This window comes from Platichthys flesus, chromosome 16, assembly GCF_949316205.1.
Source record: "Platichthys flesus chromosome 16, fPlaFle2.1, whole genome shotgun sequence".
In the NCBI taxonomy this organism is placed as follows: Eukaryota; Metazoa; Chordata; class Actinopteri; order Pleuronectiformes; family Pleuronectidae; genus Platichthys; species Platichthys flesus.
In genome coordinates, this window is record NC_084960.1 from 6,415,167 (window position 1) to 6,696,730 (window position 281,564).

General features: G+C 42.8%; 21 protein-coding genes and 1 non-coding gene across 48 annotated transcripts in view; 10 read left to right on the forward strand and 12 right to left on the reverse strand.

Moving 5' to 3' along the window:
- The first annotated feature begins 576 nt into the window (after nt 1-576).
- On the forward strand, nt 577-28,945 carry LOC133971390 (Na(+)/H(+) exchange regulatory cofactor NHE-RF2). Its single transcript, XM_062408715.1, has 6 exons — nt 577-1,226; nt 2,439-2,726; nt 19,564-19,791; nt 24,511-24,664; nt 25,243-25,361; nt 25,477-28,945. The coding sequence occupies exons 1-6, from the start codon at nt 1,020-1,022 to the stop codon at nt 25,639-25,641; spliced, it is 1,161 nt and encodes a 386-aa protein (XP_062264699.1). The 5' UTR covers nt 577-1,019; the 3' UTR covers nt 25,642-28,945.
- A 23,198-nt stretch (nt 28,946-52,143) lies between these two features.
- dhps (deoxyhypusine synthase) lies at nt 52,144-57,861 on the reverse strand. Of its 3 annotated transcripts, none has more exons than XM_062408729.1 (10): nt 57,664-57,861; nt 55,983-56,179; nt 55,471-55,626; nt 55,261-55,382; nt 54,603-54,699; nt 54,400-54,486; nt 54,094-54,199; nt 53,892-53,995; nt 53,575-53,700; nt 52,144-53,229 (listed from the first exon to the last, which is right to left on the reverse strand). In XM_062408729.1, the coding sequence occupies exons 2-10, from the start codon at nt 56,175-56,177 to the stop codon at nt 53,134-53,136; spliced, it is 1,089 nt and encodes a 362-aa protein (XP_062264713.1). In that variant the 5' UTR covers nt 56,178-56,179; nt 57,664-57,861; the 3' UTR covers nt 52,144-53,133. The 3 variants fall into 3 exon arrangements, with proteins under 3 accessions (XP_062264713.1, XP_062264714.1, XP_062264715.1); XM_062408730.1 differs by lacking the exon at nt 57,664-57,861 and adding an exon at nt 57,452-57,591; XM_062408731.1 differs by lacking the exon at nt 57,664-57,861 and having other exon boundaries at nt 55,969-56,104.
- Nucleotides 57,862-58,459: 598 nt separating this feature from the next.
- On the reverse strand, nt 58,460-61,044 carry LOC133970960 (F-box/WD repeat-containing protein 9-like). Its single transcript, XM_062408125.1, has 7 exons — nt 60,956-61,044; nt 60,725-60,872; nt 59,393-60,410; nt 59,101-59,249; nt 58,799-59,005; nt 58,649-58,714; nt 58,460-58,534 (listed from the first exon to the last, which is right to left on the reverse strand). Exons 1-7 carry the CDS (start codon nt 61,042-61,044, stop codon nt 58,460-58,462), a joined length of 1,752 nt encoding a protein of 583 aa, XP_062264109.1.
- Nucleotides 61,045-62,287: 1,243 nt separating this feature from the next.
- On the forward strand, nt 62,288-64,659 carry LOC133971236 (guanine nucleotide-binding protein G(I)/G(S)/G(O) subunit gamma-7-like). The gene is made up of 2 exons (XM_062408514.1): nt 62,288-62,487; nt 63,070-64,659. Exons 1-2 carry the CDS (start codon nt 62,395-62,397, stop codon nt 63,193-63,195), a joined length of 219 nt encoding a protein of 72 aa, XP_062264498.1. The 5' UTR covers nt 62,288-62,394; the 3' UTR covers nt 63,196-64,659.
- Nucleotides 64,660-65,572: 913 nt separating this feature from the next.
- Nucleotides 65,573-70,511, reverse strand: LOC133971217 (deoxyhypusine synthase-like). Its single transcript, XM_062408486.1, has 10 exons — nt 70,364-70,511; nt 69,388-69,578; nt 69,106-69,270; nt 67,708-67,829; nt 67,149-67,245; nt 66,969-67,055; nt 66,779-66,884; nt 66,593-66,696; nt 66,324-66,449; nt 65,573-66,209 (listed from the first exon to the last, which is right to left on the reverse strand). Exons 2-10 carry the CDS (start codon nt 69,571-69,573, stop codon nt 66,114-66,116), a joined length of 1,089 nt encoding a protein of 362 aa, XP_062264470.1. The 5' UTR covers nt 69,574-69,578; nt 70,364-70,511; the 3' UTR covers nt 65,573-66,113.
- A 3,719-nt stretch (nt 70,512-74,230) lies between these two features.
- Nucleotides 74,231-79,347, forward strand: gtf2f1 (general transcription factor IIF, polypeptide 1). 2 transcript variants are annotated; one of them, XM_062408881.1, is made up of 14 exons: nt 74,231-74,305; nt 74,692-74,771; nt 75,542-75,588; nt 75,754-75,826; nt 76,004-76,197; nt 76,407-76,577; nt 76,683-76,894; nt 77,006-77,156; nt 77,287-77,342; nt 77,478-77,609; nt 77,713-77,783; nt 78,082-78,223; nt 78,667-78,805; nt 78,958-79,347. In XM_062408881.1, exons 2-14 carry the CDS (start codon nt 74,760-74,762, stop codon nt 79,160-79,162), a joined length of 1,605 nt encoding a protein of 534 aa, XP_062264865.1. In that variant the 5' UTR covers nt 74,231-74,305; nt 74,692-74,759; the 3' UTR covers nt 79,163-79,347. The 2 variants fall into 2 exon arrangements, with proteins under 2 accessions (XP_062264865.1, XP_062264866.1); XM_062408882.1 differs by having other exon boundaries at nt 74,275-74,293.
- Nucleotides 79,348-80,812: 1,465 nt separating this feature from the next.
- LOC133970590 (transportin-2-like) lies at nt 80,813-100,551 on the reverse strand. 7 transcript variants are annotated; one of them, XR_009924325.1, is made up of 31 exons: nt 100,433-100,540; nt 98,806-98,905; nt 98,182-98,257; nt 97,538-97,687; nt 97,161-97,267; nt 96,466-96,599; nt 95,876-95,957; nt 95,632-95,754; nt 95,294-95,412; nt 95,121-95,181; nt 94,708-94,882; nt 94,348-94,500; nt 93,933-94,158; nt 93,575-93,746; nt 92,864-92,950; nt 92,576-92,683; nt 92,323-92,481; nt 91,642-91,729; nt 91,330-91,428; nt 90,787-90,822; nt 90,519-90,614; nt 90,143-90,218; nt 89,666-89,765; nt 89,495-89,569; nt 83,252-83,397; nt 82,962-83,035; nt 82,442-82,517; nt 81,917-82,062; nt 81,628-81,701; nt 81,339-81,412; nt 80,813-81,123 (listed from the first exon to the last, which is right to left on the reverse strand). XR_009924325.1 is itself a non-coding variant. In XM_062407502.1 (26 exons), exons 2-25 carry the CDS (start codon nt 98,902-98,904, stop codon nt 88,924-88,926), a joined length of 2,709 nt encoding a protein of 902 aa, XP_062263486.1. In that variant the 5' UTR covers nt 98,905; nt 100,429-100,551; the 3' UTR covers nt 85,758-88,667; nt 88,883-88,923. The 7 variants fall into 7 exon arrangements, 4 of the variants coding, with proteins under 4 accessions (XP_062263486.1, XP_062263485.1, XP_062263488.1 ...); XR_009924326.1 differs by lacking the exon at nt 81,628-81,701; XR_009924327.1 differs by lacking the exons at nt 81,628-81,701; nt 81,917-82,062; nt 82,442-82,517; nt 82,962-83,035.
- Nucleotides 96,350-96,416, reverse strand: LOC133971655 (small nucleolar RNA SNORD41). The gene has a single exon (XR_009924405.1). It is a non-coding gene; the product is annotated as a small nucleolar RNA SNORD41 (small nucleolar RNA).
- Nucleotides 100,552-101,423: 872 nt separating the features above from the next.
- il12rb2l (interleukin 12 receptor, beta 2a, like) lies at nt 101,424-111,497 on the reverse strand. Its single transcript, XM_062408736.1, has 15 exons — nt 111,348-111,497; nt 110,959-111,057; nt 108,976-109,123; nt 108,730-108,881; nt 108,400-108,542; nt 108,154-108,295; nt 107,498-107,574; nt 107,147-107,384; nt 105,552-105,746; nt 105,285-105,389; nt 105,028-105,162; nt 103,484-103,645; nt 103,349-103,403; nt 103,027-103,135; nt 101,424-102,270 (listed from the first exon to the last, which is right to left on the reverse strand). Exons 2-15 carry the CDS (start codon nt 111,029-111,031, stop codon nt 101,932-101,934), a joined length of 2,073 nt encoding a protein of 690 aa, XP_062264720.1. The 5' UTR covers nt 111,032-111,057; nt 111,348-111,497; the 3' UTR covers nt 101,424-101,931.
- A 1,464-nt stretch (nt 111,498-112,961) lies between these two features.
- rln3a (relaxin 3a) lies at nt 112,962-114,578 on the reverse strand. The gene is made up of 2 exons (XM_062408576.1): nt 114,242-114,578; nt 112,962-113,638 (listed from the first exon to the last, which is right to left on the reverse strand). Exons 1-2 carry the CDS (start codon nt 114,399-114,401, stop codon nt 113,358-113,360), a joined length of 441 nt encoding a protein of 146 aa, XP_062264560.1. The 5' UTR covers nt 114,402-114,578; the 3' UTR covers nt 112,962-113,357.
- Nucleotides 114,579-116,566: 1,988 nt separating this feature from the next.
- Nucleotides 116,567-128,246, forward strand: rfx1a (regulatory factor X, 1a (influences HLA class II expression)). Of its 3 annotated transcripts, none has more exons than XM_062408718.1 (18): nt 116,567-116,702; nt 118,324-118,704; nt 118,829-118,938; nt 119,026-119,121; nt 119,714-119,808; nt 119,901-120,324; nt 121,051-121,232; nt 121,930-122,049; nt 122,328-122,464; nt 122,592-122,710; nt 122,913-123,019; nt 123,127-123,278; nt 123,993-124,090; nt 124,468-124,617; nt 125,027-125,235; nt 125,609-125,762; nt 125,855-125,900; nt 125,987-128,246. In XM_062408718.1, the coding sequence occupies exons 2-18, from the start codon at nt 118,344-118,346 to the stop codon at nt 126,145-126,147; spliced, it is 2,721 nt and encodes a 906-aa protein (XP_062264702.1). In that variant the 5' UTR covers nt 116,567-116,702; nt 118,324-118,343; the 3' UTR covers nt 126,148-128,246. The 3 variants fall into 3 exon arrangements, with proteins under 3 accessions (XP_062264702.1, XP_062264704.1, XP_062264705.1); XM_062408720.1 differs by having other exon boundaries at nt 121,057-121,232; XM_062408721.1 differs by having other exon boundaries at nt 119,901-120,273.
- A 503-nt stretch (nt 128,247-128,749) lies between these two features.
- On the reverse strand, nt 128,750-135,987 carry LOC133971074 (far upstream element-binding protein 2-like). Of its 3 annotated transcripts, none has more exons than XM_062408272.1 (18): nt 135,706-135,987; nt 134,567-134,669; nt 134,397-134,456; nt 134,228-134,264; nt 134,019-134,071; nt 133,827-133,898; nt 133,662-133,719; nt 133,200-133,371; nt 132,971-133,069; nt 132,789-132,887; nt 132,581-132,683; nt 132,343-132,464; nt 131,974-132,258; nt 131,772-131,887; nt 131,583-131,671; nt 131,039-131,245; nt 130,439-130,626; nt 128,750-130,304 (listed from the first exon to the last, which is right to left on the reverse strand). In XM_062408272.1, exons 1-18 carry the CDS (start codon nt 135,832-135,834, stop codon nt 130,296-130,298), a joined length of 2,001 nt encoding a protein of 666 aa, XP_062264256.1. In that variant the 5' UTR covers nt 135,835-135,987; the 3' UTR covers nt 128,750-130,295. The 3 variants fall into 3 exon arrangements, with proteins under 3 accessions (XP_062264256.1, XP_062264255.1, XP_062264257.1); XM_062408271.1 differs by having other exon boundaries at nt 132,783-132,887; XM_062408273.1 differs by lacking the exons at nt 128,750-130,304; nt 130,439-130,626 and having other exon boundaries at nt 131,106-131,323; nt 132,783-132,887.
- Nucleotides 135,988-136,094: 107 nt separating this feature from the next.
- On the forward strand, nt 136,095-147,636 carry atad5a (ATPase family AAA domain containing 5a). Its single transcript, XM_062408846.1, has 22 exons — nt 136,095-136,371; nt 137,398-137,461; nt 137,564-139,323; nt 139,916-140,000; nt 140,105-140,236; nt 140,503-140,644; nt 140,732-140,992; nt 141,154-141,299; nt 141,622-141,772; nt 141,958-142,230; nt 142,677-142,773; nt 143,042-143,124; nt 143,220-143,353; nt 143,438-143,609; nt 143,733-143,900; nt 144,021-144,263; nt 144,351-144,415; nt 144,523-144,712; nt 145,042-145,184; nt 145,310-146,196; nt 146,337-146,495; nt 146,835-147,636. The coding sequence occupies exons 2-22, from the start codon at nt 137,411-137,413 to the stop codon at nt 146,911-146,913; spliced, it is 5,421 nt and encodes a 1,806-aa protein (XP_062264830.1). The 5' UTR covers nt 136,095-136,371; nt 137,398-137,410; the 3' UTR covers nt 146,914-147,636.
- A 186-nt stretch (nt 147,637-147,822) lies between these two features.
- On the forward strand, nt 147,823-152,811 carry adap2 (ArfGAP with dual PH domains 2). The gene is made up of 11 exons (XM_062408979.1): nt 147,823-148,197; nt 149,079-149,203; nt 149,328-149,419; nt 149,657-149,745; nt 149,999-150,111; nt 150,909-151,058; nt 151,158-151,241; nt 151,431-151,493; nt 151,790-151,867; nt 151,970-152,198; nt 152,328-152,811. The coding sequence occupies exons 1-11, from the start codon at nt 148,110-148,112 to the stop codon at nt 152,354-152,356; spliced, it is 1,140 nt and encodes a 379-aa protein (XP_062264963.1). The 5' UTR covers nt 147,823-148,109; the 3' UTR covers nt 152,357-152,811.
- A 643-nt stretch (nt 152,812-153,454) lies between these two features.
- Nucleotides 153,455-167,381, forward strand: rhot1a (ras homolog family member T1a). Of its 3 annotated transcripts, XM_062408371.1 has the most exons (21): nt 153,455-153,817; nt 155,457-155,515; nt 155,644-155,725; nt 155,950-155,993; nt 156,094-156,147; nt 156,321-156,373; nt 156,708-156,816; nt 157,462-157,563; nt 158,083-158,181; nt 158,360-158,468; nt 158,641-158,761; nt 159,131-159,215; nt 159,464-159,609; nt 159,758-159,858; nt 160,056-160,186; nt 160,376-160,459; nt 160,634-160,756; nt 160,844-161,046; nt 161,776-161,934; nt 164,839-164,952; nt 166,222-167,381. In XM_062408371.1, the coding sequence occupies exons 1-21, from the start codon at nt 153,781-153,783 to the stop codon at nt 166,337-166,339; spliced, it is 2,133 nt and encodes a 710-aa protein (XP_062264355.1). In that variant the 5' UTR covers nt 153,455-153,780; the 3' UTR covers nt 166,340-167,381. The 3 variants fall into 3 exon arrangements, with proteins under 3 accessions (XP_062264355.1, XP_062264353.1, XP_062264354.1); XM_062408369.1 differs by lacking the exon at nt 164,839-164,952 and having other exon boundaries at nt 161,776-161,898; XM_062408370.1 differs by lacking the exons at nt 161,776-161,934; nt 164,839-164,952.
- Nucleotides 167,382-167,527: 146 nt separating this feature from the next.
- Nucleotides 167,528-171,040, forward strand: LOC133971152 (uncharacterized). Its single transcript, XM_062408397.1, has 9 exons — nt 167,528-167,844; nt 167,997-168,029; nt 168,514-168,600; nt 168,979-169,076; nt 169,223-169,428; nt 169,505-169,597; nt 169,693-169,776; nt 169,859-169,924; nt 170,817-171,040. Exons 1-9 carry the CDS (start codon nt 167,770-167,772, stop codon nt 170,852-170,854), a joined length of 780 nt encoding a protein of 259 aa, XP_062264381.1. The 5' UTR covers nt 167,528-167,769; the 3' UTR covers nt 170,855-171,040.
- c16h17orf75 (chromosome 16 C17orf75 homolog) lies at nt 171,025-176,014 on the reverse strand. 3 transcript variants are annotated; one of them, XM_062408395.1, is made up of 11 exons: nt 175,936-176,014; nt 175,659-175,832; nt 175,211-175,285; nt 174,683-174,808; nt 174,440-174,570; nt 174,197-174,255; nt 173,986-174,105; nt 173,788-173,852; nt 173,527-173,666; nt 173,005-173,108; nt 171,025-172,774 (listed from the first exon to the last, which is right to left on the reverse strand). In XM_062408395.1, exons 2-11 carry the CDS (start codon nt 175,799-175,801, stop codon nt 172,559-172,561), a joined length of 1,179 nt encoding a protein of 392 aa, XP_062264379.1. In that variant the 5' UTR covers nt 175,802-175,832; nt 175,936-176,014; the 3' UTR covers nt 171,025-172,558. The 3 variants fall into 3 exon arrangements, with proteins under 3 accessions (XP_062264379.1, XP_062264378.1, XP_062264380.1); XM_062408394.1 differs by having other exon boundaries at nt 175,940-176,005; XM_062408396.1 differs by lacking the exon at nt 175,211-175,285 and having other exon boundaries at nt 175,940-176,005.
- Nucleotides 176,015-183,696: 7,682 nt separating this feature from the next.
- LOC133970428 (BUB3-interacting and GLEBS motif-containing protein ZNF207-like) lies at nt 183,697-189,996 on the forward strand. 4 transcript variants are annotated; one of them, XR_009924301.1, is made up of 12 exons: nt 183,697-183,837; nt 184,134-184,260; nt 184,333-184,471; nt 184,926-185,108; nt 185,373-185,448; nt 185,550-185,620; nt 185,736-185,890; nt 186,987-187,214; nt 187,440-187,578; nt 187,843-188,030; nt 188,284-188,364; nt 188,870-189,996. XR_009924301.1 is itself a non-coding variant. In XM_062407240.1 (11 exons), exons 1-11 carry the CDS (start codon nt 183,797-183,799, stop codon nt 188,004-188,006), a joined length of 1,416 nt encoding a protein of 471 aa, XP_062263224.1. In that variant the 5' UTR covers nt 183,697-183,796; the 3' UTR covers nt 188,007-189,996. The 4 variants fall into 4 exon arrangements, 3 of the variants coding, with proteins under 3 accessions (XP_062263224.1, XP_062263223.1, XP_062263222.1); XM_062407240.1 differs by adding an exon at nt 186,072-186,164 and having other exon boundaries at nt 187,843-189,996; XM_062407239.1 differs by having other exon boundaries at nt 188,284-189,996.
- A 2,375-nt stretch (nt 189,997-192,371) lies between these two features.
- On the reverse strand, nt 192,372-195,323 carry LOC133971116 (zona pellucida sperm-binding protein 3-like). Its single transcript, XM_062408344.1, has 10 exons — nt 194,869-195,323; nt 194,676-194,791; nt 194,501-194,604; nt 194,256-194,430; nt 193,588-193,705; nt 193,416-193,498; nt 193,154-193,323; nt 192,836-192,997; nt 192,671-192,739; nt 192,372-192,587 (listed from the first exon to the last, which is right to left on the reverse strand). The coding sequence occupies exons 1-10, from the start codon at nt 195,250-195,252 to the stop codon at nt 192,388-192,390; spliced, it is 1,581 nt and encodes a 526-aa protein (XP_062264328.1). The 5' UTR covers nt 195,253-195,323; the 3' UTR covers nt 192,372-192,387.
- Nucleotides 195,324-195,897: 574 nt separating this feature from the next.
- Nucleotides 195,898-199,620, forward strand: LOC133970430 (uncharacterized). The gene is made up of 4 exons (XM_062407245.1): nt 195,898-196,101; nt 196,977-197,321; nt 197,405-197,511; nt 198,453-199,620. Exons 1-4 carry the CDS (start codon nt 196,059-196,061, stop codon nt 198,663-198,665), a joined length of 708 nt encoding a protein of 235 aa, XP_062263229.1. The 5' UTR covers nt 195,898-196,058; the 3' UTR covers nt 198,666-199,620.
- A 6,088-nt stretch (nt 199,621-205,708) lies between these two features.
- On the reverse strand, nt 205,709-239,410 carry LOC133970429 (trinucleotide repeat-containing gene 6C protein-like). 3 transcript variants are annotated; one of them, XM_062407241.1, is made up of 21 exons: nt 239,305-239,410; nt 233,730-233,832; nt 232,956-232,977; nt 224,093-224,449; nt 215,147-217,669; nt 212,881-213,075; nt 212,179-212,351; nt 211,994-212,071; nt 211,629-211,847; nt 211,109-211,249; nt 210,678-210,797; nt 210,350-210,433; nt 209,965-210,205; nt 209,698-209,862; nt 209,160-209,336; nt 208,816-208,965; nt 208,317-208,427; nt 207,455-207,673; nt 206,688-206,761; nt 206,191-206,330; nt 205,709-206,100 (listed from the first exon to the last, which is right to left on the reverse strand). In XM_062407241.1, exons 2-21 carry the CDS (start codon nt 233,790-233,792, stop codon nt 205,722-205,724), a joined length of 5,631 nt encoding a protein of 1,876 aa, XP_062263225.1. In that variant the 5' UTR covers nt 233,793-233,832; nt 239,305-239,410; the 3' UTR covers nt 205,709-205,721. The 3 variants fall into 3 exon arrangements, with proteins under 3 accessions (XP_062263225.1, XP_062263227.1, XP_062263226.1); XM_062407243.1 differs by lacking the exon at nt 208,317-208,427 and having other exon boundaries at nt 211,109-211,246; nt 239,305-239,404; XM_062407242.1 differs by lacking the exon at nt 208,317-208,427 and having other exon boundaries at nt 239,305-239,404.
- A 21,783-nt stretch (nt 239,411-261,193) lies between these two features.
- The window catches only part of LOC133971534 (septin-9-like), a 74,818-nt gene continuing 54,447 nt past the window's right edge, over nt 261,194-281,564 (reverse strand). For 4 of the 5 annotated variants that reach the window (XM_062408935.1, XM_062408939.1, XM_062408936.1 and 1 more), the window contains 9 exons: nt 269,868-270,077; nt 267,639-267,767; nt 267,123-267,204; nt 266,697-266,834; nt 264,951-265,068; nt 264,356-264,451; nt 264,118-264,214; nt 262,740-262,791; nt 261,194-262,618 (listed from right to left, as the gene is read on the reverse strand). In XM_062408935.1, coding sequence (XP_062264919.1) covers nt 262,477-262,618; nt 262,740-262,791; nt 264,118-264,214; nt 264,356-264,451; nt 264,951-265,068; nt 266,697-266,834; nt 267,123-267,204; nt 267,639-267,767; nt 269,868-270,077 — 1,064 coding nt within the window. In that variant the 3' untranslated portion in view covers nt 261,194-262,476. Of the gene's footprint in view, nt 262,619-262,739; nt 262,792-264,117; nt 264,215-264,355; nt 264,452-264,950; nt 265,069-266,696; nt 266,835-267,122; nt 267,205-267,638; nt 267,768-269,867; nt 270,078-278,035; nt 278,129-281,564 lie in introns of those variants that run through there. The other variant, XM_062408940.1, reaches the window with a different exon arrangement.

Genomic DNA, 281,564 nt, shown 5'->3' on the forward strand with positions numbered 1-281,564 from the left:
GTACTTTCCATTTAATGTAAGGTGATAAAAATATATCTGACGTAACTAATTCATATAGTTCTACTCCCTGGGAAAGTCAAAATTACTTTTTTTATTTACTATTATATATATTAAACTTTACTCTTAAATATTCATATTCATTTTTGGACATATGAATCTCTCTTGTTTTGAAAATATATGCACACATTCAGCCCACAGTTCTACTGTATACAAAATGGACACTTATTATTGTTATTATTATTATTTTGGATGCACTCTTCTGACATTCATTTATCAGACTTAAAATTTCATAATTGCTTTATACTCACAGTTGGAAGATACGGTTTGGTCCTTTTCTTATACATTTAGCAAGGTTCATGGCAACTGTGGTGCCATCATCTTTTTACAAGGACTTTCTTCTCTTACTGGTCCCCCACCACCCGGGGACACTGTTGCATCATTCAGAATCTTCTGTCTCTGCACTCCCCACTGCAGCTCCCCCTGAGAAACCAACAGGTAGCCTGGCTGCAGGTAGATGGTGCTATTGGTGCACAGGGGCGCGAACTCCAGTAGGCTCTGAGTCAATGCTTGTTTCCCCCGATCAGTTGTTATGATAAACGTCGAGGGAGAGGTCATCTCCTCGACTGGAACACGTCTGCGGTAACACTGATGCTGAGGATCCCCTGCAGGCTGAGTGCGCGCTGCCACAGGATCAGTTTTTAGTCGCCAGCGGTGCGCGTCAGTTCTGATCCAACACACACGAGCTGGATGGGGACCGGTTGCATCGTTTTTAAAGTTTCACCCCTGCTGCCTCTTTCAGCGCAGTGGGATTTATACCTCTGGAGGAAAATTTGAGAATTGATGACTTTGTGTTTTTGCGTGTGCTGCTCTACTATGGTGGAGAGCGTGCGTGCGTAATGGGCAGATATGTTTTCGCTCTGTGGAAGTTCAGCCGTGCGCCCGCTCCCCTAACTCAAACTATCATCTTTGCGTTCTGATCATCATCCTCTGACTGAACTCTGCAGAAGGTTTAAAACGACATGGCCAGCGAGCGGAGACCGCGGCTTTGTGTCATGGCTAAAGGGGACAACGGGTATGGATTTCACTTGCATGGCGAGAAAGGGAAAAGCGGACAGTTCATCCGCAAAGTGGAGGCTGGCTCCCCCGCTGAAGCGGCGGGGATGCGCGCAGGAGACCGAGTGGTGGCAGTGAATGGAGTGAACGTGGAGAAAGAGACGCATCATCAGGTGAGTCGGTGGTTTTTGTGCCACAGGACGCATTTGCAAGCTGGGGGGAGGGGGCATCAACAGGTCACACGGGGCAGGAGGGTGCATCTATGGGACGACCACCCTCCTCCAGCTCTGAGGAGCCACTAGTCAAATTATCAACTGTTATGAAACTCTTAACACAGACACACACATAAACACACACACACACACACACACACACACACACACACAAACACACGCACACACACACACAAAGAGAGAGCTACGTGTTGCTATGATTGAGCAGGTATGTACTGAATCTGATAAAGAGCTTCAGGTAGACTGACAGCACTGTCTGCTTTTGGATGATATCAGTGTCATAGTGTGTTGCTCCACATATTCACTCCTCTAATCTGGTGAAAATCAGCAGGCCACACACTTGTTTGTTTACATATTCTATCCTGAAAATGTCTTGAAATATGTATAAAAATAAGACACAGAAAGTCTCCCTGAGAATTATATGATGGTCATATCCTGTTTCACTGGGGTCTGGTCTGCAGGTTCAGATAATCATTTCACATGCAGAGGCACCAACATGTCCTTTCCAGGTTTCTCTGTTACTTTTATGTCTGATGCTCTCACAACAGTTTATATTTACAACACGTTTATAATCAGTATTCTGTGGAGATGTTCCGAAACAATTATTCCCTTCCCGATACGGATTCCGATAACCGGGCTTTGCATATTGGCCGAAACTGAGTAACAATCTGATATTTGAAAAACTAAAAAGAACCCAAATGAGTAAACCTGCAGGAACACACAGCAATTACTTCCTTTGTATAGCCTGAAACTGAAGTTTTACATTCATGTCAACGTTTACTGAAATATTGTCAAATTGCTGACATTTAACTTAGCTCTGGCTAATGCTACACAGAAAGAAATCGGAATCCGTATCAGGAGTGGAATAATTCGTCTTTGCTGCTCTCTAAACAGCACTCGCCAGTCGTAGTACAGCAACTGGAGAGAGCAAAGAGGAACTGACTGTAACATGATACAGAATATGACGCAAAGAAAGTTGCAATTTATCCTGGTAAAACACAAAATACTTCAGAGATGTGGCATCTGATCGTCACATTTATGTACCTGCTGATGAAACAGCATTTTTGTCAGTATCTGAGGCATTTTCGATGTTGGTATTGGAATTGGTATTTACCATACAATCAGTAAATTACAAAAACAACTATTTCTCAGGTGGTACAGTGGATCAAAGCCATAGCCAACGAGACCAGGTTACTCGTGGTGGACAATGAGACACACGAAAGTCTGCGGAGCCTGCGCCTCACGGCTACAGAGGAGATGGCTGTTGTCAGGAGGGGCCCTTCTTCCTCTCCCCCGGCGTCCCCGTCCCCATCCCCGTCCTCAGTCCCGTCCACCCCGGGAAAGAAGCGGGAGAACGGCTCTGTGTCCAAGCAGCCGCTCATGCTGAGTGGCCAGGTGCAGAAGCCCACCAGGAGGTCGCCATCGAAGGCAGCGAAGAAGGTAAGCTGTCCCTTCTCACTGAGGCAGGACATGTGGGATTAAGATTAATACGGGTAATCATGTTGTTGAACTTTTATGTAATTATTCTCTTAACTGGGAATAGCGAACAGACTGCGAGTTGAAACTGAGGTGAGGTGCAGGTTATTCATGACGCCTCACTCTTTATACTACTCAACAAATAAGTAGCTTAGACCTGATGATAGAAGGTTTCTCAGACAATCAGAGCATTCTTACATATTTGTCTACCCCCAGACACAAGAGTTAAAAATACAAAACACGTTGAACAGTGAACAGATTGCTGATAGTGAGTCACCTATTTGAAAGGATTCTCCTCAGCTCACACCGGCTTTCACCACAGACTTGTTTAACTTGCTGCTTTGCCAGTTTGAGATTAGATTAGGCAGATGTCATGTGAGTTTCCGTTCTGTAGCCTTACGTGCACATGTGGTGTGTGTCTGTTTACGAATGTGTGTGTGTATGTGTATGTGTGTCCTGAGGGAAGAACATGGCTGGCTGAAAGCGCTCCAGATGTTGTGTGTGGGGGTCAAAGAGGGCAACAAAGGTCAGAGGTCAGGAAGCTGGACCAACGCTGTGACTCTGCAGGACAGGAAATCCACAGAAATCTTAAAAAGAAATAATAAATGGATAAAAACTTTTTTCTGAAAGCTTTTGTTTTATCAGTATTGCATATATTGTGAAAGGGTTCTCAAGAGGGGATTTTTTTTTCACATCTACCTGTGTTTATTCCTCTTATTGACACTGTTGGCTGCATAATGCTCAGTGGGCATTTGACACACTTTTGTTTTCATTCTCCTTTAAATTCCCAGTTTGGTTTTTCCTCCTCGATGTGTTTACGTCCACCGCGTCTCTCCTGGAACACAAAGATCCGATCGTCTTCAGTTTCACATGCGCAGTATCAGCGAGAGGCGGCCGCTCCATCTCTGCTTTCTGCATTTCACACAAACATGTGTTTTCACTTAGGTTTGTCCTGCCAAATACTAGAGCGCCACTGTTGCTACAAGAGCAGCGACAGTTCCGACTGAAATGTGTGTGGATTTGTCTCGTTGACCCGTGGGGAAGAGGAGTCCCGGTTGTAGCTGAGGTCAGGCTGGCCCAGCTGAAGCTCAGGAAATGCTTTGAGGTCTCTTGTTTCTCTCTCAGACTTTAATGACTCTAATGAAAGAAAGGAAAGAAGGTTTAGCAGGATGAGCCAAACGTCATTAGCATTGCAAAATGAAAAAAAGGAGAGGGGAAAATAACGCAAATTGCCTTTTGTTTGAAGCATTGAAACCTTCCTCTGTTACCTTCTGAGTCTGTAGAGGTTTGAATGTCTCTGCGTCCCCTCCCTCTGCGTCCTGTGTGCAGGAGGGAGGACATGACGTATATAAACACTGGGGTCGATCCCTCATCACCAAAACTCCCAAATCTCGTCTTTCCAAATTGACATCTTCATGGGCTCCTTCTACTTGTGTGGCTCCTCTTTATCATCCGGAGTTTTTTGTTGATTGTTATTAAACACGCAACTTGCTCGTGGTGAAATCTCTCAAGATCCGGCTGTACTCTCACATGGGCTCACCGGGACACAATCCAGAGTTTTTACGAGGCGAGCTGGCAGGAAAAACTCTCCTTGTCCGGGGCCTCTGACTCTGTGATTGGTGTTCTCACATACAGCCCCTGTGGATCATTTCAGGAGATTATCTGGGGTTCAGTGCTCTTCTGAAATCAGCTCCTGGGACTGTAACATGATACAGTATATGATGCCTGAGTAATTACTACAACATAAGCAGAGGGGAAAACAGACCGATCAGAGATTTAAGTATGAATCACCAAGTGAAGACTCCAAGCTGAAAAGAACAATACAACCTTTCACTGCTCTAAAATGTGCACAGTTTGCAGGGAGATGTTTCATTTTTCCTTTTCTGATCTTTAGGAAAGTGCTGAGAGCTGCACATTTCTTCTCGTGATTTATTTTTGAAGGGAGGGATAGGAGAAAAGGACTAAAGGAAAGAGAGACAGAGCACAGACTACTTGGACAGAAAGAACCCAGGACTTGTGCAGCCAATAGCAACCTTGAAGGTTCTTTGGAAGGTTTGATGATGGATGCTTGGCATTGCCTGTGCAACTGGGTTCATACTCTTTTACTTTGTCCTGCTTGCTTGCCATTTTGTTTCCCCTTTGAGGAGATTGTATCTGAATATTGAACGTTGCTATGCAAGGGGAGTGGCGAGTCAGAGATGTGAGACAAAGATATCGACGGTAAGAGGCACAGGTGCATGTGGGTGTTCTGACACAGAGGGGGGTTAGATGTATGCTATTTCACCACTCATGGAGGCAGTTAAAGTACCTTTTAAAACTCTTAGCAGCCGGTCTCATTCTGCATTCTGCAGACGTGACACATATTTTTACGTTCAGAGGGACTTGCAATTTATAGAGGTGCAATTTACTGTGATGTCCATCATTAGTGAACGTTCATAAATCCAAATAGAGGTCACTGATTGAAAAGACACCAGAGCTTGCCTGAGTTTTATCACATTTTTAAGATTTCTTTAGTCTCAAAGTGGTTCAAAAAGGTATCTGACTGTACACCCATGAGTACATAGCAAACAGGAATTAGCAATGGCTAATGTTGCATACTGTACATGTAGTAGTGCCGATTACCAAACTGTCCACAACTGTAGCCAAAGCTAACAACCATATAGACTGTCTGAGGAGAATAAGTGACGCCAAACCACCTTGATTTCCCCCTGGTGGCTGGCTTTAGTGTCGATCACAAACCCCATCTCCTGCATGTTAGTGGACAAGACGTGGACAACCCTAAAAAGTCAGGTTTTTAATTGGTTATTTAATGCTTTAAAAACAAAAACATCATGATTGACATCTGAGACTGACTTTCGATTGGTGGAGCATGTGTCTCGGCGGGACAGCAGCTCCACAGAACAAACTCAAATGACGTCAATAGTACAACATGGCGGCACCTGTATCCAGGATATTTTAGTTTCATTTTTGCAAGGAGAGGAGGTTGAGATGGGTTTTCCGTCTTTATGTAGAGTTTGTGGTAACAACAACCGAACTCCACAGCTAACCCACTCTTTGGCAACACTATACTTCCTGTTTACGTCTCTCGAAACCACAAAATGATGGGAGCTGTAGTTCCAAAACTTGAGAACTACCCAAATTGAAGTAGTAGCCAGGGGGCCTTTGTTTTCTCAGTTTTGTTAAAAGAGGGGGAGCACAGTGTGTGACTGTGAAAATCCCTGCTTTAACATTAAAATGTCTTTTGTGGTTTAATATTCTAAATATAGCGATGAAAACCAGATGTCAAATTTGATGTTGTGTATTTCCTCTCCTCTGCTCTCTGTGAAAGCAAAATGAATCGTCTGCAGCTACAGTCTAAGGCCCCAGAGGAGACACAACACAGACTCTGCACGCACACATATACAGGCATGTACATCGACATGGTGGAAATCATTTTTCCATCTATAATCACGTTCACATTCGCTCAATAAATATCCCCACTAGAGGTTTTCTGTGTGTTTGTGTGCGTGTTCCCCAGGTTGCTTGACTCTGACTGTATTTCCCTTGGTTTTATGACCACTCTTCCACCAGGTCTCACAGCAGAAAGAGTTGAGGGGTGACCGATGACCCACAGAGTCTGTGCTTCTGTATCTGTTTGCGTACTACTCCTGTCTTCACACAGTTTACATACTGTAGGTTGTGTTTTGTCCCCTTCGTTCTCTGTTCTCTTGCTGCATCTCTGCAGGGCTTTTTTTCTTGTGTCTTCACCAAATCTTTGCAGCACAACAGGATTTCATTTGAATCATTAGAAATCCATATTCAGCCCCTAAGAGGCCGTTGCTGACCAGCCGTGAATAACCTTGTTTAAGCCTGGTAGGCACAGGTTCCTGTGTTTAGCAGATACCTGCTGTGCAGTAAGCTGAGATTATCAGTTTTTCTTATCCTAATTAATGCTGCCTTTACTTACAAAAAAAGATCCGTCCAATTTTCCATGCATCTTTTACGTTTCCATGGTTGTTAAGCTACTTGAGGGCAGGGTAAGGGCGAGAGTTCCTGATAACACTCCCATTAAGGAAAGAGGAAAAAGTCCAACTTACCAGCTTGCTGAAATGTCTTCCTCGTGTCCTATGGTCGTCTCGCTTGAACTATTGGCTACAACGAGTCAGGGAAATTGAAGTGGAATCTATAAAACAAACCTGAACTAAACCCCATATTGTCTCTGTCCCACAAGAACAGAGGAAATTGCATCAAATTGAGGCACAAGCTCAGTTCGTCTAGACAATCTCTGTCTCTCAGACTATTTTCTGTTCTCTTTCTTGTTCAGTCACTTTGGTGACGGCACGATGGAAGCCTGCAGCGAGGTTTGATACTCAGGTGTTTCAGTGAGACAGGAAGAGACGTTTCAAGGACAGGAACATTATGAATGGGGTATGAGATGTATCATCTTACCTTAACACACTGTCTTGACCACACAAGCGCACACACACACACAAACACACACACACACACACACACACACACACACACACACACATGCATCAGGATGTGTTACGTGGGTGTGCCATTAAGACTTAACTTCAAGATAAAGTGTCAGGTGTCACTTTCTTACAATATCCTTTTTTTATCTTGCAAACACAAACACACACACACACACATACATCAACCTATAGTTACAGTCACAATAACAACAGAGGCTCTAAGACTCCATCAGAGGCTAAATAAGCAGATTCACAAATAATAAAAAGGGTGGCATGCATATATAGCAAATAAAAAATGAGAGACATACAGAGAAGGAGACATATGAGGGTTCGTTATTATTCCACAGCCACGGAGAGTTGTTCCTGGCTTGTTTATGGAAGTTCTGGGGGCGATATAGTTTCTGGTATTCTCCCCGGTCTGAAGTTTCCCTCTCGGTTGGTGGCGAGGCCTCCACCACATGCACAAACACACAGTATTGTGGTCTTTTTGTCATTGTTCTTTCCAGTCCTGTTGCGCTCCTGGTTTGTCACGTCAGGCTTGTTAGAAGGTACACCAGAAATGGTTTTTATGAAAACGGCTTGCAGGCAGATTTAGTAATGGTCAATATAGACAAAGAGAAAAGGGAGGAGATGTGGAACCTTGCTTATATATCTTAGGCAACAAGATGCATATTTAAATGGGTATAGAATGTTTTTCCTTCAGCCAAGTTGAGATTGACTCTTCATAAAGTTATTTTCTGTTGGGTAACTAAGGGTTGTATAAAAACACTTTCCCTGGATAAGAATGTCCTGTCAATAGAATTGAGACGATGAAGGGACACAGGGTAAAGGTGAAGATGTGTGAGGGTAGGGTTGGTTGTAGAGTCGTGTGTTTGTGTTTGGATAAACACACACTCACACATCTGTTAAAACAATTTTAGAGAGAGGGGGATTGTGGATCTGTGTGTTTGCCAAGAATGTAGTGCAGCTTTGTGTGACATTTGATGGTCCTTATATCCAACATTTAGTTTTCATCTGTGTCTTTTTCTTTGTTTGTCAGCTGGATTACGCAAAAACTACTGGATGAATTACCATTAGATCTGCTGGAAGGAACCAGAATTGTGGTGCGGATCTAGATCTTGTGGTATTGGTGGCTCCCAAAAAACAGATATGCATTACATAGGAATAGAAGGGAGGATTTTGTTCACGTTTCACTTTTGGTCAGAAACTGAAACAATAAAACTAATCTCGGGCGCCGGCATTGAAATTGTTGTGGTCTCATGGATCTACTGTCCTGCTGGGTCAATACTTGAAGTATCTTCAAGTATCACATTGCTGCAACTTTGTTTTCTACTTGAATCGGTTTTCTTGATCAAGCACGGACCACCTACAAGAAATTGATCTCTGTCACATTCAACAAGAGACCAAAAAATATTAACTCTGGTCAGACGTGGATGTAGACTGGACCTGACTGGCCGGCGGAGGCAAACAGCCGTAAGGCCGTAATTCCTACTCACAAAAATGTAATTCTTCCAAACAAATATCTATTATTTCCGATTTATTTTTGCAGATTTGCAAAGGTTGATTCACAACAACAAACGTTAGCGTTATTTGTGAACATCACCGTACAAGCTCAGAGTCCTGTTGACACTCATTCACATGTGTGCTGCAGGTGGTGAAACCTTAACAAACTCTGATTTCCATCTAAACACCAGCCGAGACTAAACAACATGGAGTAAAACAAGAATCCTGAGACGATCCTCTGATCTGTAAATACTTTGAAATAGTAGCAGTAGTATTTAGTAAATACATCTTGAGGCTTGGTTCATTTTAAAGTCTGTGGTATTTGGGTGGAAGTGATCTGCGTGAGAAGACCCTGGACAGAGAGGACGCCGTTTTAAGGGTCAGGGCTTGAGGTCATGAGGTCAGGATTGAATAAACACAAATAGACAGAGCAACAGATGAGAGATGTTTGGACGTGATCAACAGAAGTAAAATGAGAGGTGCTGTTGCAGGTGTGAGCATGTGGCATTGAACATTGATTTATTCTTTGCTGCTTCATGGGCTTTTAATCATAAATAGACTCACAACTGAACCAAACAATGTTTTTCTTCTGACGTGTGTCCCAGTTTTCCCCTGGGGCGTGTTATCAGAAAAATTGCTCTTGTTACTCGTTTATCAAATTGTCCTTTAGATTTTCTCAGGGTCCTTTCTTTGTGTCACTGCAGCCAAATCATGATCATCCTCTTTCGACCATTAGATTTAACCCCACAAAATGAGATGATGGCTCAAGCAGCTCCCCGACTCTGGGAGAGTCACAGCCACCCTCTGTGCCCTGCTCCGTGGCTCCGTTTTCTCATTTGCCCCAGATAATAGGAAAAAGATGTTGCCTGTCAGCTCAAATGAGACAGAGCATTACACAGGAGTTGTCTGGAGGTAAAGTCAGTGCTTGAGCCATGTGTGATCTCTACGTGCATGTTTTCTGCCTGCAACCCGGGGAAATGTGAGCTTGTTTCTTGCAGCCTTTTTTACAAAATGAGGCATTTGATGTTATGCACGATGCAGTTCAGTAGCAGTGCAGTTAGACTGAGTGGAAGCATTGTCTCTTTGTGGTAAAAAACCTTGATTTAACCTGGCATGCAAACTATTCAAACTTCTCCTCTTTACCTAAAGGCAATATATATACATTTATTTATTTTTTACAATTAAACTAGTCAGTGTTAGAGCTCAGATGAAATATAACTTTAAATCAAAGAGACCTTACATTGGCAAGAGCAAGCGGTTCAGATTCTTTTCACTAACATCTGGAGATGGTGTTCAAGAACCCCCTCCCCCCTCCGTGGAATACCAACTGCGTTACATCAGGTTGTAGGGGTCCAGATTCAGTGTGTGTGTGTGTGTGTGTGTGTGTGTGTGTGTGTGTGCTTGTATGGAGGGGGGGGGGGGGGGTGAGGGGGGGACCATTAACTGAATTCCTGAAGTAAAAACATGGCCTATAGGGATTGGACAAGTCATGAGTGGGGAAAAGAGGGTGTGTGTGTGTGTGTGGTGGGTGTTAAGAAAAGGAAGAATTTGGTGATTTAGTTAGTAATATGAGAGGAATAAGCACAATCGAGTGTGTTGTGTCAAATGCGTGTGGGTGTGAGAGTGAGCACAGCTGTGTGTCTGCATCTGTTATCTCCCCACGCAGGGCTGATAATATATTCAAAAGCTTGCCTCGTTAATCCAGGAGACGCTGACCCTGCTGTCGGTCTTCAGATGCAGTTTGAATCAGTTTACCAACTAAAATGGTTCTTTGACCGCAGCAGGAAATGTCTTTGTCACTGTGTCATGGATTAAGTCTCAGTGTTTACATCATCTGATATGATATAATAAAGAACCTCCCTTTTCCATCTCAAGTTTCAATCTGGTTTTCAAGCTAAGAACATTTAATGAGACTGTTCTTAGAGGCCAAACATCTGCCCCGAGCTGGTGGTTTTGTTGTTTGCATTCAAAATAATTTGTTGATGGACAAATATTATTACCTACCTCTTTGGTTTACTCTCCTTCTGAACTCTGGAGTACCTCAAGGCTCCATCCTAGGTCCTGCTGTAGTTTATATCAATGAATTCTGTAAAACATTTCAATGCCTCCAAGGTCAAAGGTCAAGGTCCCAGTGACCTCATGTTCTTGGGAATGTGACACTGTATATCAGAAGCACCCTTAGGGAAATTCTGTTGATCAGGGCAGTGATACTAGCTTTTAACTATTGTTTTTATTATCATCAAACCATAACTATACAGAGTATGAAGCTGCAACATTCCTTAACTGAACCACAAATTGAGTCGGGAGCAATTAAAACACATATTGAAAATGGTTTTGATGAGTTTCCAGCACTTTTAGAGTCTGGGTCCATCCCATTGAATGATGTCTGTTTAGGAAATATTTACTCGCCCTGCTTCTTCTGCTCCTTTTTTCAATCTAATCTTTTAAATATGACTTGTTGTGGGAATATCAGTGGAGCGCAGGTCAGCTGTAGCCAGGCTGAGGATCGATCAATGTGCCGCCCACACAACAGCTCCGGCAGCAAATATAAGAGAGAGAGAGAGAGAGAAAGCAAAACTACCTCAAGTAATTCTTCATTACTTCACCTCATCGTTGCTGATCATGAGGTCCTTGACTGCACTGAAGACAGTGTTGTCCCTCCTGTGTTTCTACAGTGGGACAGTGTCTGTTTAGCGAGCACAAGCAAATATCAGCCTTGCAGTCACAACTGTGCAGCTTCACAGGTTGACTGTATTTCTAATCCTGGCCACTCATCATGTTCTGTTCCTTCACATATTAATTTATATCTGCTCCCTGCTGCACCCACAGCTGTGAGCCAGCACACATTCCCACACACCGCTCACACACACACTTTAAAAAGCACACACAGCCGATTGTTTCTGATGTCCCACTGGCCCTGCTCTGTTTCACTCAGCTCGCACGTCGGCATCTTGGATCAGTTTAATTGAGGGCCTCCTTCTCTCTCTGTGTGGGAGTGGAGTGGATTTAATGGGAGAGAGGCTTTGTATCCTTATGGTTCGACTGGGAATTCTATGGATGCTTGAGTAGCACGAATGAGAGGAGAAGGTTTGGTTTATGTGTGTGAGGTGAGCGTAGTGTAGCAGGCAGGAATCCCCTCTGATTGACTCATTATAGGCCTGGGTGATTTGACTTCAAATTAATATCACGATTATGTCAAACTTTTACCTCAATTAGGATTAATGAATGATTATTTTATGCCACCAGCCAGCCACCTCCATGTGAAGATATCTATCACATGCTTAAATAAGATCTTTTTAATCCATTATCGGCCACTGTTTGAGGTTCAGTCACATCTTACACACTCATATGTTTGAATACTCTAACACCCAGAGAAAAAACACACGCAAATCAATAAGCACCAGGGACGAGACATATCTGCAACACACTGATAACAAGGGTGTGGACCAACCCTCACACACACACACACACACACACACACACACACACACACACACACACACACATGTTAAATCCCCAGCATCAACTGCTGTCTCATCACACACATGAAAAACAGAGAATAGCCCAATAAGACAAACACACACACGTATAGCAACACATCACTACTGACTTTAGCACCATGGCCAACCGCCCACACAGTTTCATTTGGCATTTAAATGCAAACAAGAAGAAATGCTGCACTCTCTTCACTCCTCCGTCTGAAAACTACACGTGAACATGTTGTGAGGTTGTAACAAGAGGCGCTCAAAGATAAGGGTGAAAAAGACATGAAACAGCATGACGTGGCCGGTGGATGTGTGAAACCCTTTCTCCGTGCCTTTGACTCTTTTTTCCTTCTGCAGTGTCCACAAGATACTGAAGCATGAAAATGGTCCATGGAAATGACATCAGGAATCACTACCCCAGTACCGTCGCTCCATCCCCTGATCACTACTGCGCTGACTGTGGCTCAGAATGCCCAGGATTGCAGCGTGCATGCGTATCTGCAATATTTTGGCTTAATTTGTGGGCAGTGATAGGACGTGGAGACGTGTTGTCCGTCTTTATATATAGTCCATAGTGAAAACTAGCTCATTTAAATATCAGCTCTCAGCTCTGTATGATTCTTTATGTTTTTTAGCCCATTTGGAAATAGCACTTTACAGTTGCTTGAGCTGCTCCCCCCGCGACCCGACCCCGGATAAGCGGATGAAAATGAGATGAGACTTTACAGTTATTTTGACTTATTTTGATGTACCATGCTGAAGTACTTCTTTGTCTGCTCAGAAACAGCCTGAGCCACATCTGACCCGACATCAGCCACAGCCAAGAAATGGCATCAACATGGGGACATATTTGCTGCAGTTTGATGAGATCAGCAGCTGAACCATCAGAGAACCACACTATAGGACTTTTGCACATCTTCTTCCCATTAGAGTTTTGCAAAGCAGAGCATTCAATTCATGTGGACTGTTCTCCAGAGGGTATAGGGTAACATCTCAGGTCACTGAGCAGGGATGTTGAACTCCTTGAGGGAGTTTAACTTCCAAACCCTCAAGAGATCCTCTCGACATTTGGATGTGTGGTTAATAGGTTGTGCAATGTCCGTTGTAACAAAGGATGGAAACATTTTAAGCAAAATTTCAGTCTGGCCTCTCTTAGGCTCATTGTTTTAAATCAGAAATATCAAATGATTGGAAAAAACGTAGTTGTTTCCCTTCACATATAGACTCGTCTACTACATGGGTCTCATCTTGCTCTGTGCCTTTTATTCATGCAATAAGTCAAGATGAGAGCCATGATCTCATCTGTGCTCGGTGACAGTTCAGCCTGGAGCTATGACACCCTGAACAATATGTTTCCTCTCATTGGAGATCTGCAGATAATTGCAGCGTCAGCCCTGCAGCTTCCCAGGCAGCCGGTTACAGTGCACATGAAGCTGTGGGCATCTTCAGCAGGTGTTAAATGACAACAAATATCAGCATCCATGTACGCCTCATCATATATTTAGGACAGTCTGACAAAAGGATGAAACATGAACGAGCAGCTCATCAGTGAGTTAAACTTTATACCAGGGTGATAAATGGCTTTTCCTGCTCACGTCTTAACTGTTGGCATTGGGAATGTAAGGGCAGCTGTAAAAATGATCTATCCATTTAAACACCTGCCAAAGAACTACAGGTACCAGGACCACATTTTCCCACAGCTGGTTAATATCCCTGCAGCACATTCTAGAAAGCTGCACCTGTAATGATATCGATAAACATCATGATACAGTCAGTTATCATGTGCAAACATAGACTGTTTATAAAGATGACGACTCTCCAAAAGTGAAACCAAAGTGTCTCGATCACCACCTGGGAGCTGGCTGCAGTAAAGGTCACACATTCTTCCTCCTCCATGTTACTGGATTGGACATCAACCAAACTAAAAAGTCAAAAAAAATGGCAAATAGATGGTTTCTTGCATTTTTGATATTTCTAATCACACTGATGTTTGTCCAAGCCATCCCTGATCGCATCTATGTAGTCCATCTTTATTATCAAGCCTGCCTCTTTCCAGAGGCAACTACATCCATTACCCAGCACCTCCACCAAAACAATCAGTAAATTCCATATAACCGCAAATTGTATATTTACACTTCAGTTATTTTATTAATCAAAGAAGCAAAAACAAGATATCGTATGTTAACAGATGAGTTTTCTCTCCTGGATTTGATCACCTTCACAGGGAGCCAGGATAGTTATTCCCCATCTTTAAGATAACTTGAGCTTACAGCTGCTGGGTCCAGCTATATATTTATCACAGGCATGTGAATACGTTTTAATTAGAATAGGACTAGTTCCCCAGATGTCAAACTATTCTTTAATCAACTAAATTTGTGGATTAAATAACAAGGATTGAACTTTGACCTGAGGTGTCCATGGACCCAGAATCCTGTCGTATAGAGTCAAACTAGTTGTAAGATTGATCTGATTACTGTCAACAGCACATTACAGCTCAGTATGACAACTTGATCCACGACTGATGCTTTGGTTTTGTAATCTGATCTGATGTTGCTCTTTTGCTTTCGAATTTTTTTCCTCCAGTGTGTATATTTCCTGTATATTCTTCTTTGTACTACTTTCTACCTTCCTCGTTCACTGTCTCCTGAAGTATGATCTCAGTAAACACAGCCCGTAATACTAAGGTTATATGTAAAACACACAAAAACACACACACACCACAGTAGAGTAGGAGACTTTGTAAACAGATATCAGCAGCTCTGTCCTGGCAGAGCAGCACTGGACCCACAAACACACACACACACACCCCCACACACACACACACACACACACACACACACTGTCACACTCACTTTCATGTCACAGAGCAGTTATGCAACACACCACAACAACAGTGGGAAAAACTGTTATCAAGATCTCTGGCCAGTTCTCGTGTTGTCATGTTCTCTCGACCTCTCTTCCTGTCCTCCACATGCTGTGCATCATCTCCTCCTCCTTCTCTCTGTCCATCCCCCTTTCCTTCATTTTCATTTTTACAAATCCCTCTCTGCTTCTCTCCAGCTGCCGGTCATTTCCTTTCTCTCTTATTCCCTCCTCGCTCCTCTCTCGCCCACTGTGCACTTTATGGCCAGGTCAGATATTTTCCTCTCTGGACCGAGCAACATTTAAAGCAGCTGCATGTGGGGACACATGGACACATACACACACATGATTGTCTTAGACATTTTGCATGTTTGATTTGTTAAAGCACACATATACACACACACACACACACACACACACACACACACATACACACACACATACACACACAGACACATACACAGGACAATATGTCAATGAAAGGACATGACATCTACAAATAATATATGTGTGTATGGTTCCCTCCTCGTGCTAAAGCTTCACTTCTTCTCTCTGTCGGATAGAAGTGGTTCTACTGGTTCCACCGCTGTCTCCATTGCAACTGTTGTCAAAGATGACATCAGCAAACGTCCCATGTGCTATTGTTGGCAGTGCATCATGCAGCGTCAGCAGTGCTTCCATTGAGTGCTCTGTCTTTAGGCTTCAGGCTGACACTCTCAAGGCGTCAGTGCTGCTTCCAGGAAATGTTCACGTGTGCTCATTTCAATCAGGTTGATAATATAGATATACATATGTTGTGATAATATGTCATTAGTTTCAAGTTTTCTCCAATACAGCATGGAGTTAATTTGCTGTTTTATTGGTAATTTTAATCATGGTCCCATTAAGAGTGAAAGAGACTAAAGCGTTGAGGCGCTGGACAGAATCCTGTCCTGGCGGCTTCAAAACGACAGCTCACAAACCAGTGGGTGATGTAGGTGGAGCTTATTTCGTATTTCAGTGCACTTTAATTTATACATGTGTAACTAAAAGACTGTTTGGATGCAAACTACAGAAACATACAAGTCAGTTGTGGAAAGTGACTTAATCTCATTTAGTGCATTTAAAATTTTCTGAACAGGAAACTTGTGAGATTTTTCTTCATAGCTGGAAAACTGAAAATCATCTACTGTCGATTTTTTTTTCCCGAGCAGGAAAATAACATTAATGAACTGGCACTCAGGTTTTTATGTCGTGGAACAAGGAGCCATGGAACAAAAACTGATGAATGAATGTTTGTTTTAACTAAAGGCAGAGTGTGTTAAACTGTAGAATGATCACAAAATATTTTTTACTGACCAACACACTCAAATGAAACTTGACTTAATCGACTTTATGACAACTGCCAGTAGGAAGCATAAAAGTGAGAGCGACACAGACACACACACACACAGACACTCGTTGTTGTACAACGGCACACACTGTCAGATGCACGCACATCCCTAACCAAACCAGTGGGCCGGTGATCCTTGGCTGTGAAAGGGTTAATGGTGGTCATGATCCGTCCATCGCAGTAGGTTACCTCTCAATTATTCAGCAAGCCGAGATCGAGTTTCATCAACTGGGACAGCTTCTGACAGCGGTCGCATGCAGAAGGAAATATGTGTGCGTGTGTGTTTGTGTGTGTGTGTGTGTGCAAATCCAAACACAAATTAAACACGTTAACTATTGGGTCTTCATTTTTAGTCACAGACCTTATAAAACTCTGACTTACTCCCAAGACGCACAGTCACAAACACATGCATACACACTGTTACCACTTCATTTACAATTAAATAATCCTATTTAAATGCAACATTACAAAAATAATGTGACAACCACAGATTTTTCCTTGGTAAACAACTCTTTTCTTAAACTCCTCCATTGGACAGTGATTGTTGAATTAAAGTTGCAGCAACCAACGTGACACCAAAACCAAACACACAGGAGCAAAAAGGCAATGCATGGATTAACCCATGTGTTTGTGTGCTTTAACATGAACAACTAATGTAATCGACAATTGTGCAATCCTTCCACAGAGGCTTGTGTGAACACTGTACTCTCCCCCACATTTTCTCACTCATTGACTTAAACAAAGGCTTATTATAGCAGGAACCTAAAGGAATTCATGGGATGGCACTGTGACTGCACATCCTCTCAGTGTGCCACAGTCAGGACACCGAGGTCAGTGTGTGTATGTGTGTGTTTGTGTGTGTGTGTCCATAATGTTCTGCAGGAGGCGTGAAATATTCCATATTATTGTCATTATAGCCTGATTTAGTGCCTAACTTTCCACGTGAACTTGTTTTCAGCGGCTCTGCAGATATTCACATGAGCCCGAAACAAAACATGGATGTTTTTTTACTGCTGCTCCTCCTCCCATGTGTTTTGAAAAATCAAAACAAGTGTCTGACGCAGTTAACCGGCTGATGACAGGCTGGATGCTGATAGAGGGGGAAAACGTTACAGCTCTTTTCCTGTCCCATCAAATCAAAACCCAACCAGGTTTTTCAACACCCACATTTCAAACAAACACAGATGATCGTGTTTTCCTTTGATGGCCTCCTGGTCAGGAGACGTCATGTGGTCACTTCAGGCCTCGTAGGCTGACACAGGAAGAAACCAGCAGTTTAACATGCCTCGACACACGCAGAGTCATGTTGTCACCCTTCCCTTGCGGACAAACCAGACTTTCACCATCAAATTCGTACGGATCAAACCCACGGGACATCGAGACGGAATCAGAATGTGTCCTAAATGGACGCTGATGTCGAAGGCGCAGGGTATAAGGGATGGCGCGATCCCCGGGGGATGATTAGTGGGGTGCAGAGAGGCAGTGAGAGGCAGTCGGAGGTTAGATTGGCAGACACGTCTCCCCCACATAATGACTCCCAGCTGTGCTACTCTCACTGTTTATGTTCGAGTTCCACAGCAAACTATTTTCCTCTCCCGTCGTCTCTGACTGGAAACTCACTGTCGTCTTGATTTACCCGCACCACTCTGTCTCTCTATCTGTCCGTTTATCTCTCTGCTCTGTTTCTCAGCTTACTTCGCTCCGTCTTTTCTCGAACTCTCTCTCTCAGCCCTTTGAGCTGCATCTAATTTTCGATCCCTCCCACGCACCCTCTCCCTCCTATTCCCTTCCTCCTCTCCTTCTCTCATGACATTTTGTTTTCCCTTCTGTTGCCCAGATCCCTGAATGCTGATAGGTTTTGATTTTATATTAATACATTTTCTCTCCTTCGGAAGATCCAGCTGCCTCACCAAACCAGGGACTTCCTCTCCAGTCAGGAAAAGGAGGGTCTGGGGGGATTCATGAATTATTCTGTTGTTACTCCCGCTCCCTCTTTTTTTCTCTCAATCCCTCTTTCTCAGGGCAAGCTGCCCAGATCACTGGCCAGGAATTTGGTGCCTCAAATGAAATTATATGTTGCCGTCTGTGTTAGTTTTTTACGGTTGAGGGCTAAAGTTGGAGGCAGCATTGTGGTGATTGAGGCACGCTCATGGTAAATTTGTAATAATAAATTAGTGCAGTACGTTGCTGGTGAAATGAATAAAGGACAGTACTCACTTTTTCTCTTAGAACACTACAGTACCTTCATATCTCTCTCACCCTGCCCACATACTCTATATGTATTTTTAGCACGTGCATGGTGGACTCATGCAGTGAAAACAATAGACCTTTCAAGTTGCGTAACATGATTGCAGGTCTGTTGTATGTACACGACATGTGTGTCAACCAGAGCTTCACCTTTCAGCAAATATCAGCTGAGGGTGCAGAGCTGCATCATCTATTCTTCCTCTCACGGCATGTTCTTTTTAATGTAGGTGGTAAATCAGCGTGATCACACTGGAGAGCTCAGGGAACCATTAAAGCTTCTATGAGCATCTTCTCCGAGGCTCATTTATTTGCCAATAGTGGAGAGTTTCACTCCAGATGGAAACTCGCTCTTTTTAAAATAAATTGTGACACCTCTAAGCTTGAATGGCAGCACAAAGTGAAAACATGAGGGAAGAATCAATTTGCAACCAACAAAGAACGCTTTGGGTATTTTTATTCAAAACTATTAGATCACATTCCGTCTGATATGTTTTTCTTTTGACTATTCGACTGGTGAAGCTGCGTTACTTTACAATAGTCTATTCATTTGTACCTTCAAGCGATACTCCACCCACTTTTTTGTGCATGAAACACTCACCCTGCAGGCTGGTTATAAAGGACCAGTGACTCAACCACGTGTTTGAGTCCCACGTCATTGGAAATCATCACATGCTCTGCACTTTTAAGTATCTTGAAATAACCAGGTGACCCACTGAAATATTTATTTAGCTCCGCCAAGGAGATTATGTTTTCACCCCCTTCCTTTTGTTTGCTGGTTGGATGCAAAAACTTAATGAGAGGGAAACGAAAAGGTACGAGGATTTTCTGCATGGAGCTTATTAAATGACAATATACTTCTGTTTCATTTCATCCAGGAGGCTCTTGCTCAGGCTGACGCTCACATCCACGCGCAATCCCAGCCACGGCTCCAGGTCAGCCCGTCTGAGCTTGTGCCACGTCTGTGCCACCTGGTGCGGACAGAGACGGGCTACGGCTTCAACCTGCACAGTGAACGCTCACGACCCGGACAGTACATCCGCTCCCTGGACCCAGGATCACCTGCAGACGGCGCCGGGCTCCGGCCACAAGACCGACTCATCGAGGTAAGAAAAAAGGGTGTGGATGAAGGGTCTGTAGGTGCTGAGGAGCCTGCTGTTTTCTACACTCCTCTGTAAATGTTTTCCATAGTGATGGAAACAAACACGAAAAAGCCATTCAGATATGAGATGCATCGGAATGTTCAGTCGATCCCTCAATTTAGGAACCAGAGTGCATCAGCGGGACCTCGCTTCCATCCTCCATCCCCCGATCTCTACTGCACAGACTCTGGCTCCAAATTTACAAGATGGCCGCGTATCCGGGTTATCTTGGCTTCTTTTTTGGATAGTGGGAGGAAGTGAAGACTTGTTGTCCGTCTTTATTTATAGTCTAAAATACACATGTTAGCTTTCAAGTCAGTGAGTGAGTTTAATGTGTGTTTCGTGCATGTGTGTGCACTTGACTGGCTTGAGTAGAAAGAGGAGAGAGGGGATCAGAAAAACATGCATACTTACGAGGAGATAATTCATAAATGATTTCAGGTTAGTCTGGTATATTTATCATGCTGATGACTGGGTGTGAGAAAATAAACCGAGAGGCTTTCTGTAACCCTTCATCATGCCACTTTAGAAAAGAGTGGATTTTCACTATCTTTGTCATCACCAGATGCTTTTGCATAGTGTTTGCATAGGAACTAATTTGGTTGTGTGTAGTTAAAGAGAAAAGCTGTGTGAGAACACCTGAACGCACCAGGTCCTGGTAGAAAAGCCACCAACAGCACAAATGAAGATGGATCATTTGCGTTCATGTTCTAAAAAATAACAAGTAATAGCTTTTATCTAAATGACGTCACAAGTTACAGAAAAGTTAAGTTTGCTGATCGAATCCAGATGTGACCCCTCAACTTCTTGTACTGTTACAGCCGCAATTAAAAAGGTAAGGAATCACATTTGCCGTCGGGCCCCTGATTCAAAGGAGAACAGACCTGGAATCTGGACTCAATCTTGACTGCATATCAGAGTAGAGAGCTCACAGGGGACAGTCGGCTATAAATCAGTGTAATTACTGATGGCAGGGGCTTGGGGGGGGGGGGGGTATGTGTGGGTCTCCTCTTGTAAAACCTTGTGATAAATGGAGACTGATACCGTGTTACGTACGAGACAGAAACATGTGTGTCGGAGAGCATGGATGTTAAATCATCTTTTCCCCTGGTTTAAAAAATCATCATCATAAGCATTTTCTCATCTGAGTGTACACACACAACATTCACCCTTCATTCCCATGACCTTTGCCCTCAGTCGTTGTACATCAGGGTCCAGATCAGGCTGCAGAGCTGGACACAGAGGTCAGGCACAGTTCATGTAGGAATTCACTGGAGCTTTATATGTTTTCACATGAGTTTGTAATGTATTTCACATCAGAATTTTTTTGTAATTTTTTTTAAATTTGAGTTGGATGAAATTCTCCATTCTTCCAGTCCAGTAAATATATGGTCTACTGTCGACCAGCTCTTCCCAAATTAACAAAATAAATAAGACGATTTTTTCCGTCAGTCTCCAATGCTGATATGGATATAAGAGGGTAAAACATTTCTGATATTTAACCATAGACCATAGAAACGCAATTAGGATTATTATATACCTTATGCATAAATGCCCATATTTTCTGGAATGTTATTAAGTTCTCATATTGGCAAACACAGATACCAGAAGAATCATAAAGGACGATGTTTATCAGCCATCCCATAAATCAGTTGCGCTCTGGTTATATCTCCTTTTTGTCATATCCACAATAATATATTCACTGTAATAGATTATCTGTGGCTTCACCAAATATTTTAAATAATAAATATTAAGTAATAATTGAGTGGGAAACAATGAGCCTGCTTTATACTATGACTGAGCTGAATGTTATGAATCTGACTTCAGCAGTGAGAGTCGGAGCTTTAGAGGATGCTGATGAGGCGACGCTCTGCTGGGACATTAGTTGGCTGGTGATAGGGTGTGGGGACATCCTGTAGCAGGTCACTGATGGCAGGAACAGTCTGCCACACAAACACACACTCATACTTTACAGTCACACACACACACACACACACACACACACAATATGAGGTCTGAGTCAAGTTAGTTACAGGCCATGTTTTTTTCTACATAAAAGGAGCTTTATTGGCATGATGCACATGAAATGAAATATCTCCCGATTTAAGGGTTTTCAGTCACACAAAAAAAATTTGTGGAAGAATGGGGATTCAATAGAAATTATCAATTGATAAAGACAATCATGGGCAGATTCATCTTTAATAAAATGACTGAAAGATGCAGCCATAGTCTTGTTGTTTCCTGACCCACATGATATGACCCATTTGAAAGATCTTTAAAATCTGACCACAGTTTTGTATTATATATATATATATATATATACGTTCGTCATGTATCCACGTTCATTTGTGTGAAAGGATAACGAGTTGTGTGAAGCTTTGGACTTTGGCTCTGTGTTCTGGTGTAATCATCTTTAATGTCCTCTGGGATTCTTTATTAGATTTAAAGCGTTCTGGTAAATCTTCTTGCCAGGATAATAACTTTATCTCAGTGTGATTGTTTTGTTTGGACAAAAAAATGCTGAACCCCCCTTGGAGATAGTCGGATTTTCAGTGTGCGTATGAGTGTGTGTGTGTGTGTGTGTGTGTGTGTGTGTGTGTGTGCGTGTCTCTGACCACGTGTCAGGACATCTCTTGTGTCGTCTGTCAGCGGCTTGTTGTCGAGGTGAACAACCATGACAGGTCCCTCTCATGCCCTCTGTCGCTCGCCGTGTTTTTCTCTCACCACGCCCCCTTGCTCAGGAGGTGTGTGGTGTATAGACGCTATGATGAGAGAGCTCAGCTTTCTGTCAGTGTCTGGCACAAGCACTGACACCTGTGAACGCCTCATCAGGCTCTCTGCTGTGTCGGAGCTCAACCGTGGGTATCCTGAACCCCTCGTATCCGTCACAACAAACTTAGGGTTCTAATTCCAAGATAGGCCACAAATCAGCTGCACAGTGACGGGACAGTGGTTCACTCTCTCCTTCATTCACGTCACAAAAGTAGACACACTCCACCCTACGCTGCTGTCTTGCACAGAACCATGTGTGTCATTGAGGCCCCTCGGGCCGAGGAGATAAGGCTCACAGACACAGTGACTTCTCAAAACCCATTTTGTCCCTCATAGTCCCCCTTCCAGCGAATGAGCTCTTGGTGTCACACAGCGGTTTTGTCTGTCGACCAGAAAGTTGAAAGTCACACATGTCACAAACGTCATATTCACAGATGTGCACATGCATCCTGCTTGCTTTGATCAATCCCAGGTTGCTCTATGGCGGCCCCCTCACACTCACATGCACACAAACCAATTCAATATGAACCGTTGGACGTCAGGTGGCTGCATGCATCATGACTTTGATGAGACGTGCACAATAATGCACAAAAACAAACACACACACACAACACTTGCACGCACACATTCTTGTCTCAAGAGGTTTCCTGAGGGATTATCCCATGAGGAATAAGCGTCTGTACTGTTCCTACAGCATGTATTAATTAGCCCAGTGGGCAGAGAACAGAGTGTATTGTCTTGTGTGGGATGGACTGTTAATGAAGGGCTGTGAAACATGACACGACACCTGTTGTTTGGCGGAATACAAAGATGCTTGTGCTCGTGCTATCAAACTGAGAGGAGAGGAGAGGAGAGGAGAGGAGAGGAGAGGAGAGGAGAGGAGAGGAGAGGAGGAGAGGAGGAGAGGAGAGGAGGAGAGGAGAGGAGAGGAGACTTTCACATTTTCCATCTGTTGATCGCACTTTCTTCTTGTCCCCTTCACGCACTCTCTGACTTGTGTGTCCTTCCTCTCTCACTTGAAAGTCCTGTAAAGTCTATCCCAGTTTACACCTTATCTGCCCCCCCCACGGCTTCTATTTCCACTTCACTTCTTGTCAAAAGCGGTGAATATTTTAAAATATTTCGGCCTCGGGCCTCTTGTCACCTGACACCCCCACTAAACCCAGAGCCCAGGAGAGCCATCAATAATTGAATATGTACCAACACTAACCTGGCTTTGTGCAAAGCTGCCGGCCTCAGAGAACCCAAGGTCTGCACAAAGCTAGTGAAGCAAACGTCTCCTAATGGATGTCTAGATTCGACCAAACAATAACAGTCTGTTGTGTTTTGCTTTATGTGTAGAGGCAAAGGGAATGTTGTCGAATAGATTGGCCAGTTCCTTGCTCACATGTTGATTATGTCCTGTTGCTCAGCTTTAGTTGTTGGTCCTGGAACTAATTGTTCTTCAGAAGAGGCTCACTGTGGTAGATCACAGCTTCAGGCTTCATCTGCAGCTGCATGTGCACATGTGCACTAAATGCCTTCCCAAGTCGTTGTTGTAAGAATTATAAGTCACAACAAGAGTTAGAGCAACATTGAGTGTAGTGGTCCGAGGCTCTGAAAAACGTGTTGAACTGTGTAGAATCATTAAATTGGTGTATAGCTCCCCCTACTGTGGAAATTAAGTAGCACAGGCTCTCTGTGTCGTGTACAATATGTCAACAATGAAAAAGCATTGATAAGACAGCGGTTCTTACAGGTGCTATATAAAAAATAAAAGTGATCATCCCTCTATAAGAGATCAATAAAGTTGATCTTATCTTACAGGGCCCACAAAGTCTTCTTTTCCTCTTTTCCATCATCTTTATCCAACTCACTCTTCTTTCCTGCCTATCGATAAACACTTATCTGTTTTTTGTGTGTGATTTCCAGGTAAATGGTGTGAACATCGAGGGCATGCGGCATGCAGAGGTGGTGGCCTTCATAAAGAAAGGGGGAGACGAGACCTGGCTGCTGGTGGTGGATCCAGACACAGACGATCACTTCAAGAGGAGGGGGGTTATCCCCACAGTTGCACATGTCAAAGGTAGCACTGCCCGACGCGGAAAGGAAGCATATTGCATGTAAATCTGAACTTCCATGATGCGACGTTGTCAGGCCACGCGAGGGAAGAATGACAGACATTATATTGGAAAAGATGAGTTCTCAATTATTCAAGGGGAACATTATATTTTCCATGTTTTTTCTCTTAGGTTTCCTGATGTTAAGTTTGGTGCTAACTATTGGAACCAAAAATCGGTCCTTTCAGTTATTTGAGTTATTTTGGAGGAATTGTGTTAAATTTCGTGAACATTTGTTAATAATTTATTTATTTTTCAATCCAGCAAAGTCTTTCATGTTTAGCTACTGAGGGATTGGAAGTTACACAAAAGGGAAGTAAACCAGTTCCATATTATCTCCATGGTCTCTATAGTTAGCACCAATGGACACATTTCTTTCTGAAACATTCGCAGAATTTATAAGAGCATTACAGATTTTTAAAAGGAAGTGTTTCCAAATGTGTTTATGCTGCATCATAGTTGACTTTCCACTGATTCCTGAATCAATGAAGGAAATATTGTGAGACTGTGTGAAAAGTGTGTATTGTTTCGATTGTTTTCATAGACTATGATGGTCCGTCCATATCCAACGGCTCCCCCAGCCCTCAGATCAACGGCAGCTCCACCACACAGTCCATCAGGTCCACGCGCTCCGACCTCAGCAGCCAGGGCAACAGCACACAGGTGGGTGTGGATGTTCAGGCATGAAGCTGTGTTTGCTTCTCCACGTGTAAAGTCAGAACTCTCAACCTTTCTATCTGTGTTCCCCTTTTCGATAATCCCTCCATCTCCGGTCCAGCTGGCGGACGACGAGGGCAGCCCGTTGTTGGATCCATTCGCTGAGATGGGCCTGAGTCTAAGCGCCACGGCAGCAGAGGAAAAGATGAAGGTGCACGCCAAAGAAAAGAGGAAGGCACCACAGATGGACTGGATGAAGAAATATGAACTCTTCAGTAATTTCTGAGACAGTCCCCTCACGGGACACTTCACAGAACACAGGACAGAGCTGTCTGCAGCCCTCTGCGTGGATGAGTTTGTGTTGTTGGAGAACATTCTTGCGACGCTTAAGACGACTCTATACAACTGAACATCATTTGTTCCTGGAATGAAAAGTGGCAGAGGAATAAAGTCGTACAACGGATTTTACTTCAGCCACTTAAGAGACTCTTAAAATGTTAAATGTCCCTCATCAAAGTACAATAAAGCGTTGACTGACCTCAGAAACTGACATGGACACAGACATGTACTCATAAACATGCTTTCACGAATTTGCCTAAATCCCCATCACTCCTTCTCTACTTGTATCATTCCTTTTCATGCCTACACTTCGAGTGACTTGTTTCAAACAAATGGGGGAGGCAGTTATTTTTATATTTTACATATATAAACTATAAACTACAGATAAGCATTATCCCAACATCATGGTCTGGATCGTGGACTGGATTTCTGACAGTTTAATGGACACTGTGACATTAATGATTGTGGACTTTGTCAGTCAGCGGAAGCCCTAACTTGGCAGAAGATCACTGTGAATGAGCTGAGACCCCCCCCCCCCCCTCCAGCCCACCAAGACAATTAACCACTGACTGAGAAAAGGAGGGCTGCGTGTGCTGGTTTTGTATAATGTACTCTACATCTATTTGTACTTTAACAAGGAGATGATCAAGTTATCCTCAGCTTAAGCCCACATATATGCACCAGCTGAACCGCTTCAGATCTGCCTTGCTTTATTCAGAAAGAACCATTGTTACTTTCATATAAAATACGCTAATACGTGTATCACAACTAGCCTCTTTCTCCAAATTGTGCTCCAGTGTGCATAACGAAGGTAAGCACCACTAAAATTGAATGCATTGATGAAGTAAATAATAGAAAATGGAGGTTTCTCAGGCCAAGCCGGTCGATTAATGCGATCTATATTGTTGAGAGCTTAAAGCAACACTATGTTACTTTAACAAACAACAGCGCCCTCTGCAGACAGACAGTTTTTTAAATGTAGAGAAAAAGTATCCCTTCACAGCTGTGACTGCGTAGTCCCGTAGTGAACGGTGGATATTACTCATGACCCCCGGCTTCCATAACCAGGAGAGCTGCAGCTGTAAGAAAATAAACCAAAGCCTGTTTAAAGATTATTGATATTTTAAAAGTTTCCCCGCTGACAACTGGAGATAGACGTTTTTAATTCATTTAAGTCTTTCTAACTATCTACCATTCCACTACACTCTTCATCTTGACGAACCTAAGTCTAGAAATCCAAGAACAGTTATGTACGTCTCGCAGGAGATTGTACCCGCTCACCAAAGTTAGATTGAGTAAGAACAGGTGTTGGTGTTGAGCAGAGGGAATGAAAGCTTCAACATTCTCCCTTTTACAAGTCAGCGTAGCGTTAATATTGAAGCTGCTATTTTAAAGTTTAAAAAGGTGCTTAGTGTTGCTTTAATGTGAACAGCAGAGGGCAAACTTACACCACAAATAGAGACGTATTTTTGCACTTAAGTATGTGTTTACCCAGAGATCATTTGGCATCAGACAATGTCCTAGAAAAGAAATATGAATTCAGGTGAGGTGGAGGAAAGAAACTCAAAATGATTTGAGGATTTAGGTATTAAAGAATAATCATAATTTGATTATGTGAAGGACACTTTTACTTTTACTTTAGTTATTGTGTTAAATTTACACCTGTAACTGTGATTTCAAAGCAAGCTCATATAAATGGTGGAACATAATTGTCAGTATGAATGATCAACTATAAAAATTAAACTGAATGAATTTAAAAGGGATTTTCTCACAACATATTTGTCAAGTATAAGAAAAAGGTTAAATTTATGAGGTTAACAGTCGCACAATTACCTCTGCTTTCTTTCTTTTTCTTCCCAGTTCACTTCCTGTCAATACATTCGCTTCTGACCTGACCCCCCCCCACACACACACTTTCTTGTCCTTAAATTAATTCCTCAACCTTCACGTTTAGCTTTGTATAGGTTGTTAATTGTATTTACAGAGTAATGTAGTTTTTTAGCATTAATGACAATCAGTGTCTCGTAAAAAGCGTGGTTAGCCAGCCAGTTAGCCTAGCTAGCCACTAACTGAAGAGCCCATCCAGTTTAAACCCGCGGCGCTCTGCTGGCTTGTAGCGTCCCACAGTAAGGAGCATACAAGACTCTTTGCTTGCAGGTCCAACTTTAACATGTCCATTACACTATGAACAATATATACAACGCTAACTGTGAAAGTAAGACAGCACTGTGTGGAGATCAGGTTGGCGGTGAAAGTAACATTAGTCAAACATTTAGGGGAATCGAACCAACGGGCAGTGACGAAAGCGTAAGTACGTCATACTACAAGTGCTAATTTTTGGAAAGACAAAAGTTTGAATATTGAAACCTCTCCTGTTCAACTTGGCAGCAGGTTAGCTTAGCTTGGAAACAGGTATAAAAGTTTAGCCTAGCTCCGTGTAAAGTGAACAAAAGCAAGCTAAACACATCTCTAATTCACCCACCTGTTGTTTACTTTGTGCAAATAATTAAGTGTAAACAGAAAATTTGTCAAATATAAGAATCTGGGCTTCTGACTAATACTAACTGCAAATGTGCTAAGCTAACCTAGCTTGCTGCTCACTGAAAAGCTTTCCAATTCACAGAAACCATAGTGGGGACAATTCTCTCAGAAAGGCAAATGAGCACATTTCAGCACGGCACATTCCTCCGGGTCAGGGAAGAAAGTGGGATCAAGGCTCAGAAGTGCAAAGTAGCAGATATTAAGATGAACGGATGTGATGAGGTGTCACATGAGCGGTGTGTGTTAGCATGGTCACATGATGGCGTACGGGAGACGCACAGAGTGAGGTCAGCGATGCCCTGGAGGATCTGGTCAAAGAGACGGTGGGAGCCATGGGGATTATCGAGGATTACTACACATACAGGGACAGCTGTCATACACATGCTCGCACACATTCTGAGCACTGTGTCCGTGAACCTATGTGTAGAGAGGACGTCCACCACGAAACCCTAAGCAATGCTGATGAAAAGGCCTATGCTACAACAAGTGGGACTGCAAGTTGGAGAAATGCCATGTATGCTGAGAGCTTTAGTTGTTGTTTTGTGTTGGTGCCCATGCATCCATACCCTTGTTCTTACTTTGCAGAGCACACACAGAAGGTACTGGCTCATCCCTGCGTGAAATGGTGAAGCAAACATTACCGCAGGTTTTTTTTTTTCTGTTTTTTTTTTTCAATAAAGCGTGACTATTGCGATTTTGGATATATTCAACTGTTGTTGTCATCTCTCAAGCCTTCTCTGTTACGTCCCCCCCCCCAACGGATGGATTTCAGCACTTTGTATTTTGAAAGGCTTTGTAAAAGTGAAACTGCGCCTGGTCCTTTTTTTTGTATCTTTACAGTATCGCTCGTTTAACTCCCTCTTCCCCTTCAGCCCTCGCTCTCCCAGGCTTTCGCCCCGCCGAGGATTATGCCGGCGTTCAGTTTCAGCCCGTTCTCAGACTTCTCCACCAGCCAGCTGCTGTGAGCTTTCAGGGCACACAAAGGTTAAACACAGGTCAAAATGAGTGTGTGAATCTGTGGGTATTACATTACATGTCATTTGGCTGACCCTTTTGTCCAAAAGCGACTTACAATTAGTACACTCAACATTTATGAGGGGTCATTTAGGGGTTCAGTATCTTGCCAAGGACACTTCGGCATGCCAATGGGGAAGAGTGGGGTTTTAGCCGGTAACCTTCTTGTTGGAGTACGACCACTTTACCCCCTAGGCCACACCGCCTGTGTAGCAGGGACTTGGTGATAAGTCTCTTATCTCCTTTGTCTTGCCTCTATGTGTCCGCATGTGTCTGCATCTTCAACCAATCAGAACTATGGACAGTGGAAGAAGCACTCAGATTAATTTCTTGAGTATTTATAAATGTTCACATCATACTTTTCATATCAGATATGATTATTATATTTGAAGTAATGATGCCTCAAAGTGTAAGCAGTATTTAATTGATGTAATTAGTTGAGTTTTAACCACTGCATATAAACGTATGTAGTCCCTTATGGATCTGAACCTAGGACCCCTCAAAAGGACGACAAAATAAATCATTGGTCGTGAAATGATCAACGTAATAAACTTGAATAGTTTTTGATGCTTTCATATCTTGATCATTTTACCTCTTTTGGCCTCAAACACTGAAACCATGTGATGTGCTTAGATGGGACGTTCACTGCAAATAAAATAAATCATGTTTTGCAATAAATTAAGATAAGAACTATTGACTCACAGGCTTGCATGCTTAAAGAAAAACTTTAATGCCACCTTTATTAGGTAAAAACATAAAAGTGATATGAAACTGAATGAAATGTTATCCAACAACATTATCTTATTATACAAAAAAGCTTTCACACTGTGAAACACAGGACATTTTGTTGTATATCTACTCTGTGTTATCTTTATTTAGATTTCAGTAAATGACTGTTTTCTTCCACCACAGATAACTAATGTATATATGGACCATGCGTATGAATCAGTCAGTTGATCAGAGTCATACACTTCACATGTGTTCCACTACACATTTAACTACAATATTTCCATCAGTTAGTTCAAGCGAGACAACAAAACAATGGAACCACCAGAATACGGTCTCTCCACTAGGTGGCATACTACCAGCGTTGTGCAAGCAGGAAGTAGGCCAGATCTTGACAACATGAGGCTGTGGGTACATCCAGTGCCCTTACCTGATCTTTGTCGAAATGTAACGCCACACGTGGGCAAATTATCAAACTCCCTGGAGGTTATGGCAAGCCAGAGTGGTGACGCCAGCACATAAAGGGGGGGGGCTCAGCTCAGAGCCGTCTGTAATGTCAGAGCGAGAGAACCAAAGCAGAGAATAGAGCCACAGGTGGGCACTTCATGTTTCGCCTGTCTCAGCCGATGTAGGCATTTCTACTTACTATTGATGATAGTTGATTGCTTATCGCACATCCTGGGTTTCTGTTCGCCTGCAGCCACTTTCATTCAAGTTTTTATTATAAACAATTTTAAACACTTCCCACCTCAATGCTAGCCTTGCTTTTATTCTGTAATTTTTCTTTTACTTCCTCTGTCCTGCAAGACTTGCTCCATGTACCACACCCCTACCAGCATCCCACCCAAGTCAAGAGTGCCACCCAGTGAAGGGTGCCAGGGCTGCCCGGGATGCAGCGGTGCCCACAAGGAGAGAGAGAGAGAGAGAGAGAGAGAGAGAGAGAGAAACCAGACACTGACAGGGAGGGCGAGAGAGAGCGAGATGGGGAAGGACGGGAAGGAGGGGGGGGGGGGTGCTGTCCCCATGGCAACTGTGTTTTTGTTAGCTCTCGTGAGTCAGACAAGCAGTGACTCACGGTCAGGAGGAAACACACACACATACAGTCACATTCATACTCACACTCACTCGAAGGGAAGCCAAATAAGGACAGCTACACCAACAAGCACAGTGAGGGAGAGGGCAGAGAGGAAAAAAAACACGGAGGAATGAGAATTTGCACGAACTCAGAAAAACTCACATACGAAAAGTTAAGAGTCAAGAAAAGTAAGAAAGCGGGAAAGGGGCTAAAGGCATGAGAGGACGATGGGGGAGCTTCTACACCAAAATGGGGGGTTGAGGAGGCGAGGGGCACGAGTGCAGGCACATATCCTTTCCCAAGAGCACCCTTCACATGGGTGGGGGCAGCGGAAACACACGCACAGACACACCCAGTTTGTGCACACCTTGGCTTAACTTACTAAACCAGCCATTTATTGTCTGATGCCTAAACATGCAGGAAGGCCACCTGGCAGAGCACAAGAAACTTTCCTTTCACTGGATTTGTTTAAACCTTCATCTGGGTGACAAACTGCAAAACCATGCACTCTGGAATCAGGAAAACTGTTTACAAACTTAAAAAATACTTCAAATGGTAAAACACACATTTTAAAGTCATCAGACTCAATTCCGCTAATATAAATGTTCAATTATAAATGACAAACATACTTCATTTGTTCTCAATAGAAGTATCTTTCTGAAGTTGGTGCAACAATTTTATTTTTCAGTGGAAATAAAGCTGAGTCAGTCACGTAATGACTGACTCCTCTGGCTGATGAGTTTTAAAGTGTTGCTTAAATATTTGATTTTCCTAGTTTTACTCTTTTAAGTGAGGGAGAGTATATTTACACTGCAGTTATTTTTTTTTGTGTGTGTAGGATGTGATTTATGTAGTTACAGACCACCGCTCATCCCACATGTGTGCTCTGGCTTCTGTTGACCCTGACACAGTGGCGGAACATAGACCACCATGCAGACCCCCCACCCTCTTTCTCCCTGCAATGAATCCAAGATGCATCAGTGTGTTTCTATAGTTTCACGCTCTCACTGATTGATTTCTAAATGTATCACTCTTTCCCTCAACTTCCTTTTAGCAGATTTCCACAACACTTGGTGAAACGGTGCATTTTGGGTCAGGGGAGCATTCTTTACAATTTTGGTGCAGATCCAGATCAGGGGGCAGATCCAGGATTTATTTTTAAACATTCTTTATATTCTTTAAATTTTCACCAGTTTTTCCAGATCTTTTCATTGATCTCTGTGGAAAAGAAACCCAGAGGACATATATGAATGATATTGGGAACGTTCATGCAAGCTTGATTGAATTTAAGGTTGACTGTTGGAGGTATGTGCCATTGCCCTCTTCATTCAGTTCAGCAAAGCGTCGGTAATCACTACTATAAGTATAATATATGATCAGTCTGTCTTCCTCACTTTCTTTTTGTGCAACCTTCCCCTACTTTCGCTCACCCTTTATCTCTTTAATGGCTGAAATTCGGTTCAAAACAGCCAATCAGAGCGCGGCATTGCTGATCCCTCTTGTCAGGTTTATCTCTGCAGAGATAACGGAACAGAATTATCACCTGTCCTCCAACGGCTGTGGATTGCTTCACTTTCTTTGCTCTTTTGAATTTCACAACACAAGTGCGGGAAAGCTTCAGAGCACAGTTTGCTACTTTGAAAAAAGCTCCAGTTGAAAACAACAGTTATCACCAGTATCTCCTCCCCACACACACACACGCACACACAGTGCAGGTGAGCGGCAGGTGGATGCTGGATGTTTTATGAGGGTTAGCCGGGGGGGGTCAAAGGTCATGGCCAAGTGGGCAGGCCAGCATGGAAAGAGAGTTAGAGGTTAACGCTATAGAGCTGGGAAGCTAACAAGAGAGGGGGGAATGTGGTGCGGAGCTGCAAAGGCTTCAGGGATTGTGGAGAGTGTGAGCGCCCGTTAACACTCAAGTGATTAATGAGACGGAGGAAGTCACCTGGCCGTGTGTCACTCCAGATGATGTCAGCGGTTGATCGGAGGAACAGAAACGCCATGTGGCGTCAAGATTGGCTTCCTCTCTCATTGACCGCCACAGACAAACACAGCAAATTACAGTTTTACACGTACAGTGCAACGCTTTTCATCACTTCCTCAAACCCAAAGAGAGCATGTACCCACAGAGCATGTTGCACAACGATTTCATTCCAAACAGTTATTCCTTATGGTTAACTTCTGTTTCTTCTCCGTTTCCCCTGCATGAGGGGGGACAACTTATGTCCTATGTTTGATTGTCTTATCACGGTCTCTGTGAACATTGTGGTGTTTACTGTCCTGCCAGATGGGTGCAGAGCTGGGAGAAATGACAAAAATATTGATAAAGCAATGAGCAGCCATGACTCCTGTGAGGGCTCTTTCTAATTCTAGTTGTGCCTCTCAAACTGACACAATTTCAAACCTGTTTAAATCTTTATTCCCCCTCTTACAGACAGGAGACACTGTTATCGTAAGCATATCTGTCTTTAATCCTATATACTTTCCAGTCCTGATTATGCTCGCCTCCCGTGCTATGAGCTCACCTCAAGAAAATCCACTGCTGTTTCTTGTGTTTATGTGTGTCCCCAGGACTTGTCTGTTCAACAGGTTTCACCACCAGCTGCGGCTGCGGCCTGTGCTTCATCGAACCAGCTGGCTGGTCGCACGCTTGGTCAACAGCCTGGCTGGTTGACCAAGCTATCTATCTATCTATCTATCTATCTATCTATCTATCTATCTATCTATCTATCTATCTATCTATCTATCTATCTATCTATCTATCTATCTATCTATCTATCTATCTATCTATCTATCTATCTATCTATCTATGTATGGAGGAGGTGAGAAATAAATTGGTCAACAGCCTGGCTGCCTCCATGGATGGATGGATGGATAGCTGGATGGATTGATGGATAGATGGATGGATGGGTGGATGGGTGGATGGATGGATGGATGAATGGGCGGATGAATGGCTGTTAGAGGTACCACTATCTGAGAGGGAGAAGGCAGTAAGTAAAAAACGAGTAACAGGAGGATATTAAAGGAAGGAGTCACTTCACACACATGAGTTACAGACTCTGTGGGATAATAAACCGGCGTAAAGTGCAAGAAGTGAAAAGGCGAGGAGGGCAGTAGTATAGCACATGAGGGGAGCGAGGGCAGAATAAAAGCTGGTGGGGCTGGGGGGGGGGGTGCTGTAAAGGTGGTCTTGGCCAGATATTTTTAGCATGTGGAGGGTGAGAGAGAAGTATCTTCTCAAGGGGTTTTCCAGGGTAGTATATTTAGAGCTGGGATGTGTAAGAAAGACAGAGGGAGAACAGGAGGGATGTGTGCACTGTACTCTAATGCCCGTCTGATGTAAGACTCTGCAATAGGACCACACACATTCCTTGTATTCTCTCTGTGGCACTGCCCTCGCTAAATCTGCCTCTTACTCACCTGTTGACTCACTTGATCACACAAAAAGCAAACACACATGTGCACCATCAAACAGAGTTTTTTTTTACGTTTTCACGCTCTTCAACTCAAACTCGCCGGCCTCCAAAACACACACACACACATTTGTCCCGGTTCTAAAAACAGAGAAGCAGCGTCTCGACAGTGAACGCCCTGTGGACAGGTCGAACACTTAAAACAGCCAATGCCCAACGGCTTTTCAGCACATCAGCTCACACCAGGCATTCCAGACACCACAAATCAGACAGTGATTTTCCAAATACTAGAGCCGCTAATGCGGTGCACAGTTTAAGAGAGAATGAGAAAGAGAGAGATCGAGATAGAGAGAGAGAGAGAGAGAGAGAGAGAGAGAGAGAGAGAGAGAGAGAGAGAGAGAGAGAGAGAGAAAGAGAGAGGAGGGGGACAGCTGAAAAAGCAATGCTAATAATAATGAGAGAGAAAGAGCGAACGTGTGGTCTCCATATAGCTTGCTAAGGATAATAGCATGCATGCTGGCTGGAGCAAGCGGAGAGAGAGAGAAAGAGGAGCGCGAGCGCCGAGCCGCAGTGACGCCATTGTGGTTCCACAGCACTTCCTGTCTGCTGCCACAGTGTTTGTGTGTCTTGTCTCCACAGCAACTACCAATACATAAATACCAGAGAGAGGGAGGGAGAGGGAGGGAGGGAGGGAGAGAGCGAGAGAGAGAGAGAGAGAGAGTAGGAAAAGAGAAAATAAGGACAGACCAGTCAAAGTCAAGTGGTTCCACTATGAGCCTGCAAACCGGCTCCTTTGAACTTGTGCTGGTATTTTTGTGGACTTTATGTCTGAGATCTGGACTGGTTTCCACTGAGCAGTCCAGCATGGGTGAGGTGTAAAAAAAATGATATGACCTCAATTTCCCAAAACCTGGTGAATGATGAAGTGGAGAGGATAAAAAAGTTCAGAGACGGTTGATACAGGGTGGAGCTGAGGAGGAGGAGGAGGAGGAGGAGGAGAGGGATGAAGGTTTGACTAGTTGAGTAAGGAGGCCTCCTATTAGCTGACAGGCTGCTGGCTCAGTCCTCTCTAGCAACCCTATCCAGTGCTATGATGATGCTCCCAAGTAAAAAAATTACATATGAACCTGATCTTCCTGAAGTTCAAAAAACCTTGTTCAAAATCCCACATCCCATTGATAGTATGTGGTGGCATTGTTTATTCAATGTTTCATCATATAGCTGCCTTTAATGGGTCACCACACACCACTGGATCAACACCACAGGGGGATAAATATCAGAGTTCAACAAAAACGGTGAGTCAAGGGGTCATCTTGGCCCAAAGTGTCAGTGAATGTAACTTTAATGGTTGAAAATTCAGTAACTGATCAAATTGCATGAGAGGTGCATTGTCCTTGCTAAGAAATGAACTGACTTTGGTTAACTCACGAAGGTTTGAACTTCTACCAGCGAACTCTGTAGTGGATGGTGATTGGCTCAACAATAAGGAAAGAGATGCTTGTTGAACAGCCACTAATTGATCACAGGACTTTGCATGTGTATATAATTTAGAGAAATAAAAAAAAAAATAAAAACAGTATTGGAAGTGGCAGTTTTTGCTTAAAATTTTTTGTTCATGCACCACTGTGGTTGCACACTGTCCCGTCTAAATTACATTTATGTTTAGTAACAACCAATAAAAGCAAATAAGCTTTGGCTTAATTACTATTAATCCAGTTTCTATTAACAGGATGATTATTCATGTTTGCAAAGTCAGAATCTCGACCCAGAACGTATCAGTAAAATGTTTTCTCCGAGCACGTAAACGTTTTCTGTAAAAAATACCGACTGCTTGGCGACGCACGCCCTGGGCTCGAGCGTGAACAATAGAAGGACGTGATGCTGTCGTGAGTCATTATCAGACGATGCTCTGTAGCATGAAAACAGGAATATCAATGGAATATTCCATTAGCAGCTCATCTAAACACTATCAATCAAAATAATGTGTCCTCCAGATTAAGGCAACTACTCAGATTATTGCTGTTCATGTGTTCACGTAGTCATTGACAGCACTTTAAGCCAAGTTAAGCAAAGATCAATGGTCTGGTTTGGTACAGAAAACAAACTTCAGACACATTAATTAAAACATTCAAGTGCCAGACGAGAGTGGACTCAAGCTTTTATACGTGAATCTGTGTGCGAGCGCAGTTCTCTCTCCCCATAGAAACTGCTAATAAGTGTGCGCTCATCGCCAACGTGTCTGGTTAAGTAAGAGTAGCACTGATAGGCTACCTCTCAGATTAGCTCTCTCTCTCTCCCTCTCTCTCTCTCTCTCCAAAACCATTTTCCACTGCTCGTCGCATAATTGGATCTGACTCACCATGGCAACCGAATGGAAGTTGATTTTTTCTTTTTCCCAGACCCTGTGGCCAAGACCGGAGTCAGTTACTGTCGTCTGACTCACTGTCTAAGATGTTCACTCAGCCGAATATCCGCTGTGACCAGTTGACGCACACAGCTACAAATACACATGCATTTAGTACACACTGCTGTGTCGACACACTTTTAGGCATGAAGTGTAAGAGTACACGCATTAAGATATGTACGTACCATAGACTGTGTATTAAGATAGACAACACAATGGCTCCCATGAGTGAAGCCAAAGTGTCTTGATCGCCCCCTTGTGATTGGCTGTTGCGCAGGCCCGCCTTCTCAATGTAAATGGTGGGGACAAGGAACTTTAAAAAATCCTAAAAAGATAGTTTCTGTCATTTTCGCTTCTTCTTATCACGCTGATATTCGTTCAAGTGCTTATTTTTACAGTAAACTTGGATTTGATTAGTTATTAAAAAAATGGGGTGAAACATCATGATTGAAAGCTGAGACTGACTCGTGATTGGTTGAGCAGGTGTATTGGTGGGACCTTACAAACGTGGCTCCACCCATCGATCGCTATACTGCACAGACTCCTGCTCCAAATGTGCAAGATGGCGGCGTTCTTTTATATCATTTGGCTTCATTTCCAGAGAGGGGGAGGAAGCGGAGATCTGTTGTCCATCTTAATACACAGTCTATGGTGCATATTTAAAAACTTATACACGCACACAAACACACACACACAGATATAGAGTTGTACTCTGACCACCACCATAGAACACGCTATACTCACTGGAGTATTAACTCAAGATCATATCAGACCAAAGATGACTCCACAAATTCACCTACAAGCCTCAGGGGAGCTGCTGTCCACAGAGACCTTATAGGTCAGTGTTGTAATATATTACTTCCTTATTATGTACACACACACACACACTGTACATAAAACTGTGTATTAACACAAGCAAGAACACAGACACTGCTATTGGAGCAGCTGTCAGTATTATCTTTTGAAATGGTGAAACGCACACACACATACACACCATGAGAGCATTTACAACATGCCTATATACACACATACATATATATCATAGAACCATAAAGAATAGATTATGGAGCGTAAAGACAAGACAGTTGTTTTTCAGAGTTCGGAGGAACAAGTCGCACGTTGTGTCTTCCTCTTTCATTCCAGGTTTATTTGGATCACATTTCAGCCACACTTTAAGAACTGGTATTAGTCTGGAACCGAGAGTTGTCTTCGTGTAATGAGCAGGTTTAGAGAGCATCTCTGCTTCAGAGCTGCATCATCTCAGTCATTACAGTAGTGCTGTTGCGTGTGGCTATATGCTAATTGTGATGTCTGCGAGGCAAAACAAGAGGAAATGTGCACAGTTCGCATCAATGTTCAGACCACAGAACGCAGATGGAAACTTTTTCCTCTTTTTGGGGGTTTATCAAATGAACAACCCAGTTGAGTCTTCACAATAGCTCATCTGACCACCAAGTCTCACATAGACATTGTACACGGCACGAGGAGATGATCAGCGTTCATGCAGAAATGCAGATGTGCACATGAAGAGAGAAAAAGACAAGAAGGAAGAAGTGGGAACAACAGAAATGTTTGATTTGTGAACCAACACTCTGCCATAACTACCAAGTTCACTTATACCACATGTAATCCTCGCTGACTAGCAATCACAAAAAGTTAAGGCTTTGATTACACTCAAAGCATTCTGCTGCGGCCTTTGTGCAAAGTTGTAAATCCCCAGTGAAGACAACATAGAAACTGAGGACCATAAACAAAACAATAATCTGATCTGAAGGCGAAACGATGTGTCGCACTCATGTGTCTTCCTGGCATGGCCTTTTTCTCTGAGCCGGAGTGTATGTGTTGCTGGGAGACGCGCAAGTGTATATGTGTGCGGTGCGTGTGTGGAATGTGTGACGTCTGCTCCCTCACAGGGGCGTGGTTGCCTGTGCGGGACAACACACACACACACACACACACACACACACACACACACCCAGAGGCTACAGGCGTAGAAGGGGAAGTTGTAAAGCCTCTAACAGCACCCCCCCCTCAGAAGCTTGTGTTACTGTCTCTCTGCTCATGGGTGGGGGGGGGGGGTCCTGCGGTTGACAGGTGCAGATCAATCCGAGCTCTGAAAACAAACACAATGGAAATTCAACAAAGAGGACGTTGCAGAGATATTGACAAACTGGTGTGATATTATATTCTCTATCAGTTGAAGTCAACACACAAACTGTGGCACATCCAAATTTACACTCTCAAGCACATCTCTGAACTCCACTCTAAGAAATGATTTCCAAATTGAAACTGCTTCTTGAACAACCTGCCTGCTCCCCTGTCCCATGTAACGCCGTTGATGCCTTCACATAGTGGCTTTTAAACTTTTAACAAGAACTATTTTTGCGTGGATGTATACGTAATTAGTGTCAAATCATTTTGCTTTGGTTGAACCCTTTAAATCACCTCTTCGTGCTCACTTAAGGAACTTGCCTTTGTGAAAAACTTCACATTATTCTTTTTGGCTTCGTGAACTTGACTTTGACCTTGGTTTTATTTTTCTCTTGATCCTATATTTCCTGCATTCAGTTTCATTCACATCTTGGTTAAAAACAATTTATAAATAAATAACGCTCTGTGGGTATACTCTCACACAAGTGTGCATTTCAGGATAAAAGCAATATGCTCTTGCATCCAAAACACATTTCTTCAAAATGATGATTATGATTATTGATCTGTATCTGCTTGAAGAGGCGATGGTAAACATAACTTCTCTCTATAGAACATCTCCAACACATAAGTCAGTGTGTGCGTCCGGTGAAACTGTTCACATTCAACTCTTGCTATTGACTCGCACAGACTTTGCTCATTTATTAGCAGCTGTGCAGCCAATTATCTCCCTGCCCCCTTTCCTGTGTTCTAGCAGCAGCCTCGGCCAAGCACAGGGGAGGAGGGGGAGGGAGGGAGGGAGGGAGGGAGGGAGGTGAGAGAAGGGGAGGTGCTGTTCTTCTCTGACATCGTCATAAAGGAATCCCCTTCACTGGGATGGGATGGTTCCGCCCACTCCCTTACTCTCTTACTCAAAGCCTGTCTGGCTCCCAGACACACTTCGGGTTCACACACACTCCTGTCTGCAGAGAGGAAGGAGAGGAAGGCTGAGAAAGAGAGGGACACACAGAGAAACACTTGGAGATGGAGAGATAGAGAGAGAGGGAGAGAGAGAGAGAGAAAAGAGGGAGAAGGACGACGACATGTGAAGTTCACCCGGAGCGTGTGACACCGGGGAGCATGAGGACAGTGAACACAGGAAAGGAGTAAAAACAAAAACAAATGTTTTCTCAGGTAGGAGCAGCATCATGTCTGCCTCTTCTCACAAGTTTATTGTTGACTTTTTTACTGTTTTATGACTTTATGATGCAGCAAACCTGTTCTCTTGAACCACTCGTCTTTCACAGAGAGACACTTCACACTCACTCACGGCTTTTGCAACCTGTTTATTAGGGAAGACGTTCACACTGAGCGATGTGTGCCTGTACTGAATCATTGGCACTGGAATATTGCCTTGATCTCAGGTCTGCCACAGTGGACCGGCTCCATTACAAAGGTCAGACGTAAATACGGACGGCTTAATTTCCGTCTGTCTCTGTCTGTGTGTCGGTGTGTCTGTTTGATTGAAGGATTATATCCCCACCCATCTGAATGACTTCATGCACAATAGTTTTGCCTCTACCTGTTTGTCTGCCTTCCTCTGCAGCTGTCTGCCCACAGCATGTGTGTCATTCGCCTACATGCCCATCAGTCTGTGTGCCAGTGTGCTGCTGGAACCAGAGACTGGAGAATAGAAGTCGTAAAAAAAAGTTCTAGTAAAGCAGCGGAGAGACGTAGCGGTAGTGGTGAAGCGAGGCCAGAGGCGCTCAAACATTCCTCTCATTGTTCAGGGGCCCTGTAAGTCTGTGCGCTCCCAAACCTCCATGAAAGGAAGGGAATCTAGCAGCTACTGTAGCTAAACCAGTTTCAGCTGCAGTTCAGGGCCGTCTTCCTGTCCGCCGACCCGTCAGGTTCCCCTCTGGGACTGCTGGCATAGGCCGAGCTGGACAGTAGAAGGCAAAACGGAGCTGAAGGAGGATAACATGTGACTGAGGCACTTAAGGAAGACAAGATAATAATGAATTATTTTGGACCGGCTTTAGATAACCTCTGCACCTAAGGACATTAGAAAGAGGGGATATGAGGCGGAGGTTTTGTTTTTCCTTCCTTTCCGGGAGGAATCATTATGTCACAGAGGGATGGATGGAGGGGTTGAATGGATGGAGGAATAGATGGGAAGAAAGCGGGGGAGAAGGAGCAAGAGGAGTAGAGAAGGTTGGGATCTAACACTCCAGCTTTGGCTGTGGTGGGGTGGCTGGGTGGGTGTGCCCGGCAGCAATCTGTAGGAATGGGCTCAGGCTCAGGAAACCATGGCGTAGTGGAATAAAAGTGTGTGTGTGTGTGTGTGTGTGTGTGTGTGTGTTTCTGAATCAATTTGAGTATGTGTGTTTCAGTGGCAGCAGGGCGGCAGTACACTAAGTACAGGGCTGGTGGTGGTAAGGGTGTTTGGCAGCGGATCAGGCCATGGATAGGGTTACACACATTGGGAGCGGACCACAGACTTGGGCTGGGCTCTTCACTGCTGAGGCGAACTTTACAGTCCAAAGAGACTTTGAGCTTTTCTCTTTTTCTTTTCTTTTTTTTATCTGGAGCTGAAAATACTTTTTATTCACAGCCTAATGTCCCACATGTGGTGCGTTCCATTGATTCCAGACCGGCCAATAAGTGTTCCCCTTTGAATCAAGGAAAACTGCACCAGAGAAGAAGGCCCATAGTGGAGCACAAGTCCTTGTCTGAATGTCACTGAATGTCACGGCCTCAGCAGTAATTACGCCCTCACACGCAACATGAAACAAATACAATCTCAGTCACATGCGTGCACATACCCAGACACACACACACTGCGTCTGGTAGCAAGAGCACCAGGGTGTGGTACAGCGTAAGGTGTGTGGGTTCAAAGAACTAGGTTGAAGATCGGTGGGATGTGTTTTGCAGTATTACACCAGTGTTTTAAAGTGTACTGATATTTCTGCACCGGAGGTTCAAGCTGAATTTTTATCAAACAACATATTTTAGAAAAAAAAAGTGTTTATTTCTACTCCTTCGCTTCTGCTCTACTTTTCTTGTTGTTGGTCAGATTGAAGATTTTAAGTTTTTCTCTGTGCTGAGTCACACTCTTTACTTAGTGTGTTTAAGATGTGTAATGGATACGACAGCCATAATGAAAAGCAAACGTGGCATATTTAAACTTAAACTTTCAGATGTTATTGTAACCTTTGTGCTCCGGTGTTAACATTGTGTTTTGAGCCATTTGACTTAAAGACAAAGTGATTTCACACGAAGCTGAAGTTGGAAGCAAACCGCCTCCTGTGAAATTCTCTGATGCAATGGAAAGACAGAAAAAATGTAAATTCAATACATAATTATTAATGAGGTGCACAATAGCAGTGTAGATCCAGCCTGTGGCTTGGCCTGCCCACTGTTTGCTCTGTGAAGCAGTTCACAGCCTGGAGGTGTGGATGATGTCAGCGAGGTTTGTATTTGTACCGTCCCTGGTTTGAAACCACCGGCCTAACGCACAGGCCGAGTTCGCCCGGCAGCCCGCTGACTTCACTGTGTTTGTTTATTGATAGTGAGCATATTTTGTCCATAGATGCAGATTGTGTCTGGCCTGTGTGCATGTCTTAATGAACACAGAAAAAGGGCCGGGGGGCGGGGTGGGAGGGGGGGAGCAGATATGTGTGTTGAAACAACAAGGGGTTGAGATCCAGCTGTCTCAACAGCGGCTTTTCCACTTAACTGTGTGCCCTTGTGTAAACTGCAATGTCAATTCTGAACTCAGGCAGAAGTGGAGAAAGAAAACAGGCAATGGCCACGTCTACATTCGGGCCTCTGCCGGTCGCGTGTTCATATATAAGCGTAGTAGAACACACACATAGTGTAAACTGTGCACCATAAAACCATCAAAGCACCCACACACAAAGCCGTAAGCCAGGAAGACGCTCTCTAAAAGCTTACTTTGACTTAACGAGTGTACATCTGCTGCCGATTGTCACTCAATGATACCAATTTTCCAACAGGATGCAACACGCTGGCACAATAATGAGCCGCCATGAGCAGCACATATGGCACAAACCATGTGATTATTTCTAACCATAATAAACATCGAGTTTGTGAACACTGCAACAACAGGACGAGTCTTTATAAAGCGAGACATCCCAGCGAGCGTTTGAGGAGCTGGACCAGGACAGTGTGCGTCAACCAGATGCCGTCATCACAGGGGAAGGGAAGGAATGAGCTCATAGACATTAACGGCTGCGGGTTTGACGGGGGGAACGCAAAGGAGAAGAGGGAAAACGATGGAAAAGATGAAAAGGCAGAGAAAATAACACACAAGATGAGCTGCAGCCAGATGAAAGGGTGGCGGGACGGAGGGTTTGGGGTTGATGGAGGAGAGGAGTTAAAGGGGAGTTAGCGCGCCGTCTTTGATGGGTGCTGGGACTTCAAATGACCTTCTTGCTCGTGACTCCACGTCTTAATGTGTCAGAGATGTTGATGCCATACAAACCGTGAAAAGGTTCACTTGTATGTACTTAATGACATGACACTGTGATAATCTGTCCCTAAAATTACATGGACCTCAAAAATGCTTTGCAGACAGAGTAACATTTACTTATACGAAGAAGAGAGAGCAGGCGGAGGAAGAACCAGCAGTTTTATCGTTTCGTCCCAGTAGCACCAAAGTCTGCTTGAGTTTTAATCTGCTGTTACCAAACCGCTAAAGCTAGATTGGCTTTCAGTAGACCGCATTTTCCACCAAGGGCCCTACAGTCCCCTTCAATTCAATCAAGATGCACCAAACTGTACACACTCACCGAAATAAGTCGCCCAAACATGCCTCTTTGTTTTCATCAAGGTCTGTGAATGATTCCCTGGTGAAATTGTAAATTCTGAAATTCCAGGATCCGCAAGCAGCTCCAGATCCTCACCAAAATGTTATGGGTTCATACAGCAGCCTACCACCAGGTCTCGTGATAATTTGTAATTGTGTAATGATTCTAACTAACAGACCTCTTGGAATGAAATGAGAGCAAGAACATTGCTCTACAAGAAAGGAAACTGTTTTTTTTTGTCTGTGTAAAATTTAGAGTACATGTTGTTTTATTGCATAATATTTCAAACATACAAATAAAGATACAGCAGCGTATTGTGGGAAGTTCCTTCCTGACTGTGGGACCTGCCTGCAGCAGATTCGTAACAACAATGACGCAGCGCTTGTGATAAGTGCTGCACCGGCTCTGGAGTTCCCCAAAAGGGGAACTAAAAGAGGATATAGCAGAATAGCATTCAGTGTGGATACAGAGCCAGTTATTTACATGTGTCCTGTCCAGACGTGTAAAACCCACCGAAAAGGAATTCAGAGGAGTGTGTTCTCCCCCACAGACAATGAGTGTGTGTGTTGTAATCAGATATTAGGTAACAGGTAGTTATGAGAAGAAATAACATAAAAATGCAGCATCACTTTCTTAATAAAACAATTTCTTAAGAGAATTAGCGTTGGCTCAGCAGTAGAGGAACCACGGCCCAGTGCTCTCCACTTGAGGGGCAGAGACAAAGAGGGAAGAGGCCGAACAGAGAACGGTCTTCAGAGGGAGCACCACTTGACTGCCCTCTTCCTTATAACCCAATTCTTCATTGGTCAGCTATTTTTATAGGAGGCCACGTGAAGTCTGGGTGAAGCTCACGCAAGCGAGCGCAGTGAGTCCGACCCGTGAAAGGCCAAGATGCTGCACATGAGGGGACAGCTCTTTCACACAGAGACACAGATGTGGGAGAATCAGGCAACGACAGGATGGAGACCTCTGGTGTTTGAGATGACAGTGAAGCAGGAGGACCACTGGGCTCTTTACCGTTCGCATGTGTGCGTACTTTAAAGTCTCCCTCCCGCCGCAGAGCTGTTCAGTGTTCTCTGTTGACCAGGGGAATTCCTGGCAGGGTGATTTTTGAGACCACAGGACTGAATCACATTGCCAGGGATTTCCAATGGCTGACATGAAGATGGCGACCTCTTTCCTGCAAACCGAGACACACACAAACGCACTAACCTGCTAATTCACACAACTTGCACACTCACACACAGACACGCTCGCCGGCGCGGAAAGATGCTCGTGCGGCTGCAGGACTTGACCCACATGTGAACAGTGAGTGTTTGCCATGTTCACAGTGGTTAAGTTCTGCCGCCACAGGGCTGCACACTGCAGGGGGCGGGGGGGGGGGGGGAGCGCAGCATCACAAATCCTGCTCTTTACACTGACCAACACAAATGATCTGCTCACTATTGCTTACCTATATAAAGCCAATTTGATATCCACCAAAAAAGAACAATTTGAAAGTTATTTTTAATTTCAATGAGGAGATTTTAAGTTTGTATAAAAGCACATGAATGCCATATTTCTATAATGGTTCATTAGCTAATTATCCTTTAAAACAGTCTGATGCCACTTTAAAGGCGAACGTCTGCTGTTTCTCATTTTCATTTTCCGACTCTTTCTTTTATGGGCCCAGACTCACACAGACTAGAGTCCCCGACATTATGTGTTGAAGCTCGACAGCGTGTGTGGTCAACTGCGTGTGTGGCTCACATACACGACTCACTCACATTCTGTTGTGAGAGGGGTGTATGGGAGCAAGTATGACTGTATATAAGCTTCTTGTAATAACTGGTAATCTGTTGAATTAGCTAGTGTGCCGCCTCAGTGTGTGTATCTGTGTGTGTGTGTGTGTGTGTGTGTCTGCTAAATGTCAGCTGTCTCATTAGTGTCGAAAACTGCTCCTGTTCATTTAGGGCGAGCAATATGTGAACTCATGTCGTCTTTTATGTCCGTGGCTGCCAGGGTCTCTGAGGGGCTGTGTGTCTGTGTGTCTGTGTGTCTGTGTGTCTGTGTGTCCGTGTGTCTGTGTGTCTGTTTGTCTGTGATGTAACTTTTTGTTTGGTTTCATATTTCATTCACCTGTTGATTCCTGCAAAATTATCAGTGTCATATTGTTTGGATGAATGTGTTTGACTGACTCCCCCTCGTCTGTGTGTGTGCGTGCGTGTGTGTGCGTGTGTGTGTGTGTTTGTGTGTGTGTGTGTGTGTGTGTGTGTGTGAGAGACAGAGAGAGATCGCCCCTGTCTGCCCCCTCCTCACCCCCTTCTGGGCCGGTCTCCTGTGCCTGCTGTGCTGATAATCAGTGTGTGACGTCGGCTGGCTCAGTTCAGCAGGAACAGGAGCCCGGTCTCATTTCCACACACACACACACACACACACTTCTCAGTTATCTGGACATGTACACACATGTGGAAAGAAATTGATTTTGAAAAGATTGAGTTATAAAATGATTTACATGGATGGTCATGTTTGTTTCACTTTACTCCAACCTATTTTTTCCTCGACAGAAGTTTACACTCCTGTCCTGTAATAAACCACTTGACTCTGTTTAAGCCCTGATCTCATTCTGCTTTCTCAGAACATTACAAGCAATTTTTATATATTAGCCATTTTAATCAAGAATCAATGTAAAAAGCAGAAAATATTAATTTAGAAAAACACAACCTTTCTTGTAATGAAATATTTGTATAACTTTTTCTTGCAGAATTTGTATGAGTTGTTTATATATGAAGATATCACCGTCCTTTTTTTCCACTGTCTTTTTTTTTATAATAAAGCTTAAAACATACATTTTTCAAATACAAATGTTTCAAAGTCTATGGCTGGTCTGAACTTTAATTATCAAATGTGGATTCATTAACATTAATTAAAATTAAACTTCGTTTGAGAAGCACTGTGTGTGTGTGTGTGTGTGTGTGTGTGTGTGTGTGTGTGTGTGTCTTGTGTCTTATGCTTTGTCATCCGTTTTTCTCTTCTCCCGGTGGAGAAAATTAATCCAAGGGTTGCAACAAGAGACTCCTATTTACTAAATCAATTTTCACTTTGTGTTTGTTTAATGTTCAATTTAGCTGTACAATTTACAAGATATGCATCAGTACAAAAATGATGCTTCCAGTCAGAACTAGAGATCAAATAAGGAAAATTAAGAAAATGTATTCAAAATCTAAAATGTTTCGATTTTGTGATTGTCTTGCTTCATTTTATGATATTGTGCATTGAAACTTTAAATTAAAAACAATACATCAGAGTCTTGAGTGTGCAGCATGTCTGTTTTCTGATTAGTGCTGAACAAACATTTCCTTAACATGAAGCTATAACAGATAAGAAATCCAGTTCCTTCACCTCGGCTGACTGTAGCTTCAACTTATATCTGGATTATGCAACCGTTCACACATTGTGTGCAATTTAATGAATTTGCCCTTTGGAGCTCAAGAGAAGTTTGGTTAGTTTTTGACAACTTCGATGCATAACTTTTATTTTTCTTTCTACCTCAAATACATTGTCTATAAAGTGAGTTAAAGTTAAACTTATTTTCTCAACTCAACAAGAAAGCTGCCAGAAACCTAAAATAATAATACTAGTGATTAAAATACTAAATGATAATAAAAAAGTGACCCGATTGCCTTTAGACATTTAGTGATAATAAATTAAATTATTATTACTGGACAGATATCACCAAATAAACATAACTACATATACATTTCTCTGTCTCTTTTTTTCTAAGCCTATAGTTTGAATGTTAATCACTGGAAATATTTTCTAAAACACGTTTGACATAAATCCTCCATGGATGCTGTATAAGTCATTTATAAAAATAACTTTTGGGTTTGTGGAGAATGAGACATTACTTGTATTTCAGGTTGGTTCTTGTAATTTATGATTACTTATATCCCGGACCTTCAGAAACTATAACAATCTACTTCTATAATCCATCGAGAGCACATACAAGTAAATGTTAATAAGTCGTTTTCTGACTGGTTTTTGGTGCATATGTCCATTGGAGGGGAGTCGCTAATGGATCACAGCGACGAGAAAGACAAAGCATCGTACTGGTGGAACAAAAATGTTTTGTTGTTGACAGTTTGCAAATGATCTTTAAAGTAAAAGTTATTACAGCTTGTAAAAACTTTATTTATTGTGGCATCACAGCAAAACACATATTTCATGGTCTACAGATTTACAGTAACTATGTGAAAACCCCACAACAGGTTTCCTCAGCTCGCCTCCACAATAAATAAATAAACAGTTTGTTTTACTGTAAATCCAAAAAGCTGCATGTGCATCCTGGTTGCCTTGGTTACCAGAGAGCGTCCACAGTGTTTTTTTTTACTCGCCGGGCGGTTACCACAGCAACAGAGACACCAGGCCGTCATCAGCCTCCTCAGCTGCGTCAGAGGACGAGACGGCGGTTCAACTGACGACTTCCTGTTTCTGAGAAAGCAGCAGGAGGTGGAGATAAAAGCAAAGCCCCCCCCCCCCCCCCTTTATTCTCTGCCTCTCCCCTTTTACCTCTCTCCTCCTCTTATCAGAGTCTTTACCTTTTATGTGTTTACTGCTCTATTGTTCTCCCCTCACATCTGGATATATGTCCCTCTGTTTCGGCGCCTGCCCCCCCCCCCCCTTGCTCTGTAAATTTCCTGCTCCCACACACACATCACACTCCCTCACCTGCCGCCAGCTCGTGGCCAATGGGCTTCTGAGGTGGGAGTTCCTATGGCAACATAACAGGTAAATAGAGGTGGAGATAAGGCACACTCACCTACACACACTTTCAAACACATTCACACACAAAGGGGTGTATGTCTGGTTCCTGCGCAATTAATGAAAAATAAAAAAAACATTTAACCTTTCATCTCAGAGATCTTGGAAAGCGTCACACTTAGTTGTGGGTTTGTTTGGGGAAAAGTTTGAGAGACGATTTGACTAATGGCTCTGCAGGGACGGATTAGTGAACAGGCTCAGTGGGGGGGTAGCCCCAAGAGGCAGCGGATCAGCGGGCGACTAAACAAAGACACACACAAAACAACCACAAGAGAAAAAAATAACAGAAGACAACATACTTTGACGGAGCTCATTGTTTGATGAAGTGTCCAAGGGGGGGACAACTATGACAAATAATCACTCACATATTTTTCGAAAATTATAGAAACCTTCTTAACATTGACTTTTAGAGGAGAATAGACCCTGGGCATTTTCAAGAACAGAGAAGAAAGACATGTATGCAATATGAACTCTTTATATAATATATGAATATCGTAGTTATGTAGATTCGGGAAATACATTTAAGATATAAACTACCAATCTCCACACTCAAGCTCAACAGCTTCAACATCTTGATTGTCAGTATAGTGTTGAATTGTGATTTATAAGCATTTATCCAAAGACATGACGCAGATGCTTAAATGCGTCCATACCCGTTCTGCAGTAAAAGTAAGACAGAGTTTCAGAATACGATTTCCAAACAAGACTGAACACTTTTATTTTGAAAGGTGACTATATCTCGTAATGACTGGTTTCTCTCAGAACCCATATATTTCTTCAGGTTCCAGTTGGTTTACTGACACTTGCTGACCTGATGTCTCTCTTTGACTTCCCACCACACCCACAATTAAGACGTCAAACAGATAACAGACCATCCCTGACAGCTGTATATCCGGATTTGTCACATTGCATTGTGGGATTTGTTCAGGGACAGTTAGGTACATGACACGGACACTACCTCTTTGTTCCACTCTGGAATTTTTCAGGAAAATTCCACCACTCAAAGGTAAAGGTAGAACTCAGGGCAAGCAGTCTGTTTCCTTTAACGCGTTGCTGTGAGCATAAAGTAAAAGAATGAGGTCAGACAAATAACTCTGCACACACGCCCCATCCCCGGTGGAAATTACACATTCACATACAAAGGTTCCAAGTGAATTTACGCAAAAATTTAAATATGAATATGTAAATGTTCACAAACTCTCCACTATGTCATTTCCTCTGTTTTCCCTCCACTCCACACAAATCCACCCCACCCTGCAGCTGTGGGGCAGGTCAGCTCTCCCTCCGTCTGGATCTCTGGTTCTCACCATGAAGAGAAAACTGACCAATCTGGCTTGGGAAGACATAATTGCCATTATGGCTGCTGCAGCCTTGCACATCACAGTGTGCTGATTGTTCTGCAGAGGAGGAGGGGGCAAACACTGTCTGCTCCGTGCAGACGCCACACAGTATTACCGTAGCATGACTACAGCTCATCCACACACACAAGGGCTCTATCTCTCTCTGTTCAGAACCTCTCAGTCCCTCTGTAATCTTTCCATTAAGCACAAAGCAAACATAAAGTCTCTATGGAGCTGAAATTGCATACACTGCTGCCTTTTAAGACAAAAAATCTTTTAACTGTCAAGCCCTGGGTAAACACACACTCTCCCAGTACCACCGCCAGTAGGAAATGATAGGAGGACTGAATGGAAAAGCAGTCTGTATACCAAGACAGAAACGCCCAACTCCTGTGTGTGTGTGTGTGTGTGTGTGTGTGTGTGTGTGTGTGTGTGTGCGTGTGTGTGTGTGTGTGTGTGTGTGTGTGTGTGTGTGTGTTCCTGTACTTATATCTTAGTGAGAACCAATTTAAGCATTGACCCTACAGACTCAGAACATTTTGGAAAGTTAGGACATTTAGACCAATCCTCACTTCTTCAAAGGGCTGTCTGAGGGTTAAAACTTGGTTTAAGGGTTAGATTTAGGTTTAGGTTAGGGTTACGGTTAGGCATTTAGTTTGGATGGTTGGATGGTTAGCGTTAGGGACTATGGAATGCATCATGCCAATGAGTGTCCTCACTGAGACAGAAGTACAAACATCACAGAGCAAGTCACCATGACGTTAATCATTCCATTTGAAGGTGAAAACGTGTTTTGAGGCTGGGTTTAGGCTCAGGTTAGGTTAAGGCTATATGATTAGGTTATGGGTAAGTCAAGTAGAAACTATGATGCATGTTGGAGTAAGTCTCCAGGAAGTGAATGTAAGTCTCTGTAATGTCCTCTGAAGTCATGGAGACACGACTGCGTATGTGTTTGTGTGAGAGAGAGGGGGGGGGGGGGGGGGGACATATTGGGCTAAGGTTTTTGGGAAAGTTGCGTTTCCATGAAAGAAAAGGTCAACATTCCCACTACAAGAAAAAACACGGTGACACTTAAAGAAATACCTACTACACACACATCTGATAAAAAACTAAATTACCCACATTTCCATTCCTGGGCCTGCAAATATAACTGGGCTGGGAATCTATAACAATCACTGTGTGCAGAGGATATGGGAGCAGTGATTAGTCACAGGAAACGTCCATTCCCACAGCAGCAGACTGGTTCATTAGGAAATGTCTTTATCAATGTTACTAGATTATGTGGTTGATTCTGCAGACGGAGCCGGCGGTCCCGCCTACTCCGCGCGAACTCTGCCTGGGTGCATGAATATATTGTGTGTCTTTGTATCAGCACGCACCAGCCACACATGCGTGAGTTGTGATGACTCTCAGGGGGATTCAAGGTGAGGAGCTGACTGGAGGTGATCTTTGAACAGAGCAGCCACAGGTGGATTGAAGCTGAGTGAGTTTGCCACAACTTCTACGTGCTCACAACCGCAGAGTCTCTGATAAACTGAAGCGTCAGACAGCACAGGGCTGATTATTCCTTTACAACACAACTGTTCTGCCATAAAGACATTTTTTGTGATGCCCGTGTATTCAGCTTGTACTGACTCTGTCTTCAAGATGTTAGTTAAAAGTGTTTTTGTATTGATTGTGCTGCCCTGGAATAAATTCTATTCAGAGAGTTTCTCATTTTCTACCAATCAGAACCTCCATGCAGCATAATGTGGTCATCATGTTTAAACATTATCACAAAATATAATTCAATCTCCGCAAGGGAAGAACTAAGTCAAAGAGGTGGTGTTGTATTGGAACAACTACACTGATTGAGGCCGGGTTCAGGTGGAAGCACGAGTTTAGTACTAATCGCAGGGTTGGCAGTTTGATAGATGGCTCCTCCTGGGCCTGTGCCACAGTGTCCTTGGGCAAGACGCTGAAGCCCAAGTTGGTCCAAAAGGCAGATGAGCACGATATGCGTCTGTGTGTGTGTGTGTGTGTGAGCTAGAGAGAAGGCTGAGATTGTAAAGCACTGTGTAAACTGCTAAGGTAAGAAGGTACAATGAGTGTATAACTAATAGCATCACCACTGAGTGTAGCTCTATGTGGAAAAACAACAATTGCAAATATCAAATACAAAGTCAGAAACTTCAAACTTAAATATTCTTATTATGTATTTTTCATCATAGATCGGCACATGGCTGGATGATGAGGCCAATAATTATATCCAGATGAAAATTGTAATATCATTCATATTGATATTTGTTAAATGTCATATTATTATTTATTTTTAAGTTTAAAAACTGATGATAGCTCCTGAGTGAAAGTTATGGTATTAAACTTGTCTTTATGGTCACATCACAACAAACACAATATTACACTTTACAAATCGGAAGAAGGTCAATCAGGTGTTAGCCTTGCCACTGTGCTTGCACAATGCATGAGCAGTATATGGATATATACTGGACTTGTGTTATATTGATATTGACACCCTGCAGTCACCCATAATGCAAATCTATTTATATCCTCTTATAAAACAAAGACGATCAACATGTGAGACCTGTTGTGGCCTTCTGAAACACATAATGCACTATTTACTAAAACCAGATTAAATACAGGAAGCAATTATAACTTTGTGATTTATTCAGCCACGCGGGCAAATCTGTCATCCAGGAACAAGATGATGTAAAAACAGCTGAACTGAAATACATTAAAACTCTTAGCTGAAAAACAAAAACCATCATACACCCGCTAAAACACACTGATACTCACACACACACTTGCCACAGCTAAAACCTGATCCGTTCTCTTTGGTGCATGCTATAGCCTGCTCACCATGCGATTTCAGCTGTCGAGACCGTGAGGAAAAAAACTGTACTTGTTTAAACAAGTCATTATAGGTTTTGAAAGCATTAAGACAGGAAACCCTCACCATCGCTTCCCTCTCAAAATGGCTTTTCATTCGCAGCATTGTATGCGTGACAACATCACAATGCTGCCTCTTACAGTTTCCAAGGGGTAACCATGTATTTCCAATGGAAAGGTTCACAGGATCAAACTCATATGTTCAATTAGAAGTAAGAAGGAAGAACCAGAGCGACACAGCTGGTTGTTGTTTCTAACAGAGAGTTTAAGGAGAACACCATTTAATCTGCTTTCTTTCCAGCGGTCAGCTTGTCCGCATGGAGCGCGAAGGTCTCTGCCACGATCAGAGGGAAGACTAAAGAGGCGTCTGCATACACCTGGGAACAGACAACAAAGCAGTGTGGAGGGACAGTGTCTGTAACATTGTTGTACTAGTGTTAAGTTAAATGCTAAATTCATTAACTGAAAGCACTTCCTGGTTTTCATGTTTGTGTTTTGTTGCCACATTGTACTCTTGGATGGAAATGCTGTGACGACACTGCCACCATGAGGCCAACGAGGGGGCATACAAATTAAAGAGTTCTACTGTGATATTGAATTCTATCAAAGTTTAATTCAATTAAAATTATTTATTCAAACTAACCAAACTATGGAATATTAAAAGAGAAGAATGTTGACATTAGCCTGGTCCTGACCAATACTGCCGGGATATATCTCTGTACCTTGACAGGTTTGGCATCTGTTCTGATCTTGCCCCAGGATACGGCCTCATCAGGTCTGGCCCCAGAGTCCGAGCCATCAAACTCCTGACCTGTGTTTACAAACACTGCATAGTCGGCTCCGTTCCTCTAGAGGGAGACAGAGAAGAGGGAAGGTGTCTGTGAGGAGGTTTGCTTTGCTGTTATACCTTCTGTATAACCCTACTATGCAGCTGTACAGCCCGTCTTGAAGATTTAAGGAAAATGTGAGTTCAGCGCATGTCTGAATGCAGCTATGTAGTAAAAACAAAAGAGATAAAGATTTAACAGTAGGATGTTACCATAAGATTAGCATTGGCTATGTGATGTTTGACCAGGCCTCCTCCCAAGATGATCATTCCTGATTTCTTGGCAAAAACCGCCTGGCTGTTCATTCTGCGGATATCTGAAATACAGTCCACATTCACCACATGTAGTCCACATATATGACCAACTAAGACCGCTGCTGTGATCGTGTTCTGTACGAGTGATGTTGCTTTTTACCCTCCACTATGTCAAGTACCAAGCCAGGGCTCTTAAACGAGTGGAAGTAGATCATGTCCCCAAGAGAGCCATCTGTCAGAGCAGGACTGAACACTGGGATATTATTCTGAAAACAAAGGGGAATTCATTCACATCCATTTCATACTCATACAAAAGACAAAGACACAGGAACCACAGTTTATTCAACAAACTGACTTGTGTTGCAATGTATTTTAAACAAACTTGAGACTTTAAAGTAAGACTTTGAAGCAGTGTATTTGTTTTGTGTGATGCCTGACAACATCACAACTATAAACCAGGACTCACCTTGTACGCCCAGTAGTAGACCGACTCAGTATTATTGATCTCCTTCCCGAGCCGATGGATCATTTTGGAGGGAGTCCAACGGGTTCCCTGAATAATAAAGAAGATATTAACAATAATACAGCTGCATTACTTTGAGGGAAACATAATCTTTGATTCAGAAACACTACCAATACTGAAAAACATTGTCACACAGAGAGACCCACCTCAGTGTTCTGCTCCAACAACATCTGGTCCAGGATGGGAATCACCCAGTCTTCAAACTTACAGTAGTTATCATTGGGCACCAAAAGATTCCCTATTCTACACACAGAGAGATAAGAAAAAAATAAAAAACCTAAATTTAAGACCATTTAAGACCTTTATAATAACACACATAGTATTTAAGACTATACTCTCAATGGAAATACACAGCAAAACTAAAAATATTCTTGTACCAAGTAAACACATATTAGACACGTGTGAAACCTTGATCCCCATTGTCCCAAATTTAAAAGACTTTAGGCACACAGCGCTCTGCAGGCACTTAAACCTCCAAGGGAACCCATCATCATCAAGGCAATTATTATTATCAATTATCACATTGGATTCATGCAATTGGATGAAAGCTGATACACATCCATCATGTCCTAAAACATCTAAACCCATCCAAACGTAACTTTATAGTTTTTAAAGCCTTTTAATTTAATTGTAGATATTTTCAGACCTTTAAGGACCCTCTGCCACACTGTGTGTATAACAGTCTGGCTCATGTTTAAAGGGGACCTACTGTGCTCATTCCCAACTCTATGTTGTTATTGCAGGTCTCCAGTAGAGTAGCTCTTGATTGACAGCTCAATCAATTCTGTATCACTACTTGCCAACCTGTTAATTCCTTTCAAGCGGAGCTCCTTCCCGGGCAGGCTAAAGTCTCCCAGGTATGTGTGAGCCAGACACTTAATAAAATCCTCCTCGATACCTCCAGCTGTGGTAACAATCACATCCACCTCACAAAGAGTAACAGAAACAAAATTGATTTTAGATATTATTTGGGAGGCAGACCTGGATAATTGTAACAAGAGCATGAATTTCTACCATTTTGTGCTCCGCCAGATAGCGGATGCTCTCCCTGACTCCGGAGCTGATGAGGTTGGAGGTGTAACCCAGGAAGATGGTGCAGCCCGAGCGTGGGGGGGATTCACCAGACTCATCTCCCTCTCCTGCCTCCACTGGTTCCAGCCGCTTCTCTATCTGTGGGTCACGGCACAACAACAGTCTCAATGTACAATGACAGACTAATGGAACGATGCTGAATCTGTATCATTTCAAGGGTTTGTTTTTCAACCCCAATAAAAACAAAAAACAAACATACTTGCCTTTCTTGATATATATCCCCAAGAACATTTTACATTTTAAGGGCCCACAGTGACAGTCACATTGTTTCAGGAAAGACGAGGTGCATCTCTATTTATTTTTTTATAGTATTATTGTGTTGACTGTATTTATTCAAATAAAAAAGTATATATTGCATTTGCTAACCAAACACAATCTGAGAAAATAGAAACTATTTGCAAGGCTAGTACAGGTAATTACCCCATTCCCCTCACCATGAGGTTGATCTGCTGGATGGCCAAGCTCAAGCTGCTGGCCTGGAAACCCGTGGTGAGGTAGGACTTCAGCACTTGGTGGAGATCGACCCCCTGGTTGAAGTCATAGCCCTTGATCTTGGTCATGTTCTCTGGGAGTTCGCAGCTGGGCATGAGGACAGCTTCCGTGGCAACAGAGGGGGCACAGTCTGCCATCTCTTGAACAAGAACAAAGATGTGTGAGCAACACAAAGGGAGAGGCGGTGGACTAGTGGCAGAAACTTGGACTATGGGCAGACAAAGGTCTCTGGTTCGACTCCACGGAGAAACAACAAAAAGACGAACCTGGATTGATCTATCCAAAAAATCCAAGAGGATTCTCCCTACCCTGTCTAGTGCCCCTGAGCAAGGCACCTTACTCCCCCAACATCTGCTCCCCGTGCGCCGTACATGGTCGCTCACTGCTCTGTGTGTCCTGCTCCAGATGGGTCAAAGCAGAGGTTAAATTTCCCTACGATTGCATGAGTGTGCCTGTGCATGTCTGTGCATGTGTTTGGGACTAATAAATGTATCTTAATCTGATGACTGACGTTTAGAGCACAGGACTGAGCTGCTGAGCTTGCTGGGTCTTGGGGGGGGGGGACCACAAGCAAAAGAGGTCGGGGGTCCTAAATTATACCAAACTGAACCCACCACCATCCTCATCTTCTAATGATTTGTTTCATATCAAAATTATCAAATAGGAACATACTGTGCAAACACATAAATAATATTAACCCGTTCTGCCAAATTAATGTGAGAAGCATTTGTTTGTTTTTGATCAATAGCAATATACAAAAGGACAAAAGTCTATATATAGACAGATAGTTATGTTGCCTATGCATTGTTCAGTGAGGAGGTAAACTATCAAATGTATTGCTCTTTAACAAGTTTTTGTTATTTTCTGCTCATTAAAACCACAAACGTCACTAAAGATCTGTCTTTAAACTAAGAAATACAAACAATAACGTGGCAAAGGCAAATATCGGAACAATTATCGATCTCAACTGATATCATATCGTGTCATAATTTCTCATCCAGCTCAAAGTCAAAACAAGTCGCATTCATGCCTTGGGTGTGTTTGGCGCCCTCTGCTGGTATATGTAAGAAGCTCTCTGTGGAATCACAACAATGCGGGAATTCAGTCAAACTGGAAACCATAGATTATATACATACATGTATATATAGAGAGAGAGATACAGATATATAGAAAGAGTTCTACCAGCTCCAAGCTTCTGTTAGCATTAATCATCAGCTACGACAGCTAAGACTAGCTCTCACAGTAGCATTATTAGTAAGAGGCAGAAACAAAACGAGGTTACGTGCACTGAAATTGATTAAGTTGAGAAAATCTACATTTGTTATAAATTAGCCTTAATATCAGGGGGCGTTGTCAAAGAAGCATGGCCACAGACCGGTGGAGCCTCCAGCTACAAACCAGCAGGATTCACCATCACAACCCGTCCCACCACCGCGGCTCCTCTTCAGGAAATAACAATCCACTGAGTTTCCAGCACAGCTCAGAGACACGAGGAAGAAATGTCGAGTTGTATTAAAATCGGTCCTGGCAGCACAGGGTGCCCAAACACCTTTAAAAACACTCGTGTTTCCCCCCGGAGCTCGACACCAGAACACGGGTCCAAGAGGAGCTAGCTGAGCTCACCGGTTGTTTTGTCCTGTCCGTTCGCTTGGAGCTCGTGAAGACAGATGTAAAACTCAGCTGTGGTTGCTGTTGAAGAGACCTCCGGTTATACAGTTATCTGAGAAGTGAAGATTTTCCCACACACACGAAAAACTGGTTTACTGAAAACTTGTAAACATTCCATGTGTCGGCTGGAGTTAGCTAGCTGTCACTACGGAAAGCCGGAAGGGACAAACCTGACAAAAAAAAATCGCCTTTCTGCTGCATAGCCAACAAATTAAATTAAAAAAGTGTCTTACTCTGCTTTCAATTATTATTAGTATTATTGTTGTTGTTATTTTGTTGCTGTTGTTGTTATAACTAGTAGTAGTAGAAGAAGCCGTTTTACCCTTATGTAGTTATTCATAACCATGAAATAATGTTTATAAATCTGTTGACAACACCACAATTTATTCAAAAAACTAATGTGCTGCTGTTTTTAATTTAATATCAATTAGTAGTAGATTTAGTAGTAATAGTGGTAGAAGATAATTTCACGCAGACATAATTACACATGTATTGTTAATAATATTGTTATTATTAGTAGTAATTTTATGTGTTTTACCTATTCATAAACATGACATCATGTTTATGAATCTAGTGTCGACACCACAATTTATCCAGTAATTCAATTAACTTTAACCACATGTATTGTTATTATTATTATAGAAATTTCAAAAAACTAAAAGACAGGTATGGTGTTGATTGGCTGCAGGTAGTTGGCTTGGCTTCTGTTTTCCATTCCAGCCACATACTGTGGTTTGCAGGCGCTGCTCTTTCATGTTCTGGGCCTCCAGACATCTACACACACATCTCCTGTGGCTACAGCGAAGACTCCAGCGTCCACACTCAGCTGGTGGTTGGAGACAGGGACAAGAGAGGTATGGGTGAGAGGGTGAAGGCACAGGGAGAAACAAAACATTAAAAAAATTATAATTATCTAAAAGATGTGGAACAAAGCACTAACCCCATTCACTTCATCTTGATGATGCAGTGTGCATAATGTCCTCGGAGGTGCACAAGGGATGTGTACCTGCAATCCATAATTACAATAGCATTAATTCTGTGGCAGAGTTTGCTAAATATGAGACATAACAGGGAATTTGCCTGTTCCTACCTTGACAGTACGATCAGATGAACAGGTGTAGAGGCTCCCATGAGATCTGTGGACACCAGTGACCATAGCAGTGTGTCCCACATCAAACTTAGACCACTTGTCTTTTAAGGTCCCTGCTTGCATGGAAAAGGAGCGGAGCATGCCGCTGCAGTCTCCTGCCCAAACCTCACTGCCACTGTAGCTCATGGACCGCAGATGAGAAGTCAGCTAGAGAAGGACAATTTGGGGTCGAGTTGTTACACTGAGGAGAGAAGCACTTAAACAACAGCCAATTAAGAGTGTGTCCGTTTGTTTGTAGCGACCTGAAGTTTCTTCAAGACTTTGCCTGCCCTGCGATCATAGACAGCTACAGTCCCGTCTGTACTTCCAGAGATGATGTAGTTGTCATCTGCAGCCAGGCACATCACAGCATCACCATGGAGCCAGAGGCTTTTCACCACGGGGCTGGCAGCTGCAGATCAAATTGTTCAGAACTAATTTCTTCAATCAAGTTCTCTGTCGATTCAAGTGTTTTGTTTATCATCTCATATTGTTATTTGCACTTGAGGCACACTCAATATACTGTCAAGCTTTTGACATGTTAAAGCCCCTCACCTCTGGTGTCCCACATGGTGATTCTCTTGTTCATTGTACCAGCCAGCAACACATCTGTCTGACAGGACAGGCAGAGGACAGCAGAATCAGTTCTGATTAGGCCCCCCACTGCTCCACCTGCCTGCATGTCCCACAGCCTCACCGAGCTGTCGAAGCCCCCTGAAACCAGCAGAGACCCTCGAGATGCCAGGCACCAGACCCAGCCCCGATGGGTGTGTGACGCGTACTGTCCTCCCAATGTGTGCAGCAGCGTCCCAGTAGAGCCTTCTTGTAGATCCCACAGTTTAACATTCCGGTCTCTGGAAGCTGTGGCACAAACCTTCCCCTCTCCCCCGACAAGGAGAACAGAGTTGACTGAGTCATTGTGGTTTGTAGGGATGGTGATGCGTTCCAGTGCTGAGGGTGGGCTGGGACATCTGCAGGTTTGACTTTGTTCCATCTCTCCCTGTCTTCCATTTCCCAGATTCCTAGGGTCAGCCAAGTTCTCTTGGTGATTAAGAGCACCATCTTCCACATTAGCATCGAACCTCATCCTGTGGTCCCTTTCTTCTTCGATCAGGGCTTCTATATTCTCCACCCTCTCATTCATATCTTCTCTTAATCTTGCTAGTTGGTCCTCACCTTCAATGCGCTGCATTTCACCATCACAATCTTCTATTACCACCTCCATTTCTTCCCCAGCACCATATGCAGCCTCCTGCAGAGCCACCCCTGCCCCTTCTGCCTCAGCCTCCCTGCCACCATCCTGTCCCTCTTCGCCTGGTTCCCTGTCCTGCCCCGCCTGTTGCTGCTGCCTCACTTGATGACTTTCCTCTTCCTCTTGTTGGGCCTGTCCGGGCAAAGGCTGCGCTCTGTCTTTCCAGTAGATTATCAGCTGCTCCATCTCCAGACAAGCAGTAGGCCAGTCAAAGTCCTCCCTTGGCCCCACTGGAAAGCCAGCTTGGGATCCTATTAATCTACGTGCTCGGAGATGCCAAGAGCTGGTGTCCTTTAACAAATAACCCAATTTCTGGCAGACCTGAAAAGAGGAGAAACAGGGTTTCCAATAAATCACATATTAAGTTTCGTTCAAACCCAATTTTTGGTTGTTTCCATGATAACACATCAGACTGCCTCCAAATTATGAAACGCTTAATTCTGAAAATGTTTATTTTATACAAAAAGTTAGGAACACAACAACAAACTTGATTGAGGATCAATAACAGTGTTAGTAACATACAGTGAAAGAGGGAAATACATCACATTTTAAAATTTTAACACAAGTGAGCAAGAAAACAAAAAGACGACAGGATATCTTCAAAGCATCGGGCCAGACAAATCTTGAAAACGTACCTTTGGCAGCACAGTGGTGACACACTGCGCAGGAAGGTACGAGGCGATGTGGGTGATTATCTCCCAGGGTAAAGACAACAAGCCATTTGTCTCAGCGCAGGGTGAGGGGCTGGCATCTGCTGAGGATGGCTGATCGGCCGGCTGAGGACTGGGAGAGATGAGAGGGACCAACATGACTCGGTTACCAGCGTCAGGACCTGTCAGTTAACTGAGGGTGAATGGAAGTCTTACCTCTGGAGGTCTGGCCAGGGAGCCTCATTACTCAGGGGTCTCACAGGGGCAGGACACGATTCACCCAGGTTCACCCTGACCTCAGACATCACTGTGTCTCCTTTGTAAAGGCAGTTGCCGCGATTTGAGGCAAACCAGCAAAAGGAATCTCTTCAAGCTTTGTCTGGCCTGATGCTTTGAAAATATCCTGTCACCTTATTTTCTTGCTTACTTGGGTTAAGACTTTGCAATGTGATGTATTTTTCCCTCTTTCGAGTTATGTTCCTAAATTGTTAGGAATGTTTGTTGTCTTTGTTCCAGTTTCTGTTCTACCTGACAAGGAAGAACAAAGGCAGCTGTCTCTCAACAGTGTGGCAACAAAGTCTGGGTGTGAGGACAGAGACGAGCATACACACACACACACACACACACACACATGCACACACTTGTTGACCAGTAATGCGCCTCAGTGCATTGGTGCTACCAAGTTGGGGCCAGGTGGGGCCATCTTCATCCAGTAAGGGCTATTATCAGAGTTTATGACTAACCACTGTCATAGACTTACTGTTGTAGTCAGATCTTTTTTATTGAAATTCCTTATTTCTTTTGAATTACAGCACACTTGTAATAACAGAAACAGAATATAATACTTTTAAAAGCACCTTCTTACTGATTTTATGAAGTGATATGACCTGATGAAAAAGCAGTGTGCAATAATATATGAAATTGTGGATGTGATAAATTGATCGAGATGCATGAATCGTTAACTGCTGAATAAGTAATCTAATCGTCAGGCTAGTGAAGGTGCACTAGGATAAAACCTTGAAGGCTACTTTGAGTTGCACAAATGTAGCTTCAATGAATCCATATAGAGTACATGATATCTTACAGGTTTATTTTGGAGGTTCACTCTCAATCTAAAGTGACAGCTAGAGGCACACAAAAAAAAATGACACTATTCACCAGATCCTAAATACTCAACATCCAAATTATCAAACACTGGAAATAGTAAGGTACCTGCTTTCCTTGAGTCCAAGTGATTCTTGCCTTGTCACCAACGCTCTCATTTGAGGGGATGTTTGCCAGTGCTCTATGTGCTATGAAACTCATTATTAACAGGCTGCCCACATATCAAGTTGATTAAGCAGAATATTTCCGTGGCTAATTCTCTTTTCATCGGTGGTGGCTGTGAAGTGGTGTGTGATGTTTGTGACATTTCCAACAAAGGGTTCTATGACCTTTTATACCACAGAGCCTTTGAAACTGCACCCGACAGTGGATAAAAGAGGGGACACAGGTCAAAAAGGAAAATCAGGAGCTTGTCTGACCAAACACTCGTGCACAACCTGAGCTGACTCTGTGGATCAGGTGAAACTCTGCTCCAATCCCGTTTCCCAGCGGTGCTGTGGGTGTAGAAGAACGACATTGGTCACAGATAGTCAGTCTTTCTGCCAAGGGCAATGTCAGGAAAGATGTGCAGCAATAACAGTGTTGTTCAGACACAGAAGCTGGTGGATCAACTTCGAGTGGAGGCAGGCATGGAGAGAATCAAGGTATTTATTGATTTAAATAATTTGTTAGCTACATGCATAATAGCTGCACATTATTAACTGACAGAATCAGTCATCTGAAGCTACAGCCGATTCAGAACTCTGCAGCTCTGTGCTGAAGAGGATCGGAAGAACAGACCACATTCATTTCACCTTTACATTGGCTGCCTGTCAGTTTCCATCTTGATTTGAAGACTCTTTTACTTTTAAACCACTTCACGGTCTCTCGCCAGCACATGTCTCATATGTTAACAGTGTATTGTTATTCTATTGCACCTATGTTGTAAACTTTGTTAATTTGTTTCTGTCTGTTTATAGTTTAATATATTTTTATCCCCTTTTATTAACATTTTCCTTGGTTTTATATAATCTTCTTTATTATTATTGATTTCCTGTATTATTATCTTTGTCCTTGTCTCTGATCGATCAGTTGTCAGTTGGAAGTGGACGAATATTAAAAAAAGTTGAATTGATTGACTGATTTCCCGAAGCTGGAATGTGTTGAAATGCCCCATCAATGTCCACTGAGTAGATTATCTTTTCATATCCTCTCAAAGACGTCCCATTCCACCTTTGTCCCAGCAGATCTCCCTGACAGCAGCAGACTTGGTCCAGTACTGCAAGGACCACAGGCGCAGTGACCCTCTGCTCACCGGCATCGCAGCTTCATCCAATCCTTTCAAAGATAAGAAGACCTGTGTGCTGCTCTGACCGTCCTGAGTACAGATTGCCAGCACATAACAGACCGCCATGGACAAAACGTGTCTGAGAATGCGACTGCAGATTTCCACCTGTCAAATGTATTAACTCACAAAGGCATTTCACACTTGATCTGTCTCCCTGCCTCTAATGAGGGAGCAGAAAACATGCGACACTGTTTATTACAAGGACATCACTGGTTATAAAACATGTACTGATCATGACTAAAAGTTGGTAAGTAGTTCATTTTTTTCACTTAACAACTTTAAGTGATTTTACTGCTCTTTATAACAGCAAAATTAAAATAAAGCTTCAATTTGATAAAAGGAAATAAGTCAACTTCACATGAAATACTGAGGCTGTGTGAGCATAGAAATCTCTTCTGTCACGTTAAGTTCTAAAGCCAATAAAATTATTGTCCAAAAAATAAATATGAGAATACCTCGTTGATAATTGTTCATGTCAGTAAAAATACACTGAACCAGCTTTTTGCAGATAAAAACATGGAACGTCAAAAATGTGCTTCATGGACCCTTCTTCTACCTTGATATGTGGTAGAAATACACATGTAATTTATAAACAATTGTATTACTATAGATCATAATAAAACAATAATATCAAAGTCTAGATGATTGAAAATAATTATTATGTTCTCTGCGTCCTCTGCCATTAGAGGAGATGCCTATGTTGTTTTATTTAGATCTGTGACCTACTGAGTCCAGTATCACACAGATTGAGCGACGGAACCAAACAATTTCAGCACAAACACAAGCATATAAAAATGATTATCTTATATTTTATAGATTGCGGAGATCACAGGTGTCTCTGAATTTAGCAATCCTGCTGTTAGGGTTAGGGACATTTACCGTCATTCATGTCAGCGAGGGCTCATCCGTCATCGCTGCTTCACTGTGTGTGTGAGTGTAATGCTGCGTTCCAGACAACTCGTATGTCAAATGTAACATCAAATGTAAACCAACATGTCTGACTGTGAGAAGCTGAGTCAATTGTGTTGTGATGAGACAATTCAAGTGTAGCCAGTGCAGCCTCCGTTCGTACAGAAACAAAGAGGAGGACGAAAACGCCATGATCTTTTTATTAGACTTTTATTCTTGGAAACACATTTAAAATGGGTTATCACTTTAAAAGGCATGAATGCTGCAACATTCAAAAACTCATTTTAAATTTTATATTTTTGATTTTTAAAGCATTTCATGAACCTCTGTATGTAAGGCCATGTAATACACCTGCTCCCATCAGATGAGGAACAGATAATGATCTTATTACAATGTACCCAACCTTTTCATTTTTTTTGATTTGTTTATTTATTTATTGCAATTATTATTACCACTTTTGTGTATGTAACTGCATGTGTATATATATTGTGTATTTGTTCTTTGGTGTGATGTGTTGAATGATGCATTGCTTATGTATCTTATCTTATCTTATGTATTTATAGGTGTGCCTCAGATTTTTAACGGGAATTTGTAAAGATACAAAAATACTTTCCTTTTGTATATTTGTTGTTATTGTTTGTTTGTTTTGTTGGATGGTTTTCTCCATTTATAAAATGAAAACTCAATAAACTAATTGTTCTTTTGAAAAGTACACAAAAAAAGCTCATCTCTCCTTTAAATTACTCACAACATCTTGCATAATAAGAGATGCATAGCTGCTTGATTTATATAAAGTACCTCTTCAAGTATTCCCGAATTTCAAAAAGCTGAAAGACAGGTAAGAAGAACTATCAAAGCACTAAATTAAGCTTACTCACATTTAGCTAACACCATTGCCGTCATTAGCTAGCTAGCTTGGTGGCTAAATGCCCTGCACACACGACTGGCGGGACAAGCTAACGTAGAGATTCGCCTCTTGGTGAAAACAAGATTAAGTCGTTTTCTCTAAGATGTCCCCATTTGATAAATCAGTATATTTAAAAAAACTACAGACGAGAGACAGCAACCTTAAACGCTAACTTCAACTTCAGCTACACAGAACATCACTTTCCTGAGTCCTAAGTAGACAACTTCATCAAACTGCGCCAGAAAAATCTTAACTATGTCAACCGGCCCTTAGTCAAGTTTGCCTATCAGGCAATTGAAAACGTTTATGTTCAGGATGTCACATGGTTGTACTTTCAATACGAAGTCAGGGGAAATTATAAGATTGTAAAATAGGATTTTAATCACACAAAGGCGTATTTATTATTTCTAAAGAGTGTGTATATCTCACTCTGGCTCTCTTTCTTTAAATGTATGTACATATTATGTCAAGCTGTTTCTCTATTCTTTTTGTTTTTCATGTTTCTATGTTTCTATCTATCTTTCTGTCTATCTATCTATCTATCTATCTATCTATCTATCTATCTATCTATCTATCTATCTATCTATCTATCTATCTATCTATCTGTCTATCTATCTATATATCTATATATATGTATCTATCTATCTATCATCTATCTATCTATCTATCTATCTATCTATCTATCTATCTATCTATCTATCTATCTATCTATCTATCTATATGTATCTATCTATCTATCAGAGCGGGGTGGATTTTTTCCACCCACCTGTCACAAACGATTGCACTTGTCTTACATGACAAGGTGTCTATTACATAATAACAGAGAAATGCATTAACGTTAAAGAAGCTACAGAATGCTATTGTTGATACTGTAAATCATGTGCTGGGTTATATATCGAAATGGATTACAACCTGTATATATTCAGTGAAGCTACTTTTCACAGTTTTTAATCCCTCACAGTAACTATTCATCACACTTGTTATATTTCTTTTAATCTTTTAATTAGAGTAAGTGTGGCATATCAAATGGATCCATGCTAGGCCCAGTTCTTTAACAAATAACATCCAGTGACTTTTCTAAGACTCCAACATTGTGAAACTATCCTTTATTTCGAGCTGGTCTTGATTCAATTGTTCTCCTTGTCAATCGTCCTCTTATCAGCATGAACAGCAAAGGTTTCTGCCACCAACAAGGGGAAGATCACTGTAGCGTCTGCACACACCTGCAAAGGGGAGCACAACAGGCTGTGAGTTAAACAACACAACAGCCCCACACTAATGATGTTGATATTGGTATGTCTAGTTTATAAAAATATACAGGAATAATAAAAAGGTACCTTCACAGGTTTGGCGTCTAATGTGATCTTCCCCCAGGAGACGGCTTCATCAGGTCTGGCCCCTGAGTCGCAACCATCAAATTCCTGAGCTGTGTTCACATACACCGCAAACTCAGCTCCTTTCCTCTGGAAGGAAACAAACAGAGATCATTTGACTTATTCACTGATTCATTGATACCATTTCCCACAAAAGTTATTTACTGCTGCACCTTAGAACAAATGCTAAAGCATTGCATTAAAAAATATATACAAAACAAATGAATACTAACCCATGCATTGGCATTGCAGGTGTGGTGCTTTGCTAACCCTCCCCCTAGGAGGATCATCCCTGTGCTATTGGCGTTCACTGCAGTGTCGTTTATCCTTGAAATATCTTAAGTAAAAGTCATAGTGTAAGATTACAAAATCAAAACAGGAAGCAACATTTAAGAGCAAACAAATAAACACTGTTTTACCTTCAGCAATGTCCAAAATTAAGCCAGGGTTCTCAGCTGAGAACATGTAGAACAAGTCTCCTATTGCGCCATCTGTAAGAGCAGGGCTGAACACTGGGATGTTGTTCTGAAACGAAAGCCAGGTGAAAGCCAATGATTTGAAAAAAAACCTCAGACACTTGCTTTTAAGAGAACCCTGACCAAAACTCACCTTGTAGGCCCAATAGCAAACAGATTCAGGGTTGTTGATCTCCTTGCCCAGTCGATGGATCATCTTAGACGGAGTCCAACTCACAGCCTGAGGTCAGAAAAACGGAAATATACAGTGATCTCTTGCAAATAGATGCGTCAGGACATCTCGGCCACACGATGGATAAAATAGCAGTTTCACCTGAGTGTTCTGCTCCATCAGCATCTGCTTCATTATCGGCAACATCCATTTTTCTAATAACATGTAGTTCATATCAGGCATCAGAAGATTGCCAATCCTGCAGCAAGGGTGACACATGGAAAACCAAAAGAAAATAATGTATCAGCTGTGTTGAGAATATTTTTCTAATTCAAATGCAAAATGATATGATACATATTATTAAATTCAAAATATATATTATATGATATCATTATACATATATATATGTAATGTGTGTATTCAAGCACAAAGGTGTGCCACTGATATCAGTGCCATATTTCCTGATTTCTCTCTTAACATCGTGTCATTTTCTCATACACTTACTTCTTTGTGCAACCAGTGGAGTCCGGTTTAAGGCACTTCGATATTGGCTTCACTTTCAGGACCCAGAATTTACGGCCACTTCTATATACAATCTAAAATTCCAACTTAGAAGGGAGCTCAACTATCTCACTTATTTGAGACCTTAACTTTATTTGATCATATAAAAATTATAATCTGCAAAATGACATGTTTTTACTAATCTGACACTGTGACTGACCTGTCGAGACCCCTTTTATACAGATCCTTCCCAGGCAGAGTGAAGTCTCCAATGTAAAGATGTCCCAAACACTTGATCAGATCCTCCTCAATACCTCCAGCCGTGGTCACCAAGACATCCACCTAAGCAGAGGAGGAAATGTAAATACACTGTGTGCTGAATTATTAGGCAAGTTGTATTTTTGAGGATACGTTTTATTATTGAACAACTACAGTGCTCTCGGTCAATCCAAAATGTTAATATCCTCAAACCTGAATATTTAAGAAAGTAAAAGTGAGGTTTTGGCTTTCTTAGGAGAATATCTATGTGTCCACAATTATTGGGCAACTATTAGTGTGCAGAATTATTATGCAACTAAATGAAAAACGTAAATTTCCCCATCTCACTTGTTTATTTGCATATGTTAACGTAAGAATAATAAACAAACAACTCAAAATTGACAAATAAACATTTCTGACATTTCAAAAAAATAAATCATTGAGCAATATAGCCACCCTTGTTTTCAATAACAGTAATAAGCCTTCCATTCATGGATTCTGTCAGTTTCGTGATCTGTTGACGATCAACTTTTTGTGCAGCAGCAACCACAGCCTCCCAGACACTGTTCGGAGAGGTGTTCTGTTATCCTTCACCATAAATCTCCCGTTAATCTCCCGTTTAAGAAGGGCCCACATGTTCTCAATAGGGTTAAGGTCAGGTAAGGAAGGGGGCCATGTTATTATTCTTTCATCTTTTAGGCCTTTACTGTCTAGCCACGCAGTGGAGTACTTTGATGCATGCAATGGAGATTGACCTGCATAAAAATCATGGTCCTCTTGAAAGATGCAGACTTTTCCCTGTACCACTGCTTGAAGAAAGTGTCTTCTAAAAACTGTCAGCAGGTTTGGGAAATCGATTTTGAGTCAATCTTCAAACCGAAAAAGGTCCAACTAGCTCATCTTTAATAATAATAGCCCATACCAGTACCCAACCTCCACCTTGCTGGCATCTGAGTCGAAGTGGACCTGTGTGTCTATCTGGTCCGTCTCTCATCTCATCATTCCATAAACCTTTGAAAAATCTGTCTTCAGATAGTTCTTGGCCCATTCTTGATGATCCAACTTTTTTTCTTGTTCATTGGTGGTCGGGTTTCAGCCTCTGAGCACTGAGCACCTTGTACTTCTGGCCACTCCAGGTTGGTTCCAGTTCTGGAATATGACAGCACTGGAGGATAATGGGTTCCTGGTAGCTTGACGTTTAATTCTTCTCAATTCACTTGCCTAATAATTGTGCACACAGTGTATATATATATATATATATATATATATATATATACATTTTATAAGGTCCTGCAAAATCTTGTATGGCTTCAGCAAAAATGTTAAAAAATGCTTCAGGTAGTTGAGAAGGGTCATATACCATACTGTGCTCTGCGAGATAGCGGATACTCTCCCTGACCCCGCTGCTGATGAGGTTTGAAGTGTAACTGAGGAAGATGGTGCAGCTCAAGGGGCTCGGGCAGGTCGACGGATCCTCCTCAACACTTCCATTCACTGCCTCCAGCGGCTCTTGACGCCTCTTGATCTGTGGATGTCGGAGAAGATTGCAAAAAAAGTGAGGAGGGTAAACTGTGGTGAAGGGTCTGTTACACTGAGAACGTGATGATTCACAGACATCCTCCCTGTGTTCCATTAATCTCACCATGCTGTTTATCTGCCGGATGGCCAGGGCCACATTAGTCGCCTGGAAACCAGTGCTGAGGAAGGACTGCAGCAGTGCGCGGTGGTCCACTCCCTGGTTGAAATCATAGCCCTGGACCTTCGGTGTGTCTGGTAGGGTGAGGGTCTCCCTGTAGATGTACGGAGGTACTTTGTGCTTAAAGGCCATATTGTCTTGTGGGGAAAAAAATTGGGGATGTAAATAAAGAATTATCCCCAAATTCCTCATATGACACTGAGTTAGTATCACAAACTGAAGACTAAGCAGCTCTTTTTACTAATAAGGCTGTATGTGTGAACCAACCAGTCTAACTAACCAGGTTAGTTGGTAAATTACTTCTTGCCTGAAAAACATTTTTGTGAGGAAGAAGGTGTGTCACAAGGCCACAGTCGCTTACTGCATCAATCATTCAATCAGATTTTATGTGCAAAGCCCATATCCACATATGATAATTTGACTCAGAGGGCTTAACGATGTGCAACCCCAAAAAACTAGTAGAAGGGAGAATATGTGCAGAAACCTCAGCGAGAGGCACATGTGAGGGATCCCGGGACAGGCGGAAGTGCAACAGCTTTCACTTGTATCTCTGACGGTGTGCGACTGAGTGACTGACAGAATGCATAACAGCTGAGTGTGTGGGGGATGTTCCCCGCAGGCTATAATGTAATCAGTGGGGTATTTACAGGCAGTGCAGACGGATTCACAATATGCAAACTAAATTATTGCTCCACAAAACGATTTTCCATATATTCGGATAGTGTGTGCGTGTGCATGAGAGTCTGTCTCTGTCTTTCTAAACTCTGCAAACTGTCAAATAAAGAAATGTGAAATACATACTGTTTATCCCCAAAACTCAGTTATATAGTCATAAATGTGATTGTATAGTTTGCTGGTAACACAAAAACAATTCTCTTAGCTCCAGTTTCTTCTTTGTAGTACAGGTGAGTTATTATATTACCTGCTTAGTTTGCACACAGAAGATTTCTTGTTGTTGTTGTGTCCTCTGGATGTTGCTCAGTCAATGCAAATGTGTTTTGTACCAGCAGTCTTTAAACCCTTTACCGAACCAGGAAGGTGGAGTTACAGGTGTCCTTAAGAACCTGGTAGGTATGTGCTGCTGCTGGAGGAAGCTCATTATATGCGCAAACTGATTGTATGTTAGCATATTCTGAACCTGTCCTACCTGCTGTACCCCAAACATGTTACTACAGGGTAATGAAACCTGTTCAAGAATATATATCAGACAGATGCATGAAGGTTTGATCATGATCCTTGTTCCCAGACACCTCAGTGTGTCAGTCAGGATGAATGCATTTTTTATTCTTTATGGATTTCATATTTTTCCAAATGAATCAAAATCTTGAATCAGAACTTGGAGCGATAAGCCCATAATATGTTTTGAGATAAAAAAATATTTCTTTCAAGTTTAAAGACTGATTTTTCCTCCGGAGTGAAGGTTGTGGCTTTAAACTCTTCTTAATGGCCAGAGATTGATGGAATTTACTAATCTGAGGCCGGTAATCATGTTTTACACCCGCTTGCTGTGCTTGCAGAAGCACAACATCGATGTATATTTAACTTTTGTTGTGGTGCTCTTGCTGAAATTGTATTGTGAATTGTGATAATCACTGATATTGTTCTATTTTAGGCCCTATCGTAAATCACTGATATCCCTTCACGCAGAATAATGTGTGACCTGAATGAGATGTGAAAACACTGACAGAAAAACTTTCCAGCTCTCAATCCATTCCTTACACTCCGGTCTAGTTGCAGATGTGGGTTAGCAGTGTGGAAAATTGTGTATTTTTTGGTAAATGCCGACTGGGAGTCTGAAGAAAAAGTCTGAAACTATGATTTTTACTCATTTTTTTGACGTAAGAATGAATTTAAGTTATAGTTAATATTAAATGACATATAAGAACCACCACCCTTCCTGCAGGCTCCAGTATAAAGGAAAGTGCTGTCATCCAATTCTTCGACCACTTCGGTTTTCATTGCATATCTCACTCACCACTAAATCATCATCAGAGATTTTGCTGACTTCTGTGTGACAACAAACTCTAAAGACCTGTGACAAGGAGGTGTAAAGAAAAGGCTAAGGGCTGCAATCTTATTCAGGTGTGACAACTTACTGCCCGACCCCAGATGGATGGAGTTATGAGTGTAATTGGTTGTATTGTGTTGTACCAGCCAAAGGCACCGGCTGGGTTTTTGTGTGAAAGAAATGTAACCAGACGAACAGGTCAGCTGGACGAACCTCTCAATCCGGTTTGGTCAAACAAAAGTCAAGAAGTCCACCATGAGAAACAACTAATAATCCACAGCACAAACACAAAATCTAGAACTGATTGTGTGAGAGACCGTAAAAATTGCGTCTCCAAACACCTTGAAAGACAGAATGACATCATGTGTTTTAAAACCTAGAAGAACAACAGGGAGTATCAGAGCTTCAGGTTTGCTCCTCGATGTTTCAAATGAAGCTACTGGATGTGATGAATACATTAGGTCACAGCACTGACATAGATATTGCTTCTCATTTATTTTAAACAAAAGGTAATACATTCTTGCATTGGTGCACTATGTTGTTTAAAAAGACTGAACAACAATTATCTAACAAAGCGAAAAAACCTTTTGCAACATTTTTAGGGCTTGTGAATTGATGGTATTTGTGACATTTGTATGTTATTGTCAATTTTGTATAAAGAGCTGCATTACCAACATAGACACTCTCCCCATGTAGTAGAAGCCATAAAATTTCCACTGAAGGGACCAGGATCGAAATGAATTTCTTTTCACGTTCCTTTTAAGACCCTATAGTTATGGCTGAGTCCTGCACCATCCCTTATATGCTACCATAGATCTAGACTGCTGGGGGAATTCCCATCATGCACTGAGGACTTCTCCCCTTCTTCAAAGTTCCCGCTGCTGATGAGCGAAATGTGGCGAAAGGTACCTTCACAGGTTTAGCATCCATGCGGATCTAGGCCCTGGAGACTGCTTCATCAGGTCAAGCTCCAGAGTTGCAACCATCAAACTCCGGAGCTGTGTTCACATACACCGCATAGTCAGCGATGCCTGGTATGTTTGCAGTTAACTATTCTGGTGCATTATCCACTGCTTTGCTGTGTTCAGCAACGTCCACCCTCGGCTTCATCTACCAGTCACTATATGGATCCCTCACTCGCCAAATAACATGCCTGACTAGCAAACCCTAACCCCGATACACAGGTCTCGGGATTCACCTTGTAGGCCCAGTAGTAAACAGAGTCAGGGTTGTTGATCTCCCTGCCCAGTCGGTGGATCATCTGAGACGGAGTCCAGCGAACACCCTGACAGAGGAAGCATCGTTGCAAAAGTAAACTGAGCCATGAACTTGCATCAGGACAGTTTGGCTTCCATTACAAACAGGGCATTAGACACTGAATGGCTGAAATATGTTGCAGTGACAAGAGCCATGTGAAACAGCTGTTGATAGTAGAGTTCAAAATACCTGAGTGTTCTAAACTTAGTTATTGTGGTGGAAGCTGAACAGAGCACACAATTTATGTTTGTTGTTTTGAGTTCTGTGGATTAAAAAACTTTGTGAGTGAGCGGCTGTTGTCAAACTGTTGTTAGCTTCCACCATGGGCCTGCTACATTTAGCTAGGGGGCGTGATTGCTGTCTAGACTTCGTTGTGCTGTTCACTCCCCCACGTGCAGCTGGAGGTGCTCTGCTGAGACACCTCTACAATTATATTGCAGCAAAATCTACGACTGTTCTGGTAATCTGAAATGCTGTCTGACCTGTGGAGGCCCTTTTTAAACAGGTCCTCTCCAGACATAGTAAAATCTCCAACGTCCACCGGGCTCAAACACTTGATCAGATCCTCCTCCATACCTAATGTGCTGCTCTGGTGTGAAAAATGATACAATACGTGCCTCTGATTTAAATGTGTCTTGTGAGGTAGTTGTGAGTACTGCAGGCTCTCATTGCTCGGTGCCCCCTCCCTTTACTTCTATTTCTCACACAGCCAAACAAAAACCATGAAAACAAAACACCATACTACTAAGTGATTGCACAAATTTTCATTGTCACTTTCAGCATGAAGGTCAGCAGCTCAGAGTTGTTGCTGTTGAAGTGTCGTGGTGACATATAAGGCAGCCAAAGAAAAGGAGAGGACAACAACAACAGGAACATTTCAAGAGGTGGTGCAGGAGGCAGGACACGACGTACAAATGTTGCTGCAGAAAACTCAGCCCTTTTGTTTAGATGGCTGAGAAGAAAGGAAAGTGATTTACCAACAATATTAATAAAACTCTAAGGCAAACAATGAAATCCACCATTTGTTCTGACTGTTTATGTATCCTAATACTGTACTACTTAAGATTACTTACTGGTCATAGTTCTTATATCATACAAAAGCTGTTAATTCTGTACTATTTCCTTTATTACTGTTCATAGTTCTTATATCATACAATACCTGTTAATACTGTATTATTCCATATATATTTGCTACTGTACATATCTTATTTATTTACATTTCAAATACGCACAATACTCTGCACTTTAACTCCTTTTTTTGCACTTCTGGTTAGACGCTAAGCTGCATTTCGTTGTATAAGTACTTGGACTTTGCAATGACAATAAAGTTGAATCTAATCTAATATATAAAACAAAATGGTGGACCGCATTGTTTGCCTAAGAGTGTTATAAATGCTGCTGGTATATATATATATATATATATACATATTTGTAAATAGTTTATGTTCAGGGGACCCCATTTCTCAGACGCCATGTTCTTCAACAGCAACTGGCCGCATTGGTGGGTAGAAAAGGACTGGGAACCAATGTTTGTGCTCCGCGTTTCCTGTCGGATCTTTATAAACTGACGGATCAACCACAGAAGAGGTCCGTGAACCGGTAATTCAGCGACGATAATTGAATGTGTTAATAGTTTAGATGAATAAACGCCCGTTTAATCATTGTTTACTCCCGTCTTTACTTCACATGGACGTACCGGGGCAGCCAAGCCCTGTTTTACAAGTAACAGCCTCCATTAACCGAGGGGCTCCGCTAAACGTAGCGTCTGTTTATGTTAGCATCAGGAGCTAATGCTAGCACTGTTCAAAGGAAGATATGATCTAGTTCTCCGTTTGTTTTCCTGACTTTGTTGCTCCCTAGTCTCGACTGGATTCAACCAGTTCGTCGTCAGCTAACTGTAGAATAAACACCTTGAGCAATTAGGTCCCTAGCATGGATTCCCTTTCTTTAATCCCAAGTTATTTCTAATGCTATCTTTTCCATAGTGTCACAAACCGACCTGAGCAGCTGTTGAAGTGCTGAGAATATCAAGAGAGAGAGAATATCGAGCATCATGACTTCACTGGTATGTTCACACACAGACACACACAACAAAACATCCAACTGTTGTTCCTCTGTATCAGTGCAGCTGTATCACCTTCATCATTATTTCATTTGTCATAATTTTAAGTTTTAAATCTGCCCTGTTTCCCCAAGTCCACCTCTTAATGAAGTGATTTCAACGTGTACATTATTTTATATAATCCCACCTTTATACCTGTACTTTATTGATCCTAAATGTAGAAGTTTCGCAGTGTAACACGATACACAATGTAAAAATACGGTCTATATAAAAAGCAAATAATACAAAATTTAAAGGTGAGTGATGAGTGCAGGTAAGATGCTTCTGCATTGGCTCATCACTTGAACAGAATCAAATTCGACCTTCTTTCATGGCATTTAATCATGGCCTTGCACTGACAAAACCATGTTTGTGCCCTCACGTTATAATAAAGGGGGCCCACACATCAGAATTCCCACACTATGAACATTACTCTAGAGACTAATTCAGTCTTTTTTTTTAAATACCCTTCTTAAAAGCTTTTACAAATGATGGACATTGGCTCTTATTTACACTGACTAATCCTTATTTATTTATTGATACAATTCAGTCTATTTTACTATTCTGTTTACTCTGTTCATGCTTGTGTTAATATCATTGTTTCTTCCTTGTGAAGTACTTTAATATATTATTATTAGTTAAGTTATGTCTTTCTACTGTCACAGACGTGTGATGAAGTGGAGAAGATTACATATGGGAAAAGACTTCTAAGAAATCATGTGTTTGTCTTACAGGGGAGCAGCAGTTCCTCCTCCACAGAATACACTGTGCGAGTTCCTAAGTGAGTAACACACAGGTGGTTTTAAAACAGCGACTAACAAGAAACGCATGACTTCATAATACATCATTGTAATACAAATATAATCGGCAGCTAATTCTCACTTCGGTAGGATTATGCAGCAAGTCAATGGCTTTTTGTTACCATTTCTTTTTCTTTGTCCTGTAGAAACACCAGTAAGAAGTACAACATCATGGCCTTCAATGCCGGGGACAAAGTCAACTGTTCAGCATGGACACAGGTGGGCTTCATTCAGTAGCGCATGTTTACATGACAGATAATGCTGCAATTATCATTAAGAAGGGAACAAGGTGAGTGCTGAAATAACACACTGTGTTGTTACCTATGGTAAGAGCCTCAGCACCCATATTTGAGTTTTGTGTTTCTTAACAGCTCCCCCCCCCCTCTCATTTTACAGGCTCGTATGGAAAGAGACATGAGTGCTCGGCGGATATATGGGGAGGAGGAGACAGCAGAAGGTGCAGCTGGTAGTGAGTTTGGAAAAAAGCAGCGTGAGGAAGCACGGAGGAAGAAGTATGGTATTGTTACACGCGAGTTCAAAGTGGAGGACCAGCCCTGGATCCTCAAGGTCAATGGCAAGGCTGGCAAGAGGTGAGGAGGAGGGAGATGCTTCTCTATGCCCTGATTCACACCACAACGCATCCACACAGGCACTGTATTAATGAAGTAACGGAAGATGGCGTTTAATGTGATGTTTAGATCATTGTTGACAAAAATCACTGAAGAGGAATTCACACATCAGACGTGATGGGGAATCCCTATTGTTTGCTTCACAGCCTCTCTTTCTCTGTCTATGTCAGGTTCAAAGGTCTAAAGAAGGGCGGCGTTACAGAAAATGCATCCTACTACATCTTCACACAGTGTCCGGATGGAGCCTTTGAGGCCTTCCCTGTCAATGGCTGGTACAACTTTGTACCACTGGCCAAGCACCGAACTCTCACTGCTGAGGAGGCTGAGGAGGAGTGGGGCAGGTTAGAAAGGGGAAGATCGGGGAGGGGTGGCTGTTGTTGGAGGAAGAGCTTACACCACTGGTGTAGGTGTCAAAGTAAATAGCAGACATTGCTGTATCTTTTCAGGAGGAACAAGGTGGTGAATCACTTCAGCATCATGCTTCAGAGGCGTTTCCGGGAGCAGGAGCGTGGTTGTGACGATGACGATGACGAGACAGAGAAGTCTGGGAAGAAGAAAAAAAAGGGGGGTGGCGGAAGAGGTGGTGAACTGCGCATTCATGACCTAGAGGAGGACCTGGAGATGAGCACCGATGACAGTGACAGCAGTATGGGGGAAGGTAAGTAGACAGAAACATACCTGAAGCCATATCTGTCCACATCCTCCCTCCGTCTGTCATTATATCTCTTTTTTTTTTTTTTTTTCTTCAACCCGTCTCTTCATGGGACAGATGGGGAGAGCAAGTCAAAGGCCAAGAAGAAAGCAGGAAAAGGAGAAGGAAAGAAGAAGAAGCGAAAGGGCAATGACAAAGAGGCCTTAGAAGACAGTGACGACGGAGACTATGAGGGCCTAGAGGTGGATTACATGTCAGATGAGAGCAGGTCAGAAAACAAAGGCTCCCACTTTATGGATTGTTTGTGTGTATGTATATATATATATATATATATGTGTGTGTGTGTTTAGCCGTCTCTGTATTTCGTCTTTGATTAGTCTGTAACTTTGTGATTGCAGCTCAGACGGTGAGCCGGATAAGGGAAAGCCCAGCAAAGGAGAAAACCACCCTAAAGGTGAGGCCAACATCGATTTTGAATATTACTGTTTACTTCATATTGAGATAAAGAAATAGATAAATTAAGAAGAATCATTTCTAAATAAAGTTCAATGGCTGTGATTTAATGTGTGTATAAAAATGTTCTTCATAGGAATTGATGAGGCATCGGAAAGTGAGGAAGAGAGTGAGGAAGAGAAGCAGAATGAAGAGGAAGCAAAAGAGGAAGAGGAAGAGGAGGAAGGGAAGAAAACCCCGGTCCAGGTGGAAAAGAAGAAGAAAAAAGGTACAGTCTTCACTTTGGTCCCTTTGATGACATGCAAACCTGAAAGATCACAATGAATGTGAAATGCTCTGCTTGACGTGAGTTTTGTGGATTTGTGTGACAGACAGCAGCGGAGAATCAGAAAGCTCGGAGGACAGCGACATCGAGGGAGAGACGGCCTCGGCTTTGTTCATGGTGGAATGGAAATTACTGCATTCTATGGTTTAGTCTTGACAGGAAGTTGCATGTGTCTAACTTTGTTTGCTGTTGCAAATACATGGTTTCATGCGGCTTCAAACAACTGTTGTAATATGTGGAATTGGTGTGCAGCTAATTCACTACATAAGCAAAGTTCATGCTGTTGAGTTCTAGCAGCTAATACATTTTGATATTGAGTGTGTGTGTGTGAATGGATCTGTCATTTGTGTGCATCATTTTCTTTTTAATTCTTATCAGGCATCTCTTTCTCTCTTCCTCTCTCTCTCTCTCTCAGAAAAAGCGCACCCCTCCCAAACGTGCAGGTGGGCGTGGCTCTGCAGGCAGCTCCAGGACTGGCAGTCGTCCGGGGACACCATCCATAGACGCGGCCTCCACTTCCAATACACTCCGTGCTGCTGCCAGCAAGCTAGAGCAAGGTACCTATCAGTGGCGCCAGTGACTTTAAATCATAAGACGTTAGTTTTCAGGTATATCAGGAATATCGACTGGGATGAGACATTGTCCCGACATTGCCTTTCCCATATGAAGAACGCAACAGGAGAAAAGAGAAAAAGAACGATAAACAATCCACTGCAGGGAACATGTTTTGTTCATCAACCCTGGTGGTAGACCTCGTCTTCTTCTTTGTGTATGGCACATGCCCCCCCCAATGGGTCATTATTTGACTAAACCGATATCGATTTATTAAAAGGATAGATCATTACACTCAAGTCCCCGGGGGGCTGGGGAATAAGTAATGTTTTTCTGCTGCCTTCACATGCTACACAGCGGGTAACCAAGCGATTTATCTTTAGTTATACGTGTGTGTATAAAGTTCACACAGCTTGAACTGTTTCAACTTAATCTCTTTTTTTCACAGGTAAGAGACCGACTCCGGGTCCTGTCACTGACTCACCAGCCGCAAAAAGGCTGAAGATGGAGCCCAACAGTCAGAGTCCTGCTCCTTCTGGAAAGAGCACGCCTCAACCTCCGTCAGGAAAATCCACCCCAAGCTCCAGGTATGATTTTTTGTTCATATCTTTTACGAGTAAGCTATTTACTGCATCTGTAAAATACAAATAGCCATTTATTGTGACCTTAAAAAGAAATAAGTTTGTTTGGGTGTTTGTGAACAGGATTAAAGCTTCTTTCCTGTTCATCTGTCCCACAGTGATGTGCAGCTAACAGAGGAAGCAGTCCGCCGCTACTTGATCCGTAAACCAATGACCACCAAGGACCTGCTGAAGAAGTTCCAGACCAAGCGCACGGGCTTGAGCAGCGAGCAGACTGTCAACGTGCTCGCGCAGATCCTGAAGCGCCTCAATCCAGAGCGCAAGAATGTCAACGATAAAATGCACTTCTACCTCACTGAATAACATTTAGAAGTGAGGGACAAAGTGACTGGAGAGTATTATGACACTGTATGATATCTCACGTTTAAAGAATGAAACATTGTCAGTGATCAGTGAAAAACAGCTCAGTCTCTGGACTTACAATTTGATAATGGAGTGAAACGTCTTTTAGACATTTAGGTGTTTTTCTAATAAAAATGCAAAATGTGCTGCTGTGTAAGGTTCTTCTCTTTCCATCCTGCATACACTTGGTGGGCGGAGGGTGTACATTACCATCACAGGTGTCACGTTTAGCCTACGGCGGACGTTCAGAGACAGCCAGCCACACACCTTACAATCACATTTGATTCTTCATTGATTTTCAATCTGCAAGTCTTTGGGCTGAAGGAGGAAGTCAGAGAACATGGGCCAACTCCATACAGAAACATTCAAACCAGGAACCTTCTTGCCGTCAGAACAGTGATGTATGCTAGACTTAAATCACTGCATGTGGGTTAAATATTTCCCATGATAGTTTTCACTTTCTCAATCCTGCCTGCAATTGAAATCCCCCCTTTCAGGGCTTCACTATTCCCCTCCTCACTCTGGACTTCGGAGCAGATGAAAATGTCACTCATTAGTCACCCACGCCAACATCACCCAAGAAGCTATTCCCTCTCCACGCAAGTAAAAGCTCTTGATGGTAAACTGTCGGCCCAAGTCTGTCTTTATGGCCAAAAAGGACAATCCACTCCACCCGTGCATTGATTTCAGAAGAGCAGAACAATGTGAATTTCACGTAACATCTGTGAGCTTCCTTGGCTTCATTATTGACCTGGGTTAAACCAATACCTCACAGTTTCGGTCCAACATGAGCAGGAAGGCTTAGTAAAGTATTCAGTCTGGGTATTTTCCATAATTCTTCATCTAAGGCTTAAATACCCTGAAGAACCGATGTTATTTGGCAAGTAAGTGATTCTCCCACTTGCCACATAGAACCCAGGGATGACTTGAATTACGCAACTACAATCAGCCTAGACCATTAAAGATAATGTATTCATAATACTGAGGGAATGGGGGTGAGGTGAACTGAAAGGTTTCCCCACCTTACATGAACACATCCATTCCCTTCTGTCTTTCCTGTTCAACCAGCTTTTCACTACATCTTGCATGAGCTCAATTCAATTACATGATCCATTCATAAGAATTTATGGATCTCTTATTAGTATGTATTTGGTTCTATTTGTTTTTAAAATTTAATTTGTGGTTTGACTGGAAAACAGCACCTCAATATTTTATCTCTTTAAGGATTGAAACCAGGCAATCAACAGCAATATTTACAACTCTAACACCTTTTCAACTAAATTTTTGCTGCGTTTAAGAATGTAAACCCATGAATGGAACAGTATTTTATACAGGACAAAGACCTGCCCTCATCTAAAGATAATGGCAGCTAAGGACTTATGGCCAAACTTTAACAAATTGGCAGTTATATTGGTATCAGATATTTTTATACCTGTTAGTTTCAGCCCGAGCTGCCAAAATGTCAACTTCTGTTGGGCTCAACTCAATTTGAACGAGCTTCCATTGGTTAAATACAGCTGACATTTTCAAATTTCTTAAGCTCAAGAATATTCCTCATTGAAAACATCGTTTAAGAACAAGCTTCCAGACAAATGACTCAATCACTTAAGGTTTAATAGAAATATATTTTATTTTCCCTATTCACAAATTCAAGAAAAAAAAAAGGGATAAATCCTACCTGCAACACAGTTCAGCAAAAAATTGGACTTTGTGAGGCGTTTAGTCCTAGAGGTATATGCATATCCCCAGTTTACCCTCCCACACCCACCACCCTCCTCACCCCTCCCTCAGAGACATAGGGTGCGGGGAAAGGTGCCATCCGCTGAGTCGAGGGTCAAGGTCAGCCACATCCCTCCAGCTCGTTTTTCCCCCACGATCTGGGCAGTGCAATGAGCTCCCCAGTTACCCTCCCCTACATTAACCTGAAAAAGAGAGGAATGGAAAATAAAAACAAGTTTAAAAATCTTGTTACACAGCAACGTAACTGAAACAAGTTATGGGGTCAAAAGTGGTTGGGGAATCTGGATCAGAAGATATAGGAACAAAATGTATCATTGTGTTTCAATGAGCTGGGTGTGTCATCATTTCCAGAAGGCAGGGGATTGGTTAACATGTTGAAGAAGTTTGATGGACATACCTAACAGGTGTGTTTCCTTTGTTGACCAGGGGGAGGTTTGGCTGAGCTCCCCAGTTACCCTCCCCTATATTAACCTGAAAAAGAGAGGAATGGAAAATAAAAACCAGTTTAAAATCTCGTTACACAGCAACTAGTAACTGTAACAAGTTACGGTTCAAAACTAGTGAGAGAATCTGGATCAGAAGATATAGGAACAAAATGTATCATTGTGTTTCAATGAGCTGGGTGTGTCATCATCTCCAGAAGGCAGGGGATTGGTTAACATGTTGAAGATGTTTGCTGGACATACCTAACAGGTGTGTTTCCTGTGTTGACCAGGGGGAGTTTCGGGTGAGCTCCCCAATTACCTTCCCTTATATTAACCTGGAAAAGAGAGGAATGGAAAACAAAAAACAGTTTCAAATCTCGTTACACAGCAACTAGTAACTGTAACAAGTTACGGGTCAAAACTAGTGAGAGAATCTGGATCAGAAGATATAGGAACAAAATGTATCATCATGTGTCAATGAGCTGGGTGTGTCATCATTTCCAGAAGGCAGGGGATTGGTTAACTTGTTGGAGATGTTTGCTGGACATACCCAACAGGTGTGTTTCCTGTGTGGACCAGGGGGAGTTTGGGTTAGACGCCGTAGCAGGCAGACGCTCCTTCAACAGAGGGGGCAAACTGCTCGGAGAACTGCTGCCAGTTCTCTTCTCCCGATTGGTCTTTGAAGCCATGAAGGATCTTGGAGAATACAAAAAAATAAAAGAATTTATTTAAGATTGAATTGAATCTGTTGCCAAGAAGTAACAACACCTCCATCTCAAACACGGAGCCTTTAAGAACGAGCCCATTTGAGGAGTGCATCATCTGGATCAGAAGATATAGGAACATAATGTATCATTGTGTGTCAATGAGCTGGGTGTGTCATCATATCCAGATAGTGGGCACTCATTTCTACTGAAGGCAAATATATCTATTTAAAAATATTACTTCCGTCTTGATTGATTCAGTCACTAAATGTAGTTAAAGTAGCTCAATAACTACTTATGCATTTATCAAACAAAGTGATTTATATTTCACTGTTTGTTTACTCATAATATGATATTCAGAAATGACTCACCATGGTTTTATAAAATTCTTCAACTGTGGGGCCACTTCCTGTGGACAAACATGACCTAGTCTGCCAATTGTAATTGCTGCACAGAGGGAGAAAAGAAAAACAATACACATCAACTAATGAGTGTGACCATTAGACAACATCCAGCTGACACTCTGCATCTCTCAGGTTTTTAGCAGATTTAAATTAAAGATTAAGACCAAAACATTAACATAACTCTTAAAAACCAACATTTTAAGTGTAAACGAAGCAGTGTTAATTTAACGTACAGACCTAGATGTCTTATATTCTAATGTCTTATAGACTGAAAGGCCATATGGTAGGTCACACAGAAGCAATCTGTTTAAACGATAAATATAGCAAACACGGAGCCTTTAAGTACGAGACAAATGCAACATGTGCAACATCTGGATCAGAAGATATAGGAACAAAATGTATCATTGTGTGTCAATGAGCTGGGTGTTTCATCATTTCCAGAAGGCAGGGGATTAGTTAACATGTTGGAGATGTTTGAGTGACATACCTAACAGGTCTGTTTCCTGTGTGGACCAGGGGGAGGTTGGGGTGAGCTCCCCAGTTACCCTCCCCTATATTAATCTGAAAAAGAGAGGAATGGAAAATAAAAACCAGTTTAAAAATCACGTTACACAGCAACTAGTAACTGTAACAAGTTACAGGTCAAAACTAGTGAGAGAATCTGGATCAGAAGATATAGGAACAAAATGTATCATTGTGTTTCAATGAGCTGGGTTTGTCATCATTTCCAGAAGGCAGGGGATTGGTTAACTTGTTGGAGATGTTTGCTGGACATACCTAACAGGTGTGTTTCCTGTGTGGACCAGGGGGCGTTTGGGTTAGATGCTGTAGCAGACAGTCGCTCCTTCAACAGAGGGGGGGAACTGCTCGGAGGACTGCTGCCAGTTCTCTTCTCCCACCTGGTCTTTGAAGCCATGAAGGATCTTGGAGAATACAAAAAATACACAAATTTATTTAAGAATGAATTGAATCCGTTGCCAAGAAGTAAAAACACGAGGAGTGCATCATCTGGATCAGAAGATATAGGAACATAATGTATCATCATGTATCAATGAGCTGGGTGTGTCATCATATCCAGAGTGGGCACTCGTTTTTACTGAAGGCAAATATATCTATTAAAAATATTCCTTCCTTCCCCATTGATTGTCACTAAATGTAATTAAAGTAGATAAATTACTTATGATGCATTTATCAAAGAAACTGATTTATATTTCACCGTTTGTTTACTCATAATATGATGTTAAGATATGACTCACCATGGTTTTATGACATACTGCAGCTGAGGTGCCACTTCCTGTGGACAAACATGACCCAGTCTGCCAATTGGAATTCCTGCACAGAGAGAGAAGGGAAAAACAATACACATCAACTAATGAGTGTGACCATTAGACAACATCCAGCTGATACTCTGCATCTCTCAGGTTTTTAGCAGATTTAAAGTAAAGATTAAGACCAAAACATTAACATAAAAAAATAACTTTTAAGAACATAATTTTAAGAGTAACCGAAGTAGTGTTAATTTAACGTTAAGACCTAGAGGTCTAATATTCTAATGTATTATAGACCTGACGGCCATTTGTTAGGTCACACACAAGCAAGATAAATATAGAAAACAAGGAGCCTTTAAGTACGAGCCACATTACAAGTGCAACATCTGGATCAGAAGATATAGGAACATAATGTATCATTGTGTGTCAATGAGCTGGGTGTGTCATCATATCCAGATAATTGGCACTTGTATTCAGTGAAGGCAACCATTTGTGACCTGCTTCCTCACCCATTTGCATGGATAAATTGCTCAACGCAAAGGTGAAGCACACTCACCAATACAAGGCTTCACATGGACGAAGCAGGCCTTAGTTAGATCACCCAACAGAGCTAACGAGCTTTGCCTCACATCAGGCCTCGTGTCCTGCAAAAAGATAAACACCACATGAGTTATATTTTGTGTTACCTGAGCATCAACTTCTGAATATACTCCTTAAAAATGATAGGAACCGATTAGATCTCTCTGCCAGTCTTATTTACTTCTTAATGAATGGTAAGAAAAGAAAAACTGTAGGAAAGACTTTAGCGAGACTGGAAACCACTAGCCACACTTCTCAGAATCAAAAGTCATCCGCAACATGTATTCAGATTTCGAATGTCTGATAGTGATCATCACGGAGTGTGGCGAGCCAGCAGTAGACATCTAGAACTAAGACCAGGTTAATCGTTATAAGACATGTCTCTCAGGTCAAGTGACTCACACTAAATACTGTTAGATATTGTTTGTGTAATTTACAGAAATCCAAAGTGTAAGACAAGAATCAGTGGTATCAATCTTCTCATCATACTATTGGCCAACTAAGTAAACTTCCCAAAAGGACGTCCCAATTCTAAACTCATTTTTATCACTACTGCTCGAATAGGGGCCAACTTAGACCTCCAACTCCTTTTAACAAATAGATGAAGAAATAAGAGCTTTCCAACTTACAGGCTGATTGAGGTGGTGACCCACTGAGTCTGCCAGAGTTCCTATGGCATCGTAGAGGATGAGGAGATTCTTGTGCTGGTAATTCCTGAAGGCAAAGACCAGCGTGTCCAGGATGAAGCTCAGGTAGGGAACCAGCTCCGTACATGCCTCCTCCTCTAGGGTGGCAAACGCACTAAGAGAAAGCCAAGATGGAGGACATTAGTGTTGACTCCTGTCAGCTAGTTCTACGGGTCAAGGAGCAACACATGCAGTATGTGGATCACAGAACAATATGGGAACGAAGTGTATCATTGTTTGTCAATGAGCTGGGATTTAACCCACTGATGAGTGATAAAATATGCAATGATCACTCCATAATAACTGAGCAGTAACAACATGTAGTCTCTTCTGTGAGAGCTATTATCCACTGAGCCTTACCCTCAGCAATGGCCCCGAGCAGCAGGATGCCAGACTCCTTGATGACCCAGTCCGGGTCCTTCAGGAGGAGAAGGTGTGGCAGCAGGTCGTCAAGGAAAACATTTGCCAGCACATCAAGGGCTGCAGCAGAACACTTTCCTAGACCCAAGAGAAAAATCTCTTTAACATTGTTTTACAACAAATATATCCACATACGAAAAGGACAAGTGAGAAGCAGCTCACCTGCAGGCAGACTCTTGTTGTCGTCCAGGATGAGTTTCAGAAGCTCTGTCACGAGGTCTTGTCGCAAAGACATCAGCTGACATTTAACAATTATGAAGACCAAAGAATATCTCTCTGAATACATCGATTAACAAACCAAATCCAAACAAATGACTCAATCACTCAAGGTTTAATAGAAAAAAAACTTTTATTTTCCCCTATTCACAAAAATTAAATAAAAAGGGATATATCCCACCTGCACCACAGTTCAGCAAAAAATGGTACTACATCAAATTCAATTGCCAGCCTTTATATGAGATTGAAACAAGTTATGAATTAAGTTTTCCACATTCTTCCCTAAAGTATGCACCAAGCACCGACTCGCCTTCAGTCCGACCACAACATCAAATTTGATATAAACAAATGGTCCGCTATAAAACAACGAAAACAAATTATTCTTTAAATAAAAAGAACAAAAAAAAAAACTTTTAAAGTCCAAAACAATTTGTGCACTGTAGCACAAAAATAAAAAAAATAAATAAATAAAACTTAACGGTCACAAACACGTCAAAATAAAAGAAAAAGTAAAAAAAGAAAGAAAAAGAAACTAAAAATAACTTGTGGACAAACTTGCATTTAAATTTTATTCTGTAGCGTAGTGTATCACAACATAGTGAGGAGACGTGATGCCTTTTTCTCCAATTCTTTGTGGCACAGGAGCATCCGTCCTGCCCCTGATGAATGAGTGGCCACCTCACGTCAAAACACTCGCCTACCAGTTAAACCTAGTCACCGTCAGTATTCAGCCTACAGGGACATTACGGCTTAGAAAAGTGGTCACGAATGGAAACGCTGCTGCATCATCTTCTGCAACATGTGCGCTTCAACAAAAAAAAATTCAAAGATCCATTTCATTTGTTGAGGAAAAGTCCAACGTCAATGCTGATTTATTAAAATACACAACCAGTCATTTTTAGGATAATTGTTTTTTCTTAAATATAAATCAGGCAGGAATCCATTTCAGTATTTCTCATGAGTCTTCCTCTTAGACTTTTGAGCGCCCTGACCAACCGTGTGAATTGGCAGGCAAATGATTCTCCCACTGGCCACATCGAACCCAGGCATGACTCAAACCACGCCCTGTGCTTCACTTCAGAGTAGGGCTGGTGCAAATTACATCTAAGCAGTTACTCGCTTACACACCGTTCTAGTAAAACACCAACAGGCAAGCAGCCATACACACTTACATTACAACCGTCCACTATGGACAATGACAAAAGATAAAGCTGGATAAAGACCACCACTCTCTCACATAAGCTTACCAGTGTCAGGGGAGAACTATTAGGACTCGGTCAGTGTATTCCCAGACATATCCTACACAGTATCAACGGGTGAAAGGTATGGCAACAACAACAATCACTTGTTAGATCATAAGCTGGAGAAGTACCTTATTAGTCCAGCTGTGAATTGTGTTGCCATTGACAAAGCTCTTATACAGTCGATCCCTCCAAAGGGACCCGTTACAAAATGGCTAAAAAAGGAGCAAGGCTCATCGAGAAGCATGCAATGTTCATGACACGGAGAAGCTTTGACGACTCAAACAGCTGCAGTTTAAGAAAAGAAGCTGTGATGAAAATGTCGGGGACATCCCATAAACACAAGTATTAATTGACAGGTGCACTGGGACGTGGATTCAAAATACTATAATCAAGATGTCTCCCTCTTAAATCCTATTCCATCCATCTTAGAAGGGGCTACATTATAAAACTATGTTAAGAGGCCTCAAGTCTAACCTAGTCATTTTTATCATTGCTTAACATTATGCTTACTTAAGCAAGCCATTAACAGTTTTTAAAATTACTTATCAAAAAAACTATACCTCAAGATCAGTATTTCATTACTGTATGCCTTAAAGGTGAAATTCAACATTTCTTACAAAAGAAAAAGTGCATTTATATCAGTAATTCATTCTTGGTGGTAATGTCTTATCGCTCTCATTAAGTCGATTTTGTATATTCTCTAAAAACAAAGCAGCAGCAAAAAGGATTCTTGACTTTGCCTACAGTACTTGGAAGGGTGATTCTTCAAACCATCAGACGTGAGCTGATGCGTGCATTGATCTACCTATAGTTGGCCATCACACATACGCAGTCTCCATGTAACTATCGTGGACATTGTTCAGGGGATGGGTATGAATGCGAGGATGAAAAGAACCAAGCACCTGACAACTTCAAATTTTGGCAGTGTCCCTACACTGACAACGCAATAAATCCAAGAGCACAACAGTCATTGATTCAAACATGCGTCACTACAGAGGTGATCATTTGTCATGCAACAACTTGGTACAACGGTGGTGAAACCTTAGACAGACCTACTGCAACTTTTCCCCCCTCAAATGAGGGAGGAAAAAGGAACATGTGAGTCAACAGGAAGTCAGCAACCAAGGGAAGAGGAGGGAAATTAAATTCAGCTAAATGTTCATGAGAAAAGAGAATAAGACCCATGTATATGCAGACAAATGGTTTATGCAATTTTGCCGTAAAGGCGAAAAAATAATTGTGCACATCTCCTGCATTGTTACATAGTAAAAGCATGTTTGTTTTTGTTGAGCCTCTTGCACGGGCCTGTTCAAACGCATCTACATCTGTGAGTTTCTACCGACTACGTGCATTGTGGTATTTGGGACTGTGGCACCCTATGCTGGTTCAGATAAATCCTTATTATGTACCCATCTGCCACCCCCCTCCCCTCCCAGCCGTCATCTATCTTAACAGAATAATCAAATTGAGGAGGGGGAGGTCAAAGCCAGCCCCTATTTTGCCCTCAACTACCTAGGATCCCTGCGGTGCTGTTGGCGAAAGTCACTTTTGAGCGTGTTTGGATTTCGTGAGGCGTTTAGTCCTAGAGGTATATGCATATCCCAAGATTACCCTCCCACACCCACCGCCCTCCTCCCACCCTCCCTCAGAGACACAGGGTGCGGGGGAAAGGTGCCGTCCGCTGGATCGAGGGTCAGTTCAGCCACATCCCTCCAGCTCGTTTTTCCCCCACTATCTGGGCAGTGCAATGAGTTCCCCAGTTACCCTCCCCTACATTAACCTGAAAAAGAGAGGAACGGAAAATAAAAACAAGTTTAAAAATCTTGTTACACAGCAACGTAACTGAAACAAGTTATGGGGTCAAAAGTGGCTGGGGAATCTGGATCAGAAAATATAGGAACAAAATGTATCATCATGTGTCAATGAGCTGGGTGTGTCATCATTTCCAGAAGGAAGGGGATTTGTTAACATGTTGGAGAAGTTTGCTGGACATACCTAACAGGTCTGTTTCCTGTGTGGACAAAGGGGAGTTTGGGTTAGACGCCGTAGCAGGCCGACAGACGCTCCTTCAACAGAGGGGGGAACTGCTCGGAGAACTGCTGCCAGTTCTCTTCTCCCACCTGGTCTTTGAAGCCGTGAAGGATCTTGGAGAATACAAAAAAATAAAATAAATTATTTAAGGTTGAATTGAATCTGTTGCCAAGAAGTAACAACACCTCCATCTCAAACACAGAGCCGTTATGTACGAGCCATATGACAAGTGCATCATCTGGATCAGAAGATATAGGAACAAAATGTATCATTGTGTTTCAATGAGCTGGGTGTTTCATCATATCCAGATAGTGGGCACTTGTCCTTGTCGTTTTTACTGAAAGCTAATATATCCATGATTCCTACCTTTCCCATTGATTCAGTCACTAAATATAGTTACATTTTTACTTCTGCATTAATTGAAGTTAAGTTATAGTTCATTTAAGTTTGTACTTCCTTCACTGTATATCTTGGCTAGATTCAAGGATAAACATCCCCAAATCCCCCAAATAACTAGATAGAACTGCTGACTAAATGATAAGTTAATAAAAGCATGTTAAAGTTAATCATCCTCACTTTATAAAACATGTCTCTCAGGTCGTCCTTGGGGTTGACCCACGAAGCCACAGCGTCGCAGAAGAAAATGAAGTCCTGGATAGAAAAGACTCGTTACTACAACACTCACTGATGCAGCGCTCTCCTCTCTTACCCCCGCAGTCCCAACAGCTTCAAACCACATCCCCTTACCTGCACCACTCCTGCAGGGTTGACGCCGATCATAACACAGATTCCCCGAAAAGCGGAGTCCTTCTCCTCGTTATCTCTGATATTCCTTAGCGACGTGCACCTGAGAGTGGGTACAATAAAAAAGCAATAGAGTATTGATCTGACACATGTTAACCTGTTTACAATGAATATGGCAATTCTGAACTGTGTAACCTATACGAGTATGAGCCCATTTGAGGAGTGCATTATCTGGATCAGAAGATATAGGAACAAAATGTATCATTGTGTTTCAATGAGCTGGGTGTGTCATCATATCCAGAGTGGGCACTCGTTTTTACTGAAGGCAAACATATCTATTAAAAATGATTCCTTCCTTCGCCATTGATTCAGTCACTTACTGTTGTTAAATTAGCTAAATTACTACTTATGCATTTATCAGCGGAAGTGATTTATATTTCACAGTTTGTTTACTCATAATGATATTAAGAAATGACTCACCATGGTCTTATGAAATGCTGCAACTGAGGTGCCACTTCCTGCGGACAAACATAACCCAGTCTGCCAATTGTAATTGCTGCACAGAGGGAGAAAAGAAAAACAATAGACATCAACGTAATGTGACCATTAGACAACATCCAGCTGATACTCTGCATCTCAGTTTTGTAGCAGATTTAAATTAAAGATTAAGACCAAAACATGAACATAACTCTTAAAAACCAACATTTTAAGTGTAAACGAAGCAGTGTTAATTTAATGTACAGAACTAGATGTCAAATATTTTAATGTAATTGAGACCTGAAGGCCTTAAATACAGATAATTACATATTAGACCTTTCAGACCCCCAGAAACCCTGATTTGACTGTGTGTTTGTACCTGTGTTTTCCAACAGAGTCTTGGGTGTATTGGGTCTGTTGATGATCTCTACTAAGTTTGGCAGAACCATGCCCACATAAGGCTGCATCTCCGCACCTAGAGACATACAACAGAGACAGAGCATTTCATTAAAGTGACATGACCTGAATTGTTGAATTACAGCCAATCATTTTGCAGCAAACTTAAACACATCTGACAGGAAACTCTTTAGATTTGTGCACTCTTTGGTCGAAAAAGACGACTGGTTCGCAGGTGTCCCTACGCTCACCTGGACAATCCCCTGTTTGCGGCTTGACACCTGTGCCTGTAAGGATACCACACAGAGTGTCACTTGGATGACTGGATCACGCGCAATGACGCCGGTAAAGCATGCGAGCAAACCCACGCTCACAATGCACAAGCATAAGAAGGCTGGATCTAGTGTTGCAACAAACCCACGTTCACTATCAGGAAACCTTTACTAAAAATGCCTTTAATTGACTGAAACAAAGATCTACCAGTTGCCAAAACAAAAACTGTTAATGAGTCACGGAAGGAGGCAGTGCTGTGTGCACAGACCTGCTGACCAAGTTGCATTTGTTAGGTCACACACAAGCAAATCTGTATAAAAGATAAATATAGCAAACACTGAGCCGTTAAGTATGAGCCATATGACAAGTGCATCATCTGGATCAGAAGATATAGGAACATAATGTATCATTGTGTGTCAATGAGCTGGGTGTGTCATCATTTCCAGATAATCTGCACTTGTACTCAGTGAAGGCCACCATTTGTTAAAAAAAAAAAAAGAAGGTGTGACCTGCTTTCTCACCCATTTGCATGGAGATCTCCCCAATGGCCCAGGTGGCGTTGTTACACACGGAGATAAATTCTGGGTTCAGGTTGAGCCCCAAGATTGGCATGAACTCAGCTGGAGGGAAAACACAGACACATTGCTTACAACACATTCACTTATACCCAATTCAACTATTTTACATCCTCCCATCTGTGAAGCCACTGCACCATCTACGGCTTAATATTAACAGGTGTAACAATGCATCAGTGCAGAATGCTCCCCCATAGCCAGACAGTAAAGGAGAGGTGATGCAATAAATTGCTCAACGCAGAGGTGAAGCACACTCACCAATACAAGGCTTCACATGGACGAAGCAGGCCTTAGTTAGATCACCCAACAGAGCAAACGAGCTTTGCCTCACTTCAGGCATTGTGTCCTGCAAAAAGATAACATGTTTTATACTTTGTGTCATCTGAGCATCAACTTCTGAATATACTCCCTAAAAATGATAGGAGCCGATCAGATCTCTCTGCCATTCTTATTTACTTCTTAATGAATGGTAAGAAAAGAAAAACTGTAGGAAAGACTTTAGCGAGACTGGAAACCACTAGCCACACTTCTCAGAATCAAAAGTCATCCGCAACATGTATTCAGATTTCGAATGTCTGATAGTGATCATCACGGAGTGTGGCGAGCCAGCAGTAGACATCTAGAACTATGATAAGGTTAATCGTTATAAAACATGTCTCTCAGGTCAAGTGACTCACACTAAATACTGTTAGATATTGTTTGTGTAATTTACAGAAAACCAAAGTGTAAGACAAGTATCAGTGGTATCAATCTTCTCATCAAACTATTGACAAACTAAGTAAATTTCCCAAAACGACGTCCCAATTCTAAACTCATTTTTATCACTACTGTTCCAAAAGCGGCCAGGTTTTATACTGTGTATAACCTGATGCATCTTTGCGTGCATTTTTTATGTGTGTTAGAAAATCATGGAAACAAATAAGGAAAACACTGTTATACCTGCATACACTGGAAAAGGAGCGTCATAATGTTGGACCTGGAAACCAGCTGTTCCACATTCCCCCCCAATCCCTCGGCCAGGCCGCTCAGCAGATCCAGGGCAACGATCATAAAATCCTTGTCAGGAGCCTCATACTGGTCTGGATGCTGGTTGTACATCTGTGCAGAGACGACAAAAAAGGTTCAATGTCTCTTCTTCAAGACTCGAGAAAAAAAACAACATACAACCTATTTACTATGCGCATGATCTCACCATAGCCTGAGCTAGTGTCTTCTGGACTAGAGTGACACAGCGCTGATAGACAGGCTCACAGTAAGGCAAAAAGCCGCTCTGCAGAGCAGTGGCTACGGATGACAAACACTGGAAGAAACACAAAGATGAAAAATTACATTACATTTCTTGAAGGCAGTCAAATACCCAATGGGATAAAACATACTTTTGGTCAGGTGACACTCTTCATGCAATCATATGATTCACCCTTTAACATGATCCTTTGTTAGTTGTGTAATCGGACACACTGTTAGAAAACTAAATGCTCACCTCTAGCAGTGGGAAAAGATCCTTGTCCTCATCCTTCAGCTCATTCCACTTTGCAATAAGGGGGGGCATCAACTTCTGAATATACTCCTGAGAAATGATAGGAACCGATTAGATCTCTCTGCCATTCTTATTTACTTCTTAATGAAATGGTAAGAAAGGAGAAACCAACAAACACCTTTGAATCACTTCATACCATTATTATTGTATAACCTGCATAAAACCTGCACTGTGTCATTGGAAATATAATTTGGTCAGAACTGCAACTCAATGATAGGTCAGCTATTGGGTGATCAACTTGCATGAGTGCTGCCGAATTGGCACCTACACTGTCTTGAGTGGGAAAATTCTGTGTAGAAACTGCTAATTGCTCTTCCTCCCTATAACTACAAAACACTAGCCACACTTCTCAGAATCAAAAATCATCCACAACATGTATTCAGATTTCGAATGTCTGATGAGTGATCATCACAGAGTGTGGCGAGCCAGCAGTACAGAGAGAACTAAGATAAGGTTAATCGTTATAAAACATGTCTCTAAAGACTGCTTTATATTGTTTTTGTAATTTACAGAAAACTAAAGTGTAAAACAAGTATCAGTGGTATCAATCTTGTCATCCAACTATTGGTCAACTAAGTAAATTTCCCAAAATGATTTTCCCAATTCTAAACTCGATAAAAGACCTTTCCCAGAATGTTTTGCACAGGCACTTACAGGCTGATTGAGATGGTGACCCACTGAGTCTGCCAGAGTTCCTATGGCATCGTAGAGGATGAGGAGATTCTTGTGCTGGTACTTCCCGAAGGCAAAGACCAGCGTGTCCAGGATGAAGCTCAGGTAGGGAACCAGCTCTGTACATGCCTCCTCCTCTAGGGTGGCAAACGCACTAGGAGAAATCCAAGATGGAGGACATTAGCATTGAATCATGTAATCTAAATTTTACTGGTCCAGGAACAATACATGCAGGATGTTGATCAGAGAACAATATGGGAACAAAGTGTATCATTGTTTGTCAATGAAATGGGATTTTCATCAAATCCACATACGAAAGGACGAGTGTGAAGCAGCTCACCTGCAGGCAGCTTCTTGCACCCTCTTGTTGCTGTCAAGGATGCGTTTGAGAAGCTCTGTCATGAGGGGTTTGAGGAAGGAATCTGGGGGCTGGGAGACCACCCAATGTGCATAACGACTCAGGGTCCAACAGGCAATGGAGCGCACTAGGGCCTTCTTTTCACAAAGACACTGGATGAGGTGAGGGATCAACTCCGGCAGGTAGGGCACCATTCCCTGCATGCAGCCTGACACCATGGGAAGAGGAGATTGTTACTTTATTGTTATGCGTTTTATCGCAGACATATTAGTTGCGCGATTCTACCTAATTCTGTTTTTCTGAATAGTTTGATTTTCCTTAGAAAAGCCATTTGTATACTAGCGACCTTAAAGAAAGCACATCATGCTTGTTTCAATGAAAATGTGTGGAGCCTTACCCTCAGCAATGGCCCCGAGCACCAGGATCCCCGACTCCTTGATGACCCAGTCCGGGTGGAAAAGCAGGCCCTTCAGGAGGGGAAGGAGGTGTGGTAGCAGGTCGTCACGGAACACATTGGCCAGCACATCGAGGGCTGCAGCAGAACACTTTCCTACACCCAAGAGAAAAACCTCTATAACAACACTGTTTTACAACGTGACCTTAGAGCGGATGTTTTCCTAAAACTGCTCTCAAGGCAACATCCTAGGGTTAAAACTACGAAACATCTTGGGAAGTTTCTACTTAAAATGTGTGTAAAAACCTAGAGAAAAAAGGTTTAAAGAGAACATAGCTGTAACTGTATTTGTCCTCAACTTACGCAGGTTCCAGTCCGACAGTGTGTCGTCATCGTCGTCATCATCGTCTTCAATGTCCTCACCCTCCTCTCCCTCCCCCCCTTCGTGCTGCAACGTGACAGTGCGGGACTTGTGGAACCGGGGCTTGATGTCCTGATCGCTGTCTGGTACTGCTTCATCCTCCTCCTCCACATCACCCTGGACAGACACACAGAATTTCTACTTCAGCTGCACTGCACCTTCATCATACGTAGACACTGATTTAAAAATGCACTAGGGTCGGTTCTAGATCATCATCTTCCTCATGAACGATGTCTTTGTTTCGGATTTTCCATCACAAATTATTTACGGCTATGAGACTGGTTTTCAGTCAAAGAGGGAATGGAATATTTCAGCAGGTGTTGTATAGCGGGGCAAGAACAAAAAGAGAGCTCACCTTTAACAGTATAATGTCGATCTCCGAGTATTTCATCCCATTCACCAAGATTGGTATCAGTCTATATTTAAAAGGGAGGGAAGAATAAAGATTAGTTTTTGAAAAAAAAAATGTAGTGTGTTGGTTATTTATCCAATGAAATTATCGTAGTCATGGACAGAAGTTCTACTTACTGCACCAGGTGTCCAGACAGCATCTCCTTACAGATGGGCTGCTCAGCTAGAGTCAACCAAAATTCACAGGCCTCAAGGGACACATTCTCATCGGGGTCCTGGGTCCGCTGCAGCATGTACTGCAAGAGATGAGGAAAACCAAATATTTCAGACTCATTGATAACAGTGGGGAAAGAGAAAAATACCAGTGACAGTTTGCAGAAACAACTGGTAAATCTGGATCGGATATTTTAGGAACTTAAGGTATCATTGTAATTCAATGAGCTGGGATTGTCATCATGTCCAGATGCCAAAAGACTAATTAAGTGGACGTACAAAGAGTGCGCAGCTGAGCTCACCTGGATGATGCTGTGCATGTGGGGGATGAGGCGGTCGATGCGGACCTCCAGGAGCATGACCAGGGCTCGGCACACATTCTTTCGAACCTCTGAGTCCTCGTCTGTTGCCAGCGCAAAAAGGCTCTAGAGGGGAGAGAAGGAATAAGAAGAGAGATATTTAATGTGAGAGATTGGTGTTTGATTGTATGGTCTACTGTATTATTCAAAGACAACCTGATTGATTGATTGTTCCAACTCAGCTCACCTCTATGAAAGTATCTACGTTGTCCATTAGGGCCTGAGCTCTCCCTATGATGAACTGGTTCACGCAGGCGATGGCATGGGACCTGCAGGGATGACAGAATTTTATCAATCCAGTGGAACGTGTGTTGTGGGTTGAGTCGAACAGATAATTAACGACAGCCGTTCTCTAAAAAATGGTTTGTCATTACAAATATTATACTTTTATACAGGGAAAGTTTGACAATTTAATTTAACACGTAGTTAATATTTCATTAAAATAAATGAAACCAGGTGGAACACTGGGTGAAAAGATGTAGGGATATATTACTCTGCGGAAAATGTATTTAAAAGTTTGCATCAGTGAGGCTCAATTAATGCCTCATTCTGAAAATGGATAAAATATCACATACAGTGCACCACTGACTAAATCCTGCTAGGAATCAATACATTACTAAATATGAATATTGTTTCAGTGTAAGGGGTAAACATGAAATATCTGGATCAGACAGTATGAATACAAACACCTTCACTGTAAGTCAGATGTTGGTTTGCATCACTTCCAGATGCTAACAGCAGAGTGCACTGAGAAATGACTCGTTTTCTGCCCTGTACCTGATTTTGGGGCTGCAGTGCTTGAAGAACTGAAGAAACTTAGGTATCATGATGTTGAGGGGTCTGTTCAGAGCGTCGCTGTCCAGCAGCTCAGACGAGTCCTCGCAGATCTTCTGCAGTGCTCCAAACGAGCCCTGAGACACGGACATACATAGAGAGGCTGTCAAATCAAACGCAAACATACAGGGACACAGAGGAGAGAATGAGACTGCATCAGAAAATCAAACGGGAGCAGGAGCACTGAATTCACTGCACAGGCATCACTTACATCATAGTTTTCAAAGAAATTGTTTTAGTTACAAAGGCTAAAGATTTCTCTACACAATCAAGAGAATTCTCACACTTAGGATAGGCCGTTCAGAGCTTCCACTAATAATTTTAATATTTCATTAAACATTTTTAAAGGATGTATGTGATTGTAGCATAATCAGTAAAACTGAGTCATGTCTTTTTAACAGTGAGATGTGCTCTATCACTAATGTCTGACCATTCTCTTCATTAGTTACTTGTACATTCCATTGAGTCTGGGAACCTCATGTAATTCTCTGCATGACTAAACCCACACATTCAACCTGGGCAAAGATCTTATCTTCCAGAATAAGTGAATACACCTCAATGGATGTGCAAGGTTTTGACTTAAGTGTCAGTGCTTGTTTTCACCGAAAGAATAATCACATATTAAGGTAAGTGCAAACCTCGCAGGTGTTGTAGTCTTCCGAGTTGAGCAAGTTGCAGAGCTGTGGCAGTAGTTCAGGCCACGTCTGTAGCTCTCCCTTGGAGGCAATAGTAGTGATGAGGATGCCTAGAGGTGAAAAGGTTGGGCAGAAGAAATCCGACTTCAGATAGAATCATAATTAAAAGGATGACGAGCAGTTGTCTTTGCAGCAGCTCTGGATCAGACAGTATGAATACAAATACCTTCACAGATACTCAGGTGATTTAATTGTAATCATCTCCAGGTGTAAACAGAAAAGGAGCACTTGGTGAGTGGATTGAAAGTCCCCCACAAAAAGAACCCATGATAGACTGTAGCATTCACTACACACATCGACGACAAAAAACACAAACTCACCAATGGTGGCACGAATGAGCGGCGATGGGTCGCCGATGTTGTTGAGACATTCCTGCTTGATGAATTCGGCAACAGTCGGGGGGAAATTCTGGTAGTGGGCTTTAACATTGTTCTTCAGAATCAGACCACTCAGAGAGCGAGTTGGTTCATCTGAACAGAGGGTACAAAATAAAGAGTAAATATCCCAATCAGTGAGAGTACCTTGAAAGGATGTCCCGATATTAGATTTTCTACTATAAATACCATTTCCAACAGCTCAGGGTAATAACCTAAACATTACTGTTAACAGCTGTCACGTTCCCCTTTCCTGTATTACAATATGTACGATTCATTGTGTGGAATAGCAGGCAATTTAACCATGCAACTACACATTTCCTTCAATCACCAACATTTATTTTTGCTCATGTAAATGTTTATTATCTTGTTCTAGACCATTAATAGTTTATTCTGATTGACTGAAAAGGTTATAAAGGACACATACTGATATTTTATCAATGGAAAAGGGTTTGAGAGGTTGGATCAGCTCTTAGCCAAATTCTACTATTCAACAATCTGTGATTGCCACCCTTCACCTCCGGCATCATCCCTGTCAATGGCGACCTATATCAGACACGTTGGAGGGGCGAACAGGTTTGGCTACTCACCTTCAGTTTTGAGGCGTGTGAGGACAAAGATGAGATAGTTGTTGAAGTCGGGGAACTGGTTGAGTTGTTCAAGTTTCTGTCATGAAAGTTAAGGACTTTTTCCCTTTAGAGCTTCCAACTTCAACAATCCAACTTTGGTTCTCAAAGGCTAACTCTTGTTATTCAGTTTCACACTGGGAAAAGGATGAACCATGTTTGTCTGTACATGTAATCTGCAGTTTCTCACATATAATATTTTTCTATTTGCCTAAATAGATTTTCAGTGACCTCAAGACTTTTATGGAATTTTTATTACTTCCACCAGGACGGGTTATTTTCGCTTTTGCGACTTCCTACAGAAATAATGCAGAGATCCCTATGAAACTAATTAGGCTTACATTGAGTGTAATATGTATGAAAAGGTCAAATCTGGTGCAGACAAAAGGTGAGGATCCTGACATACGACTTCAATTCATGTAAACGCAACACAGTGGCCAGTGGAATATAACTCATGGGCACCCACAGAAAAATTCTCAAACTGTGGACAGTACACTGCAAGCACAGGTCAACATTGCATCGGCATAAACACGTCACAAACTAGTAAAACATCTCTTCAGACCACCCGGCCACGCTGTAGTAGGATACTTGTTGGACAGCTCTCTGCGTGACTGTGTTAGGCGACTGCGAGTCTTTGAGCAGTTGGAGGACCTGTTGAAGTCCCTGCTCATCTGGCTGCCAATCCATCCTGAAAGACAAGAACACGCACATAAAATGAATCCACACACTAAATTGGGCCTGTTTGTTAATTTGCATACATTAATAAACAAGTGGTCTCCGGATCAGACAGTATGAATACAAACACCATCAGGGGTAATCAGATGTTTTTTTGAATGCATCATCTCCAGAGGCCACGTGTAAGGTTAGGAAATTTTAAGGGACAATTAAAATGAATTACAGAATATATAATATAAACAGAAGGAAGATCTGATGCACTTGTACATTGAGATTCGCTAATACTCCAGCCGATTATGTAATATTACCAGTATTCTTGTCATACCTTTTTTACTTTGTAATGAACTTTGCACTTCACCTTCTTTTATGGGAGGTTATTAAGTCTGAATATCATTGGTAATAACTGGGAGGCCTTTCCAGTCACTGCAATGCATTGCTACAATGGCTTGTTTTCAAAGTTAGATAAGTTGAGGTTTTTTCCAACCCAAGTGCCGAATGGCCGAGGGGCAAAGGGAGCAGGACAGCGGGAGCATGTGGGTAGACGAGGGGGCACAAAGGTTCCTCCAGAGTTTTTTTTTTTTGAGGGGGGGGGGGGCTCGCAGTTCAAAAACGAGGGCATTAGTTAAAACGACCGGCTGAAATCTCCGTGAACCGGCTTAACCGCTCCAGAGTTAATCCGGCCCCCACCCCCCACGCCACCCGGCTCGCTGGGGCGACTTTCAGGAAACGCGTTCGAGCTTCGACGTCTCGCGTTCAATCCCGGAGCTGCGGAGCACATGTGGCCGACCCCGTCACGACTGAACACGGCCCTGGCGTGGTGTGCGGAGAGGGAGGGGGGGTCGTGTCCGCCCGTGGTTGGACGGAATGTGGGAGAAGTTTAGCCGAGAAGCGGAGTTTAGGTACCCCCCCCCCCCTCCTCGGTGGTTGGGGGATAAATGTCCTCGAGTGAAGTTTGAGCAGAAACCACCTCGACACAAACCCTGCTCCAAGCTAACAGCCCAGATAGTTTCCCCCTTAACTCCACTTTGACTGCTATAATCACCTCCCCCTCGTTATATCTCATCATTTAACGGTCGATTATGACCCGTTTTGCGGTGTTTACAACCAGCGGAGCCGGTGCGAGCAAAGTTGCCCTTCTTCTAACTCGGGCCTGCTCTGCACTGCACTTTCGAGCCTGGGTGTTTCCAGGGCGCCCGGCACTGGAAACCGCCGCAAAAGCACCGTTTGCTGCCCGAAATGAAGCCACGGACCGGGGTATCCTGTTAAAGAAAGATAACATCCGAGTACTCGTGTGCGAAATCGTGGTTAAAATAACTCTGGCAGCCAGAAAGAAGGAATAAACCCGGTGAACACGTTTTGCAAGCTGGTGTTAGCCGCTAAGTCGCCCAGCCTGTGTCTGACGATGAAGCTAATGCTAACAGCCAGGCTAATGCTACATATCGGTTACTTAAACTCGTTTTATCGGAACAACGAGGCCGATCGGGCGGTGGAATCGACGCGATCTGCCGGTAAGCGCGACACACGGATGTAATGTACCTACAATGTCGAGTTGAAAGGTTGATTTTCAGGACTGGGCCGCTCTTCTTCCCCTCTTCTTCGTAGCGGTTCCTCCGGTTCAAATGAGCACGCCGATTGCAACTGACCTATGGCGGCTTCCGTGGGACCGACTTTTTGCTAACTACGCGAGATCTCAGAACGTGTTCGCCTTTTTTTTTTTTCTTTTTTTGCCTTCACATTTACATACTAACATAAATGAGTTTAAAACCCACAAACAAACCACAAATAACAATGTCAGGAATAGATGACATGCCAGGAAATGTTTTCTTTTATAAGTCGAATCTTTACAGGGTGGTTTAATATTATTATTGTTTATTAGGGCCCGAGCACTGACAGGCACTGACAGACGTGAGGCCCTATTGAAATTGTAAAGATTATTATTATTCAGGCAAATTAATTGGCTTTAACATGCTAAAAATTTGCAGAAAGTTAGAAAGTGGTGAAAATGTATGTATTCTGCAAGAATTTTCAGCGGGCGTCACCAAAATGGCTCAACGGTGGCGTCAAAGCTTGATTACTCGCCATTAAAACACGATGTTCTGTATCGTGGACACATGGACCATGAATCCTTTGATGCTGAGCCGTAAACAATCAACTCCACTCCTGAGGTGTCAGTGGTATATATATATATTTCCCCAGTCATTATTTATTTTATATTATAATCTGGAAGTTTCTGAATATTTGCAACAGAATTAAACTTAATATATATTTTTTTAAGCTTGTTGTGACCTCGAATGAGGAGTTTAAGTTTCAAGTGTTTTTATTTTCTTTGTGATGTTGAATGGTCCTATGAGATATCCATGAAATTGATCAGTAACTAATGTAAAAGATAAAATAAAATAAGACAATCCTCCTGATGGATCGTTTAATTGGTTTTGAGGTCTGTGCGTTTGTACATATCAATACACATAATCACCCCACTTCCTTTTTCCTGCACAGAGGACTGTTTGGCAGTGCAATGCGATTGACTGAGCGCCATTCCAGGAATTTTATTTTAACATTTTATAGATAAATCTCCAGAGATGAGGTCTTCAGATGCTCATTTAAAACTGAGCAGGATCTTCAGTCAGAGTGCCTCTCTGAAGCCACTTCAGGTTGGCGGGTGGGTGATCTTGATGTCAAGTATATTAGGGTTCCAGACAGAATCAATTCGTAGATTTCATTGTCAGTTTATAGAAAAAGTTGTCATATTTCTGCCTCTTAAAAAAAACAATGGCTTTGAATTCTCACAGTCAGGCTCAATACAAAGACAAAATGGGGAACGACAAAAGTTGTAACTGAAATAGGAAAAACCAACATGATGACAAAATGGTAAAACTAAAAAATAAACATATAAAAGAGTCCAGCCTCCAGGGTCCTGCAGAGGAAAGCTACAGAAACCTGCACAGAGGGCATCATCTAAAAATCCAAATTTTGCACATTATAAAAAAACAATGAACATACATCTGAGGTAAATGTCCAATGAGCAATATGGAGACATCTTCAAACGTCCAGTATTTCCAAGGCAGTGGGCATGAAGTGCTTTTCATAACCTGTTGTAGACTCGTCTTCCTCTGATGAGCTCCAACAATCCTCCTTGTCCTCCTCTCTGTCCCTCTCCTCATCAGAGTCAACCATCTTGCTGTACTCCTCTCGTCCATGACTGTGGTCCACCCTGCCACACTCCTTTGTGACGGCATTCTCCCTCGGCTCTTCTTGGTCTGAGGTTTCCTTCGGCGTGGACTTGAAAGCATCAGGCTGGATTTTAACAACCTCCAAAACAGAGATATTGGGATGCGGCTCGGTGATGGGTATGCAGATCGAGCTAAATGGGTCAATCATCTATAGGAAGATCACACACACCAGTGTTTCCAATTAATTACCTAGACTGTGGCAGCCTGCAAGTTTCAAAATGGACCAAAACTACTCTTGCATTTACAAGTCTTCTACATTAATATATTTATATATAAAGAAACATAGGTTAGCACAAGGTTTCTCAGTTTTTTACCAAATTAAATGCAGGACTTTTTAAAAATAAAATAAATAAAACAGAAGATCTATGTCAAGCACGGGAGATATGAAGAAGCCTAGAAAAGGTATACCTTCAAAACAATATCGCGGGAACCACAGGTAGAGACAGGAAGGATTCATAATCTTTCCTACAGCCAAGCTGAGTCTGCTGCGATAAACTCTGACCAAGGTGTTTGTATCAGTTATGAGTTCCACATTGGTCTAATTTGTTTTATTACAGCGTCCTAAGCAGAGACATTAAGACCTACCTAAATATATTTAAGACATAGTGTGTAATATTTTAACTTTTGAAAAAAAAATGTAAGACCCTGCAGAAACCCTGTTATATATATTTCAATACTATAAGATTCTGCAACTATTTCTGTGGGAAACAGAGAATCTTTTGCAACCACATAGTAGGAAAAAGGACTTCCTCACATCAGAGAGCATGTCATTGTAAGTAGGTTAAGCAGTAACCAGTAGAAAAACAAAAAAAATGCATTATTCAGGCTCGACATTCAGTGCAAACCCTGTTATGAGATTAAACCAGGCTCAGAAGAAATCCTATAATTGAAATCAGTTTCTCACCTGGTGCTTCATCCCTCTGAAGATGTTGCTGTTGCGGGGATCTGGCACTTTCCCATTGAACAATAAATTCACCTGGTGACACATTTTGTTTTCTGCTACCAAGCAAACGCTAAGACAAAAAAGTAAAAAAACAAGAGGCATAAGACAAAAATTTCTTCACAATCCCAAATTCTCACATCAATATTTCATATGCATGATTAGTTATAGCAACCTTAAGTTATTTTGTTGGTTAAATATCTCCACTGTTACTATAGATTTGTCAATGAATAACAGTGAAGGATTTTGTGATGGTTAAAATATATCTACTAACAGAAATACTCACCAGACAATCGCAACACATATTAAACTGAACAATAGTGGAAGCAGGACTAGAAGATCTGAAATGAGAGAGAGAAATTGGATGAGATAAATAAACCAATGCATGTGTCAACGTGAGTGAAACGATGTGATGCTGTACCATAATTTTCACTCTGTTTAGTTTTGAACGTTGTGGTGGCTTTTGCTCCAGGCCCGGCCTTAGTTACAGCTCTTATCCACACCTCATACTCCTGACCTGGACTCAGAAGGTTCAGCGTATAAGTCCCATTTGGACTCTGGGGCTGTGCAGTCACATTGGACACTAGGAGAGACAAAGAGATAAAGGTAAGGTCAATTATTTGTAGAAGAGCTGGCTGAGACACAAAAAACACACAATGCTATTTCTTCACTTTGCAAATTACTAAAATGTTTCTCTTTCATGCAATAACACGTGTTTATTTAAAGGGGACATATTATGCCCCTTTTACCACAGTTGATATGGTTCCTTTGGGTCTTAATGAAATGTCTGTAACATATTTTGGTCAAAATACCACAAGGATCATTTAAAACAGCACCCTTTTTACCCTGTCTAAAACACCCCTCCTCAGATTGACCTGTTTTGAGTGCCTCGCCCCCCTCAGCCCCGATGAGCCTGGCTGCCAGGGCCCCAGCTCCCCAGCGCAGCCTCGCAGTGGGAGCAGTAGGAGCTTGAGCTGGCGGCCACTTAAATGTCTGACGGGTAGCAGCAGCGAGCTAACGCTAGCTGGGGGGAGCCCCTAGGGAGATAGCGGCTAGCATTAGCTCGCGAGCTAACCGGGCTGGTGGAGACCGGCTAGCATTAGCTCACTTGTCCAAGGCCATGTATCGAGACTCCCTACATGGGCATGGTGTGACTATGACGTTTATTTTGGTTGTAATCCCATTCAACGCACTCGGGCGTATCGTTTCTGAAATAGAGGAACCACAGCAAATCGCGGGAGGTTTTTTTTTCCAGAGTTTTTGGGACGCTAGACATGCCAGATACCCAAATTAACGTGTAGAAGCACTACAAAAGTGGAATTTTCATAATATGTCCCTTTTAAATATCACAGATATGCACTCTGCCATTTTACAAATGCCAGGGTCTGCGCTACAGTGTTCAGGGGATGGGGCTGCAGTAGAGAGGTTCCGCCTAGACACACACTAGAGCAATCGTGAGTCAGGCTCTGTTGTCAATCATGTCATTTAACCCTGTTTTTATAGCAGCAAGCAACTAATTAAAAACAATGTTGCATTGACATTTATCAGTGTTGTATTTCCTACCTAAAATGACAGGAACTATATTTAGGAAATATTAATTTTACATAATACGTATACGTATTTTGACTTTTAATTTTGGTCCACGTTCCATCCACTGACATGGAGACGCTTTGGGTTCACTTTTGGGAAACTTGTCATGATGCGCATCTTTATATAAAATCTATGCGAATCAAATTTAGCTCCATCTATTAGCCATCACCTGAATGGTGGATTTACTGAAAGTCCAACATTGCCATCCATAGACCCACTTATGTGGCTAAAATAATCAAACAAATATATCTTCAATATATCTAACAGTTCCCTACAATTCCTTAATGATAAAAGGTTCAAACAAATTATTAAATAAAATATCACATTATAGCATTTCAATTATTATAATAATGTGTATACTGTTACAGTCCGTACCGTTTTCTTCACCTAATCCTATTAGGTAGTACTGAATCACCCCATTCTGCTTGGATAAAGGAACAGCCATCCAAAACAGGGTCACCCAAGTGGAACCAATAGAAAATGCTTGAAACAAGGGCACACTGGAGGGAACTGAAAAGTGATTGAGAAAGGGACAAGAAGACCACAAGATTATCTTCCACTTAATGAGGAGAGATGAGGGTTCAGATTTAGCAAGAGGAAAGACAGCCCAGGAACAATGCACGAATACGTACTTCCTTCAAGAGAATATCCAATGACTGATGAAAGGTAGCGGACTGTCATGTTGTGGGATATTGTGAACAGTGACACTTGGAAGGGAGTGTGCTTTATAAAGTGACCTGTAGGTGGAGACACACAACAGAGTAAAACAGTCACTTTAAGATGAGCAAAAAAAGGTTTAATCTTCACGTAAAACCCACTAATAATCTATCAATCTAAACATTTTATTTTGTTGCCAATTCTGTCTGTTATCAATATGAAAACATCCAACTCAAACACACCTTTAAAAAACACTGTTGTCTGGTTATTGGTCACTTTGACCCAATCAAATCCTTGGCCTAGACGTGACTCCACTTGTTTGCATTGCACCACATATTCCTTCAGTTTGGAGAGGGGCTTCGAGGGCAGATCCCAGGCCACAGTGAGGTTCTCTTCATTCATCCTGAGGTTTATAGTTCTTACATCTTCATCTTTACCTAAGCAAGAGACAAATTAGATTGTATTATTATTATTTATAATTAAATACAAGACTAAATAAATTCAATTAAAGAATAATTCAATACTATAGCAGTGTTAATTTCGTTGACGAAGACTATGACGAAATATATTCGTTAACGACCCTTTTTCCATGACGAAGACGAGACGAAGACGTAACGAAAACGAATCTTTGAAAATAAAAACTATGACGAAATCTATTTTAATTTTCGTTGACGAGACGAGACGAGACGAAAATGTTGGTGGATGACTAAGTCACAATCATTTTTAAAACATCATCGTATCAGGCCGTCATGAAGTATCAGTAGAGGGCGACTGAGTGTGTCTGTGTGTGTGTGCGCCCAAGATAGCGCTCCGGTCCGTAGCTCCGCCCCCCGCCCCGCGCACTCGCTCAGATAGACACAGTGAAAGCAGAATTCGTTCTCTATGAGCAGCCTCTCAGTGACTGACTGCTTCTTAACTATGGAAACAGTGAAAACCAGAGTTTCTCTGGTCTCAGCTGCTCAGAGATCAGCGCTGCAGCTTCTTGATCAGAGCAGAAGCTGCAGTTGGTTTGTACCGATGTTCAGTTTCTGTGTTCGCCTCCAGTCTGACCTGCTCTCCCTATTTGTTTTCACATTTAAAACTAAATATATATTTTTAAGCTATTAGGCTGCAGCTATATGTTTTTATAGAAAAGGAGTTTAATGTGGCTATTAAATGTGAATAAAACTAGACTAAAATGGAATTAGTTTTTGTCGACTAAAACTAAGAAGAATAAAAATTACTAAATGTGACTAAAACTAATATGCATTTTCGTCAAAAGACAGACTAAGACTAAATCAAAAATAGCTGCCAAAATTAACACTGTACTATAGGTACAGATATTCAGATTATATTAACAAATTAAATGAAAATCTTTATAGTGAAATTCTAGACATATTCGATAGGTTTATTTATTGGATTTAGTAATTATTTAATGTATATGTAATAATACTGTATGTCTGGTTTAAAGATTCTTTTTCTGATTATTAAATATTTGTTTGGTTATTATCAACCCACTCCCCATCAAAATGCTCTAAAAAGTGAATTAATGTCCTCTTTGTCCAAACAGCCGACATTATGAAGCTCATTTCCTGCAGGATCTGACTGACTGGGACCGGGTTTTAAGGACATAAGCTTCTTCTGAACTTTCTCACAGATCCCAGGTGCTTTTGGATCTAAAACACTAAATGACTTAGACCAACAATTGTAGAAGAACGATTGTTATGTTTGAAATGCCCAATATTTATATTAGTTAGCCAGATGGAAGAGACGTTCAGACGAAAAGGGATGTGAATACAGCCTCTGATTGAAAATTGTTCATACTTTGATGACATCATTAATTCTGGGAAGCTGATACCTGGATTTGGCATAGCTAGATGAGATGGAGCAGTAGCACCACGAGAGTTGAGGGCTGATGCACTGACTGATGATACGTCCTTTAGAGAGCAGGTAAGGCGGCACTGCGTCTCATTGCACAACAGCGGGCCTCTTGCCTCCGCTGGAGACAAATTCAGCATATTCCATGTGGAATTATTGTAAAACAATTTAACCTCATATCCCACAATAGCACCGCATGCCTGAGATAAAGGAAGCGTCTGGATGGGATAAAGACAAGGACAAGATAGCAATTGGTGAGTGTGCACAAAGTGAGATTCCAGTCAATTATTCTAGTCAGAGAAAAGTGATTGTGGATCATTTGTTTACCTACCTTCCAGGTTAGAGAACAGTCGTTGCTTGCAGGCAACAGCCCACAGTCCATCCATATATCAAGCTTACCAACAGGGGCTGAAGGAGGTAAGACATTTTGTTTGAGAAAAAAAAGTTACCATGAATTACCATCAGATTTTTTATTAATCTTTTAACTTTTTTAACATTGCAAGATAAAATGCTTTACAAGAAATACTTTCTAAGAGACACAAGCTAAAACATATAGACTTTAATGCGGATCCAGATAATGATCCAGTTTCTGAGAACAAAAATATGTATTTTAAGCTGTTTATAATTCAGTTATTGTATGGTAACAAATAGAGCTGTAGGAACTAGCAACAGCTACCATTATGTAGCTAAAATAATTAGGATTAATTAAGGTACAGGCAGTTTCAACTTATATCTCAAAGCTACAGAGATATATGAAGAAAGCATTTGCAGCATTTCAAAATAGATTGTTGGATCCAGAATTAATTCCACCTTGGAAGAGGAATGCACTCAGAGGTAAACACCCTCTAGTTATTGAACAGATATGAAGCTTGTAACAATCTTCTCATCTTGCACTTGACAAGAAAACGAATGAACCCATTTCTCAAAATGTGGAACTATTCAGCACATACACACATTTTGTCAACTCGGAGGCACACAAGGACTCACCTTTCTCCGCACTCCTTATCCTGTGGCTTGTACTCCAGTCACTTATTAACCCTTCGCTACAGTCACAACGAACTTGAAATTCATAGAGTGTGTCAGGCAGGGGGCTTTCAAGTGTATATGTCTGATGGTATCCAGTATCATGCTGTGTGAAGGGGAAAATATATTGAGCATGCTTTTAATTGTGATGACATTAGTCAAAGTAAGAGAAGTAAATAAGATGCAAATGAATATCTTAAGAAAAGACACCTCAGACCAAACTAGGTTTCCCTCAACCCGATTTCGGATGTCACAGGATCCCATGGAGAGATGCGGCTCACCACAGAAGAAACCCCACTCGATCTCTAATGGCTCCTGCTGTCCTCGGGTGATATTAGGAGAGGGTGGCTTGACTTGAGACAGAAAAACATATGTAAAAACAATGTTATCAGAATTATGAATCACATTTTGAAACTAAATTGTGAGTTGGTATAATTATTTTTCCTGCTCATCAGAGAGGCATCAACTCTGGATGGGTTGTCTGTATTAATGAATAATAATGATCCTAAAAGTATTAGAAGAAGCAAAAGACAGACTCACTGATATCTTTTGTGTTGAAGACATTCTCCCTAGATTTGGCAGAACCATGCTCGTTCTTAGCCTCCACCCATACATGAAGTTCTCCATGGCTGCGGAAGTGTTGACGATGGATAACGCTTATTGAGCTGGTCGGACAGGTCACATGCCCCTGTCTGGACAACAAAACAGGACAAATGGAGTAATACAAAAAAAAGACACAATACTGTAATTCACATTACTGTCATCAAACCTATAATGTCTGTTTACTCGCTGTCTGTTGTGCCCCAGTGCAGGCTGTAGTTGGTGGTTATCTGAGGGTCCGGTCCTGGATCACAAGTACAGTGGATATCTGCACTGCAGCCTTTCTCATCACATGGCATATAGCAGTCAGGATAAGAGGGAGGAGCAGGAGGGCCTAAATGGAGAGAGGAACTTGTAAGAAAAGCTGTTTCATCAAAGACTGAGCACGATAAGTGTTAGTTTTAGGTGGGTGTAACTACATTACATTACATTACATTTCATTTAGCTGACGCTTTTATCCAACGCGACTTACAATAAGTGCATTCAAACCCGAGGGTACATACCAAGGACGACAAGAATCAAGAAAATACAATTTCTTCAAATAAAGCAAAACTACAAAGTGCTATAAGTAAGAGCCATTTAAGTGCTACTAAAGTGTTAGTTTCAAAAAGTTTTTTTTTTTTTTTTTTTTTTTTATTCAAGGTAAAGTCGGAAGAGGTATGTTTTTCTCTTTATTAAAGAGAGGTTTTTGTTGTCTATGGTACAAAACCACACACTCAGATCCAGTGGCATTCTGAAATGTTCAAATCAAAAATGTACATTTGTCACAGCAAGCAAAGATACTGACATACAAGAGCCATACAACATATTTAATGAAAAGTCTAAGATGATGAACTGTTGAAACTAAATGGCCCTAAAGTATAGAAACATGTAAAATCCCTCTACACCTAAAAAAATATATAAACCTGCTGTGCCAAATTGCCATCAACAGATTTATTTTAGCAAAGAAATGCAAACACATTTTTTATATACATTTTTTGTGAGATGAATTTATATGATGGCAAAGACAGTCACTAAAGAAGGGAAATAAAAAAGCTAAAAGGAACAGCTACAAGTCACCTTATTCCTTGAAGCCCACATACCAACATTTTTTTTCTCATTACTCCAGGATCATCACCTTGACTCATTTCTCATAAGCCTGTAGACTGTTAGCGGAACTTAATGCATGCATGCAACATGGTGCAGAAAAGCATGTGGCCGGTGGCATGAACAGGAAATAAACACTAACTGCAGCCCTTTTTTGTCACCACTTCCTCTTTAGTGACGAACAATGTTGTTAAAATCATATAGCAGTAGTCTACAAATGAGATAACATGGGCGGTGTGTTCTAGTGGTTAGAGTTGTGGTTCTCCAACAAGAAGGTTGCCGGTTCAAACCCCACTCTCTCCCATCTGCATGCCGAAGTGTCCTTGGCAAGATACTGAACCCCTAAAATGGCCCCTCATGAATGTTGATTGTACTAATTGTAAGTCGCTTTGGACAAAAGCGTTTAGCCAAATGACATGTAATGTAATAATAACATAACGGGAGTGTGACCTGCATATGGTGGCAACCTTTATCAAAATACATTAAGCTTGGTGTAATGGCCTCAGCATAGGCAGAACACGTCATGCACATAAAACACTCACCACAATGCTTTGAAACACAACCATCATGTAAACATAGAACGGCATAGAGCATCTACAGTATATTTTACTGGTGAGTCATTTAGAAGTGCAGGTATACCATCGATTTTATCTTTTCTATATATCTTATGGATGTCGTTTTCATTCTCCTTTAGGTTGTATAAGTTATATTGTCGCTCTTGAGTGAAGGCAGCGGTTTGAAACTCTACTTTGCAGGCAGAGAATAACAACCTCTTGTTGAAGAGCAAAACATGTGACACATCTGAGGTAGATCAACGATCTGAGGGTCATACCTCCTCAAGATGTTTACACTATGCATAAGCGTTATATTATATATAATGGACTTCTCTCATAACTCGTATAACTGCTTTAAATAGACTTTAAAAGAAAGACAAACTGAAGATAAACAAAAGTAAGAAGTATGATACATTTGAGAGGAAACACAGTATAAATGGCAATATTTCTCTTTCGCACACGCGCACACACACACACACACACACACACACACGTTCATGTTCATGTTTGCAGCCTCGGTAAAGTCTACCTGTTGCAGCTAAACCAGTCTGTAAATGGACCAGCAGGACTGACAGAATCCACCTCTCCCTGAGTGTGGCCATCACATCTGGAGCCAGGCCTGTGGTGTCTGTTGAAACACACCGAACACACGCACATGCATGAAGTTAATGTATTTGCCAACACAGACGCTTTCGACTCTAGCAGCTGAATGTGTGGATATTATACACAGCTTCGGTTTGTTATACACACACAGGCTGAGTGACGCTTAAACACAGACAGCATAACTACAACTCTAATGTCCATGCGGTATATCTACAGTAACAGTCCACACGGTCTGTGTGACAGCGGAAGCTTCCACCGTCGGTTCCTTGTTACTGTTCCGTCTCAGACTACGAGGAGCTGCTGCGGATCGTTTACCTCGTTATGAGACGCACTGAGCTGCCGCTGGTTCATCCTGTCGGAATCACACTCAGGACCATGGAATCCGTGAAGTTTGTTTTGAAGTGAGGTCGAATTGCTCGGTCCGTGAGCCGGGAAGGCCCGCCCTTTTCTGGAAGTACCAGTGACGGCAAAAACCCACGCGCCCACACACACACACACACACACACACACACACACACGTACACAAGTTTGAGCAGCCATCCTTCGACTAAATATATATATATATATATATATATAGGCAGTGTATATGTAGACTGTGACGTAGCCTGTGTCTAACACCTTTAGACCTTAAACTTTAAGTTTAAACTTTAAGCTTTAAAGCTAAAGTGGATAGGTCAACCAGAAATTGTATTTAAAATTTCCTTCACCCTCTATTGAAGTTGTCATCGGCAGATGTCTTTCTGGACAATTTCACACATTATTACTTCATTGTGGACATACAGTTAATTCATACCCATCTGTGGTAATCATAAATGATCATGATATTGGAAATTGAGAGCATGGTGAATCTCACACAATCAATTCACATGTTTTAGTCAACTTATTACATGTCAATGTTAATGTCAATCACACACACACACACACACACAAACTTTAAGGTGTCAAAAAGTGAACTATCCTTTTAAAGCTAAAGGGGATAGTTCAACCAAAAATCATTATATACTGTCCACTAGGCCTATGTAGTGTTTGAGTCCACAAAACACGTTTGGACATTCAGCCAAATCCAAATCAACTGAAGGAACTTTTGGAACGGATTCTCAAGTAAACTACAGCAAAGAAACACATAAAAGACTTCATACTGCTCCTGTGGTGTCATCCAAGTGTCCAACATTGGAATTCAACTGGAAATGGTGTCATGTTTACATTATGTTTTAAGCCTTATTGTCCGTGAACGTGGCTCCTGGCAGGAGGATAACAGTGGACATTTAGGGTATGGGACAAGAAGTCACAAAACACACACACTCAATCTTGTACCTGTGTCTCAGTCAGGACACTCATGGGACCAGTGCCCCCTCACTGTAATCTTAACTAAATGCCTGACGCCACACACACACACACACAAGCATTTATCAATCCTTAATGAAGAAGTGAAAACTTTTTTTGTTTTGTTTGTTTTCCTACAATACATCTTGGCAATGGGGCTGGCACTGACAAAGCCTATCTGTATATTAAGTAGATAAAACAAGCTCTAACTGGAAAGTGTTGCTTACACATTGATGCAATCATAGTTACCATAGTTTATTTTAATATAAAGTATAATAGTATATGTTGTATTTATAAAATGTTGTTTTATATGCACATAAAGAACCTATACTTTGGGTATTTTAAGTACATTTTGTGGAAAATACTTCTGTTCTTTTGTTGTAATTTCAAGTTGAATTTTTATTTAGAAACTTTTACTTCGGATCTAATTACCTTTGCCACGGAAAATCTCTCTCTCGCTCTGTGCTATATCAAATGTAAAATATGAAAGCACAGGACATTTTAGGCAAAGTGAGCCTTACGCTATGGTAATGTAGGAATGACGACATATTAATAACATAATTGTTTTTATTATGGGTCGCTCAAAAAAGAAAAGCAAGTTACTAACATTCGGCTTTTAATTTACAAACAAGACATTTTTAGACATTAGTGACAATCTATGTAGCTGTTGATCCGAAAAAGACTTTCATTCCATTGAGTTCTAAGGTGCACAATTGAAAAAGTAATGCAAAAATACAAAATCGTTAAATTCAGTTGTATGGATTTAAGAATAAATAAATTGGGCTGTTTATCACAAAGCATTTTTAACACATGACAGCCCTTTCCGTTCAGACGCAAACAATGCAACATTTCTTACAGCTCCTATAATGGTTTAACTGAAAGACACAGGCTTTAAAATAATATAAATGCTATAGGATTTACGTGCATTGAATAAAGGTTGAGTGTGTGTATTTGTGTATCTGTGTGCATATTAATATATGCAATGTGCCGGGAGATCAACTCTCAGCAAAGGGAGCTGATCTCACTCTTGCTGCAGCCCCACTTGCAGCAGGCATTGGACAGACCCACCACCACATCGCGGCCCTTGCGGTCAGCCTTGCGCAGGGCCTCCAGGATCTCCTCAGTGATGAAAGAGCGTGTCGGCCTGCTGAACACTCCGTCCTGGCTGTCTCTAGGTGGGACTCTAAGATCTCTGTTCCTTTGGAGAAGACTCTCCAGCGAGTTGGGACTCAAGCCTTCGAAGGACTCATCCTGACGGGAGCTAAACGGGTCCTCTGAGTCATCTGCGGCAGAGGTTAAAAGAATATTTCGAGGGTGTTTCACCAGTACACAGGTCACAAGTCACATCTCATAACCTTGTAGATGACAAATATAGCTCTCTGATTTCAGCATAGTCTACATTTTTTCATTATTTCTCAAGTATTCTCTGTCCTTCTCAATTTAAAATTTCCTTCACCCTCTATTGAAGTTGTCATCAGCAAATGTCTTTCTGCCCAATTTCACACAATTACTACTTCATTGTGGACACACAGATATTTCATACAAATCTAAAGTAATCATAAATTATGATGCTATTGGAAATTGAGAGCACGTGAATCTCACACAATCAATTCACATGTTTCAGTCAACATAATAAATGTCAATGTCAATTTTATTCATATAGCACATTCAAAAACAACTTGGTTGACCAAAGTGCTTTACAGGTGTTATGGTTCAACAAAAGGACAGTAAAACGTAATACATCAGTGCAAGTAATACAAATAAACTAAAAATAATTTAATGTCAAATAATAAAAATGTAAGCATTTATAAAATCAGCAGAAGAACAATCAGCTCCAAATAAAAGACATATCAAGGTGGTGAAGATGTGGCACCTCCGGCTCTCACCTGCGCTCCTGAGTGATCGTTTCCATCGTGATCCCCCACAAGTGAAGATGACCGCCCGGATGAACTCACGGCCACAGAGCTTCACCGCATAAGCTGGGTCCTCCTTGGGATGAACCCCAGCCACCAGCAGACACACAGCGAGTGCCACAGCTTTCCACATAGCGTCCCAAGGAAATTCAAGATGGCGTGGTTAAAATGACGGTCGATTATTTGCTTTGAGCAGTACTTGGCTTTCTGCCTCCCGGTTTGCAAGAGCTGTGCCTTTCTAGGTGACCCAGGCATGGTTTATAAAGGGGTTTCGAGCCGTGAAAGGGAGACATACATATTACGTACGCACTTGCAGGCCTTCTACGTGAGGAGAACAGATTCGAAAAACAGATACAGTCAGTGACCTTTATGGAGACAAAAAGCAGACCAAAGGTGGCATAATTAACAAATATATCAGAGGCCCCTATGATCTTATAGAGTTTCAGCATGTGAAGCACTTTGGTTTCTCATAATAATATAATGATGTCATCAGATCAAACTTACATTTAATATGTAAAACGTTGGGTCATGTGGTGATTATGCATGAAACATCTAGCACACTGACCAATTACAATTCTCTGTCTCTGTATATTTTCCACATTTGCATATATATAAATGCTATAATGTATGTAGGCACTATGAAACCATCTTTCATGGTCTTTAGCCGCCACTTGTTGTTGTGTAGGATGCATGGACTTTACAGGCTAAATAAATTAGTCAAACAAACTAAAGTGTGAAATAAATACAATTTATTGTGAATGAATACCGGCACACTAAATAGATCGGGTATCATCAAATAACAGAGTCCTACAGGAAGAGTGTTACAAATTGGAATTTATTTAAAAAATAAAAATCGATGAAAGTAATAATAGTGAACTGACATTATCTGAATACATGGAATAATCCTTTTCGGCCTAATTATGCATGTTTACATGAATTCCCTTTGATAACATTTAACACTCATAGACACCACTACGGGGATATATTCAAGGCATGGTGAATGATATCATAATTATTTATATCAGCTTAGCCATTTTATGCTACACATGACCAGGTATAACTTCCACATGTATAATTTTCGTTTTCTCTTGAAAATTGCTTTTCCCAAAGGTGAACTGAGACAGGACCAGTGACATTTTCAAATTCAGATAACAAAGAAGTCTTATTATGAGTCAGACTGAAATAAAACACATTTTTATCTGAGTATCGCCATAGCCAAAGGTCGCCCATTTGGAAGATTACAATGGGGATGATGAATTTGTAATTAATGTGAGGATGACATGCAAACAAAAATGGCATTTGAGGAAGGTGTTTCACCCTGACACTCATTAACACAGTGTCAAAGAAGTGACCTGTGGCGGTCATAAGCGCAATATCAAAATGCTAGGGACTATCTTATTACGTACAATGACCACAAAACTACAAAATTTCAACTTATATTCTCTGCGGTAATTTAAGAAATGATAACTACTACTAATAGTAATAATAACTTCAAATAATTGCTTTCAGAAACGTTGCCTCTCTATACCCATTCTGTTAAGTAATGGCTAAGAAATTACTTACAGTTTGCCGATTGTCAATCCTGTGCCACAAGTGGCGTGTGTTTCATCAGAATTGCGTGAATTGTTGTTGTCTTTACCCTGGAATGGGCCCTTTATACATAAATATGATAGATTCAAGATTCAAGAGTGTTTTGCATGTGCACAAACAATAACATGTAGCAGTCACTGGCAATGAAATATTTGGGTCACAGCCTCTCTTCTAGCAATGCTCAAAATATTACACAAACAAAATATATATACAATATATATATATATGCCTAAAGAATTTTTTTTTGCAAATATGTATGTTTACATCGGGAGAGGATCCTTTCCACGGAGACTGCCAGGTATTTTTACAGTAGCCTGGGCTGGACAAACTAAACACCTTTGGACTTTTTCGTGACAACTAAAGCTTCCACGGGTTCTCTGTCATGATGGAAGGGGAGGGTCAGGTGGTGTGTGTTCAGCTGCAACCTGCAACCTCACCACTAGATGTCACTAAATTCTACACACGCTGAACCTTTAAATTGTTCAGTTCGGTCATGAATTTGTTGACATCTTGTTTCCAGGACAGTCGGGAAATTTTCCCCAAATGGGCGTGGACTGTTCTGTAGTGGGAAAAAACGACAAATTAAATTCTGTCCTTGTGGCTTTAAGACAATTTGTCCTCGCCTTCCAGCCAATCAGCGCGCCGGACGGGGGACCGGGGAGGGGGGGGAAGGAGCGGGTGGGTAGCAACAGTTGCCCTGGTGAGGACGAGAAGCGCCATAGCCACGGTAGCCCTGGCGACGAGAACCCAGCAACGAGAATCAACAACAACAACAACCGAATCAACTAAAACAATAAAAGAAGACATTTCACCGGTGGCGGGAAACACACACGTGGAACCGGAGGTGACGCTCTTTTACACGCAGGGATGATTTTTCATTTTTCATATCTCGGTTTAATGATTCAGCTGAATCCCCCCCCCTCCCTCTTGTTCCAGTAGCCATAACAGGCATCTGTCTCCACAGGGCTAGCCGGGTCTAGCCTTGCGAGCTAGCCATGGGTATCGAACACCACTCCGCGGTGTGTCCGTTTTCCACCTATGAACGGGGTCGTTTGTGTGCTCGCTCCTCGTTCGGGTGTGACAGCGGATTGTGTGTCTGTGTGTCATGACGACGCGGCCGCAGACGCACACTCGAGCAGGCCGTTGTTATGGCGATGTCAAATGCAAAAAGGTACAAAATGGCGGGTTGTTGTAGAGACCAGCTAGCTTCGCCGGATAGCTAGCTAGCTAGCGCGCGCCCCGTGATGTCACGACAGACACACGCGCGTGCAAATATGATGGTTGAAAGCGGACGCTCGTGTCGTTAACATGGAGTCGATGTCGGTTCAACACATTTTTCGCTTTATTTCCCCCCCGCCAGTGGTTAATTCAGCATCAAACCAGTCGGTGACCAGCGTCGACCGCACTGGGAGGGAGGCCAGTGTGGGTCAGTCCAGTTCAGAGAGTCACTGCTCAGACAGTTCAGGGTTAAAGGAGAGAAATGGAGCAATCTGAGATAATGGGGGAAGTGGAGACGGCTGTGTGGGGCCAGGGGCGGAGACGAGCATCGAGGGGGCTGCGGGGGACTGATGGGGGGGTGTTCTGCAGGTGCTTTTCATTCAGCTTGTCACAGCTTTGTCGTGTGAAGCGACTTCATTTGCGTACAACAGGGTTCACTGTCGTAGAATCCCTTGTGTAGAAAACATTTCAATCAGTCCATGCACAAAATGTGAAAATCAATGTGAATTTGATTTTTTTTGCCACGCAGGTATACAAGGAATTGGATTTCAGTAGTTGAATTTGTGTATAAATGTAAGAAATGCTTAAAGAAGCGAAAAGACCAGGGGAGGGATTGTGCATTTGTCTAATACGTTATAAGCATGTGTTATCTCACATTATTTTGTGTCTGACAGGAAGCACAACTGTGTAAAACACTGCAGAGTTAATGAAGTGTGGTGAGGGGGGTTATTCTCAATTGGATTGTGTTATTTCCTGCTGTGTGTGTATGTGTGAGACAGCAGGCCACAGGTTTTGTGTGATCACATTTCAAGTAACGAGACACTGAAATGCGTGTTCCCAGCAGTGCTCCTCCTCCTCTCTACAATCTACAATCCCCATATCAAACCTCATATCAATCCACAAGATCTACAATTTAATTTGGATCGGCACCACTGTAAATGTAAATGTACACACTTATCGATACCAACCCCCTAAATATGTGAAAATTAGCAATGGCATTTTTTTTCTGGTTCTGCCCCCTAATTTAGATCCGCACCAAAACTGAATGGCCTCTTCCCAGACCTATCCTCCATCCTTTCATTAAGTGTCATGATGAACTGTCGAGTAGTTTTTGTGTAATCCTGCTTACAAACAAACAATCAACAATGAAAACATGACCTCCCTGGCATAAGTGACCAGGAACAAACTGTTGTATATTAAGCATCTCTGATATTTGTATAAAGTTGTCACATGTTTCTTTGTCCTAGGGTGACTCCCAGCTCTTGTAATGGCCACCGCAGGCTACGTAGGCGAGATCCAGCCGGCAGCCCAATCCCAGGGGACTGGTGTCACCGTCACACCTGGGCAGCCCGATGCCAGCTCCACCCCTGCAACTGCCCCTCAGTTTCTGGCTGAGATTCAGACTGCTGTGGCTACTCCCACTGTTGTCACACCCACGGGCCAAACTGCTCCCACTGAGCAAGCCACTTCCATCATCATTCAGAAGCCTGCAGCTGGTGGTCAAGCTCAGCCCGCAGCACAGGCCCAGTCCGTTCAGACTCAGTATGTGACGGCAGAAATCCAGGGCTCCCCTTCAGAGACTGGAAATGCTCAAACCACTCCTCAGTACATCGTTGTAACAGTCACAGGTAAACCTTTCTCATGCCTGAAAAAGTTCTATAATTTATCTATTTGCTGTCATCCATTGATGGAAGCAAAAACGAATAATGTGTTCTGCTTGTGGTGTCCTTACATTTGCTCTATGTCCTTCAGAGGGCTCCCTTCACTCAAGTGACAGCTTGTCGGACTCTAGTCCTCCTCCAGCTGTGGTGCAGACAGGTGTTCCCACACAGGTTGTTCAACAGGTGCAGACGGCTCAACAGGTGGAATAAACTCGCACACACCCAGACAAGCACACCAGGAAATGTTTCCTTGACTCTTAAAACTAGATTGTGTCCTTATCTCAGCAGACGTCTGTGGTGCAGGCCACCTCCCAGATAACCAAGACTGAGCCAGGGACCCAGCTCAGTGTCACCAGTCTACAGCCTGTTCATATCAGCCAGGAGGTAAGCTTCAACCCTCCAACACAGTTCAAGAGTGGTGGTCTAATATGATGTCTGACCATCATTTGCAAGACCATCATTATCTTACACCCTGGTCATCACCGTTTATACTACAAAACAGTATCACATGTGACCTGTATAGAATATGCACATTTTGGCTTACTATTAGTCAACTAATTACATTCGTGGTCAAACCTGCCTTTGTCGGCTTCCAGCTCCTCCCTACCAGAGCAGTAACAGCTTAAGTCAGGTAGAAAGATCATCTAGAGTGCCTGGACTTGGAAATCAGTGAAAGCTCCTCTACCTCCCCTTGGATCGCCTTCAGTATTACCAGTCACCGGTAATGCAAGACATTGCATCAATTTTCAAAGTAGGTAAGGGACACAATGGATTCCTGCTATTGAGTTGAGGGTATCAACCGTCTGTTTGGAAAGTTAGACAGTTAGACAAGTTAAAAACATAAAGGGCAAAGTATGTAAAACCCGGTAGGATCCCCCTGTGGCAATACAGGAAATATGGGAGTATCCAAGGAGCGATTTCTTTAATGCGTGCGCTTGTGTTTGTCTGTGTGTGTCCACGTCTGCCTTCTCCTTAGGTCCAGCAGCTCACACCAGTGCCAGTTCAACATGTTTACACCAATCAAGTGCAGTATGTGGAAGGAGGAGACACCACCTACACCACCAGCACCATGTCAGAACCAAACTGCATCAGTCATTTACAAAGATAGGTCCAGATATCATTTTTTGTATTTTCTAACACCTCTTTCTCTGTCTTTTATCTAGTCGCTCCAGCGCCTTCCCTTACACTGACACACCCCTGTACACCCAGACCACAGCTGCCCAGTATTATGAGGCGCAGCCAACTTCAGGCTCTCAGGCCTCCACCCCTGGAACTCCTCTTACCGTCTCTGTGACGGCTGGCACAACAGGGGGCGTGTCCATGTTTGTGGCACAGCCCACTATTGCGGCAGGGGGAGGGGCCACATTGGTGACCACAGGTGGCACCACCAATGGGGCAGGGGATGGGGCAGGCACCAATGGTGGCACAGCAGGCAGCTATGTGATCCAGGGGGGTTACATGCTGGGCAGCAGCAGCGGAGGGGCAGCTGGCAACAGTCAGAACTACTCACACACCGCCCGCGCCTCCCCAGCCACTGTGAGTATTACAGAAGGCGAGGAGAGTAGCGTGCCGTCGGCAGACAAGAAGGTATGCAGAGGCGCCAAGCGCAGGAATTCCCTCTCGTTTTGTTCTCATCAACACAACCTTTTAATGGCACACACTGACATCGCATCACAGTAGAGTTTGGTCAAGTGGAAAGCACAATTAAAAATACAGAGATTCATTTTAGAACCAGAAAATGTGAGCTGCTGGGTGATATGATAACATACTATTGTTGATCACAATAACAGTTGTTATAGCATACAGAATTTTTAATTGTGATTTCCTCATAGAAAACAAAACCATGACTTCATCATTTTCATATCATTAGCGTGCATGTGAAGAGGGGCATTATTGATTTGCCTGAAATGCCCCAACATTATATTGTTCATGTCAAATTCATCTTACAGAACTCCCATTTGATAACAACTTATGTCTAGCAAACATCCCATCAGTATTACAGGTCATTTATCCATTGCATACCAAAGTTGAATGCCACGGCACGCAAACAAATGTATATGTGTTTTCCTTCCCGAACGATCAACAAACTGAAAATGTGATTGAAGTCTTCCGTGTTTGTATAATTTATAGATTTGGAAACTGTGTGCGCATGTACAGTATATATATAGCTGAAAACTAAGTGTAATGCAATTGCAAATTTGCATGTATGTTTATGTGTGCACATACAGTATGAGTGTCTTTTTTTCCATTTGAATCTATTTTCTTTGCTAACTGCACCAGCTATTTCTTTTTTTTTCTCTGCCTGTTTGTCAGGTACAGTGGTTGCTGGACAACTATGAGACAGCTGAAGGAGTGAGTCTGCCCCGTTCCACCCTCTACTGCCACTATCTGCTGCACTGTCAGGAGCAGAAACTAGAGCCTGTTAATGCTGCCTCTTTTGGGAAACTCATTAGATCTGTTTTCATGGGGCTACGCACACGACGCCTGGGCACTCGGTAAGATGGCTGATCAGACAACGCTATATAAGACATAATAGACCATATGCACACTTATTTCCCTTTAGTACACAAGTTCCCCAGTTGACACTGAAGGGTTTTTATTGACATCTTACTAATGTGAATAATTTGAATGTATTTTTCCATTATGTTGGTTTCTGCTGAAAATCTTTTATGTTATAGAAATTTTGAATGTTACTGTGACATCACAGAGAGAGCAGGGAAGAAGACAGACAGAAAAGTGACAGAAAAGCGAAGCACATTAGTAGAGAACAGCTACGCGGCTTACAATTTATTTCACACACACAAGTAATCCATATTGATCTCAAAAAGTGCATGCACGAAAAGTTTTTTCCTGCTGGAGAGCAAAGGAGAATTTTTTCAGGAATATCTGCAGAGGTGCTTGTGTAGAACTAGTGTAGGAAGAAATGTGGGTAGAGATGGAGACAGACAGTGTGTGAGTGAGTTGATAGGCGAAGAGAGTGAGAAAGACTGACGTTTTAGAAACGTTTGGTTATATATATATGTCAAATTGTCAAACCACATGGTCTGGTTGTTTATTGTATTTTATGAAATTAAAGATATGCATGTATATAAACTTGCTCCTCTCACATCCCTTTGCTTTTGTCTCTGTAGACCTAATGTGTCGTAATATGTTCAATGTCAAGTGAAAACATGTTTTGTCTGTTCCTGACAGGGGTAATTCAAAATACCACTACTATGGCCTGAGGATCAAGGCAGGTTCCTCTCTTCTCCGTTTGATGGAAGACCAGCAACATCTGGCCATGAGGCAGCAGCCATTTTCACAGAAACAGAGGTACACACATAGTTTCCACTCCTGGTTCCATTTCTCAGTTGTTGCTTTCTTCCTCTCTTTCCAATTCCTTTATATGGCCACAGCGCTGACTCATGTTTTCTGCCCGTCTCTCACACTGTTTTATGTTCTTTCAAAAATCCTGTTGGAGTTCCAAGCAACTTTTATTGTTAATATGATAACACAGAATTGTTACTTCTTTTCACTTTAATACTTATCTCTCTTTTTTGCTGAATATATATCTAGTCAGTCTCATGTAGATAACTCCTTGTTCCCACCAGGTTGAAGCCTGTGCACAAAGTGGAAGGAATGACAAACGGCACTGCGTCAGGAGCAGGCCAGCAGCAGCAGCAGCAGCAACAGGGGTCAGGGCACGTGGACATCAGCACCCAAGTTCAACAGTACCAGCAGTTCTTAGGTGTGTTCAGTGAACAAATATCTGAAGCTATGACAGTAATGGCTTAATGAATGTGATTGAACATGTAATTGCTCTATGCACGTGATGTGATTTCTCACATCCAGTTATCTCGTTTCCTGTGTTTCAGATGCGTCTAGATCTCTACCAGAGTTCGCAGATATCGACCTTCAGGGGAAGTCTCTGCCGGAGGGTATCGAACTGGAGCACATCAAGAGCTTTCAGCTGCTGTACAGAGAGCACTGTGAGGTAAGCAGCTGAAAGGACACTGGTTAGTGAGTATTAATGAGTGACTTTTCTATCCAGTGGCTATCGAGTCAGTCGTAGAGAGTCAAAGTTCTCAGCCAACATCACACATGAAGTCCAGCAGTTAAGCATAGTCCTGACATTGTGTGCTCGGTCATTCATTATCAGTCAGTGATGTATGAGATATTTGGGTTCATTCTTTCAGGCCATACTTGATGTGATGGTCAACCTGCAGTTTACCCTGGTGGAGACACTGTGGAAGACCTTCTGGAGATTCAGCCAGAGCCAGGATGGAGATCCCACGTTGGCTGTGTGAGTGGTTAAATATTTAAGCCAAACATTCAGAATTCAGTTTCTGTCCTTGTGGCAGTAGCAGTGCTATTTTCATTTCATTTACAAACTGTGTGCGTGTCTTTCAGTCATGATGAGTCAGAGAAGCGTCTCCCTAAATCCTGCCTGGTGATTCTGTGCAAGTATGACCCAGTGCTGCGCTGGAGCCGTGACTGTGACAACAGCCTGTACCAGAGCCTGGTGGAGATCCTCATCCCTGATGTCCTCAGGCCCATCCCCAGTAAGGCCCTACAATAAGTATGAATTTGGAAAATACACCTTGACTTTCCTGCTGTGAAAGTGACCACAAAGAAATATCAGCTAATAAATAATGAAAAAATTAAACTTGGCTTCCGGTTGGGATTAAAGCATACTGTATATCTACATACCTACAGCACATGCCAATAGAAATACCCAGGTAACGGGGCTTCTTAAGGCCAGGTGTCAACTCCTGGAACTATTAAGAACTACAATGTCCCTACATACATCCAAAGGCCCAACTGTCCCATTCTGAAACCACTTTTAAATTCGTAAGATCCAGATCAAGCACAACCGCCCTAGCGGAGGTAATGAGAGAACAGAGGTCAACGTTTCACATGTACAATCTATAAATGGCACATGGAGAGAACACATACCACAGACAAGGCTAGCGTCTGATGTTGCCATGCTAAAGTAAGGAAACCATTCCTGTATCCACCTGTTTGTCCCGGTCCACTGGACATTTGAATGGGTTCTTCCTCGGGTCATCCCCCACCTCATCTCATAATTTCATAGAAATTCAACTACATAAAAGTAATTTTATATGATACAGTACATGACCAAGACATCTGTTGATCCTGCAAATCCTCACTCCATTTGAACCTTGTGTTTGATAATCATTGACCTAGGCCCATTCTCAGGAAATCTGAAGTGAACATGATTAAACTTTCTTTTCTCTTCTTCCTCCTTCTCCCAGGTGCCTTAACTCAAGCCATCCGTAATTTCGCCAAGAGCCTGGAGAGCTGGCTGACCAATGCCATGATGAACATCCCAGAGGAGATGGTCCGAATCAAGGTACTTGTAGAGCGCTACAAAAGAAAACATATGTGACATAAGTGCAACTAATTTCTCTTTGAGAATATCTCTGAGCATAAAAAATCTCTGTGTGTAGTAACTTTTGCCTTTTCATAACAAGTCTCACAGTTTAAATTGCAAAAATTAACTTATTCACCAGGATGATTGATCTTGAAAAGTTGTTTGAATAAATGCTTGTAACACTTAATCAATAACATGGAACTACTCATGAAGACCTAAGTACTGAAATAACCCCAAAGCTGGTAAATATGGTTGTTCGCTGACTTATTTGTATGTTTCCAGGTTATTGAAATGAAGCGTGTAAATGTTTTGATATCTGACCCATCTTTCATTATTTGCATGACATGCTTTCTCAGGTAACTTCAGCCAATGCGTTTGCTCAGACACTGCGTCGCTACACCAGTCTGAACCACCTCGCCCAGGCTGCCCGCGCTGTCCTCCAGAACACAGCTCAGATCAACCAGATGCTCTCGGACCTCAACCGCGTTGATTTTGCAAACGTCCAGGTCGGTTTAGTTTATGACAGCATGCATGTCACCTCATAGGAATTTCAGTGTTTGTGACTGCTGTAGGCTGTAGTCTTATTGAGGTTTCTGTGACAGAAATTCTGTCTTTTGTGCAACTTCCCTCTCAAGGAAATGTGAAACAAGCTCTGTGTCATTTCTCAGAAATGCTCTTTCACCTTCCTTCAGCTGGTAGTAGAGAACTGTCTATAGTTGCCCTCCCTCTTCTGTTTAAAGTGTAGACTGTGTAAACTTTACTGATACTTTACTTAACTGAATTTCCTTCGGGATTAATAAAGTATACATCTATCTATCTATCTATCTATCTATCTATCTATCTAAATGATGCAACTAATGCCAGATGTGACAGCCTCTTACTGATACGCTGACCTGTCCTGTCTGCCCTTTGCAGGAGCAGGCTTCGTGGGTGTGCCGGTGTGAAGACCGCGTTGTGCAGCGGCTGGAGCAGGATTTCAAGCTGACCCTTCAGCAGCAGAACTCCCTGGAGCAGTGGGCTGCGTGGCTGGATGGCGTAGTTTCCCAGGTCTTAAAGCCCTACCAGCACAGCTCTACCTTCCCGAAGGCCGCTAAGCTCTTCCTGCTCAAGTGGTCCTTTTACAGGTGCGATGATAAAAGTAGATTTTGGAATTGAAACTTTGGGGGCCAAGAATTTGTCTCTGGTCCCAGTTTCTCAAAGAAACAGAATGGCAGATTAATAGATATTGGGAACAGTTGTAAGTTGCAGCCCTGCTAATTAAGTAGCCAAGATTATCTTTTACATTAGTTTATCTTCACATGTTCATCTAAAATAAGGAATTTGAGGTAATTAAGGAACAAGGAACATTGAATTTGGTGGAGATGACTCATTCTTTACCTTCTGAACTTTGTCATTGTGAAACACTGAGTACTTCCTGTTTCTGGTTAGAGAAGATGTGATATAGCTCCTGAATGTATTTGTAACAGTTCCTTCATTCCCACCGTCCCTGCTCTCCAGTTCCATGGTGATCAGGGACTTAACCCTGCGGAGTGCAGCCAGTTTCGGTTCCTTTCACTTGATCCGCCTGCTCTACGATGAGTACATGTACTACCTGATTGAGCACAGAGTGGCCCAAGCTAAAGGAGAAACCCCCATCGCTGTCATGGGAGAGGTACCATCACACACACACACTCACACACAAAGACACACATAAATTAAATATACAACGTAAGCCATTCTAACAAATTCCCTTCTTGCTATTAGTTTGCCAGTTTAGGCCGAGGTCTAAACCAGCTGGATCCTGACAAAGGTACTTACACTCTTCACAATATCTCAGATTATGATCATGTTCCAAGCTTTGTTTCTGACCAGCTTATTTACCCTTGTCTATGCCAGAAGAGGAAGAGGAGGAGGAGGAGGAGAGTGACGACGATGGTCAGGAGCTTTGTCTTCCCCCAGACGGGGTCGTGCTTGGAGAAGAGTCTCTGGAGCCGCCTGCTAAGCTGGCCAGGACTGACCAGAGAGTCCTCTTCACCACCGGATCAGCTGACGACTAACCACAGAGTCACACTGCTAGATGTGGGCTGATTATATTAATCATACAGACACTTAAATGTACAAAGAACACTAATTTATACACTTGAAACATGTAAATAGATCTTGTAAATGTGTTTGCACACCCCTTGCTGCATACTGTTACTTTCCCACTAGTTTAAACACACAAACACGTACACGCACACAAACACACACGCACAATCAAACCACGCTCTTTCAGTAGCCGCTGCTGCCTGAATGGCATGACTACCTGTTGGCACCATTGATTCAATACAAAATCATTGTTTCTGCAACAGGTAGTGGTTTCAAAAACACAAGGCGTTTTCACCCTCAGTCGTACGATCTTCTGAAAATATGAACTGAAATCCAGGCATGTCATTTTCGTTCCTCTTTGTATTTCCACCTGTAGCCTTGTCGAGAAACATCTGCTAACCCTGGATCCTCCTGAAACCGTCACTGCCGTATCAAAGTGATCTTGAAAATAATGTGATATGTGTGTGTGTGTGTAAAAGTAAATTCTAGAGGGTGTGGGTCGGGACCTTTTACAGTCAGTGATTGCTGAATTTAGTTACTAATTCATTCAAAGGAAAAACACATTTGTAAAAGACAGGTGGTTTGGATTGTGTGTGTGTGTGTGTGTTAGTGTGTCTTCGTGTGTGTTTGTGAGTGTGAGGGGTCACACCGCTCTAATGTGTTTTCTGGAGGATGACTGAACATTGCTTTTGTGTGTGTGTGCGTGTCTGTCTGTCTGGTTGTGTGATTGTGAGTCATGCACGTGTTGACTGGTTTCCTCTGTAGATATTTTCCAAGGCTTTTCAAATGTTGTTGATTTGGGAGACGTGTAGCTTCTCTGTTTGATTTGCCTGTAATGAAATCCTAGTGGTGTTCTTGGAGTGCCTGTCGCGGCTGCTACACACACTTGTAAAGATAAAACTACGGCTGTAGAATAGGGGCTCTCATTAGTTGCTGCAAAAAAAAAACCTTTCTCTTTTTGTCGAACCGCTAGTTCCACGAGAGAGGTACTGTACGTGTCATATATTTAAAGTGCTTCATTCCTGCTCATCTACTAAGCTCCTCTGTGGCCTCATTGTTCTTTGAAATATCATTTTCTTGCCTTATTTTGATGCATTTTTCCACATGTGTGTGCCAAACCTTTTTACTTTGATCCCAGATCATGTCATTTATGAATTTTCTCTATGTTTTAAGGAGGACTGTGCCTGAGTAAGAACGGTGATATACTTATATTCTGCTGTATATTTATCCACTATTTTGAATTTTGTTGTCACTAAGTGAACCTCTCGTGCCGTGTATGGTGCTGTGTTGTCACACATTGTAATCAGCCTATGTGTGCTTTCTTGATTTGTGGTTGTACCTTCAGTTATCAGTCCTATCTCATACCTTTTTTCGACTTTTCCACAAACCCTGCCTCTTTGCACACTTTCGATTGTTGTCTTTAAAGCTCCGAGAGAGTCCATCTTTTTTTCAATAATCCTTTACGTCTTAGGTATTTGTTTTTACAGTGTACAGTGCTCCGCTCAGTGTGGTTCAGAGAATTTTGCGAGAGGGGAAATCTCTGTCTGCTCTCCCTGCACAGTCCACTGAGGCTCATCTCCCTCATCTCTCTCTGCGATTCCGCACTCCCGCCAATGGCTTTTGTTTGGCTTCAAACATACATGTTCTTACACTGTTCATCAAGATTGGTTGTTGTAAACATTTCCTTTTTCCTGATTTGAAACGCATATGTCTTGAAATTGCTGCAGTGCACATCTTTGACGGGCAACGCCCGCCTCAAACCAGCACATCATCCTCACATGGAGTCTGATGCTACCACGGCAGGACAGTACATATCACTCCAGTCTTTTAATGTCCCAAAGCATTTAGAATGCCCATTGTTTACCCGGTAAGACAAATGTTTAGTCATTTCTTTTTATAATTTATTGTTTCTAATGTAAAAAACAAACTTGAGAAAAAAAAAAAATGTTCAGTGGCAGTGTTTTATGAATTTGGTCTGCTCTAAGTATGACTGTGCCTTTGGAGGTGGTAGAATGCAATTCAGATGTTTTTAATTTTAAAGATATAAATTAAAGAATTTTTAAAATTGCACTGGTGTCGATTTGATTTTTCTCACCGTCGTTTCTCCACCTACATCACTGTGTTATAAACTCTGGCTGAAGGATGAGAACGGGATAGTTTCTGACTCGCAGCCAATATCTTGCTCCGTTGTGTGTAAAACGCATCATGACTTCCTGGATTCTGCTGTAAGTTACCAAAAGGGACAGTAGGACAGATGCCACAAAACCTTTAGTCTGTTTTATGAAATGAACGCCAGCTTCTCCTGGATTTACCAACATATAAGCTGTGTTTTCAGGCAAATTTGGAAAGTTTGAAATACTTAATGTGGGAAACTCAGATCAAAGTTGATAGTATCCAGATTTTCTTTTTAATTCTATTGAGTAGTTCATTTACCCTTTTAAAAAGATGCATGATCTTTATAACGGTATCTTTTTTGTGTGTGAATAAATTGGCTTTCATCATCTTTGCATTAATTTATAGAATCTGCAGACATGTGCAAGCAAGGCGACAACAAACGTTCACACATTTAAGTAATTGACATATGCCCCTTTTTAATTAGTATTGCTGCTGGTGGTCATTTATTAACAATATCAACACTGTTGCCACAGGGTGGCGCTGAGAATACAAGAATCATACCTGATACATCTCAGACAGTCACGTCCAACTGCTTTTTTTTATAATGCTGAATATGTGTACACGTGTAATATATCTTGAAATGGGACACACTGGAAGACTAGATTGAATTATTTTATACACAAACGACAGCTGTGTGCGAAACGATCATCAGGTTCTCGTTGGCATTCTTAAAACAGTACAAAGCAAAACTTTCAGCCTTGAGGCGAAACAGCTGAATGGACGGTTTGAATGTCGCCATATGCAAAATATTCCCGTTGTAGGCCAACAGGGGGCGACAGAACCTCCACGTGAATACATTACAGGTCACTGCACGGAAAAGAGACAGTTGCTTCAAGGTGAAAACCCACCAGATGTATATGTTGGCTTTAAAAGGCCTGACAATCTCGAGCATTAATATAAAACACAAATTTTAAATCATATTTTTCCTCATCATCTTGGCCCTCCATCCACAGTAAGCCGGCGTTTGTTTGTGACTAACCCTAAAAGGATATTTGAAGATGAACATAAAGGTGATTAAAACTACGAAATGAACAGAGGCAAGCAAAAATGGCAAAAATGATCCTAACATACTTTCATCCGAAGCAAAACAAAGATGCATAACCTGTAGCAAGGCTGTTCATACCTTCAACCTACAAGTGACCCATCAAACAACTCATGGCTCCACATCTTGGAGAATACTTCCACATCAGCACACAGTTAAGGTCTTGCATGTCACCAGTAGAGGGCAGACTGAAGCTCCCCCTGCAGGTGAAGGGTGTTCCTGCTCTTTTATCATCTATCTCTGGTGTTTTTTTTTATCATTATTAGTCATCCCACATGCACAAATCAAAATTGTAGAATCGTGTTCGTACTCAGTAGACCTGTTTCGCTCATACAAAGTTTTTTTTTTTAAATGGAAAGCAAGCCTCGCTAGAGGAAACTGAAAAACAAAAATCACAACAATGACCACACAAATGAGCTTTAAAAAGGAATTCCGTGGATTTTTACCTTACCAAATACCCAAGGTGATTGGAGTTCTGCATTTCAGTAAATATATGACTGAGATATGTGGGTTAGGGTTTAATAATGACTTAGTTTTCTTAAGAAGATAATAAAAGATATGAGACAGACGATCTGGCGTTTCAAGGCTTCCGTTGTTTATAATGGCAAATGTAAATGTATGTAGAGGTTTTAAAAAGCTGTGTGTACCTGACATGAGGGGATCATCAGTCTTATCCCTTCCTTCTGGAGCAAAACACTACACCGTCTGCTCAGCTCACATTTTTATTAAAAAGCAAGGGGTGTTTGGTGCTGGGTAGAAATTGGACTTTCACTTGGAACAAAAGAAAAATTAAAACAAAACTAAAACTTAACAGCGTAGATCCTGGCTCAAAGTTCGGGGTTGTCCTCTTTGTCCTGTCTCCTTGATTCTCTCCAGGTTGAGACTTTCTGCTGTGAACTCTCACTGCGTCTAAAACACAAACGGTTGAAACCATGGACAGATCAGCTTCTTACTACATGTTGCAAATTGTATGAATTACATTTTTTATCTCAGATGACGGTAAAGACAGATGATGAACACCTTGCGGCAGCCTCAGTACCAACCTGTCCTTGCTGAGGAGGGGCTGGCTGCCCAGGAGCCTGTCCTGTCGGGCCATAGTACGCAGACTGCTGCCTGTAGTACTCGGCCCAGGCTGCGCTGTAGTCCGGCTGACCTCCCGTTGTGGATGCTGCTGCCCCCGCTGCTCCCGGAGCTGTGGCCGCAGAGCCAGGGACGGAAACTCCTGTCTGGGCTGGAGGTGACACACAAAGGAGACATGACCCAGCTCAAACTAAGTTTGTCACACAGAACTAAAAGTAACCACCCACAGCTTCTGCAGAAAAGAGAATTGTTGCAAAGACACGGAGCAGGATACGTAGGAACAGGAACCCAAATATACCAAAACAACCAGACTCATTTAAATCCTAATAAATGTGTCATAATCAATGAATGTAATATTAGTATTTCTTTAATCAATCTAAGATTTGGGCTGTACCTTAAATTGATTACACATCAATTCAAGTTTGATTTAGTTCATTCACTTGATGAACATGATGATAGTTAATTACTCACATTAAAATGCTATAAATGGCACAAAGGTAAAAAACTAATTTAATTAGCTTTTTAACAGCAGAGAAAGTTACAGACGATCTTCTCCGTCTCACCCATCTTCTTGTAGTACTCCTCCCAGGCCTTGGTGTAGTCTGGCTGCCCCCCCGGCGTCTGTGCGGGCTGGGTCTGGTCGCCTGATGTGTGGTCTCCTCCAGTTGGGTTTGCAGGGTACTGGGTCGGCACAGCCCCCGACGGCTGCTGGTAGTACTGAGCGTAGTATGCCGCCCAGGCTGCGTTAGGGTCATTAGCTGCTGCCTTGCCTAGAAAAGACGCAGGGTGGAGGGGGTGAGGTCCTCATAGGGTGAGGGTGAGCCCCTGCTACTGGCCTGGAGACCGGGCTTGGATACCAGGGGGAAAACAGAGACAGGATTAGCCAGAACTGCTTTAAGTGCAGAAACTGCATCTCAACACATCAGTGCTCTTGTGTACCTTTCTCAGATTTCGCAAAGAGATTACTCATCAGAAAGGACTAGGAGGGGTCAGAAAATGACCTGGGATGAAAATACTGTGTTGGGGTTGATAAGTTGCTAAGATGGGTAAAAACAAATGTTAATCTCAGGAAACTCAGGAGAAGGGGTGAATTCAAAGGAGACTCACTGGGGTCTTGGGGTGCCTGGGGCTGCCACTGCTGGTAGGTGTTACTCCAGCCCTGAGTGTTGTACTGGTGAGGACCTGGAGGACCACCACTGAGGAGAAAAGGTTTTGTTATTATCATAGATGCTCTAGAGAGTCTGCTGCGCTGACTTATGTCTAACCCATGTTACACATAAGTTGAACGTCACTTACTGTGGTGGTCCAGGGGCCCCAGGCGGTCCAGGGTTGTAGGGGTTGGGGTTGTAGGGACCCAGTGGACCAGCAGGACCTGGTCCACCTGGCCCTGGGCCCACAGGACACAAAGGACCCTGGTGGACACATCATAGTTACACATCATATGAAGATACAAGTCTATCTCATTTCAAATGTACACACAAAAGGATAACGTATGTACTTCAATCTTTTCCTCAATGAGCTGCTTGGCATGGTCGATCTGCTGCGGTGAGCCCCTGATGATAAACAGCTTGAAGTTGGGGTCTCCGTTGGGGGGCGGCTGTCGTGAGATTTCCACAAATGCCCCTGTCTGCTGGTTGATAGACTTGACATTCTCACCTCCCCGGCCAATCACGAGCCCACACTTGTGGGCAGGAATAGAGAAGGTCATTTCCCCTCCTGGGGGACCCCAGTCGCCTTGTCCACCTCCTCTGCCCCTGTTGCCTGTAGGCATTCCTTGAGGACCCTGTAGATGGAGGAGAGAGCCTCATGACTACAGCTCTTTTAGAATGAGGCGGTTTGTGCATGTGTGAAAGAATTTGATCCATACCCCCTGTCCCTCCTCCCTGACCCGGATGCTCTGCAGCAGCTCGTTGATGATCTGGGCGGCATGTTCACAGCAGTCAGGAGGACCACTGATGTGCGCAATCTTCTCTGGACCAGTCCCATCATCTGAGAGGAAGATTTAAGTCTGCATTAGCTTTATTAAAAAAAAATTAAAAATGTATCACTAAAATGTGTATTTTTTTAAAAACATAATTTCATCCATGGTCACGACAGGGTCCAACCTTGTTTGAACTGTATCCGAACTCCAGCATCATTCTGGATTTTCTTGATCATCTCTCCATTGCGTCCAATGACAACACCGACTGAGTGTCGCGGCACCGGGACCTGAGTTTAGAACATAAATATTAACAGTACAAGCTTAGATTTTGTTAAATGGCAACTGATACCATTTCCAAACACACACAAACACACATATAAACTCACACTCACATCCATGCCACCTCCCATTCGGGAGCTGAAGTCATTTCGTTCACTGAAGCCGGCGTGGTCTCTCTCCCTCAGAATCTCCTCCACCATTTCCTGGGCTTGCTGAAAAGGATAAATATGATAATTAAACTCCATGATTAATTCCATTTAATTTAAACTTTAGTAAGATTCTTTAATTGTTTCACCTGGACTTTGTATGGATCTCCAATAATACGCAGGGGTTTGTCAACATTAGGTCCCTGAGAGGCATCCTGGATCAGGATCATCTTTACACCTGCACGCTCCTAAAGTATCACACAGACCAACGTGGTTTTAAAGGCCTGTACTGATACAGCTGCACTGCAAAAGTGGGAATATATATACTGAGATAATCACAGTTTCCAAACATGCTAAGGCAAGAGCCATGCAACGTACCTGTAGCTGTTTGATGGTCTCTCCTCCCTTGCCAATGACAAGGCCGGCCTTGCCAGCTGGGATCATCATTTCATGAACGCTGCCATTCTGCCCGTTGGTGGACTCGTGATAAGAAGCAGGGGGGTCGCCCCTCCCTCGTGACACTATCTCATCCAGCAGCATCCTGGCTTGCCTGGCCAGAGAAGAGTTGAGCGGTTACTCGACATCCATTTGGACAAACAAATTACATACAGCTGTCAATAGGGTCATTATAGATAAACAGTTAATAATGGCAGAATAGAATGGGGCTTCAGAGCTTCAACAAAACTAACAATATGATATGTTTGTATCCTGTCTCCAAGTCGGACTGATTTAGTGATTTGCGTTCACAGGTCAACGGGGCCAGCTTCATTTTTAGTGACCATTTCTTATGGTACCAAATGTATTGGTATTGAGCCTATCTGCAAAAAATTTAAAACTTACTGTATCGAGTCCTTGCAACCAGTGAGAGAGACACTCCTCACTGGAAGGCCTCCACTGTCTGGACACACATAGAAACAGGACATAAGTGAAACCAAAAGGAAAACTACATTCTAAATTGTAAAACTATGGATAACTGTTTGGACTCCACAAAAGTGCAGCAAGTACCTGGAGCTATCTGAACCTTGCAACCTGACTCCTGCTGTATTTTATTGATCTGTTCACCTCCACGGCCAATAACTGTGGAGGAAGAGAAGACAGGCGGGTCACACTCTGAAACAGTGGCATCGAGCTGTGACTGACATCACAGGGACAGCGTGGCAACAATATGGGTAAAGACAAGAGTTAAACCTCACTCACCGAGTCCCACCATGCTGTCAGGGACATTGTACTCCTCTGTGTTGGAAGCAGGCCTTCATCAGCGAGGACAACGACAAAGAGGGAACAAGAGGGGAAAAAGGGAAGGATATGATTTCTTATTATTTTATTTTCCACAATTTTATTTTCCCGCCAGTCATGAAAAAAGCCGCTCATTATTTCCCAATCAAATTAAAGCTAGAAGCTCTTACCTTTGTTGTGCAAGAGCCGCAAGCTGTGCACCAATAGCTGAGAAATGACGGCAACAGAGAGAAAAATAGAGATGTTCTGTGTTACAAATGTAAGGACAGTTGAAGTCTATATTAAATATTGTCAACTGTGAGTCAGTAAACTTAGCACCACTTCCTGGGATGAACTCACATAGTGCATTTGCTGAATCCAAGTCACTTTGTCCAGCCAGTTTCTTACTCTCTGGTTCATCTGTCAAGTGAGAGAAGAGACAACATATCTGCTTTAAAGACATTGCAAGCATCTAAAGACATCATCAACCAAGAAACAAAGAGGTGATGTGGCAGTGTGGTCCCTGCTACCTGCATCCTCCAGCTGTCGTTTCGGTGCAGTGAATGGAAAGCCATCTGATGCAGCGTTGATGTTCACGGGAGGACCGGCATCACCCCCAATCTTAGCTGCAATCTGAAGCACAGGCATAAAAGTAACCATTATCACCAGAGACACTGATATACCTTTTCCACCAAGGAAGTTCAAAGGCCCATTTGGGGCAAAAGAAATGGATCTTTGACAGAAAATCTGGTTAGACCATGACCCCTACACTTCGCTGGGAACAGGGATAATCATGACCATAAGATATTGCTAACTATGGATAACTAAGAGAGGCAGTAGTTGTCCATGGAGGAAAGAAACTGTCTCCTTGTTGTGTGTTCATCAGCTGAAAAACTAGATGGAGCCTCACAGACAAAGCGACGTATAAAGTGACGTAATGACGTGGCTCTCTGGTAAAGGCAAACTGGTTCTTAAACTCTGAACCAGCCCTAACACTGGTTCCGCTTGTTCACTAAACTACTCTGATGTGTGTGTTAACACTCACATAATGCTGTAAGGTAACTCTGGACAGGAAAGCAGATTAAATCACACTTTACAGCCTTTATCTAGCACTAATATACACCAAAGTATATTACTACATTTTTTTCCGTTTTCACTCAGGACATTGTAGTTGGAGAAGTAAAACTATTCAATTACTCTTCTATATTTTATCAGCCTCTTAGAGCAGGGCAATAAAACGATATCAGGAATTATAGCAATATCACAATAACAGGAAGTAAACATACAGTAACATGGAGGTCATGATGGAGCCTCCAGTAAATCTTGCTTTTTGTTGTGTTGTCTGACCTTATGGAGGCGAACCAGATAATTTACAGTTAACAGCCGCATCGCAGGTAGTTTATACTCGTGCTAACATTTATTCATTAGTTTAGAGAAAGCTAATAAACTTAATTAACAACGATCTAATTTTGATGTTCGTCTGTGCAGCCCACTTAACACAGCAGGTGGACACACACCACCGTGTTTATAGGGAGATCGAGCAGTGACACTGAGGTTGTTGTGCTGTTGTTGTTACACAGTGAACCTGTTTGAAAACATGAAGCTGGGTTAGCCCTGAAGCTAACAGGTTAGCTAACCCTCCGTCCACACAGCCAATCTCAGCCCTCACCTGCCGGGCCCGCTGCACAGCGTCCGCGAACGCATCTTTCTGGATGGCCGCAGATCCATTCCCGAGAGCCGACTGTCCGCTGAGAGGAGCCCCGGAGCCGGGCGGCGAGACCGTGCTGTACTCCGACATGTCGACCAGGCGAAGGAGCGAATGTAAAAAGAGACACAGGACCAGAGCTACGAAGGAGCGGGAGGGAAAGCCGAGAAATGGACGGAGACGCGAGTAGAGGTCGCTGTCACTTTATCCTGCTCCCTGGAACCGGGACTCCGTCCGCCATCTTTGTTGAGGGCGGAACTACGTCAGCAGATGACGGGCGCGCCGCTCCTCCGTGATTGGAGGAATCGGCCGATGCCAAAGTTCACGCGTATTTTGGCGCTCTTCGTCCACGGCGGGTTCTGGCGCGATTTTGAAAGCGCCCGTCAAGAAACACGTCTGTGGATTCCCACTCGGAACGGTTCGGGTAAAACGACCTTCCAACGGCAGCGTCCACGCACCGCCGGCACCCGACATGTGCGGGTCAGGGTCGGGAGCTGCGGTGAAAGGAGCGTCCGGCGGACTGTAGCTAGCTCGTTGTGTTGTTGTTTGCCCTGAAGTTTGCGTGGAGCCTCACAATGAACGTGTCCTCCGTGAGGGGCTGAGACTAGGAGACACTTCTCTGGATCGTCGGTGAGTGTTTTCCTCTCCCTGTCTGTGACTGTCGGGGACAATGTGTCCCGCTGCCTCCGACTGATACCACACTTTTTAGATATGCTGCCTGTGAGCCTGTTCATAGTACACGGTTTACCTCACAGGACTGTGAGTACATCAATATACGTGTCTAGTCTGCACCGTCGTCCTCTTCTTGTTTAGACGTAGTAGTTACTCTATAGTGTGTTTTTGTGTTACTGTATGTCTATTTGTGTAAAGTGTAGTTAACACCGGAGTCAGATTTATAGTGTGGGAACACACACACACAGGGCAAGTAAAGCAGATTCTGGATCATGTTTACAGTGTCAGATACAGTGACTGATGAGAAAATGGTTCCTATAAAAGACACACTTCGAAAACACTATATACACCAGAAGTGCAATATTAATATTTTCTTTAAGGTGCAACAGTAGCAATCATTTGCAAAAATACTATTCATTTGCAATACTGCAGTTTTTTATTACATTGCTTTATCTCCATATGTGCAATATCCCATATTACACCTATTTACCATGAATACTTATTTCCATTTTTGTGTAGTATCAGTTTTTCTGTCTCGTGTACCTTGCTTATTTTATATAATTTCTGTTAGGCATTGGTTCTGCATTTACAATACGCTTTATAGTCTTATTTATACTCATGTTTTCTATTTTTTATTAAACATCGTGCAGTGTAATCTTGGACCAAGCTGGCACAAGAATTTCTTTCAGGATTTTGTAAAGTTTTCTGTTATGTTTAGGTTGTTTTGCTGCTAACAAGCACTTGTATTGCCTTCATTATCACCTCATTCCATCGTTTCATGGCACTTTAGCCTGTGTTGTTTATGACAAACAGGGAAGTAAGGGACGTGACAGTCTAATTAGTGACAGATAGAGACTGGACAGACTGATTAGGAAGGCCAGCTTAGGAGTCTCCCTTGACCCAAGGGAGATGGTGGCAGAGAGGAGGACGATGACTATGCTGTGACCTGCTGCTATGTGCATAACAATGTTTCTTGTGCTTTAGATCTCTTCAAATTATGGCTGGTGTTGTGGCTATGGCATCTGTCATTGAGGATTTTGACACGCAGGTATCCTATAAGATGATTATTCTAAAGCTGGTGTGTTGCATATCATTTCTCTTCATTCACATGCATGCTCATGTTTGATTCACTCCGTCACCTGTATTACAGCCTTGCAAGAAATCCCGCAAAGATGGTGGCAGTCCGGTTGTTAAGACAATCACAAACTATTTCTCTCCTGTGGCCAAGCCTGCGGAGAAACCCTTCTCTCCTCCTCGGTCAAACAACATCATGGACTACTTCAGCAGGAGACCTCCATCCTCCAAAGAAAAGAACAGCCCGTCGGAACAGTCTAAAGAGAACTGTCAGACATCTCAGTCTACCGAGAAACACACCGGCTCAGAGGCAGCAGTGAAACCGCCATCTCAGAAACGGGGAAGAAAGGCCATCAAAGCTGCTAGAAGACTTGTGGAGGCTGAAAGTGTTAGCTCGAGAGGGGAGTCGGACTGCGTGATTACAGATGAACCAGAGCAGTGCAAAGACTCAGCAGCGGAGGTGACCAGTAGCTGTGGGGTGCTTGGTAGTGATACAGCAGCTCTGTTGGCCCAGCTTAGTGCCGAGACTTCTGACAGTGGTGGGGCATCAGAGAGGAGTGTCACTGTTGAACAGACTGAAAAACATGATCATGACAATGGTTCCCAGTGTGGTAAAAAACTTAAACCAGAGCTGAAGAGCATGCCCTCATCTCCACCTGTACCTTCGAGAGATAAGGCAAAACAGGTTAAAACTGGTGCACGGAATTCCAAGAAGAAGCATCAACAGGAGGCAAAGCAACCAGAACCAGAGGAGAAAGAGGCAGAGACCTCTCTGTGTGAGGTTAACATGGAGATTAATGAAGATCAGGCCTTACAGTCAAGACACAGCACGGTCACAGTATCCTATGAGGATTTTGTGCGAAGTCAGAGTCGGGACAAAGATGGACAGGGCAAAGACGAGGAAAGTGAAATCACATCATATGCAGAGGAAATGAAAAATGATCATTTGAAAACTGTGGGGGCTGAGGAGCCATTAATCCAAATCTCACCCCGAACTGTAACCATCCAGGCTCAGGTGCATGCAGTCTCACCCAAACAGGAAGCAGTCAAAGCTGTTGGAAAGTTAGCTTCTATCTTTAGCAAGAGAAAGGGGCCAGTGAGCCCTGGAGAAGCAGTATCATCATCTCCTCAGACAGAGGCTGAACACCAACTTCCATCTACCGTGCTGAGTGTCAAAAGGAAATCCAATGTGGTTCTTCAAGAGGAGGACCTAGAGCTGGCTGTGCTTGATAGTGAATCCACGCCAAAGTGCACCGTGGTGGAGAGGAAGCAGTTCATGGCTGCCTTCAAACAGCCCAGCCTGGACGGGTCCAAAACCAAACCAGTGAAGTGTCAGGGCAAGCAGAAGCAACCTGGAGAGAAGGATTCAGATGCTGCAGCAGAGAAAGATGCTGAGGAGGACCGCGTCATCCCTCTCACTGTTGAGCAAGTCCCGGCGGACTCTAAGGAAAACAGTGTACCTAAAAAGAAACCAGCAAGAAAAGGCAGGAAGAAGGCTAAGGATGAAAATCAGTCTGTCACCACCTCTGTTTCTGTGACTCCTGCTCCTCCTCCTCCTGTGGAGGAAGCGTTAGTCATGATCAATGATGATAAAGAGGAGGAGCCCGCCATCCCACCTGTGAGGAGGTCCAGAAGAGAGGCTTCAGTCAAGCAAGAAACCAAATCCACTCCTGGAAGAAAAACCAGAAAACATCCCAAGTCAAAGGATGCTGCTGGTTCTGCTGCTTCCCCTGACTGCCCTGCACAGATGTCCACCCCAAAGACACGGAAGTCCAAGCATGGAGTCTTTGTAGCAGAGATGGTGTTTGAGCCTGACACAAAAGAAAGTCCGATCAGGTAACACATGCTCATAGGTGTGATTTGATACAACAGTGAATGCTTTTGAAATCATTATGGCGGTTAGGAAGGTTATAATGTTTAGATTGCACCAAAACTGTTTTAGTGTTTGTCAATTCAACAGTATGATCAATTGGAGGCTGCAGTTTGTGGTGGGATTGAATTGCTCTGTGTTGAACAAAGAGCTGATTTTATTTAACCTAACGTCATCAGTATAAACAAAAATATTTATTCATATAACACCTCTCAAAACAAAGTTACAAAGTGCTTTGCAAACCAAAACACAGAAATAAATTACAATAACATCACAGCCATAAATGAAAATAAACATTAAATGTGTAACAGAAATGGAAGCATGTTCACTCATTGAAATAATTAAAAACTAGAATTTAGTAAAATCAGGGAATGTGCAGTGTTACACAGCATAATTCAACAGCCGCACAAAAACCAAAGCCTAGAACATGAAAGTGGGTTTATTCATTATTACTGCTGTGGCCATGGCTATGGGTACCTAATTATCTGGCAAATGGAAATATGTCTTTAATGTTGCTAATGATTTTTTTTGTTGAATGAATGTTTCTTTTTTCACAAGGATTAAATTTACTAGGATCCTTAGAAATGTTTCTGGGTCAAAGGCTGAAAGTGGAAGTGGCATTAACACGTCTGTGGCCACTAAAGTGAGTATAAAGTTTATCTTATGAATCAGACAAATTCTCAATGTAATGAACTCGGCAAGGGAAAAATATTTATAATAATATTCATAATCTTTTATCTTTTTCAGACATCAAAAAAACGGAAGCAGGCAAAGAAGTTGGTGGAGAAAGCCAAAGTGATACAGCAGAGTAAGAAAAGTGCCGTCAGGCGTTCTTCACGAAATGAGGCGTCCTCTAAGAAGAGCTACTCTGAAAATGAGGTGCAGTAAAATAATTGGAAATTAAATGTATCCGTTTTTAGTGATATAGTTTTGAAATTAGGTTGTGTTAGTGGTGTGAATATCTGGTCAAGCAGGCCGTGCTAGGGTCTGACTCCTTTTTGTTTATAAGCACAGGAGACTTTTCTGGCCCTGTCATCTTCCTGACGAGCACTACCCTTTCCTCACTTGTCTCGATAATATTAGGTGTTAATACCTTTTGAATCCACTGATTGGTTTTTTGAAAGGATTGTGATTTGTTTTGTCAGGATTCTATCATCTGCCTGGAGGAGGACAAGACTGCCACTCGGGTGGCACTAGAAAAGAGTAAAGCCCGGAAACGTTTGCGAAGTCTAAATGATGTTCTTGGCAAAGCCTCACCAGCTGGCAAAGAGACAAAGGCTGTCCCAGGTAGATCTCCCACCCCAAACAAGCTATTGTTTCATATTCTGTAATCTGGAGAAATATCATTTAATGGTGCTGTATTTCCTCTCATAGCCTGTAAAGGGGCCTCACTGGGCCAAGAGAAGAGTTCTAGGAAGGTGTCAGGAGTGATTTCAATCTTTGATGAGGGCAGCCGAGAGGGCTCTGAAAACTCTGAGGACGATGAGCAATTCAAGGCTCGGAGAGACTTTTTGAAGAGTGGTCTCCCAGAGACCTTCAGGAAGCAGATAGCCAAGACCGCTGCCACAAAAGAGGCATACTCTGTCTCCTGCGCCTCCTTCCAGCCAGTCATTCACATGACGCAACCACCAAAGGGTAGGTGGTTCATTTTTATTACTACTCGAGTAAACACAAGTGTGTAAACAACACTCATCTTCATGTTTATGTGTATTTAAGTGTGTTTCTTAGATCTGAGTGTCTGTTAGGTGCAGATTACACAACATATCAAGGTTAAACTTTTAGTTTTGTATTTACAGATTGCCCTCTTTGGAATCTACCGTGGCCTGAATCTCCGTTACTGTCTCAACTGAAACCGCTTCGAAGCCCAACTTCCTCCTTTCCATCCTTTTGTGGCTCCTTGAGTTTGAAGACTGAACCAGCTCGTAGAGACTTATTTGAAAGGGTATGTTGACGTGACTGTTGTGGTCTGTGGGGGATTTACTCACCTTTTTAGTAGGGTTAATGTTCTAGAACAATTCATACAGTTAATGGCAGCTTCCTGTCTGCTATGGAGCATTTACAAGGTAATATTCTACTTGCAGACACAATTAATGCTCCTTTCCCAGTAGGTTATGTAGGTTCTGTGAATTGTGGATTTGCGTTGCTCGTATATTAATCATTTCCCCAATGTTGACAAACAGATGCTGTAATAAAATATTTCTAGCAGAGAAGCATTTGATATTTTAAAGCAGATGTATCAAATATATATTTTTTTAACTGTTCAGGGTTCAGGCTGGAGACCTGAGATCTCTGAAAGTGTTCGCCGGCTTCTCATCGAGGAGGTCAGGACCTGTAACCCTGCCTTCCCTATTCAGATGTTCATCAGTCGCTTCCTGAAGAGACGCACTGACCACCAGCAGCTTAGCTCTGCCTCAGGTCAGTGGAATTACCACTACATCATCTGAACGCAGATATGTTGCAGTTAATTCTAAGCTGCAGTTGCATGAGCATTCTCATTTTTAGCTACAAGGAAGTTAAATAATATTCAAACTTTCCTCAAAGCATTATTATTGGAGCTGCATTTAAATTAAGTTAGGTGACCAGTGTTTTTTACCTACTAGAAACGGCACCAACAGTAGGAAGCAAGAGGAAGAGGATGGATGACGAAGGGGAGAACAGAGTGAAGGTTGCTAAGAAGCAGCGGGGCCTTTCAGAAGAGAGCGTTTCCACGTCTGAGCCAGAGCCAACGAAAAGAGGAGGCCACTCGAGACGGGTGCAGAGATCCAAGCAGGAGACGGAGGCAAAAGAGAAAGCCAGGCCCTGTAACACAGCTGCTCCCATCTTGTCTGAGGACGACTCTGTGATTATGCTGGATGACGACACTGTGGAAAACGGTGAGGCAGCAAAAAGACAGGTCATGATTCAGTTAAGAAACTGACATAATGACAGTAAAGTAACCGAGAAGATATCTAATCAATCGGGGAATGAGAAGAGAGTTAAATGAGTTTACATCCAAGAGGGAAACTATTTAAATGCCCAGACCGACACCAGTGCACCATGAAATACGTTTTAATGTTCCTCCAGTTTCAATTTGTTACAAATATGTTATTACTGAATTTAATGACAGTGTAGTTAGATTTACTAAACTGGTGCAATGACTTTCTTACGGGAGGTGAATTGTACCTTCATTTTTAAGGTGTATGTTCGTTAGATAGATAGATAGATGGATACTTTATTAATCCCGATGGAAATTCATTCAACTGGCTTCTGAAAACTCTACTGGCTGTTTTGTCATGTTTGATGTTGGAATCTCAGAAACTCAGTGTAGTTTGTTTTACAGATGTGGTGAAGGAGGAAGTGTTGTGGACAGAAAAATATCAGCCCCAGCACTCCAGTGACATCATAGGCAACACTGCCTCAGTGAGGAGGCTGCACAGGTGAGGAACTACAAGTTGCTTTAACTGCATAAAAACAATGGCTGCTGTATTATTTTTAAACTGACTAACCCTTAAATTATATATAAAGATAGACATCACGTCTCTACTTACTCCTACTATTCAGAAATGAAGCTAACCTTTTCTGGACTCATAGGGTGCCTGATTGCGCATTTGGAGCCAATCGCTATATGAATGTCCCACTGATACATTTGCTTGCTTGAAGAATATGTAAACTAATGCTTCATGGATCCTTTTTTCATTTGCACAGTTGGCTGAAGGAATGGAAACTCCGTGCAGACCGAGATGAGAGAAAAAAGCAGAAAGACAAGAAACAAGAGGAAGGCAGCAAGGGTGGGATATTCTAAAAATGCTCATCTTATTTTCTCTTCATAACTTTGAGCTTGGTGTAAATTTATTTTGACTGTATCATGGACTTTTGTGTGCAGACTCAGACTGGGACTGTGGAGAGGAGGACTCGCAGGATGCAGAGGACATGTGTAATTCAATGCTGATCACCGGACCCACTGGAATAGGAAAGACTGCTGCCGTCTACGCATGTGCCCAGGAGCTGGGCTTCAAGGTACAAATGCACAAAAGTGTTTTGAGCAACACATTTGTTTTGTGGATCGTCACTAAACTGATAACTTTACTCTTGTCTCTCAAGGTATTTGAGGTGAACGCTTCGTCTCAGCGGAGCGGCCGACTTATTCTGTCCCAGCTGAGGGAAGCCACTCAGTCACACCAGGTGGACAGCCAGGGGGTCAACTCCCAAAAACCCACCTACTTCAACAGCTACAGCACAAGCAGCAGCGCTGTCAGGCCTGGATCCTCTCCTAGTAAGTACACAGCTGACAGAAGTAGCACTGTTGCCATTCAAAATTCTGATAATGCAGACTTTAGTTGTTGGAATTGCACAAGCTGAACTGTTCAAAACTAGTTTTTCCTTCCTCATCCATCAGGAAAGACCAACTCTCCTCGCAGGGTGGTTTCCTCTCCCAGGAAACCTCCCCAGTCGCCAAGAGGTGCCAAAAAAGGTGCTCTGGCTCCCACCTCTTTGGCCAACTTTTTCAAAAAGGGTCGACCCGCCGACAAGGAGCAACTAAACATTAAGAAGAATGAACAAATGGGTAAATGCACTCTCATTGTCTCAAATGTTTTATTTTATGATGATGCCTTTCGTGGAAATGTAAGCACTATAATAGTAAGTAATTTGCCATTGTTTGTCTCTTTACCCCATTTTCATGTAGCTGCTTCAAAGAAAGTTGTGAAAATAAGTAATGAGGTTGCCAATAAGCATAAAGACCTCACAGTGAAGTCCCCAGCAGCTACGACCCCTAAAGACAACAGTGAAGAACAGAGCAAGAAGACGGCCACCTCGCTCATCCTGTTTGAAGAGGTGGATGTTATTTTCGATGAAGACTCTGGGTTTCTAGCTGCCATCAAGACCTTCATGACCACTACCAAGAGGCCTGTCATCCTCACTACCAGTGGTGAGGAGTAGGAGCACGGACAAACTTAATGTTTTACCTCGTGTTGTCAGTTTTTTGTGTTTTAATCAAGTTTTATATTTTCCCTAGATCCTGCTTTCAGCGCCATGTTCGACGGCTACTTTGAAGAGATCTACTTTAAAACACCATCAGTGGTGAGTAAATTAAACTTTAGTCCCACTCTTAGTTTCCCCGTGCGGCTCTATGGTGTTGCTTGAATTTGTGATGGTAAAAACTTTCCTCCTCTCCCCCTGTGGACCAGTTAAATTTGAGCAGCTACCTGCAGCTGCTGTGTCTGGCTGAAGACATGAGAACAGACCTGTCAGACATCAGCTCCCTGCTCAGGCTCAATGGCTGTGACATCCGGCAGAGTTTACTACAGCTGCAGTTCTGGACTCGCAGTGCAGGGGGTCGCCATGTAACCAGCTCACAGACACACACTGACAACAAAGGTGAGCAGATCATCTGGAAAAACGTTGATGATAATATTCCCTTTGTCCCGGTGCTGCTTTGTAAATACTATATCTAAATGTTGATAACTGGAGGCAGTCATTAATGCCTTTATTTCATAGTGTCTAGAAAATTCAATAATTCACTTGCAGTTATAAATTGTATTTATCCTTCTCAAAAGGTGTTAGGCTCAAGCTCCAAGCTTTATCTCTGAGCTTTTGCATTTAAAGACATTGGAGTAACTTTACATGCCTCCGGTTGTATTTTAAAACAAAGTGCAGCACTAACTATTTCATTTCATTTTTTATTTCTCCCTCGCTCACTTTCAAAGCTGGACTGAAGCCGGAGACGGACGGAGAGGCAACAGAGACGTCTGTCCCGGCCGCTCTCCCTCCCTGTGACACTGGCTGCACTGAGAGCAGACTGGGCCTCCTGAATGTCGAACCTGAGATAGACATCTGGGAGCTGCTTAAGGTGAGCTCTTCACAGCACATAACAAGGGCAATGTCTTATTCTAGGTTTCTTTAACATAATCTTAATTCATGTTGATTCATTTTGTACTTGATGTAAGATATTGATCGGGTATCCTCTGTCAACAGAGCCAGAGTCTGCAGGAGCCGGTCTGCTGGGAGCTGCTGATAGACTGCAGGCGACGAGGCGTGGATCTGCTTTATTCCAACATGGAGAAACTCTTACCTCTACCACTCACACAGTTGACTGCTCCAATCCGCAAGCCAGAGAAATCAGTTTCTGAATCACAAGACCACCCTTCTGTTGATCCCAAAAAGCAGCCGTCATCCACCTGCCTGACGTCTGACACGCTGCTATCTCATGCCGGGTTACTGCACGTGACAGAGTCCGGTAATTGCTCGGATGATGGCAGTCCAATTAAAGTTTCCAACAGAATGAAGAAGAACAAGAGGAGGCACTGTGTGCCTGGCCAGGATGGACTGAACTCGGACTCGGACTCAGAGGAAAGTTTTCTGTCATTGTCCAAACCTCAGGGGGATCTTCAGGCGAAGGAGGAAGTTAAAGAGAGGTTAGTTTCAGAAAGGGTGAAAAGGAAGCAGCTGACCCCTGAAGAGCGCATGAAAAGTGTCCCAGTCTCACAGTGTCTAGCATCAATAGCAGACTTTTTAGACAACATGTCCTACTTGGACTCCTCCTTGCATGTCCATCCAGAAGGAGGAGACGATCACAGTAGAATGACACCAGGCGGTGCAGTGGTTAAAGACGGGATGACAGATGAGTCGAGGGTCGAGACTGACAGAGGGAGCTGGGAGACGGGAGAGCGCGTCTTGGAGATCCAGTCTGCCGTGGAGGCACTGAGCTTCCACAGGTGTTGGTGTTCAGCTGCAGAGGCCTGGGACAAAGCCCAGCAGCTGGAAGGAGAGCTTGGACATGAGGCTGCAGGAGAACTCACTCTCCCTGTGGCCCCTCATCGTGAAGGTTACAGCTTCTCTCAGGAGGGTCCCTGCAAACCACAGTGAGTCTAACTACAATCTCTTTCATGTTAAGCCTCATTTAAACTTCAATAAAATGTAAACATTAACAGAATTGACTCCAAAAATACAAGTGAATCCTAAGCCAGTTCAGAGAAAGCCAACATGTATGGTTGTGTTCCAGGCTGGTCCAGCTGAGGAGAGAAGTGATGGAGGGTCTGACACTGAAAGGAGTGGCTGGTGCTCTGGGAAACAGACCAGCGGCTGCTCTGGACTATTTGCCAGTGCTACGCACCATCTGCAGATCAGAGAGGATGAAGGAGAAGGGCAAAGTTAAACGGAGGTGAGAATTGGTGAAACAGCGCACAGAATATGAATATTAAATGAAAGCTTGATGGATCATTAGTTTCTCCAAAATTGATATCCTACTCACAAAAGTGAGCAAGAAAAGTATCAGGCTACGAGTGTGTTTACCCGACCTGAGCTCGGTCTGGCTAGGTTCGGATAAAACATTTGAAATGATATTTGGTCACGTCCTCTATGACCTCCTTAAATAGACGAATACGATTAGATGTGGGTTTTGTTTGGAAACCAAGTGAATAACCGACAGGCTGCAAATACATGGGGATGCATCCACAGACCCAAAGCTCTGAGCTGTGTTTTTCCTTTGTCTTCCCTCCAGGTTTCTGCACTACCTTGATGCAATCCACCTTGGTCTTGACAAAACCACACTACAGCACCTCGCTGAAGACTTCCCCTGAACCACAGAGAAGCCCTTGAGATCATAGACTCTCTCTTATATGGTCCACAGGATGTTGCTCTCAGACACTAACACGGAATGTGTTTACAGAAAGTGTGGTGGCATCAGGAGCACAGGGACGGACACTTGGGCAACTTTAATCCGTGTTGCCTTTTGTTTCATGCTCCCTACTTCAGAGAAATGAGGTGGTCAGACTTGTGTGTACACTAAACACTGTCTGGTGGCGTTCCCACACACTTTCCTCTACGATGGAAATGACTGAATCACTGAAGTCAAGTGCACAGCTAAAGTGTTGACTGATTCTTATGGTGATTTTGAAGAAATCTTTTGTAATATTAAGGGGTGCTGGATTGTGTGTGATGGTTTTTTGTACAGTAGTAATTTGTAGGCTCATTTATGAATTTGCTTTGCACTTTGCAAAGTGTTTTTTATCAAGTAGAAATTGCTTTTGGAGAGCAAGTGTTAATATTTGTAACAGATTAACATGTCAAATAGAAATTTCCTCTGGTTTTGTAAAGGTTGTGTATAAATAGTCTCCACACAAAGTACTGTTGATGCACTTAGGATTTTGTTTTTATTCACATTCATAAAAAGCAGCTTTTTTACACAAGATTCTGCCTTATTTCACACTTTCACACATCACAGTCAATTATTTCTTCTTTTTTCAGTTTTACCTCTGTACACAAACACAATGGGTTTTAGTTGTGATCAAATAAAGGATTATCACAACAGAAAATGACAGGCCTCATTATTCATTTCCCTTGACTTGTGTTATCCTCCTATCCTCTTCCGGAGGTGGTGAATGAATTTGCGAGCATGGTTTGTATCATGTGTAGTTATCACTTCTGAAATGTGCGCCGTGGCAGGACCGGTTTTTCAGGTTCCTTTTGTATCATCTAATGGATGAAGTTCAAAGAGCATTCAGCGCATGAACCGGTTGATTTTAAGAGAACCAGGAAAACCTCGGTGAATAAAGCTCAACCTTCGGTTTCGGTCAGTGCGGCTGGACTCGCTCCAGAGGAGGAAGGAGAAGGGAGGGTTGCTCTGTGTTGTAACAAACAGAACGTCTCTGTGGCAAGTTCCACTTTTGGTCTCGACTACTTTTTTCCCTTTTGCGTGAAGCTATGTGACCACCATGCTCAGTTTAGACAGAGGGATTTATCACTGCGAGAGGTGAAGTCCTGGCTTTGTAGCGACATGGCAAACAGAGAGCGAAACAAAAAGATCTTACTGGAGCTCGTGAAGCTGCCGGACAACAACATGTGTGCGGACTGCGGTGCGTCAGGTAAGAGATCTGTCATCTAACAGTGTGCTGCTCATGTGGCGAAGAAAGATTCCATTATGTCATTGTGATCACAGTTTTTATTTTATGTGTGTTTCCTTCAGTGATTATCTTTGAAGATTGTAACCTGCAAAGTAATCAGATTAAATTTATCTTCTGTGAATAACAATGGACTTGAAGTTAAAATTGTGTATATATCAGACTCCAGAGGTGAAGGTAAAAGAAGGGCAACAATAAAATGGAATAAAAAAGAGTAATGTCTTTATATATATTGGTTTATGGTTTACATTTGTGGTTCATCTCGTCACTGAATTATTTTCTCCTGGTTTGTGAATGCACGGTGACTGTTCATTCTTCATTTTCTAATACCTGATTTCCCTTTTAGATCATACATGTTAACAATGAGGCTAAAAAGACGTGTATGAAGGACTAGTGCCATTAGAATATTAAAGAGGCTCAGACTTCTACTTCAAAGCTTTCCCCACTGGCTTGTTACTCATATCCTTGTGGCTGTTAAACTGTCTGAGCTCCTTTGTTCAGAGCTGTTGAGTCTTAATGGCTCAACAGACACTGGTTTATTACATTCATCTCGTTCATAGATTTTCTTCTTAGGCCGTCAAACAATATTTTTAATGAAACAAAAACTTGAATTTGAAAAAATAAACAAAGCGTTTGACTAATTGAAGTTTGTAAACTATAAAAACAAATTTCAGTGTATGATAAGTGTTATGAGGGGCCAAAACCCAAAAGTGTTGGACTCTAACAAACCTCACTGTAGTAAGTATTAAGTAAAGTACAATGGACATCAAAACTGCACGTAATTACTATAGTGCAGTATATACGTGATGGTTGAATGTAGATCCCTTGTCTTCTGCACACCTCAGATCCAGAATGGGCACCCTACAAGCTGGGTGTGTTTGTGTGTCTGAACTGCTCTGGTGTCCACCGCAGCCTGTCCAGCCACGTGAAATCCATCAGGCTGGACTTCTGGGATGATGAGCTGGTGGAGGTATACCGGCTGCTTTTCCCTCCCTGTTATTACTGCTATGACAACACAGCAATGCTTCAGGTGAAAGGATCAAACTGGAGATGTGTAATGTGTATGTGTGTGTGTCTTCTCGGGACCTGGGAAGTTCATGAAATCCAAGGGCAATGCCAGCGCCCAGGCACTGTATGAGAAAGCTGTTCCACCGTACTACTATCGGCCAAGGGAGAAGGACTCTGTGTAAGTAATTTTCCAGGAAGTTCAAATTCCTCAGAAAACCGTCTTTGTGATTGCGTAATGTCTCTGTGATAATTTGTTTGGTTGTGTGACGTTCATGACCAGCCACAGTCTGCTGACGGGGCAATCCCACAAAGAAGTTGACTATGAATATTAAAATATGTCTGAATTTCGACATCAAAGCTTAATGTGTTTGTTCCTCATCTTGGAATAGTTTCATGTTTGCTCTTGAAACCGCAGGGTCCTGAGAGAGCAGTGGATCCTGGCCAAATACGAGAGATTGGAATTCAAAGGGGAAATGAAGTATCCACCGATTCCATACACAACAGGTGATGTGTACACACGTTCTTTTTTTTGACACGTGTTAACTGCAGATCGTAAATCTCTATCAGTCTGTTTGGTTAAAAAAATAAGAACGATGTAGTTCCTCATATGCACAGCTGTGCAGGAAAAGCCTGTCCTTTGCATAATGAAGTGTGAGGGGTTATCACTGTTTGCAAAATGTCTGAATATATGAATTTTTAGAGTGAGACGTGTTTGCACTGAAGCCCCTGTGACTCAGTTGTGCTGGACTGATCCCAGGTTTCTATGAAGGGTGGCTGTGGAAGAAAGGAAAAGAGAACACGCAGTTTTTGAAGAGGAAGTTCGTGCTGTCAGAGAGACAATTCACACTGACTTACTACAACAAGGAAAATGTGAGTTCCCTGCAGCACGGGCACAGTTGACCTGCACCATGTGACACAACCAACAGTAGTTCTCTGTCTCTGACAGGATTTAAACTGTTTATACTTTAAGATTTGTAGTGATAGTGATATTCTTCAGATGTGATGTGAAGTTGATCTGATTTGATCAGTTTCCTCTGTAACTTAAAGCGCTTCCCTCCGATGCTTTAACTTCATTGCTTCTCCAAACCAGGGACAGCCAGTGGACGGAGGGATTATGTTATCGGGTTGTCCAATGACTCATGAACAAAATATCTCAAGAAGGCCTCGAGGGAATTTCAACCCATTTGGTACAAGCGTTAGGTTAAACTCAAGGATGAAAGATTCGATGTTGATGGTCAAGGTCAATGTGTCCTTGACCCTGTGAACACAATATCTCGAGACCGCTTCAAGAGAATCCTTTCAAATTTAAAAAAAATGCTCACTTAGAGTCACAGATAAACTGATTCGATTTGTGTGGTTAAAGGTAGAGGGTCAAGTTATGAAGATCTCACAAAAGAGTTTTCACTTTCACTTTTAACTGATCAGATTTCACTGGTCAAAGGTCAAACGTTACAGTCACCTCATTATTGGTTGGCGGAGGCATACCCTCTCAGGGTGGTTATTATAAATTTCTTAAAAAAACACAAATTACACTGTTAGTTAATCACTGTTGCATTTTTTATGCTCCACTTAGACCAAAACTGAAAAAAACTCACCTAATTTAATGGCGATCCAACAGTTGGATACGTGCCACTAACGAACTGATTGTCTGTATATTTGTGGTCCAGGAGTCCAAAGGGCCCAAAGCTGTGATCTCCATCAAGGACCTGAACGCCACTTTTCAGTCGGAGAAGATTGGTCATCCTCACGGGCTTCAGCTCACCTACCAAGACGCCGATCACACCAGGAACCTCTATGTCTACCACGAGAGACCTGAGGTGGGACTGCACAATATTTTTATTGCATAGGTTTTATAGTATACGTCACACTGTGGCAATAGAGCTCTGGAGAAACACTCTGTTCTTTTTTCCTTTTAGGAAATAGTCACATGGTACAACGCCATTCGCGCCGCTCGCTATGCATATCTGAAAACAGCATATCCGACTGGGAGCGATGAAGAAGTAAGAATCAGTTGTGTTTCATCCAATCCTGGAAGTGCATGCTCTTTAAATACTTGAAAATAATTAATTCATACACTTCATTCATAATTAATTCACTAGTCGACAGCACTTAGAGCAGAAACCTGCCTGTTTTTGCTTTTATGTTTTGAAGCCTTACAAAAGTGTTTTTTCTTTACATCTCTTTCACAGCTGATACCAAAGATAACGAGAAACTACCTCAAAGAGGGATACATGGAAAAGACAGGGCCGCTAGTAGGTTTCTTGTTCATGACAGTGTGTCTTAGTCGTGCATTTGAATGTGTGTTCTTGTTCCTCCTAGACACATATACACACACACTCCTATTCATGTCCCTTACCCTAACTTAACCATTACAACAAAACGCCTAATCCTGTCCATAACATAAACTTTACTCTAATGCTAGCTCTAACATCAAGTCTTAACCCTAAAACAACTTCACAACTTAAGAAAGACAAGTGAAGACACACACACACTTAGTATTATCACTTATTGATATCAAATTTTCACAATTCATGCTTTTCTTCAACAGCAGAAGGAGCTGTTCAAAAAGAGGTGGTTTATTTTGGACTCTCAAAACAGGAAATTGTTCTACTTCAAAGGCCCGCTGGTGAGGACAAACCCTTTTCTCAATCCAACTGTAACGATGGCTCTCGAGCACCGTGACCGACGTTCTGCTCGAGTGTTCATGTTCTCATCCCTGTCAATGTAGGACGCAGAGGAGTTGGGGGTAATTTTCGTCGGCACAGAGAGCAACGGTTACTCTGTGAGAGCGTGCATCCCGAAGAATGCTCGGGGAAACAAGTGGCAGTGTGGCCTGATGATGCAGACCCCTGAGCGACAGTTTGTCTTCATGTGCGAGCAGGAGAGGGAGCAGAGAGAGTGGCTGAATGCTCTCAGACAGGTCCTGTACAGGCCCATGGCGCCGCAGGACTATGCCAGTAAGAGAGGCTACGTACACAAATACATATGCAGCATTTCCTTGCCCTTAATAACGTCATCATGCTCAACCACACAACCACTGCACCGTATGTGTGTCCTCAATCCAATGCTCTGCTGTCTCGTTCCAGTTGAAGCCAACCTCCAATATAAACAATGATCTGAAGAGACGCGTGTCCACAGGACGACGGCGAGACGACTGCAGGGACTGAGCCACTGCAGCACAGCAGAGGAACCTGCTGACAGCCCGGACTCTCATCTCTGTCTTAGAGTAAAACATCATGAACCATGGCCGACTGTGCCACAGTCTGGATTAACCTCCATTTACCCACTTCAACTGACACTCGACCAGATGGTAACGGACTGACGGACTTCAGGAAGCACTGTATTAATATGTAAAATCCACTCATGACCAAATATACACTCCTGTCTTTGAAAGAGTGTCAGGGCCAAGCATGTGGGAGAAAATGCTCTTCCCCACCTGTCACTAGATTATAGTAACAGAATAGATGTTACCATCCCTGCATGATATTATGCTATTTCATATGATCATCCTTGTTTTGTTTTTATACTTTAAATTTCCTGAGGAATAAAGCATATATTGTTCGTGGTGAACATGTTTCATGACGTTATTATTAATAAAATAATGCGTGTGGTTTGATTCATAGACTACATGTATGTTAAGAGCCTGTTTGATGGACTTGGGTCTCCAGTTTTCTGTATCCAGAGTTTTCTCATTTGTAATAAGTGTTTTCCAAATGCACACAGACAGCATTTGAACATTTAATCAGAATAATGTATCTGCTCACCCAAACCGGTTGAGGCAGATTGCCGCCCACATTGAGTCTGGTTCTACAGGTTCCTTCCAGTTAATGAGGGAGTGCCACCTCAACTCTTGCATTTCTCTATAATCTAAAAGGTCTCGACCTTACTATGGAAAGTTTCTTGGGACAACAGTTATCAGATGGCGCTATAAAAATTGAATTGAATTGGAAAACAGTCTGTAGAAAAAAGAATGTGTATTTGTCATCGACCCACATTATACGATCTAAAGTCACATGTATGAATCATTATATTCTGAATGCTTTATAATCCTAAATTTCCCTCAGGATCAATAAAATGTCTGTCTCTGTCTGTCTGTCTGTCTGTCTGTCAAATATTTTAGTTGCAGTTCCACCTCTGGGCGCCAGGGAGCAGCGTAACGCGTTTCTAAACGTCGGCTGAGGTTTGTCCTGCGCGGCTCGCTGTACTTGCCGGGTACTGGAGGTCAGGATCGCGTATGTAACGTCCACTGCCAAAAGCTACGAAAGCGCCAAAAGCAGCGAGTTTAACGTGAAGCGACGCGCACGACTTTTGAACCCTTGCCCCCGCTGGGCCGATGAGCCGCCAGCGGTGAAAGCAAAAGCTCGCGTATAGAACCGAGGCGCCGCCGAACCCTGTGCGTCCGGTTTGTCCTACAAAGGCGCCGGGAGTTTGACAGCGGCGGGGACGCGAGTGCGCAGGCCTGACGGGTCAACGGGGGACACTACATGAGACGATAAAAAACGCGTGTGTTTGTTACCCGAGAGGAAAAGAAGCTCCACCATGAGGAAGGACGTGAGGATTCTGCTCGTAGGGGAACGTAAGTGGCAGGTGTCCGTAACCCCGAGGCGCTGGGACGCAGTGTTAGCTAGCATGCTAGTGAGGGAGCTAATGCTACTGCTACCAGGGGATTGTAGTTGCATGTGGCTGACAATCATACAGAGGCTGTGGTTTGTTCAACACCGGGACGGGCTTCTGCCTGTGTCTGGTGTCCTTCGGTGGATGATGGCTGAATGTCATCGGTGTTTCCATGTGTTAGCACTCAGACCTCCACACAGTCCGAGGACGGGGGGCTGCCACAGCTCCACATCCTCCCCAGGGGGTCGTTGGTTCACAATTTGTAAAGCTGAATATGTTGATGCACTTAAAACACATCGTATAATCAAACACGTGGGAATTAAACAGATCAGATTACAAATACTTTTAGAAACAAGGTTTAATTGTATTATATGTTACTGTAATGTCAATCAGGTACACAGAAAATAGTTGTCATCATCAATTAGTCTGTTGATATTTCTATTCGACTATTTCCAAAGTCCAAGGAAGGAGCTGGACGATTTGGCCAAAAACGATATCAAGATACAAATTTAAATAGTTCATATCGGTGGATATCGGTACTTATCGTGATAAATGTCACACGGTTATTCCTTAAAAGATTAAACCGATAATTGTGCCTGAGTGAAGGTTGTGGTTTCAAACGTTTTACAAACCAAAATCTTCAAATCCGAGGTAGAGCGCTTATGTCTTATCCTCACTCTGCTTGCATAATGTAGAAATATAATATCCATGTTTATTTAACCTTTTGTTGAATTGAATTTGATGAAAAATATTGCCCAGCCCTAGCCCAAGGTGATGTTTCCATTATTACTTATTTAATTTGAATAGCATTGATAAACCCAAACATATCTTGTAATATCCTGTAAGATAAAGGATTGCAACAAAGCCTCCTGCTTGAGAACCTGTGACAAGAGAAAGTTTGGCATCTTGTATTGAAAATTACCCTAAAATAATATTGTAAATAGTTTCCTGATACACTTCCCGTTGATCGACTAAAGCTCCAGTTGGCATTGAGATGAAATGAATGTTGAGCAGAATAATGATTTGTATCTCAGCCTTTTAATGGTGCAGTGAGAGCAGAGTTAAATAACCCTAAACTGTTATTTAACTCTGTTTCACCTTGAGTGTGTGTTCTCTTCCAACTACATGTGTGGTCAAGACTATATATATTTCAGCCATGTCTATGCATGTCCTTCACTGCCTCTTTAGGCGAGTTGGCACTGAGCAGCCACAATGCTGCAGGCCCACTTCAGTGGTGTGAAGTTGTGTGAGTAGGTGGCAGAGCTCTCCTGTTAAGAGTGATCCGTTAGAAATAATGGGAAAATTCACAGAGAGTGAACTGGTTTTATTTGATCAATAGATAAAAATACAAAGATATTCAATTTGCAATAATATCCAACAAAGAAAATCTGTAAATTCCTACATTTGCATGAAGTGGAGACTCTTGTCTACTGCCCTTTACCCTCCTCACTGTTATCTGCTCCCTGTCACTTGACACATTACCCAGAACGCTGCTTTAAAAAGAGGCATGTCACATGTTAATGACACATGGTCTTTAAAATATGAGTGTGTTACCAGATTTCTATAAAATTATTTTTCCTGTATCCTTCCCCTGTGTACAGCCAAAGTGGGGAAGACATCTCTGATTATGTCTCTGGTCAGTGAAGAGTTTCCTGATGAGGTAAGTGTCTTCAGATCATCAACACATGGATAGAAATGGTCATTATAGCCGTGACGTGTATACACACAATCGGAATATATATAGATGCATGTAATATTCATTTGGGATACTTGCCCTTTGTCTCCCAGGTTCCCCGCCGAGCTGAAGAGATCACCATCCCAGCTGACGTCACCCCAGAGAGGGTGCCCACACATATTGTGGACTACTCAGGTAAACCCTCCACGGCTACGCAAACTATGTCCATCCATTAGTAAAACAGAGTGCCACTCATCTAATGACAGATGATAACATTTTTGACCTTATAAGCACTGGCAAAAAAAACAACCAATTGTTAATTACAGAACAAACCTAATGATCCTCACTAAATATTAATAATTAATCAAGTAGCAGCTATGTAATATACTATACCAATGTTTATTTTTGAAATAATTTAGAAGCAGAACAGTCGGACGAGCAGCTGTATCAAGAAATATCCAAGGTTGGTTTGACTTAACTCTTCCGCTCATTTGTTCTCCTAATGTCTCAATCCCAAACATGTCTCATGTGCATCCCACTGACTCTGCTGTTTGTCTTCATAGGCAAATGTTATTTGCATAGTTTACTCCGTCAACAACAAGAAGTCCATTGAGAAGGTGAGCAAGGTTTCTAGCTGTGCCTTCAACGCAGTTAATTAAGTACTTAACTGCAGTATATCCATTCATGAAACATGATGCCTCATGTGACAGTCATCTTAATCTGTGAAAATCAACTGGTGGTGGTAATGAGTGTCCTCTACAGTGTTTGATGTTGTGCTTCCATCCTCTAGGTGACAAGCCACTGGATTCCCCTCATAAATGACCGGACGGATAAAGATAGCAGGTGTGCTCATGTCTGTCTGTCTGTCTGTCTGTCTGTCTGTCTGTATTCCCTGCATATAACATGCATGTGTCAGTTTTGCATCTGCAATTTTATCTGCATCCTATGTTGTTTTGTCCGATCAACAATCCAAAATCTTTAATAAATCTGGTCAGATTCAATAAAAAAAAGAGAAATCCAGCAAATCCTCACATTTCAGAGGCTTCATTTCTGGCTGATTTGCAAAAAAATCCCCTTAATCTGCTGAACTTCTATTTGCAGATTATTTGCAGATTAGTTGAGCTAATCGTTAGGGTTAACAGTTAATGTAATAATAACTGGTTTTAATAAATGACAGGGTACCATTAATCCTGGTGGGGAACAAGTCGGACCTGGTGGAACACAGCAGCATGGAGACCATCCTGCCAATCATGAATCAATATCAGGATATCGAGACCTGTGTAGAGGTAGGAGATCAATCCCAAACAGATTCAACCGCACACGCACACAAATTGATTAGTATATGTTGGATTCACTGATTAAGAGATGTTAAAGTGATGAGGCACTCAAGAGCAATGAAGTGGCCAATGAAACTTGAAAAACTGATGGAAAATTCAATACTAGCAGACGCTGTCATTTTGAGCCTGGCTGTGTGCAGGACAGATTAGCCCCCAGCTGCTCTCAGACTGCAGTGCAGCTCCTGACTCAATTCACTCTCTGACTGAGTCGTTAAAAGGTTTATGATTCCGCACCCTCTGCTCCGAGGCCTGCTGACCGATGGACTGTGAGTTTGTTGGAAGACACTGGCCCATTGTCGCTATTCAATTCGAGTTTCCCTCTGTCGCATGATATGCCTCAGTTATGCCCTCCAGGACTGGATTAGTTCCAGAGTAATAAGAAGGTCAGAGGAGGATGTGAGGGAAGGCACATACGCAGTGGACACAGCTTGGGACAGTCACACAGCTCGTGAGAGTGGGACTCTGATGAAAACACCCAGTGTTACACCATTGTTGAATTCAAGTGTAATTGAAATCAAAATAGTAAAAACCGTGGTGATCATTGAAGGCTGCTCTCAGTCGTGTTATTTACACCCATGTGCTTTGTTTCCTCAGTGCTCTGCCAAAAACTTGAAAAACATCTCTGAGCTGTTTTATTACGCCCAGAAGGCCGTTCTGCACCCGACAGGACCCCTGTACTGCCCAGAGGAGAAGGAGGTGAGGTCTATACATTCGACATAGGAGGAAAAGCCCATTTGTCGTGAATGACAGTAACATTAACTTTTTTGGTGGAAGTTCTAAACCAGGACCCCGACACTGAAGCAGCTTAATTCAGACATTATTCATTTCCCCACTGTGATGTCAAAGTTAAATGTTAAAGAAATAACTTAATTTCAATTTTTCCCAGAGCTCAGCATCCAGAAATGCACCAGTTGTAGGAAATCATCAAACTTTAAGATAACTAGATCATACAGATCTGAAGCGCCTGTAATTGGGTGTCTTTGTTAACAATTATTATCACCAGGCAAAAAAGTTGTAAACTGAAGAAAGTCTCTCATGTTATGCATGTTCCAGTGAGTGATGTAGCCAGCATTTATTTTGGTATCAGATAAGTATGTAATATTAGAATTATCAAATAGTATAGTATCTTTAAAGTTAGCTGCCATAATTTAAATCTCTGTTTATTACAGAAATACATATAACCGCCTAAATGAATGCATTCTTTGTGTGTTACAGCTGAAGACCTCTTGCATTAAGTCTTTAACTAGAATCTTTAAAGTGTCTGACCTTGACAACGACGGAATCCTCAATGACAATGAGCTCAACTTCTTCCAGGTAACGTTTTCCACTTTAATAGAAGTTTTCATTTAGTTGTGCAATATCATATAATTATAATTATAATAAAGAGAAATGGCTGGACTGGTTTTGGATTGCAGATTTAGACATGGATCTAATGAATGAGCTTCCTAATGGAAACTGTGTGACATTTCTTTTTATTTCTGTTTTTATATAGAGAACGTGTTTTAATATGCCACTGGCACCACAAGCCTTAGAGGATGTAAAGAACGTGGTCAGGAGGAACATGGGAGACGGAGTCAAGGACAATGGACTCACACTCAAAGGTCAGAGTCAAAGGTTTTCTTATTCCTTCTTCTCTCTTTCTCTTCACTACTTATCTCTCTGCATGTCCCGTCATCTGTCCCCTTTCAGCTTATCTTTTCAGTCCCTTCTCGTTCTTTCCCATATTCATCGACCTTTAAATGCTGACCCTCTCTTACTGGCTCGCTGTCGCAGGCTTCCTGTTCCTGCATACGCTCTTCATACAGCGAGGTCGACACGAGACCACCTGGACCGTGTTGAGAAGGTTTGGTTATGACGATGACCTGGAACTCACGCAGGAATACCTGTACCCCATGTGAGTCTGACACATTTGAAGGTCATTTCTAATTTAGGTCGAGTGGAGATTGCAACGGGGTAGATGCAGGAAAATGGAGCTTTTAATGTTGTTTAATTTGCTGGTTGATGATCATGTTAATGAAATTAAAGTTCTTAGTCTTCTCATCATAAAATTGCTAAAGTATAATAATGCATTGATTTCTACACTGAGGAAAACGCAGCATAGCTAAACTTAATGCTGTCACTATACAAGCCCGGTTATCTTTACCATCTGAAGTGGTTGAAGCACATTGTTTGTTCCTCTGTCACTGCAGCCACATCAGAAATCTCAGTCGGTGCCTCTGAGCTCTCTGACAAATTAGCATTTGTGTCTGATCATGTTTTCCAGGATAAAGATCCCTCCAGACTGCACCACGGAGCTTAATCACAACGCTTACCTCTTCCTCCAGAGTGTGTTTGACAAGCACGACAAAGTGAGTGGTCAGATTTCTAAAGCTTTCATGTTCTTGAACATACATCTGCAGCCTTTTCATTTTATTAAGGTATAAATAGTGTTTCTTTGAAAATATCTGTACTATTCCTGTTTATAATACAATACAATTTTTTTTCAGGGATAACCACTTTTATGTTTTGTGTCACTTGTCGACCTTGTTTTTTTGCATCCAGACTTTGTTCAATTGCTCAAATGTCTGTTGATTTATCTGCACTTTGAATTTTCCAGGATAGAGATTGCGCGCTGTCGCCAGAGGAGGTGAAGGACTTGTTCAAAGTGTTTCCCTACATGCCATGGGGTCCAGATGTCAACAACACTGTTTGCACTAACGACCAGGGATGGATCACGTACCAAGGATACCTCTCGCAGTGGACGTGAGTGTGGAACATGTCTATTAATAAACATGTGCTCCTGTTTGTGTCTATGACTATAGGACGTGCATCATTCGTGTTTATGCTGATGGTCTAACACGTGTAAATCTGAAACCAATGCTCCTGGTGTCTTCTGTGTTTTCTGTGGCAGGTTAACAACATATCTAGATGTACAGCGTAGTTTAGAGTACTTAGGTTACCTGGGCTACTCCATCATCTATGAACAGGAGTCCCAAGCCGCTGCTATTACAGGTGAGAAATTTACATACTTTTGTGTTGATTGTTTGGAAAATAAAGTACCAAATATTAGTTATTAAAGTTTCACTGACGAGTACCGGTTTTAAAAGTTTTTATCTTGTCTTTTATTTGCTAAGTGAGAAATGAAAACATGAATATTGCAGCATTTTTCCATTGTTCATTGTCTTTCCTTCCCTTCCACGTTCATTCAGTGACGCGCAGCAAGCGGATTGATCTCCAGAAGAAACAGACCCAGCGCAGCGTCTTCCGCTGCAACATTCTGGGGGCACGTGGTAGTGGGAAGAGCGGCTTCCTCCAAGCTTTCCTGGGCAAAAATCTGCAGGTCAGCAATGATTTAGCTAAATCTGTTTTTTAATTGCGTGTCGATTTAGTTGTGATATTTTGAGATGTTTGTTTCTGTGCTTTTTCCACTCTCAAAAGCTTCAAAGTTGACAAAGATGAATCAAACCACTGTTGAAGTGGACTAGCTCACAAACATATAAAAAGCTGTGATGTTTCTTTTCATCTGCAGCATCAGAGGCGGATTAGAGAAGACCACAAGTCCCTCTATGCCATCAGCACAACCTATGTGTATGGTCAGGAGAAGTACCTGCTGGTAAGCACCATTCACTCAGTTAATCATGTGGTCGTCTTCTCTTTGGATTTTTGTTACATAATCTTTGTCTATTTCACTTTACTGCAAATCAGCATTAGTCCTCTCCAAAATGTTAATCTATCCATCTGTACACTCCCTCTCTTTCTGCTCGCTCTCTTGTCGCCGCACTAAAAGCTCCATGAGGTGATGCCAGATTTTGACTTCCTGTCAGAGGAGGACTTAGCCTGTGACGTGGTCTGCCTGGTGTATGACATCAACAGTCCAGACTCTTTTGAATACTGTGCCAAAGTGTACAAGGTGTGTAGATGTCATTTGTTTCATAAGACACCTGAATGTTTATTTCTTGTTTATGGACTTGTAACATTGATTGCTTGTGTTTGGCAGCAATACTTCATTGACAGCAAGACGCCATGTGTGTTGATCGCGGCCAAGTCAGATCTACATGAAATACGGCAGCACTACAGCCTTTCACCGCACGAGTTCTGCCGTAAGCACAAGCTTCACCCCCCCCAGCCGTTCACGTGCAACACCACCGACGCACCCAACAAAGACATCTACACCAGACTCACCACCATGGCCATGTATCCGTGAGTATTAGAGCCCTGTTTTTGGTTTCACTCTTTACACCTCGGAGACTCCTGCATCTGTATGCACGTGCCTTTTCCTACTTTTACCTAGAGATGTTCCCACACCAATTCCTGCATCGCAAATGCCTCCGATACTGCAGAATAATGTTGGTCAGGCATCTGCAAGTATGTGAATCTTTGCACCAATTTGAAATCACAATACTGTTTCGCTGTTCTGCCGCAGCCAGGTGCTGTTTTTAGAGCGACTTTTTTCATGCTGGAAAGTCCCACAAGTAAAACTGGGACCAAATGCAAGACGGAAATTTCTGATCGGTAGACGGTAAAGTCCAGGTATTAGTATCGGACAGAGGAAAATGGAAACGGAACCATTTTCCTCTCTCCTGGGAGTACCAGCACAGGGAGTGATATTTTGCCCTTTCATATTTTTTTGGAATCATCTACCCATTGCAATCAGCTACTCAATATATATATACATAGATGTTTTCTTGTCTATACTTTGGTTAAGATGCAGGTAAATAGCAGCAGTTAAGGTTTCAGCTCAGAGTAAGGTCCTCCTTTGGACCTTGTGGTTAAACAAGGTTGAGGTTTTTATTCACCTGGTTCTGGCCTCCTCCTCTTCCTACCCCTCTTCCTCTTCCTCTTCCTCCTCCTCTTCTCTGTCTGTTATGTGGTGCGTAATGTTTTTTGTATGGTGGTGAATACACGCATTTTTGTGTGTTTTTTCCACAGTCACGCCCGTCACCGCTGCATGTGTCCCTGCAACAGGTGCACCTATTGCCTGTGTCAGAAACTCCTCAAGTTGGAGCTGCTGCGCAATATAAAGGCTCAACTCCGCAGGGTCGTTTTCAACAGGTTCATACATAGAAATAGCTTTAGTGTTTTAACATAGTGTCGTTCCTCCTCTCTGTCTCCCCCCCCTCGAGTTGGACCTCCAGGGCGGGTCACAGAGGGGCTCCTTCCTTCACCCAGGCTCTCTAACAGTGGTGATGGAGACAGCTCCTCTGCGCTCTTTCCTTCTCTGCTCGTCAGTGGTCAGATTTACACAACATATCCACTGCAGGGAAAATACTTAATGTTGCGTTGTGATCTCTTGTGCTAAAGTAAGATGTTGAATATTCCTTGTTTGGGGGGAAATTCTCCTTTTGTTTTCTGTTGCGTTCCAACATCAGCTGCACCTCAACAAGTTGGATGCTTGTTGACGAATAATTATCATTGGTTGCTGTGGTCTCATCAAAACTTCAACAACCTGTCTCAGACGTCATTGTTTCACCTGTTAGCATTTGGACTCTCTCTCTTATTGTTTTAAACTAGGTTAAATATTCATAAAAGTTTTTAACTTGTTCTTAAACAGCTAAATTAGGAGAAACTCTTAAGAATAGAGGATGTGAGTAATTTTGCTGATAACTCTAGTTCCTTAGTCTGAGAGGTTAGAGCCAGACCAGAAGACTTCCTTACAGTCAAATGCTGCAGCTATTAGTGAGCTGAGATATAATTCACTTTCACACATCAGTCATGCTGAGTGTCTTGGTCTCTGCTCCAGCTCCAGCGAACCCACCTGCTCGCTGCACAGTCTCTCACAGAAAAGTGTGTCCATGCTGTGCCGGCTAACACACAGGCTGCTTGCCAGGGAGGTAACAGTGTGTCAGAGGCCATGTTAAAATATGCATGACGTTAATTTGCTTGTGAAAACACTATACTAATAATACTTACTTCAAATGTCCAATTGGATCAAGAAAAAGAGAATTTGAAAAATGTTGTCTCCTTGGGATGAATGTCCTGGGGAGGTCAGAGTATATTTAATTCTTCATTTCTTTTTTTATAGAATTTTATAATGTTAACATTACTATAATATTCCATCTTCATTCTGATCTGCTATTAAAATTTTTGTCATTTTGACCACAAATTAGGTCCGATCACAAAGGACTAGAAGAAAGTTAATGTGTTTTACCCGATGAAACAGTGATTCTAGTGGTGAAAGTTGACTATTGCATGTTACAAATGGACATGAACCTTTTATTTCTGACATCTCCCTCCCCTGTCCTGCAGTGGATATGCAAACAGTAAATCTTGACTAACGAGCATTGTATTTGCATAGAAAATGAGAGAAATACAACCAATTTCAATGGTTTGTGTTTCATTCAGACAGAAAACATCATTGATGTCTGCATGTTTGTCCTGTGATTTTATTTTTAGATTTTTCTTGTCCATTTCTCTATTGCACCAACTTTCTTCAGTGATGAAAAAGTGCTGGATTGATTTGTCCATGATGTTTTCAGTCTTCCTTTCCATTCCTAACACTGAAGTCTGCACCTACAGGAGACTCCACATTTTGTTATTTGTCTTACTTAACTTGTATCGACACCAAAATCATAACTCTTGTTCACCTGTTCTCCTGTGGGTTAAGATTTCATTAATTTTTACAATGTTTCCTGTTTTAAATTTATTGTCATGTCATTTCATTCTGTTTTCCCATTTGTTTTCCTTTCACCCTGTAGGTGTTCACACGCATGTTTCTGGCTGCCCTTCTTTCTTTTCCTCCTGCATGTGGTCATCCGCTGCTAATCTGCCTGTTGTTTATATTGCATGGCTCATCTGTTCCCCACCTTTCTCTCCACAACCAATGGCATGTCTTCATTAAAAATAATGCCACCTATTGGCATACAGGATTCTCTTTAGTCCATTTCCACGGTGAAGAGAGCTTGGTGTTGTGAATAAGACGGGAGCTTTAATGGCCGTGAGCTCAGGGTTTGAGTGGCTGTGTTTACTGTTAGATTGCTCAGTCAGGTGTCATATGTTTAATGATTTTATCCCACATTGCCTGAACGTTTGCCAGCGCATGATCTCTTTGCTCATGCCTTTATTAATCTCTGTTGCTATTAATAGCATGACCCCAAACAGGCCAGACCAGGCAGTGCAAGGGGCCGACACACCCCAGGGAATTCCCTATGTGTTTTCTGAAAACAGGGTTTGTTATGGGTGTTTCATTTTATTTAAAACGACATAAATTCAGTTGACATTGTAATCAAAGTCATTTTGTGGGCAAAACTGAATGAACCAAAATTACATGGAGCAATAGTACCAATAGTCCCAAGCCAGCGTTTTTTTAAAAAGATGAGAAATTAACCAAGCAAGAACCGCAAGTCCCTCAAACTCAATCATGACTTTACGCCCTGTTCAATTTGAGTAATTGAAACCAAACTTAAGGGAAATCTCAGCCCTTGAACATTCATCGGTGTGACATGAACTTAAACTAGAGCCATGTCCCATCCTCCTCCATGTGATCGATAAAGCAGCCGGTCACTAGGACGTGATTGAAATGCTTTGGTGTCACTTTTTTGGAGCCGTCACGTCGTCCATCTTTACAGTACAGTCTAGAATTTGTGGATTAATAATCAATCACACCAGAGCTGCCAGTTTCTTTAAAATATGCAAAGGATAATCTAGGGGGAAAAGTGGGACCTGCTTAGAGTCAGAGAGGTACTTTATTTTCAAAGAAACTTGTACTCGAGGGAGCAAAATTTGACCCAGCGACAAAGAGATCTATAGCTTTTCTAGTCTGGCTGCCCTGTGGTGTGTACAGTTTGGATATGTGATGTGTGTGTTTGTGTGTGTGTGTGTGTGAAGCTTTTCATTGTTTGAAGTGTGCAGTGACATTTGACGAGGTATGGTTGCACTTGTGCTTTTAAGGTTTTGGGGGTGAAGGACGTTCCCACTTTTCGTGCTGGTTAGAGCTGGTGATAATGATGACATTGAGGTTGTGTGTGCTTGCGTGTGTGTGTGTGGGGGGGGGAGCTGCCTGCTGTCAGAGGAGGATTTCAGCCTGACACAGCAGGTTGCAGCTGTCTCCAGCGTGGAGGGGTCCGTCTTTATGGAGGGCTCTGCTGTGCAGCTAGTTCCCTCAGACAGGTAAAGGCAGAACCCACGTCCACAGAGAAGGATGACTCCATTAACACCTAATGGCAAAATGCACCTCGAATTCAGATTGTATCTAGATATGATTTAGACCGTGTATATTAATGTGTCCAAATTGAGAGCTGAAGACCAGCTCGAGGTAGTTTTACTGGTTTTACTGATAATGTCATTTTAACAGTTTTGATCAATGTTGATATTTCTGTTCTGAATGGTCGCAGAAGAGCTAGTTACTGGAGTCTTATTGGTTAAAGGCTACTCAAGGGAACACAAATGACCTGCACGTGTGTGTCTATGTGTGTGTTGTAGGTTTAACCGTTGACCAGTCAGTGCTGGGCCCTGACCAGCTGCTGCAAGGTTTTATTTTGCAGGCTGAGGTCCCAGCTGAAGCCACACGCCAACGTTTAGATTTCTCTGTTTGTGCTTTGCTGACTCCTCCTTTGCTTTGGGCTTAACTCACCTTGACTAGTCTGTGTAGTTCTCCACTGTTTGTGGTTCCCTCCCGAGCAGCTGGAGTTGTGTGTCATCGAGGAGGTTTTAATTTCAAATCTTTACGGTGCTCAGCAGATGTCAAAGTTAACTTAAATGATTCAAAGTCATGAATTCACTTGCGCTCTATATTTTTGATTCAATTTCACGCTGTTATTGTTGCAGCCCTTCACTTAATATCTCACCATCCATCTCTGATTCAATATTGATTTCCTCTGATCTTGGACTCTGAGATGTGGATATGCAAATACCTATCTGTTAGATTCCTTCAATATTGACTAATCGCTATTTGAAAAAACTTGATAATTGTCTTCTCGTTGCCGTCGTCTTCAAACTCTAAACTGACTGAATTGAATATTGCTTTGTGTTTTCTTGCCTCTGCGAAATATCTAGTATTTAATTAATCGCAAAATATTTTGTGTTTTCCTCTTTGGTCAATGACACCTCCGGGGCTCTGTACTATTTTTTATTTTTTCCCTGCCCCGCAGCTGCTTCTCAACTATTCCCCCCCCCTACTGCGTCATGATTTAGTTTTGTTCCCTAAAACAAAACCAAAACAAAAGTCAAGAGAAATGTGTTCCTCTTTCAAGCTGGTGTCACAGGGCACTGATAATGGCCATTTATCCTCCTGATTGAGGAAGTTTTAACAGGAGAGGGCAGATGACTTTGTTTTGTCTTTGTCGTCCCACTGTGGTTTTTACAAATGGATAAAATACTTTAACTATTGTTTTATGCTGTCTCCTCACCTGCTTCCTGTTTCGTTCCTCCTCCTCACAGACACATGGCTCAGGCAGACCTGAAGAACTCCACCTTCTGGCTGAGAGCGAGCGTCGGTGCCACCGTGTTTGCCGTGCTGGGCTTCGCCATGTACAGAGCTCTGCTCAAACAGCGGTGATCAGACAGCATGACACAGCTACGTCCCCCCCCCCGGGTCCCTCTGTTGACTTTGCTCATCCCCTTCTACCTGAAAGACTCTCAAAGACTTGACTTACCAAACGACCAGGCTCATCGCCTCAACCTCCTCCCGTCATCCCCGAACAAGATCAAAAATCCTCGGTACATTTTATATGCAATTTAAAAAAAAAAATAAAGAGTTTGGGTTATTTTTTTTGTGTTTTAATGTTGGGGAAAAGGTGGACAGCCTCATTTGAAATATCACTTGTCAATCACTCTGTTAATGCTGACAGTCTGTGATCTGTTGGCAAGTTCGGATCAGATCCTACACCAGCTCCTGGAGGTTTTTCGGCTGATTCAGTTTGGTTTTCCCCCTCAGGTCAGTATTATGAGTTAGATGGTTGGAGAGCAGAGAGAAGCAGCCATACAGAGAAACACCACAAAGGGACGTGAATCTGTTTTTAGTTGTGTATATGCAGTATATCATGTATGTATTCCTTAAACAATTTTAGGAGCAGCCCCGTAGACGGCATCACAAGCCAGAAGCAACAGGGTGTTAGTACGAACAGCGCTACATCTAACACTGGAAAATGTCATGCACTTGTTTATTTTGCGTGTTAATTTATTAACCTGTTTCTTTATTTTTTCTCGTCGGTTAAGTGCATGAGATGGAGGGACTTACATTTTCTATGTATTTTTGTATTTAGTATTATCAAAGCTGTCCTCGTGGTTTATCATTTATGACTTTCCACTTCATTTTTTTTTTTTTTTTTCTGGTTTTCAAATAGAGCTTTGTCCCTCATATTATATTTTTATGAATTTAGAGGCACCATAGAGCAGGGGTTATGCTATTAACAGCCATTCAGCTCACCTCCTCCACCTTAAAACCAAGGAAGTGTTTCTCGTCAATCTCTCTTCCGAACATTTAAAATGGAGAATTGTATCTGGTACAGCCGTACGTGGGTTCCGGACGAAACGACTGCTAATTTAACAACAAAATAAAGTGGTTTTAAATATCTGTAATAAAAGACATTTACACCCTCTGATGTGTTTGTGTGTCCTTGAAGAGCAGTGGCGGAATCAGTGGTTTCAAAAGTAGATGTGTATCGATTATCTCCGTGAACTGGAACTTTACAGAAGCAGAATGGAGAAGTGGGTAAGTGATGAGGTTTTGAACGATTCAGTTTTCAGAGAACCCGAGGAGGAAGTCGCACCACAAACAGGTAGACAGAAATAATACAGACGGTAGCTGCCGTGTGAAATTACTGTCGAGTGAGGGCTATCATGTCTGTAGATGGGACCAGGTTACTGTTCGAAGGCTTCCTGCAGAAAAGAAAGGACTCTATCGTAAGTTGTTGCATTTTATGATATTTAATGTGCTTATATGAAACCTCAATTTTTGAAGATCATTTTGAAACGTTTCCTTAGAAAATGCTATGGGCCACGTACTGGTTCAGGCTTCAAAATACAACCTTGTTCTTCTACACCAAGAAGAATGGCAGTGCTGTAAGTGGACAAACATACTGTGATATAATGTTGATGTTGAAGAACTGCACTCTCCTCACAAACCCATTAAATGATGCTCAATGTGATCTAAATAATTGCTTATTGTTCTTTTTAAGATGTAAACGATATACATGTCATTTCTATTCTTTCAGTCACACTTGCGAAGCTATTACTACATTTACACAGTAAGTCCTCCATTATATACAGGTCATTGGAAATACTTTGTAGCGAAAGTATTTTTAATACTTTACTCTGTTACTGCATTTTTTTTTTGTTATATGGTGCAGTACGTAACATGAAATGTATATACATAGAAATACTCAAGTGCAATTACCACAATGTATGTGAGAGGTAAATGCAGATAACTTGAGTAATTCCATGTCACCGTTTCATGTCATGTTATATTTATAGGCAAATGTATCATTAATTAATTTATAATTTACCTTTACTTCCTTAATTGATGTATTATTATGTACAGCTTTGCCCAACAGCATAGAGTTGCATTTAATACCTATTTTAGCAGAATTAAAGCACCGTTTACACATCAATATGTATAATTCAATAAATATATGTATAATACGATTAGTACTCTCAGTATGTTTTGATGTTAATACTTGTAAAAGTATTTCTACCTGAGTATCCACAGGATCTGTCCGCCTCTTGGTGCAGGTGCAGTCGGTGCGAGAGGTGCAGAGAGCGGACAGCAGCCGCTTCATGTTCGAGATCGTCATGAAAAACGGAAAAAAGAAAATGTTGGTGAGTCTCCACTGAGGTCATGTTCCCTCAATTCATGTAAACCGTGTGGCAGGTTTGATTCCAGGGTCCTGCTCCACTCACGTTCTGTCCACCTTTGCCCCCATACCACTATGTGTGTCTCTGTCCATCCGTGTGTGTGTGTCTGACTGCCTTCATACCCTTGTGTGTGTGTGATTGTTTGTGTGTGTGTGTCTTTTTGTGTCTGTCTGTCTTTCTGTGTGTGTGTTTGTCTGTCTGTGTGTGTCTGTCTTTCTGTGTCTTTCTGTGTGTGTGTGTTTGTCTGTCTGTGTGTGTCTGTCTTTCTGTGTCTTTCTGTGTGTGTGTTTGTCTGTCTGTGTGTGTCTGTCTTTCTGTGTCTTTCTGTGTGTGTGTGTGAAGGCAGCAGAGACAGCAGATCTCAGACAGCAGTGGGTAGAACAGCTGTGGAAGTCCATGCATCTCTCCGGCTGTCGGATCTCAGATGTCTCACCCAGACAGTAAGTAGGAGGAAGACTTGTGTTTACATGTTTCCACTGGACTTTAACTATTTTCCTGTATTCTGATTGTCACAGAAAACTGTCAGCACGGCTGCACACGCGACAGTCTGACAGGCTGTGACCTTCGCCCTCTCTCTCCTCCTCAGCTTTGAAGGGCGCGAGCAGCGAGACGGACTGACCAGCACGATGAGGTCCCAGCCCGTTCGGCCCCTCTCAGCCCCGACTCCTTCCACCCAGAGCCCCCGTGAAACCAGGAGTGTGGCCCTCGCCGTCCGCCTGCCTCAGGAGCCGAACAGCGAGGAGGCCGTGTACGAGAACTTCCCGTCAGCCTGCAAATACCAGCAACTAACTGGTAAACTTTCAATTGATTTTAGAGCATCACCAGTCTAGAGCCGAGTGGATCTTGTGCTGAACTCATTTGTTTCCAGGTGGCGGTCTCAACGTCCCTCAGAGGTCCAGTGGGTTGAGCAGTGCACAGGGGAGACCAGAGGGAGACTATGATGTTTTACCACTTCGAATCAGTATGATCTTAAAAATACTTCATCAGCATCTAAATAACACAACATGCAGCAGAACACTGGTTTAACTGACACCATCATAAACAATGTCTCCTCAGAGAAATGTGAGATCGGCTTTTCCACACAGAAGAGCGAGGTCGTGTATGACACGCCTCTGTCTTATAGGCCTGCTGGATACCAAGGTGAGATTATTTTAACACTTATGCAAAGAGCTCTACACAGACTGAGTTACACCAACATAATGATCTCGTCGTTCCATTTCAGACCCAGCAGAGAGCATCTACGACGTACCCAGCGCAATACTGCGGGTGAGGCCTGCTCAAGCAACAGGTAACTAGAGTTATACTCGGAGAACCATTACCTCGTACTAGGAATACATATTCTACTAATAAAGTACAATGACTTCAGTAATGGCTACATTTTGAAGTATTATATGATGATCCAGGGATTTGTTGTAGCAGTAGTGAGGCCTCACCTGGTCGGTGCATGAAGTGGAAGTCGAACAACTATTTAGATATTCTAGAAACATTTCATTCTACTTTCAAAGCAACAATTCAAAATGTTTGCTGCGCCCATTTTCTCAAAGGTGCTGATTTGACACTTTTCTCAGTCACAGTAGGATTTTAAACTCATGGTTTGACAGAACAATCCCTTCAGGTTCAAAGTAACACACAGATATAATCAACATTGTGCATCACGTTAAAGATCATCGTCCTGTTGATTTATGAAACTTTTGTCCCATGGGTTTTTGGTGTATGAGAGCGCACAGAGAGCTCCTGTGTGTGTCTCTGCATTCAAATCACAACACAACCGTCATGTTGTCGGCTTCAATCTCGAGCTCTTCCTGCTGGTTTCTCTTTTCCCCGCCTTTCTCCAGACTGCAGCCCTTCTCTCCTCGAGCTTTACCAAACGTTTGCATCTTGCAGTGAAGTCCTCACTTGACCGTAAACACAGGCCTACACCCAGAGGATCATTGCTGTGACGTTTATTTATAATTCTTAACCAACTGTGCTTTTCTAAGAGGGGTTTTGCACACAACCTGTTCTCATATATCTACCAGGCTACTTGCCATTCTTGACTTTGCCTAAGCAACCCTTTTGATATCTGATAGATTTTTTGTATTATATTATTATTATACTGGCAGGTTTTGACTCGAAAGGCTTGTGAGACCACATGTGAAACTTCTGCACACATTTCCTCATCGGTTTCTCTCTGGTTGCAGAGAGCGAGCAGGAGGAGGGGGTCTACTGGAGGATATGATGTGCGGTTTCCAGATGACCAGTTTCGGAGCAATTCTTTGCACAGGAGTCTGTTAATATCTTAATCGTTTGAGTTTCAGGTTCAAGCTAAACAGTTTATACAACTCTCACAGGTAGAGATACTGTTTGTCACCTTTTTTCTAAATGAGACAACGTGCACAACACAACAGAGAGGTTGCACTGTGGTTTTTATTTCATCTCTAACTATAGAAGCAGAGAAGTACATGTCATTTATAACTACAGAGAACCCACTGTACAGAAATGTCTACATATACTCACTGAGGGTCAGCAGCACCATCGTTCACAATAGGAAAATGTACATGTCACTTGCTTCACAGTTTAAAGTAAACACCACCGACATTAATATTGCTGTACTTCTCACTTTGGGAATGGGTTGAGTTTAACCCTTCATGGTTTAAATGGAATAAACATATATAGCATTTCATGTTGCAGGTTCACAATAAGGAGAATAAAGTCTAGGCATGCAGATATTATCTTGAGGACATTTATTCATCTAATTTATCGTAATTCGTATAATTTCTTTCTGAGAGTAATAATAAACTTTGAAAACACACATGCTTAGTACATGTAGTGAGTGACTCGTCACAAGGTGCCTGATGTCTTCTCACAAACTCATGAGTTGGTGAAGGAAATAATTTATTCTAATTTACAAGTTATGTCCAAAGATTACACGAAATCTACAACACTTCATTTCCAGAGAGGAATTACACAGATGTCTAATATACATATAGTAGCAGTATCCATTAGACAGAAATAAAACAGTAGTGCAAGTACTGGGTTGAAAGGAAACAAGCCAAAACAAGGCATATGGAAAAAGCAATGCATAAAAGTGATTTGTGCTTCCTTAATATGTTTCTTCACAAAAGACAATCAATACAATCAAATACAATATGAAGAAAATTAGGAAAGAATGTTTGCACATGGAATAACGGATAAATCTGCCCCCATGAGCAGAAGCTTTAGTTTGGATCAATTCCTTAGTGTGAACATGTCAGTTAGCGAAAAACACTAGTAATGATATTTGGTTCATGATTCTGTCACACAAACACTTAACAATAAGTTTAAAAATAAATAGATTGTGATGTTAATGTGATCTACGAGTTGATCTTATTATAAATGTCTGGCAATGTGGTTCTGTGTTCACCCATGTCTGCTAGTTTGTTTGTGTGTTGGTTACTTTGCCAGCAGGATTACACAATAACCTCAACCTCTGTGAGGGATGGGGCCTGGTTCGTGATGACCAGGATTGTTTTTTTTCTTTACTTTCTTTAACATTTATTTGTTTCTTTCTGATTTCTACCATAACAACTTAGTATGTGCCCTACTGAGGGCCACTTTAGTCTTAAATAATGTATGTGATGTTACTGAGTCAATAAACAATAACAACAACAACTGAGTGAAGGCTGTCAGTGTTTAACAGTAGATATTGCAGATCTGACCTCCACTGTTGCATTTGAAAAGCAGCCGTACTGCAAGAAGACGATACTGATGTTTTATTTTTTTAATTTTTCAGTCTGTTCTGACAGCTGGCGAATAAAACTTTTCCAAATGTTATCTGGCAATCTGATAATCAAAATTGGATTTAGTGTTCAGAATGATAATTAGTTATCTACTTTGTGGCTGGTAGAGCCGTCTGCTTTACCACCAACTGGAAAGGTACTTGGAGTTAAGAGTCATATTGGAATCAGGCCTGGGCTTGGGACTGTTCCCTGAGAAACTCCTCCAGGACGGCGATGATGCTGCAGGCCTCGGGCATGTCACTGTGCTCCACCCTGGCGTTCTGCAGCAGCACGTCCCCATTCCCGCAGCCCTGCAGGAACTGGCAGCAGCGGAACAGGGCGTAGTGACTCATCTCTGCCTGGCGCACCAAGCGCTTCAGGCTGTTCATATCCTGGATGGCCTGTGGGGGCGGATTGGTGGTTGATAGAGAGAAAGAAAAGACGGAGACAGATGATTAAAAAATGTTAGTTCAGTCAAATTCTAATATATAACCATAGCATTTTATCCCATTATATCAAAAATACAACAAATAATCAGCAGATTCTTCTTTTATGAAAATAGCTGATGGTTTCAGTCCTTAACTTTTTTTAAACCACTGCTTTAGTCTGTATGTGTGTGTATGTTTCCCACCTTAAGCTTGAAGTTCTCCAGAATCTGTCTGAGCAGGAAGGGATTACAACGCTCTGCAGCGTTTAGAAACGCCTGATTCCAGTCATCACAGAAACGATTACTGACTAAAGGGAGACAAAACATTTAATGGACTCTTAAGACAAACAAAGTATATTTTTTTTATCAAGTGGCTCCTATTGTATGGATCTGTATTGTATTCACTTGAGAAAAAAAAACATCCGCTCATGTTTTTCTGAATTTACGACATTCTTTGTGAGCACTGAAGCAAACATTTCCAACCTGTGTAGATTGATCCAGTTTTATTTTGGTTTGCAACATTTGGATATTCTTGTGTCTTTTAGTTATATAGACGACATTTATGTGTGTTGGCTTTGCACAGGCACCTCAGGACCTGGGAACTGTAACGTAAAAGGATTTGTGTTTATTCAGAGAAACAAGAGGGTCTCTTTTTTGTTAACATTTTCCGAAGTGATTTTTTTTCAAGTGAATGCAATATGCTTCTTTAACATGAGCCTGACCTACCAGTGTTTAGGAGTGTGGGTGGGCTGGCAGAGCAGTCTATGACCAGGTCACACTGTGGCTCCTCTGAGATGGCCTTACACAGAGAAGCTGCTGTGGTGTCTTGTTGGGACAGACCCTGTAAACTGGCTGCTTTGATGAACCTGGTGCAGAATACAACAGATTGGATATATATCACAAAGGGCTACATAGAAATGTACTACAGGCAGGTACACCTGCAGCTCTGGATGTTAAAGACAATGTGTTATTCAGGGACTGACTCACCTGGACACGTCACCCTTCGTCCTCTCGTCCGAATTGACGACCTCCACATGTGTGTGACTCAGAGCCTGTTTACAGAAAATGCAGGGTTTCAAATGTATTGTTCTACAGAAATTCTATATTTGCATAAAAACAGTATTTCTAACAAGCTGTCCCGATATTTTTGTTTTTTGGATAGTCTAGTGGTGAAAAACGACTCACAGCGTGCAACAGGAAGCTGATGTTGCTCTGGACCAGCTGTGCCACTCTGTATATGTGCATAACAGACTCCTCGTACCACCGGCTCAGATAGGGACGCACCTCCGTCTCCAAGTTTTGCAGCTGAAACACCAACAGCAGTACAGATGAAATCTTGCATCATGGATGTACTGACAAATATACAACTTATCAGAGTTTTAATATATTCGCATACCTCTGGTGCTTGCAGGCTGCTGTGAAGGCCTTGGACATATTTATCAAGCTCTAATCTAAATGTATGTTGGGTCAAGGGACTGAAACATCTTCTGGCTTTACAAAGAAAACATTTGTGGACGGACTGTAACAATCAGGAAGGACCTTTTTGTAAGAGCAAGGATTATAATTTTTTTTTTATAATTAATGCTTGCAGAACTTGGATGATGCTTTTAACTTGGGTTGACATCCCAATGCAAAGGATATAGGTTCAGTCCTTTTTCAGAGCCACCCATGAAACAGACAACATATCCATTACCATCAGCATCAGGCTGCTCAGGAGAATGTTCCTGCTCGAGGAGGCAGCAGTAGCAGCCGACCGACTCCTCTGGGAGACTGGAAAAAGTTAATTATCAACACATTTGTGTTAAACACCTTACTGACTGCAAAGAAAATGTATGTTTTGCTACTGATGCATGCTATTTATGGGAATATGTCAAATGATTGCCTGAGTTCCACGGTGGCGATGTTTCCCATGCCTCCGAGCAGCGCTCCTTTACTCAGCCTCCTTGAGATGTAGGTCCGCAGCTCGGGCTCCGCCTCCGATGGCAGGCTGCTGTCGATCAGCGTCAGGCTGTGGGCAGGGCAGAGGGTCAGTGTGGATACAAGCCGCCAGTGGGGGCCATGAGAAATCTGGAGGCCACTCGAGTCAATGGAGAGGAGATGAAGAAAGCCGATGATCATAAGCCACATCCAACACAACACACAACTGAGTCACATGGCTGTGCAAACTGTTTTCCACCACACATTCAGAGGTTTTTCATTTGATTGAGATTAGGAAGAGACCCGAAGGCAATGTCACTCAGCAGCACAGCAATGACCAATCAGAATGAAAGCACAAATGAGCACAGAGTTGGTTCCATGTTGAACAGATTTCCAGTAGCAGCCCGTGGATGCACCAATGCACAACAGTGAAAGCCAAAGAGAAACGACCACTGAGAGGAAGGAGAAGGCGGGCGGACGGATCCTGCGTTACCTAAAGTCCTCCTGACTGGTTGTGGAGTCTGCTCGTCTCTGGTTCCATGCCACACTGTCACCAGAAGCCTCAGATCTAAGACAATCGACAGTTTACTCATCAACCTGCTGCTTGGTTTAATGGACAAATCTGGATTCACCTGTGAGAGCGTCGCTTTCTGCAGGTTCAGGAAAAGGTCACTACAACAACTTAAGAGAGAGCTTAAAGGAAAGAATCAGAATATCACTCAATGCACACCGGAGAGATTCTCCTGGTTGTCGTAAAAAAAAATTATAATGGTATTACGAGTCTAAATTCTGCAGCCACTGTGAAAAACATGAAATAATCCAATAACACTGTGACAGCAACGGTCCAAACAACATCTGGAACACTCGCTTGTAGAACAGCTGTTATCTGGTGGTCAACACAAACACCAGGGAACCCCCCCCCCCCCCCCCACCCCTCTCACCTCGTGCCCTGATACAGGTAGATGGTGTAGTAGCAGTTGAGCTGAGATTTCTGGCTGTACCCGGAGATGTCCTCGCTGTCGAAGTCATCTCTCTCCTCCACGTCGATGGACTCCTGGAAGGACGAAGTCTGGGAGGTAAACATGGTCCCGCTGCGGCGCGGAGGAAGCTAGGGGCTAAAATGGCAGAAAACAGCGAAGGTGATTAGAAAGCTGAGCTGTGGAAATGGATACATGTTGAGATGGAGGCTTCGTAAAAAGTATTTAAACATGCACGAACCTACAGTCTCTGGCACAAATAAGCACTCGGGTTTATAAACAGCTTCTCGTTGATGGGTCAACTGCGCATGTCCGCTGGGTACGTTCCAAAATAGGTCCGACTACGACACGTGTTTCGGATGTTTGTTCCTCTTTCGTCAAAAAGTGTTTATTGTCAGTGTGTAATCAGACAAAATCTGAAATTGTATATTTATTATTCATTGATTCAATATAATCTAGTATTTATTATTTATTGCTTTATTATGTATTTATATCGTCAAATTGCTCTTTGTGGTTATTTTTTGTCTCTTAGCTAAATGTACCTGTTGTGTTTTTTTGTCACTTTGTAATTGTTTAAAATGTAATTGTGGTAGTTTACAGTCTCAATATAGTTGTCTAAAATGTGTTTGTGGTTGTTTTTGTCCCTTTGTAGTTCTAAGAAATGTGTTTGTGGTTGTTTTTGTCACTTTGTAGTTGTTTGATATGTATGCGTGGTTGTTTGAAATGTATTTGTGGTAGTTTTGACTCACACTGTATTTGTTTTTTCTCTTTTTAGATTTCTAAATTATACTTCTGGACTCGTAGTGCTTGTTGTGAGTCTGTCAGGATGTCGGAATGATACTTTTAGTTGCTTACGCTCCTTTTGTGGTCATTTTGCTGACTTTCTTTAAAAGAAACACAAAGAATAACTAGATTAAAAAGACTTTAAAACTGTTGATCCCAGGGCCAGCCCTGAAAAGGTTGGCGCCCTAGGCGAGATTTCAAATTGCCGCCCCCCAACAACTCAGGCAAACGTCCAAGCATCCCCAATAACTTTTGGACTGTATACAGATGAACACACACGCAGACAATATTGTAAGCTATAAAAAACAATAGGAATATATAATGAAAAATATAAAAAGAGTATGAAATCAGCTGTACTAATAGCATTTCATGTCATGTCAACAAAAATAAACATTAATTAAGTCCACAATCGGGCTGATTCTTACCTCTATATTGTTCTTTCCTCTCCTCCTCTACTTTGCAGTGCTTTCTGAATTGTGCACCTGATAATTTTGATTCATCTTTGACTTTAACCGCAGTCTATCACCGCAGCGTGAACGTCAGGGACACACCTGAGGCGGAAGAGCCAATTCTGTGCGAGCCGCCGCCCGTTCACTTCATATTAAAGTAAATTTTAAGTAAGGCTGTCAAATATAGGTAGTAAAGTACGAATTATTATCTCTGAAGTGTGTTTCAAAATAAGCATAGAATGACACAGACACACTCACACAATAATTTTCTCCATCTTCTTAGAGTGCTTAGTTCCTCACGGGAGTCTGCAGGCGGTGTGTCCCAGTCGGTAGAGTGCACGTCCTCCAACAAGAATGTCACGGGTTCAATCCCCGCGATCTCCCTTCTTCATGCCGGCAAAATACTGAAAGTTACTTAAATTTGGCAGGATTCCAATCACCTATTAATTGCAAAGTATCGTACACTATGTAAACTTAAATTTAACCAGTTCTACGGTGGTAAGTGAAAAAGCTCACATTATCTTTTTCTGCTTGATCTTGTGGTCAGTGAGAAGGAATCAAGCAGTAAATAATGTTTACTTTATCCATTTATTGATGCACCATTTTCAAGACACATACCAACATTTATTTTCTCACACTGTTAATTGACGTCTCCTTCCTCACATGCCTTTTCTTCTCAGTAAGGATTATGCTGCAGCAAGAACGAGAGCAAGACCAGGTATGTTTTCAGCCTAAGGCTAAAACCTAGCCCTCGCTTTCAATGTCTTGACTATATGAGGAGTCTCCACAAATAAAACAACAGAAGTTCAGGCAAAAGTTTTAAAAGTTTGACAGTTATAAACCATTGTCTGTCCTGTGTCTGTTCTTGAGTCCTTACACAGTGTCAGTAGGGATCTGCGTCTCCGAGAAGAAGCTTCGACAGATTGTGGATCCCAGCCAGAGGCTCCTCGAGCATCTGCACAAAATTGTCTACATCTTTCAAGTATTGTAACGCACAGTGTTTGTGTCACAGAAAATCCAAGAAATCCTTGCGATTCAAATGATTATCTCATCGTGATCTGCCTGCAAAAGGGCTCTTGTGCTGGTATTGAATTGGGTCATGTCATCCCCAGCTTCCACCAGCTCAGCACCACAACATCAGACGTCGAGTCATCGAGAGATTTAAGAAGTCTCGGTTCCACTATGGAAGCGATCCGTTCAACCTCAAGGTGGAGCTAAGCAAGGTTTGTAATGTCGCCTTATATTTGACTGAAATATCCAGGAGCACCCACGTAAATTCAGTACCTTGGTCCCTGAAGAGCTGGAAATAATGAATTTCCTGTAATTGTTTTATCACTCGCAGCTTGGCACTGCTTGAATCCAGGCTTCACGTCACTCGTTCAAATGAATGGGGAAAGTGCTCAATCTCCTTCATACTTTTGACGCTTCATTCAAGATTCAAGATTCACGATTCAATTTTTTTTATTATTAAATGCACAACAATAACATTAAGAAGTCACTGGCAGTGAAATGCTTGAGTCACAGGCTCTGTTCTAGCAATGCTCAAGTAATTACAACCTAAAAAAGAATATAGAAATAGTATAAAATAGAATAAAATAGAATATATTCTTTGACGCTTCATTCAAACTGCACAGCGGCTTCTTCAGCTCAGTTTGCCAGGACTTGTTATTGAGGTACAACAGCCATGCTTAATGATGTGATATGATATCATGGCGGGTTGGAGTCGGGGTTGGGCTTTTAGGGCAGGGTTTAGGTTTAAGTTCAGCGCAGGGATAAGAGTTGGGGAGGGTTAAACTGAATGATGTCCTTTCTGGGTTCGGCTGAGACCGACTGAGAGGTGGGCGGGGCTTCCCTTTTTCAGAGCTGAGCAGCTCTTTGTTGCTCTGGAGGTTGGTGGGGGTATACGCACCTCATGGAAATTAGAATTAATTTGTTTATGCTTCCTCCCAAGATCTGTGTGTTGTGCACGTTGCTGCTCATTCAGCCTGAGCTCATCGGGCTGTCGGAGCTGAACTTTTGTCTGCTCTTTCTTCTGCTTCGTCAATCCTTCCTTGAGCTCAACACAGTACTTATCGCGTGTGGCCCTTTCTTTTTCAAGACCAGAGGAAGATTGACAGGCTTTCTCCCGTTCTTTTTCACGAGCAGAGGAAGATTGATAGTCTTTCTCACGTTCTCTTTCAAGAGCAGAGGAAGATCGATTGGCTCTCTCCCGCTCTATTTCAAGAGCAGAGAACAGTTTATTGGCTCTCTCCCGTTCTTTTTTAAGAGCAGATGCAATCTGAATGGTTCTCTCCTCCAAGATTGACCTTTTTGCTGTTTCTTTATGCAGGGCATCTTCAAGTTGGGCCAGTGTTGTTGTGCTCTCTGACCGATCCTTAGCCTCAAATTTAGCCATGATGTCCTCGTTCTCCATCCTTGGTGTGTGCATGTCGTTCATCTTACTCTCTGTGGCTATTGAGGCTTTCTTTTGCTGCTCGTTTTGTTTGATTTCTCTCAATAAGCGGCTTTTGTACTTCTGGAGTTTCTCTTCAAGCATGTTGCAAGTGTCTCTGTCCTTCTTGAGCTGGATAAGAGAAAGCTCTCTCTTGAATTGGAAATCTTCCAGTTCACCTTGCAGCCTATTTTTATCCAAAACCAGTTGGTTGTTTTTACAAGACAGAAGCATCAGCTCCTCTCTGTCCTTCTGCTGCTGGGAGAGGCTAGCCTCATAATCCTTCTGGAGTTTATTGTATTTGCCTTGCTCCTGTGTGAGTTTCAAGGCCCACTGGTTATCTTGAGCCAGCTCTCTCTTGGGGTCATCCTTACGTTCACCTCGGAGCCTCTTTTGTTCCAATTTCTGCAGATTCTGATTTTTATTAGGCATAAGCATCAGTTTTTCTCTGTCCTTCTGCTGCTGGGAGAGAGCAACTTCCAAATCGTTCTGGAGTTTGTTGTATTTGCCTTGCTCCTGTTTGAATTTCAAGGTCCACTGGTTTTCTTGAGCACGCTGTCTCTTGTGGTCATCCTTAAGTTCGACTCGGAGCCTCTTTAGCTCCAAAGCCAGGTTCTGATTTTTAGACGTGAGAAGCATCAGCTCTTCTTTGTCTTTGTGCTGCTGGGAGAGGGCAACTTCCAAATCCTTTTGGAGTTTATTGTTTTTGCCTTGCTCCTGTTTGAATTTCGCGGTCAACGGGTTATCTTGAGCACGCTGTCTCTTGTGGTCATCCTTAGGTTCACATTGTGGCCTCTTTTGCTCCAAAGCCAGTTGCTGATTCTTACAAGTCAGATGGATCAGCTCTTCTTTGTCCCTCTGCTGTTGGGAGAGGGCAGCCTCATAATCCCTCTGGAGTTTGTGGTGTTTTGCCCGCTCCTCTTTGAGGCCAGAGGCACACTGGTCAACTCTCTCTTGCAGCAGGGAAATAGTATTGCTCTTGGCTTCGGAACTGTTTTGAAGAGTTTTGATACTGATGTGAAGGGATTTGATTTCATTGTCCTGTTCAAGAAATTTCCGTTTCATCAAAGAAGGGTCCTCATTTGCCTGTTTGAGTTCCTTAATTGTTTTCTGTCCTTGACAGATTACCTCACAATTCCCCTTCAACTCATCTTTGAATTTGTCGACCAGCTCATCTTTCTCTTTGAGATTGCTTTTTTGCTTTTGAGGCTTTGCATATCTGTGCTCCTGGTCTTTCTCTGATCGCCTAAGATAAGCTGTTTGATCTTTTTCAAATTGCTCCTTCTTCGAAAATTTTGAAACAGCGTGGTTCTCTTTTTGCTTTCTCCTCAGGGCTTCTTTTATTTGAGTTTCCGCTTTCTCTTCAAGAGCAGCTCTGGCAGCTTTGTACTTTTGGATTTCTCTTTGCAGACCATCATAAGAACTTGATTCTTCAAACTGTGAAACATAGAACAATTATTGGTTTGTTGTTCATTCATTTATCTGCCTATTGACATGTTGTTTTATACTCATATACTTTTGTAGCCAAACAAAATGAATAATCATTTATAACTGAAAGGGAGTCAATAATAGTTAAAATATGAGATATTACACAAGATGTAATTATTATTACAAAGACTTTGTGTATAGGTTGTGAACCTACATACACACTTACCTCATCATAATTGGGGCTGTAGAGCTCCTCCTCAAATACTTCCTGGAACTTCTGCTCTGTCTCATCCACAATCTCCTCTTCTGTCTCCTCTTCGACCTCTTCAGCATAAATGTGTTTTGGCATTTTCTTTGAGACACGCTGAAAGCTGTTCTTCTCCTCTGTCTCATCCACAATCTCCTCTTCTGTCTCCTCCTCAACCTCTTCAGCAAAAATTGTTTTTGGCATTTTCTTTGAGACACGCTGAAAGCTGTTCTTCTCCTCTGTCTCATCAACAATCGACTCTTCTGTCTCCTCCTCAACCTCTTCAGCATAAATGTATTTTGGCATTTTCTTTGAGACATGCTGAAAGCTGTTCTTCTCCTCTGTCTCATCCACAATCTCCTCTTCTGACTCCTCCTTAACCTCTTCAGCATAAATGTTTTTGGCATTTTCTTTGAGACACGCTGAAAGCTGTTCTTCTCCTCTGTCTCATCCACAATCTCCTCTTCTGTCTCCTCCTCAATCTCCTCCTGCATCCCGTCCTTTATCCCCTTCTCTATCACCTGGAGGTTGAAGCACTCAATCTCCTTCTCAACCTCTCTCAGAAAGTCCTGCTCTTCCTCCATAAAAACGTTCCTCGTATCCATCACTGTCAATTTCTTTATCTTTTTAAAGAGAAAAACTTGACTTGCCGATGATTGAATTCGCTGTGATAACACTTTGTATCCACCAACCGTATGTATGGTGACAAGTCATCTTCTGTTCTTTGTTCGATGTTCCTTCAAAGACAAAGACTCAAGGACTGTTCTATTAAAGGCACACTGTGATGTCACTATCAAATGTTTCTCTTTGAACCCTGCACACACACAGAATGTGGCTCTTGATCAAAGAAGCAGTCCAGTAGATGGCTGTAATACACGTAGATGGTTGCTAACGCCTGTCAACCAAAGGGAATGAGAACAACATAACTTGGCTCATTTTTTCAGATACAGTTCTGCTCTTTTCCTTCTATAAAAAGCCTCAAAGACTTGTTTACAGAAATAATAAATTTTCCACAATAAAATAATCAAATTTATTTAAAATGTATATAAGTGAACATGTTAAATTCATAAGATGTGTACTCGTTTGTACTCGATAACTTTACGTCTCTGTCACCACCACTCACTGACTCTCAGGCTTTGACTCTTTGTAAAATTGTGATGTGACTGTGCTGATATTCAAGAATGTATGATATTATGCTTGTATTGTACATGTATGTAGACAAGAGCTGAAGAGAGGAGCTGCAGCAAAGGACAGGATAAGGAATGTCACGTGTTTTCTAAAGATTTTCAAGTAAAAACACAAATTAGAAATATATATACATATACTGTATATGTACCTACTGCTAAATTAAATGTATTCATCTGCAGCCTTTATTTCTAAATGCTCATGTGAATGTAACTTGTTTTAAATAATAATCAATAATATTTTATTTGAAAGTCAAGTAACAAAGGGAATGTCATTACTAGTTGCTGTAGGCGTATGCCTTGTAAATATTGCACAATTGGGGATCTGTATTAATTGAACTTTAACAAATATTTGAACTATGCATATAAATAACAGTACTTCACACTTTCATAACATTATTGGTACCTTATTAGCAGGATTTGCACAGAACAATTTCCACTTTGAATAGAACACTTCCAATCAGATAATCGACTGCATTAGAATATATTAATTGTAATTCAAGCTGTTAGCATTTCAAAGAAGAAAACAATTGAATAACAAGCAAAGGCTTTCAAAAATCTCATCAATTTGAGATGAGGAAACACCAAAGGCAGGTAAACAATGAAAGATAAAGATAAATATACAAATACCAGAGATAAAGTAAAAATAAATATACCGGAAAATACAATTCTGACATTTTTTGGACTGCAAAGCAGCACTGAGCGGGCCCGAGCGCATGCATTTTGAAGTGTTGCATTGTTTTGCCTGAAAAAAAAAATAATGACTGAGGAAATATTTCCAGATAGAGCTGTTCAGGCTTGGACTCTGATGAGACAGAAGTTTGGTGGTGATAGGACAATGCACAGTGGAGTTATGACAACATCGTCTCCTCTGGCGACGGATGAACCTTCGCCGTACCTCAATGTTTACACGGTTTGAGGAAATTTCCCATTCTTTTTATTTTTAAATTGACATAGTATTAGATATTGTGCAATGAATAGATGGTTGAAGTCCTGCCAACACGACAGCCTGCCAAATTAAAGCAATTACATAATTATAATAACATGAAGGATTGGACTACCTGCTCATTCCCATACACCTGTAGCCGCCACCCCCCCACAGGAGATTATGTGCTTGTGTGGCCGCGGCGCTTCCTGGTTCTTCCCGGCACTACGCTGCCGGTGCGAACAGCCAAGTATTTAACATGGGCTAGGAAATGAGGCGGACCGCTTTTCGCAGCGCTTCTACCTCCGGTGCGTCCCGGGGTTAGAGGATGATGGTGTGACTTTACTGTATTGTTTTACATTGCATGTGTCACGTCATGATAAATGAGTATCTTGTGCCGCCCTCTCGGCATTTTGCGCCCTAGGGAACCGCCTATGTCTCCTGTACCAGGAGCCGCCCCTGGTTGATCCCTCATCTGAACCACAGACCTGAACCAGCTCTGATGTAGGCGGTGGGGTTTGCACCAGTAGGGGGCGCTGTGGCGGGACCTCGATGGGAGGAGGGAGCGACCATAGTAAACGACGCCATCTTGCTCCCTCCGAGGTCCGTGTGGATGTAGCTGCTGTCAGCTGCTGTCTTGTCAGGTACAGGAGCCATGGGGAGGAAGAAGAAAAAGCAGATGAAGCCCTGGTGCTGGTATCCTTCTCTCACAGCCTCCATGTTACTGCCCTGTCTTGTTCTGAAGGAGTTGTGTTTTTAGAGCTAACCCGAGCCTCCATGGAGACGTGGACCCTGTGGAGCAGCTTCTCTACAGCCCCCCCAACGACAGTTGTAACTCGAGTCGAACCCAGCTGGGAATAGAAAACATGGCGTATTACGTCAAATCGCGTTGTCATAAGAGAAACCAAACACACGTCCGTGCGTGGTGTCCTGCGATGTGCTGCCGGGACTCGACCCTATGTTTACGTTTTGCTTCCTTAAACTAACGTCAGGTACTGCAACCGAGATTTTGACGATGAGAAGATCCTCATCCAGCATCAGAAGGCCAAACACTTCAAGTGTCACATCTGTCACAAGAAGCTGTACACGGGCCCTGGACTGGCAATCCACTGCATGCAGGTGAGGAGACAACGAGAAGGCAAAGTGACTGAGCAGAGTTTGAGCTAAAAAATCCCCTCATTTCTCGCATAGGTGCACAAAGAGACCATTGATGGGGTTCCCAATGCAATCCCTGGCAGGACTGATATTGAACTGGAAATCTACGGCATGGAGGGAATTCCAGAGAAAGACATGGAGGAGAGAAGAAGAGTGCTGGAGCAAAAGAACCAAGGTATTGTCACCAAAATAGCTCATTATCTACTCGCCACTATGCCAACGGAGGGGTGGGTGAAAGATTTGAGTCCACAAAACACTTTTGGAGTTTCAGGGGTAAACCGCATTTTAGCCAAGTTATCACTTCTTCCATGGCTCCAGGTAGGAGGATAACATTATTCGGTGAACTATCCCTTTTAGTTACAAGGGATGGCAGCAGATTATATGAAAATAAGTTTTTATACATAATGATCACATAAATGTCATATTATTATTTCTATCAAGTTTAAAGACTGATTTATTTTGCCCCTAAGTGAAGGACATTACATCAATCTACATTGAACCTTTGTATTACAACTAATGATTAAAGTTACGTGGGAATAACAATTGATGTTTTTGATCACCCTGCCCTTACATGTACTGTCCAGATATGGTCTATTCTGACGATTGATTGTGATGCTCCTTATTTTCAGAGACTCAGAAGAAAAAGCAGAACCAGGATGACTCTGATGAGTTTGATGAGGATGACGAGCCTGGTCCCTCCTTCCAGCCGCCTGCTGCAGGTCAGACCCAGGCAGGCTACATGCCACCTATCACCCAACCCGGCATGCCTCCTGGCGCTGGTGTGACTGGGCTACAGCCTGTCAGCTACTCAGGTGAGAAACTTGGAATACAGCAAATTATGTTGTGATTGTACAGATACAACATTTATGTTTGTTCTTACATGTCTTTACTTGACAAAGATTCCAATACCGTGATCTAAGAATCTGTCTTTCTGTTGCTGATGTGGAGCAATGTCTTCTTGACATGTTTGTCATCCACTGCTCTGAACGCTCCTCATTTTAGATCTCCACATGAGATTCACACATTATCTGTCATCTAGCATCAAACTTTTGTAAAACTGAATCTCTTTGTTATAGGAATGCCCCCTATGATGCCGGGTGGGCCACCAATGATGCCAGGAATGCCTCCTGTAATGCCAGGAATGCCTCCAGGGTAAATATTTGGCATCATTAATGAGGACTGTAATAAATAAATGTTTCATTTTCACCATGTATTTTAAACATACCCCCCCCCCCCCACACACACGTATTTAGGATGATACCAATGGGTGGGATGATGCCTCCGGGTCACGGGATGCCTCCAATGATTCCAGGCATGCCTCAAGGTAACCAATGCCCTGCCATTATACATCTTCATAATCACTCCATGTAATTTGCTCAATGGGAGTGATTGAAAACTGAAATCCTGCTGTGGTAAACCTCCATGATTCCCCTGGTCAGGTATGCCTCCTCCTGTGGTCCACCGTCCAGGAATCACACACATGGCTCAGGTCCCCCCTGCTGCAAACATGCTGGTCAGACCTGCTGTTCCTGCTGCCACTGCCCCCTCAGCTCAGCCTGATGGCACCAAACCTCTGTTCCCCAGTGCTGGACAGGTAAAATCTTTTTTTCCATCTCGTGTAACACTTTGATGGAGCAGAACATTAATTTCTCCTGCTCAATACAGGGTGTTTGAATAGCCTGTGCTCATACAGACTGATATAAAGAAAACTTAACCCCAAAATTCCTTTTAGTTTATTTTTGTTTCTTATTCTTTACTTGTTTCCTGTACTACAGATGAGCAGTCGGGTTGCAAGTACAAGTACAGGGTCTCCAAGTGCAGACTCAGAGTCCGCCTCCCCAAAAGCTCTGTTCACTATCACAGCACAAGTACGCAGCTGTTTCCTCTAGTTTGAAAACCTGCAGCAAAATAGTTTGCCTGTGGTGTCTTTGGGCAGATACATTATTTATTTTTTTGCCATAAAATCTCTTTATGTGTGTAGAAAATTCTCATTTAATGTTTGGTAACTCCAGCAAGACACATTTATTTGCTTTTTCATTTTCACAAATCTGCATTCATAAAACAGTGCTGGCACTAATTTGCTTTGATAATTCGGCAAAATCTGTCGCATTATGCAGATTTGTAAAATGGGCTTCATTTTTCAGAAGGGCTGTTGGGCAGCACAGCACAGCATCCAGTTGTGTTATACACCTTTTTTTTTTTCAGGCTGAAGAAATAAGTTTTAAGTTGGTCGTACATTACAAGGTTACTTTCCCATTAGTGTTGTGAACCGCTTTTGGCATAGACAGTACTAAGACCCTCTCTAATAGACTTTGAAAGGTGATGATATGATCTAATTCTGGTAAAGAAACAAAAGTGTGAGATGAGGATGTGAAAATCCAAACTGATCTACCAGTGGAAGAGGAAATACAAATTGCGCCCGACAGATCTCGAGTCATTCTCAACTGTCTATCATGATGTTTCACATTGACCTATTCTGCAGCCAACCACCAGGGGGATGAAGACACTTTGACTTCGCTTCTGGGGAGCAGTCATGACATCCTTCTTCATATACAGTATATAGTACAAACTATATCAATACCAAGCCAAAAGGGAACAACTTCAATCATGGGAGTAACCTCAAAGTATGACTAAAAGTTCATTTAATTTCAGCAAAGTCTATCATGTGTTTTCCTCTCTCCCTCCATCAGAGTCAGCAGACAGTGTCAGGGTCCCCCCATCCTCCCCCGTCTACTTCCTCTGACCTCTCAAAGCCCACATTCCCCGCCTACACTCAGGCCACTGCAGCTGTGTCCAGTCCCAGTGCTGGCAGCAGCACAGTCTCCAAACCTCCCTCTACTTTAACCAGTAAGCCTGCCACCCTCATCACCTCCAGTGCTACCAGTAAGTTGATCCACCCTGATGAAGATATCTCACTGGTAAGTAGTCGTTGCTAGAACTATCTCTATTTATTCTGTTAACAGTAGCTATTCAGTTTGAGTGCCTGTTAATCATAGATGAAGCTTCTGTCAATATCACAGTGTAGAAAATATCATTTTCTGGAATTAAAGTCATTGATTCATTGACTGTATTTATTTATTACTCCTGGTTTGGGTACAGAAGTTAATTGTCAAATTATTTCTCCTTGTTTTTGTTTCCTGTAGGAAGAGTTGAAAGCTCAGATGCCCAGATACCAGCGCAGTGTTCCCCACCAAGGCCAGGCCACTGCTGCTGCCCCGTCAGCAGGTCCCATGGGTGGCATGATGGCCTCTCAGCAGCCCGGCATGAGGCATCCCATACCAAGTATATACACTTCTGTCTTAAGATCAGGAAATACTTTTAGTTTTACATTTAGCTGTTGCTCCAAACTAAGGTGTATCTCTTTCTTGCATTGTTTACATTTGATCAGGTTAGATTTAGTTTCACATTGCAGGTTAGAGCACGTACTAAAGAGTTTTGCCTGACATGCTTACCTCCTGTCTTCATCAGTTTTGTAGGCTGCCTCTACCTAGACCTTGTTTTCTACTAATGTTTGATTAAAAAGCCAACAAACCTGTGTTTCTGCAGGCCAGTATGGAGGTCCACCACAGGGGATGCCAGGGTACATACCAGGAGGAATGCCTCCATATGGACAGGCCCCTCCTGTGGTTCCCCCAGGGTACCAGGGAGCCCCTATAAGGCCGCCCATGGGAATGAGACCCCCTGTCATGTCTCCTGGAGGCCGCTACTGAAGCCTGCCCTCCTCTCTTCTATAGGTTTGGACACTCAACCCTTTTCTAATGTCCTCAGCTGCTAGTAGACAAACCAGTATTGGTATTTTAGAACCACGACGTACTGTGTATTCTACTACTGAGCTATGAAGAAGAGACACTGAATAAACAGCAATCAAAACAGCTTTAAAAGCATCACTGAACCCATGGGAAAACATTTACACTGTATCTAACCAAGACTATTAACTGTTGTTTCAAACCATCTCTGAGGCTTTTTTTCTTCTCATGTTTCATTTAGGTGTATAGAAGTGTAATAGATATGGTTCGTAGTGTTGTGAAGGCGCTGGAGTTACATGGGCAGTACCCATCCTTTATCAAGGCAAGTTTAATGTACAGACATTTCTGTTCTAAGCTAAACAATGAGGCCTTCACAGCACATTGTGCTGTTGGACTTTACGTCCCCAACTTTGTTTGGTGAGGGCTTCAATTTACTGTCATGCATTCATTCTGTTTTGTGCTAGTAATTTAATGAATAACTACCACCTTAACTTTAAATAGATAAAATAGTATATGTATCGTTGAAATACTGTACTGTAATAAAAAGAGACGTCACAGCAGGTTTGTAATTCAACTACACAGTGACTGTTTTTGTTGCCCTGCAGATGAACAATGAAAACTAATAGAAATGCTTCATTGAGTTGCCCTGAAAATGCTGTTAAATGTTATCCTGTCACAATGAGCAGTGCATTGAAGTTATTTAATTATGCTCTGTACACGGCACTGGCAGACCGGCCTTTGAAACCCAGAGTGCATTGTACAGCTGCATAACTTCCGGGTCGCTAGTGGCTCTAGTGCTAAAACCCAGATTTCTCTTCTCCCTGTAGCAATGCCACGGGGGACTGGCTGAGGCCCTGTCTCAGTGTAGCCCTGTTTCAGCCTGAGGCAAGTCTCACCATTTTCTGTCTTCTCACTCATTACCAGGGGCCCTCACAGCTTTCATGCTGTTGGATCTCTATGTCCCCAAACTTGCAGCAAGTTTGGTGAAGGCCCTTGTTTGTGTTGTTGCGTTCAGGTACCATTTCCTCCAGGCATGTTTGCTCATGTGGATTATAGTCTTTTTGTGCCATTGAACCTGTATCTTCATTATTTACCGGTGAGAGCATCTGGAAGCTCTGTTTTCATTTAGAAGCTATTTACTGAATGTGTAGAGCTTTTAAATGAAACAACTCCTTTTGATATTAACTAGTCCTACAGTCCACTGCATTTTACAGTCTGAGATACTGATGTCAAACAATTTGTGAGGTTGTCGAACACATAAACAATCTGTCACCTAAAGCCATATGTTCCTTAATGTGTTTTGGGGGGTTTGTAAAATGGCTTTACCACTTAATCCTGTTTGTTTCATCAGCTTTCCCTACTTGATCATTTGAATTAACTTCTTGCATGAAGGCGAATCCCTGCCAGTAACAGGTTAGTTAAAGCTGTAAGTACCACTGCCATTCTTTTAATTACCGTCAACCTGTGTTTTGTGTGCGCACATAATCTAAATGCTTCCTCGGGTTCTTTTTGAAAAATACAATTCAATCATCAGTTAGCAGTTAACACTACTGGCTGCCAATCATTCACTATGATGTCAGGGAATGTCTAACAAATCCTATTTTTTGCTGCAAATAGCTTCAATTCAACCCAATAATCTGATTATTTTACATAAGTTGCACAGGAAGTCTTCATCGGTAAGTATGGGCTCATAAAGATTCCCATATCGCAAGGAAAAAAGATCAGATTTTACCTGCTCAAGAATTTTTCTCCTTTTTTCTACAATTCATCTATAAACACGATAGCAGACTGGCTGGGAAGCTCTGGAAGAGTTTATTTAAAAACTGAAACTTAATCATGACTATTTGTTGTAGGATCTGTGCTGTGAAGCAATCTGCAAAGTTGTATTTCTCAATTTATGTGCCGATGTCTGTTTACTCATTTTCTATGAATAAACCAACTCCCTAACTCTAAATGTGTTTTTTGTTATGTTTCTCCTCCACAGTGTTGTTTTAGGGGGTTGTGAGGCTGTCAAATTTAGCGACAGAAATGAATAGATGTAGTGTCTAAGTCCAGTGACTAAATTAGTAGTAAGCCTAGCTGAACTAGTTTTGATCAAGAGTCACACTTTTGCTGAACAACTGCATTTTCCTCAAACTCCTCATGTGCAGAGATCTGACTCAAATCCAACACCTCGCTTTCTGTATCGGGACAATTTCCTCTATTTCCTATAAATTTTAAAACATGACCAAGAATTTATGTTATGTGGAAACATACAATAAAAAAACTAACAGTGAAAATTGCAAGATGTCAATAGATATTTATATATTATCAGAATGGTCACTTAATTCATTTTTTACAATTCTTAATAGATTCTCTTTTTAGATCAAATGATAAACAAAATTCAGGTTTTTAAGTTTCATAACAAAAAATATGGCTCACATCGAGATGAAATCTATACACATTAAAACTGATGCATCCACGTGACTCAGTGGCATTTCTTCAATGCTGATTTGCTTGAGTGTTGACATATGACAAGACAGCTTCGCAAGACTTGATCATCTTTTGTAAAATTCCTTAGTCCCTGATATGACTTTAAAAAAGTCAGGTCCATTAACTCTGCATAGAATTCATGGAAGGTTTCAACAATTGGCCGCTCAACATCAGACGTGAGAAGGAAGAGGACAACAAATGATCCCCTGAGAAGGATATCACTGCAGATGCATGATACCACTTTCTGCAGTCGACCTTTTCTTGTTTTTATCCAGGTTTGTTCATCACAGGTTCGATCCCCACCTGGGAAGTTGTTTCTCCCATTGCAGAAAATCCAGTTTGTTCTTTCAAAAAGCTGCAAAGAATTTATTAAATCCATATTTCCCGAACTGCTTTCTTTAGGATTTCATACTCACCCATCTCTGAGGATCTGCTTTCCATTGTTATGAATCTTCTTAAGGACAGTAAAAGATGAAGCTATAGTATTTGTTTTAACTATGTTTTGTGAAGCACTGACATTAACACACACTATAAAAATAACACTTGCCCTGTGAACCACGAGACTTCAGCACCTGTGTTCTTCTTGATCAAGTATCGGCCCTTCTGTGTTTCTGCTGGAGACAAAGCAGCTTTAGCACATCTTGACACAAATGGCACTTACTTATAGCTCTTTGTAGTTTGGCTCTATTGAAGAAATTTGTACTTTCTTGATTTTTGTTGTTCTGGGTTTGTTCCCTCATGGTTTAATGCACTTATTGTTAGTCGCTTTGGATAAAAGAGTCATCTAAATGTAATGTTATCTTCCCTTTCTCCATATTTGTATGTGTTGGAAAGTTACATGTTTGTCGTAAGTCAATTACATTTAACACAATTGTCTGATGTGATTATGGATTTTTGTTCATCCGTTTTGAAAAATATAACTGCAAATGTGAAGATTAAATTCATAAAACCATCCCCTTGAATTCATAAATCATGCATGTGTGGTGTCAAATTACCTTATCGCTAGGAAATGAAGTTGCAGGTCATTGTGTCCCTATTCTGCTGCCTGATCACAACTTACAGGTTTGGATAAGTTAGTTAGACTGAGCAAAGCGGAGAGAAGGATATAAATGTGTTTTACATCTAGGTGAACACAGACATGTAAAACTATAGTTTAAAAAGGGACCAAATTTGGTTAAAATACATTTTCTGGGATTTTACTATCCGTGATGACTCGAGGGGCTCAGCAGGGAACCTCAAGGTATGAAGACAGTCACTCAGGCCATTTGCTCAAATAGTTCAGAGTGAGACTGATATGCCTGTTCAGGACCTCTCTGACTACCTACATAATGATCAAACATTGAGACTGTTTAGATTAAGAGAAGTAAAGTCAGGTGCATTGTTTTTAGTGTATCACTGAACATCCTCACTCAATATGAACCCTACAAATGCTAAATAAGTTTCAATAATTTTTCCTGCTTTAATAACCAAGTTGAGGCTCTGCTTGCCTTACAGATTTTGATTTGGTACAATTTTAGCAACCACTGGTCCATTTTTACTAAATGGGAGGTTTTAGTGCATCAATATTAAGTTTACTATGCTGCGTGCGCTAAAGGAAGTTTTTGCACAGCAACAAACCTGCTGAACACACATCTAGTTACCTTTGGTTAGTTTTTAGGATTATGCCCAAACTATTGGACAGAACCATGAAGTTTGGAAGAATGTTGAATGAGTCAAAGTCTGATCCAGGATTGTTTGTCGAGTCGTTGTGACCTCTGATTTCCTGAGTATTAACTTTACCTGCCACAGAAAAAAAGTTTCAGCTGAACCTCTGTAAATCTTAAACTAACATTTATACATCTGGAGTCAAAGCAAACATTTAGTAAGCGATAGTTTATTTTCTCTTTGGGCCATTCGTGTCAGATTCTGTAGCAGTAGCATTTGACAGATTCACTTCCAGTTTAATCAGAGCGGTGGGGGGGACGTCAGTGGAGTCTGTTGTGGAGACGTTGTCCATCGCTGCACCGTTTGATTTCATCGTGATCTCAGGAGCCAACTTTTCTAGAGGTGCCACCTCCTTTTCTTTGTCTCCATCTGTAGGAAGAGAAAAGAGTTGTCATGTTTATAAAAAAAAAAAAGAAAGTAAACAGATTTAGTCAAGCCCCTTCAGGCTTTACCTGTTCCAATTTTGTCTTCTCCTTCCTCCACCAGGTCTGGTGTAGATGGACCACGGAGCGGCTTCAGATCTAGGATTAAAGTTTATTTTTTTTGCCATAAAAATCAAACGGTGTGGCCTAACAACTCAACATTGGTAAAGATAATGTTTTGATTCAGACACGCACCAACTCTTCTGTTGGTCACTCCACCTCTCCACCGGCTGCTGTAGAGGGAAGGTCTGCTGATTTGATTGAGAACAGGAGGGAGATCTTCCACAGGGAGAGGCCCACTCCTGGGTTTAGCAGGTAAGACCAGCATTGGACCCACACTTGCCTCCTGTTCCCACACTAAGAGCACAAATCCACAGCTTTACCAATGATAGAGGACAAACCAGGGGAAAGCCTGACATCTAGTGGTAAACTCGATTATAGCGTTATCACAGAGGGAACCAAAACCAGCTAAGATCTGAACAATATGCCATTTTCCATTATAAGAGATCCTACCCGTATTGGCCTTTAGTGCACTTCTCCATGAGGGTTTAGGTTCAGCTGGCTTCCCAAACCCACGGGGACTATACTTGCCTGGGCTGCTGGGCTTACCGAGGCTTTGGCCAGCTTCATTTGGGTTTTGACATTGTCCACATAGGAAATCATTACTGTCAACTGAGCGCCATCTGAAAAAAAAAAAAAGAAAAAAAGATTTGAGATTCTCAGCACACCCGCTGAAGGCATTTTACATTTTCACACCAGAGCAGATATCACTTGCCTTCCGTTTATAAGAGTGCAGGCCTTATTCGGTGCTTCTGCGTTATTGACCGGTACGACATTCAGGTGACAGGTGACGTAGAGCTGTGTGTGTGTGTGTGGGGGGGGTTAACACAAGTATTGAACAAACAATAGGAGCGATAATATCTTACAGTTTTAAAATGTGATCTCACCTCTCCTCTGTCCTCATTATGAAACTTGAAGGCATCAATGACCATTTGGAGCTTGTCATCTTGCATCCTGGGTAAGAAGTGGGACCTCGAACCAGGAAGCTGGGAGTCAACCAAGCAGCTAAAAGAACGCAATCAGGTCACCACACAAAAAAGAAGCCAAAGAAGAATGTGTACATCCAGAGATCTTATGTTCAAACCAGCATTGTTCCTACATTACTAAACTGCAAACATTTGACGTTTAGGATTCAGTCCGGACACGTCTAGTTAGATTTCAAACTGTATTTGGTGGTTTGGCTGTTCTGGGACCTGCCTGCTTGTGTGGAAAAGAATGCAGACAACGAAACATTATTTGATCATTCTATAATTCACCATTTGAGGCACTTAAAAAAAAAAAATATATATATTTAGTTTAAGAGCCTGCAAACTCAAATTGCACTTCACTAGCTGCTGTGTGACGCCTCTAACCGATGAAGGACGGGCTCCTGGAAACGTGCTTCACCTCATATCCAACTGGCACTTTCAAGTACGTCACTAGATCTGGTGTCAGACTTCAGCTTCCTGTAGAGCCACAACACGCTTCATACACCTTCTCACTCAGACAGGACTGATGACAGTTCATCCTCCTTCTAAAAAAAGAGATTCTCCACTGTTATAATTAATGTGCCTACCCGTTATTGACGAAGACGTATCTGGGCACGGAGTAAATGTCCGGGTCAAGTGTAGCAACACAGCTGCTCACAAACACCTGCAGCCCCACGTGATGTCCAGCTCGGACCGAGGCCTCGATGCTGATGGGCTCCCCGAGGAAAAACACGTTAGAGCCCCTTTCATAAAGCCAGTCGCCTGCACAAAAACAAAAACAGTCAGCATACAAGAAAAGGGAAAGATCACACGTTAGATTTAAACAACCCACTGGTCATGATTCTCAGGTCGAAGTCCAGGGTTTCCACCGCAGCTTGTGTCGACATGAAGGGGACCCAGGTAGGTGTGAGGGAGGAACTGGACAAACTGTACTTCCTGCAAAACAAAAGACGAGTTTTAGAGCGACACGTTGCACAGTGAGGTTGTAAGAGTCGCTGTAAACAGACCTGTCATAGTGACATTCAATCGGAACGACCGCGTCATCCATCCGAATCAGCCCATCCGGAGAGGCCTCGGGGGAGTATATGAGGAGGTTTGTGTAGACCAGGTTGTCGTCAGTCATCTGTGGATCAGAGATGTGTTGAGAAGCAGAAGGTCAAACATGTAGAGCCGCCTGAAGTGCTACAAACTCACGGTTACCCAGTGTTTGGTGCCGCAGTCCATGAGGCCGACAAAAATCCTGTACTCTTCTCGTGAAATGGCCACAGCTCTACAGTAAGCATGGTTCTCCACCCCGAGGCGCAACTCGTCCCCTTGAACAGGCGCTCCGACTCCAAACAGGTCGGCTTGGATGGTGATCTCCATTGAGTCCGGGTGGCAGGTCACTCGGACGGTGTTCACCAGCTCCGGTTCCTCAGCTGGAGCCTTCGGATGCTCGGGCCCAGTGAGCTGGGAGCTCTGGCTCTTCGTGAGCTCGGGGGTCTGAAGCGAAGCAGCATGCTGCGTGTGACGTGTCGGTGGGAAGGCCACAGACGACTGAACGCAGAGGCCGGACAAGAGGAGCACGAAACACAAGGACGCCATGGAGGTCACTCAAAAAGGGCAAACTGGCTCAGACTGCACACGCTCTGCTCTCACCCACAAGGCAGCAGAGCAGTGAGCGCCGAGGAGCCTTTTAAACCTCCTGCAGACAACGAGCCACGGCACGCCTGCAGCCAATCATCCAACAATCAGCTTTCAGTCACTCAGGCCTGAGACACAACAAATGAATGGAGTCCAAGGGGAACCACACTTGATGTATACAAATACTAATAGTACATATTGTAATCAGGCGCCTTGCTACAGGTAATTGACTGGACATGTTTTCTGTTTAGTTGCGAGAAAAATAGTCATTTCATTTATTTATGGCCGTGTTCACACTATAAAACCCACATTCATTGGAAAGTACCTAGTGGCGTCACGGTTTCTATAAAACCACCGAACTTCAGCAACTGTTCACCTGAACTTCCGACACATCCTGTGATACAGAAAGAAGAAACTGATGATCAGTTGAAATGTGTCACCTGATCTGCGACAGAGCCCTCAATACAGAGAGGGTTTTATTGCAGGAACAATGTTAATACTAAAAACTTAAAAAAGTTTTTAATGAATGTGGTGCGTTCACAGTGGCTGGAGCCTTTTGTATCTCAAGCTCGACGTCCTGATTGTGTCTCAGACCAACCCCAGTGCCGTTACTGCAGTTGAACTCTTCCTCTTCCTGCTCTGAGGCAAAGAACAATAAATAGAGTGAGGTTGACCACAGTCAGAGGAGCTGGAGGAAACAGGCGGGGCTCATTATGACTTAGCTCCGGTGCATCTCACTGTTTTCTCAACTGTAAAGGGCCGTGAAGATGAATTTAGCATGCGCTCTTATTTTCATGCAGCTCGTCGAAGGTAAGAGAATTTTCTTGTTATAAAATAATGTAAACGGATTAACTCTGTGATATGACACAAATCATATTCATCAACAAATGAGAATTCACCTCATAGGGTTTAACAATCTGTACAAGGTGTGACGTCCTCTGTCCTGAACTCGACAAGAGTGAGGAAAGACTAGACGGAACCAGGTGCCCTAATATTCTTAAAGGGTTGAGTCTTCATCTTGACTTTAAATAACATATTCATCAATTTCATTTTATCTACTTGGAGAAAACTTTTTCAGCACTATGCATTATTGATCTTTAACTAAATGCCCTTGAGTCCGTTTTAAAAGTTTTAAATACTAAAACAACAAAGCAGCGGGCCAATTACATTCTGAACTGATGATGGCGCTAAAAGGAAAAGTCTATATGTAATATAAAAATATATTACAACTCATCCTCTGGGGACCATGAACACGGTTGACAACATTTGATGTTGTCCCTGTAACTGTAAACTGTTTGTTTGTTAGTCAGCAGCATTATGCAGAAAAACTATTATGGATTATCATTCAACTTTATGGGTCAGGGGAAGAACTCGTTTTTCAACATTTCCCTTGATTTCTTAGACAATAATTCATACATCTGAAGAACCATCATCAGTGTGTGTAATTTGTTGCAGATCCAAGTAAAAATCTGGATCTAGAGACTTGTTTGGTAGAGGTGTCCATTCTTCTGAGAGACGTTCTAGTTTTCAAACTTTGACCTACTGATGGTTCGAGAGGAAATAAACTGATCACCAAAGTGAGAAGGGCATCGATCTAATAGATGACAAAACATTTGACTTTCGGGCCAGCGAGTGTTGGTCAACGAGTTACCAGAGCTTGATCTGGATTTCTCTTTCTCCTCCAGCCTCTGCAGAGCTCATCTTCAGGCGTCTCAAGGTGAACCGATCACTGGAGCTCTCCTGCCCCCTTCAGCGGGACCTCGGCAGCCTGATGGGCCTCCACCTGTACCACCGCGGGGCCCAGAGCCAGACCACCCTGCTGTCCATGGCAAAGGGCGGCGAGCTCAGGGTGGACCCAGAGCGCAGGGGTCGTCTGCAGCTGGCTGGAGGGCTGGATTCCCCGCGGGTCAACGTGACCATCACCCACTTACAGCCCAGCGACACGGGACTGTACATGTGGGAGCTGAGCTTCAAGGGGGAGGACCTCCTGCTCAGTAACACACAGCTCTTCTTGCTGGTGGAAGGGGGAGGTAAAACATCACAATACTCACACACTGCTGCGCTTCAGTTGAACTAAACTTAAACCATCCCCTTGTACTGGTTTGTGCTGCAGGGAGGCCGTGCCAGTGCTCTCCCAGTTACCCCCCCCTGCTCCTCACCATCTTTGCAGCCGCAGGACTCATCGGGCTCACACTCAGTTGTCTGGCCACAGACAGATGTGTGAGTATTTACACTTTGGCTGATATTTAACAAATCCTGAGTGTCTTTGTGAAGTACCACTGCTGAGCGTGTGTCAGGTTCCACTTATACTTTATTGTCTTATTTGTGTTAATTGTATTTCCTCATTTAGATTTTTATAATATTTTAATTCAAAGTAATCATGAATTTACTTGGATAATTATTGAATAGGATTCAATGTTTTGCTCTGGGTTTTTAAGCTGTTTTATACCCATGCAATCTGTAACTCTGTTTAAAAAAGAAATACAAATACAATACGGGAACATTTCAAGTTCTTAAAAATGTCTCTTATCTACTCTTGATAAAAAGGCTGAGCTCAAACTTCAAAGTAATTATTGCCAGGACTTCAGTATGGAAACAATCTATTAAACATGCAAAGCCATTGGCAGAAATCTAAGTTCAATTAAATAAATGCCCCGTGTTCTAACCTTTTAGTGAATTGAAAACTGATTAAATTAAATACCTGGGTCTCAAACTCACCTGTCCGTTACAACTGATGAAGCCTCTTGGAGGTAAAAGATCTTTAAGCATCTATTCAAACAATAACAAAAGTCCAACTTTATACTATAGTTTATACTGTAGTAGTTTCTGGGTTTGGACTATTTGGTCGATTGGACTTGAATAAACAACTTTTGGGTTTTGGGGAATATGTGATGGTTATTTGTCAAAAATGTCTGACTTAAACATTGGATAGACCAAAGGAGGAGACAGCAGTAGGTGGATCAATTAATTCACATGAATGTTGTTTTTCATTATTCAGCTGAGTGACGAAGAAGTGCCTTCTAGAGTAAAAACTCACAGGAGCTTGAGGCCCTGATCAGAAATACACACACAATTTAAAAAATGAATTACAGAAGCTTGTAAGTGTTCCACAATGAGCAATAATGTGTTTCTGACCCTGAATGAAATAATGTTGTTTGTAGCTGAAGGCGAGGCGTCATCACAGACCACAACCTCCCGCTCCCATCTATGAGGAAATGACCAGGAAGCAGCAGAGCGCCGCGGTGCCCCAAAATAACCAGGAGGACCCGTCCCACCTGGAGGAAGGCAACTTCCCCTTGTACGCAAACCCCAACATCCGGCAACCACAGGACAACTACTATGCCTGCCCCAGACAGCTCTCCCTCAGAGCCTGAGCTGACTGCAGGCTTTGAACTAATGGTGCGGTACAGGAAGTGACACCGAGAGCTGCGGCCCGTGCTGTGGTCCTCCCAGTGCGGAGCAACAAAGGCAAAGAGAGACAAGAAGGCAAATAACCAGATGTCACGTTTTTTAACAGCCAAGAAAAACGATGCTATTTTATTAATATTTGAAAGAAGCTCCATAGTTCATGAAAACATTTGTTTCGGTGCATGTCATTTAACAATCACATTCTATGAGGAGAAAGAGATATACAGAGAGAAAAATAAAACATTACAAGCCACTTCTCATTAAATCTCAGTACAGACGTTTTTACTTAATATTTCAAAAACAAAAAAGGCAAAAACCAAAAAAAAATAGCCCTAATCCCACCCTCTGAAAAACCTTTACAACTGAGGATACAACCAAAAAAAAAGGTTGACAGGATAGGATCGAATCCCACAGTGCTAACGAGTGAGTCGCTCATTGGTTTTAGGAATACACAGCATGGCAATGTAGCGCTAGATCGATCTGAATCAGGGGGAAGGAAGCTGGAGGCAGAGAGCTTGACATCCATCACCGCTCCACACACCTCCCTGCCTCCACTTCCTTTAAAGAGAAAGAAACAAAAAAAGAAAACCCCACATTGGATCCTCAAAACCCCTTCGATAGATTCGGCCCCTTAAGAAGTAAGCCTGGAAACCCCCTATCTTCCACCCCCACCCCCCAAAACACTTGTGCATAGTTTCATGATCCTTTTACAACCAGCTCATGTTTTACAAACATTCTCCGAAAATGTGAAAAGTTCCACAAATGTCTGATTTATCTATTAATAATAATAGTAATAATAGTAATACCCGCTGTGGGAGAATGAAAGAGAGACAAGAGAGAGAAAGAAGAAAGATTAATGCACAATGTTCCTGATTCAGTCAGGACGGGACCTCATAAGAAAACACAATAAAGATTCAAACATACAGCATTTTGCATGTGATTCACTGTCTCTTTTTTTAACAATCAAAATCATTGACAAAATCATTTTTTTTTTTTTAAATGTAAAGCAATTTTTATATATAGTTTTATATATAAAGCACTCCATTTTCATTTAAAGTCCATTATTTGGTTATTATGTAACTGCTACGGATTTAGAAACAAAAGGTATTTTCTCTTCTTCTGAAATCCATAACTTTCAGTGCTTAAAATTGTTTCTTTTAAATCATCCTTTTCTTTTAACTCATCATAAAAATGTACATTAAAATGGCGTGGAGTTGGTACTCTGGAACCCTGGCCTTCCTGAGACAAGATCCACTTTTTCGTGTGTGTGCAAGATAGTGAGCAATTATGTCATTTTTTTTTCTTCTTTTTTTCTTTTCTATAAAGGAAAACAAAAATATATATATAATCAACATAAAACATACAGGCTTGAGACAGTCCATGAAATCGACACAGAACAAAGAAGGTTAAACAGAACAAGACAACACTGTTCAATCCCAGAGTTCTGAAAGTAGCACAACACATCTTCATTCTGTGAAGTGTTGTGTTGCTTTTTTGTTAGTTTTTTCCCCCCGTTTTAAATGGAAGCATTTGTCCTTTTGTTTTTCCAACATTCCCATGGTTTATCTCCTTTCTGTCGCAGGTTTTTCTTTTATTGAACTCCAGAAAAAAAAAGTGTTTGTAAACTGTCAGTGGCCTTGCAGTAAAAAAAAAAAAAAAAAAAAGACGACGACATGAGTGAAAACAGAACAAAAGCTAACAAACCAAAAAGGTAGGCACCTCTGAAGTGAGCCCTAGAAGCCAAGGCTCAGTCTGATGTCCCGTCCTTCACGCTCTCCGTTGCTCAGATTTGGGAGAGGTGAAGTCTTTCTACCCCAAACAATGGCCACAGGTCTGCAAAATACTTTTTTTGCTGCATTTTCTTTTTTATTCATATGTGATTTTTTTTTGTCTTTTTCTTTGTTTTCGGTTTATTGTCTGAAAAATGGTGCAATACTCAATAATGATCCATACTTTCTTGGATTATTCCACAATGAAAGCCACTAAGGTAGATAAACATTACATTTTAAAAACACACTTATTTTAGTCCTTGAGTAAACATTTACACATGAACTGTCCCCGTCTCCCCTCAGTACTTGTATCATGTTGTTCGTTTAGCTGGATGAGGGGTGAGGCCGACGCTCAGTGCAACGCTAGAGGCTAGTAACAATTAACATCAGAATATATTTTTGACGAGCAAAAAGAAAAACAAACAAACCAAAAAAAAAATCAACAACATAAGTATACTGAATTGAAAAGAAACACGAGGCGGACATTTCCTCCGCTGTAATCATAAGCTCTCAATCATGTTTTTCACCTCACGCTCCGAACATTCATACAACATACAGTACAAGCAGCCTTGTGCAAACACTCAAATACAACAGATGTAAATTTGCCTTTATAATCGATCTTTGTTTTCAACAACACTTGTATTTCAAATTTGATTCACTCTGAACCGATGTTATCAAAAATCTCTTTGAGTGTATGAATGAGACAAAAAAACCACTAGAAAAAGTGTTCACATTACATTATTGGCGCTTCTTTTGATTCAAGTATTTGTTTTCATTATTTTGTATTACTCTGATATGTTTATGATCTTGTTTTCTGGGAAATACAATGTTGAGGAGGATACACAGGGTAAGGGCCGGGGGGGGGGGGGGGGGGGCTTAGGTCAAATGGAAAACAGAAATCTAGTCATATACACACACACACCCATTATACACATTATATGGTTGTATAGCGTATATGAACTAGCATGTGCATATTCAACCCAGGCCTTTGTTTTTTTAAAGAGATTTGCTAATTCAAACCCTTGTGGGGGCCCTGCCCCAGAACCCTTGTCTGATCCATGATTGAGAAGCATATTTTGCTCAAGCTCCAGTTGCCTTTGAGTCAATGTGACTTTAAAAAAAGGGAGAGCGTCCGGTTTCCAACACTACACAGGTAGATAAGGGAGCAGCCGAAGGGTGTGGGGAGGGGCAGGGCTCTCAGTGCTGGTGCTAAGTCAAGAAATCCAGGGCACGTCTGAGACTCGACCTCCGTCCCGGTCACCCATCGTCCGTCTCTATTCAACTCCGCACTTCAACGCCAGTTCCTTGATTAACTGGCTGCATTTAGTCCAGTGTGGAGTAAATGCAGGAACAGACAAACACACAAACAACACAGGCAATAGTGATTGTTTTGTTGAATGACGCGAGTCTTAAGCAACTCTGGAAGAGGGCGAATCCCCTAAGTTTTAAGACTTGGTACCGAACTTGAGGTTTGTCGCTGTTTCTACTGATACGCTGGGTCCCTGCTCGGACCCTGACCCCAAAGCCAGATGTGCAGAGATAACCTGTTATATATTTGCTGGAGCGACCTTCAGGTTGGAGGTCCAAAACGAAACCTCCCGGATACAGCTTCCCCACGCGAGGCCCAGACGGCGAGCCTCGACGGGGGGAGAAGGCGGCAGCTTGCAGAGACACAGAACACAGACATCTCAGCCTCAAAGTGCACAGCTGAAACAGACCACTTTTAGTTTTTTGTTTTTTTTTGTAGTTTCTAGTTTTTGCGAAAAACCTTGATGCTAAAGAAAAAGATAATGTTTTTGGTTTTTAAAGAGATGTACCCGATGTGACCCATAAACAGTGCACAGACACATACAGGGACCACCCCACCCCCTCCTCGTTCTCTTCTTGCAGCCTGGTTCTCCCCTATATTTCCAGTCCCCTATTGGCGAAAGACCAGCACCATTCTTCTGTCCTGCCCTTCTACTCCTCAAGACTCCTACAGCTGGAGATTGTGGTGCACGTTCTGCCAGCGATAAGAGGAACTTCAGTCTCATCACACTAAAGATGAATTAGGATATGGCAAAGTGGAAGTAGATATTGGAAAAATCGGTTGGCACAAGACTGAAGAAGTGACTGTTTGCCAACCACTTGTGCCTCCAGCAGGTAATTTAGTGTTATTGAGTAGCTCTGTCCACACAGTGGGAGACTTAACCCTTGAAGAGTGGTTGGGGGGGGGGGGGGGGGGGGGGTTGTTTCAAGGGGAGCTGCCTGGTAGTAAAGTTTGAGAGATAAGTGAAGATTGGCAGATGTGGGCAATGGCTGTGATTTTCTAGATGGCTGCGAACGAACACCTCCTTGTCTTTGCATAGAAATGGAAGGCTGTTATCAGTTGAGGTGGTTCTAAGCATAACTGAGTGCTCCCAGAGTTAAACATAAAGCACCAGCGTGAGTGAGGAGCGTCAACATTAAAAGGAAGTGTGTGTGTGTTTTTAAAAAGACGACAGAGTCGAGGTTTGGTGCCCCAGGATGGACGGGGGAAGTTCGGCTCACCATCCTGGACAGAACCTTCGATTACACAACCTTTCCCACTTGATTTGACTTGGTCCAACATTAAGACCTCCCCCCACCTTGCTTTTCCACCGATATCTGCAGTGTTTTGTACGGCCCTGCTGCACGACTGAGGTGTACCTCTGATCTAAACACTGGCTCTGCCTCTGAGGCAGTGGGAGGGGCAGGAGAGAAGCTGAACACTGCATAAAGACCAATATTAAAAAGCCATGAATTATCATCAGAAAACAATCATTAACTATATCATCAATTATAACAGCAACAATATCAGCAAACTTCTTAGAACAATAAAATAAAAAAATGCACACTGGCAATTCTATAAGTGAAAACCAAAAAGAAAAAAACACACAAACACATCAAGCGCCTCCATCTCTGGCTAAAGTGAACTTTGCAGGAGAGACAGAGAGAGTGGAAGTGGAGGTTGCTGAGGACAGACTCTGGCGCAGTAGTAGTAGTAAATGTAATACATGTGGGCCAGTTCTGAAAGAGCTGCTCTTGGCCTGGAGGCCCGAGGGGTGGGGAGCGGAAGAGGGGGAGCGGAAGAGGAGGGAAGCCAGTCTGTAGGGACCCGCAGGGAGGCAGCGAGCGAGGGTGCAGGAGGGGTGAGGGCTGCCGCAGAGTACTGCGCTCTGCAGCAGGCAGGCACTCAGTGGCCACACTATCACACAGGTTGGCAGGGCCTCCAATAGACAGACGAAAAAGAAGAGGATGAAAGAGAGATGGAGATCCTCCCTGCTGGACCCAGTAGAACATTAACACGTTGAGCGTTTCCAGACACCAAGGCTAAAGAGTTCAATGCAACAGTATGCAATGTAACAGTGATATTTACTTTGATAGAGAGGGTGAGGATGAGCGCTTCAGGGTCTGTCCCTGCTGCAGCCATCATCGGTTGAGTTAGTTCTTTCTTTGTGTTTTCCCTTCACTTTGCTACTTTGCTGTGTTAAACATCCTTCTTGGTCCCACGACTTGAGGGAAGAAGGACTGACCCCAAAAAAAATCTTCACATCCATGTTACGTTAAAAAATAAGTATATCGAGAAGCCACTGAGCAGATTTTTTTTTTTGTCTTTGTTTTTCAGTTTTTACATGCCAGTGTTGCTTCTCCTTTCTTCTATTCGTTGGCATTGAGGGTGTAACGAGCTGCGGGGCTCTTGCTAAGTGCTATGATAGACCAACCGATTCACAAAATCTTTGCTTGATACTCTTATACCGATGCAAATTTGGGCCAAAAAAAAAGGTCTTCTGGGTAAAAAAAAAAAAAACAGGCTCATCTCATTTTGGTTTGATGCCTTCTCATCAAGCACACACACACACACGCACACTCACACTAACACACACTCACACACACACACCTGTCCCTCCCTCTCCCCAACATAGTCACTGGCATAAGTGTGGAGAGTAAGCTGGCTGAAGAAGTGCTTTTGGGTACATGTCCTTGTGGTTGAAGATGGTTCAAGACCAGCTTGCTACTCTCCTGAGTTCACACACTCGTGGGAGGGGGGATGAAGGGTAGTAGTGGCAGTTTTTGGGGTGGAGAGGGTCGGGAGTGGCAGGGGGGCAGATACAGCTTTTGCAGTTCGATTATTCCTTATAGTCTCCCCTCTTTCCGAGAGAGGCCACGCTAGGGTGCTTGGACGGTAGAGTCTGTGGCTTATATTGCACATCACTTGAAATGGTTGTTTTTGCGGGGTCGGAGTGGATGGGGGGTGGGGGGTAGTTGATTACACACCGTTGGGAAACAGTTACGACTTGATTTATTTTTTTTTCTCTCTCCTCTACGACGGTGAGAGGGTCAGAGACAAACTGGTTCATTGTGTCGTCCTCCACGTCCATAACTGTCTGTACAAGCGTTGACCCCCCCCCCCCCAAAAAAAACTATGCCCCCCACCAAGTACAATTGACCGACACATTTGAATAATTTCATTAGCTTTGTTTGCAATGGTTCAAGAAGAAGAAGAAAAAAAAAATACAAAAATAAATGGCTTGAACAAGGCGAACAGAGTTGCATCATCCCCTTTGAGCGAACTGAGGAACTCAATCTGCTTGAAAAACAATGCACTGAAGTCGTGAGCTGTGGTTGCTTACGTTAAGCAGCAGCAGCATGTACTTTCCACTCAGGTTTCAATGGCTCAGAAATAAGGGTGTGCAAGTGTCCGTATGCTTCTTCACCAAGTACAGAGTGAATGAGGATAGCAGGGCAGGAAAGAGGTTAAGGCTAATATTAGTGCTGAGAGGAACAAATGTGTCGAGTCTGGACCAGCTGAAAGTTCGACCACCACTCTGATTGAAGGGTTTTACTTTGGGAATGATGCCTTTTCCACGGATCTCTGAGGTGCGGTATGATTCGCCTCAAAAGGCAGAGAAGGATTACGCAGGTCTAAAGATGGCGGCGAGATCTCGAAAAGTTCATGTCTGTAAAAAGTACTCTTTGCTCGTTGAATGAAAAGACTTCTTGTGTCTCCAAAAGTAAAAGCTGAACACTGTGACCAAAATCCCTCGCTGAGATTCACATAAGAACTGCAACTGAAATGTCACTCAAAACTTAAAGGAGAAGAGGAGGCTGACGAGGGCTGAGCAGCGAGGATTTAGCCTCGTCCTCCTCTTGTCTCTCCTTTTCATTTTTTGCAACCACACTGATTATCTCCACATTGATTTGAAAGATTTTTGCTCCTGTTGATGTTTGTTTTTTTGCCCGGGATCTTCCGTCCTACATGGACTCTCCACTCAGCAGGTCCCCAGGCAGCAGCGTATTGATTGGTGTGGGACTCCCCATGATCCGTCCATCCTCTCCACTTGGGGATCCCCACAGGTTGGAATACTGTTGCACGCCACCCCAAAGCAACTCCCCGCCTGTCTTTGCTCCGCCTCCAAGGCCACCGCTGCCGTTGTTGTTGTTGTTCCAGTGGGGCGAGTGACCGATAGGATGAGGGGCTCCGGACCCGGTCCCACCCATCCTTGTCTGATGGGAGCCTGGAGTGGCCTGCCAGCTGGTTGTTACGCCGAGCGACTGGCCCTGTGCAAAGAAGCGGTTCACTTCCTCCTCCCCAGCAAACTCTGCCAGGATGGTGGTGTTCCCGAGCACGCACCTAGAGAGTGAATGGAGAGAAAACAACAAATAAATAAAAGTTGAAAAATCCCCAAACCCCAAATTTGAGGCAATGCATTGGTGGACTTACATGTGCAGGGACTTCTGAGCCTTGGCAGCCTCATCCTTGGAGCTGTAGCGCACCACAGCGTTGCCCTGTGTTAGGTTGAGGTGGAATGTGATGAGGGGGCCGTGCTGCATGCACAGTGTACGCAGTGTCGAACCATCAATCTGAAAAACATGGATCATACCCGTCAGTGACAGAAGCAGTTGAAAATGCTTAAAGGCTCATTTATGTTCAACGTTAGTTACATATAAGGAAACGGACAGAAGGATTCCTCTGTGTTTTCATTCGTATGAAACAGAAACATAGGAAACCAGAAATCCAGGGGTGCAGTGGAGGTAATAGTTCAAATGTAAGGACCATAGGAGACAAGGAAGGAGTTTCACCAAATAATTCAAATGTATTTAATGGCTTTTCAGACCACTGCGGTTTGACACTTAACATTCTGTGGGCATGGATGGTTACATTGTTCAAAGGCAGTATAAATGAGCTTTAAGGAAGAGCATCAGATTGTACACTATTACCTGTGGAGTGAGGTTCCTCAAAACCAGCCAGCTACTGGTCCTGTTGGAGCTGTCTGTACTCCACGTGGTACCTGCTGTGGATCAAGACATAAGGCGGCAATTTGTTAACACAAAGTTTATCATCTCCACGAATCTCTGAAACGAAAAATCTGTCACTAACACTGAAATTGAGGTGTTGATTTCTACTGAGAAAATAAAAAACCACAGAGTGTCAGTTGACAATTCTTCACCACAACATGAATCTTACTAGGGTGTCGGCAATACTGTCTAGGCTACACATTGAAAATCAGCGTGTGGTCGTACGCCACATCAAAGTACTGCTCGCTCTTCAAGTGTGTTCGTACTGTAAACTTCATAACCGTATATACAGACACGCCATGCCTCCATTATACGCCCTTAACGCATTAGGTGAGTGCATAAGAAAGGTCTTACATGTTGTGTCTGAGCTATGCAGTATGCTTCAACTCATTTCAGTTTTAGAAATTTATTTTTACATGTTTTTATGTTATCATCACCATATGTTAAGTGTGTCTGCATGTCTTAACTGCCACTTTGTGGAACTCCAAAAACTCCCTCAGAGTTGCAAAAATGTTGAATCTATTAAATAATTGAATAAAGTTGTATAGCTTCCATGAGAGATCAAGTGATTATTAAATTTAAAATTAAGAAATGCAAATGTTAGATTTTGGCAAAAATGACAAACGTATCTTTGATAATGGAGCCTTGTTAGATTGTTCTGCTTACTGATAGATAATGAACATTAATACCTGAGGTGTAAGAGCTGCTCCAGCCTTGGGCCAGACCCAGGGAGTTGCCCCCCCACGTTGAGGAAGGCTTGCTGTGGGTGAGGCCAGGTGGGGGGCGTGAAGGGGCTATATTGCTGCTCCGGGGCCCCTGAGGGACCTTCCACAGCTCGTGGGACAGGGAGGCCTGGCTATGAGAGACAGGGCCAGAAGACCAGGTAGATTTCATCTCTGACAGTTTACCTGGTTGGAAAAAAGGGAGGGAAACGTTGAAATTCAGAACTAAGTGACAAAAGCATGCATGGACAAAAGGGCACAAACACACACACAAACACACACACACACACACACACCAAGAGCAACCAAGGGAGAGCGTCCTGCAGAGCAAAATAAGTGTCTCAACAGCAGGGATACATCAAGATGGATTGACATATCCACTTCCCCCCACTACACAGAAATGGAGCTAAAGTATGACAGCAATAATAACTAAGTCAAATGAACTGCAAAACAGGTTTCTACTATTCTTCAAAATATGTCACTAACAGAAATTTGATTCACTTAGACTGCTGTCATCAATTTCAGTCCACATCCAACAGTCACAGTAAATTAAGGAAAAACAACAAGCTACACCCTTAAGTGTTTCACACTTCCCATGCCACACACAGGGAGGAAGGAGAAACACCAACACCATGAGGGGAAATATCCACGAGGGGCAAAGTTCGATGGGAGAAATCTCAAATGAGGGTCAGAATTAATCAGGGGCATTGGATTGAATGACTTGAGGCTCTGGGTTTGACAGTAACAGGAGGGAGAGGATTTGCAGCAATCGAGCCACTACAATGTGGGAGGTGGTGGGGGGGGGGGGGGTTACAGCTTGACCATGTACCTTCATCGTCCATCTCCGGGGACGACAGACTGAACGAGCTAGTGTAGGCACTGACTGGCCAATCAGTGGAGGGAGGCAGAGCCTCGATCTGAGATGAAGTGGGAGAGGAGCCTAAGCCGATACCAGCAACACAAAAGATAGACAGACACAAACAAATAAGGAAAAAATAGCAGAGAAAAAATGGAGTAAAGAATAAAAGACACTACAAATGATGATAGTCAGCTCATTAAGAGTATAAACTGGAAAATGACAGTGACCACAGAGGAAGTTAAAAGCAGGAAAATAAAGAACAAAACAATAAGAAGCAGGCCCTCTCTGGTGACAGCAGCTACATGGTATTGTCACTTACAATACACACGGACACACTTTTCTTTAAATGTATTTTTAGATTATATTTCCCTCCTGCTTGACATGGTGTGCTGCTGTGTTGTGACATAAGGTGTGACTTATCACACCCTCTGACACTTTTGTCTCTAATAAACTTTGGTCCTGCTCTCACCTCCACTCCTGTCCCGTAACAGGTAGCGGTTGACATCTTGGATATTGGTGTTGATGGTGGGCCCACTAGGGACACTGCCAGGGGTCATGTTGGGGTCATTCTCAGGGTCGATATTCTGTAGACCCTTCCAGGGAACACCGGGGCAGAACTCTGAAGATGAGAATTAAAGTGTTTGCTGAAGTTTAACGGTCAGGACATAAATAATAACTTGACAAACCAGAGTGTAATAGTGAAGAGCACCCATCAACGTGATGTATATTATTAAATAACATTATTAAATTATTTAATACCAAATTAAATAACATCTGACATTGATCCACATCCGACTCCCTGATGTTACTAACCTGGCGGCCAGTTGATATTGGTCCCATTGGCCATCTTGTCATTGTTACTTTTGCCCTGTCCCCAATTGTCTGCGGGGACCAGGGGGCTGGTAGGAGAGTCTGAGCTGGACATGAGGTTGTAGGGACTGTAAGATTCCTCCAGCTGTGGGGGTTTACCAGGGGGACCCAAGTTGGCACCTGAGACAAGTGAACAAACAAAAAACTTTTAGAAGCTGATATGTGAAATATTTATGGATTTTGTTACCCATCAAGAAAGAAAGATCTATAGAGCTGTATGTTAAGTTTGTGATGCTTCTCTGGTTTGGGTCTCCTGCGCTGAAGTGGACAGACTTATTGGCTATGTGGCTAACTTGAACTGTAAAAGGAGCTTAAGGTTTCAATTAGGAATAAAAATGAATTTACCAAACATAGCGTTATTTTGGTTTATTATAAGATGTCCTGTCTACATGAATTAAAACTCGGCAACAGGAGGAAACAACGTGTTCTCTAGTGGTGACAAATCCTCTTTAACTACACAGGACTCCCTCTGCCCTCTCACCATGCTTGCCCAGGCTGGGCTCTAGAGGAGAGGAGTTACCAGAAAGGCTTTCGATGGAGTTCGGGTGCGTCCACTGCGACAGGCGCGATTGGGGTTGGTGGGGTTCCTTCATAGCCAGACTTCCCACCTCCATGCAGTTTACATTCATGTTTGGATTCAGTCCGGCTGAAGAGAAGACACAACAGTGAACTGTTACTACACATGTCTATGTGTATTAGTGCAGCATAGTACATTTCACATCCAAAGAGCAAGGCTAATGCCACTCACAGAGAGAGTAGGGGCTGTAGGTGTTAGGAGATGAGTGCAGCTCTTTGGTCTGCAGGTCAGGGAGGCCTGGAGCGTGGGGGTGACCTGGAAATGAATCCAGGGGGGATTTGGTCCCACCAGGATGCAGGCCCGTGTGGGAGGGAGGCGGCTGCTGTTGCTGATGCTTCATCAGCAGGGCCTGGGCCAGCTGACGCTGGTGCTGTTGGATCTGCTGCTGCATGTTATTGATTGTACGTGCAACCTGCGGCACACATGAGATCACAAAGGAGAGAATTTTAGGAATTAGAATGAAATATTTTCACACAATTATTAAGTCTGATTTATTTAAAGAAAGTAACATGTGACAGTGAGCTGGATAGGAGTGAAGGTTAGGAGGGAAACCTACTTGCTGCTCTTGTTGTCGAATGGGACCAGAAACATTGCGCTGCGCCTGCAACATCTGCTGCTGAATTTGTAAACGCTGGTATGCCTGTGTATCAGGTATAAGCACGGTTTCAATGTCAAAACATGTCAGCATATCTGTGCACCTAGATTCTAACGCACACAAAAACAATGAAATGGTTTAATCTAAATGTAGTTTGGAAAATTGCTCTTAATGCATTCAGGGCTAATCAACTTTTGTGTTCAACGTTATGCACCATGTGCCACATCTATGCCAGTTAAGATAACTGTTCTTTCTCAACTAAAAGCAAACAAGGTTGAATGAAACTCACCAGTTGCAGCTGGTAAAGTTGATTCAGAAGGGTCATATGTTGAGGGTTTATTGGTGAGGTTAAAAGTGCAGGATTGAGACCAATGTTTTTTGCTGCAAACTGTAAGAGCTGTGCTTGAACCTGTGGGCAAACATTAAGAACAGAATCTTAACTAAATTATAACGTTACAGAAAATGCTTGTTTGCTCATGTTTAGTGTTTAATCTGCCCCTTTACTGATGTGTATTAAAAAGGTCTAAATTGATATATAATAAATGGGAAACTCAAATCAGAGAGGTTTTTAAAGACCGTAATCTGATTATAAAATATTCATCCTTGCCTATATTAAAGCACCCTGCCTAAGAATGTGAATATATAGTAAGTAAGAAATTAGGTCACATGTTCACGAGTATCTATTTCTGTATTTGTGTGTTTTTGTGTGCATGTGCTTACCTGAGGGGAGAGAAACTGAGGCACTTGAGCACGTACACTAGGCTGAGGGGAGCTGAGAGGCGGCACTGGCGGCTGAGGAGGCTGCTGCATGGTCCGGGCTTGTGCTGCTCCACCGCCGCCAAACATTCCACTCTGCATCTGCTGGATGAGGGTAGAGAGACTCTTCACTTCTGCCTCAGTCACACACATAAGCTAGGTTCATTGTGAGTATTTGGGAAAATATGAAGAGATTTTGACTTCTCTTTAAATAAGGAAAAGATTTATATTCATATTCTTAAATCCTTTTCGTGTAAAATAACGACAGCTTGTCTCATATGTTTTTATGACTTAAGATCTTAAGTTTGTACTTGGCGTCTCTCTATATTGAATAATATTCTCAGGGATCCCATTCAAAAAGACTAATTTAATATTTTCTACAGTGCTTGTGCTGCTATTCTGCATCAGAAATTAAAAACTATTTCAATGTGCAGTACATATTTTTAGCAATTATTTCTTTTAAACCAATGAGTGCCCTGCTCACCTTATCCATGAAGGGCAAGCGGGGGTCTGCGGAGGGGTCTTTGGAAAGAAGCGGGGGCCGAGGGCAGCTCATGGGCTTGTTGATGAGCCCGTTGTTGTAGTCGTGGCTGGCCATCCCCATCCCCCGCTTGTCCAGCTCCGTCTTCTTCTCCAGCAGGGCACTCATGGCCTGGTCCAGGTTCAAGTTGTTGCTCTTCAGAGCCTCCTCTGCTGGATCCCTCTGTAGAGAAAACACAGAAAGCTTCAGTGTTAGGAGAAGACGAAAGCAAACATGACAGATATTTTTATGTGCCAGAGGGCTAGTTTGTTTGTCCAGCAGTTGGTACTAGAATAGATTAACAGCAGTTTAAAGTCAATTCAACTCACAGGGAAGCCCATGTCTGTCAACTGTTTGATGAGACGATTCATGATCCAGGCCTCTTCTTGCTTTCCTGGGACCTTCACCTGGAGGAGATGATGGAAAATGATTATTACCACACTCATAGTACTTCACAATGAAATTCTTTCCCCCATACAATACCATACAATATGCAATTTGCTCTGCTTCACACCTTCTGTGGGACCTTTTTGGATGTATTGCCCCAAGAGTTGCAGGAGGAGTTGCTCTCCTGGGTGGGAGCACTATTCCACATGTCTCCCTCCTCAGCATCCCACTGACCCCCTGACAGGCTCAGCTCCTCACCTCCACCTCCACCTCCCCATCCGTCTTGCATAGGTTTGGGGGCTAAAAAACACACAAGAAAATGTGTAGATCAACCAATGTAAAGATCAAATATGTAGCTGTACTTTAACTTTACACATGATAACTTATAATGTTAGCTTTCACTTGGAATAAACTTTTGAAGCTCAAGTTACTGTTATTGCAAAACAAAATACATCGTAAACTTATGTATAAGTATAAGTATAAACTTATCCAACATAACAGTGATTCGCAAGCCATCTTGCCTTTGGGTGAAGCCTTGAGTTTTAACATTTAACAAAAAAAAAACGTGAGATTAACACCAGTCTTTGATGAAAAGAAAGAAAGTCAATAAATCCAAGGGGAAAATGTAATTTGGCTGAAATATTTGACAGCCACTAGGGGTCAGTGTAGATTTCTTTGCAAAATCTTGCTTCCCCTGTGCCAAATTGATGTCCTTGACTTGACTCATCAGGAGAGAATATGTGTTTTAAGCAACAGAGCCTCCATGTGTTAACATTATTCATCAAGAGGTATACATAATAATAAAACCATAAAGGGTTCAGCTATCTACCAGGTTTGCAAGATGCAGATGTCATTGCTGGGTTGCCCCTGCCATAGCTGTCCTGGTTCCCATCACTCCAGCCTCCACAGCTACCAGCTTGTTTGTTCCAGGCAGACGTCCCATTGTCCATGCTGACCGGAGGAGGTGCAGGTTCCCCCCAAGTGCTCTCCGACTTTGTGTGGGAGCTTGGTATTTCTCCCCAGCCTGGAGGAGAAAAAAGGACAATGACTTGTCCGTTAAAAATACTTAATCATACCTAAACCAATATTAAAAAAGAATCAGAAAAAGGGAAGCTTTATGTATAATCAAATTTTTATATGAATTTTGGCATTGATTCTTATGTGACTAATTTCTCATAAAAGGGCAGAAGGCAACATTGGGGGAAGATTGAATGATTGGGAAACTATAACAGTAGGGAAAACTATTTTGTTATTATTGTTAAATCTATCATTGACTGCAACTATCTAATAATTATATAAGTCTGTCTGTATGTGGAGTTCCTCTTATGAGATTTGTATTCACATATCTTGATATCCGTTCATATCAACACTACTTATATTTGAATAAACTTTGAATGAACAGGTGACAAGTGCTATGTAGCAATGGTGGCTGGGATTCTCTCAAGGCAAGTTCTTTCATGACAACAACTACTGCAGGTCAGTCTCACAGTGTCAGAAAGAAAGCTGCAACCAGCATCACCACAGCCCAAACAAACAGCCCGTTCCAAATGGGCATGTTTACAACGGGCACTGCACTATCAATACCAGCATTGGAATGCATCCGATACTGCGGAAATTGCCTGGCGAGTACATGCATCTTTGTACAGATCTGATACCAAGTCTTTAAAGTATTACCTTTACCCAGATAAAATTTCCGCTACAAAACAGTTAGAATGAATGCCATAGAACTTCCTTTTACTATGCCTGTATTTGTTTTTCATAGGCTTAAACCTGAGCTAGGCCATACAACTCAAACACATCTCAATGGCAAAGTATAAAAAAATGGAGTCAAGTTGTTTGTGCCGGCTCATGTTAGCATACATTTCTGATTAATAATAGTACGAGTCGCTCTCTTCAATTCAAAATTCTACAGCAATCAATCTAAGACAAACCGTCTTCATCACGGCCCTTCATTAAAGAAAGTCCTTCTCTGTTGCTAAATGGGTGTCTACTCACTAAGGTTATCTGTCATGTGTGATAAGATGTTTCCTGTTTAGTTAATATAAACTGGGCCTCAAGTCTAACTGTGCCATTGGTAAATACCATCTCCACATCTATCCTTCAGCTTGTGAGTGTGAAACAGCAGTCGTGCAGGGAGGCAGAGACCTGGGCTTGGCATAGAAGGATGGCTGACAGAGGGAGGAGATTCCCATTTAAAATCTGGCACAGCCTGGACCCTTTTGGCGTTGGTGGCAAAGTGGTGTCTCCGGGCCTGTTTCAGTGCCAGACAGGACTACCTGAAGTGCCACACTGACACACTTGCACAAACAAACTTCATAATTTTCTTGTTTGTTATCTGTAAATGCCATTTTTCTGCCCTCAATGATATATGAATATTATAATACAAGGGTTGTGCTTATTTATTTTTCAACTGCCTATATATGCACAACATCCAGCAAATATGGACTTAGCATGCAGGGTCAAGTGAGGGACAGCAGGGGCCGTCTGAACCCTCTCAGTTCTCAGCGGCTAGCTCCAGCCCCTCCCCTCAACTACTGACAGATGGTGTCTCCCAAATAATCACACACCTCCGATCCGTCTCAAACTGTTTGTGGTGAATCGCTATTTTCACAAGGTACTTTGTAAACAGCATTCTTTTTCTACCTCTGGGAGCCCATGTGGGGTTTCCAGGGGGACCTGCACACAGACGTGCACGGTGTTGTGAAATGTGAGGAGCCTCGTGGAGGAGGCACGGCTGGCACTGCTTAACTAATTTGGATTGTCGCTTAGAAATAAATCCAACGAGGGCAAACTAGGTCAAGAATTTACCTTTAAGTGGATCAACGGCTTGGAGCTTAACAGTGCAGTGTGCAACAACCTAACCAGCTTTCATGTTTGACACCTTTATTTTAACAATTAAAAAGAAAAGAGAAACTGAGATATACATACTCATATATAGTCCTGATATAATTACGCTTGAGTTACATTGATCTGACCGGTATGAACAGTGCAAAATATAATCTGACCAATTTAGCCATGTGGTACTGTTAAATCAAAATATAATGAGTAAATTACACAATTACACATAACACAGTCACACAATTTTGTTGTCTTACCTTGAGTTATCAGGGGAGCCCTGATATGAGTTGGCCCAGGCTGGTGTGGCACAACAGGATCCATTGGCCCACTGGTGGGCCCTGGGTTTTGAGAGTTTTGACTGTGATTCTGTAAAGGTGCAGGTGGCCCGTGATATGGGGGATTGTGAGAGTGGTGATGGTTGCTGTTTGGAACTGGTGGATTATTGCCTCCAGTGGGAACTTTAGCCTGGGAATTTCCTGGATTATTCTTGTCCCACAAGTTGACAGCCTTGTTGTAGACACCAGGGTCACCCCAAGCTGAGGTCCCATCATCTATCTCCATTTTACGTCGGATTGAAGGTGGGGAGGGCTCTTCCCAGCCTGTAGGATCAGCTGAGGATTCCTGCTTATTGCCACTCCGACCTGCAGCTTGCTTCACGGAGTTTGAGCCACCCCAAGAGCCTACGCCCCCTCCTCCACTATTACCACTGGGCCCATCCTGAGGCTTGCCAGCCCATCCTTGAGGAGGGCCACTGGGACGCTGGGAAACTGGTTCTCCCCAGCCACCATTTCCTCCAGCTCCAGATATCCCTGATCCTGAAGCTGGCATACCCCAGCCTCGTGGCTTTTCCTTCCAGCCTGCTGCCTCGCCCTCCCAGGCAGGGTTGGTGGGAGTTTTTTTGCTCTCTTCTGGTTCTCCCCAGTCACCAGTGTTATTGCTGCCTCCACTATTGCCCCAGCCGTGGGATGCTTTTTGTTGCTCTCCCCAGCCTTGGGATGTTGCCTTGATGTGAGCATCGTCCCACCCACTTGACTTCTCCTCTCTCCATGACTGACCACCATTCTTAGGTACACTGGTGGTGGGGCCTCCTGCTGGAGAGTTCCCCCAGCCACTGGGGGCAGCTGGGGGCTTAATGTTGTTAGGTGGCTCTCCCCAACCAGAGTTGGGCTTGTTGGTAGCTGCTATGCTTCCACCCCAACCTGAAGCTCCCTGAGAACCAGGCACATCATTTTTGCTCCCAGGGTCACTCCTCTGAGTGGGGGCCATGCTAGTGTTGGAGGGCCCCTGGGAATTGTTTGGAGTGGTTGGGCCAGAGCCCCGCGATTCAGTGGCTGCATCTTTCTTGCGTTTACTCTCAACCATATCCCACGAGGTGTGCTGGCGAACAGGGGTCTGTCCCCACCCAGTGTTACACAACACCCTGGGGTCCAGATCCTGTGCAGGGGGCAGAGGAGCTGGATTATCTCTGGATGAGTCTCTGCATGGGGGATGTCCTTCCATGCTGTCACTGCTCCCTTCACTGGCAACAGCTGTGCTCACAGCTCTGCCCCAAGGACTAGCCTTTGTCTCCTGCGGAGGAGAGCTGGGGGTATCCCAGCTTCCCTGGGCCTCTTCAGTGTGCTGCTTCCCCCAGTCTCCACGGGACTGGTCACCCCATCCTCCAGTATTCCCTGCTCCACCTCCCCCATGGCCCCAGCCAGAGTTCCAGCCAGGTGCCTCCTTAGATGAAGGTGCCTTAGAGTCGCCACTGTTACCCCATACTGAGCTACTATCTTCTCCATTGACCTGCGGGCCCCCTTTTGGAGGTTGGCCCATTGAACTCATCCCTACAGGTGCATTACCCCAGCCAGGCAAGCTGTGTATAGGGCTTGACGGTTCCTGCTTATTAGTGTGATTTGGTCCATCAGTTTTAAGGTTCTGAGGTTCTGAACTGAAAGACACATTCGTGGATGGGGAGGGTTGTGGCTCTGACATGTCAGAGGTCATTAAACCTCCCCAGGCGCTGCCAATCCCAGAGGAGTTGCTGTTAGTGTTGGCTCCAGTACAGGTGCTGGTCTGGGCTGGTGGAGGGCCAGGCTGATTACAGAGGTTTGGTGTAGGTTGAGGAGGTGAAATGGTGTTGGCTCCCCCTGAGCTGCCTCCCCCTGTACCAGGTCCATCATGCCCCAGCATTGGCCAGGCAGATGGGTTGGCATTAGGGTTTAGGTTCAAGTTATAGTTGGTGGTGGAAGATGATGAGCCCCAGCCCCTGCTGCCTGCTCCCTCCACTGGACTGTCACTCTTTCCTTCATTCCCCACTGAGGACTGAGGGGGGCAATGGGAGGGTCCAGGTCCAGAACCCCAGCTGCGATTGGCTGCAATCTGGTTAGAGAGCATGCTGGTTCCAGTATGACTGGCAGGACTGGTTCCACTGTTGGCCTTGCTGCTAAGGTGGTTGGCAGGGAAGTGGCCTGTCTGGCTGTTGGCCCCTGTGGCCATAGTAACTGTACTACAACTACTACTAGTACTGCTGCTGCCGCTGTTGCTGCTGCTGCTGCTGCTGCTGCTGCTGCTGGTCATGCGACCAGGGTCAGTATCCAAAGGGCATCCTCCAGGAGGGGCCTGGATCTTGCTGAGGGTAATCGAAGGCCAAGCCTCTGTGTCCTTCTGGTTAATACTCAGTTGATCCCAACCACTGAGATTGGTGGAAGAGGCAGCACTTGTGGCACTCCTATTAGATGGCAGGTGTCCCCAGAGGGTCTTATCATACTGGGCTCCCTGGCTGCTCTGGGGGGGCAGTTCTGTAGGGGAGGAAAGAAAGAATATATGAGCTATGTGCTGTACGTCATCACAACCAAATATGCTTAGTAACGTTGGAATACCATGACAGCAAGTGCAGTGTCTATGCATACACTGAATTTCGAAGATGTTTTAATAATGAAAATTAAAAATAAATAAGCATTCACAGTTAGAGTGAAAACAGAGAGGAAAATGACTCATGTGGTAACATAACAACCTTTACAAAATAAATAATATATGTATGTACTTTAGTGCATCCTGGCTCCTCCATTACAAAATGTCCATCAGCAAGATACTGAACCCCAAAACTGGTGATATACCATCATTGTATTAGTGAAAGTGTGATTGAGAAGCGCGCTTCTTATGATTGTGTGTGAATGAATGAACGTGCCTCATAATGTAAAGCGCTTTGTCTAGTGATTTAAAATAATAAAGTGCAAAAGTAAATGCAGTATATTTACCATTTAACACTTTCCACTAAAATAATATTTGCAGTCTATAACAGTGTATTGGAAGCACATCACCGAAATAAAGCAGTCATGGAGATATAGAGGATTTGTCACATTCTCATTAGATTTGTTCTATTATCCAACTGTGAAGCCTTAAAACATCCATGAATCTATTTTATAGTCACCACAGTAGATAATATTCAAACTGAAAATTGGCTTTTAGCCAAACTGCTTGTGCTCGTTTCTGTCTAGAGAAATATAACAAATTAAATTGAACACCTAAAGTGAAATTAGAACATTTACATGTTACAGTACTACTAAATAAATGTATGTTTAGAAAATAGCATAAAAATTTACCAGATGGAAAATTGTATCAGACGCAAAATCATGAAATCATGCATTTTCCACAAATGAAACGATAGACTCTAAATGTTAAACATTGCATCTTCCAGATAGTTCACCCCAAACAGACGCCAGATTTGAGGATGCAATCAATGACAAAGGTCATGCAGAAGTCATCCTTAACTTTTGACCTGCTAGCTGTAACAGTAATGACCTCTGCTTGACATGAAGCACAAATACTCTACACTCGCCCGAGGCAACGAGTCTCCTCACAAACACGTCAGCCTCCATCTGCTGATACAACAACTCTGACAGCGCTTTGAGTTTCTTTCAGGCTGCCTGAAGTTCCAGTTTGCGTAAGGATTGTTTTGGTACAGTGCAAGCCCAGCTGCAGATCATGATCGCGGCACTGATCAACTGGCACCACCAGATCGCCCATTTCCACCATCCATTGTGTTGCAGCTGCTGTTGTTTACAAATACCTTCACATGCATACCGCATTTGTTTTCATAGACTGACTGTATCATGACGATAAGAGGGAAGTGACAGTATTTGTATACCATCCCATTTTTTATTCAGTGCTTGTAACTACAGCAGAGAGAGAGAGATAGAGAGAGAGAGAGGAGGCAGTGAGAGCAGGGGGGAAAAGAGGGCACTGTGTTTCTGACACACACAGCACTGTCGTTCTGTAGCGTCACTCCACTGAGAAGTGCAGGACCGCCATTTTCTCTGTCCTGAAATAGTGCCAAAAAGGCTCCGAGCTACCGTCTGTATATCCACCATCGCTGCTTCAACAGCATGCATGTCTCGTTCAAATTAATATACAAGTCACAAGACGTCAACACTGCATGCGTGCACTACCCTTTTGCTGCAGTGTTTAAAGCGCTCATTTGCAAAGTGAGTAAATACGAGCCATCAAAACAGTGCAGTAGAGCCAGACAAGAAAGAGAGAAACGGGGAGACCGAAAAAGAAAGGAGAGGGGGGAAATACCTGTGGAGAGGTGCCTCCCAACCATCCTGTTAAGAGCTAGGTTTTGTGCAACGCAGGGGCCATCCTTGTCTCAATATGTCTGCTCGGCTCGCCAAGCTTCTGAGCCTCATTTCTGAAGTGCTGCCAAGAAGTTGCACAGCTCTTGCACGGCATGAGACAACACCCCCACACCCCCCCTCCTTCCTCACCCCTTATGCTCTGTCCCTCCCACCAACACTGCTTTGGCTGGGTTTCTCCTCTTCTATCTATTGCCTCCCTCTGCCTTTATTTATATCGTGCCCTATTCCTATCCTGACGGAGGATATTCTCTCACTCTCTCTCTGGTAAAGCACCGAAAGAAGGCATGTTGGGGGAGGGGACGGGAGTGTTGGAGAGATGGGGTGGGGAGGGCTTGGTTAACAGCTAAACGATAATGCCTGGAGACTTTCATTATGCACTCATGAGGCATACGGTAAAACAAAAACAAATGGGGTTCTTCCGAAATCACCCCGTCCTTTCATCTTTCAACCTTTCAAAACTGTTATTAAATATTTAGCCGAGATCACTCCAGCCTCTATTAGCACTGCCTCCCTCATTGGAAAACATCATGAACAGCAGCGGCGGGCGAGAGAGAGCAAGAGAAACCCCACAAAACCCAGCTTCAACCCCTCTGGTGCTCTGATGGCAACTTTCTCACACATGTTTATAAATGTAAGCCCATACCATCAGATCGCACGTGATGCACAATGTCACTACCGGCCAGAAATGATGATGAGCAGCAGGACCATCTCTTCATATGGGTGCTTTTAGGGCACAGGGCAAATGAACAGGTTCATATGGATCTGTCACGGTGAGCTATGATGGCCAGGTGATCTTGTCAAAAACATGGAGGGTGTTGGGAAGTCAACAAGAGTTTGGGGAGCATGGCAATAGAAAAAAGAAAAGAGCAGCATTGGCCTGGATCAGGGCTGGTATTGTTTACAAATGATCCCAACGCCCACCCAACAACACAATAAGTCAATGTTTGATAGAGAACAGAGTCCCTTTATGGACAAGGCTCAGCCCCCTGTGCCTCTCCACTCTGAGTACCCGACATGCGGTGAGGTCACACCATACTACTAGATGGCCACTTGCTCATTCATGTGTAAAAATACGCACAGTGACAACACTGCATCTCCTCTGTGGAGGCAAACACACTGCTGGCAAACTGACAAAGGAAAAAAAACAATACTTCCTGACTATTCCAATAGTTATAAGGCCCCTACCGCTGCTTTCCAGCATTTTACTTAGAAAATGGACATGTACGCACAACATGTTTTGATGGTGTGTGTGGTGCACAAAGGGAGACAGAAAAATGACAGAAAGAGATGGATGTTAAGAGATGGAAGGAAGAAGTAATCTGGGAGAGTTGTGTGTGCCTCAGCTGGACTGATCCTGGCTTAATGAAGTCCCTGAGGGGCACAGAGACTGGATGGTACAGTGCTGAGAGTGCACGCTGCCAGCCAGACGAACAAGCTCTATGACGGGCACACCCACACACACACACAAGCCCCATTTTCCCAGGAATATGCTACCTCTGCATTTAAAGACTATATATGACTTTCACTGCCACTAGATGGCGCACTAGTACCTGCATCTCAGACCAAAACAAATCGGCCACAAGTGCTCCTATCAGTGTGAGATTCTATGTATTGGTAAATGTGTGTTTTCGGCTTCCTCTCTACTGGCCTGCATGGCACCTATCTGCTACTTAGCATGCCTAGCATTGTGAGTGTGCTCTGCTGTTGGGCAATACGCTAGATTGGCACAGAAAGTTGAGTTATATCAATGCAGAAAGAAACTGGGAATGACAGGGAGAGTGCAGAAATATATGCAATAAATACTGTTGATGCATGTGTGGATGCTTTCTGTGCAGCTGCTTTGCTGTTCATGCATTCATGTTTTCATCTTAACATTCTCTCAGGGGGAAAAGACTAACAGAGGGACAAAACATAGCTTTTGAAAAAAACTTCTGAGACATCTGGCCGTCATGTTTGCCTGCGAGTATCCTCTTTCTCTTCCTCCTCTAAAGGATAAACTAGGTCAAGGGCTTTCTCCAACATGCCAGTCTTAAAATAGCTAGCTCTCTCACGCCTCCTCCACATGAAAGGGCCTTGGGATATGGATTGTTAGCCAAGCAAAAGGTAGCATTGGGAGACGGCTTTCATAATGGTAAGATTGACAGACATACATATAGTTTGTGCAGCCGGACTAAACCTGGGCGCCATAGGGCCAGCGAGGGTTATTTGTGAACCGAGGTGTTGGTATAGCGGAGGTGGAGGAGATGAACACATGAGCATCAGAACAACAAGCGCTGCAGAGAAAGTCAGAGGAGCAGAGGCACAGAGTGGGTGGAGCGAGATATAAGGAGAGATCGAGCGCTGAACATTTGTGGTTAACAGAGAGCTGATGTTTAATCACATCACAAGACGTCCCAGTCCTCTTTGAGGGGATTCCCAAGGCTCTTTTACAGCATCAGCAGCAGCAGGCTTAAAGAGCAAATCAAGTTTAGCCTGCACACAAACTCTCTATTCTCCACGAGACAACCTATTCGCACGTTAGGTACAGTGTTCTCTCACTTGACGAGGCCCGTTTGCATTATGATGTTTTTTGTTAGAGTCCGTCTCTGCTGTGAGCACACTGGCACATAAAAGCTTGATCATTACTTTACGGACAAGGGAGTAATTACAAATCCTGAGTGATTTCACTAGCACATTATAGGACTACATAAAATCAGAGGATAAGACCGTAAGGACAGAGCCATAAATGTGGGATTACCAGTGGTGTTCTCATATTGTGTGATAAGTCACACACTGCTGCATACTTTACAAAACAGAAACTAGGCTAAGAGGTTTGTGAACTGAAACAGTAGATGGTGAAGGAGACGTGTGGAGAATTGTGAGGGGGAGGTTCCTGGCTTGTGTTGAATGTTTAGCAAACAAGATCTGTATTGGTGTATATGAAGCCCTCCCACTGGACTCCTATTTGACGTTCAGTCTTGAGGGTCCTCCTGTCTGTCTGTCATAAGGCAATCAGTCAGCTCAGAGACACACAGGAAGCAAACCAAAGCAGAGCAGGCCTGCCAAAGAAGGGCGGAGAGAAGCAGCAGCTTTTACCGTAAGCCATGAGTCACTGCAGCCCACAGTACTGGACCTCTGCCATGCAAGCTCTCTCTTCATTTCTTTCTTTCCCTCTCACTCTTTCTATCAATGCCAGGTCAGGCCCACTGAGGAGCCCAGCCAACGGACTAGCTCCATATTGCTCCTCCTCTAAAAAAAACAGTTAACACTGTATAGCTGGTCAGCAAAGCCTGACGAAGAGTAGGAGGATGACGAGGACAAGGAGGAGGAGGAGGAGGAGGAGGAGGAGGAGGAGGAGGAGGAGGAGGAGAAGACGAAGACGGGATAAACATCTCGTCACCAGGGAGACAGAGCTGTATTCAGACAGCATCAGAGGAGTTGAATGATGCTCAAACATACATTTCTAAAACTGTTTTCTTTCCCAGACAATTAAAAGGTGCCAAGTGTCCTAGAAATGTTTTATCAGCATTATCAAAGAGCAAATAATAATTTATTACGAAAGAAACAGCCTTTACCACTTTGAAATACACAAGAACCCAGTTTACTGTGAAATGCAGAGCGCCAGGAAAGAAAACACATATACAGAGATAGCCAGCTGTGTTTACTCTCCATCGTCTACCCCTGTACGCATCTGTCCCAATTTTGAATTCCCAGCCAGGAAGAGGCAAAGTGAAAACAAACAACAGTCAGCAGCACCTGTGATGCAAGTGTCTTTGTATTGCTCTTCAGGTACACCACGCTGTTACCACCACGCTGCCAAACAACGACAAAAGTCTGCATAGAAACTGTCATTCAGGGAAACCAAAACCAATAAAAAAGAAAGAGTATTTCAGATTGTGATCGATCGTCAAGACGTCCACAATCTATTTGTCAAGTGAATTGTACAGATTGTGACATCTTGTCCTCCCGCTAGATCCAGTGTACGTTCACAAACCAACTGAATGATTGCCTCCAAGATGGCTGTGCCGATAGGCCAAATTATATTTTTTCCAGGGCCTCTTGCTTGTATGATGTAAAACTATTTCAACATCAGCAGTTTGGCAGTGGTTTAGCTATGTAGTCAGAATTTCTTAAGGCAAGAGCTACCTAAAGCCAGGTAGACACTATAGTGGCTAAGCCTGATTAAACAATGAACTGGTCAGCCACACTTCATTACAGAACCGGAGTAAATAACTCCCAAAGTGAGATCTTTGTTTTTTGTAGTCTGAACAGTTCCACAGTCTGATCTTTCACATGCCTGCTGTTTAAGATCGGTTCAATGTTAGTAAGCTTGTGTTAACAAAGCTTTGTTTGAGACAGACGTGATATAAAACTGAAATTCAATGCAGAACCAACCATACTGTTTGCGTCTTGCAACCATCTGCGGCTCTATATGATTTTCTCTTTACTTTCCATTCAGAGTAAAACTACACAAAAAGCATTTCTCTCTTTGTCAACACAACAAGGAGTTCTGTGCTTATGTTCAGCATGAGCAGCAACGTTGGGGTCAGTCAACTGAAATTGGAATAAGACATGGTGAGTTGCCAACTGAGTGTCGAAGCTGACCTGTAGGCAGGCTGGCTGTGGAGGAAGCGGAGCAGGAGGGAGAGGAGTGTGCGGGTACAGCTGCTGCTGCAGGTTCAGTAGTGCTGGGACGTTTTGTGGCGGTGAGAAGCAGGCTTCCAGAGGGCAGAGGCTGACCCCTCTTCAACAGCTGCTTGTGCTCCTGCTGGCGGAAGCGAGGGGGCACCTCTCTGGGTGGGTAGCGCTGCTGGAGCAGAGTCTGGGGCTGCTGTGCTGTCTGTGGCTGACCTCCGGAGGGAGCGCGCTTGCCATTGCCACTGCTTGGGGCTACAGACGGGGCGGCACTGGGGTTGATGGGGGGAAGAGGAGGGGCGGGATCGAGCTTGGCAGAGTCTGGCACTGTGGAAGTTGGAGAATGGTGAAGGGGGGATGGGGGGGTAATGGGGGAGCAGAGATGCAGGGATGGGGAGGTGGTGGGGTGGAGGTACGGTAGAATTAGACATAAGCAGAGTTGTTGAGCGCACAACAATGGAAAAAAGCATTTGATTGACTAGTTAATCATTATAAGTCAATAATTCCATGACATTGTTGTTTTAGTTGCACTTCATTATAATAATGTTAATAACAACAATTGCATACACATATAGATACAAAATGTAAACATGTTCAAATGTAATTCAATCAATAAGGAGCGGATTTTAGGAAACATTTTAAAATGACATTGAAAATAAAATAAACAAGAAAGAAATACAATTTCAAAAAATTGTAAAATATAGAAAAAAAGGAAAATATAAAAAAGAGCGCAGCAGTTAGAATGTATTAATTGCTGCCCTTGCACAAACGCACACAATTACCAGTAGAGCTGATCTCTGGTCTGTAAAGCTGCTGTGGCTGAGCATTTCCACCACTGCCTATTTTGAAAACCATTCATTTTTGGATGAAGACAAAAAGGCAAACAAGGAGAGGAGTCTATAAATGCACCAGATTCACTCTCTCTCCTTCCTGGCTGAGAAGGCAGTGGTCAGACTAAACACAAGGCTGCACTTTGGAGGACCAGAGGGCCATAGTAATCTCAGGGTTGCTCTGTAGTAAACCTTCAGCTTCCAGTGATGGCCAAACAACGCGGCTCTCAATGTCTGCCACGGTGCATGGTCACAGATTAAGTGTTGAGGAGTTCAAGCAGCAGATCATGGACATACACTGCTGTGGGCTGCTGTTTCCATCAGGACAGTAATGCAACGACAGTAATCCCCCCTTAATAATATTAAGTTTCCATTTGGGCATTCAGGTTGAATACAAAATATGGATACATAAGTGCTTTTGATTTTCAATTTGATACCAAATCCTCTGTGTTGTCTCTGTGACATCCCTGTCTTAAAAACAACTCAAAAGTCAAACATATTGCATTTGCTACAATAGAGAACTAACAAAAACAGAAAATATATTGAGCACTAAGAATATATACATCCTAAAAAAAAACAGGCTAAAAACATTGATTTACAGTTAATCATTATAGCCCGATTTTAAAAACTGTAAACACGTAAACCATGACAAGAAAAGAGGAGGAAGCCAAAGCTGTGAAGCGTGAAGTCCTCAGGAGGCTAATATGCTGTGGCTGAATGTGGAAGTGCGAGGTTAGAGGTCCCCACTAAGTCAAACAAGATGATCAGCTCAGGGTCAAAGAGCAAATGCAGGGTGCATAATGGGGCACACTGGATAATCGCCTCTGTACATTTCATTACATAATAGAATAAGCCGTTAAACTAGATTGTAAGCAGGAAGCAAAAAATGTGTTTAAAACCTAAACATGCTGTTCAAGAACAAACCCAACATCAGCTTATCGGATATAATGTGCACTAAGCATAGATGGTGTTTTGAGTTCTCGCTTGTTAAACAAAAAAAATAAGCAAGGCAGGAAGAGAAAAAATAAACTGTGAAGGCAGCGAGGACAAGAAGAAGAAAATCTTTGTATGGCCTAAATGAGTTATAAAGAGCAGTGCTTCGCCATTGGCTGCCATCCCGAGTGTGTGCAGTGAAGCAGCGAATAACTTGCGGCCAGCCCGACACACTGAAAAACAAAGAGTTATGTAATGCGGAGGCCCACACTGAGGGGAGAGGACAGGATGGTGTCGTGGAACATACACGCGCACACAGCCTTGTATATACTGACAGACGTGTTCACTCCCATAACGAACTGCCATTCTGCCTAGTTTAACTGTATGTTTATGTCTGTCACAAGTGTGTATGTGTGCGTGGGGTCTAGCGGTCTGAGTAATTTATGCCCCCACTGCTGCAGCCTGTGTGAACAGCAACCACTGACTGCACAGTTCCCCCCGTATCTGTCTGAGGGGTCTCACTGCAGGAATCAGGGGGGGAACTCTGGAGCTGGAGCTCGCGTCTGCTCAGATTTCTCTACATCTGCTCCACTTCCTCCCTCTTCTCGTGCTTCGCCCATCCCCACCTATGTTCGCTACGCTTTCACTTTCCCCCCCATTCACTGTGATCTACTATTCATCTCTCGTCATCAGTGTGTTAGGGCTGGACGATGCACCCAATCATCAATTCCCCGCTGATTCTAAGAGGTAATTCCTTAGTTAAAAAAAACAGACATTTGACGTTGTGCCTCAATGTATACAAATAGTTATGGAGGCGATCGTTATACAGTTGGGACTCTCTGATGTGTGACGTCGGTTCTTCTCGGGGCTGGGGGAAGGGGGAAGCTGGCTGGCTCCTCCGTCAGCCAATCAGAGGGAAGAGACGAGGAGGGAGCGGGAGGGAGAGCGAAAGAGAGAGCTGAATGTACCAGAGGATAGGAAGGAGGTAGAGCAGGGAGGGTGAGGGATGAAGAGAACGGTGTGTGTGAGAGAGTGTGTGTGTGTGTGTGTGTGTGTGTGTGTGTGTGTGTGTGTGTGTATGTGACTGGGTTTGTGTGTAGGACAGTCTCCACCCCCTTGTGCGATCCACTGTAAGATCGAGTCTCACTGTTTGAAACCAGCTTTGGTCTAAATCCGCTTACAGTTAGACCACTATTTTGCCCACAGTATTCCAAGCATTTTTTTATTCTTCCTTTTACAAGAGCGACGTAAACCCTGTAAATTCTCAAACACCAATAACAACAAAATGACAGATGCAGTAAAACTGTCTAATATTTATGCGATTATGTTGAGGGTGAAATCATACATTTGATTCTGGGTCAGAAAGGGGATTAGGAAATTACCTCTGGCACTGGCGAGGTTTATTAAGCCTCATTAAGTCTTACATGGCAGTGCTTTGCTGGAGAAAAGTGTATAAGAGTAAAAAGAGATCAGAGTCATTCTCTCTGACAGCCTATTTGCAAAAACACCATCCTCAGCTGTGCGGGTACACCGGAGAATTCCCACTTCATCAAAGATGCACATCAGACTGTGGCTTCGGGGCTGTGTGCGCTTCACGCGGAGGAAGACATCCCATTTTCAACTTTAAAAGGAGTCTTAATTTTCTGAGAGAGAGAAGATGATAGCATGCCTGCCTGACTGTTTAAGACCTAGAGGTTGGGGGTAGGTTGTCTGGAACGATATCAGAGAGTTGAGGGTATGTGGGGGAGAGGAAACTGAGTGGAAAGCATCAACGGCCTCTCTCTCTCAGGTAAAAGCAGAAAAACAGGCCACATGACCTTGAAGATAAAGGATCCTTCTGTGGACGAGTTGTGTAAGTGGAGGTGCACAGATAGTTACTTCTCAGGACCCACAGGCAGGGGCGCAGGAAGAAATGTCAGCCCTATTATGAAGATCAGTAGTTCAATAATAGAGAAAATTCAAACAAGAATGAAAAGAAGAAAACTAAAATGGGCCCTAGCACAGCCCTAAATGAGCTAGATAACCACTCTATTTTCAATGTGACTTATGGACTTTGTTTTGCAATATAGATGGACAATAAATATAAAGGGGTTTTGTTTTAACACAAAAGAGAATTTTACATCAATAAATTAGTCAAAGTTGCTGCCTGGAGATGGATGGATAAAATCAGAGACGGGTAGTTAGTTTAACCTGCTAGTAAATTCTTCCTAATTTCGAGGGGGTATTATTTTAGTCAAATAGATCAGTTAAGTTACATTGCTTACAATTTCAGCTTCTTAACTTTTTTCTCCCAGCTTGTGTGCCAATGACCTACATTTTAAAAACCAAACATAAATGTTTGCCACACTTCCTGTAACTGTTTCACAATAAAAGCTCACAAGCGTTTCTGTAAACTGAATCCATTCATTTGTTTTTAAAAAGCTTTTATTCTGAAATATTTGCAGGAGAAGCACAGCTTCATACTGTATAGTACTGGTGATTTTTTAAGTATAAAGGACTAGTTTTATAGAAGGAAATATGTCACAGCAGAAACCTCACAAAGGCTGTAGTTATATGCTGTTAAATGTTAACATTAAGAACTTCAGGTGATGGGCAGTAGGTGCTGAAGATAAAAAATAAAAGCTAGATTTAATTATAAGCATTATTTTATGATCATGGGCATCGGGACTTTGAAAAGACATTGCAGTTAATTTGGCCTTTTCAGGTGCAATGAAATCACAGATTTGGATGAGGTGACAGAAAATGTGCATCAGGAATGCAACCCCCTATTAATTTTGAATGTACAATTGAATTCAAACCTCCCGTCTAAGTGTACCATAAAGCTGGTGTTACTGCAAAACTGTCTAAGTAAACTACTCAGATTTGAGTAAATCCAGAATCATAGAATTACTAGAACTTTATCAAATGTCTAATTAAGAGAGGCGGCAGGAGAACACCAGAGCGAGATCGAGAGGAATGTCTTCAGGCTCCTCCATCGTGTTCCTCCACTGGGCTTTAAATTGTGAGCAGTGCACCTCATAAGAGAGGCTTAATTAGAAATGAATAAATATGACACTGTAGTTAAGAGGGAAAACCCTCCCTTGCTGATTCACACACAACACAGATAAAAAAATATATTTAAAAGCATTTAATGTCTGAAAGCACGGGTTTAGTACACTTGTAAGTCAAGACGTGTCTATTAATAGGTCTGTTTCTGAGACAGACAAGCTTCCCTGGACTTATTACTATCGTGTCCCTGGCCCTTGTTGCCAACAGCTGAAGCCAGACCAGATTCCACTGCCTGTCACAATTTAGAGGAAGTGATGTGTGAAAGAGAGTGCTAGTCTTGTCTGCCTGACCTGAGTAGCGTCCACTGGACCAACACAAGTCACTGTGAGCCAATATTCGCTTCGCACAGAAACTGCAAGAGGCATCAACCAACAAAATGTTGAGACATTTCACAAACCTAGCTTATTTTTGAAAATACCAAAACAACACATAATCCTCCATTTCACAGTTCACATAACAGCCAGTTGCAGAAATTCTCATAAAATCCAATTTACCCATCATAAAACTACAATCATTTCTGACCTGCTAACCTCTTCCGAGCTGAGTTTAAGATAATTCAAACTACTGAAGTATCTATACATTAACTGGTAATAGGCTCATATGCATAATTTATAGTGCATGACGCTCCACAACAGCACAATCAAGCCATTACCTCTGTTGCTCTTTAAAATGTAGTTAATCATCACCGCTGCTGCATCCGTGATAAACTGTGCTCACTGGGATACGACATGTAAAAGAGGCTGCGGCGATGACAAGAGGCACACTGGTATAAACTCCCCCCTGATCGCTACACAATTTATGACTCTCCAACACAAAGCGCTGGGCGTAATTAAGGGAATGTGAAACGGCAAATTAATCTGTTATGAAATTACTGCCGCAGCACTACTTTATAATGTTATCTTTCATTGCACTGTGTAAATGTTCGCCTTGTTTTGCATGTTCGTTGCCCCGTGTCTTTTGATAGGGATAAAAAACGCACAGTGTGAACAGAAACCCGAAAGCTCATTAACCCGTGGACATCAAGTGCAGCTTGTCGATGGCAGACGGCCTCTGTTGTGGGACACAGTAACTGTGATGGGGCTGATGCTTAATACTATTACTCTGTTATCGGGTATTTTCTACCACAACCTTAAAAAAAGTCAACCGGTTGGTACATCCATAAAAGCAGTCGAAAACAGAAAAATGGATTAAACTACTAACGACAATTAATCTAACGCAATATAATTTTCATACAAAAACCCTGACTTGTCTGCAGATATGCATATTTCCATATGTGCAAATACGGTTAGATCAATACCACTTTTAATTCATAGATACATAAATACTGCTTGTACAGATCATGTATAAAATCCCTCTCACCCTGTCATTTTGTGAGCCGCAGAGGGAATCAATGCAACCGTAGCTGAGGTTTTGAGATAATATAATGTCGAAGATCACACATACGCCAACTTAAAGTCCTGTGGTAGATTTGTGTCACTTTCAAACCTCGAATGAACTGCACCAGAATTAACTTGGAAGCAAAGTGAGACCCCCTCCCCCCCACTCTCTGCTCCGCTGTTCGGTCTGCAACAGAGATCATTGAACAGTGTTCACTCCGTCCCACACAAACAACTCTCACACACAAAGTTTGAATATATAAAACGTGTTGGGTGTAAAAGCCCCCTCACAGGTATTTTTATAATTGGAAGTGAATGAGCTGCATTTGCGAATGAAGAATCACAACCATGTCAGTGTGGTCTAGTGTGGCAGAGTGATCGGTGTAGTATTTCTGATGTTAAGGCAAAACTATGTGTGTGTTTGCAGTGGCACATATGCTGTAAATGTTTGCCTGTCACATCAGGGGAAATGGAGAGTGACACTGAGTGTATGACACAGACACGAGCCAGTAGAAGTATCCTACAAAAAGGCCCCTGCAGCTGTGCCGGCAAACAGGAAACCAGAGTCCATGCTGTCTGTTTCTTCTGCTCTCGCATGCAGCTCTCTAAAATCGAGTGAACTTTTCACAAATGTAACCGCGACAGCTTGTCCCATCTTCTTCCTTACAGCCCACCTTCTGCTGGTACCTATTTCCTCTGCTCATTCCTCCTGTTGGTCCCAGGGTGGGATTCTCCATCAGGCCAGACGGGAGGTGGTGTAGTGTAACTATGGTGCGCAGGGTCTTCCTGGAGATCTCCAGTGTATGGATGCCTGTTTATTCAGCTAGCACTGTTTTCCTAATTAGTTCCCAGTGTACCCTGCATTAGCATCCAAGACAATCTGCTTTTTTGTATGGTGACTGAGACACTAGTGTTTCTAAATTAATGTAAAACAACAGTCACATATTTACTAATAATAACATTCATACATATGCTGAGATCTTTAAACCACCTTTTTTACCCAAAGACGACTCATTCATATCATGAAGAAATCCACTAACTATTATCCTCTTTCTTCATTTAAGAACAGCCCTATGGAAAACTGACCACACATGTTCAGAGCAAACAAATAAATACACTGTGCTTAAAGTCAACAGTGACATTTAAGGGAGTGACGATCACAGTAAATTGAGGTCAAGGCTAGTTGCTGTTAGGGGCCGCAGCCAAGAGAATAATTGTGCAAATCACAGCCTGGTCTGCAGATGAGGAGAAAAGTGCGGTATATAGGTCAATTTGCAGATGCAGCAAAACTACACAAAGTAGATAAGACACAAAGGGAACGCTAACGTGGCTAATTCACATCACATTCATTAGGGCAGCAAACAGTGAGGGGCTAAGGGTGACTCAGACAAGGGGTCCGAGGGGAGGGGGGGTACCTCAGTGACCGTACAGTCTCATTAACTCATCTTTCAGGAGGAGAGTGGGAGGTCAAGGCGCTGACCTTTGAATTCACGGTTCTACGCAGCCACAAGAGGAGAACGACTTACTCCTCCTTTTTAATGATATAACAAAAATCAGCTGAAAACATAACACACTGGTGTTTGACTCACTGACAGTGCACTCACGAGCACCCTTTCCCAAACGTTAACCATCGCCACTTAAGTTGTTTTCAGGCATGAACTCTGGAAAACGACAAAAGCTCTCAAATCTCTTCATCTGCTTCTTTTATATGTATTTCCCTTTTTTTCATGAGATATTTGTATTTTTTTTAATAAATGATCATCAAAACACCCACTCACTTGCTGTGAACTGCCGAGACTTTTTCCTGCTGTGGTTCTCATTCGTCCATTCTTTAGCTGACAATAAACTGCTGTAAGGTCAATAAGCTGATGCCCGCCAGAAGTTCTAATCAGATCAGCCCTGACTGCCCCTTGAAAGACACCACCCTCCCACTCCCATCTGCCTGCTTAGAGCAGCAAGGGGATCTGCTCCTTACTGTCCATATCTGCCGCTCTCTGGTCATTAAGAGCATTGGTTTGGGGGAGACAAAATGCAGAGAGTGGGTTTGCAGCTGCCACTGAGGACGAGTTAAAAACCTGCAGGCTAAGCATACTCCTTCCTACAGAAATCCCTTTTTAGTCCAGTTTACTTGAATCTCTCTCTCTTGTTTGTTTGGTGGGTTTTTCCCTCTTGTTTTCTTCTCCTCTGATATTCCTCCTCACCTCTTTCCTCCCAGGTATGCCCAAGGAGCCAATGGGGAGGCCTGAGGAGCAGCTGCAAAATCCCCATGCTCCTTATTAGTCTTGTATGGGCACCTGGACTCTTTCTTGGCTCATGTAGTATGGACCACCTGGCTGCTGCTAATGCATTCAGTTGAAGATGTTTGTATGCCTCATATACAAACTGCACAGCGGCGAACGGGGGGTAAATTGAGTCTCAGTGGAAGAAAAGTAATCCTGTAGAAAATCAGCCTCTCTGTTTGAAAACCTCATATTTTAAATTCATGGAAAAGACAGACAAACCTTTGCCTGCACAGAGAAACCTGGTGTTAGCATGAATACACTAAACAAAGAAAGATCTACACTTGGAAGGCAAAATAAACATACTAGAAGAAATGATGATGCAAAATACTTTAAACAAACAACTTAATAAGTAACCACAACTCACCTTTGGTTATCTGTTCTGTGGCCTGAAAAGAAGAGAGAAATAAATAAGTAATAGAAAGAAAAAAAAACATTAGATTGTGCAATAAACATAGTTTGTGAAAACTTTGTGAAATCACGATCTACGCTTTCTTTCAACCTGCACGACCAGTTAGGAAGACATTTTTAGGGGCTGGTTTTGCTCATCTGTTGAAATGCTAAGAGGTTCATGTTCATTCATAATGCTTGATGGGATAAAAGGGTTCATTTGGCGAGTACCTAAAAAAATTGATAATACAAATATTCCTCTCATAAGATACACAAACTCTATTTTGGCACCACTGACAAAAATATGTCAGGGATACAGACTACTTAGAGCAGCAGGCCAACCCGTTAAGCCAACAAGGGAAACAGACACACGGAAGGAAGATGAGGATAAGGATGACATAATGCATGGGCTCAATGTGCATGTGACTACACATCTCTGCATTGTGCTTTTAAAGCAAAACAATGAATACAGGAAGTTGAGATGAGAGGTGGGTACAGGTAAGAAGTGAGTGGGAGCAAGAGAGCCACGTTTTAGATAGATCATTATTACTTTTAGATATTCACTCTGACAACCCCATTCCTCTCTGTACCCTCCCGATTTATGGGTCTGTCAGTCATGTGTGTGTGAGCATGCTGCGTCTTCCAGGACTGGTGCCACTGGGATGTTGGCCAGAAATAGGACAGCACTGGAATTATGATATCAGTCGAAATCAAAGGTGAGTGAGTTTGTCAAGAGAGGCCACAGGCTTACCTTTTTCTGAGCGGCTTCTTTCTTTTTCTTCTCTTCTTGTTTTTTCTTTTTCTTATCTTCCATCAAATGGTTCTCTTCTCGTGAGTTTTGCTTCTTCTCACAGCTTAAAACCCAGGAGAAAAAGAAAGAGATGGACATTGTTTTTATAACCAAACACCAGCAAATGAGAAAGATACTATGGCTCATTAGAGGATGCAATTTCTGTTGTTGTAGGAGTCTGTGTTGTCAGTGGCCGCTAAACAAAGTCACATGTGTAGCAGTAATACAACCACCAGAGAGAAGAATGTGGGTTTGGGATGATGTGTGACTCCCAAGCTGCACATTTCTTGACTAAGTGTAATGCCTTGAACCTTGTGTGTGCACACACGTGCTTGAGTTTGGTGGTGTTTAGGGTTGGTTCTGGAAACCATTAAGGAAGCCTTGCAGGTTTAGATGGGACCAATGAGACGAGGCCCCCATTCTTAAGTCTCCACCCCCGGCCAGTGCAACAGATGCCAACACAGCTAATCTGGGAGCAGACTACAAAAAAACTGCCTAACGGTTGTTTGACTCTGCTAACTGGTCAAGCAGCCGGAAATCTGGTCAAATCCCCTTCTCATAGCGTTGAATATCGGCCAGTAGAGGCCATTTGGATATAAACGTCATTACTTTATCATTTTATCCCACAAGACATTTGTGAGGTCACAGTGGCCTTGACCTTTGATCACCAAATTCTAATCAGTACATCGTTTAGTCTAAGTGAACTCTGCACCTCCACTAACCTGTCATGAGAGGAAAGATGTTCACAACAGACACAGATAATACCCCTTAGTTTCACCTGCAGGTGCTGAGAGGTCAGATTTACTCTTTATAAATAACCCTTTACAGAGAAAAACGGATTTAAAAATTAGAACTAGTTACTAAGTTTTTAAGGACCCCACACAGACGAACTAGTCTGGAAGAAAGATTAAATACAACGGAATTGTTCCTTTAAAAATTGCACATAAAACCATCAACCTTTTTCTACTTCCAAGCTTTGAATGCTGCAGGCAACAGAGGTGTGTGCCATCTCCTGGCAACAAGCGCTCCCTGAGGCCCTGGTGAGCAGTCAGGTGGAGACAGACTTGTGCCCTTAAGCAATCAGTTTGGTTGTGGAGGTTCAAGGATGGAACTGGAAAACCGAAAGAAAAGGAAAACTTGGACAATTTAAAGTACAAATCTTAGCTTACAGTTAAGAGCCTTAGTCAGTTTGTTGGCTCATAACTCTAACTGACAGTGTCCTTTTAACCTGTTCCGGCTGCTTTTACTTGACCTCAATGCTAAATGTCATCCCAAACTGTCCAGGAACTTTCCCCCCGAAAAAGTTAGAAAATGACCCCTGAACAAGAAGCACGCTTTCACTTAACTGATTGAGAAACCAGCTGCACAACTAGCAGTTATTGTCAATTAACTGGTGGTGACTGGTTGAACATTTGAGACTAGATTTTCCAAACTCAGCTTGCAAAGTGTGCAGCAATTCTTTGTTAAAATTGACAACAGAAGCTTCTGCCACGATCGCCAAAAAGCCATGTTCACCTCTGCCCTTAGACTGTGTGGCTAACAAGCAGGTGACATATAAGGTCACCATGACAAAGCCGCCCATCGGCCTCAAACATCAGGCTACCTCCCCCATTGTCGGTTCTTTACATCATCTTTTACGCTGCTATCACATATGAAGACACAGATTATGTCTACTTGCAAAATGGCCAGAAGAAATAATTTAAAGTTAAGTAATTTGAGAAATCAGACAAACAAACAAAACACAACCTGTGGCCTTTTTTTTTTTTTTATTTAAAATATTATCAGTAAGTTTCAAAAGTAAAAAACTAACTACATTTCTAGACAATATCCCTCACTCGCACACCAGACCAGCTTGCTACCTCAGCAGTGAAAGGTGAATCTTGCAGCATGACAGGCCTGATGGTTCAGAGGAGCTGGGATGAAGAGGAGCTTTAAGATAAATTGAGACTGTATCCCAAATTCACTTTGACACAAAAACTCTTGCCACTATTCACCTATAGACAGATTTTTAACTCCTACGGACTGGTAGGAGCCTTCTGGTGCAGCTGCAGTTCTAAATATATAGTGGGAGCTGCTCCTTTCAAAGAAATCATTGGGCTTGTGTTATGAAGGATCAGAGGATGAGAGAGATGCTCCAGTTAATATGAGCTGCTGTTGGCCTCCGACCCAGACGAGGAGAGCGTGTGCTGAGAAATGCATCAAAATGAATTCAGTTTAAGAAACATTTGGTCCCTGAGCTGGAAAGAGATAGTCTCCCTCAATGAAAGCTGCTGTTTCATTTCCAAACATGTGCCTGGCTTGGACAGATGTGTGTCCCATGGGCTCTAGGTGCTAACGGATGGTGAGGACACAGAAATGGAACCTCCTGCCCACTTGCTGTTTCACCTCTGATAATATTATGGTGCTATATGGATAGGCAGAACAAATATCTTTAAACTACTATTTAAAGATACAGACTCCACCATGGATCATTAAGATGCTTTAAAAATAAATACATTTCTACGGGTCTTGCTTTCAGATATAACTGAAACATTCACAATAATAAAACAGTTTGTAAATCGATGAATACGCCAGAGAAGCTACACCAATGTTTTTTTATTTCATTTATATATTCTCGTAGTAGTGGGCTAAGCTACATCGTGAGCAGCCGTTTGTTGGAGTGAGGCAGGGTGAGTGTCGACATGAAAGACACGGGCCAATGAGCTCGGCTGTGTTGTGGAATTAAACCGTCCTGTCAGAACAACAGGATTAGAGCCTGGTGTCCGTCTCAAAACCAGACACTCACTTCACCAAGCAAAACAAAAAGGAGAAAAAAAAAACTGGGGAGACCCCAAAGACAGAAGAATGACAACCAGCATAAAGCTGGTAGAGAACCACATGGAGAAGGAGAGGAAGAGGGGCACTGTCACAGCCAATGGTAATGCTGTAAGTGCTAAAGCATGGAGGATGAGGGTGCTACAATTGATGGGGCTGGTTTGTGTGTCTGTGTGGGCGATGGGGGAAGGGGTGGTAGACGGCCGTCGCTGGGCACATAGCCAGGAATGCCATCGCAAGCCCAACAAGAGCACGGTGAGCCTTTGGGAGATGGCTTGCTAGAGGCCACAGCCACAGCCAGGCAGGATGATCAGCCCCTTCTGCTCGTCCGCACGAACGCACGTCAGGGGCGACACAGCTTTTATGCTAACTCTGTAAAAAATATCCGATATGGTGCTTTGTACAACAAGCAAAAGACCAAGCAGTCACTGCCACCTTTCAATTTGTGTGAAGGTCTAAAAACTGCTGGGTAAGCACTAACAAAGTCCTTGTGCTCTGCAAAGAGGATTGCAGTCTCTTAAGTACTTGAGGCTATTCTCAGTGTGGTCATGTTAATGCTTTCTGACCCGGGCTAACGACAAACGAAAAAAGAAACTTACGCCGCACTCCTAGTGTTCGGAACTGGCCCCGAAAATAACTTGTGTGGCTGCACTCCAAGGGTGCTGCCTCCAATCCCAGTTGTCTGCGCCAAATGTAGTGGGGACACTTTCACAAGCCTGCTTGACCATTTATTGGTCCAAGAGACAAAAAAAACCACAAACAAACAAGCGTCTTATTTAATTACAATCACGTAGCGTTGTCACCATTTCCATATTTATATGCGAATCGAGTGAAAGCATGTAAAAGCTCCTGTTTTTATTTTCTGCAAAGGACGATTAAGAAACTGTCTTAGAGTAGCATCTATTAAACAGACGGCTCAACTCCTTTAATATTGAATATGAAAGCAGCAGCACGAACAGCCATGTAGGAGTAACCTCTACAAATCTGCTCTACCTGTGCAGTATTCACAGAAACTGAGCGAGCAACAGCCTCTTCTTTTTTACATTGAAACAACCGAAACGTTTCTTTGACCACAATATATCGCCCTCGCAGAATGCAAGCTCATCATTTCCACTGAGAACTCCAACAAGGCATCTGATCATCGAAACCAAACCGGCCGCCAAACCAAATGACACAATCTGGCAAAGTGCCCCTCGGTCCTCTAGTCCAGCAGTAAGTAAAAGGCCATTGAGAGTTTTTAACTGAAAGAAGGGCTATGACCTAAGCTGTATAGTAATCACAGTATTTAGTGGTCTGTTTTTGTTATCAAGCCCCCTTTGGCGCCTCTTTACACACTGCCTCTTTCAGAGGCTTGGGTGCTGACTGGGGCCCCTGACCTGGCAGCGACAGAAAATAACCCCCCCTCCCTTTACCGCCACCACCGCTTCATCCCTTGCCAGGCCCGGACCCAAATTAGGGACTCTAACACATCAGTAAGACCAGCAGGCCTCACCGCTGACGTCAGCCTGCCCTCTACATGCATGCACACAGGCATTCCCAGTGTGCACACAGACACACTGCCCTCTCCATGAAGAGTGCATGCCACTGCAGGATGTGGAGCTGCAACAGGAGTCGGCCAGCGATGGCCTGACTCACTATCAACATTACGGCAGGTCATGGGCTTTTAATGCTGTGGGAGAACAGTGTCTTTATGACTCAGTCGGAATTTAATGCTTTATCGTCCAACAATGCAGGAATTAACTTCTGTTAAGTTTATCTTCTGTAGATGTATGGGACAAGATATAACTAGATAATAAACATGAGAACACGCATACACACATTACCTGGACTACAATTTCAGAGAAACACTACATACTGTCCAGCAAAAGAGGTAAATAAGCGGTAAGGTCCTGGGAATTTGAAAACTGAGACTACAAAATAAAAATAACAAAAAGTTCAGATTTGACTCAAACTTTAAAAAACAAGCCGTTGATCAGCTGCTTAAATTCCGGGTTTGTCAAGGGTTTGCACAGCTGACGAGATGCACATCAACCACATAACACTGAATCAAACCCCGAGCAGCCTGGGTGCAGCTTCTACAACCAGCCCCGAGGCGATGTCACGTCTCCAAACTCACTATTTAGACTTAATGCATGAAAAACTGTCTTTTAAAGCCAGGGCCACAGACAACTTGCCAGCGTCAGTGAGCGTCTCCCTGTGATGTGTACTGATGCAGAAAGCTGCACATATTCTGGAACAGCTCGTGAGTGTTTCTGGGGGAGCTCAGCCGGGGCAATGCGAGGTGTTCCCCGGGTGGAGATGCTCGGTGGGTCCGATCCAAGCAGCGTCTTGGCCGAGCTGCAGAGTACACAGCAAGTCCTGCCAGCGGTGACACAGCCCGGGTTGCCCTTGACTCACTTGTGCTGCAGGGTTAGTTCGAGTTAGCTCTGCAGTCAAATCCCCCAAAACAACAACAACCCGTGCTAAGGTCGTCTAAAAACAAACATGCCCGTCAACAAGCGACGGCAGCACGGGATGTCAAAGTGGGCTGACCCGGAGACGTTCTCCGCGCTCCTTCTCCCAGCTGCCATTTTTTTTTTCTTAGCCTCTTTCAAAACAACCCCCCCCCCCCTCCCACCCTCCAAACACACACACCCCCTTGCGTGTTTCCACGCAGCGCGGAGCTGCAAAGCCGTCGAGCAGGAACCACGAGCCCGCACAGAACAACCCGCCCGGGTCCTACCGTGAAGCGTTCAGCGGGACCTCGTCGGCGGCGGCGGCGGCGGAGCCTCTGCAGCCATTTTGTAGTTACTGACCGGAGCAGGGAGCTCGCGACGCTTGAATCCGTGGTAATGGGAGGAGGCGGGAGGGGGGCGGGGATTCACCCTGCCACGTGACCGTCAATAACAAAACAAACTGTCCCCCCCCTCCCCTCCCCCCCACCACCACCATTACCCCTCCTCACCCGGCGTTTCCATGACAACTGCAGCCCCTCCATCACTGCCCCTCTCATCACATGCCGCACACCATCATGCCCCCCCCACCCCCCCATCCTGTACGTTAAATACGTAGCGACACAGCAACGTAAGCAAGTGTGCAGCAGAAACACGATCTGTGGGGATCCAGCACCAGGAACAGGGAGTCTGAGGTTCTATCTTAGTTTTAAAATGCTCACTAGAAAGGCCTTAGAATAAACCCGTCTACTTAGTATTTGTATATAAATAGCATACAAGGATCTCACTGTGGCTTCCACCAATGAGTAGCCCATTCAAACGTTAATAAAACTGTGATGTTAATTGAAATGTTAAGTATATGATGTGCAAAAATGAGCATCTAAACATAAAAAGTCGGCAGGTGTGAGTAAATGCAGATGAAATTAACATATAGCATCTTCTCCTACTGCTGTTTCTCTCTCTCCCCCCCCCCCTCCCATGGAGGAAAAATAAAGGTACATCTTATCTTACATTACCTTATCTAAATTTATCTAATCTTAATTTATCGTCCCTCTTCTAAAGGCCTTCAATATTTCCTCTGATGATATCCAGAGAACGCCTGCTTTTCCAACGTTAGGGACATGTTTTGAGATCCGTTGTAATGTATGTAACATTCTTAAATGATCTCAATGGTGCCACAACTTAAATGATAAACTTTATTTATTCATAAAGCACCTTAACAAACACAGCTATAAGGTGCTAATTGAGTGCAAACAATAGGAAACAGTTATAACAGTGAAATAGGAATTGAAACTTGAATTGGTAACAAACAAATGAATATAGTTCTTTCAAATGAAGGTTAGAAATTGTGTTAGGGGCTTTCTCACCTTGTTTAGTCTGACCATAAGAGGACATTCACAATTTTCTCTGACACAATGCTAAAAACATATTGAGAATTACCTCATATGTCCTAAAAACTCTCCTCATGATTTCCATCTGATCTTCCATCTTCTCATCCCAGTTTAAAATGTGCACTCGATCACTGGTAGTTGTGCACAGCAGAAACAGAATATGATGTTGAACTCCAGTCACCAGGGAGTTAGGTTCTGTCCAGACTCAAACAAGAAGTGCTATCCCACATTTTCCAGAAGTGTTGTTGTTAATTCTCAGTGGTCATTGTGCTTGTGTGAAATGTCTGAAAATGGGTTGTTGTGTTTGGACCCTCAGGGCCACCTTCTTTATATACCCTCCAGTTGATAAACCATGTGTATATTCTGGCTACTTTATAATTTGAAATTCCCATTGGAAACCTTATCGCCGCCCCAGAATCGAGGAGAAATATGACTGGAGCGCTTTCAAGGCCAATATGTCACCACTCAATGAGCCGGATGGCTGAATAAATACCCTTGTCTGCATCTCATTAAGAGCCAATGAGGTCCACTCCCAGTCTCTGGTGGCTGATAAGGAAATGAATCCGGGAGAAACATCAAACAGTGAATGCCCACAAGAAATAACTATGAATCTGATTATGAAACAGGATGATCAGCACCGTGTGCTCGCAATTACGGACCCGTCTAAACCGGCTGTCGCCAGCACATGTATTTTACGCTATCTCCCCTGACATCTGGATAATTGCAGAAGTGTGCATTAAAGTGATGGTGGCAAAACACAATTATTCAGCCTACAAGATGATGGAGTGTGAGTGGGGACATGTGTGTACAGAGGAGAGGAGGGGAGACACTAATCACGCACCATGGTAATGAATCTTCCAGGAGATATAAATAATCTATTGCCTGAGTCCTTTTCAAACTTTGTGTGTGTGCGTGTGCGTGTGTGTTTGTACATGAGCACTGTGTAGATGCTCCAATCCCAGAGACTGTGTTTTTGACAGGCACATGGATGGAGTAAGGCTAACTGGAGGTAAATGTCAGTGAGCTGGGATATCCATGTAGATGAGTGAGGTGGATATCCGGCAGCATGGTAACTGTTAGTCCGATATGATTGACAGGTTTGCAAAAAATAGACACACAAAAAAGTAGTTTGACATATGTCTTTTCCCCAAAGAAAAAGACAAATGTAAATATTTCGACATGCACCAGTCTATGCAGTGAGTTAAATAAAGCCTCTGTGTGGAAGACAGTGAGTGACTGGGATCCACACAAAAGAAAAACTTTTGTCCCCACTGTGACCGGTAGCAGCATTGATTGGTGCACAAGGCCAGTCAATGAGTATGTGAGGAATTAAATTATGACCCCCACCACGCTGACCTGTCTGGTCGAGGAAAGAGTTCAGCGGGGAAGTGCAGCTGGGTCGATCAAAGTGTCATCTCACACCGAGGAGGGGGGCAGTTGGGCTCTTAGGAGAAGAGAGAGAGAGAGAGAGAGAGAGAGAGAGAGAGAGAGAGAGAGAGAGAGAGCTTTTCATGCTTGTTGAAAATAGCATATGTGCAAATGCCAAGCTCATTTATAGGATATATGTTAAATATCATTGGTCAATAGCGGTTGTAAACTTCGGGTACCTCTTTACCTAACCTTTTTTATTCAATGCCATTTTATGCCATATTACATGTTTTTTACGTATAACTATATGTTACAGATTATGATTTTGCACTGAAAAAAATTACAACTTTACGAAATAAGATCCACTGTTACAGATCCAACCCTCCAACATTAGCTTATAACCAAAGCTAAGGTTAGAATAAGAGAAATCACAAGGGATATCTTTAGTTTACTTTTGATACTTTTGATAATTTTATATGCATGACTGCATATGTTCATATTGCAGTATGATATTAATTTATTTTTATTTATTTAAAAGTATTCAGATGTGCAGACTGTGTATTTGCCTTGAAAATGGTCTGAAGGTACAGAACGTGAGTATGGGTTTTCAACATAAATCTAAACAAACTGTTCTGAGCGTATTCAATGCTATCACCTGGATTATTGCTAACATTGGTAACTTATCTTGTTCAACCATATAGTTTAGAGAGTAGAGCCCAGCCTTATATGGGGTGGTGTTCTCAAAGAGGAGCCGAGGCAAGTTAGGAAAAGGTAAAATGATCAAAGATGGTAAGAAACACAACATTACAAGTGTAAAGAATTTCAGACAAGCATGACAAATTGACCCGTGCAGAGTCTGAAAGCCTCTCTTTCGGTTGGGCTGTTATTTCAACATTTCTGTCACTGATGTTTGCTTTCTAAATAAGAAATGTCTGCACAATTAGTTTGAGCGATACATCATCACACTTCATTTCATAAATTGTGTGGTAATAGAAAGAGAGATAAGTGATGGTGCTTCACAGCTAATCAGACGTGAGCTGTGTGGGTGGGCTTCAGCCCCCCATTCAGCAGACTGCCGAACCATTGCAGAGCGGCACTCTCAAATGATTCAATTGACCAATTTAGCTCTAGCAAACATTCATTTGCATTCTCACTGTATTTTGTTTGCCTCCTGTCTCAGTTTGTGTCATATGTATAAGATCATTTATCATTCTCTAACAGTATGATGAGTCTGTCCTTCCTCTTGTCATCAGTGTAACGTCTTCTCAATCATACTCAGTTAAACACACACACACACACACACACATAGACACACACACACACACACACAAAGCACAACATCTATCCCACAGAGAGAAGACAGCGGGAGGAAAAGATGGTGCAGTCACATGCTATGAAAGCTGGTCCGCTCGTCATCCTTCAAAGTCAGCGCATCCCATCACTAACTGTGCCGGCCAAGGTCTCTCTCCTGTTTGGGGTGGGGGGGGGGGTGCTGGAGAGTGGCAGGTGTGCTACAGAGCTAAAAGTGTCACCCCACCAACAGCCATGATTGTTTCTATTTTCATTTGAGGGGAGATTAAAGTCCTTGGGGGCAGAGATATCAATCTGCTGTAACATAATGAGTCTTTTCTAGTGAGCAAATACACACTTGGGCCAACAATGGCCATGGTCGATATTTGTCTGCCACTCATGATTATATTCACATAAAGAAGAAGAGAAACTGAGACTCAGCAGAGAGAGAGAGAGGGGGAGAGGGGAGAGTGAGAGGGGGAGAGGGCTAGATGAGAGGAGCAGTCTTTCACCAGAGACAAAGAGTGTGTTTATTGTAAAAGAATCATATCACTAACTAATTACAAATTAACAACAGCATCACACAGAATGCAAAATGAGCTGAGCTGTTCGTGGCAGTGCAGGCAATGACGTATACCCTGCATATCTTCAGTTAGTGATTTCATAATATTAAGAGCACAGACGTTCTGTATGGAATAATAATGCTATACCCCACACACACACACCATCTTCTCCCCACGGCATCCATGTGTCAGAGTGATGAATGTCTCCTTCCTGTGAGTGACCTTCAAGGTCAGTGGTAGTGGGGCAAATGCAGCCGAGCTGCCTCATTTCCCCCAGCAGCCTCCGCAAGGTAACAGCTCAGGCATAATTCACCATCCCCTGGCTGCGGCTTTAAACGCAAATGTAATCCAACTGGCCGAGGTGCTACAGGCTCCGCTGGGCTGGGCTCGAGAAGTGGATGGTGGTGGTGGGGGGGGGGGGGGGGGGGGATGACAAGGAGGGTTTCATTGTGTTTGAAGCTGAAGCATGCAAGTGTCCGATGCAACACATTCTTCTTAATCTGCATTCACATCTGCACGGAGATGCCTCAAAAGCGATCATACACAGACGTCGCTGCACAAGGTCTAACACCTTCGATACCAGTGTGCCGCGATGGTGGGCATTTCACTTATGGTTTATTTGGCAGACCGCACTCCGGTAGACTCTGCCATAAATACAGATATGAATACACGCTGGACATGCTCCATGCTCCAGTACACACACTTCAGAGAGAGAGAGAGAGAAATAAAATAAAAAATGCAGGAATCGATCAGGCCCAACCTACGGCACAACACCGTTGCATTTTCAAACCAAAAACTCCACATGCCCTGTGCCAAGAAACCCATTTGTTCCATTCTGTCACGTATGCCACCTCTGCTTTGGGATGTGCCTGTAAATTATACATAAGTATGTCATTACGCACAGAAGCCCGTGACAGTCTCTTAATGAATATGGGCAGCGTCGCAGTCGGCAACATCCCCTCGCTGGAGAGATCCTATCTGGGCCACGGCATCAATCTTCCAGTCAGCCCCGCTGTAACCGCCATCTACGCCTCCCCATCATAAACAGATGTATTATTCATGAATTAGCATTATTGTCCACTTAATTATTCAGCAGGTCTTAATTATCTGGCAGATCATCTATTCCAGGTCGTGGGAAATTAGATAAGGAAAGACAATGTTGTTTCAAGTGTCTCATCATGTCGGGTCGAGTGCCGAGTGTTTTTCTGCTCGGGTGCTTATAAATTCATGAGAGGTTACAAGTGCATGATGGGAAGGGTGTTTGTGAGAGAATTATTTCCATTTTTAGCCAAACGGAGAGGAAAGGAGGGGTAAAGTACACGAGACATAGAACTAAACAAATGTACTGTATTCAGATGTATTTAGATTAATGGGACAAGAAGAGACGATTCTACAACGATGATGAAGTCAGAATTAGTGCCCCGAGGACTTTGTACCCCAAAGTAGTAATGAGAACATTCATTCCAGAAATCTTCCATCAATTAAGGTAAAAAACTGTCCTTAAACTTCATTTGAAAGAAATAAGATAATGCTGCTGCATGTTCACATTGACATGTGGTCGATTCTGACAAAATAAAAAAACCTCAAAGAAAATCCTGTATGTGTTGTTTAACCCAAAACCTCATAATGTGCTTTCTCTTTCATATGGTCCCCACTGCTGCTGCTGCTGTCCTCCACCTGAGGCTCTCTCTCTCTCCGTCACCTCACCTTCCCCTCCTGCAACCACCTACCTTACCCTCGCTTTCCCTCCTTGTTGTCTAGTCCGCGCACATACACACCACAGAGGGCAATGAATCATTCATAGCAGCACATTATGCCCCCCTCCCAGGGGAGCGAGAGACAGACAGACAGACAGACAGTGAGTGTAACAGAGACAGAGGCAGACAGGGAAAGAACAGGGAGGCAACAGAGGAGCGAGGAATGAAACCACACGCGAGGCAACACAGTGTGAAATAGATTAAATAGATGTAATAGATTAGAGTAGCATGTAAGTGGCTGTTAAAGATATCTGACAATTTAATAAGGTCTGACTCGGTGAGGTAGACGATTTTCATAAAGCTCAAGCGGTGCAGCTGACATGAATTTATGTGCTTCATAATGCTGCAGGTCTAAGCACTTTACCGTTTTATTGAATGAGATGTGTATCTGATGGAGAAAATGCAGTGTAATTGCAGATCTGGGTTAACAAGATAATACTCTTTTGACCATAAACTGTAAATAAAGATGGACGACGCGTCCCCACTTCCTCCCACGATCCAGAAGTGAAGCCAAAATATCATCGACCAATCATATGGCGCATTTGGAGTGTCAGCTGCCAATCATGACGTTTCATCTAGTTTTTTATAAACATCAAATAAAAAATGTTCTTTTCATACAACTATCCTGAGGCTTATCTTTTCAAATCTATTGAAGCGGTAAGACTGATGTGATAAAATGATTCTCTAATGGGCAAAATAACAGTCACAGCAGTAAGTGTGAATATGGAAATGCTGCTCTGGAACCACAGTGAGACCACAGATACCAGTTCTGGCACGCAGCAGCCGCCCAGTGTGTACTCTCCAGCATCTGCTAAGTGCAGTCTAATGATATCTATTCCTCTAACTCTGGTCAGAAGGCCTGTAAATCACACAGCTAGTAATGCACTTATCGTCTCCTGAGACCGCCCCATGTGGAGCAGCAGGGGAAGAGAAACAACACAACGACCCACTGACAAAAGTGAACACAACCACACGAGCCACGCGGGGAGGGGGTCTTCTTTTGGAGATGTGTCCTGTAGGACCAGGAGAGGGGAGCTTGGCAGGTGGAGACGCAGACGAAGGAGGAGAGGTTGGATAAAGCCTTCTAAAATCTCCTTCTTTTTAATTGGCCGTGTATGGATTTTCCATTCACCCAGTGTGAAATCCCCCTGTGCTCCTCTCTACTTCCCTGTGATCTCCACCTTAACCTTATTTACCTATCACAACAACAGAAATACAAACGATCTGTTTGACAGTGCGGTATCAGAGGTTCACCAGCTCCTTTCCCTCAGGGCAGATTCAGCAGAATCAGGAGCTGCGCTGTTTGGTTGGAACAAGGAGCCGAAGAAGATGACGGGACACAGTTAAAACACGCTGCAGGTCCATTTAGAAGAGCACAAAACGTTCCTAATGGGCATGATTAAAAAAAGCTGTTAAGAAGCGCCCTGGCAGCAGCCCGGCAGATTGTAAATCTCTGTCTGCGCCCTTCAGATTTTAAGTACCATGACGATGTCACAGTAGAAAACAGAACTATCCACCACACAGACTCACAATGGCTGATTTATGAACTAACACACTTGTTGTGAGGCAATGAGCAGTAAACCTGTTTGTCGTATTAAATCACATTAAAGACGTGTTTGTTTATCAGCCTGAAGAACCTCTTCAGACTGGTTGTTACCTCCGCCAAGGAAGTTGAGTTTTCATTTGTGGATCTAAAGTTACCAAAAAGAATAATTTAGTGGACTGGTCTTTGCGTGCGTGCAGTGTGGTGCAGAAAACTATGATTACGCAAAAACTAGTATGAGTTGGGGTAGAGACCACTAAATGATGGTGTGGATCCAGATCAGTGGACAGATCCAGGACTTGTTTTCCACTTTCTTTTAAACTGTGACATGACTCATCGTCGATAGGATTGAAATTACATTTCTCTGGGATCCCTAGAGAAAATAAACTCTAAACATAAGTTACACACCTATTAAGTACTCTCTGAGTGCCATACTAGTTTTTCACATGGCATGTAAGTATCCGCTTAATGAGGAACACCTCAGCAGCCTAAGAGATGACGAAGGTCACATGAGTGCAGGAAAGTACCAGAGACTTACAAGGAAAATGGAAAAGTCCTCTGGATTCCACAGTGTTTGACGATGACTGGTTGGTTGTCTGGTTGCACAGGTAATGATGAGCTTGCAAGGATTTTTTGTGTTGTTCTTCTGTGTTTGTGTGAATTTGTGATCGCAGCTTGCACATCATTCACACATCCACATTTACAATCCATTCTGTCATGGCCCTTTTCATATCAACAGCCTTACATCATACTAACACTTATTTATATACAACAAAACCGCTTGTCTCCTGCTGTGAGAAAGACAGAAATGTGAAACACACACTGAAAAATACCACAAACACAAAAGGCCACAACATGACAAACCGTGCATAAACGAGAAAAGGAACAAGTGCTGTTAAGTCTTCCATTATCCTGCAACCTCTGCAACCTACAAAAGCTCATTTTTACATCTCAAGGACCCCGAGTGTTTTCCTTTTGATGCATCCACTCACCAGGTCCTCACCCCTTCCTCTCCTGTCCTCCCCTCTCTCTTACATTCAAATGCTTTTGATGTCTTCGCTGGGAATCTGTGTATGTGTGTGTGTGTGTGTGTGTGTGTGTTTTAGTTGCCCCTGTTATCTCCACAAGCTCTCCAGCTACTAATTGCTGCACTTCAAGCGAAGCTGCCCCCCTACCCCCCCCCCCCCGACTCTCACCCTGTTTTCACCCAGTACAGTCATGGTGGGAAAGAAGGGGAGACATATGTAATGTGAGAGAGGCAGTAATTAGTATCAATATGCAAACAAAACTCTTGAGCATTTTGTCTCCATTTCTCTGCAGACAGATTCCTCTGCTTTTGCTATACAATATAATATTTTTTATACGATATTTCCATTTCCGCATGAAATGACTTTCAAAATGCACTTGGTCTATCATCTGGGTGTCATGTGTGCCATTAATCTTCTGACTGGTGTATAGAAGGAAAGTGGTAATCACCTGGAGGACGTGCAGATCTTTACACTGAGTGAAAACTAAAGAGGGTAATCATCAGGACCAATCTGCACAATGTGGGCAAAGTGATTACTTGCTCAGCTCGTGTAATTTCCTCACAAGCGGTTTGGCACATTAGTTCTTCTACTGATGGGGAAATGAATGAGAATTAGTTTCATTAAACCCAGATGTGTGCAGGTGGGACAGCGATTGTCCAAGTGTGTATTTTCACCAAGAAGCTTGCTGGCTCGTGATTATAGGCCGAAATAGAATTAGTTATTATTACCGTGTCTATTTACCTGATTAAAGGGACAGTAAGGAAATCCCATGTGCTCTCTTGTCAGCTTTCAGGAGCAGGCAGCCGGCTCACTCGGCTCGGGCCCTCACTACCCGTGGCCATAGAAATAACGGGAAGGAGATACAGAAGCCGCCAAAATGGAAAATGTAAATTAGTGTAGATATGTAGATACAGGCAGGGAGAGAGGTGCATTCAGGTGGGGGGAGGGGGGAGGGGTGGAGGCGTGGCTGACTAGACGCTGCGGTGCCCATCTTCATTTAAACATCACTCATCAGGACAGGGCATGTGTCACACACACAGACGCACACATATACACACACACACACACACACGGGCCTCTCTGTCCTTCTCTTCCCTCCCACACAGTGGTGTCAGAGATCTGGGGGCTTTCTGGGGGAAGCACTGTGGAGTGAACTCCCTCCTATAATCCACGTATTGATCCCTCAATTCAGCCTGAGGCCAGATCAATACTGGCAATAAACCCAAACCAAGCAGCTTCAGCAGTGACAGGCCCTCAGGCAAGATATATGTGTGTGTGTGTGCGTGCATGTGTGTTTTTGTTAGAAAACTGTGTGACGTGGTAGTGTGTGTCTATATGTGTGTTTGTGTGTCCCAGCATAAATCAGTCATCTGCACAGCCCTTGATGGCTGTCATGGCTGCTTCCCTCTCGGGATACTCTGAACATTCAACATGACAAAACAGTCATTGTGCTTCATAAATGATCTGAAGCTCCGACCAGAGAGGAGCTGCTGTGTGTATATAAACATGGGGATAAATGTGTGTATCTGTGTGTGTGTTTGTGTACACATGCTGATACACTGCCACCTGCAGGTGATTCGTTCATTCACCACTCACAACATGTTTGGTCACAAATACGCTCCCAGTCCGGACATTTTATTTCCCACATTAACTTATATGAAGACGTCCATGGACTGAGACAGGCAGGGGGAAGCAACACACAGGGGTCATGTGCATTCACATGCAAATAAGATATGGATAAAGTCATGCATGCAACAATATAAAAATAGAACAAGTAGACACAGTATCCATTAGAGAGAGAGAGAGAGATAGATAGATAGATAGATAGATAGATAGATAGATAGATAGATAGATAGATAGATAGATAGATAGATAGATAGAGAGAGAGAGAGAGAGAGAGAGAGAGAGAGAGAGAGAGAGAGAGAGAGAGAGAGAGAGAGAGAGAGGAAGGGGTAGATAATTCTCCTAACCCTGAATAAAAATATGAATTAACTACAAAAATGACATCAGGTAGAATCTTTATAATTTACTACACATCTCAGGGTTTGTTATTGTTACCCAGCCCCCCCCCCCCAGTAATCATCATTACTTTTATTGTGGCTGTTAGCGGGGAGTCATTAGCATACTGTACGGCTGTGGGCAAGAGGAGACCTGAGGTGAATAGCGCTGCACACAATGTTGTCATCATGGGCTCCAACTATTGTTACTCGGGCAACACAATCACACAAGTTTACATCTTTTAATATCGGCTGGAAATTACACAGTTTCAGCTTAAATCAAATTCATGAGGTGTGCGAGGGAGCATGGGCCCAGTGGGTTATGGTTATGGAAATCAGCTCATGAAAATCACACGTGATTAGACGTCTCCCAGAGCACAGTTAACACCATTAGCAGCAAATATTATGCATCAGTTGAATGTGGAAAATCCTATTAAGTGAGTTCAGTCGGGGGAAAGACGTTTGCAATTAACACACGAAAAGACAAGGGAATGAGATTTAACCCGATGATGGGTTCCTGGTCGTCTGTGATCGTCAGCAGCAGCAGAGAGACAGAGGGAGGGAGGGAGAGGAGGGTGTACAAGAGGAAGAGTCAGAACTGAAAGATGGACAGTGAGACGTATACAATCGAACATGAACAAAACTAACTTGAAGCTCAGATGAATGTTCACACAAACTGAGCTGTGATATCAAAAAGCTGCAGAGCTGGGCTGACGACCCAGGCCTAAGATAACTTGACAAATCCCAGAGCTTGAGCTCTCGGGAGGATTGTGCTTCATTATGAGATAAAGAGCAGGAGCAGACAGAGGGGGAGAGAGAGAGGGGACACGGCTTCGCTCTTTGTTCCTCAGTCTTTACTCGTTTCACTGCTATCGAGCTCAGGGAGATTTATTCGATGACGTGACCTTTAAGTCGCAGGAACATGAATTGACGAGGAGCACAGGTTTCTAACAGTATGCTGATACGTGTCTCATCTCCTACTAGGATGCTCCCTTGTTTCACACAGACACACAAACACAGAGGCACAGATTGACTGAGGTAGGTGTGTGTGTGTGTGTGTGTGAGAGAGAGAGAGAGAGAGAGAGAGAGAGAGAGAGAAACTGAGAGATAGACTGTGTTACATGTCAAAGGAATAACTATGCAGTGTTCTTACATGTATGTAACTAACACACTGTAAACATGTGGTTTGCTGCTAAATTAAAACTAATCTCCAAGTTGCACAACAGGAGAAAACACACAAGCACACGCCCACACACACACACACACACACAAATCCCTTTCAACTTTACTTTTAGCTCACGTTTAAGCGGACGTAAAATTCAACGTAAAATGGGAAAATGAACAAATTCCCGTTGTTACCGATTCAGCATAACCTGTTATATGTTATTTCTTTGTAGGAAACATTTTAAAACCAACAATCACTGTTTTGGAAGTGGACGAGTTGTAAGAAGACGCAGAATCCAATTCCAATAATACATTGTTTACTCAAAATGAAACAAGTCACTCAGTAGAATAGAGATATTGTTTCAAAAACTGTGATATTGTCTCTTAAAACTATCTTTCTCATAGTTTTAAGAGAAAGATATAGTTCCTGGATCCAGCCCAAAATTTAGTGGATCCTTCCCTGACCCAGATCCCATCCTTCTACCAAGTTTCCTGTGGATCCGTCTCGTAATATTTGCATTATCATGCTAAGTAACAAGCGCAGATGAAAACATAACCTGCTTGGTGGAGGTATAAGAATGAACTGTTTGAGGCAGAACACATTTTGACAGTTCTCATATAACTACAGCGTGAAAGTGAAAAATCATACTTCCCAAAATGTTGACGACCCTCTGAATAAAGATAGTTTAGCCAGTAGTTGTACATGGGGCACTTTCCCCGTCCACCTCGTCAATCCCCCAGCCTCCCCAGGGAATCCCTGAGGTCAGAGGTCAGACAGCAGCAGCCCAGACACGAACCCTGACCTTTGAACCTGCAGCTGATCAATACGTGAGACAAGCGGGTGGTGCTGGGTTGGGAGGGATGATCACGACTGAGGATTTTTCCGAGGGAAATCTGGAGTCTCAGTTGTCTACCCCTTCTCTTGCTTTGAAAGATTGAAAGATTGTGGTGTTTTAGCCCAGCAGATAAATATACATGCACGGATTGTAGTTTTCCCGTTGTGTAAAGTTGTGTAGTGAGCTTACATTTTTGTACAGAAAAAATGTGAAAAAGCAAGGAGTGTTCTTGAGAGGATGAGGAACAAAGAGAGTTATCACCTCGGATCAAATTACAATTTTAATTTTGTTGCAACCAGGGATAGATTGTGTGTGTGCGTGTGGCGGGAATATTTGGTCCAAACACACACACACACACACACACAAACACACACACACTCAAATTATGCGTGTGTTAATTTCCAGCCCTGTGCAGCCTTTCATTTTGGTGATGAATGTGGGGCTGGGGTCTTTCTATTAAATCAGCTCTCAGGTGATTGAGAGTTCCTCTGAGAGATTTAGATTGATGTCATCTGAAGGCAGGAGCAGACGTAGCTGCTGCTCAAGACACCGAGCTTTATACACAGTCTACGTGTGTTGTGGCGGGCTAACGTGCTGCATCAGGAGGGTAAACCTGCTAAGCATGAGCATGTTAGCATGTTGGACGTTAGGAGTTTATGTTGGAGTCTTGTGTCGATGCAAAGAAACAAACGTCTGTTGATTGTGTAAACTGCTTCCAGGGGTCAGGTCTTATTTCTGCAGGGTGTTGGGAACAGCCGATGAGGTCCTCTTGTATCTGCCACCATCAACAACTCCTACTTACTGAGCGTATGTTTGACCACTTAGCCTCCAATCAGTCCCACCACGATCCCGGCCGGGCAGCTGGTTAATTGCCATATTGTTTGGCACCGCGATGGAGGCTGCATGCTAAACAGAGCAGTTTCCCCCGAGAGCCGCGTCCACCACAGGTTATTTCACGGCTCTGTCTTGCAGGTAATGAAATATGTTGGATGGTGGATTGCGATGGTCGGACTCAGTTTCCCCCAGCGAGCTCAGAAATGTCTGGAAAACACCCGGAGAGCCGCGGCCCTGCAACCTGATGCCGAGCGCTGAGGAAGTCGTGGTTTGGTGACACGTTTGCCTGCAGACAGAAAGTAATCAGTTACACTTCATCTCTGAGTCTCTCTCATTCTCTCCCTGATCAAACATGAACTCCACCGGGAGCGGTAGACACACACCGAGCAGCCCACCTGTTCTCCATACACAGCACAGTGTGAGGCGGAAATCCACTCTTTGTCTTTGCAATCAAGAGAGAAACACAAACACACACACACCTCGCACAGTGATGGTGAACAACGCTACACAACAGCACAAAAGAAATAGTCCGTCCACCAATTTAAAAGGATAAACCCCGCTGACATCTTGCTGGGACTGAATCTGTGTCCGGCTGAATCCAGACACAGACTGCGGCTGGAGAGAGGATTATTACCCAGCGGCCTTTTCTTCTCACCGCAGCAGTGAAGCCAGGCGGTCGGCCGGCCAGTCCAGATGAGCTCTTCACCATTCCTATCTCGTAGCCGCAGCCCTCGCAGGCTCATCCATCTCCATTTCCCCTCTCCCTGTCGGCACGTCTCCACCACCAGCTCAGCCTTAATCAATTTAATTACCCGGTGCAGCAGAGAACCAGGACCCGTCTACCTGTCTGCGAAACCTGCCAGGGCCTCTCCATGCCTTCGCTCTACAACCCCCCCACGGGGTCGAGCTTCATTAACAAGAACCTGGTTATCTGATGGTTTGGAGCGAAAGAGACAGAAAATATAGACAGGGAATATCAGCAGGAGTTTTAAATAGGAGCTTGATTCATTGTTGTAATCGCAAATTAAAAATCATCTGCACATTTTCAGGAATTGATGACAAAATGACCAACTGCACAATCTACAAACATTATTTAACGTTGTATTGTGTGGTTTTGTGTGTTACCGTTGGTTTTAATCATAATATCTTTCTCAACCCAACATTTAATTCACATTGCATGTTTGTGAATCACTTAGTTGCGGATACATATGAATAAAGTCTGTTGTAAGTGAGTGAATTAAAAAGTTTCCAGCAATTTTATCATCCAATTACTTAAATTAAATATTAAACAGAACATTTGACAAATATTAAAATGCAGTCCTTGCTAAATATTCAGTAAGAAGATGACAAGGATCCTGCAAGTTCTATCCTGCAACTTACTGATCGCCACAAAGGACCAAATCACATCCCTACCAGGTCTTTAATATAAAGTGTGGCCGAGCGAGGAGAGAAAATTAGTGTGTGATCTCTCTCTCTCTCTCTCTCTCTCCCTCTCCCTCTCCCCTCTCTCTCTCTCTCTCTCTCTCTCTCTCTCTCTCTCTCTCTCTCTCTGACAATGGCAAGCTAATTAAAATCCTGGCATTTCATATTCATGACTAATTAGCTAAACGAGATGGCACCTCCAAAGTGGGCTGCTCTTAATTAATCTGAGAATTTGAGTTACACCTTGGTGCACGGGCGTGTGCCTGTATGTGCAGTATGTGTGTGTGCGTTTGTGCAGTGTGTGTGTGTCTGTGTTTGTGTGTTCATCTTGTCGAGTGCTTCCAGAAGCTGTCCCCTGTCTCAGAGGAGGCAGAGGTTGTTTAATGCTGTCTGGTTACACTGTTTATTGTGTTGCTCTATAGGATCTGCAGCTCTACTTCATGCCTGGTTAATTCTCAAGGTGTTTTCATACAGTAAGTTTTTACACAACAGTTAAAATGACCTCATGGGACAAACTATGGGAATCTTTGCAGTTTGTAGTTACCAGTGTTAATCTACAGTTACATTATCATTCGTTGTAAAAAAGAGGATTAAACACTTACACAAAACAACAGACAGCATCAATACGTTAAACGCTTACACTAAAGTCATTAAAGCACCAGTAAACCAAGTGCACTCCCAATTCCAATTCCAGTAAAGCCAGGATCTGTATTTGTAATCATTCATTTTTAATACTCAACAGTGTACCGTTACTGACCCAGTCACTTTTAAACCCTGATTCCTGTGATGTAAAGTTGTCAAGAGTGTAGAATAAAGGGAGCGACGCACACAGGGTGTCACCGAAGTGCGACAACAACAAATTGCCATTTCCCGGGGGTTACATAACCTCTGGGAGTTTCACTGGTTGCTTGGCAACAGCGCGACAAATTGTAATTCTTCTCTCTTTGTTTTGAGCGCTTTGAAGCACACCCACACACACACACACACACACACACACACACACACACACACACACAGCCTTTATTAACTTACACTTGGGTGCTAAGGTCTGACATCACTTAAGGTTTCTCAGACATGTGGATCTCACTGGAGAGGGCGATAGGTACAATCAGCTTTTCTCTCTCTCTGCTCTTCTGATTCTGGAAAAAGCAAAATCATCCAATCCTGAATAAATCCTAAGACATGAGAGTGATGCAAAGCTCTCTCTGCCTTTGAGGAGATTTGTATTCTTTAAAGCTCTCACAGGCCGGCTACCTTCATGTGCTACTGTTTAGCAGATGTTGAATTTTATTAAAGAATTCACCAGGTTGTCATATTGATTTGCATATTTGACGCGTCAGCCGATGAAGGAAATGAAATGCTGTGTCGCTCAATTCAGATATCAGAGCTTCTTAGTTGGCACAATGAAAACTTGGATATGGATCCATCTTCTATGTTTAAAACAGTAACAATATAATTCCTCTTTCAATATGTTTTCATATGTTTATTTGTTTGTCTGGGAACAGATTAGCTAGTTGGAAGAACTTTTAAAGTCAAGAACGGATCTGGATCAAGGGGCAGATGCAGGATTTAAAAAAATAATAATTTAAATTTGTTTTCAACATTTCCATTGACTTCACAAAACATAGCTCATGGATCTTGTTGAAAAAAATCTGCCGTGTCTAGAGGACTAATATTTATGAATGCATGCAGATCTACTTGAAATTCTGTGGATTTAAATGGTGTGGGTTTAATTCAAGTTACATATGGTATTTTGAAACTTGCAAACAATAAAAGCAACACGGAAGACTTGGCGAAGAAACTGCTCTCACACGTGCAGCTTTCTTCAGCACTGGATGAAAAAGAAGTGAACACATGCATCGTTTTGTCTGGTGACCTTTGTCGTGTCCGATAAACACTAAAAACGTGTCAACACATTGCACCTGGGTGTTTGTGTTTTCAGAGGAAAGAAGCCTAAGCAACTAGACAGCTTTTATTCATGGTCACTTATATTCTCTGTGTCACAGTGTCGCTACATCGATTCCAACAAATCTTTAAAGCCTGACTTAATGGATGAAACCTTCCAGGGGTCCTCTGTAATGAATGGAGCCTGAGCCGGGGAGCTGTAAACAGTCCAAAATGATAACACCACATACTCCTGTAATAAAGCAGCTTCATTATAGAGACGGTGCCCCCCCCCCCACGTCTCTCATGGCATTAGTGCGGCTGCAAAAAACCTTATTGAGGCGAGAGAACACAAACAACGTTGGCTGGCACCGTTGAGACAGACTGTCACAACAACAACAACCGAGTCAAACACGTCCCCACAACCAGGCGTCTGGGCTGAATGTACACAATCCACACACACACACACACACAGATATGCCAGCGACAGCTCTGACTCACAATACATAACTCTTATTTCATATACTCTGTAATTTTGTTACAGCACAAACATACGGACCGGTCGGGCGTGAATGTTTGTGTACGTGCATGTGTGTGTGTGTGTGTGTGTGTGTGTGTGTGTGTGTGTGTGTGTGTGAGTGAAAGGTATTATCCATCAAATATTATTGGCTGCTGAAGCTGGTGGGCTCTAATCCACTTGTCTCTGCAGTGTGTAGATTAGCAGCAGGTTAATGGATAGGCTGCCAACGAGACCCCCCCACCCCCACCCCAGTGTTCATACCCAGGTTCTTTTGCCTTCATTGCTGGATAGTGGCAGGAAGTGAGTCGTCCATCTTTATGTATATGCCTTTGATGCGGACACACATAAACTCTGACAAATATCAAGCCTCTGTCGTCTTACTGTCTGCAGAACATCAGGGGATGTAAACACATCCCTGCTGAATTCAGTGATCGCTCAACAACATCCAATCACAAGCCAGCACAAAACAACTGCTTCTGTCCTCGGCTGTCGTGGGAAGAAGCTGCTCAAACCTCACAGCCTCACACGGGAGCAAGAGAAAAGAAGTCCACGTCGTACACCAGGACGACCATCAGGGAAAGTATCAGAGCGGAGACGGGAGGCCGAGGATCAGCAGAGCAGCTCAGAGAGTCCTCACCCAGGGGCTCTCTCCTCTGATGAAGCCCACGCTCTCCCTCGGCCTCTCGCTGAGGGCCCTGAGACGCCCGGCTTTATTGGTTCATATCTGACTGAGTGAGTGAGGGACTGCTGCAGCCACAGGGGTGTGTGTGTGCTTGTGTGTGTGTGTGTGTAGAGGATGGTCACTCAGCATTAACGCAATAATAAAACCCTCGCAATATCCAGTCTGTCATAAAAAACAGGGGGAGGGAACAGAAAGTTGAGGGAGCAAAAGCCCGGAGGACACACGTGCACGCGGCAATAAAGGAGTTCTCTTTATTCCCATCTTCCAGCCCCGGGGAGGAGGAAGTGCTGGAGTTCACAGTTTGGGATTAAAGTATAATATCTCCCTTGATATCCCGAGTGACTTCCTGATGTGGGGGATTTGTTTAATTAGGGGGGGGAGGGGTTCATCACGCCAGTCAACTCGTCTGACTGACAACCGACGGGGGAAAATCAGGGACACATGCGCACAACTACCTGTGCTGTGTTTGTCCTCTGTGTCTCTGATGGCAGGTCCATTACCTGGGTAACACAAAGACGGACACACACAATCAGCCAGGACGTTGTGTTAAACTCACCTGGGCTGTTAGGGGGTTAACAAGTGGGAAATACAGTGTGTGTGTGTGTGTGTGTGTATATGTGTGTGTGTGTGTGTGTTCATTCGAGCTTCCACACCTCCCTCGTCCGCTCCAGCACTGAAACTGATGTGCAACCATGGGGAAAATTAATTTCTTATTACATGACCCTCCTCTCCAACCCGCTTCCTAACTTCCTCTACCTTACCCGACAAAACACGCCCCTTTCTCCTCACTCCATTTACCAACCACCCCTATGGTCCTGGCTCCAATCATTCCTGTCCTTAACCTCCGTCGCTACTCGCCTGCAGTCTCCCCCTGGCTGCCTGCATCCACCTGGCTCAAAGGTCCTGTTCTCCACAGAGCCCGATGGCTGTGGGCGACAGGCTGTCAGGAGACTCAGGAATAGTAAAAAAACGTGTCCTTTCGACGGGAGCTCATTTAGGATCCCCCCCCCCCCCCCCCCCCCCCCTCGGGCACATGTACAGTGATTGGACCTTTTAGGGTGTGCGTGGAGTCCTGCACACAGATGACACATGCACAAAAACACCAATAAAACACAATCCAGGCTTTTTCTTTCTGCATTAATTTTCTTTACGCAAGAATTGGCCCTTTAGTTTGTGACAACTGAAGGTTGAATATAAACACTTTTTGAGTTTTTAAGACAACTGAAAGCTTCCACTGGTTGTTTTATGTTTAGAAGTGTTCAGCTGCAACACACAACTTCACCACTTGATGTCACTAAATTCTACGCACTGAACCTTTAAGACATCGGCAAAAATCTTAAATGAGTTGCAGGAAATCCTCATGATGCAAACACCTCAGACTGAAGGGTCCACTAGGTCGAGAGCAGCAGAAGAGACAAAGACCACAAGCAGAAAACGACGCTCACAGATTCCAGGCAGACGTTCATTCAACGTGCAAGCATGTAACAAACACACACGTACAGAACACACGGTCCACACACTCGCTCGAGTTCGTTTCCTGAAAAGCTGAATTATCGCTGACATTGATCTGTGACTAGTTTAATTACTCACAGTCATTACCCAGAGGCAGCGGCTCCTCTCAGTCTCACCTCTCTCCTGCTCTGTCTGGATCTTTCTCTGCTCGTCTCTAGAGAGCCCTACACGGAGCACTCCTACATTCTCATTCTACCACCAGTGACTTCAAACAGCTTGATGAGTGTGTTCCTGTTCCCTTTCAAACATCGAATTTAACATTTTTAATCTCTCCAAACCCCCAAAAGACGAAAATTATTTTTTTTCCATTCGTCCTCACCCACACACTGTTTTGGGGGAACGTTGTCTTTTGAAACCCGCAGCTCACATCAGTGTGAACAACCCCCCCGTCTGCTAATTGAATTTGCAGCTGACTTTTAATTAACAGCGGATCAGATTTGCATAAAGTCGGATCAGCCCCTCCCCCCTCCCCTTCCACGTCTGGATGCCTGGCACAGAGCCAAGTGCAGGGGCTGCAAACTGACAGAGGAATGAGGAAGGAAGGAGGGAGGTAAGAATGGAGGAGGAGAAGGTGAGGTGGTTGCAACAAAGGAGAGAAGGAACAGCAGATGGGGGGGGGGGGCAAATGGGGGGCAAACAACAGCTCATGCCGTGAGATGAGGGAGTAGAACATACACATGGAAACAATCGAGGGCACGATACGATCACCAGGACGCGCACACACCCACGCACATGGCATCGCACAAATAGTCAGATACTAAATAAAGTGGAAAATAACACAATGCATAGTTTTTACTCATCTTACAACCAGGTATTTATTGGAGACCCACGACGGCCTCGTCTACAAGGAGAAATGCGTTCGTCAACCAGCACCTGAGAGGATTCACGTGCACGTACAGTAGTGTCAAATAGTTTACATTTTACAAACATGGACAAAAAAACTAGACAAATGTGACGATGATGCTGGAACCACCTCTTGCATATTCATGCAGCAACACATGAACTAGGTTGAGCATCCGTCAGAGAGCTTCCTGTTGAGAGGGCCCGTTCTGCCCCGATAGGTCCCATCCATCACTTAGTGCCAGGTCTGACCAATGAGCATGCCCGTACCTATTAATCCCACATCCCATAATGCCTCATTGGTCTGACCTCTACAAGCAAAACTTTTATAAGGTGTGTACCAGCGAGTTTGAATCGACACAAACTGAAGTTCCACTCGGCCTGTAAGCAAACCCTGTGCCGACCGAACACAGGTCCTGTCTCTGGCTTTCTTGCCCGACTTCATCAGTATCCAGAAAGAGCACAAGTCATTAATGAGAGTCATAAAGACTGGGCGGAGGGGCGGAGGGGCGGAGGAGCGCTGGGCGGCTGCCAACGGGACGGTGGCTGGGCGGGGGTGCAGGGAGGGGACGAGCAACGGACAGACAGAGCAGAGATGCAGCTGCTTTCTCTCTCAGTCGTTTCCTGGAGGAGATGGAGGGAGCTGCGGAGGAAGAGAGAGAATGTGGGGGGGCTCAACTATCCTGAGTAAAGGGTTTGCCCGAGGGTCAGGGCCATGGGTGACACATCTGAATACTGGGGCGTGGGAGACGCCATTTTGAGGAGGCAGCGAGACGCCATTTTGAAGTGCTCTGCATGATGATTAAGGGAAAGTATTAAAACAATTAATAGGAAGAAGCCGCAAATTCTGCACTTCTCTAAATTCCAAAAGGTTGATTGATGACTCATCGGACCACATGACTTTGATTTTTACCCCAGATCATCAGCCACCAGACAATTAGCATTTGTTTCTTTTAGTTCTGGTGCTTTACTAATTATTTTTATTTAATTCAGAGATTAAATCTAATTACGCCTTTAACTGGGATAAATAACTAAAGGATTATTTTGCAACTGCAAAATATGCACATACAAAATATGAACCCCTTTAACTTTATATTTGTAATGTAAAAATCTGCCTTTTGATAAATGTGAAATTCAGACATGAAATAAAACTGCAGCCTCTTTCCCTCGACACCTGTTGGTTTGCTGTACATTCTGCTGATTCGGCACCGAGGCCTTGACTGGAGCTCAGGACTCGTCTCGTCCCATCTCACCCACTGAGGAAGAATACAGGCACTCAGGCATTCAAGTAATTAGTGCTAATCAGCCATCCACTGACCGTGCAGGCAGCCATATTGATTTCAGAAGCTAATCAAGGGAAAGCTTAATGGCACGACACTTAACGAGCTCCATGATGTGAATTACACCTGCGATTGTAATGGGATGGGATCCAGTGTAGTAGAATATATATTATTCTGAGCATAAGAATGGTGGTTTGTTCATCTTTAGCTACTCTGAAGATTGTGCAAAGTGTGTTGACAGGAAACTGAAGAAAAATCTAAGAAAGTAAATATTTACAACTTTAATCTTTATTTCTTTAAAATAAGATAAAAGGACAATTTTTGTTAATAATACAAGTAAAAAAATGTATCAGAACACAGAGGAATATACAGGACAAAGCATGACAGTGACAGCTTAGAGAATTACATATGCTTCAAACAGACAAAGATCCTTGGTATATTATGGAAAAGCAAAGAAGTGGGTCGGTTTCCCGCTGCATAAACGTGTCGACTGTAGAAGAAGTTAACTTGGCACCAACAACCTGCTCTGTTTCCAGTTTCAGCCAACATGCGAGCAAACCCCCTCCAATAAATAAGGCACTGGGAAAGGCCCAAACGCAGGAAGAGTACGAGTCTGTGTGTGTTTGTCTGTGTGAAGTAATTGAATAAGTGGACCACAACTCATGGCATATGTTCACATTTCATCTCGTGCATAAATACTTATTCATCTTAAATCACTCTTAAGATATTTCTATTAATAAACGTAGACAAGTATCACCGGGAATTTTAAAAGAGACGTCCAGGACCTGACATCCATATTTACCATGGATACACATGTATAACAAATCAGATAAAGCAAAACATCTTTTGACAAAAAAAGAAAATCAAACATATGATGTACTATTGGGTGAGAGCTGAGTGAGTGTGTGTGTGTGTGTGTGTGTCTGTCACATGTAGGCAAAGTGCTGCACAGCCACTGGCCGACATGTCAATGACACACGATGTAGAGATCAAGTGCAACAATGAAAGTCAGAACGTCCCACACACGTTTATAGAGGCGTGTGGAGAAAACTTCTGTTACGGCATCAATTCTTACAAACGCTGCTAAAAACAATCAAACTTGAAAACTGGGTGAAAGTGGACGAGGTTAACGTGTTACTGATGAAGACGATGCCGTGTGAAACATATTGCATCGTGTCAGTCCGTCCTGTTCGAGCCGGAAACTTTGGCACCACAAGTAAAAACCACCGAGGATAACTGAAATCTGGAAGCAGGTTAAAAAAAAAATAAGAAGAATCAAGCTGCAGCGCAACATGAAGACTCAAACTTCTCTTCACACTCTGTCCGCAATCGTGAACGGGTAGTGTTTACTAAAGGAGGCAATAAACAGACGTCTACTGTTCATTAAGCCGCCAGAAACGTTGAAAATGAACTCCCTCTGGCAAGGTTTTAAGCTTCTGTCCCACCGATGACAGTGCGGGCTGGCGTGGAGGGGGAGGGTGGGGGGCTGTCGATGAAGGTAAAAGTCTTATAGCAGGTGAGTCGCACACAGCTGAGGTCGGCAGCTGGCGTCTACATCTCATGGGCGGCGAGATGATGCTCTGGGATTCCGTTGGCGTGAGCCGCCACGGAGTTGTTCTCATTGAGGCGCCTCACGCGGTACATTTCATAGTGGATGCTGCTGGTGATGTCCTTAATGTTCTGCATATGGGTCCTGGAAAACACAGACACACGAGGAACCAGTGGATGAGACGGGGAGATCTTGGCTTTTTACAATATTTAAAAAAAGTCTTTCACTTAAAAAACGTGTTTATTATTACACAGAGTTCACTCACCTGATGAGGAGATCCCTTAAATAGGCAAACTCACAGTGGGCTATGTTCTCAACTGGAGAGAGACACAGAGAGAGAGAAAGAGAGAGAGAGAGAGGTTATTAGTTATTAAATATTAATAATCGAGTTTAACAAACAACACAAGGCACAACTGGTTAAAAAAGGGATAAAAAAAAACAGTATGACAGCTGAGTTTCCTGAACAGACCACTAGGTGGGGTCAGTGAGTTGTCCCTCGCTCACTTTATTCCTCTGTTGATAACTTCATCTACTCTGAGTCATTCAGAAGAGATTTGACAAAACAACTCAGATATTCCTGCGGGACACGTGTTTGTGTGTTTGCACGCTGCAGGAAATGAAACTTCCTTTATGAGACACTTGATAAAGGGGTGGAGCCGTCTGTCTGGGAGGATAACATAATGTAATGACGACTCCTGCAAACAAATGGATGCACAGAACTGGCCAAATGATGAACTGAGAAAATATTCAAAGAAACAAAAAAAAGTAAAAAACATTAACAACTATTTATTTCCTATTGTTTTTTAACTAGATTGAGCAAAACAAGGTTTCCTCTCTACAATTGATTTAACTTCTGATGTGAGCATCTTCCATGTCTTTGTGTGGATCGGGGGGGGGGGGCGCTCTTCAGACATACTGTGTCTGCTGGAGGCCTGAAGCAGCCACATGGCTCACACCAGTCTGGACCCTGAATGAAGCATTGTTTTATTGACTGACGAGCTCAGTGACTTCTTTGTCCATCTGGTGTCTTCTTAAGGAAACCACTTCCAGCTTGGTGATGTGCACACTGAAGAAACTCTGCCCTTAAATAGTTGAGATGCGTCCCATAATACTTTTTAACTCCGCCAAGGAGGTTATGTTTCATCTGGGTTTGTTTGTTCAACAAATTTGTGAATCTTGATGAAAATAATCAGGCATGTTTAGGAGACTGATATTTATAAGTGTGTGCAATTTGGTGTAGATCTTAGCCTGGGCTGAGGTATGCAGTGCAGTTCTAGTTCATATTGCAGTAACACCACTTCATCATGACATAACTGATTATTTACATTAACCAATCATATGATGACAAAAGATTGGTTAATGTAAATAAGCTGTAGAGTGAGTCTCTGATTTTATTGTTTGTGAAAGTTTATGCTTTACTACGCCATTATTTTCATAGATATCTGGCCAAATGTATTTTTCTGACCACATTTTTGTTGACATCGCCCTTTGACCTATCAACTCCAAAAGTTCATGGTTTGAAGAGATACACTGCCAAGCAATATTCACATAAAATTTGGCAAAAATCCAACCCGAAGGGTAAAAAACTGGGTGAACAGGCAGTGAAAGAAGAGGAAAGAAGGGGAAAGAGTAGTGAGTTGTACCTTCGATGGTTCCCCACTTGGTTTTCCTCCCCAGCAGCCTCCTGCCATTGACCTGGTACTCCTGGTCACTGCCCACCACAGCAAATGGGATCATCTCCTGCTCCAAGGTTAAAAGGCAAACAGACAACTCAGTCAGATGTCATTCACGTAAGGTCTATCAACAGTGACAGTTGATGGATTAGGGTTGACGGGCTGTCTGAGTATCAATTAGGGCGACTGACTCGAGTGATAGCCTCACCCTGATCTTCTCGTTGATCATCCTGTCCTCTGCATCCTCGTCAAATTCCTTCTGAGGGTACACGTCAATCCCGTTGGCTCGTAGCTCTTCCCTGATCTGGTGAGTGATCAGAGAACAAACCCCTTAACCAACAACAGTTCAGAAAGGCCTCAAATTAAGGCATTTAATTGAAAGAATAATGAGGCAGACGTGATTAAAGCAGCCTTTAGAGAATACAACGAATGAACCTAAAACTGGCTGATGCACAGATTGAGGCGGTATTAACACTAATCTTCTGACTAATCCAGTCCAAAAGTTTGGGCTTAGTCATTAATCGCTGTCTGTACACAAACAAAACAGAAAACCTCTCATAATGAGTGCCTCTGCATAAACCTGAGCACGCACACACACATATATAAACCTGGGGAGCCAGCTCACAACTAATGAGACAAAGGGAAATCGTGAATACGATGCCAATAAAAACATACAAAAGAAAGACTGCAGCTTTATTAACTGTGAAGAGGAAGAGCAGAAAGGACGAGAGAGAGAGAGAGAGAGACCGCCAAATACAGAAATCTACTGAAATAAAGAAAAAAGAAAGACAGACGGATGTTACCTTCTTTTTGAAGAAGTCCCTCTCCTCCAGGGTGAGTGTATCTGCCTTGGCAATGACTGGGACAATGTTGACCACTTTACTGAGACGTCTCATGAATTCTACATCCAGAGGCCGCAGACTTGAGAGAAAGAGGGAAAACAAACTTTAAATGTAGAGACATGAATATGAAATTGTGACACAAAATGCTTCCACCAGAGGGCAGATGTTCCTCATATCTCCCAGATGGAACTCTCACATAGCTCCATGACGGGACAAAAAAAAAAACGTGTGGTCGGTTTGAGGAGAACAGAACTTTTTCCACAGTTGGACAAGAGCATGGGTCTGTAGCTGGAGCTGCTGAATCACATACAGTTCGACAACGATAGGTCATTGTCAACAAGGAGGGCCTTGTGCACTCATGCAGGAGCCATTCAAAGGACAAAAGTGCAACAATTGATTGCACACACCAGACACCCACATAGACTCTGTGTCTCTCTCGTCCTTCCGGCCTCTGTCCCATTAGGCTTTTTAAGGCAAACCCTGAGCAGCTGCTGGCCAGGCCATGTGACATCTGCAGTGTTGGATCAACAGGGGGCCATTTTACACCAGCCCCCTGCCAGAGCAAAGACAGACCCTGACACAAAAATTAAATAGAGGCGCAGCACTTGAATGGTGATCAACTGTGTGTGTGTGTCCAAACGAGACTGAAAACCCACAGCTGCTTTCAATATTTTCCCAAGACCTGCCACTGCACTCGACTTAAGTTACAGAAATGCAAAAGCTATAAAATGCATGGTGAACCTATGAATCTAAGCGCCCTCCCCCTAATTTCTCCTGCTAGTATTCCCCAGACACCCCCCTGCCGCTCAGAATGGTAGGGGCCTGAACAAGCAGAGAGAGAAAGGACAGTTTATTCAGTTCCATCAAACACAGATGTGTGTCTGTAAGAGATCCAGGGAAAGAAACTTGGGACTGTGTGCTGCTTCAGGGCCTGGCGAGAGAGGCCTGTGTGTGTGTGTTAGTGTGTGTGTGTCTGTGTGGTGCGGAAACTTTCGGGGACATGTATGTGTTCAATATGAGGGATAACAATGTTTTTCCAAGCTGCTTCACTTTAGAAAGCTTCAGAATAAACAGGAAATCTGTATCATTGTAAATGACCTTTTAGCAAATTAACAACAAACAGTTAGAGAAGTTTTGGTTCATGCAATTCTATCATAGATTTTTATAACCAACAAATTGCACACACACATATATATATCAGTTTCCTAAACATGCCTGACTTTTTCATCAGGATCCATGAATTACTCAACTATAATGTTGAAAATACTCCCACCTATTTTAATGTCCTAATGTTAAAGTTAATAAAGAAAGCTCCTGGATTCACCCCCAGCTCTGGATCCGCTGCAAAACATAAAGGGTTTTTCCTTGGGTCACGCCCCACCCCTAATCAAAGTTTAATTGATATGGGCTCAGACAGGGGTAAGAAGATAACTTCTGTGCTGAATAAGGTCATTTCAGCCGTCATATCTTAATGAAGGTTACAGGCAAGTTTAGCAACATACACTTTTTCTCTCTCTCTCACTTTCCTGTTGTCTGACATCTTATTTCTCAACTGAGAGCGACAGAGGGCGGCAGCGACATCTTTTAAGGTGTCGTGTTATGGAGCAGACAACTAAAGTAGGATTAATACTCCGGCTGTCTTATCTGTGTGTGTGTGTGTGATTTCCTTTCTGAACCACATTTAACCATGTGTGATTGTGTCCTTACCAGTGTCCGGTTGGGGGGATGAAGTATATGCAGCAGTGAACTCTGGAGTCTGGGATCCTTTTCTTCCTGTTGATGTTGATCTCCTCCTGCAGGTACGCCTCATACTGGTCGTTAATGAACTTCATGATAGGCTGCCAGCTGGAACACAGCAGGTATGGAGGGAGGGAGGTAGAGGAAGAGAATGATAGATAAAAGAGGGAAAGGTAGTAAGCAACATTGAGGTAAAAAGATGGGAGGAAAGAGGAGCTCACAGAATGAGACAGACAGAGGAAGGAGAAAGGATACAAGGATTTAAAACAACAGAGAAGAGGACAGGGGAAAGTAAGATGACAGGAAGAGAAAGGGGAAAGGGTGGGACATGTGGTGAGAAACATCAACTCACAGGGTTCATACAGTAAATGCAGTGATGACAGAGTAGTTAGGTACCAGTTCTCATTGTTGATCTGGTCGCCAAAGCCTGGAGTGTCAATGACCGTCAACTTCATTCTCACTCCCTTCTCCTCAATGTCTGCACACAAACAAAAACACAAGGTCAGGGAGAATTAGAACACTGTACACCTATGATAACATGAACACCCTGTATACTACAACTACTGAACCTGAGATATGCTTAATGTATAATTCTATAACTGCACTAATTGTAACCTGAACTGCATCCAGAAACTTATCTTATTTGTTGGAAATTAATGAGACATTAGGAAAAAGCTGCCAGATTTAAAACTGTTGATTTTGTAAGGTTAAGAATACATTCCAACGTAGTTTGAGCCTAACTAGCCATCTGCAATTTAAGACAATTGGATTTAAATTAAAAAGTAAATACAATGGAGAAGGGAAGAAAAACAAAGTGAGAGATTGGGATATTTTTGCTGACAGACATTCAGACAACCAGAAAAACAGACAAAAATGAAGAGAGAAGGAATGAGGGGTTGAGGAGGGACGTACCGTGACTGATGGACTTAATTTCGATTGTTTTGGGGATCTTCTCCTGAGCAGTAGCCAGCACCGACTTACGGCTGACTTTAGACTTGAACAGAGTGTTCATCAGGGTAGACTTTCCCAGGCCACTCTGTCCTGTAAACAAAAACAACAACACAGAGACGAGAGACAGTGAGACACACACAGAAGGAGATGATGCTTGTACTGCAGGTACCTCAAAGTGCAGAGAAATATAAAAAATCTAATTAAAACAATGAGAAGCTTACACAAATAAAGCAAAACCAAGATAAAAAGTAATTATTTTCAGATACTTTTCAACCAGATGATCATTTGATAAGATTATATAGAGATATAGATAATAAGGGAATCTTTATGGTAGAATCAGTCTGTAAATATCTGTATGAATGCAACCATCTCCTCCCACTGCCACCAACACCGGTTAATGAGGAGGGGATAGCAGAGGCCCACTGGGCAGCGACTGCACAGTTCATCTTCAGGTTGTGTCAACATCGTGAAATGAATACTGGAGAAGCACATTCAAACACAGTCAAAGTTACAGTCAGTCAGCAGCGTGCTTACATGCAAACAAGGCTCTACTCTGCAAACAGTGAGACAACAGCTGCACATTTTATTGGATGTAAATCATTCACTTCAGTTTGAGGTTAAGAAGCGATCATCCCTTCATGCCAAATGTGACGTACTGTAAAGCCTCAGCCCTGTACAGTGTCTGTCCTCTCTGTCAGCGGCATTTCTCTAAGTGTCTCAGTCCAACATTCTTTCACTAACAACCATCACAACAGATGTGGCACCAAAATCCCACACTTACTGCCTGTATGTGGTCATCGTCGTGCATACTTTGTTGAACACTAACTCACAAATATAAATGCATAGAAAATACAGAACTATATTGAAGATGAAAAAGAACAATGAAAAGATTGCCCACAATTACGGATCTGAACCAAATTAGAGGTTTCTTGCTGCAATCGAGTTCTTCCAAGGTTCAAGTTATCTTTTTTTCATCCCTGTGGGGCAATTAGTAAAACTGCAGGCACAAACGGACAAACCACCCAATAACGTTAAATGCATTAACAAATACAGTTACTTCACTACAAGTCTGATGGCAGCAGGTAGAAATTATATGATTCTTTACTTTAAGATTTGATGAAGGAAGGTTAAAACATTTTCCTTAAAGTACTGTAAAGGTTAAACTTCAAAGCTTACAATAAAAAGGGCCGGACTGCATTTTCCCTCTTCCGTGTTTAACAACTTATTCTTTTGAATAAGACCTGACAAATGGACCTTACCTGCTCTGTAGGCTTCACCGTTTATGATCATGCAACAATTTACTAATACAAAACCAATATGTAAAACACTCAACTCTTGAAAATAACAACTTGCACTGAAAATAATTTCAACTGAATGGAAAATTGGCTCCACAACCCTGAGGCTGTTTCTTAAACAAACTTTTTTATTGCAGGATGAAACGCAGACCCAGAGGCACGACACCAAGTGGAGACATAAGGGAGATGGTGGTTTTAAAGAGGCCTGTCAACTACGGAGGCGCGAGTGTGTCTGTATGTAATTAGCTCCTGTTTAAAAGGAGTCTGATCACAGTGATGAGGGCTCAACCACAAACAGTTTAATTACTGTGTTTGGCTGCTTATTAAAAACGGGTTTGAGGCTTCAGTTTTCTCACAAAAAATTATGAGAGAAACCAGCACATCTACCTGAATGACAGTCGGCCTAGAGTTCTCTTGGAGACCAACACACATTTAAAATGTCAGCTGCACTTGATGACAAGGCTCAGAGAATGACATGAAAATCGTCTTTATATAAAAAAGAAGAGAAGAAGTTATTAATTCATGACTTGAGCAATCCTGAATATTTTGGAGCTGTAACCACCCAGCACTCAGCAGCAAGAGGCCAACTCCAGCCCTAAGGACAGAGTTTCATGGCATTGACAGGAATGTCTTTTGGTTTGTGTGAGGGCTGAGCATAAAGACATTTAAACTCAGTGTGTTACATTTAAACGTAACGCATATATGCAGCAGGTCAGAAATCAGATTTCTAAACCTTTTTGAAAACATGTCACGCTCATTTTAACTAAACTAATGAATTCATAGGAAAAAAGATGGCCCGAATGTTTTTCTGGTGTGTTTCATAGCAGAGAGACTGTGCAGTGAGCTGACAGAAAGACAAAGGTCTTTGTTTTCCTCCTATATTAAAACAACTTACCCACAACCATAATGTTGAGCTCGAAACCCTGCTTCATGGCCTTCCTCCTCATCTGTTCCAGAATGGCGTCGATCCCAACGTAACTGAAGTCCACCACAGGGCCACCGACCTTCTCCCCGTACAGGCCGCCCATCGGTGGGGACACCACAGCATCGGGCATCACCGCCTCAGACATGGTCATGCCACTGTAGCTGGATATCACCTCTGGCCCTGGTTTGACAGAGGTAAAGGAGAAAATGGAGGGTTAGAGGGGCAGTGGCTGAGGAAGTCATTTTCAGACATGACATGATATGGAATTTGCTTTTTACATATGAAGAATGCATCAAGAGACTGTGCCGGTCGGACACGTTCACAACAACAGAAAAATGTCCGAGCGAGGCGCCTGAGGAGATGACGTATGAATGCCGTGGTGGAAATCACATGTTTTTGTTGCAGCAGACAGACATCAGCACGCATCACCAAAAGTCTTATTTGACATCTTTGTCGCAATCGTCGATGTGTTTGTCACCTTTTTCTCCTCTTGAGATGAATGTATTCTTGTTTTTGTTTTTTTTTGCATCTGTCCCGTGTCGCCATTGCATCAACTTACTCTGTGAATTCGATTAGCGAGGGCGAGAATTTGAAATACAAGGACTGTGGGCGAGAGAGGAGCAGAGCTGAGGGCTATATCGAATCACTCACAGTTCCTAAGAGGAATAACAAATTATTGCAAAACTGCTAAAAGAAAACTTGGCAACTACATTATAATTAAATCACGTGATAAAAATAACATGCATAATAAGAACCTTGGGAAATCGCTGCTTTTCAATCATGATGTACCTGCTGGAGAACTGGCACCAAAGTGGCTTATAAATATGTCTGGTTGTTTCAGTCTGCTTTATAATCACCACACACGCCATGTAAAAATCACCCCCTGACTTTTAAACACAGGAGTCTCATGCCAACGCAGACTCTTGACTCAACAGAAAACTCAAAATACACTCTATAGTATTAAAGTACTTTGCACTTGGCAGGAGGTTATCCCTGCAGTTTGTTTTGCTAATGATTAGCTCAATGTCCTCCCGTGGAATTCCCATGGATGCGTGTCCAATCATAAGCTAAATATTCAACTTTTAATATGGTCGCTGTTGTTTTACTATGTTCACTGTTACAGTGTGTTCAGGGAGTGCAGGTGAAGAATTTAGACTGTTTATGTCTACGTCTCCATTTCCAGTGGATGAAGTAGAGAATACCCCTCAGAGGGCCCCACTTTCCCTCGCCTGCACAGAGCAGTGTTACTGTCTTGTTAATGTCAAGGGTGGAAAACAGAGCCAGAGACGGTTTAGGCTGAAACCTGATGCACTCGCACACACTCACATACACACACAGAGTACATGATCATAAATTAAGAGTGGTTGCCATGGCCTCGCACCCACTCAGCCTTTCCTCTTCTTGATCACATAGCCGACCCGTAGGTACAAAAAGCTTGTGCGAAAACATGAACAGGCACATATAACCAGCAGCTTGGACCCACTGCATAGTGTTTAATAGCTATTGGATTCCAGCTCAGGCACAAATCTCCCTCCACAACACTTGGCCTGTCACACAGAGAAGAAGTCCAAGCAACTGGACAGTTCACTTGTATCAGCCGGGGAATTAATCGGAGTGGGAAAGGCATCACCACTGGTAGGAGCTCCTCACACGTCAAACTGACACGTCAGTGATTAATGGAAGAAAATCAGTTTAGAATAACACGGCTGTGGAAACTCAATATTTAGCATGGAGTGTTACATTTATAATAATGAGCTCCATTGTGAATGTATGTGTGTCAGAGACCCACCTATGGAAGCAGCTCTCCTGGTCTCCCTGCTTCACCACTTCCCCATCCTGTTCCAACAGTTAGTCAGCAAACTGGTGCAAATCACTGCCCTCCACCTCTCCTCTGCACCTCCCACATTCCCATACCTCTGCTTGTGTCAGCCTCACCCTTTCCTCCCTCCACATACTGATTCTTTCCCATCACAAGTCCCCCCCCCGCCCCTCTTCCCTCAGTCTTCCATTGTCTCTCCCATGTGACTTTCTTTGTAATCACTCCTTTATCTTCTTCCTCCTCTCTACTGCTCCTCTGACGTTTATCTTGAAGGTTACATTGGTTTCATCCTTTTTCCAAATTCCCTCCTCCTTTGTCTCACCTCACAAAACCCTTGTTCCTTTATCCTCCGCCTGACCACTGTGTACGTCAGCAGTTCTCCCTCTGCTTGACCTTCTCTTCTGTGACAGTAATGTGCAGTTAACAGATGTTGACCAGAGGCTAGCACACCTCGGCAGGCAAGGCCGCAACAACGGTGCTTCACTTTCTTGACCTATATCAGGTCTTGTCCTGATATAGGTGCCCTTATTTCCTTCTTTGAAAACAATGCTGCCCTCATGTATTTTATTAACAAGTCGCAAATGGTAAACACACTAAGTTCTGTGGCGTAGGAAACAAGTCACCATACGACAAGGTGAATGGTAGACAGACAAATAGAGATGGAGCTGTTTGTATCCTGCATTTTAAGTCGCAGGTTTCCTGGTAAGATGCAACACGACTCTTCAGGGGCATCGTTATCCGTCATTCAGGAATATACACTGCCTTTTTGCCCAAGTCAGAGTAGTGTCAAACACTAAACTACTTGGCAAACAAACACAAAGTACTGGACCACTACTGTGGGAAACCCAGCCCTGCCAAACAATAAAAATAAATCACTTTCTCTCGAGGTAGTAAACCGTTTCAGTCCTGTGTCATGAATTTCAGTAAACTCCAGAGCCCAGGTTGAAGAGGTGTTGATACAAGATTGTCAAGCTGTGGGTGAAGTGTATTGTGTAAACTCTGTTGTTTTGACAGTGAATAAAACCAGAGCGGAGAAAGCCTCAGAAGCACCCAGTTGTAAACATCTGTATACACTGACCATTTATCAGACTAGGGGTTTTCAGTGCCCTCACTTCTTCCATGACGTCCTTCCAAACAGATGTTTACTGGCCGGTTGGAGCACGACCCAATAAAATGTTAAGACACAATGCCTGACCCTGGTGGTTCAGCAGCTGGTAGACATTTCCCCAACAAAGGGTATTCACAGACCTGACCCAGATGGAACATCAGGTATCTGAATGTCTCATGGCAAATGATCTGTGCAAAAACTTTAAATTTCTCTGCATCATCTATTGAAGCGTTAACCCGCCCTCAAATTTTTGCGGGATTTCCTTTGTGTCAGATGTAGTTATGGGATGGTTTGGATAATGTGAGTCCGTCGAGCAAAATTCATTTTAGAAATTGAAAAGCATGGAGTGAGTCATTTCACTTGCTGGGATCCTGTTTTCAATTACAGGCACAAAAGAATGTTTTTTTTTTTCTTGCTTCCAGCAGTGTCAGATTACTTTGCTCTTTGTCAGAAAATGTCCAGCAGCCTCCAAGACCACAAAAGATTTTGGAGGCTAGAAAAATGTGAAACAAAAGAAACAGGCATCAAGTGAATTTAAAAAGAAACATGGTGAAGAGGAGGAGGAAGAAAGCACGGACATAAAGACTAGAAGCAGAAAGGTAGAGGACCACTGAGGAGTGGGGATAAAAAAAAAAAATCTAAAAAAGATAAGGTCAGGAAGAGGAGGACAGAGGAAGGAGTGTTGAATGGAGGAGGGGAGGAAAGAAAAAAACTTTGTACATTTTGTGGGATTTATTCTACTTCTGGGTCATTCCTCACTATCTACACACAGGCCTCCAAACAGGGATGTAAATACAGTTAAAAAAGCAAAACATGCCCACATATGTTAGTCTTTAAAAAAAAAAGGTGCCAAAACTGCCAAGAGCTGTGAAAAACGGTACGACTGTATAGACGTGGTCAGAACCACTGAGCCATGCCTCCAATGCCCAGGGTGTTGATTTTGACTGTGTGGCGTGCATACAGGTCAGAGGTCGTGTTCCCAGTTTAGATTGGAAAGGAGCCGTGTTGGGGTTATGACAAACCAGTTGTATGACCCGTGTAAAAAAACTAACTTGAATCAGAGAGGAATCAGAAGAAAGAAAGGATTGGAAACTTGGCTCAATGGAAGTGTGTTTGGTATCTTGGAGAGTGATTCACTCATCGAATCCTAAACTTGGATCCTAAAAATGATTTCCTTTATTTAGACACTTTTAAGACTTTGTAATACTCATGGCATTTTCAGTGCATGTCTGGAGCTCCATGTCAAACACACATTAGTGGATTAATCCAGTAAATGGGCTGTTTGCCTCTTTGCTCTGGTCTAAAATGTTTTTATGGGCCCTCTTTAAAAGCATTGGCTCTTTTTGTTCTTTATTTACATTCCCGCACAGGACAAAGCTGGTTCACAGTTGAGTCCTTCAGACGACTGAGCTGCTTGAGAGGCTTATTCTGTGGTAAAATTAAAAGGAATTAAAGTTTCTGGGAGGTCTGGGCAATGAGTCTCACACGGTTCATTTCTCATAAGATGAGGAGATGCTGCAAAGACAACTGAGAAAGATTGTGCAGAAAGAATAAAGTCCATGTGGCCATTAAATTACTTTGAACTGGGGTTCCAGCACAGCCCTCCAGCACAGAATCGATTAAATACCATGGACCACTTGGGTTTGCAACAGACCCAGGGGAGGGACATGTATAAACACTTGTGCATACACAGACAAACACTTTTTTCCCACCCTTTGACAGTGAATCCCTTAATAAAAGGGGGAAATTGGAGTGGTGGCAGTGCAAACATGTCTGTTGTGTTATTAAAGTCAGAGTGTTTGTGCAGCAAGGCCCAGTTCCCAGAGTCCCCATCATTCAGCTCTCGGGAGAAATGTGCCCTTTGACCCTTGCAGAACCAACTCGCTCATCATGTCACCTGGCATTGGCTAACATGTGTGTGTGTGTGTGTGCGCACTGCATATCTTCTATTTAATAAGTATGCCTCTACAGTTTTGTGTATTTGTTAAGGCGTGTAGTATACCTTATCCCTCTGTAGCTACAAACAAGTGTTACTCAATCTCTTGCATTTTTTACTCCAATCTTGGACATGTAGACGCAAAGTGTCAAGATAGGTCCATGTCAGTGCAAGCTGCTTAAGAAGCTTGTGTTACTTTGCAGACAGATGAGAAATGTTGGTAAATTACAGTAATGATTGTAGAAGCCCACAGGTTTGTCTAGACTGCCAGAGGAATTTGTTCGGTCTCCACATTGCGGTGGTGTACAACAGAGCTGTTGTCTTTCCAAGCTCCTTTTAACATGCAGCTCACAATGAACATATTTCAAAGTCGAATGCTTATATTACGAAAGAAGAGCATTTATGGACGGTGTGATCCGTGGCTCATTTATATTTGTAGTTTAGTATCTAGTTAGGACTGCAGTTCTACCACAATACAACCGTCCTCACATAAGTGTGCAATTGACTACATTAAGCTTTTCACAACAATATCCTCACCCAAAGCAACGGCTAAACATTAACCCCTTAAAGTGTTCACACAAACACTAAATGAATCAAGAAGTGGACAATTTTCTGAGGCTCTTTGCAAAAATCACTTAGCATGCTGTTATCTGCCAGCGGCTCCCTCACAGGAGCTGCTGGTCAGTGGTGGCGAGCCAGTGCAGTTCTTTATCTTAGCGTTCAGGTCAAACTTTATCAGTGAATCGGTGTGCTGACAGCGGGTGTGGGTCCACAGGGCCAGAGGGCTCAGGAATCTGACCTCTGTCCACACGCATACCTCACCTCGGGGGCAACAGCCAGAAGCTTTCAAAGTCATAAAACAAGATTTTCTTAATTTGTCTAGAACTGTCAGTGTGACTCATGGCAGGTGTGTGTGGCTGTGAGTATAACACATCCAATATTTTTTAAATGACTCAAGATGAGGGGGAAGGCTCAATGTTCATACTTAAGTCAGTGTGTCGTTAGTTACAGGTTACAGTGCTTTAATGCTTGGTTGATTTTACCTAACTAAAGGAGCATGCTGTCTAACCAGATCAGGATGTTAATTCTTATGAGGGCAATGGTGTGTCGGTGTTGGGAAGTGGGCTGGGTTGAGGTCCCCAAGGCCACTCATAAAATGTTCACTGCATGTGTGAAGGTGTACAAGTACATGTCCATCATTCCATTAGTAATGTAACCAGGAGTCCTTACAGAGTCTTTGACATTCCCCACAATCTGTGTGTGTGTGTGAGCCTCTCACTCTGGTCCTCCCCAGGCTTCAGCATTTATGGACTGTGACTGACGCACATACAAAGCTCAACCATACGATAGTAGACAGTACTTTAAGTAGAATTCACCACTGACTAAGTTCATTTATTAGGTCTCAATATCAGTTGGATATAATTTGGCACACCATATTCCACATTTAATTCAGTTTAAATTTCAGTCCGTTATAAGGGCCTCCTCATCACCAAACGTCAGCTTTGAAATCTTCGATAGTCCTCATAGTATTCATAGACATCAGTCAAGACACATGGAAATGGAAATTTGTGAAAATGTGGAGAAAGCCTTTAATTGAAAATATGGATCTGATTCAGATAGAAAAACACCAAAATTGACTTGGTCCTTAAGTTTTGTGGTAATCTATCCAGTAGTTTTTGTGAAATCCTGCTGACTAATTAAGAAACAAATGGAGATGAAAACATATCCTCCTTGGCAGGGGTAATAAACACTGTCACTTCACACTGCAGCACGTTAGCAGCTGCATCGGCTTTGTAGTCCTTGGCATATTTTACACAAAAGGACTTTATATCCAAATTCCAATACGTAATTTGACACTGCATACATTACCATCTAAAATAAGTTCAATTCCTCACACAAAGTTGTTTTAGACTGTAGTTACCAAATCAGAGTATGCCCTGGAATTCAAATTTATGAATTTTACAAAAAAATGTAAGTTGTCATGCACATACTAACAAACTTGTAGAGCGTGTCAAGTTACAGAGCTGAAACCTTATCAATTATACTTTACGCAGCTGTAGCATGCATGAAATAGTTTGCATATCACGGTTGTGATTCTGAACTCCACAATAGAGACATAATCTTACTGCTGCGCCGACTCTCAAAATGCAGACACAAGATCCAGAAGGTAACGATGACCTTTTCAGCGTCCCGTCAAGCACTGGTGAAAGGCCACTGTCTGTTCTCGCTTGGCATTACACAGGGGCCACAACAGAGCTCCTTTCAGCAACTCCGTTTAAGAAAGTGTGTGTGTGTGTGTGTGTGTGTGTGCACATGCTTCTGAGGCAAACCAGAGGCTTGTGACACTCTGAGAAGGTGGAGGATGGTTGCTGTTTTCCATCGGTTGGAGATTGTCAGAGAGCTGTGCCATGTGCCCCCTCACACACACACAACAAAACCTGGATGACACAACCTTCCAGTTTCAGCCATAGGCTACCCAGAATCCACCACAACCACAAAATGACAGAGACTAATCAGAAAGGAGACTAAAGTGAAGCTGGACAGTGTCAACAAAACATTTCCAACGACACAAAAAAAAAGAACAGCCTTTGATTTTGGTCAAGTTTGATCCATAATGTTTTCCACTGGAAAAGAACAAGGACCACTTTCCACCAATTACGTGGATTACTTTAGTTTCCAAAGCAGACAGAACTAAAAGGTCCCTTCTGCAAAACACGCACACACGCGCACACGCATGCACGCACGCACACACAAACACACCTGGTGATGCATCAATATCAGAAACAGCAGAACACACAATGTGAACTTAAACTGAATAGGAGCTGAAACATGATGGCAGATCCCTTTGTGTATATAGATTACAAACTTGCCACCGAGCAGACACACACACACAACATTTAGGACACGGAAATCAGAGGGAATGTAAAACCTTAATGGTAATTACACACACGGAAACAATATGCAAATAACAGAGCAACTGAAAAATTCCCTCTGATACCGGAACTCAATTAATTAAACAAAACTGTTAAAAAATTTACAGGAGCAGATAAACACTTATTAACTTATGGACTCAGTCAGGTATGAGAGCCATGGAGAAGATATTTATAATGTAAAGTATGTGAAAACCACAGATGATCAAAGCTCTTCTTCCACTGGAAGAACAGACATGCAAGGGAAAAAAAAATGAGAAAAAACATTTGCTTCCTCTTGTTTTGTTTTCTTGCAAAACCCATAGGCACGCACACACACGCTCGTCCAGAATGCAAAACACTCACCGTGTGTAAAGTATGTGTCGTCCCCTGCCGAAGTTCAGCAAGTGTGTATGCACTCCCTGTGAAAGAGGCCAAACTCTGCAGTGGCTCTGGAGGCTCCCTGCTTGTCCCTCCCACCCATGTCTGTCATGTGACAGCTTGCAAGGGAACAAGACACTCCCACTTCCTTCCAAAATCCCCACCACCCCCCCTTCCTCACAAAGTAAAAACCCCAAAATGAAGAAGAGGGAAAATCGAGCACAGTATTTGTCTGTGGAAGAGTTTGAAGGGAACGTTTAAAAGAAGGCAGAGATTGTGTGTGTGTGTGTATCTGCACTGAGACTGACTTCTAGCTTCAGGCCGGCTGAATGTCCCTCTCCTAAACTCCCAGGATTATTTACAACCGTAATCTAATTACCTGGCCTGACCCCCCCATCTCCTCTCCAGGCTCTGCATTCATCACATCCCACTCATTCCTCGCACACAGACCTGAGACACATCACATCAAACCCTTTGTCAGAACGCTCAGAATAATCATTCTATTCTCATGATACTAATAAATGCGTTGTTTATGGAAAAGCTCATGGTATTATGCAACATATTCGATTTCAAAATCATGAGTATAAGGAAAGGTTTCATGTTTCCGGTATTGTCATGCACTGCAGAGTGAGCATAGGACGTGTAAGAGATTTGTTCTTTCCCAAAGTGTTACAAAGTTGGGGGTAGAGGTATTGCATAATTCCATCACAACCTGTTTTAAAATATTTCTGTCATGATGTAAAATGTATATTTACTATCACTATAAAGCCATGATCAATTACAGAGCCACCCCGGTAAGAGTCACAATACAAGTAAATAAAGTAACCAGGTTTTCCAGCATCCTTGATTTATCCACACATTGGGGAATATATATAAATCTATATAAAATGTCTTCACGGGGGGGCAGCCAAAGATAGGAATAACAGTTTACTCAACATGAACAACTAAAACAATTAAAACTTAAGTGTCTCGTCTGATGCAGATTTTTTTAGGCGTCACTTATATTTTAAGACCTGAGAGCCAAGTTCTTGGAGTATGTATATTTGTGTGATTAAAGAGGAGAGGAAACAGCTGTCTCCAGCCTCACAGGAAGTGTAATTATACACCAGTACAAGGCTGAAGAGCGACCTAACAGCCACGTGAACAGAAACGCACACAGGGCAGCACCTGCATTCCTCGAGATTAAGGGTCATATTCCTGAAAAAAGAAAACAGGCACAACAATGGATTTGTCAAATTTTATCTGCACATAGGATAAACCCTTCTCTTTTGAGCGCATGTCTCCTCTGTTTTACAAAATGCCAGATAAAGACTGTTTCGGTGCCTTTAAATTAGAGGTGTTCTGTAATCCAAGGAAGGTATCGGCCAAATTCATTGGCATGACACAAAAATACTGTATTTATGAATACAAAACACAGTAAATCGGCTGCATTTCCCTATTTTAACCACATTCACTCATCCGTACTTCGCTCCTATAAGCTGCACTTGTTCTACCAGACAAGACCTCCTGAGCCTCAGCTGCAACACACAAGCAGTGGGCCTTGTGAGTGTGATCGCACTAGGTTTGACCTAATATGGAGCTAAAAATAAACCTTTTTTGCACTTACTCTTACAAATTGGGAAATTGCACATTTTCCCTAACTAAGGGCCCCCCCCCCCTTTCAAACCTTTCAGTCCAAGCCTCCTGTTTTCATCTCCCTTCTCTCTGAAATTCAACTTTCAGTAAAAAGCAATGGTTTAAACTGAACGTACTTATGATGTTATAGACTGGTGCTAAAATGTAGATAAAACACAGGAGGCATCAGTGGATTTAAAGGCTGACAGATTGAGTTTTTCTGGTTTTTAAATCACCTCAGCTCCAGTTCTGTGAACTCAACAGCAGGTCCCCAGTGCAGTCATAATCCGGACATGACCATAGGAGAATACACTTACTGCTACTTCTCGTCTTTACAGTCCCAGAGATAAAACAAGAAAGACTGAGACAAAGAAAGGAAACTTGCCTGTTTCATTCAAGGCAAAACAATTGAGACCCAGATTTAGTCATGTGATTTTGACGATGTGTCATGAAATTGTTTCTTTCTCAGTAAAAATGAGAACAGCCTTGTGTAAATTAAATCTCTTGCCAACGCTGAGCTCTAAACACACACTTTTCCTCATGACTGCCTCTGTGGAGCCTCTCTCACTCCTAATGTTTCACTAAAAAAAACTTTGAGTTACCCTTTACTTTGAACTACCAAACGTGTAAAACGCACCACTGACAGCCAACCTACCTAACTTACAGCAAGCTTGAACTTTGTCCGTGTCAACTTTCAAACAAAAGGCATTTTCAGACGTGAAATGTCTAAGGAATAGTTCCTGGACATTTTACGGAGTTTGCTTTTCACATATGAAGAACGCAGCTGGAAGAGACTCATTTAAAACAAGAAAATGTCTGGAACTTTCAAGCAAGGAGTGGCGTCTGGATAGAGCATTCAAGAGGCAGGACATAAGGTATAAATTCCACTGCAGAAAACACAAAACTCTTTGTGTGCAGCACATTGCCACCAATGTCGGAGCTTTTCACTGAAAGCTCTGAAGTCCTGTTGTCTTAACAAGATGACATATTCTTCGATGTCTTCTAACGTGCATCTTTTTCATCTTGAGATATATTTCATACTTGAGAGCTTCTCTGTCCGTCGCTTATAAGAAACATGCACATTTAATTTTCTGGACATTTTCCTGCTTCAGAGTTCAGTGAATTTCTGAGAACAACTCATGAAAGGTGACACACAACTTTACAGATGTTGATATATTAAGATAAACCGTAAGATAAAAATGATTTCCACTCCCTCCCCTTCGAAGCTTCTTCCTGAAGCTACCGACTCCTGATTGAACCCGGCAGTGTGAGCACACCATCATTTGTTTGAGCCGACATAACTTGGCTTGTTCCTTTGTAACAGAGTTGCTGCCCTGCTGGGGACATGGCCTTTTCGGATAAAAAAGATCTTCATTTTGAGGAGACAGGGGGATGTGGTGACAGAGAGCCAATGGCAGGGGCTGATGTTTCTGGAGCCAAAATGGTGTCATATATTGGCGGGCGGAGTATAGGGCTGCCTGGCTGACCCCCGACAGTGTTCCTAACAGCTGTCCAAGGTCTTTTATAACACCGAAACAAGATGGATAGCATAGTAGCCTGAGTCACTGGGTGCATTGGATTTAATGCAACAGTGGCTAGTCTTTTTCCTCAACAGAAAACACACAGTGAAGGGAATGCTATGTATTACTATTTGCATAAAGTAACTTATAAAAAAATACCTGTGAATTTCCTAAAAAGTATCAGTGAATCTTTGGCTGCGCTGCCTGTTGAGGATATTTTGGAGTTCAACAAGAACACAAACAATCCAAACACAGCAATGAGAGCATTGTTACACAGCATCTCGTGTGGGGATGATCTAAAGCTGCATTTACAAAAGATGTGGGTGGTTACGGCAAACTAACTAAATGTTTCCTTTGTGTGTTCGGACTCCCTTTCTGTC

Bases quoted from the DNA above. Each gene is read 5' to 3' on its own strand.
- gtf2f1 (XM_062408881.1), top strand. The intron at 75,827-76,003 runs GTGGGCTTCATT...CTCATTTTACAG, and splicing joins ACTGTTCAGCATGGACACAG to GCTCGTATGGAAAGAGACAT. The intron at 76,895-77,005 runs GTAAGTAGACAG...TTCATGGGACAG, and splicing joins TGACAGCAGTATGGGGGAAG to ATGGGGAGAGCAAGTCAAAG.
- LOC133971116 (XM_062408344.1), bottom strand. From the start codon at position 195,252: ATGGCGTCCTTGTGTTTCGTGCTCCTCTTGTCCGGCCTCTGCGTTCAG. The intron at 193,499-193,587 runs GTGAGATCACAT...ACACACACACAG, and splicing joins ATAATGAGGACAGAGGAGAG to CTCTACGTCACCTGTCACCT. The intron at 193,324-193,415 runs GCAAGTGATATC...TTTTTTTTTCAG, and splicing joins TGCACTCTTATAAACGGAAG to ATGGCGCTCAGTTGACAGTA.
- rln3a (XM_062408576.1), bottom strand. From the start codon at position 114,401: ATGTGGAAAGCTGTGGCACTCGCTGTGTGTCTGCTGGTGGCTGGGGTT. The intron at 113,639-114,241 runs GTGAGAGCCGGA...CCTCTGCCGCAG, and splicing joins ACGATCACTCAGGAGCGCAG to ATGACTCAGAGGACCCGTTT.
- LOC133971390 (XM_062408715.1), top strand. From the start codon at position 1,020: ATGGCCAGCGAGCGGAGACCGCGGCTTTGTGTCATGGCTAAAGGGGAC. The intron at 2,727-19,563 runs GTAAGCTGTCCC...CATTTCATCCAG, and splicing joins CATCGAAGGCAGCGAAGAAG to GAGGCTCTTGCTCAGGCTGA. The intron at 24,665-25,242 runs GTAGCACTGCCC...TTGTTTTCATAG, and splicing joins CACAGTTGCACATGTCAAAG to ACTATGATGGTCCGTCCATA.
- rfx1a (XM_062408718.1), top strand. From the start codon at position 118,344: ATGGCCACCGCAGGCTACGTAGGCGAGATCCAGCCGGCAGCCCAATCC. The intron at 118,939-119,025 runs GTGGAATAAACT...TTATCTCAGCAG, and splicing joins AGGTGCAGACGGCTCAACAG to ACGTCTGTGGTGCAGGCCAC. The intron at 121,233-121,929 runs GTAAGATGGCTG...TGTTCCTGACAG, and splicing joins ACACGACGCCTGGGCACTCG to GGGTAATTCAAAATACCACT.
- adap2 (XM_062408979.1), top strand. From the start codon at position 148,110: ATGGCAAACAGAGAGCGAAACAAAAAGATCTTACTGGAGCTCGTGAAG. The intron at 149,746-149,998 runs GTGATGTGTACA...GACTGATCCCAG, and splicing joins ACCGATTCCATACACAACAG to GTTTCTATGAAGGGTGGCTG. The intron at 151,059-151,157 runs GTGGGACTGCAC...TTTTCCTTTTAG, and splicing joins TCTACCACGAGAGACCTGAG to GAAATAGTCACATGGTACAA.
- LOC133970590 (XM_062407502.1), bottom strand. From the start codon at position 98,904: ATGGATTGGCAGCCAGATGAGCAGGGACTTCAACAGGTCCTCCAACTG. The intron at 96,600-97,160 runs GTTTGCACTTAC...TCCGTGTCTCAG, and splicing joins AAGACTACAACACCTGCGAG to GGCTCGTTTGGAGCACTGCA. The intron at 95,958-96,465 runs GTACAGGGCAGA...TCATCCCTGCAG, and splicing joins CACTGCAGCCCCAAAATCAG to GTCCCATGCCATCGCCTGCG.
- LOC133970428 (XM_062407240.1), top strand. From the start codon at position 183,797: ATGGGGAGGAAGAAGAAAAAGCAGATGAAGCCCTGGTGCTG. The intron at 184,261-184,332 runs GTGAGGAGACAA...TTTCTCGCATAG, and splicing joins TGGCAATCCACTGCATGCAG to GTGCACAAAGAGACCATTGA. The intron at 187,215-187,439 runs GTAAGTAGTCGT...TGTTTCCTGTAG, and splicing joins CTGATGAAGATATCTCACTG to GAAGAGTTGAAAGCTCAGAT.
- rhot1a (XM_062408371.1), top strand. From the start codon at position 153,781: ATGAGGAAGGACGTGAGGATTCTGCTCGTAGGGGAAC. The intron at 155,994-156,093 runs GTTGGTTTGACT...TTGTCTTCATAG, and splicing joins TGTATCAAGAAATATCCAAG to GCAAATGTTATTTGCATAGT. The intron at 156,374-156,707 runs GTGTGCTCATGT...AATAAATGACAG, and splicing joins CGGACGGATAAAGATAGCAG to GGTACCATTAATCCTGGTGG.
- LOC133971152 (XM_062408397.1), top strand. From the start codon at position 167,770: ATGCTATGGGCCACGTACTGGTTCAGGCTTCAAAATACAACCTTGTTC. The intron at 169,777-169,858 runs GTGAGATTATTT...GTTCCATTTCAG, and splicing joins TAGGCCTGCTGGATACCAAG to ACCCAGCAGAGAGCATCTAC. The intron at 169,925-170,816 runs GTAACTAGAGTT...CTCTGGTTGCAG, and splicing joins GAGGCCTGCTCAAGCAACAG to AGAGCGAGCAGGAGGAGGGG.
- LOC133970960 (XM_062408125.1), bottom strand. From the start codon at position 61,044: ATGTCTGAGGTCAGGGTGAACCTGGGTGAATCGTGTCCTGCCCCTGTG. The intron at 59,006-59,100 runs GTCGCTACAAAC...GTCCTTCTCTAG, and splicing joins AAGTCTTGAAGAAACTTCAG to CTGACTTCTCATCTGCGGTC. The intron at 58,535-58,648 runs GTTAGTGCTTTG...TCCAACCACCAG, and splicing joins ATCAAGATGAAGTGAATGGG to CTGAGTGTGGACGCTGGAGT.
- LOC133971236 (XM_062408514.1), top strand. From the start codon at position 62,395: ATGTCAGGAAAGATGTGCAGCAATAACAGTGTTGTTCAGACACAGAAG. The intron at 62,488-63,069 runs GTATTTATTGAT...TTGTCCCAGCAG, and splicing joins CAGGCATGGAGAGAATCAAG to ATCTCCCTGACAGCAGCAGA.
- dhps (XM_062408729.1), bottom strand. From the start codon at position 56,177: ATGGCAGACTGTGCCCCCTCTGTTGCCACGGAAGCTGTCCTCATGCCC. The intron at 54,487-54,602 runs GTGGGTCTCTCT...TTTATTATTCAG, and splicing joins TGTTGGAGCAGAACACTGAG to GGAACCCGTTGGACTCCCTC. The intron at 53,996-54,093 runs GTAAAAAGCAAC...ACTGTATTTCAG, and splicing joins GGTACTTGACATAGTGGAGG to ATATCCGCAGAATGAACAGC.
- LOC133971217 (XM_062408486.1), bottom strand. From the start codon at position 69,573: ATGGCCTTTAAGCACAAAGTACCTCCGTACATCTACAGGGAGACCCTC. The intron at 67,830-69,105 runs GTATATGACCCT...TCCTCTGCTTAG, and splicing joins ATCTCGCAGAGCACAGTATG to GTGGATGTCTTGGTGACCAC. The intron at 66,450-66,592 runs GTTAGTATTCAT...GTTTCCTTCCAG, and splicing joins CCTGCAATGCCAATGCATGG to AGGAAAGGAGCTGAGTTTGC.
- LOC133971074 (XM_062408271.1), bottom strand. From the start codon at position 135,834: ATGTCGGAGTACAGCACGGTCTCGCCGCCCGGCTCCGGGGCTCCTCTC. The intron at 132,888-132,970 runs GTGAAACAATTA...TATCCTTTTCAG, and splicing joins GAGATCCATACAAAGTCCAG to CAAGCCCAGGAAATGGTGGA. The intron at 130,627-131,038 runs GTGAGACGGAGA...TGTCACCTCCAG, and splicing joins GGAGTACTACAAGAAGATGG to CCCAGACAGGAGTTTCCGTC.
- LOC133970430 (XM_062407245.1), top strand. From the start codon at position 196,059: ATGAATTTAGCATGCGCTCTTATTTTCATGCAGCTCGTCGAAG. The intron at 197,322-197,404 runs GTAAAACATCAC...TTTGTGCTGCAG, and splicing joins CTTGCTGGTGGAAGGGGGAG to GGAGGCCGTGCCAGTGCTCT. The intron at 197,512-198,452 runs GTGAGTATTTAC...TGTTGTTTGTAG, and splicing joins GTCTGGCCACAGACAGATGT to CTGAAGGCGAGGCGTCATCA.
- c16h17orf75 (XM_062408395.1), bottom strand. From the start codon at position 175,801: ATGTTTACCTCCCAGACTTCGTCCTTCCAGGAGTCCATCGACGTGGAG. The intron at 174,256-174,439 runs ATCCTTTGCATT...CCCAACATACAT, and splicing joins TGAAAAAGGACTGAACCTAT to TTAGATTAGAGCTTGATAAA. The intron at 174,106-174,196 runs GTATGCGAATAT...TTGGTGTTTCAG, and splicing joins GCAGCCTGCAAGCACCAGAG to CTGCAAAACTTGGAGACGGA.
- atad5a (XM_062408846.1), top strand. From the start codon at position 137,411: ATGGCTGGTGTTGTGGCTATGGCATCTGTCATTGAGGATTTTGACACG. The intron at 139,324-139,915 runs GTAACACATGCT...TTTTTTCACAAG, and splicing joins ACAAAAGAAAGTCCGATCAG to GATTAAATTTACTAGGATCC. The intron at 140,001-140,104 runs GTGAGTATAAAG...TATCTTTTTCAG, and splicing joins ACACGTCTGTGGCCACTAAA to ACATCAAAAAAACGGAAGCA.
- LOC133970429 (XM_062407241.1), bottom strand. From the start codon at position 233,792: ATGGAAGATAAGAAAAAGAAAAAACAAGAAGAGAAGAAAAAGAAAGAA. The intron at 208,428-208,815 runs GTGAGAGCAGGA...GTATCGGCTTAG, and splicing joins GTTACGGGACAGGAGTGGAG to GCTCCTCTCCCACTTCATCT. The intron at 206,762-207,454 runs GTATTAATGTTC...CTTGATCCACAG, and splicing joins GAGCAGCTCTTACACCTCAG to CAGGTACCACGTGGAGTACA.
- il12rb2l (XM_062408736.1), bottom strand. From the start codon at position 111,031: ATGGCCACACTCAGGGAGAGGTGGATTCTGTCAGTCCTGCTGGTCCAT. The intron at 107,385-107,497 runs GTAGGTAAACAA...TATCCCATCCAG, and splicing joins ACTGTTCTCTAACCTGGAAG to ACGCTTCCTTTATCTCAGGC. The intron at 103,646-105,027 runs GTACGGACTGTA...TGTCTCTCCTAG, and splicing joins AGGATTAGGTGAAGAAAACG to TGTCCAATGTGACTGCACAG.